Consider the following 235992-nt stretch of genomic DNA (forward strand, 5'->3'; position numbering starts at 1 on the left):
CTCTCTTTCTACGTGGTGCTGGTGCTGCTCCCCTTTCTCGAGATGAGGAACGCCGAACAAGTCCAGGAGCGCGTGACGCGCCTTCCGATGCGACTCGGAGAGACTTACGCAGACATAGGTGGAGAGGAATATCTAGTCGCCGCGATTGGAAACTCTCATAAAAGAACGAACACGAGGAGAAGGTTTCGCGCGGTGAAAAGAAGGTACGAGAAAGACAGAGACAGGGAGAGGGAGAGAGGGAAAGAGAGAGAGAGAGAGAGAGATGATGGCAGAGAGAAATTTCTCGACCAAATAAACGCGTTTCGCGGCGCGGGAGATCGCGACCACGCCCTGTCTTCTTCCCTACCCGCTGGCCTTCCTTCGGCCTTTGCTCGTACGGCGAGTGAGAAAGAGAGAGAAAATGATGGTAGGCTTATACCAAGAGTACGTGAGAAAGAGAAGGAGAGACATAGAAGCAACGCACACACGCTCTCACCGAGTTCGTACTCCGGTTATACGCAAGCGTGAACCTTGTACGCTCTTCGAACGTTCGAAAGATCCTTGAGGTAAGAAGTAGGGCCAAAACTTACCTCCTCTGTACCGCGAGTTAATAATCTTTATTCAAATATCTAATTTTTTCATGATTTATTTCTATATTTTGGGACTTTTTTAAAAATGTATTCGAGGAATTGACGCCTAAAGATTCTATTACTAAAGCCCCCCTCTCCACCCCCCTCAAGAGGTTTCTTCTTCTTTTCCTTCGCGTGTTTTATTACAATGAAAATATCTTCTTTTATTGGCCGTGACTCAGATAGAGAGAAAGAGAGAGAGAGAGGGAGAGGAAAGTTTGCGTTTACGAGCACGGACGAGCAAGATGATCTCGTATCGTGAACGCGTATCGCGATTGAGTGCTAAGATTAGGCGCCATTATAGAGCGTCATTAAGCGTGCCGCACTATTGAGTGCTCCAAGTAACCGCTGTTACTCGGTATATGCTAGCAACATATCCATATATCTGCCTATAATAATGAAATTTCTTCTTTTTTCTTGTTCTTTTTTTTTTATTATCTATTACCCTTTTTTCTTTCTTTTCGAGAGTAAGTAGTTTCAAGACTGGTGGTTCAGTTTTCGTATCCGAGAATTTCATTGAACAGTTGTTTGGCCGAGGCAGATCGAACCTCGCCCGTAATAGGCAGGGAAATGTCTGCGGGATGTGGCAGGATATGGCAACTGGAGCTACTCAATTCGCTGAACTGGTCTGGCGTGTGCTACCGCGGAATCGGTCGCAGCTGACGTCGAATGCTTAACGTCCACGTTTTTCCATCGGTAGATGTTCCTAAGGATCGAGTCAACAACCCTCCTTGTCCCTTACACTATATCGTGCAAGATGTTGTTTCTTCATTCTATCCTTAGATATATATCGCGAGCCATCGTCGTCTACAGGTACGAGAAATTAACCGATAACGATAAATAACTCAACGTAAGATAATCTTCTTATATTTAAATCAGTAGATATGAATTATTCTAATCCAAAAATGTGATACGTAGATAAGGTTTACAGATAACGAACAAATTGATCGCGATTTCGTACGAAGTTAATAAAAGATGGGAACAAACTATAAATGTAGATAATGAATATGATAAGGTATATATATATACAAAATGAACTAATTGATTTTGATGAGTTATAGCTGAGATATCATTGAATCTATGGTAACAAACTTCATTTAAATATTAAAAATACTTTGATAAGAACTGTCAATGAAATTCCAAGATACGTAGGGAATAATCGTTGGCAAGGAGATCAACGTTTGACATTCCTGAGAGGCGACGCTTAAGCGAAAGGCAAGCAAGCAAGCAAGCAAGCAAGCGAGCAAGCAAGCAAGCGAGCAAGCAAGCAAACAGGCAAGCATTGGAGTCCGCGAAACGAAAGGGACACACCCATGCGTAACGTGCACTTAGAGAAGAAAATGTATCGAGATCGGTCCCCCTGGTGGGACATCCCCTGGATAATTCTCCCCCTCCAAAGTGTAATTAATCCGCGACAGGGTACATTCCGGACTCCTTTATATAGATACGCATCCTGCAATGGTGCTTCCTGTAAAAGGTACGTTTATCGAGTATTTAGCCGTTCGCCACGGACTCGTCTACGTGCCGGTAATGAGAAAGTGCATTGCCCATCTCGCACGGCTACGTGCTTCTCCTAAAGCATCGATATCCGCCGTTTTTTCATTACTAACGCATCTCTTCTAAACGTTGTTAGAAACGATCAACTACGATGATGAAAAACTATACGCGAGATTTTTCTTTCTCAAACTATGGCGCAACTTTTCGACGGATGTACTAGTATTTCATCGGTGTTGTTCGCAAACATTTTTCTTAATACTTGAGTTCTAAAACAATCGAGTGACTGAAAAGGTAAACGGGGAGTAACTAGTAACATTTTTTGCAAGTGCATAACTACGAACTAGACATTGTAATTACATGCAGTAATGCGCTTATCTGAAAATTTCTTGTTTTAAACGTTACTTTTTATCCCCTTTTACTTTTCGATTACTAACATAGACTTTGAATTAGAATGAATGATCGTATACAAGAATATGAATCGTAGTTTGGTCAAAATAAACTGTAGAATTTCTTGACTAACATAACTCAGTCGATAGAATAAAGTAGTTTCAAAGCTTGTATCGCATGAAACAGTAGCGTAAGCAAATAAGCAAGCAAATGCGATACGCTTCCTATGCATTCTGTTATCCTTCCACCGTCGCATGCGTGCAACCTTTTTCGCGATCTCGATAATCCCAAGAATAGTTGTGACGATAGTGGTGGTGGTGGTGGTGGTGGTTATTCTCCGGCTCGCGTGCGTCTCGTACGCGTGCCTCTGCGTCTCGTCGAATTTTCCCTCTCTCTCTCTCTCTCTCTTTCTCTCCCTATCTGCGTGCTCGTGGGATAAATGCACACGACGACGCGACGATGACGACGACGACGACGACGACAACGACGGCAACGACGACGACGACCAAGGCGAAAGAATGTCAAATGATGATTGGTCATTGCGGTGGCCAATGGGTCCCCGACTTCGCACCGGCGCCGCCTCCTGGTGCAAATCGAACGCGCAGAATTCACGATTTCGATCTCTGACGCCGTTGCGATCGATAACGCGAGCTTTTAATATATTTCTCTTTTTCTCCCTCTCTCTCTCTCTCGTTGATCAACACCAAAAAAAAAATCAAAAACATCAAGACGATCAAATTCTCGTATAATCAGATTTATTCGGCCTTCTAATTATCTAAAAATAAATACAAGATTTTTTTGGGAAAAAAAAACGGACATTTAAGTAGGAATATCAAATAAAATATCTTATTTATAGGAACGGGTTGGTTGCTTTGTTCCGAAGAATGTTAATAGGAAGACGATTCTTGTTAAAACAGGAATTCAGAGACTGATAGAATGGTTTACCGTTAACGCGATATCGAGTTTGTCGAGTCTCCTGAAACCGTTGTTACGCACTGAAGTGCAACTTTTATGAGAACATTGATTAAAACTCAGAACAAATTTTCAACGTAGGAAAAACATCTTGTTTCTTTTTTGAAATTAATGTCACAAGTAGACGCGATTAGATATCGTTGACTGTTTAAACAAAATACTTAAATATCTATAATATATATCTATAATATATATCTATTAATATATTAGAAAAGAGGGTGCAAATTATAGGTGGAAAAGAATTATTTGTGTTTTCTAGAAAGAAACGAAAGGAAGAATTAGTCCCGTAGAGGTATAGGTGTAGGTATAGGTTTAGTGCGATCGAAGAAGGGGAGGAAGAAGGAAAAAGAAACGAGTATAGGTAGCAACGAAAAGGGTATATACGTAGGGTACCCTCCGCGTTGCTTCTAATACACCGAATGCCGACGCATCGTCGGCGAGATTCTCCTCCGATCCTGTTTGAGAAGAGACGAGAGCGCGTATACGTGACCGTCATTCAAGATCACTCGATAAATAATTACCAATAGCTTCCTCTCTCTCTCTCTCTTTCTCTTCCTCTTCTCTTTCGAATAGAAAGACGAGCAGGAGGAGTAAAAGAAGAAGAAGAAGAAGAAGAAGGAGGAGGATGAGGAAGAGGAGGAGGAGGAGGAGAGGACAACGAAGAGATGGACGTTCGATGACCCTACGCGTATCCAAGGAAAGCACCATTATACGATCGACACGATGGTTACGTTATAGCGGCCCGGTATGGACGCATTTATCGCTTTCCGCGACGTATTTCCTACGGGCTGGCATATAAATTTAAACGATAGGATCTCCCGCGACAAATGAAATTACACGTGGCCCGAGATAGCGTTATTGCTAAGCTAGCGTTACCTCGCCAAACTTCCATCTATTCGCGATCTTGTCTTTGTATCGAGTCTAGGTATACCTACATGTATATCTATACCTTTATTGAGTTGCTCGGAAAGTATCTACCGATATTTGGAATTTTTTTCTTTTGTTATATATATCCCATACGTATTTATAAAATGGCGCAAACTTTACGAACAACTCAATGCACACACAGGAAATGAGATATTACGTAAGGTCGAAATATAAGCGTTGTTATCAGAGAAGGGAGGGGGATAAAGAGTTTAAAGATTGGAATTTAGTTTACGCTTTAGCTAAGCGATCGATAGAAAGTATTCCGAATTTCTCTGATCTAAGTCATTTATTAATCGTTACCTTAAAGGCGACGGTGCAGTAAATTCAACGGTCTTATCGACGTTAACACGTTATTTTATTGGTCGAACCAAACTCGGTAATAAGCCACACTCACCCTATACTCGCTCTTGTGCATTAGCTATACCCACATATGTGTGTGTATTTACTTACGTATATACTTCATATCAGACTTCACGCTCGAATTCGAACGTTCCAAGTCCCGTCCGTCCGTTAAGCACTACCGCCTTTTCCCCGTGAGTTATACACTCGCCGTTGCAAAATGCATTATACGTATTCCTAGCCACGTAAGTGAGTAAGTAAGTAAGTAAGCGAGTAAGTGAGTAAGTAAGTAAGTAAGTAAGTAAGTAAGTAAGTAAGTATTTACTTACATGTGTGTGTGTATACGTACGTACGTTTATACGTAGGACACGTAAGATAGTAGTCGTGATTTCATTCGCTCGCTATTTCGTTACCTTTCTTATCTAAACTCGATCGAAGACAAATTGTTATCGAATTGTTCCGAATCCGTTAATTTAATCTTTTTTCTTTTTTCCAATACCTCTAAAGTCCATTCCCGTATACGAGATATACCTCTCTGTATAACTATATTAATGAAATACTTAACCTCCGGCATATTACGTAGACGCGTGATCGCAATTTTCATATATATACTCGAAAGCCCATTCCAATTTTCATCAAATCGTTAAAAGGAGCAGCACGGTCGTTTGAAAATTGCTGATAAATAATTACCGATAGTTTGAGCCAATCCCAAGTTGAACGTTTTTGCACCGTGTTATTCGCGGCGCCGCGAACGAAGGCCATTACGTCCATTGGCCAAGATAGCAACGTTATACGAAGCAGTATACATCAGGATCGTAGCCGACGCCTAAACGCATAAATTTCTGTTCAAGACGTCTCGACTATTCGCGCGAGTAGCGCAAACGAGGCGAAATCGCTGCCCATCTAACTGCACCATATTATCTCTCTCTCTCTCTCTCTCTCTCTCTCTCTCTCTTTCTCTCTTTCTCCTTATCTATCTATCTCTCCTTTTTCTCCTTCCGTTTTCTCATTCCATCGCATTCGTCTTTTCTGTGATCCGACCGACCGGTTCGCAGGTCAACACAGAGAGGAGAATCCTCACGAGGCCGGTCTTTTACTATTATCCCTTGCGAGAGTTAATTTATGAATGGATTACGAATAGATTATGAATGGGATGTTTCTCTAATGGGGAAATACTAACATGAGCTCTACGGATTCCTAAAGGAAAACTGAATTCCGTGATAACAAACACCCTCTCCTCCTATTTTCGCTTTACTTTTTTTACTTTTTCTTCTTTTTTTTTTTTTTCTCGACGGACTCTATTATTTAAACGCGGTGAAAGAGTAACGATTATAGATCCGAACGAATGAATCTTTTTAAAGGAATAATTCGGGGAAACAAATATTTCCAGGATAGAATGAGAAGCTATCGAATCTAAGATGTATAGGTTGTGTACTTGAGTACTTACGTAGGTAGATAAGGTATACGTAATTAACAAATTGATCGCTCGGTGTGCAATGAGTTCTCGCCAATTTGCATAACCGACGCCAAGAATATTAATTTTTACGATCGAAATCTCGACACCGGGATTGAGAGTAGAACGAGATCAAAGGAGAAAAAATCAAGGAGCGAGAGAGAGAGAGAGAGAGAGAGTTTATCAACGTTCCAGTTGGTTGCGTTTCTTCTTATTACATAAAATCGACAAAGAAGATAAAATCGCGAATCGAGAATCGCGAGATCGAAGGAACTTGATCGGCCCTTATCGGCGTTTCTTCTTATCGCGGAAGTTGCCTCGGACATTGACGTACGTCGGTGTAGTAGTCCGAGATGATGATGATGATGATTTTTTTTTCCTTTCCTTTCTTTTCTTCCTGTCTTATATTATTTTTTCTTCTTACAAAGTGCCACCACCTTCGGTGGTGTGCTGAGAGAGAGAGAAAGAGAGAAAAAAAAAAGAAATGATATCGCCGATAGAACGTCGATGGGCGGTCGAGTCACATGGTTAGCGGATGAGAAGAAGGGGGTGGGAGGTAAGAGGCCGGAATGATAAACGACGGTCGTTCGATCGAATAGGTCGACACGGACGAGCGATCAGGGACTATCCAACGAGTTGCTCTCCTTCCATGTTAGTGTCTCCTTTTCATACATATACACCCGTTATATAAACGTATTCGTGTTTCTGTCGCGTGTGTAACAGTCATATACATGTGCAACGCTACATATCGATACGCGTGCATTTCCGTGCATGCATTTATATAGCTATTTTTCTTTCAGTAAAAGCCATTCACATACACTTACTTTACTTACCTTACTTTTAATGTACCTTCGTCTATCCGTCTTCTTCGTTTGAAAGCTCTCTCTAGCTCTCTCTCTCTCTCTCTCTCTCTCATTCTCTTTTTGACATCAGCATCGGTACCCGAGTTTACTCGAGCACGCTCGTTATAACGCGCTCCGGAAAGACACGAATGGGTGACTGCATTCGCGTGCGTGCGTCGTGCATGCATGCGTGCATACGTGCGTGCAAAGTTTCGGGGATTGGCACGATATATCGGGAATATAACAGCTTTTTCCTTTGGTGCTAACAATTACTAGCATTTATCTTGTACGGCTCAATAGGTTGCTACTACTACTACTACTACTACTACTACTACTACTACTATTTTATCCGTGTAAGATGCTCCTTGGGAGGTGCGATGAGGTAGGATGGTAGGAAAAAGATTGAAAGAAAAAAAAGAAGAAAATATATCAAACGAATAATAAAAGAAGAAAGAAATAAATAATGCAAAAGGATTGCATTCCTCGCATTTTATTAACCGCAAATGTCGGCGCGTTTGCGTTTATTGCGACCGAATGAAAAGAGTTCGCAGTTTCCTCCTCCTCCTCCTCCTCCTTAGTCCTTCCTTTTCTGCAACGAAGAAGGATATACATCTTGTCCCTATCGAGTCTTCGTGCAAGCATCCGAACGATCGCGTGTACATCCCGAACGATATATTCTCTTTAAAAATGACTCGATTTAGTGGATACCAAATTGCACTTTGGTACGATGCGTTGTTATTCTTTTAAGATTTCTGATTAAAGCCGATGTAACGGGGATTGAACGTGACTCGTCGAACGATCGAAGAATTTCAACGAGTAGAAACGTTGGAACAGTTGGAAGAGAAAAGAAAAAGATAGATTGGAATTAAGCAACGTTAAAAGTAAAAGAGACGGTTAACGATCAATTGTAACCGTCGTTTTACAAAGTCTCGAACTTTGGCCAACGGTCCACGCGTTTATTTATTCTTTCCTCTTCTTCTTCTTCTTCTTTTTCTTCATTCTTTTCTTTCCCTTTCTCCAAAAGTCTTTTCTGTAGATTCCCCTTTAGGATTTTTCCTCGCGAAACGTCGTTACGCGTTCGGTACCGGTTCGAATAGTAGAAGTTGTCGTTTCTTGTTCCTCCTTCCAAAAATGAAAGAAGACAGAGACTGCGCTTACACACTGTCCTGACCACTGTCCGGTTGATCCGCTTTTTTTTTTTATTTTTGTTTTGTTTTGTTTGTTCTTCCTTATTCTCTTCTCCATGGCACCCTTCCTTCCTTCCTTCGCTCGTTCGTTCATTCGTTCGTTCGTTCGTTCGTTCGAAAAAATGCGACGAGGAGCTTCGTGTCTTCCTCTTCTTAACTCCTCCTCGGTCTTCTTTGCAACGTACGTTTCCATGTCGTTACGATTCTCTAACGTTGGGAACGGACACTTGAAAGTTTTAACGAAAGACTCCCGCGATCAGGTTTTGGTTCCCACCGTAAGGATGAAGGAACGACATCTGATCGGTACTGATGGTCATCCCCAAAGGAAACGTCCTAACTGGACAGAAGAGGACATTACCAATGAGTTTCAGCCGGTGTCTCACACTTACATTACTTTAGGCGCAGGTTGCACGTGGGTCTTCGGAGATAGAAGCCGAGTTTAGGGAGTCGAGTGACCTATGATGATTCCAAGGGCTCCCCTCCTAGTCCGGCCCCTATCATCGCTTATTGTCGCAAAACCGGATTTCTTCGTAGGATGGCCAGTTAATTTATGCGAATGGACAACGCGCGACTAGTGGACGATCGAGTGAGAAAGAAAAGGGGTTGCGTTAGCGGACCTTTCCACGAGGGAGGACAACCCGTGCAAAAGAGTGGAGGATGGTACCGCTTGAAAAAGGGGGAGCTCGATCCCGATGACCCACGGAATCCGGAAACTGGCTAAACCGGATCTATTGGTCAGTTTCGCGCGACTCTCTCTTTCTATCTTATTCATCGTTCTTACGGGCCAAGTCCAGCTCCTCTTCTTCTTTCTCCCTTTTTTCCTCATACTGCCCTTATCTTTCATCCTTTATTCTTAAACGATGACGACCTAGCTCTCTGGCCCATGGGTCGTCCAGTTTGCTACTACTCTCTTTCTTCATTTTTCTCCTCACCTGTCCACCAACTTCTACCTGTGTACATGAATCTCACCTATGCGTGTATTTATGTACGTACATGTACAACAATCTATTCCTTACCAAATTTATCCAGGGTGAGAACTGGACTTTGATGTTACTCTCATCGAAACTTTCCACTACGAGTAGTTGTTTGAACTTTGACCAATCACATCTTCCTCTTCTTCTTCTTCTTCTTCTTCTTCTTCTTCCAACGTTTATTTTACGTTCAAGTTTTGTACGAACGGATCATAAGCTTTGATACTTTCTACGAAGTATAAACCAGCAACGGTCTTTTTATAATCGTTCGTTGTCTGATCTTTTCGATTCGTCAGGGCTTTTATTATTTACGTATCAAAACTTTAACTTAATATTCGTTAATAATATCGCGTAACGGTTCGGAATAATTTGTTAGAGTATAAGAGATCGGTTTATACGACCGTTTAACCGAAGTCAAAACGAAGTAAAGAATTAGGTTACGGATGAAAATACGCTGTGATCGGATCTCGTGTGAGCAACTTCGGTTGTTAACGCCGACAACGGTGTATCTTCTTAACGATTTATTTCTTTTTTTTTCTTGAAATAACTCGTACGATAGTTTCATGTATTTTCGTCTGAAACGAAAGATTTGATCGTAGATTTGATTCTACTACGAACTCTTGTGCAATCCTTGTAGAAGTTTATTATCGATGACGAACACTTTCATGGTCGTATTACGAATCTTGCTCAAGGCCGTTGACATAAAATGCGTGCTTTGATGAAGAAAAAGAGATAAAAGAAATTAAAAAGAAAAAAAAAAGGAAAAAAAATGTTTTTTTTTTGGCGAAAGGCACCTTTGTAAATATTTCGAACGTATCTTATCCGACTTCACTGCGAGACTTCATGAAATTTCGTTGGAGGAAATTTTAATCGTTTTAACGAACGCCACGCAAGATCCAGACGGCTAAGGGAAAAAGAATATATCGTTCGTGAATGCTTGTTTCTTTCCAGAAAGCGATACACCCGATAGCGTACCTACATACGTCGCCGATAAAAATAGCACCCACCGTGCAATAAAATTATAATTTTATCGACGGAGTGTCCTTTCCACGGCTATCTCGCCAGCGCGGATACGTTTTAATTTATAGCGTCAGACCCTCCATAGACCTTTTTTCTACGCGAACAAAAACAGAAAGAGAGAATCGACCAAATAAAGAAAAAGAAAAAAAAAAATAAATTATAAGAAAAAAAACATCCAAAAGTATATATGAAGAAGAAACAAGATGGTGTCCTTTGCGCGACACATTCTTGACCTTTCGGCCAAAGGATCGATGCTTCTTCTTTCCTTTTTGTTTTATCATTTTTATTATTATTACTTCAAAAACATTAACATTTATATGTTCATCTTATTCGCGCCAGTGATAATTAGCCAATTCGATTTACAATATATTCGTAAAATCCGATCTCGTATACACATTAATGTCAAATTTTACGCGTAAACTTATGACAAAAAAAAACATTTATATAACTTTCAAAATGAGTAATATTTTTGTAGGAAATTTTGGGATAATAATAATAATATTTTTTCAAATGCAATTATCAATGATAATTATTTATTAGGTGTACCTAATAATTCGGTATCTTGAGATATTAAATTTGTTTTTTTTAATTACTTTATAAATGAATTGGGATACATTGAATATTTCTAAAATGAAACAATGTGAAAATGTGAATTACATATTTTCGCGATGATGGAATGAAAAACAAAAAATGTGAAAAAATTGGAAAGAAAGCAAAGGAGACGAGCATGATGGCGCGCTCGTTCCATTTAGCTCTCGGGATTTCGCTTGGTCCTTTTGCGGATTTAATTTATGGACCGATTTGAACGTCTAAAAATACCGTCCTGCGCATCGTTCCTACGTCCCGCCTTGAGATTTCAGACGGTTCCTTGCCTTTCCAAGATACATTCTATCTTTCTCTCTCTCTCTTCCATTCGAAAGGGGAGAAAAAACAAAATGGTCAATAGGATAAGAGGAGGAACGTGCAGGAACGGAAACAGCAGGATCCTCGAATTCAAATTCATTTCCGATCGTAATAATCTTCCAAAAATTCGTCTTATATTTATACGAATGAGTAAGCATCGAATTGATCGAAAAGTTCCACGAGGCAATATTTTCATCCAATACTTTTGTTTTCCGATATGAACAGCATCCTCGTTTTATGATATTTTTAATGTTACAAAAGCGAATAAAGAAACTTTGAGAGAATCGTTATAAATTTTTTATTCAATTACACACACACACACATGACGTTTTTTATAATTTTATTTTATATTTGTCATATGTGTTTAAAATAATCAAAGGATTGCGAAAAATTATGTTTATTTTTTTATTTTTACGAGTTCCTTGCAATAAGAAAAGTTACTGTATATTTCATTTAAATGATATTTGAATATAATTTTCTCTTCAATAAAAAACTTGACACGCTTTTTCTTTTACGACAAAAAAAACTACCGCTCTTACTTATTAATTAACACATTTTGCTTACGGGTCACGAGAACTGTCGTTTGTAATAAACCTCAGCGAGATATCTCGTTTTGATGCATTTTTTATATGCGCGTATCAACGACTCGACGAATTAAAAATCATTTCATTAAATAATATTCAATTTTTGGATAATAAAAAAAGAAATCAATAACTATATATAGTAATATTCGGGAGAATTTATAAATGTGAATAAAAAAGAAAGTGTTTCCGCGCATTGCACTATGGCTCATACCACGCTTACAAAATTTACAATCTTCAGAAGTACTTTGGGCAATCAAAACACTCTATGCAATTTGTTAAAAAATACAAATCGATAAATTTATTTTTTTTAATATATATAGATATAGTATATTAACCAATTAGATAATTTTTTGTATATTTTGGTAAATATTTGACAGCAATCTTCAAATGATTTCACATACAATTGAACACATGTGAAATTTGTATATTTGAATATTTTCTATTATTATTTACGTCGATACGTAAAGATCAAAAGTAACGTCAATCGAGTCGGAAGATATCGGAGAGATATCGTAAATCGATACCGGTGATACTGCGTTCGGTTATCATCCTGGTGCATTCGAATCTTGCCGTGGACTTTTCATCGTCTCTTCGTCGAGATACGTACGTGCCCCGCTTGTATCAGAATTATAAGCGTTGGTAGGAGTTAAGTATGATTTATCGCTACCGGTTTCTTCCTTCGTTTCTCGACAAATGGCCGCTTTAAAATTTTCCTCGGATTCTTTTGTCAGATCTACTACCTCCTTCTTCCACATACACGCACTTCGATTTTGCACGAATCAAACGTCGCGACTAAATTATTTATCTGCAATTCCGATAAAGAAAAAAAGAAAAAACACATTCGTAAGGGGGAGAGACAGAGAGAGAGAGAGAGAAGATATTGGAGATATTCATTAAATTTTTTTCTTGACATTTTAAAAACGAAAATTCGAAACGGTTAAATGCGAGCTCGAGTATAACGCTTTATTAAATCGGTCATTGAACACGATTTCAACATCTACGATGTTCTATCTTTTTCCATCTTTTTCATTCCGTCCGTCTGTAGAGGATATTAATATACATTAAATGAATATGTAGAACATTATTTTTCCTCTAGAGCTAATAAACGTCGCTTGTATTCCTCGGTAATACTTCTTGTCGGATCAGCGATAAATAATTTCCCTTCCAACTATACCACCGGCGCCAGTTAAGTATCTCTCCCTATCGCATTGTAACTCTTACAACGATTTCTACTTCTTCCCATTTACTTTTATTCCTTATCAACTATCCGACTATTGATTACACGATATTATATATCTTGCTTGATTTCTTTTTCTTATGCAAATATCTAAACGAAGGTTAAACTTGATTTTCCAGAATAACATTTTATCCCGTTTTGTATATTTTTTCTCTCTCTCTCTCTCTCTTTCTGTGTTACTCTTTTAACGAAATAAGAAAATAATAGAAATAAACGAGGTGGGGGGAAACATATAAAAAAAAGAAACGAGTTGATTCGTAATAGGCCGGTCTTAAGGAAGGACTCGCAAAATTTGCAATGCTCGGAGCGTTAAGGGGGAACTTGTTCCTTCGAAGTCTCGATCCCCTTTGCAAAAAGCATCGGATGCGATCTAGCGGAGTTCTCTAACCGATCGAGAGATCGTAAGATCGTAAGATCGATCGATTCTTTTCCTCCGGGACGAAGCACCTGCGACATTCTTCGATACGGAGGACATGCGAAAGGCAAGAAAAGAAGGAAAGACGAGACGGAACTGCCTAGTTGCCTCTCGTCGTTCAAAAAAAACCTATTACCCTCTCTCTCTCTTCTTCTCTTTCTCTCTCTCTCTTTCTGTGTTTCTCCTTTCTTTCTGAAAAAGAGTAAAATAAATAGGGAAAGAATGCACCCTTCTAGTGCAACTAGTAGTGGTAGTAATAGTATCGAGGAAAAATCTGAAGAGTATCCTAAGCACGGTTAAATTCGATTCGACTCGATTCGATAATTCATCCTTACTCGACGTTTAAAACCCGAACCATAGCGGATTATTATTAAACCGCCGGAAAATATATTAGCCGTCTAGCAATAGAACGTTGGGATACGGAAAAGGCGATAATCGGTATCGCAGCCACCGTCGATGATCAACACGAATACAAACTAATACGACGTATACGTGTAGGTACACACGCGTATATGTAAAGTCGTTCATCGAAGGAATAGGTGGAGCTTGCACCACGAATGGTTATGCGTTATGATTTACGTTCGCTCGCATTGGCCGCCGATGCTTCCACACAGTCGACTTTCTTTCTCTCTCTTTCTCATTCTCTTTCTCTTTCTCCTTCTCCTTCTCCCTTTTTCTTTTTCTAAACTGCAACGAGCGCACGTGTGTCTTTCATTTCTGTCTCAAACGTGTATGTGCACGCGTGACGGTTTACCAACGTTCTCGATATTGCGGTAAATTGTCACATGGATTCATGGATTCAGCTACCAGAAGAGAGATCACTCGGTATTACCGATCTTTCATTGCTTGATAATACTCTTGGCTATCATAAAAAGAAAAAAAAAACAACACTCTGTTTTATACGATGTAATAATATTTTATATTATTGTCATTAAATAAAGATCGTTTTTTTAATAGAACGAGTAAACGACGTTTTGCGTTTTGAATCACGTCAATTCCGATTTGATCAAGATCGAGAAAACATTATTTTACGTTTATCTTCTAATAACTTAGTATTATTGATGCTCATTGGAACCACACGTCGGTTTTTGATTTTTAATTAAACTAGAGAAAACAATGAACGAATTTAAATTCTTCTGATTTCTTATATCAAGAAGAAACGAAAGAAAAAATCTTTTTACCCGAGAATGCTCGAGTAAATTCTCATAGCTTAGTAAACTCGTCGAGGAAAATATGATAATCTAGGAGTAAGAAGTAGGAGCGGCAATCTCTCCGCACGCGGATAGAAGACATTCGAAAGGGATATAAGAAGGGATAAGATCGAGAAAAAATCGAAAGAGGAAGAAGCTTTTCTGGTTATCTTGACGCATGCCACGGGGTGCAGAAACGCTCGAGCTCCGCACTGTCTCGTTTACATGCAAATAAATGTATGTGTATGCGTGTGTGTGTGTGTTGCTAGCACAAGCTTGTATATATATATACGTGTGTACATTTACCTTTACTTTTACCAAGACAGCTACTACGAATATGTCTGCCTCCGTTAAATTCTCCTTGCTATCTTACTCGACCCCTGATGCCTGCATCCGCAACCGATAGCGTTGCATCGAGATACGCGAGTAGAGATGCGCGAGGCTCGTTCGAATTTTGCAATGCAGATCCGACACGCGCGATAGGACAAATCGACGATTTAAACGAACTTGGATGCACTAAGCTTTAGTTGCCATAGGCCAAATTAAAGCTAGCATAGCATAGCTTATCATTTCGAACTAAATATTTCAGAGATTTCTTTTTTTTGTCATTTCTTTTTTTTAATCAATTATTTCTAACACATTGTTATAATATATAAAGTTGAATTCGATCAAATATTTTCTCTAATATCTAAATTATAATCTAATTATTCTTATTTTCACTACTTAGATATTATTTTTAAATATTGTAATAATACAATGAAATATTTTAGAATATCGTAGAAAGGATTATCATTTCCAACGGTTGTGTTTCTTTTTAAAAGAAAAATTGTTGTCAACGACGTTACTACATTCTAGTCGTGATCGTACAAATGTAAAATACAATGGAATATTTCATAGTATCGTATTACAGACGTTGAACGAAAATGATGGTCTCTTTTAGAGTGATACACGATATACCTACGGTCGAGGTTTCTCCGAGAGATGAATTCGTAGAATCGATATTTAGATTAGCCAGAGCAAGGGAAAAGATGATACGCACGTCGTCGAGCTATAGATGTAATATATTTTTATTATAGGTTATTTGCGTTACTCTCACGTTATCGGCCGTGAGCTGTTGAAACATTAAGATCAGTTGCGTGGTCGTGGTTGGATCGAATCGTCCGCCAACTTTATTTTCCCCTTTTTCTTTTTTTTTTCTTTCTCTTCACATTCATCCTTTTTCTCGTTTTAACTTTTATTTTTTTCCCTTCGTTTCTCTTATGTTAGCCTCCATCCTCCCCGGATAAAGTGATTCCCGAGATAACGAGCAAACGACGACCGCGAATGGATTCCGCTTCGGAATATAGATGTGCATTGCGATTCATAGACGCAAATATTCTCAATCGCGACTGTAAAAGCCACGCGTATATGCAGACACGCGAGCGCACGCACTATTTCTATCGACCCTTTTTTTTCTTTTTTATTTCTCTTTCTCTCTTTATCCCCCCCTCTTCTTTTCATGAGAAAGGGCCCGATCCCCTTAACATTGATATTCAGATTTCGTTTCTTCTTTTATTATTATACTTGCGCGAGTATAAAAAATACATCGAAATAGAAAGAGAGAAAGAGAGAGAGAGAGAGAGAGAGAGAAACCGGTATAATTTAATCAATTATTTTTATTACATCTTCTCGCGAAAATGATCTTCTTCTTCTTTCCCAACAACGTTGTTGCTATTTTCGAATAGGGAAAGAGAATAACGTTTATAATTTAACGTTTTAACTCAATGCTAAATCGTTTTTGTTAAACTCCTATGTACTATCTACGTTTATATGTATCATATATATATATATAGAGAGAGGTATGTATAACACGTAGATGTAAACTCGTAAGCATGGCTACAAGAGAGCTTCGCTACGGATCACTTCGTCACGAGTTTATACCTTGTAACGTAAACGTTGTAAGAAAGACTTTCGAATAACTTCATTCCATTTACGTCGAGAAGCCGACGTATAATTTTCCGATCCCCTGTGTTCGTGTCTCAAGGATAACGGCGCGGCGGCGGGTCCGCTCGTCCTTATGTTGTAACTTTTTCTTAATCAAAAAATTAGTCGCTGGTCTTCTACGAAGATGCAAACACGCCTAACCTACGTAGTCCTAAAGGATCGTAGATTATCGGGTGCTTTATCAGCGACCGGTTCGTCGCGGGAGTCCCGGTACGAGTGTATACAAAGTACTTAGTATACACACCAACTCTTCGCCAAGATTCTCCTTCTATTTGCGAAATGGTCGAAGGAGTTCATAAAACACCCGCCTTACCGTGAAATCAAGCAAACCTACTCGCGTAAATCACAACTCGCATACCTTCCATTACAATTTTTTCTTTCTTATCGTTAAACAATGGCCATTCAATTTTAAACTTACCCGTCAACCTCTCGAAAATCACACTGTGGTTTTCTATTTAAAAAGATATCATATTTTATTACTTTTCCAATATTATTTTATCATCGTCCAAAAAAGTTGTTTTATTTATTTCGTTCGATAAAATATCATTAGGCGTGCATAAACTATCGACACGTTAAATGGTAAATTCGATCGGGATTAAATTATCGAGGAAAAGTGACGTTATATGATCAATAAAAACAGACATCGAATAATTCTTTATTTTCATTTATTTTTTCTTTTTTTTTTTTTTATTATTTGCGTCCAGATAGAAATCAATTTGTCATTTATTTAAATTCGATAAAACGCCAACGTTAAGCGAACTGTATCAGCTTTAAGCTTAAGATAAAACCTCTTTACGTAATAGACTGAATTTTGGTTCCGGTTGGATTCATCGAGGAAAAGTCGGGCTGAATAATTTCGAGTAGATATTTTTTAACAAAATTATATTTTTTTCGTATTAATCGATATCGAACCAGCACACGCGAACGCTCTTGTTTACACGCCGGTTGCGTTCAACGATCCATAAATTGTCGTTCGATGAACGGGCGAGTACTCGTACAGGGAGTAGGTGGGACGTACGGGGGTTAGAGGGAACGTACGCCATCCGAGCGATTACTATTGGCGGAATAATTATGATCGGTAGCCTGTTTCGCAGAAAGCCGTCCCGTACGAAACGTCTCGCATGCCTGATCGTAATTAATAATGTAAAAGCCGACCACAAAGCTATCACGTAGCTACCCGAGGCTATACGGAATTGCGGCTCGTTGATAAGCCAATAGGAAATATCTCTAAACGTGTATAGAATATACGTATTTACTATACGTATTTACATACACCTAACTATGATACCAGATTCGTCCGTTTTACATTTTTATTAGCTTTCATTTGCTTCTTCGTTAAAGTTACTACTTACTTCTATCGTTCGAATTTTTATTCGTTATTAAACCGTGTGAAGTATTAAAAAGAATACAAAAACAAAACAAAAAAGAGAAATAGCAAAATGATGAAAATTACACGAGATCCTAGTCAAATATTTATATTCCTTTTTTCAATGTAATTTCATTTAAATGTATCGTCAATTTTATTTTGTATAATATATAAATATACTTTTATTTTCCTCCCCCCCCTTTCAAACGCTTCTTCATCTTTTCCACGAGATTTAAGTTGAAATATTTACAATAGATTTAAAAATGTAATTCCATAACGAAAGATATCGTCTGTTCCGTGTAACCTCCCCCCCACCCCTATTTTTCTTTTCACCTCACTGTTACCACTTTTTTCATAATTAGAAAAATACTCGATGCCTTCTTTGTTCAACAACGAGACGTCAAATGAGTTCGAATGATTCTTCATCTTTTCTCTACGAGATTCTAGTATAAAACATCGAAATATAATTCCGCCAGTATAAGATATACCCCAACACTCGATTTATATTTCTTCTCGCATTACGCCTCTCCGCCACTTTTTTTTTCCTTTTATTTTATTTTAATCGGTTAAAGTTCTTTCCTTATGTCTCCGTGCCTTAACTTGACGGCGCCACTTTAAAATGTTTCTTCATCGTTTTTGCGTTACGCGAAGTGTACTCTTTCTCTCCCCCCTCTCTCTCTCTCTCTTATCCTTTTTCTGCATCTCCTTGGTTTTTTTGTTTTTTCCTTTTCTTTGAACTAGGAGGACGTGTACGACGAGGAGAGGGCAAGTACGACTACTACTACGACAACGACTACGACAACGACTACGACAGCGACGAAGAAGAGGAAGAAGTAGAAATAGAAGAATAAGAAGAATAAGAAGAGGAAGAAGAAAAAGAGGAAAAAAGGAGAAGATGGAGAAGGATCATCGAACGACTCTCGGGCGCCGGAGAGTCGATCGTTGCGATTATCTTCTTTCTGGTCCTCCGCGTTACGCGTCCACCTCTCTCCTCCTACCCCTTACTCCTAGGATACGCCAGGATACGCCAGGATACGCCAGGATAATATTTCCTGTAACCGTATAACAGATTTACGAGCGCGCGGAGAGTACCCGCGTTGGAAAACTACGGCTGATGCACTCGTATATAAGTACGTGTACTTGTACTTTATATATACACATACACGTACACACACACACACATATATATATATATATATGCTTGCCGAGCTTTAAAGAAACCTATTGACTACTCTCGCAAAAGAGAGATTAAACCTGATGACGCGCAAACTCTCACGTTAAATTATGTCCTACAATTAAGATATAAATCAAGAAATAGCTTATTTTTTTTCTGTTTTTTTATATTTTCGAAAATTAGAAAATATGATCTAACGTTATATTATTCATCTTATCGTTATATCTGTCCCTATACGTATCGTGACATTTCTATCTTCTTTTCATCTTTTTTTTTTCTTTTACTTTCTTTTTTTTAATCTTGATCTCGGTCAGAGTAGTGGTAAATTTTTGGGAAACCATGAATTTATTTTATCGTACATCATCCGCGTTCATCAAGCACGGTCGCATTTTTCCCTCGAGTAGCAAGTTTTATCCGACGAAGAAGAATTCGCGATGAACTTGATTCGCGAATGAATTTATAACGTTTACGTATGGCAAAGAGAATTTTCAAAAAAATTTAATCAAACAAATAGTCGCGACGAAAATATTGTCCGAGATTTTTAAGTAACAAAACTAACAAAAAAAAAATCATATAAGAGTACTCGTATTATTCATAGGAGTGCACGAAGATGCAACCGGTGGAATTAATGGTTACCTCGTTCGTTCGTTTTATTTTTAAATTACGAGCGTAACATCGTACTTTAACCGCGACGATTTTCATATCTATCTGAAGCACGGCAGAAAAGTGGAAGGGAAGTGGAAGTGGAAGTTGAAGGGAAGGGAAGGGAGAAGGGCAGTGCACGGCATGCATATGGAAAATGCTGGTAGATCGTGTCAATAAATATTGCCGATAATAACCGCGAATTCTGTAGATGCGTATCAGATCAACCAGTAGAATCTGGTTTTAAAGGGAAGGGCTATTACCTAAGAGTAATCGCGAGCAACCGGCCAATTTCGATCGAAAAGGGAGCAGGAAGAGAAGTATACACTACTACTACTAATACTACTACTACTACTACTACTACTAATACTACTACTATTACTACTACTACGTTTAAGGATAATCCACGAAATTCGGTGGGCACGAAAAATAATGGTGCTTCCTCGAATAATTACTTCATATTATTAATCGTTGCGTTATTACGAAAGGTATAATATAAGAAAATGTACCTTCCTAAAAAAAAAAAAAAAAAAGAAATAAAAAGGAGAAGGTTAAGGATAGAATAAAAATTGTTTAAAAAAGAAACGCATAATATGAGAGAGGAGTTTACTTTCGCTAAAAAAGAGAATACAAAAATAAAAAAGGTTAGGGATAGAAGAAAAAAAGAAAGCGCGTGTAACCGACACGCGACCGAAGTGAAATTTCTCAAGTATTTTATATCGGCAATTTTGTCGAATTATTACATCATTATATATATATATATTTGTTTTATTATATTTTTATTACATACCCCAGTATTTTTAGCGTCGTAAAAAAAAGTTCCACTTCAAAAGAGATATTATTATAAAAAAGAACATCCAAAAAGATACGGAACGTATCACCAAAAAAGAAAAAAAAAGATACCAAACTCACATTTATCTCTCTTTCGTATATACCATTAAGCGACAAAAAAAACGTCATAAATGAATACACACGATGAATCGTATATGCTAGGATTATACCTCGGTAGAAAAGACAGTTCAGAAGAAACGGTGATAGGTGGTGGTAAGGGTTTCTTGGCTTTTTACGCTCCGCCAAGTAATACTCTGACGGGGGTGTTCCACGACCTGACAGGTGCATCTCGTCTTAACGTTTCCTACCCGTGTCCTCTTTGGTTTCTCTTTCGCATACATTCACACGTAGATCGCATGCGTGCATATGCACGCATGCGTCGAGAGAAAAAGAAAGAAAGAGAAAGAGAGAGAGAGAGAGAGAAAGATAAATACATATACAGGTGGGATAGTGTGTGGTAAAGTTGGTCCGTTGCTCCTCAGGTATGTAGGAGATCGTTCGGAAAGAATCATCCAAGAAAAGGGGGCGGGGAGGATGGAAAGAGAAGAGAAGAGAAGAAGAGAGGAGAGGAGAGGAGAGGAGAGTTAAGGAAGAAAAGAAGAAACCTCTCGCATAGTCGCGAGCAACCAACTCCTTACCTGAGGTCAGTGGAGTGAGCGTGGAAAAAAAAAGATTAACCGAGAGGAGAGACTATAATAGCCTTCTAAGGTGGTATGCGGAGGTGTATGTATCGCAGCATACGCCGGTAATGTATCGTAAGCCGAGAGGCAAGAAGGGGAAGGGCGGGGACAGGGACGAAGAATAAAGAGAGAAAGGTGAGGGAAAATCAACGTTAAACTTCTTCTCCGCTATCAAATCCTATCTCGTAATAGCTCTCTCTTTCGCGTAAGAGCTTGAATCCTCCTCCTCCTCCTCCTTCTCCTTCACCTCGTAGTTGGATGTTCTTCCTTGGCTGCTTACACGGGGAAGGACGAGCTTTAAAAGATATATTCACGAATCGATCCGAATCTTTCGAATGGAAGACGATTATTATTCTCCTCGTTATCGACTATTTACTCGTCGTTTATAACGACAAGTCCCATCGTTGAATCACCTATCATAATATATAAGCGAAACCTGTACCATATGAATAATTAATATCTCGCATGGGACACGCGTTTAATTGTATCTTTCTTTTTTTGTTTTTTTTTCTTTTCTTTTTCTTTAGGGATTGTTTCTTTTCTTTTTTTTTTTTTTTTTCTATTCTTATAATCTTTTCATTTGAATTTTTTCCTTTCCTTTCCTTTCTTCCTCCCCGTACCAATCTCTTAATCTTTGTTAAAGACCATTAACTGTCGGTATATTGTATAATTACCATGTAATCAATATGTTCAAGATGAAAAAAGGTGAATTTCTTTACGACTATGCGCTTAACAGGAGGGCGGGGGTGGAAGAGGGGTTGTAAGAAGTAACACGTGCAATCAGCGTTAATTGCGTAACGTCAAATAGCTTATAAATTATCGCCTTTGGTGCATCTTGCATTAGATGGAACAATATATATGTGTGTGTGTGTATTTATATATATCTATCGACTACGTTACGATTCTCTTCTACTCTCGATTCTAATCGAGAATAGTCGTTATGTTGTTTACTAATCGAACGATTAGTTATAAGATGAGTAATCAATATATTTGTTTGTTTTTTATTTATTTTCCTTATTTTTTTCTTTTGTTTTTTCATTTTAATTTATCATTACTACGTATCTCGAAGCGATAAAAAAGGTTCCAGCTCTAGCGTTTTAACTGCATTATTATTACTACCACCACCACCACCACTACCTACTGTTAACACTACTACTACGAGTGCGTGAAAGATAACTTTGCATATCTCTTTAGCGATGTAGTTTGTAGTAGAAGGAAATGTTTCTACCACTTTTAATTGGCTAAGATATTCGACGTTAAATCTAACGTAGCTAACGAGCCGAACAGAGAGAGTTCGGTGGAATCGCAATGCCGACCTTTTTTTAATACAAGATTCTTAAACGCGATGGTACCTGGACCAACGTCGACGTTCAACGGACGACATATTAGTTTTAAATATACGAGCTCGTACCAAGTATTTCTCTCTCTTTCTCTCTGTCTCTCTCTCTCTGTTGCAGCAAGCTTCTCGATACACGCATGTAAAAGTTTCGTTAGTGCGAACGGGCCGCGTTGATTGGACCTATCATCAATGGCGTTCATGTTCCCCTTCGTAATCGTCGTCTCGCGAACATTTCGATGTTAGAGAAGCTTGGCTAAAGAGAAATGAAAATTTCCTTCAGTCGTCGGTTTCCTCTTACGACGTCCCCGACATTTTATTTAACATTCTACGTTATCTTACTGGATGCCAATTTCGTCGTCTGCGATCTCTTTAACGTTCACAGCGAATGGTTCCAGGGAGTAACCGGTCGGCATTACGAATAACTACTATACTTTCGAAATAACATACTAAACTTTATTACTATATTATTCTTAGGAAAATGAATTATTTTTAATGAGTGCTTTGAATGATGTTTATACGTCAGGATATTCGTAATTAGTTCGTATGTTTCTTCATTTTTCATTTCAATACACAATTTGTCTTCGAATTAATTGTTCGGAAGAAAAAAAGAGAAAAATTAAGATAACATCGAATATTTTGAGGAAATAATAAAACAAAGGCGTGTGTTGAAGTTATACAAATTTATCATTGATTTAATTACACGATATTCGAATAATTTTGCTTTGATTTTCCCCTATCCAGATTTCGTTCTGGTTACCGGGGAAAAAAAAAAAGAAACAAATAGAAAAAGGAAAAAAAATTTAAAGGCGTCGTAATTCATAGTTCTGTTCGTTTAGTGAGAACCCTTTCTCTTTCTCTCTCTTTGTCTTACGGAGAGAAAGAGAAAGAGAGAGACCCATTAAAGCTCGCGTTCGAGTCAATGGGGAAACGCTCTCCTTACTTCTCCTGGCCGAGGTAAGACGTACCGGACGCATGTCTGAACGGCCTAACTGTTTTCCGTTCTTGTGAAAAGTTAACGGCCCGTTGGCGCGTTTTGCAACTAGCCAGACGGGCAACCATCCAAGCTAACAGGGCGGAGTGAGAGGGGCTGGGAGGGCGGTGGGGTTATGGCAAAGAAGCGTCGCTGCAATTTCGCCGACTTATGGAAGTTCAAGACGACGCCGACGACAACGACAATATATAAGACCGAACCGTAATGGGGCGTTACGCGTAAAGAAAACCCATCGCGTACAAAGAATTCGTACGATTTTGTCCCGTACCGTTATAAACATAACCGTGACATTTTCAACTTTTTCTCTATTACGAATTATTTCTTTTCTTTTTTTTAAATGTTCGTTTATCATTTAATATTAATCAGAGATGAAAGCTCATTTCGAAAAATTTCAAATGTTTGTTGCATAAGAAAATCAGACGCATACATATACATATATATACGTTCGAAGCACTCGACTAACTGTCGTTACGTAAAATCGTCTCTGTGACATTATATAAACTATTTCGAAACTTTTCGTTAGCGACCAATTCGATCTTGTATCATTCGAATGAACGAACGAACAAACGAACGAACGAGTGGACTACTCGATTCGATCGAAGAAAGATACGAGCTACTACTTCCCCGAGCGGTGTTAATTACTTACGGAATTTGAATATCTTGCGTAAACTCGAGACGACACGGCGAAGACTTTATCGATCCGCGATTGATTTTCGTGTGCCACTTTAATTATTTTACATGTAAGAGCATTTGGGTCGATGGGTGGGGCACTTGTTTCTCTTTTCTTATTAAGACGCGACGAGAAGTTTACCAACCGAATGGAAGATTTATTTTCGAAGGACACTCGTACAGAGAGTAACCGCGTGGGAACGTTCAAGATAAAAAATGTCCCATTGATATTTCGAGAAAGTTGCTTATACGAGTAACTAATTGGAATTGATTAAAACAATGATATAAGGTGGTAGTTTATTCGCAAACAAATCGAACTATCCCTGAAATTTCTCTTTTCCTGTTCTATTAGCGTTTGCCCATTGCAGCATATCCGTTCGAGTCGCGATCCTCGACTCGTATAAAAACCCGCGTACGGTGGTTGCTTGCCGTGTCGTCGAGTCGCGCGAGCATTTAGCTAGCGATAACCTCTCGCAAATATATATATGGTTGCTTTCAGTTGCCTTTAAACAGGCAACAACGATGGCGGGAGCAACGCCAGCAGCACAAGCGACGCGTACATGCGTAACACTTTCGATACCGTTATCACGAGCGCCATTGCGGCCGCTTCCTGCCGCCAATCTCAAGTCAGCTCCTTTATACGGCTAGCGATATAAGCATACTGTGTTTCTTTACAATCTTCTCCTACTCCATTTTCGTCAAATAATTGGGAAATAATCGTACAAAACTACGCCTTGTATATTTTCAAAAGTACGCCATTGTTTTTATTTGATCATTATATCAAAGAAGATTAGAACATAGACTAACGTGTTAGACCTTGAATACTCTGTCGAGTGAAATCTCAAGGATATTTATTCGGCCTTGTTAGTAGGAACATAACTAAGTTTAATTAGTCTCATCGTTGATTATCGTCCGTCATTCTTACGAGCGTATAATAGTTTAACGCTTCTTCTTCTTCTTCTTCTTCTTAGACTCGTACGGTCGGTTACTTTCCTTTGGAGATGGGGCTCATCGCTGACTGCTGCTGCTGCTGCTGCTGTATGGTTCGTTTATTTTTCAGCGGTTCGCGCGCTTGTCCGTACGTTAGCCACGACCGTGTGCAAGCGCACGTGCACCACTGTCTCGTGAATGTTAAGTTCGACGGGTATCCGAGAGCGGCCGTATTTGTAAATAGACGCAACATAGACGTCTTCTTGAATGAAACTCTTAAACCGGTTGTGTACCATTATACTGTCGGCGCGAGCGTGCCGCTTTACCCGGGCACCGGTGACTTCAACGAGTGTACAAGGAACGCGCACGGATATATCGGGTCCGTCCGTTCGACTACGAACCACCGATTCTTCGTCGTCGTCCTCGCCTTCTTCCACTTGGAATATTCGAAGCCAACCCAAGTTGCGACCCCACCGTCCCCGCAATCTTTTCTCCCCCTACGATCGTCATCCGATACTCCCCCCCCCCTTTTTTTATCGTCGATCGCCGAAAAGCACTTTGTCCTACTCGAGAGTGAGACCTCTTAGAAAAATATCTATTTTTTTGGTCCGGTTCAACGATCTTTACGCGATGGAAATAAGGAATTTGATTTTTCAACGCTTCTCTTCTTCTTCTTCTTCTTCTTCTCGCTACTTTTTTTTCTTTCTTTCTCAAAAAAGAGCGACGAAGAAGACGTGTCTAAGGGAACATGTGAAAACGCCAGAACGATAATGAGCAAGAAAGATTTTCACGTACTCGTGTACTAATACACAGAGAGAAGGTAACGTGTATATACAGATATATCGTATGAGACGGATGACAAATGAACGCTCCTAAGATGAGGAACGCAAGCTTTGTCGATTATAACTTGTCGGTGGGTATTCAGACGGATGCCTGCAATTACGAGCGACACGACCTACGACAGAGTTCTCCTCCTCCTCCTCCTCCTCCTTCTCCAACTTTTACTCCCCCTCTTAGGAATCCTCCGCGATGTATTCTCCGCCATCGAAGAAAAGATCCGACGAATGTAACTTTGACCTCTCTCGTTGCTCCTCCGATCGCCACATCCGAACTCTCTCTCTCTTTTTTACAATTCAGTCAATCGAATCAATCGTGATAATAATAATAATAATAATAATAATAATAATAATATTCGCGAGATAACTTCCACGATAGATCGATGCGAGAAATTCCAACCGACCAATTGTATTTTCGAGTATAACGCGTCCTTGAAAGTATCAAAGTGGTCTTCGGAATATCTCTCAAGTTTCTAAAAGAATTTTAGAGTCGCTGCCGAAAAGGATGGAGGAAAATAAAAAAAAAGAAGACAAAGAGAGAGTGAGAGAGTGAGAGAGAGAGAGAGAGAAGAGGTAAAAGGAAAAAAAAATATAACGACTCACGGTCCCACCTCTTAGAAAACGTCATTCTTCTCTTTCCCTTTCTCTTCCTCCCATTTCTTGATCCGCCCACGCACTTACGTGCAGCCACCCACGCGGTACATACGCGGTGCGACAATCGACGCGTTTCTCATGAAAAATACGCGAAAGACGTTTCTCTCCTCAGTTCATCGTCCAGTTGTTGATCGTCTGGGAAAACAGGAATCATCTTCGTCGTTGATCGGAATAGTTATCGAAGCTTGGTATCCGTTCCACGCATTTGGACCGATCTTATTAAATTGTCTTTTATTATTTCGTTGAAAAAAACATCTCTTTTCTGGAGCGTCGTGCATTAACCAAGTCCGACTTCGAATGCGATCTTTGAATGCTTCCCTGAACAGGGGCGCATCTCGCGAAGAAGCAAGACGCCCGAGGCTATCTTCTCTCTCGCTGGGTGCCCATTTTTCACGAGTCCCCCTCTCTCTCTCTCTCTCTCTCTCACTCCTTCTCTTTTTCCTTCTTTCTCAGCCCCTCCTCTCTATCTTCTTTTCTTTTTCCTCTTTTAATTCCATCTCCTCCTTTTTCTCCTTTTAATTTCTCTCTTCGTGCACAAGCAGCCTTCCTTCCTTTGGCATCTCTCTCTCTCTCTTTTTCTTTTTCTCCCTCTCTCTTTCTCTCTGTCTTTCTTTGTTTCTCTTCTTCTCACGAAAGATTCACGCACTCCTTCTACCTTTCTCTCTCCACCCTCCCGCCCTTCGAGCTCTTCTCTCTCGAGTGCTTCGATCCAAGCCCATCTCCTCCCCCTCCCCCTCCCCTCCTCCTCCTCCGCCTTTTCTCTCTCTCATCCTGTCTCTCTTTCTCTTGGGTTCACTCTTTTTCTTTTCTTTGGTCGTAGCGGCGTCTACAACGGCAGCAACAGCAGCAGCAGCAGCAGCAGAAGCAGCAACGACAACAGCCTCCTTCGGCCTCCTCCTCTCCCACCCCCCGCGGCCACCGCGTCCACGCAGGCCTCTATTTTCAGGTGAGCGTCCAGTGTGTGAGAAAGGGGGAAAGAATCGTTCGTGTGGATACGGGTCCATCGATGAGTCCATACCCCCGTTTGCGTTTCTTCTTCTTCTTCTTCTTCATTTTCATTTTATTCTTTTTTCGGTCAACGAAAAAGAGAGAGAGAGAGAGAGAAATTGTGGACCCAAAAGACGTTGGGAAAAGAGTAGAAACGTTCTTCGAGTATGGGTATTTGTTTCTACGTTCCCCCCGTCAAATCTTTCCCCAAAATTTCAGTCCGCATCCGCAGGTGTCCTTGTTCCTAGTCGTCCGTCCGTGTTAAGTAGAAAGAACCAATAACGTGACGCCACGAGGAGTCTTTTGGGGCCATTTGAAAATTTTTCCCCTACTCCAATTCGTTGGGATTATTTTCATTCTTACGGTCATCCTCCGTTTAAAAACAAAAATCAAAGGAAGGATCGGAAAAATACGGAATGGAATATTTTCATTGTGTGAAAGAGAAGTCCCGCACCATTCCCCTCCCCCCTCTATTTCCTCTCGTTTTCGCATAATCTTTCTGCCACGATGGTAGTCGAGAGAAACGAAAGAGATAAACGAGAGATAGAAAGAAAGTAAGAGAGAAAGAAAACTATACGTATATACACACGGTTAAACGACAGGATAGCGTTCTTCGGTATGGGCGTGCGCGCGTGCGCGCGCGAACACACACCTTCATAGCCGTCTCTTCGTTCGCCTTGTGGTTCCTCCGACCAGGTATCCTTCTCAAGGTGGCGATGCGATGTATAAGTAGAAATAGAAGGTAGAAAGAAAGAGAGAGAGAGAGAGAGAGAGAACAAGCGCAAGGAGGGGTGGGTGGGCAGTCGGGGGGAGGGTCGGGGGGGTCAGGAACGTAGAAGACACGATAATGCCGGGTGGCCAGAACCTCGGCCGCTCGACTACCTCGTCGATGACTCGATGCTCTGTTTGTACCTGCGCAGGTCGACGCAGTGATGCTCTCCCTCTCTTTTCCTCCCGTTCTTCCAACGTTTCTCTCGTCGTTTCTCCAATACGCGTAGCCAACTACCTGCGCGTCTGACTCTCTCCCTCTCTCTTTGTCCTACCTTTTCTCAACCAAGAGGAATCTCGCTCTCTCGATCGGACTGGCTGGTCCAGCTCTTTCTCTCTCTGTCTCTGTCTCTCTCTTTCTCTCTATCTCACGTACTTCGAAGAGGTAGAAGGTGGAGGAGGAAAAGGTAGAAGGGATGGCAAAGAAAAAGGAGTCTTAAGAGAGAAGAGGAGATCGACGAAGAGCCCTTGGGCCTTATTCATCTCTTTCCAACGTTTCCCCGTCCGTTTCACTTCACAGGTCCCACAAACGGGGACCAACGTAGAGAAGTGGGAGGATTGAGCGCAATGTCGGTGTAGAGATATTGGTAGACCGAGAGAGAGAGAGAGAGAGAGAGAGGGGGAGATAAAGAAAGATGGAGGCGTTGTAGGGTGAACAGGTAAAGAGGTATACGCGTGAGGAGGAAAGATGGAAGAAAGAGTGGGGGAGCGAGAGAGAGGGAACGCATTGGAGATCGGATTGGATTCGAAAGGAGCGAGCGAAAGGGAAGACCGCGTCGATGGAAAGGTGGGAGAGAGAAAGCGAGAGCGAGAACGCGTATGTGTAAGAACGGAGCTAAGAACGGGATGCTGGAAGGTGGCGGTGGCGGCGGCAGCCATGTTGCCGTATCCCGAGAGAAGCGAGAACGATCCGAGAGAGCACCAGGAGATTGCTTCGTTTGTTGCTTGCAGCGACGGTCCAAACTCGTTAAAGTTCTCATTCGCTTTTATATAACGATATTCGAGCGTACCTCTATGTGATTTGTGCGATTAGAAATAAATTCATATTGCGCGTCGATCCGTTTATTCCGTCGTCGCCGTCTCCGTCTCCGTCTCCGTCACCGTCTCCGTTACCGTCTCCGTTACCGTCTCCGTTCCAACTCCAATCGCAGTTGTCGTAGTTGGTACACGATTCCGTTACTTATTATCGTATTTCGGTTTCATCATCCGTCGTGCATTTACGCGGTTCCGACGACGACGACGGCGACGACGACAACGACGACGGCGGCGACGCCAACGCCGACGCGTTACCCGCGTGTGTCCTGTGCTTCCGGTACCTCCTCGTGTTTCTCCTTCACAATTGCGTGCTTCTTAAACTCGAGAAGATCACGAACCGAACGGGATAGAAAATTTCGAATATTGTTTTCCTTTGTGAGCGCGAGTGAAAGAGGATTTTTCTGAATAGATTTTCCAACAGAAAGGAAACTATTTAAACTATGGAAATAGGTTCTGGCATGGCCCTGTGGGTTTAGTGAATATCGTGAATTTTTCTTATTTCTATAAAAAATATTACTACAATAGCTTCTACGGCAAGAAGTATAATAAAAAAGGGTGTAAATAAAATCTAAAAGATTTTAATATATTTCCTTTGGAGACTTTTTTCATCTGTGTTACAAAAAGAAAACTTAAACCCCGACGGAATGCCCGATCTCCAAAAGAAGAAGGAGGGCTTTCGTTAGCAAGCACGATCTTTTCATCGTATTAATTAATTTACGAAAGACAAAACAACGCCAATGGACACTATCATCCGCTGAGATGTGATCCGAATACCACAGAAACTCTCGGTAGTTTGTAGTTGATCCCCCCGTCCTCCCCACCCCCCATTTATCGCCCAACCCCCTACCTTTCCCGCCCTCTCAGTCCCGGCCCCTCACCCCACCACCCACACGACTTATCACCTACTACCTCGCACTCGTTCTCTTTCTCTAGGTTTTCCTCTACCTTCCTCCTCCTCCCCCTCCATATTTGTTTATCCCCTTTGGTCCTTCCATTCCCCAATAATCTCGTCGAATTATCTTTCTACACTGTAAAACGATAATCCTTCGTAATCGTAATATCACCGATGCCGCAACGTTTAACGCTCGGTCTGATTTTGGTCCTCTTCAAATGCAACTTGAACGAGTGAGTATATTCGATAAAACGTTTCCTTTATCTTCTCTTTATTCTTTGCTTCACACTTAAACATCATTCTTCTCTTTCTTTATTTCATTTTCCATTCTTTTATTCCGGAAGCTTCATTTGGTATTTTATCGAATAAGCTTTTGGCCTCTGGTGCGCAAACGCAGACGATCTTTTAAGGGATCTCTTTGAGTCGGTTAAAAGTTACCTATCTGATGATGCGCAGGTAAGGCATAGTTCACCTGCCGCCAGTAGACAGGTAGATATTTCGAGAAGGTTGTGCCCGAGGAGAATCATAACGTTAAAATCCTTTTCATGTCAGATTAATCTGGCATAGGTTGCGTTAGGCGTGAAGAAATTCAATACCCGATGGATGGACTATCTTATCCTACCGGGCAAGTAAGTGTCACGAAAACAAGATTTCGCGGCGAGCAAATCAGCGTCCCTCCCGAGACACGTTTTATTTTCTTACTCGAAGAGGAGAGGAAGAAATACGCAAATAAAGAATTTGACTCGGCCCGAGAACGATTCGGTGTGGATACAAGAAATAAGAAGAGGAAGAAGAAAAAAAACCAAACTCGTATCATTTTCTCTTTCCATTCGATTTCGGCGAGGAACGACGACGAACCCTCGGAGTTGGAACGGGGAAAAAAAAGGAGAAGTTGTTTGGGAAGCTTCTCGAAGGATCCACGGTGTCTCTCCGTTTCCTCTCTTCTTTCTCTCGTCTTTTCCATCTTCCTACGCGAACAAGAAGTGCTAATCGGTTAACCCGTCGTCCGTTCATTCGGACAACGAACCGCAATCGAACGAGTCATTCGTACTGCCTAAACTTCTCACTAATTCTCACTTTCGAAGCACTGAACAAGACACCTATACGCATATACGATGTACATTTGTATGCGTAAATATACGTGTATGCACATATACGTGTATGTGTATTCAGTTAAGTAGATATAACTGTCACGAAGGAAAATCTAACTTATGCGCAGAGAGTGGTTTCATCGAATTCACGACTTTATCGACATACTCGCGAAATTCTCTCGACAATTCTCGTGCAATGCTACGTACGTTCGCGCGTCATGAATCGGTATATACTGTCAACTGTACTTTTTTACCCAGAGGAAGAAGAAGTATCATCCTCTCCTCTTTGTACTATCTCGTCCGCGTCCTCTGTCTCCGGAGGTAGCGTCCACTGACGCGAGGCGAGGGCGTACAGGTACTTGAAATACAAACGGACCAACGGAGGTGGGTCCAATCTGATCCAGAGTTCTCTTTGAGAATCAGGTTAGACCGGCCGAACCTGCTCCTCTGGCTTCTCGTCTCTGGTCCGTGGTTGTATACCGGCCCCATGTAGCTACTCCTTCTCCCCGGTTACCCCAATCTCCTTCTTCCGCGTAGTAGGTAGACTTCTACCTACCTACCTACCTGCCTACCTTACCTACCTACCTACCTACCTACCTACCTACCTACCTACCTACCTACCTACCTACCTACCTACTTTCCGCTACCCTCTCTCTCTCTCTCTCTCTCTCTCTCTCTCTCTTTTTCTTTCTCTCTCGCGTTCGCGTGAGTGCATCTCGTCGTCTTTCGTAAGGAATTCGTGTAAAGTAGACGCACTGACGAAGAAGGAAGAGATGAAAGAACGAATGAGAGAGATAGAATGCATCCTCGTTACATCTATTATTACACCTGTATTCTATTCGTCGGAGCAGCGGCCGCAAGCTGAATTCCAGTTTTGCGCGCTCGCCCTCCTCCAACCTCGAGCAAGCAACGGGAGCACGTGGAAGTGTAGTAGATGGAGGTGGACGAGCCGGAGAAGAGCGAACTGACTGGTTTTACCAACTTCCACCTGGTCGGGAGACGTCGAAGACGTAGAATTCGTGGTGTCTGACTGGTTTGGTCAGCATCCAAGGATTCTTGTCTGGCATTCACGTGATAGGTGAATAATGTCGAACCCGCTCCTCTGGATTCTTACTTCCTATCAGCTGTTACCACTCGAACGCGTACCATCCTTTTACTTTCTTCCACCCTTTTCTCTCCTCTCCGTTCTTCTTTTGCATCATCCGTGTTTGGTTACGGTGATAGACCGTTTACCTCGCAATGTGTTTATCATTTGAAAATATTCATTTTCAAGTTTAGATCTAACAAATGTAAATACAAGCTACACACACCGTTGTCTATTCGGTTAATCAGATTTCGGCGGTCTTCGAGGAAGGACCTACGTGTAATCTAAGTTTATATATATTGATTATCTTTTTTTTCAGATTCTTCATCTTCTTCTTTTTCTTTCTACCACTAACGACGTGCCATATACACATAGGAACCTGTGATACGCTATCTCATGCCAAGAAGTACTCCTACCCGTAGACGTACGTAGATATCTAGTCGAAGATTAGCCGGAATCGCGACTAGAGGAAGACGGACGAGGAGAAAGTAAAAAGAAAAAGGAAAACGAAGAAAATAGAAGATCGTGACGCTTTCGATAGCGAACGAGCTGAAGAAGATCGGATCGGAGCAACACATAGGACGTCACGATACGACGAGGAAGAAGAATCAGAGGAGAGTGCGGGAGAATGTCCACGTGCACCGACGAAGGTGACACCGCACCCCTGCACATGCAGGAGGCTCTGTCTCCGGTTAGTTTTCCTTTATCCTTTCGCAACATTTTTATCCACATTTTATTTTACGCTCATTCGACAATTCCAATTGGCAACATTTCACGACTCTTGTTTCGTTACGGTTTAAACGAAACTAAATACATATATAACTTTGAAAGAAATTTTGTGGAACATAGTCAATTAATCTATCACATTATAAACGTATACTTTTTCGAATGCAATTATCTGACATTTTAATCCCAATGAGACAGTTATCTATTACTATAAGATAAATATATGAAAATCTCAATTAAATTTTTTCGCGTAAAAATACACGCATTAATCATATACATGTAATCCGATGCAAATGTATAACTTTAAATTTAAAGTTAAGAAAGTTGTATTCTTTTTAAGGATAGATAAATTGTATTCGAAAATTTCCATTGTAGATTCGTGATACGGTGAATAATCATCGATTCGATTTCTCATATAATTACCGTAACATTATAAACATGTTTTATTTATTGAATATTAAAATATGTCAAAGAACGGTGATCTCGTTAAAAGACAGTTTAGGGTATATCATCGTTCAATTCTTTAGGATTCCCGTTGGATTCGTTGCAGGTAATCATTCTTCAGAGTCGTTTGTTCCTTGGTTAGTTCTTTTTTTCCATTCTTCCTTCGTTTGTTCGTCCGTCCGTCCGTCCGTCCGTCCGGGCGTCCGTCCAAGAAGGGTCATCCCTTGACCTCCCCTCCATTTTCTCTTTCCGAGCTCGTACCACCCGTAGAGCAAAATAACGAGTATAGCCGACCGCAAGATTATTGCCAGTTGTGTTGTTCCGCTCGGAACAGAACTTCTGTAACGACCCTGAGATGCCAGAGAATGGTAGGAGTAATGTACGAGTCTGCTACGACGACCAAAAGATTCTTCCCTCAACGAGTATCCGTCTGTTTTCTTCATTTGAATGTTTAATCGGAACCCTTTAACCCCCCCCAACCCCACCCCCGCTACTCGAATCTTCCATATCTTTAGGATATATCGTGTTTCCGTTTGCAACGTTTATAAATATTACACGCGACGCGTAATACCGTTTATTTTTACGAACGTTTTACGATTGTGCAAAGATAAAAGAAAACTAAACAATACAAAAGAAAAAATATCAATTTACGGAGGTCGCGTACAACGAACAACGACGACGGCGCTTTCGCTCATTTTCATACTCGTCTTATATTTTTATAGCCTAAGATGGAAACAAAAAATGAGAGAAGAAAAATCAACGATAGAAGAACGAATATATTATATAAATTCGTCTCTCTCGTTGAGTGATTTATCGAGGATCGTTGAACGATCATCGACCGTTTCAAACGTTTAAGTTCGAATCGTGTTAAGGACGAATAGTTTTCTTTTTGTTGCGCGAGAAATTGTAAGGATGACGCGTGCACCACGTTGTTGTTGTTGCTGTTGCTGTTGCTGTTATAATGTTCGTAGGAAAAATCGTGCTAGATGATGATCGCGGTCTCGCTTACGTGATCGGCTTTGCAAATGCTTTTTATACAAAAATAAAAATATTAAAGTAGAAATAAAAATAAGAGGGAAAAAGAAATATATAAAAAAGGCTTAGAAGCGTTCATTAACGAGCCTTCGAACGCGCATGAGATCCTCTCGCGATTAGAGGATCTCGCGCGATTATTTCTAAACGTGCGTGGCGTACGAACCGTATTACGAATCAGTGGCTTTCAAACGTCTATTAGACTAACATCTATCTCGAGTTGATTCAATCTTTAACAATAAGTTTAAAGGATAACACGAAGTTTTTAAACTTTACTCGCAAAATCATTAGCATTATTTTTCTCGAATTTGACGATACGAATATATAACCGAAAAGTATTGCAATATTCACATTTTGTACGATATATACACAGCAGAAAATACGATGCTCGTAGAAATATACAAAAAAAAATGTTCGCAAACTGTTAATACACGTCGTGGAAATTCATAATAACGATCAAAAAGAAAAATGAGAGAAAAAAGAAAGAAAGAAAGAAAAAAGAACGATCGTTAATTAAATAGATAAATATTACTTTTGAAAATATCCCGTCAACAATATTTCCCTTCTACTTGTGTCATTAATTTCCATTGATTTTTCTTCTCGAGTATAGTAGAAAGGATCGTTTAAAGAGGATGAACGTGATCGATGCTATGAAAACCACTGTCATTAATGCATCTCGTTTTACATTATTAACTTCTATTACTGGTGGAATCTTAGGCCATATACCGAAGAAGGATCGTTAGAGTAGAAAATCACATCGTCGTATTGTGCGCATCATCTCGTGTCTCGAACATTTACCAGTTAGACTTTTTTCGAATAAAATAAGAAAGAAAGTAAGTAAGTAAGTAAGTAAGTAAGGAGGGATAGGGGTGAAGGTAAGAAGGATAAGAAGAGTAAGGGTAAAGGGAAAAGGGTGAGGGAGAGAACGTAATGACTATTTGGCGTTGGGAACGGAACGGATTAACAAGAAAGAAATAGCGGAGAGTCGTCTCGAGACAGAGAGTGGAGAACATCCGGTGAACATCCGGGGAACATCCCTTCCGTGGAAGCTCCACAAGGAGTGAAAGAAACGTTTCTTAACGATTCCACGTATCTCTTCTCTTCTTGGAGAGGATGGACACTCGTTGTTTCATGCACCAGCTGTGCGTAAATACGCTTACACGTACCACGTTGTTGTACATCTACGTATGTTCTCGATCGGTAAGGATCGCACGTACGAAAGAAATAAGATGATAGAAAGAGAAGGAAAAATATGCCCGAAGCGAGGAACGAGGAGAGGTATCTTTCATGATATTGCCGAGTTCTCTATCTCTTTTTCGAGAGTTCTCTCACGAAGCACGAAGCTTGGCAGGCCAATTAACTATTATTGTGAAAAACTTGTTGCGTCTTAACAAAAACTTTTCTCTCCCTCTCTCTTTCTCTAATTTATTTTATTTATAACTATGATTGACTCTTTTTCTCGAATAGAAAAAGATCCTATAACTTCCTTCTTTCCTTCCTTCCTTTTTTTCTTTTTTTTTCTTACGCGTTATTAATAATCATTTTGCAATGATTTATTTTATCGATCACTTGTCTCTCTCTCACTCTTTTTCGACCCTTCGTACAATACGACGAAAATTCGAAGGGTTTAAAAATGTTAAACGAGATCAGAGTCCTGTGGCGAGAATCCCATTCGATGTAGGTGAACGAAACGGAAGCGCAGCAGGTACCACGAAACGAAGAAGTAACGAGAGGTTGCTCTTCTGAGCAAACGCATAAAACATGTCATAAAAACTCGTACGTGAATACGATCGGCAGAACGGTTCTTACGACGGTGTAAAATCTCTCTCTCTCTCTCTCTCTCTCTCTTTGTAGGTCCAAGGGAAAAAGAAGGAAAGAGAAGAATAAAAAGGAATCGTGATAAATTTCAAAGTCAAGGTGCTACGCGATTATGGGATTTAGAAAACGAAATTCTAATTAAAAGCGAACGGAGAGATCTTTTATGTTCGTTCAAATTTTAATCTGCCGTTCGAAACTCAACGTCTACTTTCGTAAAAAGTAAAAGTGAGAGCAAGGGAGAGAAAGAAAGAGAGAGAGAGAGACAAGACATCTGCTTCGAAATAGATGATTCATAATAACGTTAATTACTTTAATAGATGTGGTGGGAGTTGCGTTAATACGTAAGATATTTAATACTACGTTATTCGTATTACTCTTCCTCGACTGAAAGAAATTAACAAAGTTGATAGACGAGAGAGAGAGAGAAATTGTTGGACATTTTTTGAAATTTTTATTTTATTCTTTTTTATTGCAAAAAGAAGATAAAATCTAAGTACTAAGACGACCGGTGAACGGCCAACACAACTCTTTCTTTGACGGGTTATCATGTCCGCGTAATCGTTTGATCTTTCGTGCGTATTAGAGGAACCGAGTACAACTATTAATTATTATTAGTGAAAGATGAGTTACGAGTCGAAAGGTAATGAGTCGAGTTTCGGACTTATCGTGTTCAACATTATTAATATAATTTCTATCAGCTCGTTGGTAGGGGTATACATACACGAGTACGCGTCATTAGCATTCGCGAAATGTTAAAAGGATAGTTAGACGAGAGTGAAACACCTACGCGCGTACGTTATCCTTCGTGGTAGCTTCGAACGTATAAATTGTATTTACGTCGCGTTTCGTAATGCAACGATTAATAAATTTTCATTTTCCTATAATTAGCTTAGGTTTTTATCCGCGTATCGAATTACTCTCGAATGTATTTACTTAGTCGTGTATTATAGATATATATTATAAAGATATTTATAATTATGTGTAAGAAAATATCTAATCTTTGAGAAGATACGTCTAACGCGTATGTACGCATGTGTGTGCAGGTGCAGGAGGGACCCGTGTCGCCGGCATCCTCTTCCTTAAGCAATCAAAATCAAAACGAGAACGATCAGCAAGTTTTACTTGCGACGATGCAACCGGTGAACGTATTAGACTTGCACGAACCACCGGCAGTGCATCCACTACATCCGAAGTATCATCATCACCATCATCATCGTCATCATCATCATCATCATCATCATCAGCAACAGCAACAGCAGCAACAACAGCAGCAGCAACACATAAGCGGAGATCCGGAGGACGTGCAGCAACGTGGAACGAGCGGAACGGACGATCCGGACGGTAGAGTGACACCAGGAACGGAAACGTCTGGTGGAAACCCAACGTTGGCCGTCGGGGAACATAAAATGATCGATTTGATCTACAACGATGGGCAGAAGACGGTAATGTACACCCACGACAAAGAGATCATATACGAGAACGAAGCTGATCGAGTTCAAGTAGTCGAGTATCCACCACCCCCACCCTCGCCACCTTCACCCTCGCCACCCTCGGTCGTCAGTAGAACCGGACTTTTACCACCGGGTTGCGTTGCACCAAGAACGAGCGGTGCAACCGCAGCCGCGCTTCACCTCCATCACTATCCACAATTGCAACTCCAACACGAGGACGATTTACCGAGTGTTCGGCACACGGTCACTGCCACCGCGCCAAATTGTGGAACCGCTACCACCACGACGACGGTTCTGGTCCTTTCGGAGCTGGTTGCCGCCGATCCAGCAGCCGGTGCTGCCGCCGCGCAGCAACTCACGCTCACGGCAGCTGCCGCTGCAGCTTCTCTAAGGGGAGGGTGAGTTTTGACATTACTTTCTATATCGACATCTCCATTCGATCTTTTAACAATAATATGACAGTTTTATTTAGATATGAATGGAACGCTATTATGAACATGAACGTTTTGAAGAAGTCAAGATTGTACTTATGATCGTTTATCGAAGACAGACTTTTTGAAATTGAACAACTTCTCTGCAGCAAGTTATTTGCATTGCATGTTATATATATGTTGTAGTTAGTTTCCTGTAGTATGAAAGTTAAATCAATAGAACAAGGATAAATCGCACAAAGGGGAAGAGGGGTGTAGTTAGAAAGAAGTAGGAAAAAGAGTAAGTTAGTTGACGGTAGCAAAGTTCGACGGCATGCATGTTGCCATACGATATAATAAAAGATCTCAGGGACAGCCCGAAAGATAGGCGTAGAACGTTACGTTGCATCGAACGGAGTGCTGCCGGGCACTGTTATCGGCCGCGTGTATCGGTTTGTCGACCAATTAAAAATGATCGTGCACACCTACTCGCGTGCGCTCGTGGTCCATCGAGTGATCCAACGAGTGCTGGTGCCGCGTCGGCAGTCTGCGCGGATAAGTCACGTTGCTACGCAGAATTTATTATTACTAAGCTCGTCTATACTGCACTCTCGTGCGTGCGTCCATGCATGCATGCATGCATACTCTGGTAGGTACATGTGTAAGACCGCTAATGCTCGCACGTACACACCATACATTCGTACCTACATATGAGAGACTGACTTTTTCGCGTATTGCCTTTCTTCATGGTTGTACACACCTATCTATAGGAGAATCGAGGAGAATATAACCGAGCCAATAACCATTAACCACGCACGCACTCCTGCTCGTTTCTTCTCTCTTTCTCTTTCTCTCTTTCTCTTTGTTTGTCTGAAACCTCGCTCGTTCGCGCCACCTTGCTCTTTTGCAATAAATAAAAATGAGTAGCAATTAATCGGCGGCGAGATATGCGCGCGAACGTTCGAGGAGACCTTGGGGGCCTCGAAAACAACCAAGCTCTCGAGAGCTTATTCTTTTCATATCTTTTTCACTCTCTCTCTCTCTCTCCCTCTCCTTCTTTCTATCTTCCTCTCTCTTACGATTCTTGTCCAGATCCTATATATGAATCAGATGTTTGCGTAGACGTATGCCGTTGTTCCGCACCCATCGAAACTTTTACCAAGTGGGATTCCTCTTTTATTTTTATCATTTCTGGCATGATCTTTGGGCGGAATAAACCTACTCGAGGTTCATTCGAGCGGATCGGTCCATCTTAAATCGAAAGGGATATCTTACGCGCAAACGTCGACTCGAGGAACTTGATTCGTTGCTTAAGCATGTGGAATAAGTAGCTTAACTATGAATTCACTTTTTTCTTCTTTCGAGTTGAAATAAAGGTAAGGAGAAGGAATCAACGAGAAGAGAACACCGATCGAGGTCAATTTTAATAATCCCATACGTCCATCGAGGAACTTTTCACAGGAGTATACTAACTTAAACGTAATAGTTTCTCTATCATTTCCGTTCATCCAGAAAATATACTATTTTTGATCGTATATCATCTGGAATATATATGTACACCCCTCCCTAACCCATTTGCCTGATATCCCCGTTCACCGATCGATTCTCTAACCAATTCAATCGATTTGTCTCGCCACAAATCACTTTCCCCATCGACATTACATTGTCAGATCGCGTTCGCGCGTCTCTCTAACAACAGGCTCGAGACCTTATTTTTCGAAACTCACGTAGAGTGCCGGTAAACGTAATGGTAATCGTAATGGTAATCGTTTAATGACGTAGCTTCGAATAGCTCGAAGGGTCGCCAGCACGTAATCTATGTTAATGCCACGAGGAAGGTGGGTGAGCTCTTTCTCTCACTTTCCTTCTCTTTCTTTTTACGTGGGCATAATGATAATGTTTTTCTCCACAACGCGTTCTTTGTATCACGGAACTATCGTTGCTAACTACGTTACAACTTTTTTTTTTTCAAACGGATTATATAAATAATTATTTTCAATTATATCGGAATATCTCTCTGATTATCATTGTCTAATGAATCTTCGTTACTCATTTTTTTATTATCTTCTGTACGTAAATAAATAATCCGTTGAAAGTTCTTTGCTCGGATTTTTTTTTTTTTCGTAATTTAATTGAAAATAATTTAATTTTAGTAACACGTATACGTTTTATATCTTATTGTTAGATATTTTAAATGTTTGAAGTTAAATTTATATATGTAGAAGAGAGATTTTTGGCATTACAAGAGGCACCATTTCGTATGCCCGCCAAATTGCAATAATGATGGTGCACCGAAGTAAAAACCGTTTCGTTCGTGGAAAGCAGAATGTAAGCCAGGGTTACCATCTCTTTCTTTCGCTCGATTCCTTTCTTTCTTTGGCTCGGTTGATTCCTTAACGTTGTCGTATCCGTATACTCGCTTCTTGTTCGGCTCGAAGATGCCTTTGATCCTTTGGCGTTTTCACTGGTTCGTGCTGCCTACCCGCTATCGTTTTAACTTATGTAGTATGTGTATACACGCATGTATTTTCGAAGTAAGTATTATACCTTGGCTCGAGTTCTTCCTTGTTTCCTTTTACTCTTTGACAGCAACTCGTGCATCGAATGAAAGTACACGCATATATATATAAAGAAATAAAAAGATAATCGATCTTATAAATTTTTCTTTTCCAACAACCCCCTCTCCTACCCCAAACCCTACTTTTCTTGTACCGATTTATCTTTTTATTTATTTCTTTATTTACTTATTTATTTATTTATTTATTTATTTATTTATTTATTTATTTCTACGAGAGAAAAGAAAGTCTCGTGTTATTTCTATCTTATAAAAGGATATCGTGCGAGGACAAGGAAGATTAATTCGTACTACTCGACGACTAATACGCTAATCGTATCGATTTACTGACTATCGATCGGACACGTTATACGAGCAAATTATTACGTAGGCTGGTACTCTCGCCACGAGACCTCGGAAATGGTATTAACGAGAGGGATTAAACTATCGATAGCGTTCGTTCTCTCTCTCTTTCTTTCTTTCTTTCTTTCTTTCTCTCTCTCTTTTTCGAATGGCACGTTTTACACGTTGACGTAGACGTCGACGGCGACGGCAACGGCAACTGCAACTGCAACTGCAACTGCAACGGCAACGACGGTGGTGGTGGTGGTGCGGAGCGTCGATCGAAAGGTCAACCGCATAAGGATATTAGAAAAGTGTCATTTTTCTTTAATTGACACTTTATTACTCGCCTGCGGATTATTATTTTGCGGGAGGCTGCAATCTGAAACATAGAAATCCTTCTCGAGTCGCCATTTCGTAATTTGCATCGAACTTTTTTATTTTTCTTTTCTATTTTTTTTCCCATATCTGTTAATACTTTTTTTCTTTTCTTTTTCATTATCATTATTACGTTTTCCGTTTTTTTCCTTCTACCTTTTTCTCTCTCTCTCTCTCTCTCTCTCTCTTTCCTTCTATTTCTTCGATGCACGATTGACGAATAAGAGAGAGAGAAAAGTATATAATGAATAATAAATAGAATCGCGCAAAACGCCGATAGAAAATATGGCAAACGCGACGAGGACGTTAACCAAAGATAAAGATGGCAATAAAACTAACGTTTTACGTTCCAAGTTATATATCGTAATCGGTCAGAAATGGAAATTGCGATCGTGGATAAAAGTTATGAAAAAAGAGAAAAGGAACTTTTTTTTCTTTTTTTGTTGTTGTATACTTCGCGTAAGTTTAATTATCGTTACTTATTTACCAAGCAAACGCGTTGCCGCGTAAAATCATCGTTAACGTAGCCCGTTATAAGAGAAATAGAAAATCATTAGTAAATAATATCTACGACTAATAGATAGTACGCGGACGAGAGAGAAATATATTTTTCGTAAATCCGTTACGACACAACGAAGGTGTTATCGGTACGAATTCATCATACGATAGTCAACCGGTATAATTATCATATATTGATAATAATTATTCGAGCAACGTTTAACGGTGAAAGCGCGTGCGATCATAAATATAACTCCAATCGAGACTTTTCTGAAATGACAAGGAGAGAGAAAAAAAAAAGTAAAAAAGAAAAATACCACACGCATACAGGTACGCGGAAAGAAAAATGTAATCTCTCAAACGTTATCCGTCCAACTCGCTTTGCGAAATGAAATAAAATATTGGTACTTTATATATATCGTCTATCTCTATCTATTTATCTATATAATATCTATCTATCTATATATCTCTTTTCTATTCTCCACTCTTCAGGAACTAACGAATGAAAGTGTAGACCTCGTATGGCGCATGCGCATGCGTACGCGTACGCGTAAACGAATGCGTAGGTGAGGAAGTAAGATATAAGGTGGACGAGAGAGGAGGATATTACACACGTGTGCGTGTTGTACCTACCACATGCAAGATGAGCGTGCACGTAGTAGATTACGATACAACTACACAACGCAACGACAGTGACGACGACGACGACGACGACGACGACGACAACGACGACGACGAAGACGTACAGAAGGAACGGAAGAAGGAAAGAATGATGAGGTAGGTGGTAGGAGAAGGTAGGAAAGAGAAGAAGAGAGGAGGTGGGCGCAAAAGTTCTCCGAGGAGTAGGAGATGAGGATGTAGAGAGCAAGATGGCCGCCACGGTCCAGTCTTCTACGGGGAAAATCGTCGGACCTCCGCGTCGTCCGTCTCTCCTTTTAATTCCCACCGCTCTCCCCTCTCCTCCCAACGCTACCTCCTACCCTTCCTCGAGTCTTCCTTCCTTCTCTCTCTCTCTCTCTCGCTTACTCACCACCTTCTCGCCATCTTCGTCTCATCTTCTTCTTCTTCTTCTTCTTCTTCTTCTTAACTTCATAAGCGTGTACGTCGTCGTGTGTTTATGTTTGTGCTTATGCGTGCGTGTATTTCCCTTTCTTTCTTTTTCTTTCTTCCTTTCTTTCTTTCTTTCTTTCTTTCCTCTCCTGTGCTCATATTCTCTTCATCTCCTTACGTCCTCCTTTTTTACGTTTTCTTGTTCTCTTTCTCTTTCTTCCTTTCTTGCTCGTTGGTTCGTATACTCGGTCGTACGATCTTTAGCTCGCTCGCTTTCTCGTTATCCCTTCGATCCTTCCTCCATTTCTTCCACCTCTACTACTCTTGTCGATCGCCATGATACCACGTGATCGGCGAACGTTAGGCACTTTATGGAGCGTCTACCCAGAAAACCGGCGCAAAATCGACGATCCGTACGTTTATCGAATTACGATACGCGGTGTCTCCTCCTCCTCCTCCTCCTCCTCTTCTTCTTCTTCTTCTTATTCTTCTTTCTTTCTTTCTTTTTCTTATCTTTTTCTGACACTAGTAACATATCCTTCCCCTACTATTATACGATCTTTCTCTCCTATCTTTTTTATTTTCTTTTATTCATCGTCTTACGTTTTTCTTCGATTCGTTTAGTTATAGGTACCATGAGAAAATTAACTTGGAAATGAATTTTCTATATATTTCGAAATATTTAATCTAAGTGGATTTCTGTTGGTATCTTTAAATGAGATAAAGGAATGAAATTATATTCATATATATATATATATATATATATATATATTATAAAAATGCAAATGGAAAAATATTTCAAAGCGGACCGTTAGATTTGCACCGGATGTCGATAAAGGATGATAAGAAGAAGTGGTAATTACCACGAACGATTCGCGAGCCAGCTAAACTGTTAATTAAATGAAGAAATCGATATAAGACATGCTACTATGAACGTAAATAGGTATCACGAAGCACCACCACCACCACCACCACCACTTCTAATATCGTCAAATTTCTCGATCTTATGAAAGTCACCTGAATTCTTAATAGAGTTCTAAAAACAATCTTGTTATCGTGCCGTTGCCCGTATGCACGCATGCATGAATGTATCCATGTGTATAATTGAACGCCTCCGTGTTACTTTACATTGAGAAAACGAAACACGTCGCGAACGGCGTGAACAACCAACGTGATACCATCGTGATTTCGATCGGATTAAAGTGCTTATCGATCGCCGATCTATTCGATCGAAGCGTCATTGAGAATGAAAGAGATCGAGATAAAGAGTTAGAGTGAGTAAGAGAGAAAGAGAGAAGGAGAGAAAATAAAAATCAGAAATCGATTTTAATTTGAAAAAGTCAAATACTCCGGTATGCGTTAATGGATCAATTCAATTTCCTTTAGGAAATTGACAAATAAAATAACGTATCTAATAGGATGTATTTTGAAAAAATCGATACCCTGCTATTTTAAAATAGATCAATTCAATTTGTAAACTAAAAAATAAAGAATAAAAATACAGTAAATAGGAAGTATTTGAAAAACCCGTTTACATGGTATTTCCAAATAAACCAATTCAATATACAAAGGAAACGAAGGTAAGATATAACAAAAAATATAATAACGTAATAAATGCATGTATTAAAAAAGAAAAGAAAAAAAAGAAGAACAAAAACAGGTACCCTGGTATGCGCAAAAATAATAGCGGGTATTCAATTTCCAAAGAAAATGGAAAAATGAAATAACGAATGTAAGTAAAAAATATAAAATGAGCTGGTAAATGGGACATAAGAAAGAGAAATTGTTGTGTAGGAAAAGGGGAAGAAGTGGGGACAAGCATGCGCGTCGATAAGTCGTAGATCCTGTTATTAATTCGTACAATTTTGTTCGTCGATTCACACAGCGGAAGGAATAATTACGGTTGGCTTGACTCGCGCGCCGATTTATCTAGGAACGCGATCGGACCCGCGTACGGACCCGCGTACAACCATAAGACGCAGTGGTACCGGCAGCCGCGTGATCTATTTTCTTCTTTTATTTATCTCTTTCTCTATTTCTCTCTGTCTTTTCTCTCCAACTTTGGTTTTTTGTTTTTCATTTTTTTTCTTTTTTCTTTTCCTTCTTATTTGCACGATAAGCCTGGAAACGTACGAGCTCGCGCTTTGAAACTCCGCCTGTCTTGGTCAGATACGCGCGCTCATAATAACACCCTTTAGTGCGCGCGCGCGCGCGCGCGTATACGCGTATGCGCGTACACATGTACAGAAGTACAAGCGTACAGAAGATAAGATCATGCAAGGAGTGGACGAAATCCAATAAGCGATTTCGCGCCAACAAAACCGACCCGGAACGAATTTCCTCAACCCGCCCCGTTCGTTAGTTTGACCGACAACGACGATGACAACGATAAATTTGCGTTCATTTTCTCTCCTAGGAAAATTTTACGAGCAAAATATACTTGAGAAAACAAAAAAAATAGAATATATATTATTAGGTGTACAAATAAATAACCATCCTATGCTATGCTGATGACGCTGTATTAGTGGCCGAAAATGAGGATGATCTACAACGTCTACTACACCGATTTAACTGCATAGCCAAATCATTCAACATGAAAATATCGGCCCAGAAAACTAAATGCATGACAACATCAAAGACACCGTTAAGATGCAAACTGGAAATTGAAGGGAAGGTTATTCAGCAGGAAATGAGATTTAAGTACCTAGGAATAGAAATCTCAGGATATGGTGATGTTGAAGCAGAGGTAAGAGAACAGACAATGAAGGCATCCAGAATAGCGGGTTGTTTGAATGACACAATATGGCGAAACAAAAACATGGACATAGAGACCAAAGCAAGAATTTACAAGGCAATGGTAAGACCTATTATGTCACATACCGCAGAAACTCGACCAGACACGGCGAAAACGAAACAGTTACTAGAGACAACCGAAATGAGAGTTCTTCGCAGAATAGCTGGAAAAACACTACTGGATCGAGAGAGAAGTGAAGATATAAGAAGAACATGCAAAGTGGAAAACATTAACGAATGGATACTAAAAAGAAAAAAAGAATGGAACGAACATATCAACAGAATGGACAACGGAAGAATTGTCAGAATTGCACGGGATAAGTCACCGGTAGGCCGCAGAAGCACGGGGCGCCCACGAAAACGATGGTGCGACAATTTAACAGTGCAATAGGCAGAAAAACGTCGTTACGAAACAGGCAATTTGCCTAAACTGAAGAAGAAGAAGAAGAAGAAGGTGTACAAATAAGTTTCCGCCGTTTTAATGTAGATAGCGCGGCTCGGTGTTTCCGTTAACTTTCGCAGATGATATCCTGCTTAAAAATTAGTTTGGACGTTTAAGAACAACATAACCTATTAATATTATTGATTTCATATTGGTAAAATATAATTTTTTTTAGTTGAAAATGTCCAAATTTGAGCCAAATAAGCGTCATTTGCGGGAAATATTAGTTTACTTCTTTAATATAAAGAAATCTGCTGCTGAGTCGCATCGATTGCTCGTAGAAGCATATGGTGAGACTGCTTTGAGTAAGAGAACGTGTCGTGAGTGGTTTCAAAAGTTTAAATACGGTGATTTCGACGTAGAAGACAAAGATCGTAGTGGAAGGCCAAAAATTTACTAGGATCCAGAATTGGAGGAAATATTGGAGGAAGATTCATCTCAAACACAAAAAGAACTTGCTGTAACATTAGAAGTCACTCAGCAAGCAGTCTCACATCGTTTAAAATCATTAGGAATGATTAATAAACAAGGAAATTGGGTTCCGTACGAATAAAAGCCGAGAGATATTGAACGCCGATTATGCTTAAGTGAAATACTGCTTGCTAGACATGAAAAAAGGGTTTTTTACATCGTATCATCACTAGTGACGAGAAATGGATACATTATGATAATCCAAAAAGAAGAAAATCATGGGGATTACCAAGCCATGCGTCAACATCAACAGCAAAACCGAATATTCATGGAAAAAAACTCATGCTGTGTATTTGGTGGGATCAGCTGGGTGTAGTGTATTATGAGTTGCTTAATCCGAGCGAAACAATCACCGGAGCCCTCTATCGAACACAATTAATGAGATTGAGCCGAGCTCTAAAGGAAAAACGCCCTCAATACTATTCTAGACACAAAAAATTATTCTTCTGCATGACAATGCTCGTCCACATGTAGCGGCTCCTGTGAAAAAGTATTTGGAAACACTTGATTGGGAATTGTTACCCCACCCGCCGTATTCACCAGACATTGCACCGTCCGATTATCACCTATTTCGGTCCACGGCAAATGCTCATTCGGAGCAGCGGTTCAAATCATATGAAGATACCAAAAAGTGGGTTGATTCGTGGATGGCCTCAAAAGACAAGGAGTTCTTCCGACGTTGGATCCGTATGTTGTCTGAGAGATGGGAAAAAGTCATTGCAAGTGATGGACAGTATTTTAAATAACCTTAAAATTACCATTCTTCTAGAATAAATACTTAATTTTTAATAAAAAACGGCGGAAACTTATTTGTGCACCTAATATACTTATGTAAACTGATCATATTTGCTCCTGCCCCTCTCCCTGTCTTTCAGGAAAAATTAGGAAGAAAGAAAGAGAGAGAGAGAAAACACTTTCTCATTGGATGATTCAGGGACGAATGAAGCAAAGAGAATGGAGTCAAGCAATCGAAAAGTAAAGTAAGTTATAAGTAGTAAATAAATAGACAGACAGAAGTAGTAGATGGTAAGAGTGAGTTAATGATCAGCGAAAAGGGTCGTGCTAGTACAGCTTGCCGGTGCTGTTACTACTGGAACGAAACGGATGGTAGGAAGAACGGAGCAGAGAGAAAGAGAAAGACGGAGAGTCGTGTGCAGGAACAAGTGCAGGCCTGGTCTCGGCGGCTGCAGGCAGCCAGGCAGACAGGTTGTCCAGATTCCACGGAAGGTCGTTTGCTTTGCTTACCGCGGGTCGCGAGAGAGAAGCAGACTCGAACGCGCCACTTTGGACCTCGACCGTACTTATTGTTACTCGAGAAAGAGAGAAAGAGAGAAGAGAGAGAGAGAGAGAAAGAGAGAGAGAGAGAAAGAGAGAGAGAGAAACAAAACAGTCCAACAACAGTCTAACCGAGCAAGACGCTATTTCTTATATCCTTTTTTTTCTTTCTCCTTTTTATCACGGTTCTTTATACTGTGTATTTTTATGAATCTTTAGTAGTTAACGCGTGATTTATTTGCTTAGAAAAAGACTCATAGAAAAAGAAAAAAAGAATGACGGATAGGTGTATGTATGCGTTTACTCTATGTTTCTATGTGTATATATATGTATTATATAGGTAGATTTACCGGATAGAATCGAGCGTCGTCTTAGAAGCGGAGAAAACTCTGAACAGCAACGTGGGTTTTCTCGGTTGTTAGAGAGAGCTCCTTTATTATACGCGAGATTCGCGTCTCTATATAGGTAAGAAGCATTATGCGAGCACGCTTTCTTGAACGAGTTTATGTGTCTTGATATGCGTGAGTGTAAGACGCCCTGTATCCGTTTATTATTTCTTTCTCTATTTCTATTCATACTCGAGGAGTTGTTGGGTGTGTTACTTACCTCGCCTCCTGCCGATCACCCACAGGAATTCTCTAGCTCCGACTAGGAGGAATCTCTTCTTCTTTCTCAGCTTCCTTGATCAGTCACGAGGCGACGGACGAGCTTCACCTTCGACTTATTATCATACATTTCTACGAAACAATTTAAACGTTTCTCAAACCGGTAAGAATATTATTCCTTCGAATATAATCCTTCCTTCACCTTTTCCTTCTTCTCTTATTCTTATTCTTCTCCTTCCTCGTCGTCGTCGTCGTCGTCGTATTCGTTTTCATCTTCATCGTCCCTTTTCTTCCGATTTCTTTCGTACACTTTCTCGAAACTCGATCGGGCTTCTCTCGAGCCGAGAATGAGAGACGATCACGAAGCGTATAAAAGACACCTGTAGCGAAAGCGAGAACCATGGAGATCACGCGAGCGTGATCCTCGCTTAAGTTTTTTTTCTCTTTTTTTTTTTTTAAAAAGAGTACCCCATTTACTTTGTATTCATACTCGCTACTCGGGATACGGATTCTCTAACGCAAAAGACGAGATTAACAAAGATGAGATGAGAACAAGAAAAAGGAAAATCAAATGAAATAAGAAGAAGATAAAAAAGAAATGTAGAACGATGGGGCGCGCAGCTGGTTGACCAAATCTTTCCTCTCTCTCTCTCTCTTTCTCTTTTATTTTTTTATATTTTTCTCGGTGAACGACAAGCTCTCGATGCGAGGACAATCGGTCGGAATTAGAGAGCTTTGTGGTGTCTTTTATACATTGTATCCGGATGCTTACTCTCTTTCTCTCTTTTTCTCTGTAAGTATACCGAGTACTTACGTATGTATATAAGAGAAAAAAAAAAAGAGAAAGAGAGAGAGAGAGAGAGAGAGAGAGTTTACATGCTCGTCGACTACCGGCTCACACCCTCGGACGACGTGTGCAAGCAGCTGTTTTTCTTACGTCACCGTAAGAGGAATGCCTTTTGATTTACAACACTATCTCTCTCACTCTTTCTCTCTCTCTCTCTCTCTTTCTTTCTCTCTCTCTCTCTCATTCTTTCCGAAAGACGCATATATAAACGCACTCACTCAACAGGTCGCGACAATCACGATCTCGTACTTACTCTCGGCACGAGATGAAAGAGGGGCGTGGAGAAAATTCTTGTCTTCCTTTACTTGTCCTCGCATAAATTCTTCTCCTTCCTTATCCCGCTTCTCTATTTATTTCAATATTTTTATAATCTATTCACATCGACGCGGTGAAAATTATTCGCGCCTTTCTTTCTCTGACCGTATTGTAAAAGATCCTATATAGTACGTTGTTGTCGTTTTTTTTCCCTATCAAAATGAAATAAATAAAAAGAAATAAATATCCTACTAGATGTAGGATCTTGTAACCGGCGAATCCGAATATGTTAACGGATTTTCGATCATTAACGCGTTATCATCGGATTAATCGCGAGAAACACATCGCGAAGAACAAGCTTCGTTGTTAATTCATTGAAAATAATATATATAAAAGATTACTGCCCGATGGAAGAAACCCACGATGAGCATGGGGTTTGGGGGAAACGCGTATATGTTGTTACTGACATAAGCTAATTGATTTAATGAGCAATTAGCTTACTTTATCTCCCCCCATGTCGTGTTGTCTGGAAATCGATCGACTACTTTTAAATCAAATAAATATAGCGTTAAGTTAGGACTGAACGATGTTCCGACGATTTTTTTCTCAAACTATCTTTTGAATATCTTGCGATATAATCTTTATTATTATTGACGATCCCCTTCACTCGCGATTCTCTCTCTCTCTTTTCAGGTGAGATCGTCTCGATGATTTCAGGATATTACACGTAACGTTGTCGTGACACGCGCGCGAACGTTCTGGACTTTCTTCTTTCCTCTGCCCCCCCCCCCTCCTCTCTCTCTCTCTCTTTCTCTCTCTCTCGCTCCATCGTTAACGATTTATGCAACGAGAAGAGAAGTTGCTCCCTCGAGCCGTCTATCGGTTATTATTACAATTTCTCTTAGTCTGACCGTACGAAGATATAATCTGAAACCATTAGAAGTAAGTTCTTCGGACACGTAAAAGATGTGATATAACTAATCGTCCGAAAGATTTTATAATAACTATCGCGTTTATTAATCTGAGAAAATTCACTTTGGCAAGCGAAATAACTAAAATAAAGAAGAAGAAAAAAGATAAGAAAAAAAAAACGAAAGAAAAGTAAGATATATGGGATATACACAAGGAAGCAAGGGAAAACTCATCATTGATTTATCGTGGATCCTTTTATCGATCATCGATTTATCGACTCAATTACCTTCTCGAAATATTTACGAAGGATTCCTGCCGTACGATAAGAATTCCAATTATCTTTCTGGGCCATCCAAAGTGTCTTGATCGAAAACTCTCTTTTACCAATATACATACATACATACTTACATACATACATACATACATAAATACTTACATACATACATATAAATATATTTCATTCTATGATCGAGGTCGATCGTCCTGACGATCTGCAACGTCCTCCCCAGGTACACGTTCGATCCGCCTCCGGGTATCTTGTATACTTTTATGCACACTATGTACATATAAATATATACACATAGATGCATATGCATACCACCCATAGTAGGCAGGGTGTATGCTTGTCGCAAGAGAAAAGGAAGCATAACCGAAGAGAGCTAAATCCATCTATCCTGACGGAGCGCCATGCGTGTGTGTGTGTGTGTGTGTGTGTGTATGTGAATGTGTTGGATGGTAGTGCAGAGGGAGAGTACAAAAGTAGGGATGGGGGAAAAAAGGGGTAAAGGGAGAAGAGGTGTATATACCACGTACTCGTCGTTGTTGAAGCAAGAAGCAAAATAGTCGTCGCTCACCCCCCCTACTTCACTTCACCCCACCCCTCCACTTCACCCCACCTGACGTTCGTGCGTGTTCGTCTACCGAGGAAGAGAAAGAGGGAGATAGTAGAACGGAGACAGGGCGTGGTTCAGCCTTGCTCTTACTTATAATTATATTTATTCGCGCAACGCATGTACCTATAGCCATTGATATACGATCGCAGCGAGGTCTCGGTTTACACGCCACGCACTGGCAGCGCTTCGGAAGTGGTTCAGAAGCGGTTCAGAAGCGGTTCAGAAGCGGTTCAGAAGCGGGCTCCTGCATCTATCTACGTATCTTCTCAAACTTAACTCTCTCTCTCTCTTTCTCTCTTGTCGTATATTTTCTTCGATTTTACCTTTATAAACTGTAATCTTTAATCGTTTCAATTCATTTCGAAAGATCCAATTTTTCTCTTTCCCTTTTATCGTGATCTTTAGTAATGATTTTGTATAAATAAAGAATGTGAAAGAAAGTAGGAGAGAATTTTAAAGGGTTTGCTTGAATAGGGCAAAGGGAAAGAAGGAAAGGGCTAGGAGGTAGCTCTGAGTACATTGACCACAGGGTATTGCCATCAACGTTCCAGGTGGTACTCATACACAAATTATGGTAATGACCGATCGATTTTCTTCCTAGCAGCTTCATCCTTCTTCCCTCTCTCTCTCTTTTTCATTTTTATTTCTTTCGTCCTTTCCTTTTGTCTTCTTTGTAGTCCTCTTCTTCTTCTTCTTCTTCTTCTTCTTCATTCCTTTTGTTTAGCTTTCTTCTTCTACCCTTTGCGCCTTTTACTTTTATTTCACCCTCCTCTTTTTTTGTCCAGGTTCAATTGGTCATACCTCCGACCTTTACCGTCTCGCGAAACCTTTGATATTTTGATCCATCGAGAAAAACGATACGCGAATAGTCCACCGGTCACGGGTTTGCCTCTTCCCCTCCCCTCCCCCCACCCCGTTGCCATTAACTTTTTATTTATCATTGACGTTTGCAAAATATGTTTATTTTCTTTCTTGTTTATTTTTTATTAATCCACTCTCATACGAACTTCCTCCCCCCTAATCCTCGTACCGATAGAACTAAGAAAAATATTGGTTAAAAATTATTCTCCGAGATGGTACTTACAATAAGGCAAGACCATGCCGGAAGTGGTAATTTGTTATCGATCAATTTCACGCACGGAATTTTTCATTTCGTAATTAGCGAGAACACTTTTTACGAAAGGACACTTACTTATATACCTGCCTGACAACGTCGAACATCGTTCCTCGGACGATTACGTGAACGTTATCGTTCATCGAGCGAAGGTGCCTCACAATACTTTTTGCTCTCCTTGCTTTTTTCACTCTCTCTCTCTCTCTCTTTCTCACTCTCACACAGTTTTATAGCATCGTATCTCATCCTTTCTACCCCGAAGGATCGTACCATCTAGGAAAGACGGATGTCGCACTCGTTCAGGAGTTCGCCTTTCGTTCCATCGTCCTTCTCGTCTATGTCGATGACTTCCGCATGATCCAAAGCCGACCGGTTACCTTTGATATTTTAATCCGTCGCTTAACTCTAATACGTGACGCGAAATTTGAAAGCCTTGTAAACGCATACTCTCTCTCTCTCTCTCTTTCCCTCTCTCTTTTTTATTTCTTTCTTTCTTTCTTTAGCAATTCTCTTCGGTTACAGGTAACCATTCATTTTACTCCCTGCTATAGAGTTCAACTATTCGATTTGCTTCTTCTGTCAATACGTAGGTTTACATCTGGTTATGATTAAAAAAATGAATAAAAAGATAAATTTATCGACGTGAACGTGTGCACGTTAACGTTTAATCGTCTTCATGGAGAGAAAGTATACATGGTCGGCATTTCTCATCGATTACTTCCTTCGAATATTTTTACTCAAGTATACGTACATATTATCGAGGAAATTATAAACTTCATTACAATGTTAATTAAATATAATTTTCATTAAACGTCACAACGACGTTCGTCCTTATCGTTCGTGAAATCCAATGATACTACTTCGACCCCTTTTTTTGTTCCCCCCTTTTCTTTTTTTTTTGAATACGGAGCTCGCGAAACGGGGCATTTAGTATGAGATATTCGGCTCGTTAAGATGGAAACTGGGTAGAAAAATAAATGACTGAATTCGAAAGATACTCCGGATCGAATCCAACTCTCCTTCTGTCTCTTTCTTCAACATTTCACGTGCATACAGAGGAATGCAAACACGAGTATTCGGAATGGAATACATATACATAGAAATACTGACACATAGGATTCCTTAATGAGAGGTAGGGGTTTGATGCCGGAGCCGATTGCAAGCCTGTCGCCAATGTGTATTCTCGGACAAATGTCACCAAAGTTTCCTTTTACTTTTACTTTATTTTTTTATTTTCTTTTTAGCAAGCACAGAACCACAGAAGTCTCGTGGTAAATCTTGAAAAATAATCCACGCGTTTTAACGATAACGCCTCACGGATCGAGTTTGCTTTATACACTACCAACTAAAAGTATGGAATCGTTTACCGATTTCCGTCAAAATCGAATACATTTATAAATTTGCAAAGTAAATTATCCATCGTTATTAAATCAAATATTAACGAGTCAACGGTAGGAATCAATTTTCCTACCGAAACGTGGACAAATATTTCATTTAGAAATACTTGGAAAAATTAAAAACGCCAGTATGGCAAAAAGATGACGGACATTAATTAAAAGTAAATACGGTCTTTTTTCGTTTTTTTTTTTTGTAGAAAAATATTTATTCCTCGACAACGTTTGTAGTTGTTAAATGACAAAACAAAAAGACAAACGTTACTTGTAACCCTTTTTCCATTTCACTCGCTCAAATATATATATTCGACCGAATTTACGTAACTTTTGATCGATAATGTATACAACGCATGAAAGAGTGCGTCGGAGTGCGTTTTCTAAAAGCCCCTGGAAACTTCGGTCGTTGTATTATATCTCTTTAAGTATTTTTCTTTCTCATTCCAATGAGAGAGCGTTGGTGCACTTTCATGCGGTTGCACGTGCGAGTATTACTCGGACCATTGTTTTTACCATCGAACGTGCACCACGGTTGTTAATGCACTACCACCACCAATACACTTGCAATCTTTACGGAATTCGAAAAGTACCTACACCTAAAACTTTCTTTCTCTTCTATAATCCGATGAAATATTCTTCTTGCACGTTCGAAACTTTTAATCGACGTTCGTACACGTAGTATAAACGAAGTTTCAATTTCTTATATTAAAAATGCGTTACGTACAAATCTTTGATATAATAGTATTATTAAAGATACCTGAACGACGTTAAATAACTTTTTTTTAATCCCTGTCCGAACGTTCATTCACGCACGATCTATCTTTCTCGTAGCGTGCAACGATTAGATTGGCATTGCATCGATCGGGTCCGATAAATACACGCGACCGGGAAAACTTGCGAAATCTATCGTGAATAGCACTTTCTGATTATTTTCTTTTATTTCTTTCTTTTTATTCATTTCGTCGATACGCGTTCTACGATCGATACTACACACAGTTATTTTCTTTGTTATTTAAAATATAGCTCGAACAAAAACAAATAAAACATTGCTGACGAAATTAATAATAATTTTACTTAATCGATACGAGATCGTGTGGATTGTCGAACGAGTTTTCTCGAGCAACGATAGAAAAGGTGTTACACGCCTCTTTTTTTTTTTAATTCTCGAATTGAAAGAAAATAATATTAAAGAGAGAGAGAGAGAGAGAGTGGGAGAGGAAAAGAGAGAGGATTAAAAGAGCACAAGCAGATATTTAAAGGGCAAGGACGCACGAACGAATTAATCGCGATCTCCGATCATACTCGATTATGTGCACCATGCACAACTTTTCCTTTTTAAAGTTATTGCGATAATCGCTTAAATTGAAGCAAACGTGATTTCTTCATTGACTATTAAATCGTACAGTAGGATTATCCTTTTAAATTGTCCCATGTGTAACGTTTTAAGTTGAAATCGTTGACTCTCTAAGAAGATTTAATGTAATAACCAAAGTATACCGTGACGTTTCAGTTTTAATTTCATTTGAAAGTAAAACTTTGTCAGAAAATCTTCTTCTTCTTTTTCTTCTTGTTTTTGTGCTCGTTAACGACTTATTAATAATTTCATTGGTAAATTTGTTTTCAATGCTTGCCGTTCCGAGCAACTTGACTCATTATTATAAAAGTTGTATTCGTAAGAACGTAAGTTGAAATATTCGCGTTAATACCAGTCTAACATAAAGTATAACAGATACATACACTTACGTATAAATATGTGAGACTTGCTTTTAATTTCTATCTTCTCTCTCTCTCTCTCTTCCCTTCTTTCTTTGCGATCATCGTTGTAAAATTTTAACTGTTGCGATAATTCAGATCGACCGTAACTGTATCGTATGAAAATAACTGTGTTTTATTATCATTTAAAACGCTCGAACTAAGGCCTTTTAACGAGCCACGTATATTTACGATCAATTGAATTTTATGCCCATTGACTTATATCCAAAGTCTCTCTCTCACTCTCACTCTCTCCTCCTCCCCAACTTTTTCTTTGTTTATGTTAAAAGCACGAAACGCAGTGATTCGAATTGAAAATTTTCGTGGATTAATAAAATCGGACGTGGTGTCACTCAAGTGTTCTCGAAGCGATACTTTGTAAGATCCTTGAACGCACATTCAACAGATAAAATCTAAATAATTCAAGATCCTAGATTTAATGTCACGGTCAATCGTGAAATAATCCTAGAATCGTTTGGAGAGCAAAGAAACAAGGAACGATAACGATTATCATATCCATTTGTTTTCGAAAAAAAATTTCTTCGTCGTCTCTTTTTACAGTCCCCCTAAACCCGATTAAAAGTTTATCTGCATGAAAATATTTCTCTACGCTTATTCGAGCGTATATAACGTGTGTAATATAAACATACGTTATTCGCAATTGTCGAGATTCCGAGAGATATCCGGAATGAAATCATTACGAAATGGACGTATTACTTCTATAATCTTTATCCTGTTTCAGTAAGATACCCAAGTTCACGGGGAGGATTTTAACGACTACCTTTCGAAGGATAAAATCTATCACGTTCGGTCGTACTAGTGAATCAGTGACTCGTTCTTCTGAACCTTTTTTTTTCTTCTTTTTTTTCTTTTTTTTTCTTACAGAAATGTTGCGTTTTAACAAGATCTCCTGGAGGCGTACCGACGAACAAATTACGAGCTATCTTTTCCGAGCGTAAAAGCAATGGTCATCAACAATCAAAGTCAGAGGTTTGTTTTTTTTTTTTCTTTTTTTATACGAATCCAAGTATAAGCAGAAAGTCGTGAAGATTAAAACAAGACGGTAAATTTTCGTCGTTGGCTTAAGAACGCTGTGTGTGCAGGTGTAACGTCTACGTTGTCATTGGTTTATACTACTTTTAATACAAAGCATCGAAAGGTCTGACACAAGATTGGATTAAAAATTCAATTAAATGAAATTTTATAGACATGTATTATGAGCGTAGGGTGTTATAAGGGTAATTAGCTCGTTCGGGTATGTCGCATAAGATGAAAAAAAGATATGAAAACATTTTCCTGGACTCGATATCGGTAGGAATACTAGTGGGTGTCTGGTGTCGTTATAAAAATGCATCGATCACGGTTGTCGAGACGCTTATCGAGCCGTTAGTCTCGACACGTCGTTCTCGCGTGAAAAGTTGCCGCACCAGTCGACACACAGAAAATAGTCTCGTTCGTTTCTCTTGGTGTCTTGGTCGTCGACGAACGAAACGAAACGAAACGAAACGAACGTTGGGTTGCCGGTAGTGAGAGTTTCGAACTGCCGTGTCGCCAACATTTTGCTCTTTTCCCGCGAATCCGTGTTGTTTCTTATCCCTTCGAAAAGCACCCTTCGGAAAGTAGTAGTCCTTTTAAACATGGAACGCTTCTTGACTTTTAATGTACTACTTATATTTTATAATACACACCTGCTAATACCACCACCACCACCACCATTACCACCATCATCACCGCCAACACGATCATTAACGAGTTTAAAATAGAATTTATTTTCGAACACCTGACGGAAGCCTTGATTTTTCCAATGACTGACTTCGAAAGTCCTCCTGTTTGAATTAATTTGACTGTCCATTGCCCCCGATGTTATCGATTCGAAAATCTACAAATGATTAATGTACCGTATAATAATCAATGAACTTGCAACCGAGATCAATATAGTTTTATCGATTCGTTAGAAAATTTATTTACGCGAAATTGACGATTTCTTGAAACTGACACTAGATTGCTTTATTTTTTTACCACTCACTAAAATTTAATTTAAATGTACGATCTAATTTGAATATTTCCTTATCGAAATGTCATTTAAATTCTAAAAAGTAGATAGATAAAGAGAGAGAGAGAAAGAGCTGAACCGAAACAAATCTTAAAACTTTAAATTTATTTTTAGAAATGAACGAGTAATTATATTACACTTGCATACCATTAAATCGAAATTATTTGTTTCTTTCTAAAAATTTGCGACGAACGTTTTACGATATTAAATTAAATAACAGGACGTTTGCTTTTACAATTAACTTTCTTTTTTTCTACGTCATTTCTTTGCCATGGCGAATTAAGCATAGGCCAAAAAATATTGGGGGTGAAAGAGGATAAAATGAAAAAGAAACTTACTGGACAATGGTAGAAAGAGAAAATGAAATAGGAAGACGGATATAATAATAAAGTCGGTCGAAGGATAAAAATGAATAATAAAACTGCTTTTGCGTTCCCTGTCGCTGCACACGCGAGGAACATAAAAGTGCATAAGCAATTACGCGTGATTAACTGCGCAATTAAATTAAAGTTCAGCCGTATACGGTCGCGCCTTTAATTTGTTGCACGCACGATCCATACGGATTCTCTCTTTCTCTCTCTCTCTCTCTCTCTCTCTCTCTCTCTCTCTCTCGTACACACTCCTTCCGTGGAAACCATTCGAACGTGACAAAGAAGATAAAAATTAGCGAATGTACAGAATCGCGTGGGTGCGTCTCGAATATCTCGGCTCGCATGGGTTCGTAATAAGACCCAATAGAAAACTCGAACGATAATTTATATATATATACATGCATACAAAGTGCATATGTGTATGCACGAGTAGAAAAGTGAAAAAGAAAAAAAAAAGAGATAGAAGAGAAAAAAGACATCAATGAAGATCGTTCAAAGTTGTTGATTTCTTTCTATGAGAAAAAAAAAAGAAAAAACAAGAAAAAGATAGAAGATGTTTTCGAGAGAAAAGAAAAAGAAAGGAGATAAAGAAAAGAGGGATGAAAGGAGTAATAAAAGAGCTGGCTTTTCAACTTTAATGTCACAACGCGATACGGTGCTGTTTCGTGGGAGGGGTTGGAGGGGCGAGGTGGAAGAAGGCTCGTTGGACCGTATAAATGTACGGCCCTATCCAAGGTAGATCTCTCTTTTCTCAGATAGAAAACGACACCGCGATGCCCTTTTATTTACAACGACAATGACAAACGTAACTACGATTCACGGTTATATACTTACTTATTTACGTAGCTTACGTTTAGAAAATTACGTCGTTTGGATGATGCGCGAGATAAGAATTTGAAAAAAGTATTCGATGAGAACACGCGTTGTCCAGTTTATTTCGTCTTATTTTTGTATCTTTTCGATTTTGGTCGGTCGCCTTATGAAATATTTGGCGTAATCCTCGAGTCGAGTACCGGTGTTCCGCTTTTATATTTTTTTTTGGTCTTTTCTCTCTCTCTCTCTCTCTCTCTTTTTCTCTTTTCATCTTGTTCTTTTTTTTCTTTTTTTTTTTCTTTTAACATACGTGATCTACTATTTATGCGACGACATTCCGCGCGTTGGTTGCCGGTGAAATTACCGACTCTCTTCACTTACCAAACATAGAACAAGGTGTATTATACGCATACCTATCACGTTTAAACTATCCTTTAAAGGTAACTTTGTTTTTGGCTATTTATCGAGAATTGATATCGTATAGATAACGGAACGAAAGAGATTTATTTTATACGATGCAATTTCTCGTCGACAAACGTCGTTTGGACAGTGATTAAACGAAACCATAAACTGTGCATAACGGTTTTCCAAATAGTTCGAGTCAAACAGGATGATAGTAATCTTTCTTAAAATAAATTCACGTCGCGCGTAAACGTTGTCCCGCGACATTCTTGGAAAATGTTTAATAATAGTGCGTAAAAATGGCAGCTACTGTGTCCGAGAAATCGATCGTAGTACATTTATTCACGCCAATAGCAAACGGCAGCAATAATATTTTTTATTTTCGACGAACGTCGACTTGTGTTCCCACTCTGTGGAGTCTTACTTTTTTTTTTCTTCTTCTTCTTCCATCGAATCCTGCCGGGACAAAAGTGGAAGATGACGCGCGTCAATTAATAAATTCGATTCGTTAACAAAACTGGTTCGGATCTGAAACGATTTTATCGAATCAACAATATAAGCGTCTGTGTTTCTTTTTCTTCCTTATTTTTCATTTACGTTTCTTTTCTTTTCTTTAATTTTTTTTCCATTCGTCGTTAGATACGATTGAGAGAAAAAGAAAGGCGGAGATCGCCGCTGGAAGTCTCGATCGGCCTCGTTATAGTCGTCGAGATCGACGCTTGAAATCATTTATGGCCTTTGGCATCACGCGTAAGTCCAAGATGGAAAAATACTTGGACCGAAGCAGCAACAGTCCGATGGCCAATGGGACGATCCGGTCGAGAAACTATTCTCTCTCTCGAACGAGTTATCTGCAAGCAAAGTTTGCTTGGTTCGAGTTCGTTAAAATAGTCAATAGAGAGAACGCCCTGTAGTCTGCAAGTGAAACTCGACGCATAGTCAGCCAGCCAGCCAGCCAGCCAGCAAGCAAGCCAACTAATCAACAACAAGACTCGCACGCGACCGGGATTCGGATCGATCGAACGATCGATCGATCGATCGATCAGAAAAACAACGAAAGGAGGAGACCGATCGAGAAACATCGAAGAGATCGCCGTTTTCCACGCCCCAAGCCTCTTGTCAGCGACCAGGGAATTCATTACCAAGGAATATCGCTAAGGGGAAAGAGAAAACGTCCCCCCTGCCTTCGGGATATTCATGGAAATCTTTGGAAATCTCTAGAAATTGTCTAACGCGATTAAAATCTTTGATATAACATTCAACCTTATTCCAATGATTATATTTTCTATGATCATTTATGAACGCGGTTATAACTTTTTCATTGAATTCAATACATGTATTATATTATATACCCTATATATTATACCAGTATAACATGGTATAAAGAACGAGGCACGTAGTAGTAGCAAGTAGGTACTACTTATTCGTGTACTTAGGTACTTTGGTAAGTATCTACATAAGATCGGAAAATGGGAGTAGCTCGTCGGACGAGTCGACCCAGTCCAGTTTCAAATGGTTAGAAAGATTAAGTCCGGTACCGTTGAAAGTATAAATTTGGAATCCTCGACCTCTGTTGGAAGCGGCCCCATTAAAATAACTAACGGTGATATCGCGGTGAAACTTGAAACAAGTCTCCACCGATAAATATCTATATATATATATATATATATATATATATATATATATATATACGTATACACACGTATATACTACGTGTATACTATTAAAATAAAAGAGGAGAGAGAGAGGGAGAGAATAAATAAAAGAAAACAAAGAGAGAAAGAGAGAAAAAGAGCGACAACAAAAAAAAGAAAGAAAAGAAAGAAAAGAGTGGGAGGAAATATATTTTCCATGCCTGGAGGTCCGTCGCAAAACGATCGAGTTATTCGAGTAACCGCCCTGAGGGACTCGATTGTCCGCTATCGTATAACTTTTTTTTGCGATCCTCCCATCGATATCGGCCAAAGATATATATCGTTACCAAGAAGACGTCGTCAACGATTTCTAAAGAGTTTGCCCGACAAACTTTCACGGCTAAAGATTCGCTCCGGATTTTCCAAGTTCGTGAAAGCGAGAGAACAAGAGCGGCTCGAGGCAACCTTACTTGTTTCTTTCCTACCGCTGACAAGTTTTTTTTCAATATTCCTGCGCGAGTCGGGGTAATTAAACAAAAGAAAAAAAACGCACAGATGCGGAATGTAAAAACCAACGAGAAATCGCGCATCCCCGATTATGAGTAAATAAATAACAGTACAGTTTACGTGTACCCATCGTCCCATCCATCCATCTAACCAACCAAGCCAGTTTGATGAATCAGTCTGTGGGTAATCTTACGAGATCGCTATTCTAGATCTAAACGTCTCACAGGTGTTTCGCGAGAAACACGAATCTCTCGTTTGACGCAAAACTCGCTTTCCTCGTTCCGGTTCCACACTTGCACTCGAAGGATCAGGAAACGATAGTTGTTAAATTAAATTCCACTGATAAACGTGTTCCCTAAACTAGGATCCTATTCGAGAATCTTGTTACGTATAAACGTTACGTTACGAAAATCCAAACGAATTCGTTCCAAAAGAGAGACAACTGGTCAAATCGAAAGTAACAATGCGTAACGTTGCATTCGATAGATCGAAGAGAAAGATAAAAAGGGAATAAAATCAATTTGAAGAGAGTAAAGAACAGGAGGGAGAATACCCATACGCGGTGAGTGTTGTGTTGTGTTGTATAGGTTACTCCTAGAGGAGAGGTACAGAAGGGGTGAGGGTGATGGAAAAGAGTCGGAGGTGGGGGACAGGGGTCGGGGGCCGGGGGGAGGGGGAGGGGGAGAGCGCTATCTCGCGCGTATGGCGGCGAGCGAGAGGACGATATTTTTAAGTGGTGGGGATAGAGGCGGGTCTCTCTCGTGGCGCACACCACACACGACACACGCACACGCATACGCGCGTACGTATATTTTCTCTCTTTCACGCACTCACCTTTACCTCTGCATAAGTATGGCACATAGGTGATCGTAGCACGCTTGTCGCCTTCCGACACACACGCATATTAGTAGTGCGTCCCTTACGCACTCATGCACGCGCACACGCACACGCACACGCACACCTGTGTATATTCGTGCGAGGCTCGCGCGCGTCCGCCTCCGGGGCACACGGCTAAAGCTCACACTTACCTGACAAGATGTAAGTTCAGAAACTGGAAGGTTGCCACTTCTGCACAGTCCAATACAAGACACCGAACCGGAAAGTTCGTCTGAAAATTAGTCGATCACCATAATACGCGCCATAACGTGCGCGTTTTTTCTTTTTTTCATTTCTTCCCTTTTATCATCATTTCTATTATCGATTTGTTTTGTTTCTCTCCGTTGTTATGGGGGTTCTTCTTTCTTTTTCTATTTTTCTTTGCTTCTCGAAAAACGAGATAAGGAAATAAGAGGGAGAGTAAGCTCGCAAACGAAAAGTCCTTCGTCAAAGTTCCGACTGATAGGAAAGACGAAGAGGAATCGTTGGCGAGGAACGAAGTAAGAGAGAGAGAGAGAAAAAAAAGAGAAAGAAGAAGAAGAAGACGAAGAAAAAGAAGGGGTACACAAGAGAGGAGAGATAGTAGTGCAAGGCCTCTGGGAGAGGGCGAAACTGGAGTTGGTGGAGGAAGGTGACTTAGAGGAGGGAGAGGAGGAGGAGGAAGAGGATGGGAAGGACGAAGAAGGCGTCGGCGCGATAACGAAATGAACGAGTATACACGAGAACGTGTCGAGTAAACGCCGAGCGTGACAGAACAGTCGTGTCCGCTGTGTGAAAGATCGAGGAAGTTCCGTAAAATCGTTAGAGTAATACGCGTTTTAAAATCTATCCATGTAGTAAACAGGGACCAGTGGTTGTTGTTTTATCATCTACGTGATCGATCAAATCGTATCGAAAAGCTAGTGTTATTTATTATTAAAACGAGTTGTTACCTTCTCTACGTTTATCGATGAAACGAGAAACATTGAAGTGAGAATAAAATATATGATTAAGAAGGGGAAGGGGAGGGAGAGGATCCTTGACGTGTCTTAAAATCTATCGAGTAAACGATTGAGAAAGATTGGTAACGTAATGTCGTCGAGTATTACGTAGTTGGTTAAAAGGGATCATCCCGTACGATGATCTTTTGCCGCGAAGTTGTCCCGTTGTCAACGGAAACAGCGACGGCAACGATTGCTACCACGACAAGGAAGATGACAACGAAGATGATGGCAACGACGATGAAGATGAAGCTAACGTCAAGAACAACGACAACGACAACGACAACGAACACGACGAAGAAGACGAGAACGGAGACGAAGGCGACCATCGTCATTATCATCATCATCATCATCATTATCATAATCATCGAGGGACATCGTATGCGTATCGGATGATTATCATATTAATGAACGTGCTACTCGACTCACCGAGCCAGTTCACCGGATTGTAGAGGACGCGCAGGACTCTTCGAGAAATCCAAAATCTCACCATTATTAAGGATATTCAAATTCTGCGTTCGTTAGATCGACATTTAAAGGATTTTTCGATTGAAATAGAGAGGTGGGAGAGGGGGAAAAAGAAGGAACACGATAAATAGTGCATTGGACCCTTACATTATTACTAATCGGCAGTGAGTGACGAGACACCTTTAGCATCGGTACGTTGTGTGTGTTTACTTTACTCTTAATACTGGATTTCGTGACTCGAGATTTGCAAGAAGATATCGAAGAACTGAGAAAGAGATCGATCGAAAGATTGAGGGAGATCTTCCCGCGTGTGGATCAAGTTCATCAAGTGAGTTTTATATCAAATATAATATATATTTTATAAATCATCGAATACGACGAATGCGAGAGATCGGTTAAATCCTACGATTGAAATTCGAAGAATTTTTGCGTAGGATTTGCCCGGTGAAAAAAAGAAAAAAAAAGAAAACGTAGGAGAAGAGTGTATACTCGTGACGCTTGCTCGAGAGAGAAAGAGAGAAAGAGAGAGAGAGAGAGAGAGAGAAAGATGATAGACGGTGAGAATGCATTTTGGGATCCGACCTTGATGTGCTCTTCGCGATCATCTTTTTTTCACTCCCTACATTCGGACGTCGCGATGTTACAGAGCTCTGGTACGCGTCACGGCACGTTAGGACCTCGAAAATAATACTTTGCCTGAGATCCTCCTATCTTGTATTATTTCTTTTTTATTTTCTTTTTATTATTGTTATTTTTTCCCATCCTTTTTACTTAAGCAGATTATATTTCGAAAGATACGTTTCTTCAAGACATAAATTGTTAAATAATGTCTCTTCGATTCTCAACCATTTTTCTTTTCTTTTTCTTTTTCTTATTTTTGATTTCGTTCTTTTTTCCCCACGTGAACATTCGGTCATTTATTCGAGTATCCCGATCGTTGAAATCGTAAAAAGATCGGCCGTTGTAATTTATCGTGAAAGGAAGAAAAAGATAAAAAAATATGTAGACAGACCGAGAGATAGAATATGTATACTCGTATGTGTATACATTTTTTAACGTGCTAAAACGGATACGATCGAGAATAGAAGAGGAAAAAAAAAGGAACTGTCGAAGAGACATGTTTTTCTTACATAGATTATTCTTGTTATTTTATTGTCCTTTTCTTTTTTCTTTTCTCTCTCTCTCTCTCTCTCTCTCTCTCTCTCTCTCTCTCTCTCTCTCTCTTGTTTTATTCTTATCTATCATATATCCACGGGACGAGGCAACAATATTTTATAGAAAAAATCCTCGAGGATAATTCTCAACGAGAAAAATCCGTATGATATGTAAATGGAAATACGCGAATGCGTCGCGATTCGTAGTTAAAAAGAAAAGACGGAAGGACGTGTTGGATTATTGAAAATAATCAGGATGATATCGTTCCGTTCGTATGAACAACGTCCAGATTTTTCTGTCTCTCTCTCTCTCTTTCTGTTTTATCCACTCACTCATTCACTCACTCACTCACTCGCTCACTCGCTCATTCAGTCGGACGTTGCAAACTTCTTTATTAATTTCGTCATATTTTATTTTAGTCTCGCGCTACCTCGTCGTATAATATGCGACGCTTATCGATCCTACACACATACAATGTGATGCATACAAATACCGTGATTAAAGTTTCTTATCTGATCTCTTCCTTCGAGAGGATCTTAGGCTTTAGCATGGATTTTATTTTCGAATCGTTCGAGGATACTCAGCGATTATTCCCTGGCGTGAAACATCTTCGCATGTATTACGAATTCGTCAATGCAAACTGGCGTTAAAAGGATATATATCTGTCCCATGGGCCAAGTAAAGGAGAAAGGAAAGAAAAGAAAAGGAAAGAAAAGAAAAGAAAAGAAATATTTGAAACGCAACGCGCGTAACTCGGACTATGCGAAAAGCTCTAACGCAAAAAGGGGCTAGAATTTCCCATGGGTTCCACCTAATTATGTCCATGGGACACTCGTTCTATTATGGTAGCCGCATTGAGTATTTTCTACTTACCCCTTTTATGCTAAGTGAGAGCAAGTAAAAGAGGGAGAAGGAGATAGCCGGTGGATGACCCTCAGGATGACCCACAGGATGGATGACCGCTCATGGACGTGTCTGGTTAAGCCCTGCTGGACAATCTTCGCGACCAACAACCCTACCAAGATCCCTTTCTTCTTTTCCTATCTCTGTCTTTCCTTTTCTTTCCCTACAGGGTGTCTCGTAATTACCCTCATTCGTATTTTACATGTCCAAAGTGCAAATTCTTCTTTAACACGTTAACATTTAATTTAGAATTATTTTTATAAAAGAGTCGCAAAAATGACTGATTATCTATGGAAATAAGAGAGAATGAACTTTATGAAAAAATTATACATGTCTATCCTTCAAAAATGAAAATAGAAAAATAAGGTTACTTAAAAATAGTGACTATACTTAAGTCAAGCAATTTGAAATAATTTGGATATTTCTAATGTTCGCAAAAGAAAAAAAAACGATAAAATTAGTCGAATAAATAGCGAGATAAAAGGTCGCAATATTTTCCGATAAGATTCTGCAAGGATTCTAAATAATATCTATATATTCGTAATATTAAGAAAAGAAAACAAAAATAGTCGAACATAATCGTATTATTTTGAAATAATCGAATCGATTTAAAGTAAGAAGTAAACGAAGGATATAACTCGAGTAAAAAAGCTTATCCCATAAAACGATATTCATGGTAGAGAGTTAGATTGGTACTAATGGGACACCCTGTGGGCAGTTAGTAAGTAGAAGGTTCGCAAGGTCCCCAACTAAACTCTCGGCGTTGAAAAGTCCGTTGGGTAGGCTTTTAGCGACTATGATAAAAATAATTCTCGATTCTATTGCGGAGACACGAACTCAGGTACCTACCTACCGGCTACACCAACAGTCGTTTTTCGATATAAACATCGTATCGTTCGTAAAGGAAGAATAATTCGTTGTATTCTCAATCTCTTAGCCGACGATTCCAAAATCTTTCTTCGATCGTACTACCTTAACCGAGTAGTCGGCGAGAAAACGTTTCGCGAACGCTTTTAATGGAGCCATAAAGCCATATTAAGGACTACCCGTTCCTTCCGTCGACTTTGAATACCTCTCTCTCTCTCTCTCTCTCTCTCTCTTGTTTTTTCTTTCTTTATCTTCCTTCGAAAAAAGAAAGACAAGAAAAAGAGAAAAACTATAGTCATACTTACTTATGTATTTAGGTAAAATGCACGTTAATTTATACGAGGCGAAACGAGATAAGAAGGAATGTATAAAAATTGATAATACTGCCATTAGAATTGCCTTGACGTGTGTTATTAGTGACTACACCGTCAAATATCTATAAGTATAGAAAAATTCGCGATAGATAAAGATAGATAGTTAGGAGAGAAAGCTACTGATAAGTTATTTAACGTGTCAAATAAATTTAAACAGATCGATCGATTTGAATATGATATCGTTAAATTGAATTCGTCAGCGTAATGGTTATTTACGCGTCGTTAATTCGATCGTGGGATACGATTGGGCGAGAATTTCTAACGACAGAGAAATAAAAGGATAATAACTCTGTTAGAGGAAAAGAAGGTAATTAATGAAGAAAGGTAGAGGAGGTATTAACGTGGGGCTGAGAAATTACCCTTAACAATGATCGATCGAGTTAACCACCACGTGAGTGCTTCTCGATCGCGATATGCAAATTAAAAGTAGCATTTTTCCTTTTCTCTATTCTTTTTTAAATGACGCGCTAAAAGCTGGCAGGGGGGCCTCCTTCCCAAAGGACAATTTGATTTTTGCTAATAACACGACCGTTAGCCTACGGCGAAGAATCCTGCCGAGGAGAACGGACTTTCTTCTTCCTCCTCTTCTATTTCGACGGGGTTTAGGGTTTTCTCAGTCGGTGCATGTCGACAATAATAGCCTGCCTACCCATTTTAGTCCAATACCAAATGGGTCGGGGGTTTAAGATTTTCTGCGGAGGATTAGGGGGCCAGTCCCGTCGTGCTTTATTACAATATTTTCTAGGCCACCGGCAATTAACTTATTCGTCTACGTATATTATAACACGTTGCCATTTACACGTTGCTTTTTGTCTTTTTATTATTTATATTGAATGAAAATTAATTACAATTTTTCTAACGTCGTATAATAGTGGCATCTAATAATAAAAAACAAAAAAACGAAATAAGACAGAAAATCCAATGTATAAAGAAATATTTTCGCGTCCAACGTTCCCCCGGTTAAATATAAATTTCCTTGATATGAATATTCATGAACGCGGTCGGTAAATATTCGATCGCGAGAGAAACCGAAACGTTTCACCGTTTGAATAGACGTAATCGCGACACATGTACACACAGAGATTCCTTCCTTCTTACATTACTCTTTCTTTTTTAGGAGATACTAGGCGTCCCGAGTATCGCGAAAACGTTATTGCTTTCGGAGTGACGATTTGTCTTACGTAATTTTACTACCTAATATGCGCATTACATCGGCCTTATCTGATTTCGTTCGTTAACATTTTCAAGACGTCGTCGTAACGCTTTTTTTCTTACTTATCGGCGCATCTAAAATGCATTTACGAAAAAAGAAATACCGATAAATAAATAAATGTAAAGGAAAAGGGAATAGAATGAGCGCGAAAAAGAGAGGCACCATTTAAAATCCGTTAAACTTCGAAGAAAATAACTACCGTGTATGTTTTTACGCGCGACAGAAAGTCATTTTTTTTAAACGAGAAATGATTTGTGGTAAAATACTGTTGCGAGACTAGACTTCTCATTCGTCTTTCGAGAAAACTCAACGACCTTGCCGACTTCTTCCTCTTTTCCATCTATCGAATATATTCGTGTAATAGGTGATTATTTATTTCGTGTCTGTAACATCTCTACGATATAATATTAGTACTTCTTTTTAACATGTTTAATATCCAACGTGTAGAATCTAGTAATAAATTTCCCAAATTTGATTGATTCGAAATGAAACTAAAGGAATGCCATTAAGATTTGTACATTGAAACGATAGTTACAATCGAATATGTTACGTTAAGTTATCCGAATAAGTTCCGCGTTTCGGATTTAAATACTCGGATTATGCGAAAGAAGCAGGTCGGTCAAGGAAGGAAGGGTCCGAGAGGAGAGGTGTTTGAATATTTCCGAGCAGGTAAAATATACGCTCGATTAAAATAACGATTTCGTAAATTACTTCTTCAACTTTTCTCACGACTCTCGATATTCGAAATGTACGATCGTCGTCGTTGATCTTTCGAAGAAGCTTCGTCTATCTGAATTTTCTTTCGTTTCTTTCGAGCAAGAAAAAAAAGAAGAAAAACTACAAAAAATAAAATTAAAAAAAAGTTTACCCTCGAGCAAAGGAGAGCCGTTACACGTGAACGATGCACAAATGCCTATAAGCGAGAAATGACATATATTGAGAATTTTAGTCGGGACACGATAAACAGGTAGACTTAACGAGGAATGATTTGTCGATCGGCTAGTCTTGAAAAGCCTGGAGGCCATATACGTGCATTACAGAAAGACGATGTATGGCTTACCCCGGACGCACCCTTTTCCTGCCTATCGAGTCTTCCAAATCCTCGAGAAAAACCACCTGTGTCACTTCTTACCTTCGGTTCACATATTTCATACTCAAAACCTCGCACGCAAACTCTTTTTATGATATCCATGAGGGGGTTTTTTTTTCTCTTTTTTTTCCCTTCTTTCCAAAAGTTGAGACGAAAAAATATCAGTGTTTCTTTCAACTCGCAGAAGATTATTAAATTTATTTATTTATATCTAGAATTTTCTAAAATATAAACTAACGATAACAGAGAAATTATTGCAAAATGTAATTTCTTGTATTTAATCCATAATAAAAAAGAAATGCCCATGGAATACAACTGATATTCAACATGCACGTATTGTTGACAATATATTTTTCATTTTAATTATCAATGACGCGATTAATTCCGGAAAAAAAGATTACTTCACGTTAACTAATATATACACGCACATATACGTATAAGATGTCTAAAGATGATGTATCACTGAAAGAATCTAACTAATGGAAACGACGCTGTGAAATAGTAAAGATTAGTTAACGGGGCAAGATATACTCGTACATATTCGGGATATTCCATATGGTTGGCCGACTTCGAACTGGTTTGCCGGAGGCGCACCATGGTTGAGCCGAATTACGAAAAGGACACAACGAAAACGACGAGCTGAACGTGGTGGAGATCATGCTTCAGAAAAGCGGACCAAACATCCCCCTCTCTTTCACTTACGTTTCTACGGACGAGCGGTCGCTTTGTTCCCCAAAAAAGAACCAAAAAGAAAGAAACAGAGAGAGAGAGAGAGAGAGAGAAAGCGTGCAAAACCAATCTCATTATACGAAATGGTTTCGTCGAAAGTGTTTAAAGAGCATCGAAAAAGAAACGATAAGTAACAAATTTTTCCCCTCAATCATCGAATTTCGTCGATGGTTAACCAAATTAACACGTTATCCTTCTTCCCAATTTACAATTACGATCAAAAATGTTCGCGTTTTCGTATTAGACATTATTGAAATATTAAGTCCCTGAAATTTTGTAATAGAAATGATATCCAGATAGGAAATATTTTCATTTGAAATACGACACCAATTACGTAAGAGTGTCCTCGAAAAGTAAAATGACTAATTTATAAATCTCAGATTTTGATTGAAAGCCATTTTGATTCATGGCAAGTTGAAACGTTTTGTTCACTGTTCGCCGATCATCATTTTTCTACAGGATACATCGATTAAGATGTTATCGGGATCTTAAATTACAGAGTCATAATTGAAAAGGCTTTTTAGGTAGGTTAAACGAGCTAGAAGCACGATCGCATTGCACGCGTACGTGATTAAGAGTCATTAAAGTGCTTAATGCGATCGCGGCATGATGTTCGGGCGTTACGTCGTACACGTTCACGGTGCTAATACCTCCCTATTCACAAAAGCATAAGCGTCTAATCATTTCGAAAACGATCCTTATAAAATATCACAACGGCATATCGTATCGATCTATCCTATCTCTCGTATCTTTCGAAAGTAACAACTTGGAAAGTATTAATAAATAACGTGTTCGACACGGTAATTAAATAGACGTTTTTATTTTAACTAAACACGTACCGTTTAAAATTACATTATTTTTGTTTTTAAAATCCGTCCACATATAACATTGATATCTCGTCGATAGTTTTTCAATCGTAGAAAATATTTTCTACGGGGAAAACATTACTCACTCCTTATCGTCGACAAATTCATCGATGGTCTCGTAATTATCAGATTATTTTTTTACGTTTTACGAACGTATCGTTTAAAATTAAATCGAGGGAGAAAAAAGAGAAATGCGCGTTTAAGAATGTCGATATCTTGTCGTAAAAAAGGAAAAAAAACAATCGGCATATCGCGAATGGGGGGAGGGGAGGAAAATGATTGAAGAAAGATTGATACGTTGGATAATTCATCAACGATCTCGTAATTTGTGCGGTTCGTTTCTGAGCATTGAACTTTCTTCCCACCTCTCTGTGTCCCTCCCTCCTCTGGAAGATTACCGGTGTGTTGTTCGCACGATGATCATCGTATCTCGTTACGTAATGTCAAGCACGGTCTATGCGCTCTCGGACGATTGATTTTTTCCGGATGGTCTTTGCAACCATAGGACGGACACGTTCATTGGCATCACCAAAGAGTGGGAAGTTAATAAAAGCATTGGAAAATATAAGGAAAAAACAAATCAATATAATATATTGACCGGCTAAATTCCTGTTTGTCGAGCTGAGTAATAATTATCGATTTGACGCATAATTAATTAGCCACCGTGAAAAACTATTTGCGTAATCGATTAACGATTTCTTCCTTTTCTTTTTTTTTCTCTCGCCGATTCGATTTAAAATGATAAAGGCACGGTACATAAAGATCCTTTCAAATAATAACGAAGAAAGAAAGAAATATTACCTTTTTGTCGATAAGTCATAAATTTCTTTTATATTCATACATGTACGATATCAAATCTCTTTCCCTCTCTTTCTCTCTTTCTTTCATACATTCGCAAGTACGAATAAGTACGTTTGACTGGTCACACTGACGAGGTACTTCCAACTCTCCTGTATACCCACTACTTCGCTATCTCGTACGTATACGTAAGCTGAATTCCTATAATGGGTATGCAAGTGGCAAAGCAGGTTCCATTCATTCATGTTCGGAGCGAATGCACTAGTGGCCTACCATTTACAATTTCCCATTTACCATTTACCGTCGTCCTCTCCTAGCACGTGCTACCTGTTGCTTCTGTGTTTGTTTCTACGGTCTCGTGCTGGAATCAGATGATAGAGAAAGATGACAAATCGTTAGAAAACGCATCCCTTCGACATTTTCATAAGTTCAATTTAATCAATTTAAAAAAAAAGAAGAAAAATATATAAAATATATTTGAGAAGATAATGGAAGAGAGTAGAAATAAAAAAAAAAAGAAAGAAAGAAATAGGAGATACAAGAAGCTTAAAGAGGTAGAAAGAAGAAAAAAAAAAGGGCAACGTATATGCATCCCCGATTGGTAGTATTCGGCGTAATAACCGTAATTGAGAATAATGATACGTAGCGTGATAGTGTGAGGTAATGCGTTGCATAGAAAGAATTCTTTCTATTTCAAAACCGCGATCCGCTCTGTAATTTCATATATGGTGTATATAAGTAACACATGCGTGTGTCCTGACCGTTCTTGGACACCCTTTTTCTTTCTTACCTTTTTTTGTCCCCCCTATTTTTATTTCTTTCTTTTTCTTTTTTTTCTCTCCCTTTCTCTCTCTCTCTCTCTTTCTCTCTTTCTCTCTTTTTCTATCTCCTTCAAGGATAAGCGACTTTTACAAAAGACATTCTCGTAAATCGTGGATAATGAGACGATACGATAGTCGCGTTTTCAAGAACGGTAGGTTATTATTGTAAAGTAAGTGTAGAGGAGAAGTCGTAAGGTTATTTTGAAATAAACGATGAAAAGGGATCGATATATGTTTTTTCTTTCTTTCTTTCTTATTTGCTTTAGTATGATACATCCTCGGTTCGAATCCCAGGGTAGAAATTTGTCGAGCCTAAAAATCTACGAGGCCATACATCAGTTGAGTATCGTTATTAGTAATCTCCGCTTTAGAGACTAAAGGTTCGTGCACGGTATCAGTTGAGTGAGAGAGAGAGAGAGAGAGCAACATAATACAAGATCTTTCGTATCGATATTCCATTTCCAGCTTAAACGCATTTGTCATTCGGGGACAGAACGATGCTGGAGATAAATCTCTTAACGGTAGAACTTTTCAACTTGGAAGCCAGGACTTACTCGCGTGCACTCTGGACATTGTGTAATGACTTATGCGGAAATTTTAAATACTCTGTCCAGGTTAGACGTTAACGTCAAAATGAAAAATTCCAAGTGGATTCGCTCGAACGATTTCTCGTGCCAGGTTTAACGACGACAACAACGACGACGACGACGACGACTACGAAATCAAATGGTTCCGTGAAATATAAAACTTAAATTAAAAAAATGATGTTCATTATATCAAAAAGATTTTACCGATGTGTCTTAGCGATATAAAAGAAAATGAAAATACAACGAACAGATGTTACAATCGGACGAATTCGATCGCGTTTAATTTGACACCGTCCACCCCTGGGGTCGCTTCATATGAATTTCAAATGTCGTTGTCCGATCCTCATCAAGAATGTTCTAAACCAAAACCGACGAGTTAATTTAATCTAATACAAGGAAAGGAACAAGTTAATCTTACAATGTTATTCCGACGAGTGACTCGTTTCGGGTTACGTTGATTTTTCGAGACAACGACATGAAAATTGAAGAAAGTAAGAAAGTGTGTGGGTGTTACGAAGCGTGTACAAATCTACAATACTATATACACATAGAAATACTCAACTAGTATTCTTAAATGAGCAATGTCACGCATCGAATCACTCGAAGGCACGCGCAACCATGCTCCAAGCATTTTTCCATCAGTTTATACTCGATTAAACGTCTCGCGGTGAATTATTTAATAGAGAAAATATCCGGCGTATCGATGACGCAAGCGATAGTTCAACAAACGCTAAAATGAAAATCTCTCTAACGATTGCTATTAAATGTTAAATATCAAATAGGAAGAAAAAAAAGTATACACAAAGTATACACATTTCTCGATATAACTCTATAACTTTTCTTCGAACGTTTAAACGATTTCCTTGCACCGTAATCATCACGCATTGCAAATTAATGAAAATTAAACTCACCGAAACCCACAATCATTTTCAATATTCTATCTCCAATATCCATGAGTCAAACGATCGGTAATTTAATATTTAAAAAAGTATACCTCTCAAATTCCAAGCGTACCGATTCGTTAATTAGGTCTCCACGTGGGCTCTGATTAATTCTTTAAACACGCGTGTACTGCTTACGCCTTTTTCTTTAATATTCAATCTGTCTGTCTCTCTCTCTCTTTCTTTCTTTCTTTCTTTCTTGGCTGAGTTTGCATCCACGCGCGAGACATCACAATGAGAGACAATAGGTGCTTCTTGTTGATTGTACCAAGGCTCTCGAGAAACGCATAGAGGTGCAGGGAGGTGTGAAAGAGGATAATAATATAGAGTTACTTCAAAAGAGAGAGAAAGAGAGAGAGAGATGTTCGTCTCTCTTTTTCTCGCTGGTTTCATATCGATACAGTTTCCTTTCTCTGTTTCTCTCGGTCTATCCTTTTTATCCCTTTCGCTCATACGAGTCGTTTGCTTCGATCCTACCCTCTCTCATTTCTTCCACGTACGTCGTCCCTTTTTCCCTGCCTCTTCCTCGGTCCAGCACCTTCCTATATATATAATATACACGATAATGCAATGAAAAGAGAAAGAGAATGAATGATTTTTTGGTAGCTTAACAGCGGGACATCCCGAGCGCGTTTCTTAACGAAATCCCATCCCATTATTTTCCCGGTTGCGGCACACTTTCGCGCTTGCACCACGTGAAAAGTCATTTCTCGCTATACTGAATGAAAAATAGGGTCACGATGCTCGGTGTTAGCCGAGCCATTGTGCAAAACGGAAAGATGATACGCGTTGTGTGCGTATATTCTATCTTCCTTTTTTATTTCCTTTTTTTTTCTCGTTCTCTCGTCGCACTTTGCGGAATAAAAAATAAATAAATAAAAGTAAAGAAAAATAAAAAGAAGAGAGAGAAAGAGAAAGAAAGAAAAAGAGGAAAATAGGAAGGAACATTATCATCCTCTGGCAGAATCTCCGAGGCGATATCCGATTAATATTCAACACGCCAAAGATATCTCTTCTCTCTCGTGCAAAGATGCGCGAGGAGCTCTTAATATTTCTTGTAAGTCATCGACTCGGATATTACGCGGTTCTTTCGCGCTTATAAACGACCGTTTAACTTCCACCACCGTGGATATTCTTCCTGAATTCCTTGACGCAGTCGACACGACTCGACTTCGTCGTCTCTCCTTCACCTCCTTGAATTTTTACTGGCTTCCCCCATCGGCTCTCCTTCTCTCTCTCTCTCTCTCTTCTCTTTATCTTTCTCTTTGAACAAGCGAAAAAGGTTTCCACATCGTTGATGATTTATAGCCTCGAAAACTATACGTATCGATTTTATTCTTCCTTTTTTTGTTTTTTTTTTTTTATATTAAATCGTATAAGAGAAATATATGAGCAAAAGAAGAAGAAGAAGAAAAAGAAAAAAGAAAAACGTATAACCATGTAGGTATACCTAATCGCATACGAGTTTAAAACTATACTTACAATAGATATACATACTTATATTTTTTTTTAAAAAGGCGTCGTTAAAAATATAACAACGGTCCGTTACTTTCCGTGATAATTCAGATTAGCCGAGCAGCGAAATAAGAAACGGATGGAAACTTCCTCGGACTATCTATCAACTCTTTTAGGACATTAACGTGTAAACGTACGTTTCAAAGGGGAAATCGTTCGAGCTATTTGTATTATCGCTTTTCTTTCCTTCTTGGTTCTTCTTTTTTTTTCTTTTTCTTCCCCCCCCACCCCTCTTTCTACCTCCTTCCCTGCTCCAATCACCACTTCTTCCCCTGCCCCTGCCCCCCACTGCCGACGACGAAACTCAAAGCGATACATAAAACGAATGCTAATTGTTCTCGTCCTGTCGGTGTAATTTTAAAGCTATGTAGGAAGTCCGGGGCACTGCGCTTATCCTATCAGCCGTTACGCTGGGATAGCCACACGTTTCGTATCCCTTTTTCCTCTCCCGTTTCTCCCCTTACCCTCTTACTAATCCTAGAACTTTCAACCTTTTTCCTTTTACAATCAACAACACTCGAAAACGCGTTCGTTCAGTCGTCGTCGTCGTCGTCGTCGTAGAGATAGAACGTACTCGTTGGATATGACTTGAAAAAAAAAAAAGAAAAGAAAAAGAGGAAAACAAAAATGGACTCCGAAGAGAGATAGAAGAGAGTACTGCGTTCCCTCCTCCTCCACCTCCTCCTCCTCCTCCTCCCCCAGCCCTCCTACGAAAGAAAGATAACGAGCACCTTACTATACTTCGTTTCAAACTACGGTTTGCCTAATCCGGTAGTCTCGCGTACGCTATTAGAAGAAAAAAAATTCGAGAGAACCATAACGGGGAGGCACGCGTTCGCGTTCCTTCCGAAGGATTCAGAGTAGACTTCGATGGAATTGATTTTTCCAACGACATTTTATCCCCAACGAGATAACGATACGCCCCGAGTTTCTTGCGTATAGTTTTCTTACCTTTGCAAAACGGTCTAACGCACGTGCGCGTTACTCAACGATACGTTTTAAATTAGTTTGCATATTTTTTTGTTTCTTTTTTTTTTTTTAATTATCTACTCCACCCCAGTCCCACTCCCCCGTCTGCGTATCTATAAAAGTTCGAATTTGAATGAACGCTAATGCGATTTGGAAGTACAAAACAAAAGTGTAGAAATATGATTCGTTATTTAAATTTTTGATTTAATTGCGCATCGATATCGGTATTCTTACTTAACTCTTTTTTCGTTTATATTCTTTTCGTAAAAATAATAAAATTTATATCGATCACTATTATCATCGCGGGGTTTATGATCGTCGCAACGACCGTGAGAGAATGACCTGTCGGATACGGCGTTTTATCTGTGAAAAATAAAAAAGCAAACATACACGGCGCATCGGCATGCGGCATATACTTGTGCTCGGATATTAAAAAGAAGATGATAAAAAAAGAAATCGGGGAGAAAGGATGAAAGGGTTGACGGGGATCATCCATCCATCAAAGTCACTCCAGGGGTACCCTTCGTTCGTTCCGATTCTCTCTCTCTCTCTCTCTCTCTATGTGTATTTCTTTCTTTCTCTTAACTCTACTGTTTGATGACGGACAACGTGCGCGCTGAAACGCGTATTACGCTTCCGAAAGAGAAAGATAAAAAAGAAAAAGAAAAAAAGACAAGGGCGACGAAAGAGCACATTGTCACGATATCGAACACTAATACTCTGATTCCACGTAAGGAAAAAGGGCATCTTCATGTGAAGAAAGAAAGAGAGAGAGAGAGGGGATTTATAAAAATGATAATTATGAGAGCAAAGTAATATCAGCGAAAGCTGCCGTAAAAGAGTATTATGGGTTAGCTGAGGATCGAACTCGCGTGTCTCGCAACCATATCGGGAGGTGCACGCATCCCCAGCCCACGTATTAAATCGCCGACTCGAAGTGGAAAGGAAAACGATCGGGGAAGAAGAAGGGATCGAGGGAGACATTTAGTCGTTTCTTTTTTTTCTTACCCTTTTTTTCTATTTTTTTTTTAATTCATTCTTATCCTTCTCTTAAGTTGCTCGTACTTAGTCTCGCGATGGCTTGCCGCCGGAAGTTACCGGTTACTCGGGATAGAGACCAGAGGAATAACGATCCTGAAGTCTTCGAACAGCGTCGTGTTCGTCCCAAAAGAACGAGTCCTGTTCGAGGAAGATAAAATGAGAATTTAAACAAGAGCGAGAGAGAGAAGGCGGTACCACCATTTCTTTCAATAAAATTACGCGATAACGAAGACGCCTATCTTACTGACCGTAAGCATTTTCCAACCGTGCACGCGGAAATTAACGTAATTAAAGCTCTCTCTCTCTCTCTCTCTGTCTGTCTGTCCGTCTATTTGTTTCTTTTCTTTGTTAGATCCGATGATTGAAATTAATCGAGTCGACGTATGGTGTACTCCTTCACTCGAACGCAACTTTAAACGACGACGTCCAGAAACTTCCTAGCTCTTTCTCTTTCCTTACACTTAATATTTTATTTTCTCGTTCGAGATCTCTCTTGTCGATTTTCCGCCTCCTCCATCGATTAACCTACGAATGACTTAATCCACGAACATAAATTCCGTTATCGATCTCAATACTCATACTCGGGGGATCGACTAATTATACGAAACTATTAGTTCCTTGATTACGAGACTTTCATAAATAGTTTTCTTATCTCTTTTGTTTTTTTTTTTTAATACTCATCTTTCTCTCTCTCTCACAGGTTTTACAGTTTAATTACAACTCTTCCTCGCGTAGAATTATTAATATCGTTCTATGTTATTATGTTACTTATTTAGTTATAGCATACGTTCGATCGTTCCCTTCCTACGAATTAACTTATACCCTTACGTTATTTTTTTAATCAAAAAAGACTATTTCTCCTGACTCAATTAATCTCCAGATTTTCATATACATATATGTAGGGAATATTTTTGTAACTCTACAGATTAAATTACTCTGCGATTTCTTTGTTAACTCTAACTCTTAACTCTTAAGCTCTTTATTTTGACTCTTTTTTACTCTTTACTCTGATATTGATACTCTACTCTTTAAACTCTTTAAACTCTTACACTCTTTATACTCGTTATATTCGTTAATACACTCATCGATACTCCACTCTTTATACTCGCTAAACTCTTACACTCGTCTATACTCTAATCTTTAAACTCTTACACTCGTTAATACACTCGTCTATACACTCGTACCCCTCTGCCCATTTTCTCACCTTATATACTTTCTTCTTCTCGTCTTCCCGGCATCCACGCTAAATACACACATACACACATACTCTCTCATTCCCTTCATACTACAATAAAAAACGATATTTCTTATGTCTTTCTTGAAAAACAACTTCGCTTGATCGTTCTCGAAATGCTTATATAATTAGCAACTGTCGTTCTCGAATATTCGAATCTTGATGTTTCTGTTCACACTTTTTCTAACTCTATATGAACGACAAACGACTTTTAATTTCGTTTGAAAAACGTATAAATTTAATCACGATCGTTCTTGAATATTCGAATCTTCAAGCTTCTTATTCACATTTTTTTCTAATCCTACATATATATTATACGTTAAGTCATATATATATATATAGATAGAACCTACCTACCGGTTGGCCAGGAATATAAGTTTAGTCTGTTAAATTAGTATGCGTGTCGCGATGAGAGTCACTCTGGCAAACGACGGATACGTGTGAGCAAGCTTAGACAACGACATCAGATCGAGATAGTTATCAAAATAAAGCAGAGCATACGTTATACCTGGCATTTTCCACTCCATATATCACCCACGAATGGGTCTCCGCATATTCTTCACCATCTTGGAGAACCTGCACAACTTACATATATGTGATATCTTCCTATCGATGTTTCCTTCCTTCCTTCCTTTCTTTCCTAGCAAATAAGGAAATGAAATTTGAAAAAAAATATCGAACGGTAGAAACTGCAACGATAAGTTCTTATAACATATGTTTAACATCTTTGTGAAGCATACAGGTACGAGATCGTAAAACAACGGTTGAGAAGTGCACGGAGGCGACTTTATTGAAATGCGAAAGATGGAGCAAACAGGGTGAGTTCTTCGGTCGCGTGGACAATACACCCACGGAATATTAAACGACTGTTTCTTTCTCTTCTTACTCTTTGTGCGTTCTACCTACCTGCAACATTTACGTATTGAGGTAGGTGCATACGCCACTGCGAATGTAACTATCGCGCATACGTTTACATTTCTCTAAATGCATATATCTATGGGTGGATTCTAAAGTAAAACCTCCCACCTTCCTTTTCCTCTATCTATGTTAATTCAAACGTAAGTTATGTTTTACCGTGTTATTACATGCCGTGGAATCATTGAACAGGACTCGTCTATCGAATGACTTCTTTCGACTATTATTTCAATCATTCTTTCTCATCTTTCAATGATCGTTAGCATCGGTTAAAGTTCATCGGTTAAATCCCATCCAACTCGACATCTGCCATAAACTACCTTCTCGACCTTTTGAAGGCTCACCGACGCAAGTCGGTGAGCCGTAAACGACGGGAATTATGATGGATAGACTCTCTCAATCTTAAGTTAGACGTGAGCTAGCATAAGTTCGTAGGATTTGTGAGAAAGATCGACTGGTAAGTAAGTTTCAAAAAGTATCGTGTAAAAATATAATTGCCGTTGTTAAAATCTATAAATATGTGTGAGAAAAAGTAAGGTGAAGTAAAAAAGGAAAAAAAAATCGATCAAACTCATCCTCGAAGTCCTTCCTTATTCTGCATAGTCTGAAAGCAAGTAGTTGCGAGAGAAGGTAAATCAAATAAGAGTTCGAAAACCGGATACGCAGGTGATGTCTCTCGCGGAGGGTTCTTTCGAATTTGCATATGTATCCGGCAGGCTATACGGATCACCCTTAAAATTTTCTTTTTCAACGGTATAAAACGAAAGAGAGTTCAAAGATTCGTTCGCAAGTCTGTCTTCTCGTGCTCCCGTTGAGAGAGAGAGAGAAAAAAAAGAAAGAAAGAGATAAAAATAAGAAAACAACCCTGATATTACGCATAAAGTTAAAATTACATATACGTACGTATATAAAATGTCTTAAGGGTTGTTTTATATTTATCCGTATATTTTCTCTATACATAAAGCAACCCTATATATATATATATATATATATAGGGTTTTTTCCCCGTTAGCAGGCGACACGAGTGTATTCCGAGCACGTAGGCGCTACTACGTGCTCGCATTATTCCGAAATTCGTTCGTCGAAGCGCGAGTTCTTCGAGTGCTCTTCTCAAACGCTCGCGTTTTTCTTTGACCATCGTAAGCGACGGTAGATCGGTGCCGTTTGCAGGAGAGACTACTAGCAGCATCGGTAGCGGTAGCAGCAGCAGCAGCAGCAACAGCAACAACAGCAACAGCAGCAGCAGCACGCCGCTGTGTTTTCTTTCGTCCTTCGAAGACTCAAAGGTAGAACGCGCCGCGCATCGTCGAAAATCTTCGTGGAACGCGCCGAGAAAAACTTGCACGTCCTGCTTCTTCATTCGATTCTTCTCCTCCTCTTCCTCCTCCTCCTCCCCCCGCCCTTTTTCTTTACTCTTTCGAGATAGTTCGAGACGAGGCCGGGACAACGCAAAAGCTTATTCGGCGCTTCGATGACACTGACATCGATCTCTCGATAACATGTAACTTCGAATTCGCATGATCACGAAGCTACGTTCATTTTTGCCCGACTCGTGAAATTCCTTCCACGGATAATAAGCTTACCGTCTCGATCCACGTAGTCGTTTATAAAAACCAACCAACGTAGAATCCAACAATAACGGGGGAAAAACGATTCAACGGGGAAAAAAAGAAAGTGCATCCGACCGATAGGAAAAGCAGCATAGGGTTGGCGCTGATCTAAATGATTGTTAACGCGTTTTCATCGCGAATTCAATTCTCGCGCCCTCGTGATCACGAATAAAAATGATTCGTCTAAACGAGATAACCGGATTCAGATATCATTCACAGAAAAATCACTTACGTATGAATTATTCGCGCGAATTCTACGAGAGCCCGTGTAAGAGGGGTGATAGGACTCGATAGAATTTAAGAGAGGGATGTAGTGCCTGTGCAAACAGTCACCAAGGAAAATATTTGCACAGGATAACTCGGTCCCTCATTATCAGGGTGGCTGCCTCTTTCTCTCTCCCTCTCTCCCTCTCTCTCTCTTTCTTTCACTTTACTCTTTCGCTCTTTCGGAAGCTGACGGTTATCCAGGTGCGGCCGAAGAAGAAATAAGAGAACGTGGCGTACACACGAGAGAAGGAAAAGGAGAGTAAGGGTAAGGGTAAGAGAAAGCGAGAGAAGAAGAGATTGATTTTACATGCATAAATTAGAGAGGACGAACCTTTATTCCATCGCACAGGGTTGGAATTGGGATTGGAATTGGGATCTACGTACGTACATGCAAACGTATATACATACATACATATAGAAAGGAGAAGAGAAGAGAAGAGAAGAGAAGAGAGTATAAATTGATGACTGTAGGCAAAAGGCAGGGGTTTATAATAATTAATCTTCGTACGTGTATATATCTTGCCCTCTCTTTCTTTCTCTTCTTCATCCTCTTCTTCTTCTTCTTCTTCTTGTTCTTCTTCTTCGTTTACTCTCTTCCTCTTAAGGATTGCAAAGAGGCATCTGCCTATACCAGTGGCAGAGTAAGAATCGTTCACCGAGATTGTATTTGTACTGCCAACAGATAATTCTCTCCCTCTCTCTCTCTCGTTCCTTCTTTTTTCTATCCGTTTTTTTTCTTCCTTCGCTTTTTTAAATATCCTCATGAATCGCATCATCACAGATAGTTCCCCCCCCCACCCCATTTATAGCCGGAAGATATTACACCGATGGAAAGTAAGAAACGGTGACAAATATCCGAACGTCTGTTCGATGCGGTTGCAATGAAAATCATGGCTGGCTCGGGTATTTGCCAGTTGAAGATAAGAAATAAGATGGACTCTAGGAGGGGAATTGGGAGGAGGAATGGGGTAGAAGAAGGAGGCGATTAGATATCGTGATGTATAGGTCGACGATAAATTATAGTCGAGGAATATAGGCGCGAGAGAAGGACTCCGATGACTTCCATCGTTGGTGGTCATTGCTAAATTGAGGAATCATCGTTGCGCGCAAGAGATCGTCGTTAATTGATAAATTCGATGAGTCTGGGAATAATTTATCGCGTTACCTGCACGGCCGGTTTGCTACTACCATCCGAACGGTTCCTTCAGATTTTTCTCTTCCATCTTCTTCTTCTTATTCTTCTTCTTATTCATCTCTTTCTCGTTCGTTCGGTCGAACGGCAACGTTAACAGTCTGCGACCTTCGGAGAAAGACGTCTTTCTAAATGATCAGCTTAGCCTTTGGATGGAACCCTAGTAGCGCTTCGGTCCGACGCGAATTCTAATTCCTCGAAAACGTTGAGACGCGTTAGTCGTAAAGTATATTTTTCAAGTTGGAATGGTATTTTCAAAGGTAAAACTAAAAGATCGAGAAATTTATATCGTATAATTGTTGTTTCCGACAGACGGCGAAGTCGGAGCGAGGAAGAGACGAACGGGAGCGTTACCGTCGGCGACGAGTCTCAACAACAACAGCAGCAACAACAACAACAACAACAACAGCAAGGCTACGTATCCCAACGCGAAAGTCAAGAGGAGGAGGAAGAATTAGCAGCGGAGGAGGCTGCCGCGGCTCAGGCTGCGGCTCAGGCTGCGGCTCAGGCTGCGGCACAAGCTGCGGCTCAGTCCCTTCAGAGTGGAAACGAGGAGGCTGATCCGGAAGTTCACAAGAGAGTAACTGCGGTGCAGGTGCAGGTGCAGGGTATGGAGGGCGATTGGCGCGCCTATTGCGAGCATCCGCTCTCCGTTGCGACCGCGGCAATGCTAAATCTCCAACAACAGCATCAGGTCTCGACTGTTGCAAGCCATGGCGACGATCCAGCAGCTTCTTACGTTTACGAGTACTACAAGCTACCGGAAAAAGCCACAACCGATGTCAAACTACCCCCGACGCACGAGCTTTGGTCCACGTAAGTGTTTTGCCGCTTAATTTAATTTATTTGATTTGATGCTACTCCTCCTAACACGTAGGTGTGAACGCACGTGTCGTCGGCTCGCATACCACGGTACCCTCTACCATCGGTAGAACTCGATTAGCGTAGATCTTGCGATAGTCGGCGAGTAAGTGACGTTAAAAACACACCCAGCGCAATTCAACTCGTGTTGACGTTAATTACCGGAGCCGTGAGCCGTGTGGAAGGGAGCACGATTAATAACGGTGACCGTGCAAACGAGGAAACACTCCCGGCAAGATTTATCTATACGAGAGTTATTTAGAAACACCGAGAACGCGTATACCTAACCAAGTATTCAATTATATGATTTGTTTTTGGTACGAATGTTGAGACTTCGTCTGAATCTATGAAAGATAACGGGAGACCTATAACTATTTCCTTTCGCTAACAAGCATCTCATAAAAGTCTCGCACCCCGTCGTCACCCCGATAATAGAAATTCGATGGAGGACGCGGCAACCCGAAGGATTTCTAAATAATTTACCGTCAAGGTGATATAAATCTTTCGAGAACGATAGGAGTGCCTATTTATATCACGCAGAAAGAGAGAGAGAAGCTTTCCGGTACATTTGCTCGGTTTGCAAACTGCATCAAACGAGATGGTACAGGTTTCGTGAGACTGTAGCATGCATCATCGTCCCTCTTTCTTACCGATATTCTTCTAGGGGTGGTCTCTTGCCCTTATATTTTGGATCCGCGCGAGACGAAAGTAGGTAGAATTCGGCTCTGGCAATAGCAACAACAGCACCACGGAATTCTAAGTCTTCGGGGGGTTAATAGCATAACCCCCGTTATATACCCCTTTTTTTGAAGGAGCCACTATGTATCCTACTTTTGATTTATATCAGCCGCTTAGCATATTTTGTAATTTACTGTTGAGAATCTTCTCTCTGCAACGTACGAATCCTGATGTCTACTTTCTTTCTTTCTTTCTTTCTTTCTTTCTTTCTTGCTCGGTGCTTTGGTATGGTAGTAGAGTAAAAGTAGAATAGTTCTACCGAACGACCTCGCCGTGGGGAGAAGAGATTCCACCCTAATCTTCCCTCGCATCTACTTCTCCCTTACACCGAGAGGTGTAGAGAGTGAGAGAGAGAGAGAGAGAGAGAATAAGAGAAAAATAAAGAGAAAAAAAGTGCGATAACATCTCGACAATTTGTACAACGGTAGATCGTTAAACCTCGTCTCGGTTGCATCGATAAAAGCTAAAGAGGAAACTAGAGAGAGGAAAAGTTGAGAAAAAGGGTACGACTTTAATCCAATTTCATTGCACCCTGGTGTCAGGGATCTTGCGAGAAGGAAGAAAAAAAAATAATAATAATAATAATGAATACGGTATACCATGTTATCTTACTCGAGACGAAATTTCTCCTAAATAAAAATACAAGATAAAAAGAAATACTTTGTGTTGGTAAAGCGAGAGAAAGTAAATAAAGATTCAGTTAATCGATGTTTAGACGCGCGTCGACAGTCGTTAGGAAAGTTACTATCCCTCGTGATCGTAGTAAAGGTTTAAATCTTTTTCCTTTTTTTTCCTTAATCATCCGACGTCGTTCGGTTATAGCAAGTCCAAGAAGGACCGCCAATAAATACGCTTATTCTACCGACGAGTTTTCTTACAGGATTGTAAACTACCGTGTTACGATGGTGGTTTACCTGCACGAACGACGGAGAAGGATTCGCTTGAATTTTTGTTCTCGGTTATGCAACACTTTATAGAATTACTTGGAAAAGAGGATTAACGCGAAGAATTAAAAAAGAAACTTTGACGAATGTTATCCTTTAATCGAAGAACCAACAACCGTCAATTTGATTTATGAAATAAGGAAAAAAACAAAAGAGATGCGTGTAAAACATATATACCGTGTGTGTGTGTGTATGTGACTAATTGATGAGATAGAATAAAATTGTTCTAATTAGAGATCGAAACTATTTTTGCAAGCATTTGAACGACTCGGAATGTTTCTCTAACTCTCTCTCTCTCGAGAGAGAGAGAGAGATATTTTAGACTTTTTGTGGAACAGAAGGGGGAGAACCACGAGCATCATAAACATAGGACGAAAGAGGGGAGATAAGTTGAAGTAGACGACTCTTACACAGCCGAGTCACTTAAGGCTCGCCACGGGGTTGTACGATGATGGTGCAAAGCCACGAATCGGCGTACAATTTCACAGCAAGCCGCCGGCCGTAAAGCCGAGCTCCCAGTACTCTCATGATCGCTTGCTTTAATCTAAACGCCCGTGCACATAAGTGACAACCACGATATCCGCCTTCCAAATACAGAGAACGCAGAATTTAACGTCGAGCAAACTCGAGAATAAGCCGGATATTCTTTTTCCTATTTCTTTTCTTCCTTTAATCTATTTATTTATCTATCTATCTATCTATCTATCTATCTATCTATTTCCTTCTGTACTCAACAGCCCGGAGTTCGTTACAGATATCGTCGTGTCGCGAATAATTTTACGAAAAAAACGACTGACGCAAGAAAATAATAATAACAAACACATTATTTCGAATAATAGACACAGTCAATTATCGGATAGAATTATTAAACGCAACGTGTGAAATATACATAAATGCATAATGCGTTTTAACGCGCCTACCCATTCTCGCGACAAACTAAGAAAACAAGAGTTCGTAGATAACGCAATTTATCACGAAGTATATCCGCGTTATATAATTGAACAAGGTTAAAAACATATCAACATTTTATTTGTAAAATCCTAGAATAAAATAATCTGAATATGATAATTGTAAAGGAATAGAATCCGATAACGAATACTATTAACGAATAGAAATTGCATTGAGAACTCGTTGAAACAACATTGAGTAATTATTTCTTGATTAGGAAGGTACCTCCTGACAATCCTTTCTATTCGTCTCTCGGACAGAGTGTGCCATTACATCTGACTGCATATTACGTATTGAGAAACGGAATTTGAGACATTCGAGGGGTAGAGGAGGAGACGGTGATGGAGATGGTGATGGTTATGGTGATAGTGGTGGTGGTGGTGGTGGTGAAGTTACAACGATACGTTTCTTCCGCTGTTCTCGATGTAACACGGCTCGTAAAAAGGAAAGAGAAAGAAAAACTTTTGTGCGGATAAAAATCGTTCGATCCTTACCTTTGACGTACGCATGTCACGTGATACTTACTACACACGGTAAAAGTGTATACGCGCAAACACACAAATGCAAATATACACGCAACTTAACTGGAAGATATCATAAAGCCGAATAATTTGAACATTTAGCGTGTGTCACGCTCGCAGTTTATGAGTTAAATCACGCGATATTTTTTCTTGAAGTAACTTTATCGACGCTCATTAAAACGACTCCTGGGGGAGGACGGGGGAATCTTATCGGGGCTTAATCGGACAAATTGTAACAACTTTCCTGGCACGTAAGGTAACGTACCTTGCGAGAGTGCGAGTGCGTTTAACCTTACGCGAGGAGGAATTTAAACGGGAGGATTTAAAGCGGTGGCAATGGTAGCACAATGGCACTTTTTACGGCCTACTTTCGGAGCGCGAAGAACCGTCGACGAAAAGACCGAGGGCTAAAAGGAGTGCTAAGCATAATGGAACCTGCCTCCGAGTAGAGTCGAGTCTTAAAGGGGGGTCGAGTATCAACTCGGCTCTCGATGACATCGCGGCCTTTTTATTACAACCTTCATTGCCCGCTTATTCTCTTCTACGTAGATCTACAAGAGGCCCGAGAATATGCTCGAGATAAATAAATTATTTTTTATCTTGTACTCTGACCATTAAACCTTTCCTCTCTCTCTCTCTATCTATCTATCTATCTTTTCCTGTAATTTTTCATTCGTCCAATCTAATCGTACCGTATGTAACATCTCGACGAAATGACTTAATTGTACCTCGTCTACCATTTTCGCATACCTGAACTTTGGTAAAGTAATATTTCTAAATATAATTTGTATTACCATATACCATTATTCTTAGACGATACGGAACGAATATTATATTTAAAGTGCAACGTACTGAATATTACCTAGAAAGGAATGATAAACCGAAAAGAATATAAAAATATAGTAGTAGAAGTTAGGGGTTACGGAGGAGGAGGGCGGGGGGCGGGGGGTGTGGAGGTGGGGGGGTTGATCGTTGAATCCATGAAGAGGACCAGTCGTCGTTATTACGCGTTTCGTTTCGTTCCTCAGTTATCTTTACGCGGAGATCTAGTTAGGGACAGAGCGCGCGTGCAGAAGACGTGGCGTGCCTACTCTCCTGGCCTTTGACCCACCTGACGAGTCGGCGAAGCGAAGCGGAGCGGAGGAGAGCCCAGTGTCACGTCGTAAAACGAAACGGGCCTGAATAACCAGAACCAGAACCAGAACCAGAACCAGAACCATCCTTGCCGTTCGCCTTCTGACCACTACAGATAGCGAGCACGACGACGATCAGTACCATGCTCCGTTTTCGCTCTTCGACCTCTGCTTTCAACTCTTTCTCCTTCCCCTCTTGTCTTCTTCTTCTTCTTCTTATTCTTCTTTCTTCTCATTCTTCTCATTCTTCTACTGTGCGTAGTATATGCTCGACACGTAGCACCCGCGCGAGCCAGTCCTCGTTTATTTAAATTTACGATTGTAAAACTTCGTAATGCTTTCACTGAACGAACGTATAACCACCACCATTCAGCTAAATATTTTTCTCTTTTCGTTTTCTTTTTTCTTTTTCCCTTAACTCGACTCGTAGGATTTTGTAATTCTTCCTTTTTCCATTTGTTTTCTACTTGATTGAACTTATTCCGTCGACGTTAACGACTAAACGTTCTCAACCCTGATAAACGTAAAACGTGAAAGAATAACGAACTCTTAGACCTGTACGTTTGACCCGCGCATTTGCATAAGTCACGAACGTAGATAAAAATCATAGTTGACATTTTTAAAAGAGGGGAATAAGTTTTGAAAAAAAAAAGTAAACAAAATGAAAAAATAAAAAGGCCTGGAAAGAAGTCATAACGTAAACGGGACTATAGTGTATATCTTTTTTGGAAATATAAACGGCGGTCAAGAATCCAAACGAAGGATTCTTCCAAGAACGGAATAATATTCCTAGAACAAAAGCGGTATTACGAGAAGAAGCGGAGGAGGAGGAGGAGAATGAGGATGAGGACAAATCGTGAGAAGTGGCAGAAAGTGGTCGGTCACGTTTCGTGCATTTCAATTCGTTCGTGCCGCCGTCAACGAAAAGACGAGAGGCACGTGCTATATGCACAGGTGCTCCTCGCTTACTTTGCGCGCGCGCAAGCATCGCTGCGTGCTCGTAAAGTCACCAAAAAAAGAAAAAAAGAAAAAAAAGTAGAAAAAAAGAATAGAAATGATTCGTAGACATTCGTAAATGAACGGAGACAACAGACAGAATACGATAATGAAGAGCAAGTATGAACGAGTAGGTAAAGAAACAATGATAATCGAGGGAGTGACCGAAACAAGAAGCTGTTAGGATGAACTATATTATTGGGACCAGTCTTTCGAGTTTCACAGTACCTCATCATAACATACGCACACCACATAACACTTCTAACCCTCGTGTAAATATACCGAAATGCACATGTTCGAGCAACATAAGATAGAACTTGATTTCCGGTTTGAGAAATGCCGATTCCGGTTGCGAACGGATCCTACGAAGGTACGACAGAGAGAAAAAGAAAGAAAAAGAGAGAGAGAGAGAGAGAGAGAGAGAGAGAGAGAGAGAGAGAAGAGCCTGTTAGTACCGCAAGCAACGTACCGCAAGCGCCGCAGGTTGCGATCGTGCGTGGAACCAGAGGATGGAGGGAAAAGGGTACACGTATATCCGTGCGTGTCATGACCCTGCCGGCGACCTCACGACCTCGAAGCTTCGCCTATGTGCACGTGTGTTTCTACCTCTCAGCAAGCGGCACAACCTGCCTGCCTATCTTGTCCACTCGTCGACGCTATTCCTCACTATTAACGTACTCTCCAAGTATTTCCCTTGCGATGGACTTACCTCCTGACTCGCGAACTTCTACGAGACACGTATACCTCTCTTCTTCTTTTATTATTCTTAAATTATTCTTTCATATGTAATCAAGATATTTGACAAATACTGCTTCTTATTTCATTTGAATTTTCAGCAGTTTGTATGCTTACCTTCAACCATTGTTACGAACAAGTAAACTCCCCCTAGTACACTACAGGCTAAAAGAAAAGAAACGGAAATACCAGGCCGATTGTCTTACGGTTTTCACTGAGAAGGTGAATTACACGAACGCGTGTAAAACGTACTTATAATATATACGGCGTACGTACGTTAACCTAGTCACATTTTTTATTTGCCATAGACGTACCGAATAACCTCGAGGTACGTACGACCGATGACCTCTCGCGAGTTATACCTAAGATTTTTCCGTTCGTACCTTGCGGAGTCTCTCTCTCTCTCTCTCTCTCTCTCTCTCTCTCTATTTTCTTTTCCCTTCTCTTTTTCTTACCTTTTACTCTTCTGTACTCGCCGTTTCAATTTCTTCAACGTAGCTTTATCCCAACGCAACTACAGCCTCGCGAACGACCATTGCGTTTCACGAATCCCACTTTCTTTTCCCTTTTGGTATCCTCTCCCTATTCGTTTATTCATTCGTTTACAGCTAAGAATATTTTGATATATTTTCCTACGATAAATCCTTCGGATGCTCGTGAACTTCTAACTTTAATAAAAGAAAATTCATTTCTTCGAACGTGTACTTAAGGATTAGCATCGCATTACTCGTACAGCGAAAAGAGTTGCGAGCAGGAACGTAGGATCCATTTCACATAAGCCGAATTCATGAGCTCTCGTTCAATCGTTATTCTACTTCTACTACTACTACTACTACTACTACCACTACTACTATTACTAGTACCTCCGGGCTATGACGGATTTCCTTCATCTCTCCCCTCTTATTGTTAGTTATTCCAAGATATTCTACGTGGAGGAAGAAAAATTCCTCGGGAACACCCGAGGTAGTGTAGTAAGTTCTTTATTCTAAGGTACAAGTGCGTCAGAGATATGGCGTCGACGAGACTCTCTCTCTCTCTTTCTCTCTCTCTCTCTCTTTCTCTCTCTCTCTTTCTCTCTCTCTCTGGTCGTTGGATTTCTCCTTGGTGCTCTCCTCACCTGCGTATGTAGTCCTACCCTTTTCGACGCACAGCCTGCTCGAGATCTCTCGAGGAGGCCAGACGAGTCGGCGAGTGGAACATTCGCAAAGAGATAGAAAGAGAGAGGACAGGGACAGGGATCAGGTATCAAGTGGAAAAAAAGACCCATTGTGCGGAAGCATCTGACCGTAGGGTTGGTTGGTGCCACGGTGTGCTGGTGGTGCCATTGCCGATGGCTATGGCGATGCTGATGGTGATGGTGATGGCGGTGATGGTGGTGTTCGACGAACAGGAGCAAAGAGCGTTTCTTATACCATGGGTTCAAAAGAGAAAGAGAGAGAGATGCTCAGGGAACCTGGCGAAGGTTGCCGCGACACGTTTGCAAGGCCGAAAGAGAGAGAGAGAGAGATAGCGAGTGGAGGGGAGTAGAATGATCTTCCCTGTGAGATGGGACGGAAGAATGAGAAAAAAGAAAGATCTCGCATGCACCGACAGCGTTGGCAGTTTATAAGGGTTCCCTCGTACTCCGTGGATACGTATTATCATGCTAAATATAACATGTTAACTACTTCGCATAATGCCGCGCGAGATTCTTTCTCTCTCTCTCTCTCTCTCTCTTTTTTTCGGTCTCTTCAACGCTAGATTACAGGGAGTCTCGCATTTCTACCGCTTTTCCTTGTTGAAAATTTTATTGCCATTGCTCTTGGCAGATGCGTTGGCAAGGATGCGTTGCAACGTACGGAAAGTACTAAATATAAAAAGATACGTGTTCTCTCTCGTCGAATAAGCTTCGCGGTTTTGTTTAAAAGTTAGAAGAAAAAAAGGATCAACGATAAGGTAGGAATTTGATAAGGGAATGTATAATATAGAGATCGTAGCGCAAATAAAAAAAGAAAAAATAAAGCACATCGAATTGGTGACGATGAACTTGATTCTATCTCACGCGATCGTCCAGTTCTGCTTGCCGTCCTTGTTGTCTGCCGGCCTGTCGCCGTGTCTCCATTCTCGAAGGAGACACATATCGGATGATTGACCTGAAACGACATATCGTCTAATTATATCGTCGAACGAAGGATACCCCATAGTAAGCTCGGAGAGAATTTCTTTGTAACGCTTTAATTGGTTCCGTCGAACGTCGGACAGCGTACGGTTCCCTTGTCATTATGAAATTTTTATCTTATCTAACGTAGACCCAAAAAATAACGATCGATTCGTATCTGCGGTGAAATAATCGATCGATAACGAATGTTACCACGGTGTGTCGATCGATCGAATATTTTTCAGAACAAAACTAGGATCATCCTCGATAGATGTTAGAAATTAATTGGGAAAGAAATAATAAAAAGAGAAAAAGAAAAAGATATTTGAAATGAAACCGGTTCGATACCTTGACTGAAATAGATCCGTGCATAGAGGCAAAGTTATCGTCGATAGGCAAAGAGAAAGAAAATCTTGGCCTCGATATACGCGACTACTCGTATGGGATGGAATTCGATAGGTGCCCTTAGAAAGAGTAGTAGTAGTCGAAGGGTGAGGAAGAGAGAGGGATCCGACGGGATCGATGGCAATTCGCGTCGAACGATGCAAAGAGCGTAACGTCGATTGGACGCGACGAAGTTAAAGGTCGATTCCCCTGTTGACTGTTAAAGGGGTGTGATGGGCCAGAAGCTGCTGGTGCAGGAGGCGCCTGGCTCCGGTTCCAGTTCGACAAATCGCATGGAAGGCGGCGAAGGCGCCGGAGGAGGGGAACTCCATCATTTCCTCCACCAGTACAACCAGCAGTCTCACAGTCCTAGCCAGAGTCTACAGGGTGGGCTTCCTCTTCCACTGAGCCCGCAGTCCCTCCGACACGACGGTTCCTCCAGCACCGGCATTACCGGGGTCAAGAGGGAACCCGAGGATCTCAGTTCCTCTCGCGGAGCTCAACAATCCAGCAAACGTCACAAACAGACGCAACCGGACAGTCCCACGCCGCCGGGAATGTACCATCATCATCAACATCAGCTACAGGTACGCGTACAAAATTCTTTCTCGTTGCTATACAAAGTTATCGTTCGATTAAACACAAAATTGCTTTTTTATTTTTGCAGGTGCAACAATACGGTAGTCCGTACGACCCGTATACCTCGTGCAGTCCAAGATTGCAGTCGACTGCATACACTTCGACGTCCGGAACGAGTGGAGCGAATAACGCGAATGCCAGTGGCATTCATCAGGAAACAACAGCGGTTTACGTAACGGGGGACACTCTTCCACCGCTAGCATCATCAAACTCCTCCTCGTTATCGACGAGCACAGCCTCCTACACGAGATACGAGGTAGTACCCAGTTCTTACGCGACGACGCACGCGATACGTTCCGCGTCGAGCAGCAGCAAAGTTCTCACCGTCGATTTACCGAGTCCTGATTCTGGGATCGGTGCCGACGCTGTTACGCCTAGGCAAGATCATCACGCACCTACGACCCTCCATCAGGTGACTTATTTGATTATTTATTTATCGCTCGTATAAATACAATAGTTTCATCGAAGATGATTCCCTTCATTTTTCCTTCTCGATGTGTTGAAAATAAAAAAGAGACGACAAACGATTCGCGTAAAAAAAAAAAAAAAGAAATAACTTGATAGTATCGTCGATCGTATGATTAATTAATACGCGAATAACCGAGGCTTCGACGGTCAACGCGTAATTGAATTTGCACGACTCGCGTCTGGTAGAAAACGTACATGCGCATTACGTGCACGATAGTTGATAATCATTTTAATCGTTCCGTCATATCGATGTAGGAGAATTCTTGACCGATCTAAAGATAATTCGTCATTCCTACATGGGTATCAGTCATAAGTAATAGTTCACTTCCGGAAGTGTTTAATCGCGCGTTATTTCTACCCGGCCAAGAACTACGCTCCAAGAGAGTAAGTCATTAGCATTACAGTCGACATTACGAATTAGAAAGCACGCGTTCGTTCTGCTTCGCTAACACGGGAGGTACTGAAAACGAAGTTTAAAATGCTCCCGCCATAGGGAGTCGACCACGAGTGACTGCACCTATCCTCGAAACCTATTCAAAAGCTAACAGACCTAAGTATCGCCTTACTATAATGTTTCTGTCCTACATACAACTAACCCACATTTGCGTAATACACTTTTTACTTAAGGAATATTAAATAATAAACGACGTCATCGTCCCTATCAATTATATTATATTTTTCATTTTTAATATTTTTTTGTTACCACGAAAAATCCTTAACTCGACACCTCATTATATTATTCATAATTTATTTCGATAGAATAAAACGCGTAGTTAACGTGCTATCTAAACAATCGTTTAGTAAACGGTAATTGAAAAAGATTGATGAATGGTTTTACCGCTAAATTGAAGATATTAAAACGACGCTTATCTTCTTAGAAGTAAGAATAAATTTGTTATGGGATAAAGACGTAACGCGAAATGGACGCGTTTGGTGAACCAATCTATTAGTCGTTCTCAGTTGTAAACTCGTACGATTTCGTGCGGTCGTCGGTCGATTTTACGAGACCGCACACCGCGCCGTTTTCTTCCTTTTCATCGTTTTCTCTCGCGGTAAAACGAAGCGCAACGATTTATCTCGTAGAAAAGTAAGTACCTAAGTACTTGCCTGTTTATTACGTAGACAAGTACTTTTTCGAGTACTCCGAACTCGTTCTTATTTTTTTTTAATCGATCTTGTTTATTCGATCATCGATTTCTACTACATTTCTTTTATTCACATTTCCTATATCTTTTATTTTGTTTTTTCTTAATCATTAATATCATCCGTTATGTTTCGTACAGTCGTCCTTCGATTACACGGAACTGTGCCCCGGAGGAACGGCAACTGGTTCAGCGGTTGTTCTCGAGAACGGTGCCGTGATACATCACCAACCTCTTCAACTGCAGTTGCAACAGAGCCACGCGCAAGCACAGGTGCAACGTGGTGGTCTCGTCGCGGCAGGTACCACCAATCCTACCACCAATCCGAATCCACCTAGGTCAAGGCCTTGGCACGATTTTGGAAGACAGAACGATGCCGACAAGATACAGATACCAAAGATGTAAGTCTTTCGCATTATTCTTTGTCCTTCCGCAAAGAACTAGGATAGAAAAACAATTCAATTTTGACAGAATTACCATCTTAGTCAATCGATTTGACGCAAATGACAAACATGTATAGAAAACATTCGTTATATTAAAAAGAGAAGTGCCAATAAGTAACTTTCCTAACTCGTTGAAAATACGAGGAAGAAGGAACGTTGCGATCGTTGCTGCCTAAAAAAGGATAAAAGGAAAATAAAAAAAAGAAATTAAAAAAAGAAGGATATAAGGTAAGTCGAAAGGAAGAGAGGTAGTTTGTACCGATCTATGCGTAACACACACACACGCACACAGGAGAGAGAAGTTATAATAAGGTATCTACGGCAAGTAGGCGGCGTGGCAAGCAACAGGAGCAAAGAGCGTGTACGCGTACAGGACGTTCACCCGTCCTGTATCCCGCACTCGGATACAGTAGATACTTGCATAGGTATCAAAGAAGGAGACTCCGAGTCGACTTACTCCATTTATCGTCTCGCTGATAGAGATAACAGAGTCCTGCCTACCGATCTGCCTATCGAGCCAACAAACTCGAACGAGACGAGGAGAAACCCGCACGGTTTTAACAGTTTCATACCCTTTCCTTTATTTTTTTTTTTATTTTTTTTTTATTTTTTAACACCGACGAACTTAACGCGAAAGGACGAAAACGTTTACCCTTCTTTTTTCCCCTCCTCTTCGATTGTCCTCTTCGTTTTTTTTTGTTTTATTTTCGAGGATTAAATTGAGAGAACTCGATTAAAAAGATAACGAGAAAAGGGGGAGGGGGGAAGGAGAAAAAAAAAAGAAAAGAGCCTGTTAACAGGAGAACCACATCGATTTGCATATTTATTGCTTTATTAAGTGTATTTACGTTTACCGAGATAGTCGAGAAAAATCCGTGAGAAGAGAGAGGAGGGACGAGGAGGGGGGAAAGGCGGCTTATGTCGGCGAATAAAGATAAACGGAGAACGAGAGGGAATGTCTTTGCCAATTAGTTACCGACCTCGCGCCGATTTTTTTTTTTAACCACCACTACTACCTTTTTTTTAGTCAGAAGATATTTTCAAGTATAGCAAAATTCGCAGGAGAATGATTCCTTTTCCCCCAAAGGGTACCTTCCTGATATATATATATGTATATGCAATTCAAACATTATATTCATACATTTGTTTTTTATCTTACAGCTTCTCGGCGTACGGTTTCAAATATCATTTGGAGTCTCCCATCAGCACTTCTCAAAGACGCGAGGATGACAGAATAACGTACATCAATAAGGGTCAATTCTATGGTATTTCGCTCGACTATGTACCGGATCCGGACAAACCGCTTCTTAAATCGGGACAAACGGTTAAGGTAAGAATCGTGTGTTCGTCGTAATCTTTGATCTTACGTTGAAAAATGATTTTTTGATTTAGTGAATAATCAGGCGAATAATCACGCACGCACGCACGCAGGCACGCACGCAGGCCAACAGATACGAATGAAATAATACATGTGTAATAAAGTATCATAGGTACTCAGGATAATCAAATCCGATTATCATTGACTCCTACAGCGCAATAGAAAACGCGGCTACGCTTTCTCTCTCTCTCTCTCTCTCTCTCTCTCTCTCTCTCTCTCTCTCTCTATCTACACACCCTCTCCCCCAAAGGTTTTTTCAAAAGAGAATGAGAAGAGCAAAAAGAAGATCGAAGAAGTCGAGCTAGCTCGTTTGTTCTCGCGACTCTAATTGGCAGCCCGGTGCAACCGTTAGCAATTTCCATTCTGATAAAGGTGGCTATTTTTTTCTTTCCTACCCGCCAACGAGTTACGACTTCCTCGTTAATTGCTAATCGAGCTAGCGTCCAAGGCGTGTGGCGACTAGAACGGTATAATACACCTACCTACACACTGTATTCTCCCCACCTTATACTATATTCTACTTTACTCTATACTCCCCCTATGGCTAATAAGAAATCAAGATGTAAGTGCAAGCGTGTAACTCGACTTCTTATTCCCGAGCTATACGTTTCTCGTTTTGTTTTCTCCACTCTCCCTTTTTACCTCTCTCACTCTTTTCCTCTCCTGATCTAGATTTTCTCAGCACACATGTAATTGTTCGTTCGTTCACCCGAAACACGAAAAATCCGATAGCAATGGATTTGCGTTACTCACTCGCCCGTGTTTTCTGTCTGTTGGTGTTTATCGTTTAACTCTCGTATTCGTTTTTTAGTTTTCCTGTTTATATTTTTTTTTCCTTTTTTCTTTTTCCAATGCATTAGAAACGATGCATTAGATCGATCGATTGGAGAGACACTTTCGTTATTATTTATCATGTACGTATAATAATAGTAATCATCATTTTTGTTTTCTATTTTCTTTTGCGTAGAGCGTGGTTATGCTAATGTTCCGGGAAGAAAAGAGTCCCGAAGACGAAATAAAAGCATGGCAATTCTGGCATGGAAGGCAACACTCCGTAAAGCAACGTATTCTCGATGCTGGTAAGTTTCTTCAAAAATTATATCAATTTAAATATAAATTTATTATAATTCGTTTGAAATAAAAGCGTGTTATTTGCGCAAGCTATCAGGAATAGGAAGTATCGATAAGGGGTAAGATCGTGCAAACAGTATTCGTACTAAAAGAAAAACTAGAAGAATAACGCGACAAATGTTCTACAATTTTATAATGCAAACGAAATAATTTATCATTGCAATAATTACATTGGTCATCGTTTAATATATGTTTCACATTATTTCAGACACGAAGAACAGCGTGGGTTTAGTGGGTTGTATAGAAGAAGTCGCGCACAACGCGATTGCTGTTTACTGGAATCCCTTGGAATCTTCAGCGAAGGTATTTCAAAATGAATGCGATCGAACTTTGTTTGATTATTCGATAATGAATATATTTATTTGATTAATTATCTTGCAGATAAATGTAGCCGTGCAGTGTCTGAGTACAGACTTTTCCAGTCAGAAAGGTGTAAAGGGTTTGCCGTTGCATATTCAAGTAGACACGTACGAGGAACCACCACCACACGCTCACACTTACACACCACCTTCGCATCGTGGTTATTGTCAAATCAAAGTTTTTTGCGATAAGGTAATTAAATTATCGTTGGCCCATGATTAAACGTAAATACCACCGTTCGTGACGTAGGAGTCGTCAAAATAAAAATGAAATTTTGTTTGGATGTACTTTTATAGGGTGCGGAAAGGAAGACTCGAGACGAGGAAAGAAGAGCAGCTAAAAGAAAAATAACGGCCACGGGTAGGAAAAAATTAGACGAACTTTATCACTCGGTCACGGAACGTAGCGAATTTTATTCCATGGTAGATCTCCATAAACCACCCGTACTATTTTCACCACCGGCCGAGCATACAATAGACAAGGTATTCCATCAAATCCAACAAATGGGAATTTCTATAATTCTATGAATAATTATACGATAGAGAATCAAATTCAAAGAACATCTGCACCCCCATTCTTCGATCGCGAGTATTGCAAAATTATTAATCAAAGTTTTCATTAAAAAGAACAAATCTTGAAAAAGCGATAAGAAAACAAAACACGCCACGATCCTCTGCTCTCGACCCTTCGCCACGACCCTCCACCAAAAAATATATATATATGTATATATATAAGAGAGAGAGAGAGAGAGAAGAGAGAGAGAGAGAGAGAGATTCGTAGGGAATAATATGTCGCGATAGATAAAAATGTATTTCTTCTTTTGACGACAGTTCTCGACGATGGAATTGTCTAGTTTCTACGGAGGCGGTGGCGGCGGTGGAGGTGGTGACACCGACACCTCGTCGCTCAGTAACGGCGAGGGCGGAGGATTGAAGGCTGGGGGTAGCAGCCCATATCCGTGTGGCAGACCAAGCCTGCCAGCCTTGAAGTTCCACAACCACTTTCCGCCCGACAATCTCAGTAATCTACACGACAAGAAGGACTCCTTATTGATGCAGGTGCAGGAACTGCAAGGTTCGGTGCTCCAGGGTGTACAACAGGCTGGATTAGCTGGTACCGTAGTTTCAAGTGTCGGTAATCGCCTGCACCTGCAACAACAACCATCTCATTTGCGTCCAGCCGATGCCGAGGAACGCGTAATGCTCTACGTTCGTCAGGAATCCGAAGACATTTACACCCCCCTTCATGTAACACCGCCGACCGTTCAAGGACTGCTAAATGCTGTAAGAACCGAGAGATCTTTTCTACACCAATAAACACACGTCACATTTATCTCGACAAAATCCTCCGATATATTATATACAATTTATTATTTATATCCAAATCCACATCTGCTAGCGAGCAATTCTTTATTATTTTTAGATCACGTTTCCCGATGAAATCGAGGATGAACGAACCCTCATATTACACAGAGTATTTCTCTACCTTGACAATTATCACTAACTTATCTATTACGTAAATGCATAAAACGCAAATATAAATGCACATTATACAAACATTACACACGGGGTATTCAGGAAAGATTATTCACCGAATATTATCCATGCATGTTGTTGAACCATCAAGACAAAATAATCAATTCGTTTGCACTGTATCAGTTGCTAATTAATATTAATATTGCGCATGCCTGACTGTTTCCAAAAATCCTATATTAATAATCGCGTGTATTAGACACGCGAAGAAGAAAACAGTAACAACGGTATATGTATATGCTAGATGTGATGCTATCGAACGAAGAAAAATGTTCGACAATGAGACTCTCGTCGAGAAGAACCGTCGTAATGGTGCACGACGAATCTCTCTGTCAGTTGCACTATAACGAATGGGCAATTTTTTTTTATGAAAATTAATCTAAGAAAAAAGTGGAAAACAATTGATATTATTCCGGCCCGGTCGCGGCAATTTTTTCTCTCTCTCTCTCGCTCTCTCTCTCTCTCTCTCTCTCTCTCTCTCGCTCTCTCTCTCTCTCTCTTTCTTCGTTTATACGTTATTACTTCAAACGAGTTTTATCGGTCATATCGGCATCGAGTCTTCCTTGCAATTAGTTGACCGATCATTATACTTTTTCTATTCTTTTTTTTCTGTTCATCTCTTCCTAGGTATTCTGTTTTTTTTAATCTATTTTTTCCCTTGATCACGCGTGCATTGATCTCTCTATCTCTTTGCCTCTTTTTTCTCTATCTTTTTTCTTTCTTTCTTTTTCTTTCTCTTTTTCTTTCTGTTTCATTCTTTCGAAGAAAAGAAAGTGTAACAAAACGAGCACGAAAGAACGAAGATCCGTACCACTGTCAAAATTCTAATATTCTACTTTTTTCTATTTTGCAGATTGAGTCAAAGTACAAAATTGCATCCTCGAGTATTAATAACCTCTATCGCAAAAACACAAAGGGGTAAGTTTAGTAGAGTGTCATCTTTACTTGCATGCACGCGTTACGTAGTGCATGCCATAACGGTGACATTACCTGACTCTCCGGTTTGGTAGTCTTTCTCCTGCTATTACACGCGTTCTCTTCCGAAAAGAAAGATAAAACGAACGATCTACGATATTTGATAAACCTGTTTCCTTAGGATTTTCAAATGCGCTCTCGCAAACTTTGGCATCAAATTTTATAGATATACTACTACTACTACTGCTACTACTACTACTACTAACGCTGCACTCTCTTTCATCTTCCTCTTGTTTCCATTTTCTTCTTATTTTCTTAATTTTTCTTTCTTTTTCTTTTTGATTTGTTTGTTTGTTTTTGATTTAAATCACTGACGCCTACATACACGTTGCTACTGTTACCATATTATTTCGCTTGTCACGCAACAGCTTCGCTATCAACGGCCACGCAATCAACTGCATTATTTTTTTTTGCTTGGCTACATTATCGTACTAACATTTGGCATGTGTTTTAGCCTAGATAGAAAAAAAAACTCACGTGTCACGCCTGTATTCCTATTCTTCCTGAAAATCCCCGTTGTCCCTTCGTTACTATAGTCGTGCGACACAAACGTTTTTTTTTTTATATGTATGATATATCTCCTATTATTAGCGAACCGCGATACTCAGTATATACTTTTTCTGCGGAGAAAAGAAGAAAAAAAAAATTCTTCCAAGAATTGATTGAATCATTCTAGAACGTATTTTTGTTTGATTTGAATGTTTCAGCATTACGGCGAAAATTGATGACGACATGATCAGATTCTACGTGGACGAAGATTTATTCCTTTTGGAAGTGAGTCATTCGAGATTGACCGGAGACCCAGAAAGAAATTCAACAAATCCTGGCTCGCCAAGTGATCCAAACGATCCCGGTGATGCACCCTCGAGTGGTTACGACGTGACACTCATCGAAGTACCCTCGACGCCACCTCCTCTCCCTCATTCACCCCTCTCCAATTCGACCCATGCGCATGCACACGCGCACGTTCATGAAAGTGGAAACACGTGAGGATGGGAACTAAGATGTTGGGACCTCTTAGAACCTTTCGACGTGTAAATAGTAAAACGCGTTAAGCCAATTGCAAAAAGATAATTCAAGTTCTCCGAAGAGTTATCCGAAGAATTATCCGAATAATTATCCAAACAGAGTTATTCGATAATTAGGAGAATGTTAAATCGATCTCTACTTGCGCAAAATATCGAACAAGTTTGAACGTTCGTTTCCTCTAGTTTTGTCGAAATCGAGAATAACAGCTCGATTGTCATATTTTAACCCTTTACGTCAATCGATCGATCAATAATACTTCAAAATCTATCAAAAACGGCTAAATGACATAAAAAAGGGCATAATGAAGCTTCCTGAGAGATGGAAAAAGGTAATAAATTAGAACGATTCATATATAAAACAGTAAATCAATCTTAAACAACAAATATCGTCTATTAATTTCGCATCTAAAAAAAAAAAAAAGAAACTTATGGGACACTCTAATACAGTGCATAAAAAGAAGTTCAACTATCGGTAGCCACAATGGAATTAATGTGGCTGCCTATAGTAGTAGTTCAGAGATATAATGAAATTGTCAATTGATTGTTCAACTTGTTTTTTATAAAGGAAATTTCGTTTTATTATTTTTCCATCTGTCATCTGTACGCCATTTGCTATATGTTACCGACAAAAACGGTAAAGGGTTAATCTTACATATTTTTAGTGTTCTCAATAACTTTACGAACGAGTAAACGAGTTTTATTAAAGACATTTTAATAGAGATAAATTTGTTTCAAATGAGAAACGTGTAGAATTAGTAGAAATATTAGGCCGCTGCATCTCTTCAAGAATTTCTATTTATTTGGAATAGGAGAGGTGCTTACTTGTTTACTCGTTAGAATAAGAAGAAGAAGAAGAAGAAGAAAAGAAAAAGAAGAAGACAGGTATATGTATATGCTGCGATTTATGCGTATCATAAAGAGAAATGGACGAAGTAGAAACGGTTAGATTGTAAGACAATCGTCAGTTTTAGATAATAGAAACATATCATTGTTCACAACGATTGTTAAATGTAAATCAAACAAATTTGATTTAAGTGGAATTGCATCGTATGTTAAGTGTACGCGTATCTGACGTATATTTCTCTATGAAATTCTATTTCCTTCCTTTAATCTTTTCTTTCATTTTTTTTCCTCCTTTAATTCTATCGTATATTCGCGGTTTAGAGCTTAAATTTTGTTTATTTTATACGTCGCAAAATGAGATTTTATAAGAATGGAAGGTGAAGATAAAACAACGAGTCTTCGACCAAATTAATCTTCAATTTGTAAAGAATTTATACCAAACTATTAAGGATATATTATCGGAAAGTTTACTAATTATAAAATAGTCAAAACTTGTGAAATGACGATAATAGAAAACAAACTGAAATAAAAATGCCAATGGGCAGGATACGTTGTGAACGATGGTCTACCAAAATTTGACATTGACGTCCAAAAGAGAGCATAATTAAAATTCACTGGCATCAAAAAGCTCTGATTAGATGTAATTGGAAGAAATTAAAAAAAAGCATATGTCCAGAAATGGACGAGTAAAGGCTAGAAAAGAACAGGAAAAAAAAAGAAAAAAGAATAACGTCATTTTCCAACTTTCAAAATTTCCAACGACTTTTTTAAACAAGAAAGAACTTTTTTGAATAAGAAAAAACTTTCCGATATGTCTAATAATGTTTTTTCCCATCGATACAAAAATTTCAATTAAAAAATCATTAATAAATGACCTTAGATCCTTAAATGATCGTGGATCGCTTAAAATTTGTATTCTATCCATTAATCATACTAAGTAAGAATGTTGACGTTATATTTTATTAATCAAAGTTTTCACCCCACCCCCTCCTCCCCAAAATAATTTTAATCATTGTTGAAGATATTTTATAAACAACAAAGTTTTTAATCTTTCCAATGCTTTATTATACGTTCAAATGACGAACAATCGAAATTCTTCCAAGTCTGAAAACTGTAACAACGTATTATTAATTATGTCACTTTTCGCGCTTACCATTTGCCATTTTGTTTTGCGTATTAATAATCAAATTCAAACGAAGTAACGTATCTAATGAGAATTAATTCGAATTAGATCAATAGACATCGAATGAAATATGGGGAAAAAGAAAAGTAAGAAAGAAATTGTGTTTGCCATCAAACGAAGAAGAGAATATTAAAATGTTATTACCATAAGATCGTCCGTTTGCTTTTTAATGTGTATGCGCGTGTGTGTGTCTATTATGCACATCGCATACGCTCTCTTGTTATTAGTTATAAGTTCGTTATAGATTAGATTAAAAAAAAATATCAACATCACGAGACATTTATATTGTTTTTGCGTTTAATCATACGTATTGTCGATACCGATATCAAAGCAACGATCAAAATACGCTTGTAAAATGCATAATATTATTGAGTACTATATTTTGTTACATTTATCGCTAATAGTATATAGGCTAATATTATTATTATTATTATTATTATTATTATTATTATTATTATTATTATTATTATTGATTCTAATAATTTTAGAGATATACACACAACAATACGTATATTATTATTTTTATACGAGAATGTATAATCATATGGAATGCAAAAATGATCGTCAAACTATTCAAAAGTGAGAAACAATGAATTATAGAAAATGCGCACGTGTGCGAATATATGAGAGTGTGTGTGAGTAGTGTGTGAGTAGTATGCTTGCGTATGAGTAGTATATGATTGAGAAACGATAGATGTGAACCGAAAATGATATAAAAAGAGAACGATTGCGTTAGTATGCGAATATGTCGATGAAGAAGAAGTAGGAAAAAAAATTTTTTTCTTTTAATTATAATTGTTAGCGTTGCTCCATGACATTTTTATAAATAATAATTACATCAAAGCCCTTCTTTAACCCTCCCCGCCCCCCCCCCAAATACAGCCCTCACCACCTTTACCCCCAAGCTCCCTTTCTGCCTGTTGGTCGTTCATTTACGAAAAGAAAAAACCGTTCTAACGCGTCTTTCTTTCGCATACGAACGGCCGTATCGATGAGCCATTTTATTATTATTATTATTATTATTATTATTATTATTATAACTGATAATATTATTATATCATCTCTTTGTAATACTTATAACTATTAATATTATTTCCCTATGTTACGAAGGATAAAGACGTGTTAAAGCTACGATGGGACTACGAATTTGAGAAAATTATATTCAATGGGTTTCGGGGGGCGGGGGGTGTTATAGGGAATTTTTATATTTACATATTTTTATATACAAATTTTCTTAATTATTTGTCCAAAATTCGAAAAATAAATTAACCTAATATTCCGCGTAGTAATTTATTTTAGGAAAAAAAGAAAAGAAATAAATATAAATGGAAAATTAATATTCGTTGTCTCCTCGTAGCTATTTTCTTTTTCTTTTTTATTGATCCGAGCCGAGATCGTAATTAAACGAAGTAAATATGACGATATAAAAGAAGAAAGAAAGAACGAGATAATAATGATGATTCTCAAGGGATGATTTCTGATTAAATTTTGTTATAAGCGTACTTTTATCGCAAAGAATGTTATTTCTTTATCTGTCGCTTAACCAATCGACGGAATATCTAATTTTGAGAATGTACTGTAGAAATGTCGTCGGAAAGAGAGAAAGAGAGAAAGAGAGAGAGAGAGAGAGAGAGAGAGAGAGAGGGAGAGAGAGAGAGAGAGAGAGAAAGTATTGATAACAGAACGATAAAATATAAAGTGGTATCTTTTCTTTCTTCCGTCGCATTGTCTTGCCATCGTGAGATTGTGCCAGAGGTGATATTATATTATTTCGATGTTTATTGCAACAATAAATATTATATTAGTACGTTTTATAAATCTTTTCGAATTTTATTATTCCTCTGTCAATGTTAATATCGATGATATATTCGAGAATTCAAAAGTATAACAACCCAATCATTTCCTCTCCTACAATTTAATAGTCAAATAATTATTTTAAGTTATAGCTCGTTCACAAAACATTAATCCAATTTAATATTTTCAACGTGATTAGACCGAAATTTGTATGATAAAACAAAATAGGTACGGGTTGCCGAATAAGAAGGGTTGTGATTGAAAAAATAAAAAGTGTCAATATATTGATTTGAAATTTCTTTCTCGATATTTATAATCGACGTGTTTAATACTCGAAATGGCAATAACTTAAAATCAAGAGTTATAAAATGAAACGATCGTGTGTGTTGTGTATCCGACTATCACGCCAAAGGATCAGATAAACAGGACTCCACCTAGTCCATCTATTCGTTCCTTTTGTTGTCTTCGTGGAAACCAGTCAGTAAGGAATTCAAAAAAGGAAAATCCAGAGCGCGAAAACCTATAAGGGAAGATAAACAGGAGGTTGGTTGTCTGGTAAATGAAGAAAAGGTATAAGAAGAAGAAGAAACATATAAAGGAAAAGAAAAAAAAAAAGAAAAGAAAAGAAAAGAAAAAAGTAGAGGTCGAAAAGGAATAAAAAAAAATGATGGAGAATACGTCAAGCGAAGAGAAGAAAAAATCGTGTCGACGACTTTGCAGTCAGGGTTCGACGATCGCTTCACGGATGAAGCGACGTGACAAGTCGTTCTGACAGCTATTTTGGCGACAGATCGATCGATCGATCGATCTATCGTTCTAACGGATCCAAAATGGATCGGGATGATCGATAAGAGACGATCGAGCAAGAAGGACCAATCGGGTGATACCCAACTTAATGATACGCACTCGACTTTGATCTATCTTCGTATTTAAAGTGATATTAAAAAGCTTTACATTTATTCATTTATCTTAAATCAACGACGAATATATTCGATTTTTTAATTAGCAGATATGCATAATCTTGTAGTATAACAAAACGAAAAAGTTAAAAGGGTAGATAAATCAAGAGAAGAAGAAGATGATGATGATGATGAAGAAGAAGAAGAAGAAGTAGAAGAAGAAGAAGATGGAAGGAAAGTTCTCTCTTTTTCTCTTTATATCATACACCCGATCGTTCTCTGATCTCGTGGGCTCGGTCTTATTCACGACAATCTGTGCGAGAATCCGCGACCTTGTATGGGGACACTAACCCTAATGTAAATGATTATTTTCTCTAAGCTCTAAGGCTTATCTCTATTCCATTTTGACAACGACAGTTATATACTAACGATTCTCATTCTAAACTTTCCAAATGTTTTTTAACGTTATTTTTATAACATTTTCAATATATTACAAATAAAGGATACCTTGTATTCGTGAAACGTTTAAGCTAAAATGGTTTTTTTTTCTTGATTTTTGTATCTTTATTTATCACCTGAGAGAGGAATGCCCTTTTCTAAGGACCAGGTCCACCGTTGCAAGTGCAACGTACCCCATTCGGATATCTTTAAGCTTCCCAACCGGTTTTCACGTTTCGGGAAAGAATAGCACGAGATTCTGAAGTGGCGCCAGCACGAATTCTTCTACCTAATTTTGTGCACGCACAAGAGAAGCAATTTACATTCGACGACGGAAAATACCTTACATATATATGTGTACATACATGCCAAGCAACTTCGATACATAGTTATAATGTAGAAAACATTTGCCCGAGAACATTGATCTTCGTCAGAGTCCATGCGATCCACACACCATTATGTTACTACACAACTTGATGAATATTTAAACGACACTTTTTCTTTCAACGAAAATTCTATTGACACCTTTTTTTATCATTTTCGATCATTTAAAGTATCCATTAGAAACTCCTCGTAGAATATCATTAATCTATCTAAAAATATATATTGTACCACGACAAATATTTAATATATTCTAAAAGGATGAACACCGATTTGCAATTTACATCTTTTTACTTTCAACGTAATCTCATTTTTCTCGTTAAAGATAAACAAAAGAAAACTTGATTTCTCGAAAGATATAGAAAATAGTTCGAATTGATCATCATTCGAAACACAAACACACCAATGGTGATCCATTATCTTCCGAGGACGTTTAAAAGGATAAAAAAAAAAAAAAAGGTTAGCGAATATGTTTAACCTTAGCGAACCCTTCGCTCGCTTATTCAAAAGGATCCATGTATTTAAAGAAACGCTAAAAGAACAAGAGAAGATCGCGAAATCTTGGATGTGGAACCTGCTGAGACTAGAGAGCAAGTGTGAGCGTAAGTCGATGGAAGGGCGAACCCGTTATAAGCCCCGGGTCCGCGTCTACCCGGCAGGTTGGTAGCTTAACGCCGATCCTGAACCTTCTCTCTTCTACACGACCAAGCGGTTCAGACACGAACGCGAATCCACGCGGCGACGACGACGACGACGACTTTCTTTGTTAACGTGTGTACGTTTCATAATAGATACGCAACAAGATTTCTAGAATGCGACGTAAACGAGGAATAACTGAATTGCTAACAACGTTACTCGTGTTTCTGGGATTCCTAGAAATCACGAGGGTCTCGACCGAAACTACGTCTGACGTTCAATCGGTTCCTAAATCGTCTGTTTCTGATCGTCAGTACAACGAGTTGCATCGAGAAGAGGATGACGCGATCGTTGTCGAAGGTGAGAGCAATCTTATTAACTGTCCTTTTCTTTTTTTTTCTTTTCTTTTTTTTGATCTACGATGTCATTCTCGACGTAACTTGGAAAATAAAACAAGCCACGTTTGAAAGAAAGTCCATCGTTTTTAGTTTAATATAAGACGCGTGTCGAATTTTTGATCTTACGTTGTATCTATGTAAAATAATAACGATTAATGAAATTATCGATCTCGTTGATTGTTGTTTCTCTCGCGCAAGGACAATAATCTTGATCGATGATCGATCGTTATTACGATCGTTCCATAGACGGTAAACGGAAGTCCTCCAAGCGCGCATCAACCTCGTCGTACGTGTACCGCAGTACGACTACCAGGGTCACCGAACTCCACCTTCTCAGATTCTTCGATGGAATTTTATTGCCAACGTACTTGTATAATCGTCCCCAGAAATCTTAGATCGGACGAGGAACACATTGTTCGTCTCGGGGTAAACACACTCGTAAGATGATGTCATCAGATTTCCGATCACATTGTCTACGGTCTACACGATATAACAATACTACATGGATTAACATAACTCACTACTCGATGTTACAGGCTGGCACCAAAGTCGATCGTTAAGAATCAATGGAGAATAATCTAAAAGAACAAGCAAATTTTTGTTGTTGGTAGTTTGTTATCTTTTTAGAATGAAACTCCAGTTTCAGACTCGTAAATACTTTATAAATTGCTCGCAACTAACGTGAACTCGAATATAATCGTTCCGTTCCTACTATACTGTGTATCATTAGAAAATCATTGGTAAAAATACGTGACGAACGGTCTCTGCCTATTACAAAAGGTACGCGATGTGTCATTCTCACCGGACATCGTTAATGCGCCTCGAATACGTGCCGAAGCGTCAAGTGTATATATTCTCGCATACCGCAATTCAGCCTTAGTAAATAAGACAACGTGCAGATACGGTTGAAAATCGAAAAGGATAAATAATACTAAGCGCGTATATTATGCTTGCAAAAATGAAAAATTGAACGTTGGAGAAATCTCTTGGATGATCTCGAGTCATCTATCATTCGAGCTTTGATTAATTATCTTCTTTGGTTTTACGTTGCAGCTGATCCTTCATCTCTGTCAAGAGATGGTCGAAGCATCCTTTGGAGTGGATCCGCGGAACGTGGTAGCTGTCTTACGTCTAAAGGTGAAATTGGACGGTGCACTACATTCAAGGAATGTTATCCCTATTTCAAAATACCTGATCTTGGTGCTCTCGATGGTTGGGTTCTTGGAGTTTACGATACCTGCAGTTTCATTCTTGAGGACGGCCGTACGAGTTTCGGAATTTGTTGCTCCAACTTGAATTCTAACGCTGTTCCCGGCGGGGATAACTGCGACGGTAAAAACGAGGAAACTCCACAGGTGAATCCTTCTTCGTAATCTTTAACGTTTCTTTTCAACCCGAGCTCGTAAAACTTGCTCCAAATCTTATTTCGTTTCTACATCAATTACACGACTGCGAATTCGCGTTCGATGGTGAAGACAATTAAGGCCTGCAGTAGAAAGTTTAAAAATCCTATCATCTACTACCCAACGATAACAATAAGATTTCACAAACGACTTTTTACGATCCGCTTTATTACCTCGTCCTTGAGCATTCCTTCAGGTCCATAACGCGAGCAATTTAGCGAGAATGTTTTCGCCTTCTTAAACAATCGAAGCTAAACATTTTAGATAGAAGATGTTAAAACCAAGGAAAACGGAACGGGAGTGATAGCAAGACCAAAACCGATACTAACAGCCAGTTGGCCACCACCATTACCAACTCATTCACCGGATAACACAATCCCACCTTTGCCCACCCATGCTCCGCCTCCCGAATTGATTTCATCGTCCACTTTGAATCCCTCTACAACGAGTTCAAAGAAACCTGGTGTGCCGACGACGTGGCCAACGAAAAAACCTACTTGGTGGCCAGGTGCTCCGACGATCTCGACAACGAACAAACCAAGCTCGACGACTTTCTCGGCGATAGACTTATCTCAATGCGGAGCAAAGAATGGTAATCAAGATCAAGAACGCATTCTCGGTGGTAAGGATGCTGATCCTGGTGAATGGCCATGGATCGCTGCCCTCTTTAATGCTGGACGTCAATTCTGCGGCGGATCTTTGATCGATAATAAACACATTCTCACAGCTTCTCATTGTGTCGTTAAGTACGTTAAGTTACTTTTGTTCTTCCTTAATATAGAACGTATAGATAAATCATTTATTTTCAATTTATTCTCAGCATGAACTCTTGGGATGTAGCGAGATTAACGGTTCATCTTGGAGATTACAATATCAAGACGAACAGCGAGATACGTCACGTTGAAAGACGCGTTAAACGAGTAGTAAGACACAGAAACTTTAACTCGCGTACTCTTTACAACGACGTAGCCATTCTTACGATGAGCGAGCCGGTCGAATTTACGGAACAGATTCGACCCATTTGCTTGCCAAGTGGCTCGAAGCTTTATACTGGAATGACCGCAACTGTCATCGGTTGGGGCTCCTTGAGAGAAAGTAAGATATTTAAAAAACGCTATATACATGTTAAAAATAAGAAACAACTTCCCTTTTAACTGATATCTGTATTGTTGTTTAACAAGGTGGTCCACAACCAGCAGTACTTCAAGAAGTTTCAATTCCAGTTTGGTCGAATAAAGATTGCAGATTTAAATACGGTTCGGCAGCACCCGGTGGTATTGTCGACAGTTTCTTGTGCGCCGGAAAGGCCGCTAGGGATTCCTGTTCGGTTTGTCAAATATTTCTACTTTTACAATAAAAAGATTTTTACGATAAATGTTCAATGACCACTTCAATAACAATGGTTACAACTTACACATTTTACAGGGTGACAGTGGTGGTCCTTTAATGGTCAATGACGGTCGTTGGACTCAAATAGGTATCGTTAGTTGGGGAATCGGTTGTGGAAAAGGACAGTATCCTGGCGTTTATACAAGAGTAACGCATTTTCTACCTTGGATCTACAAGAATCTTAAATAAGTCACTGATTTTCTATTCCTCTCCCTCTCTCTCTCTCTATTCACATTTCATTTCAATAGTGTAAAATCGTTACAAAAAAATACTAAGCGCATTTTCCACATTTAAACCCAAATAATTTTCAATGAAAAAAAAAATCTTAAGAGAAAACAGAAGATATGACGTATATTCCATCTCATTTCGTAAATTCACATCGCAACATTTATCTCGTACATATTTTACGTATTCTCTTACGGACATTTCTAAATACTTGTGTAGACCGTACTCGTCAATTGTACGTAGTAACAAAATATTTTCATAATGATCTACATACACCAGTATATAAACATAAAAATTAAAATAAAACTATACACATATCGTAACAATTATCGTCTACTATATATATATATATTTAATTATATTGTAATTTTACTAATTTTATCGTTTTTAATTCGTTATGAACTCTTCGGGATAACAATAAATGTTACGTGTCGCAGCTACTGACATTTAGATGCTGAAGTATATTCCTTGCTAAAAATCAAATATTGCAATATTATACTTGGGAGTAAAGAAAGTATAAAGAATTAAAAGCTTACCTTGAAAATAACACGTATCATAATTGTCATCCGGTTGTGGTATAAAAGGAGGAACAGCCTTTAATGGTTCGCTCCAAGGAAAATTTTCAAAAAATTTCATATCCCTTACTTCTTTCGCGGTCGGCCGTACGGATTGATCTAGCGTAAGAAGTGCACCTATTGCTTCCGTAGCTGCAGAAGACAAAGCTTCCTCACCTTCCGGCCAAGGTATGTCTCTCGCAAGAATATTAGCAAAGACTGCCTGTGGTGTCTCGTCGTTAAACGGTGGTACTCCTGTACAAACTCGAAAAGACAAACACCGAGAGCCCACCAATCGACTGCAGGACCGTGTCCTTGACGTAAAAGCAATTCCGGTGCTAAATAATCAGGTGTACCTAATATACGTTCGTCCGACCGACCATTACCGGCACCTAAACCCCTTCTAACTGACTTGGGTGTACGATAAGTTGTGCAATTGCTACTCGAAGGTGCGGGTGTCTTGATCGGAGAGATAATATTTTCGCTCTCCATAGGATTGGCATTAGAATCTGGAGTAAATTCCGTCGACATTGCTGGTGGAAGATGAAATCTTGTTGATTTCACCGGAGGAATAGTAGATGAACTATCCTGAGACGTTTTTCCTGTCTGGTCTGTGCTCTCCGAATCGGCATTAAATGAAGAAACCGGTGTACTGAAAGCAACTCCACCACCTGAACTACCACCGCTACGATTATCCACATTTTTATCTTCATTTTCATTAATTATCTCGCTCGAGGCTAAGTCCATGTCAATTGATTTAGGACTCTCACAGGAATACGATGTACCGTGGTTTGGTCTTTTTGGTGTTTTATCTACATCCAATTCCATGAGACAAATTTCACGCGTTAAACCACATGTTAAATCTGCCGTAGCCCTTTTTCTTTTCGTTCCTCGTCCAAACGAATTAACACAGGTACTTACGGGACTCGTATGGATAAGTAAATGTTGTGAATGTTCTCCTTCTAACGTAGATTCATCCTCTTCTTCTACGTTACGATTGATAGGATTGATTGTATTACTCGAGGATGCTTCGCATGTGTGATAACTACTTGAACTCTCTTCACTCATATTCTCAGTCCTCATATCCGTTTGATCTTCGTTTCCAATCCTTAAATCTTCTGCGGATTGAAACGGAGTAATACCAGATACGCGAGAATAATCGCAGGAAGTAGCGTCGATCGATGAAATTTCCGAATTAGGAGACGATTGTATTTTAGCACAATTTCTGTGTAAAGCTGACATCATCTGAATAGCATTAGCACTTTCATTACTGCTTATTGAATCATTGATTGACTGTTGCCCAGAACCGAAGGACAAATGAGATGTTAAAGAAAGTAATTGTCCTGGAGTTCGAGTGCAAAGACTAGGTGTACAATTGACTAAATCAGATATTTCAAGATCCCTATGCAAGGATGATATCTTACTTAGACCAAAATCTGTCAATTTAACGTGTCCCTCTCGGGAAAGTAACATATTATCTGGTTTTAAATCCCTGTGGACTATACCGTGAGAATGAAGATATTCGAGAGCTAAACATACTTCAGCCGTATAAAAAGCTGCCATACTTTCCTCCATGTAACCATAAACGCCGAGCAAACTCTTAAGATCACCTCCAACCATATATTCCATGACTAAGTATACATTGCTTACAGTTTGTAGAGAATAAAAAAGATGCACGCAGTAAGGGCTGTGCGTCAATGCTAACGCATTTCTTTCTATTATAACTTGAGATGCCATATTCTTATTTATCATTTCATTCTTTTTCATTACTTTAATAGCATACAATTGCTCTGGATTAGACTTTTTATGCCCTAGAAAAACTTTGCCAAATGCTCCTCTGCTTATTGGTTTGACAATTTTAAAATCTTGTATTTTGGGTACCTACAAATAAAAAGTTAATATATAAATATTTATCACACAAACAAATAAGTTTCAAATTATCTATGATATAAAGTTTACATTAAATGAAAATATTATATATTTTTAAAAAACGTAATAATGCATTTTATAAATATTACCAATATGCACAAAGATACGTCATAATGTCTAACAATGCGTTCGATTACTCACCTTTGCGGCGGGATTAACTATTTTTGATATTGTATTAAAAATTGAATTATCAACGTGTCGAAACTTTAAGGATTGTTGTGGAGTACAATTGCCATAATTGGAACTGCGTTCAATTCCTTCGTCCTCGGCATCGTTCATACTGGAGCTCGTATCAATTGACTCGCTAAATTGACCATTTATGTCAGATTTTGAATCGAGCAATTCGACCGCCGAATCTTCCATTTAAAAAGATAACCTAAAAAGATAACTCGTATGAGCATCGACTAACCGACGCCACTTTAAAATAACTTTTCCACTTATTATGTGATATATTTACAGTAATAAAAAGAATAAAGTATTATACGTCATTTCTAATGTATTTAAAACTATTATTATCTTATTAACTTGATCAATTCTACTAAAAAATCCATTAAATCCGTCTAAACGTCCGTTGACATTTCGAACAATCAAACCGCGCGCAGAGAACACTAGTTAAACTCTTTCATGACTACCAACGTAAACGTTCTACATCGATTTCCGTCATTTAATACTTTTAAAAGCAACAATGTATTTTAAACAAATGATAATTTTTTCTATTTTTTTTTCGCTTTACAAAAATCATAATTAATATTCTAATTGGTAATAAATTCAAATAAATTCAAATTGTCAAAGTTCTAAATTTAGGTGGCGTTGAAAAATTTGTATAGGGACATTGTTAATAACACTTTACTTTATCAGCTTGTGTTTCCGGTGCCCGCGTTTAAATTTTTTTTTTTACATCCTACCTCAACACGATCGTTTTACAAAATCCACTATCCCTTTTAGTATTCGATAATAGCTTATTACAGTTTAATTCTTCCTGACACGATTATATATTTGTATAATACGTCACCGCGTTATTTAATAATACCTTCTCTACATCTATATTTAGTGTTAATCCTTTTTAATACGTTTAATAACAATAACCTAAAAATGTGTGCAAAAGTGGCAAAGAAAGCACCCAAGAAAAAAGGAAATTTATATAAAATGCCTGATCCTATACCCACCGGAACTATATTGTCAGATATCAAAGGAAAAAATTGGATTCTTGATAAGTCAATAGGTGTAGGTGGTTTTGGAGAAGTCTATTCTGGTATGTAAGGTATTCCTTACAATCTTTTTCTTTTCCTTTTTGTATTACTTTAATTAAATATTTTTTTACTGCAGGCGCAGCTTATGAGGATAAAGTTCCTAAAAATTTCCCTAACGTAATAAAAATAGTAAGTATTATTATATTTTTTCAAAGTAACATGTCATTCTGTCAAAATAATATAAAAAATTACAATTACAAATTTTCCCTATCAGGAACCTCACGAAAATGGGCCTCTATTTGTTGAAATGCATTTTTATATGAGACAAGCAAAGAAAGAAGACAGTGGGTCCTATATTTTAATAAATTTCTTTTCACAAAAAATGACTATATGTACTTAGCGATGTCTTCATTGAAATATTATATCACTTATTTTAGTTCAAGCTTGGAAGACAAAAAAAAAGTTATCAGTACTTGGCATGCCCAATTATGTTGCCTCTGGAAGCCATGAACATAAAAATGTTAAATATCGATTTTTGGTAATGGACCGATATGGAACTGACTTGTGGAAGTTATTTAAACAAAATAACAAACGATTTCCAGAACATACAGTATATAAATTAGCTATACAAATAGTGAGTTGATTTATCTTTTATTAAGATATGTACCCTAGTAATATAAAGTAGACATTCGTGAAGAAATTGACTGGAAGGTTCTGAATAGCTCAAAAATTAGAGTAATCACCCGGAAGACCCGGGTCCAGTCAGTCCAACGGCCCAATTTTGTCACGAATCCTATAATAATTTCTTTGAACAATTTATAACATTTCATGACATTCAACAATATTCTATGGGATTAATTTTAGATAAACGTATTAGAATACATTCATAGCAAAGCATATGTTCATGCTGACATCAAAGGATCTAATTTGTTATTGAGTACAAAGCATCCAGATCAAGTTTATTTAGTAGATTTTGGTTTAGCAACACGATATACAACTAAAACGGAATATAAACCAGATCCAAAAAGAGCACACGATGGAACTATCGAGTATACTAGCAGAGATGCTCACATAGGTTGTAAGTATAAAACAAAAAAGAAATTTATTAAAAAATAATTTACTTTGTATTTATATATTAAATATCTTCATATGGTGTTTTTTTATACAGTGCCTACAATGAGAGGTGATTTTGAAATCTTAGGATATAATATAATACAATGGTTATCCGGCTCTCTTCCGTGGGATAAACATTCAGTGCCATCCAGTCCAAGTATCGTACAAAAAGAAAAAGAAAAAGCCTTTGAAAACCTTCCAAAATTTTTGGATCAATGTTTTGATGGTTCAACACCTGAACCTGTACTTAAGTATATGAAGTTAGTAGAAGCAATGAAATTCAATGAAACACCAAATTATAAAAAATTTATTGAAATTTTAACTAATGGTTTGAAGAAATTAAATCACACACCGGATGGAAAGTTAGAATTTACTAACGCATCCAGTCCAACTAAGAAAGCTGCCATTTCTAAATCTACTCCGAAGAAAGTAAATAAGATAGTTGGAATAAAACGGTCAAGTCCGCGTGCGAAAACAGCAAGTCCTATGAGAAATAATGCTCTTGATGACAGTAATGTAGGCGTTATAATTGATAAAAAACGTGCTAGATTAGGAGATTTGAAAAAGGCACTGAACGATATTAAATCTTCTGACGAACCTGATGAAGAATATGATATTAAGATTGTTAAAAAATCAAAGATAAAAAAGAAGACACCTATAAAAGAAAAAGCTAAAAAAGTGACTAAAACTAAAACAAAAACCAATCAGTTTAATGATTCCGACTCTGATACTGCGGAAGTAAGAAAATTTAATTTCTTTTATTATATAAGACATATGCTTTAATATCTTATACTATGTCCATCTTTCCAGATTATATCAAAGGGAACTAAATCAAGACCAGTAAAATCTCCAAAGGCAAATTCTAAACTCAAAACTATAATTCATTCTGATACATCAGATGAAGATATGTTTCAAGATTAATTAATGATACTACGATCATTAGGTGTTATAAAAAATATTGTTATAATACCCATCTTTTCTATATTTAGTGTAAATACATAGATATTTTATACACCCTTTGAAATCAACATAATACACAATTTAAATACTGCAAAAATCATATTGTTTGCAAAATAAATATATTTTAATTATTTTCATACGTAATGTGAATAATGGAAGAAAAAAATACTTTTTTAATGTTGATTGCTAAAAAAGATGTAAAAAAAAGAAAATATCATTTAAACATATTTACAATTACTGTTAGTCAGTCAAAATTTCTGGAAATAGAACAAATTAAATTGTTAGGCGTTATTTAAAAGTGATAAATAAATATCAAATTTTGTTACTTTTGTTAATTTTTTATGAAAAATTTTTGATTTAAATATTCAAATATTAAATTTCTATAGCGTGTATGTTTGTACGTGTACAAGATTTATATTAATTTAATAAATCCTCTTTTTCAACTATTCCTTTTTTGTATTTTTTTTGTACACTTTTTATAAAACATTGTTGATCAATCAGTAATAAACAGACTTAAATATACTTATAATTACTTGTGTAATATACAATCATAAGTGAACATAAAATTATACCGTTATTCAAGGAATACTATTTATTTTTTAATTTTTTGAATTTGAGGTGCACTTATTTTCACTTTTCCAGGTATGTTTCGAACTACTGATTCATCTTTAACAGCTTTTAACATATCTTTTTCACGCAAAGTTATCTCTTTATCTTTTAAAAATACAGCTATAGCAGTCTTACCAGCTTTTCCCCTCGTACTTGTACCTGGTGTTAATTTTACTTTAAATCTGAAATAAGAAAATATGTTGCAAGAAATCTATAAAAAGAAAATATAATGAAAGAAATATACTTACTTATAATTTAATAAGGTATTGTAAGGTGCTACAACAGGAACAGCAAATAGTAATTCATCTTCGAAAACTGGTTTTCCTGTTAATTGGTCTAACATATCCATCTCGGGTGCCGGTCCTACATCTTCTTCGTCAATATTATCAGTATTAATATTTTTTACCATAGGCGGCCTTGCATTTCCTTTTTTTTTTCCTTGTTGTTTAGGGCCGGACGGATCTTTATGTTTGTTACGACGTTTATCTTCTTTTGCTGCTCCTGCTGACTATAGAATATATAACAGCTTTATATATGCAATAATGAAATTACATTATTACTTACTTGTAAAACTTCCATAGCCAAGTGCCTGTCTTCCTCGTCTTGATCTTTATATTTTTCTTTCATCTTTTTAAGTCTACTTTTTTGACCTCTCTTCAATTGACCTTGCTCAAGCTTTTTATTTTCTTTATCAGATGTTAAAGGCAACTGTTGAGCCAATTTTGTAGTTCCTTCTTTATTAGAATTTATTAACATAGATTTACCAACAAAACTAATATTTTCCTCATTCTTTTTATCTATAGGACCATTTTCATCGTGAAGCTCCACTCTGTTAAAGTATGAAATATAATTACATACTCTTTAAATTATAAGATTAATGTATCGTAATACCTTAATGTTGAATAATCAATTTTGATTTGTACATCTGGAAAATCTGTGTCTTCATCACTAATACTATCATGTTTACCTTCATCTTCTTTTGGCATCATGTCGGATTCCATAAAAGATTCTTCTTTGATAGAATCTAATTGTGTTGGATTTTCCAAATCTTCGTCTAAATGATATACATCAACATTACACGATATCAAATAAAATTGTTTGATATATGTACATTTATATCTATATTTTACCTTCATCACTGTTTTCTTCTAATTCTATTTCTTTATCTATTTCAACTATAGTTTCATTCCTTTCAATCTCATCATCTATAACTCTTACTCTACGTTCATCCTTATGCCGTTCAATAGAACTATCTTCCAAACGAAATAGAAAACCAAGACCCATTATCAATTGACATGGTGGTAAATAATTCTTTTTACCACGTATCATAAAGGATCCAGTACTAAGGTATTCACCAGTTGGTGCAGTTTTTGATACTTGATCGTTATTTACCCACCATGCTCCTGCAACTACTTTAGCTTCCCAAGCAATACTGTATTAAACATATATAAATGCACACTTTATAATTAATATTAAAAGTACCATAAATAATATTTCTAAACATTATTGTAAAAAATATAAATTTTGTTCACCTATAAGCTACAGCCATTGTACCTGCTTCTGCCAAAGTTTTAGGAGGTATAGGTCCACCTCCAGGATTTTTGACAACAATAGAACTAGCACCTGTTAAATCTGCGTGAACATAAATATCTCCAGCCTTAAGATATCTTTTTACAATCAATTCGTTTTGTTGTTGATCTCTTCCGCCGATTACTGTAATCCATCCAAAATTTTAACATATTATTCTGTAATTTTTTTCGTACAGTCATTCGTAACCTACCAAGATAATTTTCAGAAGAAATGAACCAGTAAAATTTTTCAAACCAATATGTTTTCCTTGCTTTATTAATACTATGTATTGTTTGTACTTCTTTCAATGTTTGTTTAGTTTTCTTTTCTGCCGATTTTAAAGCTTTGTCTTGGGACTCTATAGTTTTCTGTTGCTTTTTAGCTGCCGACCTTTTCTGATTATAATAATTTCTTGCATTACCAAAAGCACTATATGCCAAGTCAATATCTATAATAGTGGGCTTTAATTCTGTCTCTTCATCACTTTCTTCATAAGGATCTCTTAATAATAATGCAATGTGATTTTTTTCTAATTTGAGCTGTTTGATAGCAGAAGCAACTGAATCACCTCTTTCTTGTGCCTCTTTTAATAAAATCTCAATATCTGGCCACGATACTTGATTTGCAAGCGCATTTTGAATAGCAAAAATTGCATTGTCTACTAAAGTTTGATTTCTAGAAATTAATTCCGCCTTCCATTTATCCAATTCCTGAGTTTTTTCTAATGTAATTAATCTTTGATTGTGATCTTTCTTAACGTTTTCTAATTTTTTCAATGCTTCTTTTTCTTTTTGTAAAGCCTTTAAGTCAAGCTTTTGTCCTTCCATTGTGGAAAAAAATTCATCAGCTGCGACATCGAAAGAATCAAATTCTTTGTAAGGACAATTTTTATATTGCTCGAATAGAAAGGGATGAAACTCTACGTTGGTAAATATATATTCTTCTTTATTGTCCGGAGATGGCTTAATTTCTTTTTTCTGTATAATGTAACCTTTGGAAACGTTTTTTTTCGCGTCATTCAGCATATTATCTGCATTCTGCAGAGCTACAGCCAACTTGGGCATGTCTCTTTCGATATCAAAATCTTTACCAATTTTACATCCAGATGCGAAACCAGCTTGCAATAGAACATGTTCGATTACAGCAGCACCAAATTCCACAAGAGGGTTCAGAATTTTCTTTAGATTTTCACCTGGCTTAGCAGATTCTATTTTCTTCTTAATATCTTCCAATGGTGCCATGGTTGTGGTATAAGCACGATCAGATGGATATTTTTCTTTAACTGCAAATCTACAATGCAACATTATCGAATGATATTGAAAAAATATAAAATAATATTTTTAATTATTTTTATCAATTTTCTCTTACATATTTACCTAACTTTATCGCCTTCTGTATGAGGTCTTAAAATATTTATAATTGTCATTTCATAATCCGTTAAAACGATATTACCTCTATCGTATACTTCTAATATTATATGATATGCAGCCTCTCCACTGCCAAATTGTAAATCAACTATACGATCGGTACCGATTTGCTTCAAACTTTCAAGTCTCTTATTTTTTAAATGTTTCCTCATCTGTATTTCAAAGACGGTATGAATAACTATGCTTTTTCTGTGGTAACATAAAAAAGATGTGTTGTAACCAATGGTACAAGGAAACAGGGGATGATTCCACATGAAATACTAAGTCAAAAATATAAAATAAAATCTGTTTATATGAGAATCTTTCTTGAGAAAAATAAATTTGAAAATTTGTCAAGTACGCATACTCCTTGTTCGCTTGTACCACCAGTTACAGGATATCCTGTATATCATTTCTAATGTACCTTCATTGAAAAACTCGACGGTGCTATATTCTTGGGCCATTCAAAAGCTGTAGTATGCATTCTATTACCAGATTCAATTAACAGGATACATTTCTCTTCGCTTCTTTGAAAACGTATCAAATATATACGATGATCAACATTGTATATTTGATTGACACGCATACCAATTAATCTATAAAAATTGTTAAGAATAATAATTCTAACAAGGAACGAAAATGATTTGACAAAAGAATCGAATTGCATCATATAATGAAACTTATGTCATATCCTAACCTAAATGTAAAGAAACAAATTAAATATATATAACAAATTTATAATTTACCTTTGTAATTCCGTTATGGAACAAACAAGATCGTACGTATTAAAACGTGTCTTCATCTTGCTTGTTTATTTAATTCCAATTATAATAAATCAATCAAATTAACACATTTAATATTAGACATTTCTTATCAATATAATAAAAAGTAAGGATGCTAAAACCAAAGAATACAGAAGTAGATAGAAGCTCAAAAGTCCCCATTTTTATCTAACCAGATTTATCTTAGTTATTACCGAGACCACCAGTGGGCGATAGTAGGTACTTAACTGTGGCGGCTTGCTGTCGATAAGCAGATTTCTACCTTATCCTATGCGACGACTAGCGCTGCCATCCTCGCCGCTGATTCTTTGGCCAAGCTACTTTAGCGCTAGCACTCTATCACGGCTAACGACGTTTCTATGGGAACGTTAATGTTTCCATAGTAACAAAGACTTTCTTCTTCCGTTATTATAAATAAAGAAATGAATTAAGAAGTTACACGTGCTCAATAAACAACGCATTTTTGTTATCCGTTCTTGTTTTGTAATAGTTTATGAATAAATAAATGTTACATAAAAAATAGTAGTGGCGATCAGTGTTTGAACCAATAGAATTCAAGTTCCTGGTTCCTTCCGCTACATAACTGTGGCCATCACGCCAAAGCTTGGCGCCTCCGGCACTCTTACCGTCACGCCTCTAGTGACGAAACTAAAGAACTAAGAAAACACCACGTTGATGAACAACCGCTACTATTCGCGCTCTTTCGTTCCAACCACCGAGCTAGACACACGCGTACTCAAGAGCAGTAAACAAAGACGTGAAACTAGTCACTACTTCTTTTTTACTCTTTAAGATTTTTGTTAAGTTAATTATATATTTTGTACAGAACCTTTTTGATACGTTTTATAATAAAATATTCATATAATATTTTTCCCTAGTGGATTAGTTCTTTCCGAATATAATTGAACACGCTACAATTGGTGACCCCGACGTGATCAAAAAGGATTATTGAACCACGTGCTAACTTACGTGATCCAAAATCTTCAAGGCCGCGTGCAACCACGCGCATTTTAGTATAAAAAGAGGACACTATCAAAAAAAAAAAAAAAAAAAACCTACAAAACCATGTCGTTCGACTTGACTCGCTCACCACCAGTTACAAGAGCAACAGGACGGAACGAAGACACGGCCACTATGGAAGAAAACACGAGACGAATGCCACAAGAGGCATCCACTTTCCATCAGGCGTCCATTGGATCGGAACCAGCCAGCCATCTCACAACCGCAACTGCTGATAATTTAGTAAACGAAGTCACAGTAAGATTACCAACATTCATGGGCAATATGCCGGACATTTGGTTTCAGCAAATTGAGTCTATTTTTAAGAACAGACGCATCACACTTCGGACGCCAGGAAGTTCGAACTTGTCTTCGAGGCATTGACTCCTGATATCATGGAGAAAATATCTGACTTTCTTCGAAGACCACCGGAAGTAGATAAGTACAGTGCTATAAAAAGATTTATATTACAAAGACTAACAGACTCAAAACAGAAACAAATTATAAGGTTTCTAAATGAACTACAATTGGGCGATAAACAACCATCACAATTCCTACGGGAGATGCGCAATCTGGTTGGTAACTTGGTCCACGAAGATTTTCCTCGAACCAGGTTTCTTCAGAACATGCCCATGAATATCCGCACTCATCTGGTCGGCTGCATTGAAACCACGTTGGATAAATTGGCCGAGATGGCGGACGCCATATTGGAAAGTTGTGGGGAAGCATATACAATGGCGGTTTCGCACCGGAACACTTCTTCAGAGGCACAAAGGCAACAGGTGACCGAACAACGGTTGGGCGTCCTTGATGAACAAGTTAAAGAGATACTGGTGAAACTTAATGCCTTGGGCGAGGACCGCAGACGCGGTCATACAGGTGATGTTTTCCACGGGGGATACGGTGGTGAAAGGCGCAGTCGCGACCGTACGGTGCGCCATGGACAACGTTCTCTCGGCCGAACACACTCTGGAGACAAAGGAATCTGCTATTATCATCGCAGGTTCGGCATAGATGCACACAACACTGTTTACTGCCATGTAGCTTCTCACAAATGAAAGACAAGCAGGGAAACTAGAAGTGCTGTCCGCGGCACAGGCGGACCAGGGCAGCACCATATCTCCACAAAAGACAGAAACCCGTCTCCACGTCTACGACAGACGCACCCACGTAAAATATCTGGTCGACACAGGTTCCATGGTCACCATTTTTCCTCGGAGGCTTTGCAAAGAAAAACTGACAGCACAACATCTAAGCTTATACGCTGCAAATGGATCGAATATTAAAACATATGGTACCAAATTTATTACTCTTGATCTACGTCTTAAACGTCCTTTCAACTGGACTTTCATCATCGCTGAGGTAACCACAGCCATACTTGGTGCGGACTTTTTAGCACATTATGGCCTATTAATAGATATGCGACACGGAAAGTTAATAGACAGAAACACCATGCTCTCAATCCCAGGCACAGCCACTGAGACGACAATACATAGCATATCAACTGTGAGCCACAACATGCCATTTGCAGGTTTGCTATCACAGTACATAGACATCACAAAATCTAATTTCTTTTTGCCAGACGCAAAGAGTGTGTTCAGTCACACCACCGTCACTGTAGGACCACCTGTTACTGAACGTCCACGTAAACTCTTTGGGGAAAAAGCAACTGCAGCTAGATCTGAGATACGCCGACTTCTGGACAACGGAGTAATACGGCCATCCAGCAGCCCATGGGCAAGTCCAATACATCTGACTAAAAAGAAAGACAATACATACAGACTATGTGGTGATTATCGCAAACTAAACAATATTACAGTACCAGACAAATACTCACCACCTCTAATTCAAAATCTATTCTTAAATATCCACGGCAAAAAAGTCTTTTCAACCATCGACTTAACAAGAGCTTACCACCAGATACCAGTCAATGAGAACAGCATACAAAAAACAACCATTACAACACCTTGGGGATTATACGAGTACGTTGGAATGCCATTTGGATTAAAAAACGCTACTCAAACCTTTCAAAGATACATTGACTACATATTCAGGGAATTGGACTTTGTATTCATTTATGTTGATGACATTCTGGTCATGTCTGAAAACCATCAACAACACACTAACCATTTACAACAAGTCTTCCAGAAACTATCTGATCACAAACTGTCAATTAACGTCAACAAATGCATTTTTGGACAGGAACAAGTACCTTTTCTTGGCTATCACATCAGCGGTGAAGGATATCATCCAAATCCAGACAGAGTCAAAGCCATTGATCAATTTCCACTTCCTGCAACAGTCTTGGAACTTCGGAAATTTATTGGCATATTTAACTACTATCGTCCTTGCATTAAGAACGCAGCACAGTTGCAACTTCCTCTTACAGCCTATCTTAAAAATTCCAAGAGAAAAGACAAAACATCTATCTCCTGGACTGAAATCTCAAAACAATCCTTCTATGAGTGCAAAAAAACACTTTCCTCTGTAGCTCTTAGCAATTACCCAATTCCAACCGCAAAACTACGACTCACGACAGACGCTTCAACCACAGCAATCGGCTCAATGCTTGAACAGCTAGAACATGACAACGAATGGAGACTGATTAGTTTTTTCTCACGGAAACTGACAGATACTGAAAAAAGATACAGCACTTACGACAGAGAACTTCTTGCCATTTTTGCTAGTAGCAAACCTGCAAATGGCATGTTGTGGCTCACAGTTGATATGCTATGTATTGTCGTCTCAGTGGCTGTGCCTGGGATTGAGAGCATGGTGTTTCTGTCTATTAACTTTCCGTGTCGCATATCTATTAATAGGCCATAATGTGCTAAAAAGTCCGCACCAAGTATGGCTGTGGTTACCTCAGCGATGATGAAAGTCCAGTTGAAAGGACGTTTAAGACGTAGATCAAGAGTAATAAATTTGGTACCATATGTTTTAATATTCGATCCATTTGCAGCGTATAAGCTTAGATGTTGTGCTGTCAGTTTTTCTTTGCAAAGCCTCCGAGGAAAAATGGTGACCATGGAACCTGTGTCGACCAGATATTTTACGTGGGTGCGTCTGTCGTAGACGTGGAGACGGGTTTCTGTCTTTTGTGGAGATATGGTGCTGCCCTGGTCCGCCTGTGCCGCGGACAGCACTTCTAGTTTCCCTGCTTGTCTTTCATTTGTGAGAAGCTACATGGCAGTAAACAGTGTTGTGTGCATCTATGCCGAACCTGCGATGATAATAGCAGATTCCTTTGTCTCCAGAGTGTGTTCGGCCGAGAGAACGTTGTCCATGGCGCACCGTACGGTCGCGACTGCGCCTTTCACCACCGTATCCCCCGTGGAAAACATCACCTGTATGACCGCGTCTGCGGTCCTCGCCCAAGGCATTAAGTTTCACCAGTATCTCTTTAACTTGTTCATCAAGGACGCCCAACCGTTGTTCGGTCACCTGTTGCCTTTGTGCCTCTGAAGAAGTGTTCCGGTGCGAAACCGCCATTGTATATGCTTCCCCACAACTTTCCAATATGGCGTCCGCCATCTCGGCCAATTTATCCAACGTGGTTTCAATGCAGCCGACCAGATGAGTGCGGATATTCATGGGCATGTTCTGAAGAAACCTGGTTCGAGGAAAATCTTCGTGGACCAAGTTACCAACCAGATTGCGCATCTCCCGTAGGAATTGTGATGGTTGTTTATCGCCCAATTGTAGTTCATTTAGAAACCTTATAATTTGTTTCTGTTTTGAGTCTGTTAGTCTTTGTAATATAAATCTTTTTATAGCACTGTACTTATCTACTTCCGGTGGTCTTCGAAGAAAGTCAGATATTTTCTCCATGATATCAGGAGTCAATGCCTCGAAGACAAGTTCGAACTTCCTGGCGTCCGAAGTGTGATGCGTCTGTTCTTAAAAATAGACTCAATTTGCTGAAACCAAATGTCCGGCATATTGCCCATGAATGTTGGTAATCTTACTGTGACTTCGTTTACTAAATTATCAGCAGTTGCGGTTGTGAGATGGCTGGCTGGTTCCGATCCAATGGACGCCTGATGGAAAGTGGATGCCTCTTGTGGCATTCGTCTCGTGTTTTCTTCCATAGTGGCCGTGTCTTCGTTCCGTCCTGTTGCTCTTGTAACTGGTGGTGAGCGAGTCAAGTCGAACGACATGGTTTTGTAGGTTTTTTTTTTTTTTTTTTGATAGTGTCCTCTTTTTATACTAAAAATGCGCGTGGTTGCACGCGGCCTTGAAGATTTTGGATCACGTAAGTTAGCACGTGGTTCAATAATCCTTTTTGATCACGTCGGGGTCACCAATTGTAGCGTGTTCAATTATATTCGGAAAGAACTAATCCACTAGGGAAAAATATTATATGAATATTTTATTATAAAACGTATCAAAAAGGTTCTGTACAAAATATATAATTAACTTAACAAAAATCTTAAAGAGTAAAAAAGAAGTAGTGACTAGTTTCACGTCTTTGTTTACTGCTCCTGAGTACGCGTGTGTCTAGCTCGGTGGTTGGAACGAAAGAGCGCGAATAGTAGCGGTTGTTCATCAACGTGGTGTTTTCTTAGTTCTTTAGTTTCGTCACTAGAGGCGTGACGGTAAGAGTGCCGGAGGCGCCAAGCTTTAGCGTGACGGCCACATAACGAGATGACGGTACAATACTATCAAAGAATACAGTATTCTTTAATAGCATATATAGTATAGTTCTATAAATTGTAATAAAATTTTTAATAATTATATTAAATTTGTAATATATAAACACATGTATGTGCCTTCAAAAATGCATTTGAACATATATTTTAAAATGTAATTATTTAAAGCGTTCAAATAAAAGAAAATCGCAAAGGTTTGTTATTAAATCAAAAGATTTAAAATACCAGTGTATGTGTGAGAAGCCTGCATTCATAAAATACAGTTTTTTCGAAAAAATTTGTTTCGTTTGTCTGTACGACGAATATCTTCATTTTTATGTAATTATTGCAACGCTCCTGCGCAGTGATGACTTCGAGGGTAAAATTCTGCTGTAACATAAAGAGAGTGCATTAGTGCATTATAATAATTGTTAATTAATCGATGCAAGTGTCTATTGTTGTTTAAAAGATCGGAGTATATGTTCTGTGATCCCTCCTCCTCGAAATCCACCGTTGATCTGAGCCATTGTCCTCTGTGAAAACACTTTTATTAAATGTTGTTTATAAGACCTTCCGAACGTTGCGCATGTGTATAAAAGAAATAATCCATTTATTTAATAAAATTTAAGATTGAAACGTTATGATTTTAGTATTTTTATCATTTTTGTGTAATTATTTTAATGCTTCTGCGCAGTGACGACTTCGAAGTTAAAATTGTGCTGTAATATAAGAAAAGTGCGTTAGTGCATTAAAATAATTGTTAATTAATCGATACAAGTGTCTATTGTTGTCTATAAGCTCGGAGTATATGTCCTGTGTACCGTCCTCTTCGAAATCCACCGTTGGACTGAGTCATTGTCCTCTGTAAAGTTTCTTTTGTTAAATGTTGTTTACATGACCTTCCTTATAAGGAAATTCTATCTACAACGAATATTATTTCTGTTTAGCGTTTGTAGCCTTCGGAAAGTCATATAAACAATATTGAATAAAAGTACTTTCACAGTAGACAACGTGTCAGTCTAACGGCGGATTTCGAAGAGGAAGGAGTTACGGTAGTATACATATACATTTTCTTCGATTAATTAATAATTATTTTAATACTCTAATGCAATCTACTTCTATTTAAGATTGTTTTAACGCTCCTGCGCAGTGATTAAAATAAAAATTATTTAATATTCAAAATATACGTTAATAGGTATGTCATGTTGATACAAATGTATATGTGTTCGCGCAATCCTAAATATATGTAGAGTTTATTAAAGTATTAAAATAATAACTAATTAATCGAAGGAAATGTATATTGTTGTATAATATACATAGGTAATAATAAATAATAAGATAAAAATAGGTAATAATAAACCTAATAAATAGAATTAAAGATTATAACGTTCTGATTTTTTTATTTTTATCATTTTTATATAATTGTTTCAAAAGAAATAAATGTTTCAACGTTCCTGCGCATTGATGACTTCGTAAAATTTTTGTTTAAAAGAAGTCCTTCGACCCTCGATAGAAGTCCCTCGATATATCGATATATGCTATTAAAGAATACTGTATTCTTTGATAGTATTGTACCGTCATCTCATTAAATACCTACTATCGCCCACTGCTGGTCTCGGTAGTAACTAAGATGAATCTGGTTAGATAAAAAAGGGGACTTTTGAGCTTCTATGTACTTCTGTATTCTTTGCTGTAAGACTAGAATAGTACACTGCATAACACACACACACACATACACATGAGAGATACTTGAGTAATATAAGAGAATACAAATTTCAACACATCCACGTGTGATAAAAGTCGCTTGTGTGTGTTGTTATCTGCGTCCCGTATTTTTAAGTATCATTTTTCCGCTAGATGGCATTAACTATTCTACCGCAATGCATATACAAATACCTTTGAACCGCTTGGAGTTCCCTTCAGTCCTCTTTGTGAGCACGTACAAGAATCATGTTTCGCGATGACGTCATTTACGTATCTTTGTTACTCTCCTGTGTAGCTTTCGGAGTTGTCTATCGAAAGTTTAAAAATCCTCACGAGAGACAATGGATCAGTACAAGTTTTGGCTTGATTTTAATTATACTTGTTTCTGGAACTCATGTGATGCACCCCCTCATCTGCCTGTTAATTAATGCGGTCATCGTGACCAGGCTTTCTTGGAAGTACGACACAATCGATCTATTTCGTAGTCATAAGAATAGCAATATAAGACATTTTCGTCTATTAAATATTAAATAAATACATATTAAAAAAAGAAAAGAAATTTTAGTATTAACATACGAGGTTGAAATATTCTGGTTTTTCTTCTCTCAATCCAAAATTTATATAATACAAAGTATTTCAGCAAGTTAAGTATAAAATCATGCATATTTCGTATTCTTTTTTTTATTTTGTAATGCAATTACAGAGTCCAAAGTTCCAAATGTAAATTCATGTAATGTAATCGTGCATACTGCACCTACTTTTTTTTTTTTTTTTTATAAATAATATAATTCCCAAGTTCGAAATTCCAAATTATTTTTTTTTCTTTTTTTTCTTTTTTTTGCAGAAAATTAATTGGAATAATTATGCTCTGTTATGATAAATGTTCTCAACTAAAACTTAATAATATGTGAACAAATATCTAGTATTTATTTAAATAGCATAATATTGTAATTTGGTTCCTACTACATACATAAAAAAAAAATTATATTCTATAGTACATCTACATGCTGCGATATGTAAGTGCATATAATATTAAATTCATAGGTGTATTCTTCTTCAGAGTTTATCCCATAATATCTTACTACATTTTTGTCTTTTATTTACAGAATATGCCATTTAGCAAGTTTATTCTTTTCATTTTTTTATTTACTTATTATCTTCCGATTGGGACACCTGGTTGGTATGCCGGTACCACCTGCACATACAAATTTAGTTCAAATGATTCTTACATTGAAGTTGTCTGGATTGGCATTTGAAATAAACTCTGCTGCTGCTATGAAGCTACCAGATGATCCTCAAGGAGTTAATTCTATGGCTTTAAAAAAAATTAGTTTTATGGATGTTTTCCATTATGGTCTAAGTTACATGGGAGTTTTGACTGGTAATTTAATACAATATATTTGATTAAAAAGTTGAGAAATATACATGTAACAATAATAACAAGAACAATATTGACAAGGAATGAACGTTAACATGCATTTATATTATTGTGTTTCACAGGTCCTTACTATCGGTATAGGACATATTGGGATTCGTTACATAGACCTTTCTCCAATTACATCGATCCATGGCCTCTAACATTATATAAATTAAAACAAGCTGCAGCATTGTCTATACTTTTTCTCATCATGAATTATACATTTCCTACAGAGGTAGAAAGAGCTTTGGTTTTAAGCATACAAAACAATATAGATAAGGAATAACAAGAATAAATACAATGAATTTTGTTTCTATTTTAGTATACCGTATCAGAAGAATATGCAAATCGATCATTATTATACAGATGGCTCTACACATACCCAGTTTTTGCAACATTTCGACTAAGATTATTTTCTGGAATAATTTTGTCTGAATGTGCATGTCAAATGGCTGGAGTAGGTGGTTATCCCACTAGATGTGAAACTGCACCTGGATTGGGCCCACGTAATTACCAAGAATTTGAAGAAATGTAAGGACATTTTTCTACTTGGGAAGCATGGAGTTTTTTAATATTATTTTACATAAACTTCAAACTATATACATCATTCCATTTTACATAGATGTACAAATAAGGAAAAAATAACACAAGAACCATTTGATTTTGAAACCATACATAATATGAACATATGGCAAGTAGAGACTTGTCATTTAGTGAGGTCTTGTATGAAATATTGGAATTCTTGCATACAATATTGGATGGGAGTTTACATATACAAAAGATTTCCATTTAAACCGTTAAGAATTATGATGACATTAACTCTGTCTGCATTGTGGCATGGATATGCTGTTGGTTACTATGTTTGCATATGTTCAGTTCCGTTTTATTTACAATTAGAAGATCTGTTAATAAAGTTCCACAATCAACATGAGAAGGATAGCATTGTTAGTGTGAACATTTATCAAAATTATAATTAATATACATAAATATATTTTTATAAACGCTCTTTCATTTTTTATAGGGCTGGAAAATCTGGACATTTACTCTATGGGCTATGAGAGTTTCCTGTATGGCTTATTTGGGTGTACCATTTTTGTTACTCGACTTCCGACAAATATTACAATTTTATGCAAATCTATACTATCTTGGTCATATTAGCTCTCTTATACTATATATAGTAGCCAGATTATTGAAACCCTATATTATAAAGAAGAACGCAGAAAAGAACAAATAGGTAGAAGAAAAACAAGAATACATATACGTATATATATATATATATATATATATATATATATATTTTTCTATCAACTAATAATTAACTACCATAAATAAAAGATTAAAAACACTCACAATACGATATTAAACACATGTAAAAATATCATCAGGTTATCAGCTATAAAAGAATACACTGCACTCTTATTAAAGGAAAACGGATTTATAAAAATTAAAAAAAAAAAAGAGAAAAGAACATACGAACTTCTGTGATAGATGTCTGCTACAATAGGTTGAAATTCGCCTAAGGAATATCACGAAAATTTCTGGTCCAGTATGGCCGAACTAACACTGTCTTCCTGCACAGCAAGAAGGAACATGACATTATATACATACGTAAGTATGTATTACAAAATAATTGCCTTTTCCGTAGACTTTAATGATTTGCGATTGATAATTAAGGGATTAATTGTAAATTCGTAATAATTCGTAATAATTCATAATAATAATAATAATAATAATAATAATAATAATAATATATAATAATATTAATAATATTATAGTAGTGTAAATACATAATACTAGAATAAGTTCAAGGATAAAAATGGAGAATAAGAGCAAAGAAAAAAACAAAATATACACATATAATAAGTGAAAGAAAATTTTATTAATAGCCCTTACATCGATAAATATATAACTTGAATGATTAGTTAAACGTAACGATGGGTAAGAGCAAATATTATATATGCTGTATATATATATATGCACACCACACACATACACACACATATATACATATAGTAAATAATTTTCATGGCTTACCTCTATAATATGTTAAAACCAAAATCCTGTTGAGATATATATATCGAAGAACCTAGAAGAAAAACACAAAAAAGAAAGAGCGGAGAAAAAATGTGATATTCTTCGAGCACAATTCCACCTAGTTTAATTTTACTATGTGGCGGCAAGTGTCGAAAACGATAGCCAATAATTGGTCAAATAATTATTGACAACTAAGATAGATGTGGTAACTTATCAGCTGACGCGTAATCTCGTTCGCGAGGTGTCTGGTGATATGCTCACGTGCTACCTGCTACCCGGATCGATGCCTCTGCGACCAGCAACCGCGTGCTGCTGCTCTGATTGCGTTCTGCTTTTTATTCTCTGCGTTTGACCGTACCATCCGCAAATTCTGCAGTGCGACCCCCCAAAGAGACTGCTCGCTCGCACACTCTCTCGCATCGATCTCTCGCGAACCTGCTTTCACCAGACCACCAACCGCTCGCTACTGCAAACTGCTTACAGCCCTGCTTACTCGGCTTACAGCTTACTCTCAGCTACCCCATCATCGGCTACACTCGCCATGCCACTCCTTTCCACCGCCTGTGGCACCATAAAATTATAACTTAGTTATACCGAGATAATATGATATATCCATGACAGGATTTTAACGTTTCATTAAGAATAACTGTTGAACAGTTAATAAACATATTATTTTTAACTTAATATTAAAAACTTGATATAAAAGTAATTCTTTGTTTTTTATTTGTTTTTAAATAACCGCTTTGTGGACGGTACTGTTATAGAGCTACATTTTTCCTAATCCTTAAAGCAATACTTAATTGAACAAAGTTTATTATAAAAATAACACTTTTCAACAATGAAGCTTTATTTCTATGGGAACATGAAATTAATGTATTATTGTGTTGTGCCATACATTAAAATATTATTTATCGCATCCACAAAGAGTTAAGTAGTAACACAATATTACAGGATATTACTAAAATCACGTTCGATAAGACGTATTGAACATTTTCCGAACTAATCGTGTTCTGATTACAATATAAATTTTCAATACACTATTGTATCTTTATAATAATTACAATATTTATAAACTGTTAACTCCTACAATAGTACTTTCATTTTGTTTACACAATTATTTTTCACAGATAGAACATTTATATACAGAATGTAAAAAATTTCAACAATTATATTAAATCATAAAATACACGTACGTAATAATTTTGTAATAATCCTTTAAATATACAGCAAATGTCATTAATTTTTGTTAAGAAAAAAGCTCATTTAACTATTATAATCAGTTAAGTTAAACTGCAAACTTCAAAATTTGTATAACACACACTAGAAGTTACTATAAAGTTATTAACATTTAAATTTGTCTGAAAAGTGTTATCGTCTATGTCTTTTTATGCTTTATTTTTATCTGGCAAAACTTTACATTAGTAAACCTATATTATTACAGAAACGCATATCTTACTTCTAAAATAATATATTGTAAAAAAAAATTTTTCATTCAATATGAGATTTTTCATTGTTTGAGAATATTTTGAAAGTTAAAAAATCAAAAAGACGTTTTGCGATGTAATATTAATTACGTATAAAATTTAGTCAACTGTGTGTATCTTACATTACCTGCTAATTACCATTATACATTAACACCATTACACTATTTCCAGGAATATTATTTTTGTCCTTTTTGCCCACTGTGGGCAATCTCATAATTATAATAAAAAATAATATCCCAATGTAACTTAGAAGTATTTTTTTCGTTTTATTGTAACTATTAATTGCATTTGATTGAAAATAATAATTAAAAAAATAAAGGACATATAATAATTATGCCAATAGAGTTATTGAGAAAAAAAAATAGAATAAAAAATATTTTAATAGTTGATATATCATCTTTCGTATTAATTAATCAATGTAACAAACATTAATACTCTGTTTCAAAAATGGATAAATTTTGCATTAAATGTAATCTTTTCTTCAAGTTTTTAAAATATCAATATGTCGTCAATATGTAGTCAAATAACTAACATTGTTAAAACATTATATGTAAATACACTAGTTGACAATGAACCTGTCTATCCATTATGTACAAACTAAATCGAATGAATCAACTAAGGTAAGATATCGTTCGTTCTGCTCGTACATCGAGGAAGCACAGATTTATTGTCGTTCAGTGTATTTAATAATCGTTAGAATTATTTTCAAAAGACCTGTACAATATATTAATATTGACTATTCTGTCGGTAATAATATGTATTCCTTTCCCCTATTCTTTTTTTTTATGCATTTATATATCAATAATAAACGTACGCGTACACGAACGCATGACGACTACGAACGACCGAGAGATTACTTTTTTGCAATTTAAAAGAAATACTATACGAAATTACTAATTTTTCAATGTTCTCCTATCAAACCTGATTACGTGAAATACAAATGTAAACTATTATTAGTGTGACTCTACTATCATTAATAAACACAGATTACTATTCATAGACGTTTAGTGATGGGTGATATTTCCTATAGAATGTAGTACAAGTGCCATCAAATACAATATAATTTTGATAATTATGATATACAGTAAATTGCAATTAATTAGTCTGTATACAATAGAAAATTACAAGTTTTCTTTCCTTTCAAACATACAAAAGTATTACATTAAACAATAATGCTTAATGTAAGAAAAATCAAATGAAATATTTAATCAAGAATTTGGTAAATTTATAGACTAATAATGTAAAAAGTAATACAATAAACTTGAATTTACGTTTTGGTTTCTTTTTAAAAAAAAAAAAAAACCATAGAACAATACGTATTCAGAATTAATATATAAATATAAATGACACTCTGAATGAAAGTATGTTACAGAAGTGCTGTAGGTATAGAGTAATAGAATACCTTTTCAAATCTCTTCTCAAGACAGATAATATGGTGGGTCGAAGGATGTAAATCATTTTCCTTGTACTCGTATCCTTTTATTCCAGTATCTACAAAATTCCATAATATTATTAACACAAAATGTTAGAACATATTAAATTTGCTCCGGCCTACATTTCTATCCACTTAACATCAAACAGTAAAGTGTGTGAACAATTTAGTTAATTCTATACCCATCTAAAGCGAACACAGAATACTACAATTATCCACAAATATAGACTTGTGTTATTCGTTGCATCAAAACATGCATACATAATTGATATTAATATATTCATTATCTATATAACGAACAATATAAAAATGTTGATTATATCAATAGAGCTTACCTTATCTTGATTTTGAACGACTGTCTTTTTGTCGCTCTTGAGACTTGCTGCGAGAACGAGATTTCCCACGAGAACTTTTACTATCAGAGCGAGAACGACTGCGGCTACGGCTGTAGGAACGTCTACGATCTCTATCACGACTGCGAGACCTACTACGTGATCGTGTACGAGATCGTCTGCGATCTCTGCTACGGCTGCGTGACCTGAATATAAAACATCAAATTGATTAAAAAATTCTTACATGACTTAACATTTAACTTAAAAAAGATAACATTACCTTCCACGTCTGCGACTTCCACGACTTCGATGAGGTGAGGTTGGTCGACCATAACGTGCCATTTGAACTCTAAGTTCCCTACCGTCTAACAACCTTCCATCCATAGCATCTAATGCATCTTCTGCGTCACGTTTGTCATAGAATCTGTAAAAAGTTATAAATCAAATTAATTCCTTTGATGCTTGTGTATAATATAAAAAGCATGATATTTTTTGGTCACCTGTTTTAATCTTTCATAGTACAAAATATATTATTAACAGAAATATCTTTATCATCATACTAAATTAATAATAATCTAAACTAATTTTTATAAATTTAGTAACAAAAATTGTAACTAAAAAAATATATATTAATGTCTATCATGCAAACATATTTTTGGTTCAAATGAACAAGAATATACGTCCGCTTTTTCTCCCCATATTTGAAACATCACTTACCAAAGCGGAAACTGGTACTACAGTTGCAACCCGAAAAAAAATATCTTATAGATAACGGATAGAAATGAAGAAAAAAATAATTCTATTTATTATTATAATGAATTATAATTTATGAGTTACGACTTTTTAAGATGACGTCACAAAAATGCCATTGAACAGAAGCCTGTTGGTAAGATGTAACACATACCTACACAGGTACTGTTATAGCATATAGGATAATATTACAAATTTATGTTATTTTGTTCTTAAATGAGAGAATAAATAAATACGTACCTCACAAAGGCAAAACCACGACTTTCACGAGTAAAACGATCTCGTGGTATGTAGATATCACCAACCTCCCCGCATCTTTCAAACACACGCCTGAGATCTTCTGGCGTCGTTCTATAAGTAAGATTGTCTACTTTTAAGGACACCATGCCGTCGATACGCGGCGGTGGCCTACCGTAACTCATATTCGCTATAATTATTTTTTCTAATTTGTCACTATTTCAACCAACCAGTTGTATTATATTTAGAAATATTAACGTTAACGTGGTATAACTCACGAGCGAACTATACACTCTAATAGAAAATGGCGTGAGGAAGCAACGACGGCGGAAGAGTATAAAAGTGATTCGGCGCGAAGCATCATGGGAATGTGGAGGGGAATATGGACGATACTACGTTATTCAGATGAACATTTTAAAACCATTATTCAATCTATTTATACTAAATAAATTTTTATTAATAAATATTTAAAATATTCTTTAAAATATATAATTATTCTTAAAAATATATTTATATAGATTATATACATATCCATCTATACATAAATAATTTTGATATGTGTATATATATATATGTAAATGTATATAGAAATGATGAGGTACGAAACTTATGTGACTCACTAATACGTATTTATATAGATAAAGAAAAGATTTGTGAGAAGTGGGAGGAAGTCTTAAAGGAAAAGAAACGGTAGTTTCCTTTTCCCCCACTTTTAACGTTTTCGAAATCCACAGATTAGGATCTTTGTAAGACAATCATATGATTCAAATTTACGATGGATACACTTATATTCATAGTCAACCGTCCATGATAAAAAAGACATTTAAATATACACACTGTCCAATAAATTAGCTACACGTGCTCATCCACGCTCACATATATATTCATACAACTTACGTAGAATTGCTTTAAAGCACGTTTTACTTGTTCACATACACGTATATACATATGTAGAATAATATGAATATACAGAATCATGGTGTGCGACACCGGTAAATTATTTAACAGGATGTGAAATTTTACTGATATATATCTTATCCTATTAACACACTCGAAAAATTTACAATTCTTATCGATAAAAAAAAAAGAATTGCGAATCAACAGATACAATTAAAAATTTCATATCTGTCAAATTTGATGATATATGTAATTAAAAAGATTGAGTATATAAATTTAATAAAAATTATTAAATTGTAACAATGGAGGATAAGTCGTTAAAAGATGCTTCAATTATGTACGATAAACAATTTAATGAAAATATGAAACTAGCAAAGTATTTTTTAAAGCAATTACGTGACAAGCAAGGTTAATATTTGTAATATAGATTGTTTATTTATTCATTAAAAAGTTATTCTATTTTAGAAATTCAATTAGCTACGAAATGGCTTGTTCGTATTAACGATATCAAGTCATCATCCTTGGAAGTAAAAAGAGATCGTAATGCTTTCTTATGTTATTTTCTGAAAATTTTGAGAGAAGCAATTTTAAAAAATCATAGGGAATGCGAATCCACCAGAATGTTCAATTCGGAAAATACATTAGGATTATTTCATTCTGTATGCTCTACAATACAATGTGTTATACATTAATAAGAAAGTAATCAAATAATCTATCAAATACATTTAATTGTAGAATCAAAATTCTAAAATATCTATGAATGGATTATCACAAAATGGTACACAATCGTCAAATATTAAATATCATTCGAGATGGTCACAAAATCATCGTACATATGTTGCTGTTAAACCTTTACCCGGAAGAGGGGCATTAATATACATGGCTGTATCTAAAAAACCAGGATTAGAAAATTGGGATTTATAAATAACATTAATAAATGTACGCAATAATTGACAATGATATATTTCTTTTTGAATTTCAATTTGAGAAACACAACTATCAAGATTATATAAGTAAAATAGATCTTTAAAAAATTCCTGCCTTTCTATGTTTTAAGATTTGGAGATATATATATATATATATATATATATATTTTATTAGATATATATATATATATATATGTGATGTATATATTATAAATATATACATATATATTTGTATATATATATGTATGTATAAAGTTTTACAAAGAGAGACACTGTCAACGCATTATTGTTTTTTCTTTTTGTTTTTTTTCTTTTTTATTTAAGTTTCAATGAAGCTGTACTTATGGTATCACAACAATGCCCTTGTACAAGATACCCCCTCGATAATGTAAAAATCTTTTCAATTTTCTATATATTATATAATCATCGTCGTATATCATTTTTGTGGATCGTACCGATCATAGAAAGGGTAGCAAATGTATATTTAAATATTCATTTCCATTGTTTCATTACACATTTCTACATGCGTTTTCTTATGGACTGCTTTTATACATTCATACAAAAATCGATCGAATGACAATGTAATAGGTAGCTTTGCTTTACGTTAATGTAAATTATAGTAATTAGGCGATTTCTATTTCGACTGGAAATAATAGTTATGATTATTTTTTTTCTTTTTTTTCTTTCTTAAATCATTATGTGATAATGATATTAACTTGTAATATGTATAATAATGATTCATGATCAAATTTTTATATTTCGATTAAAAAGATCCTTAAAAAATAATGTATAACAAATTACACTACAGCAGCCCAATAATTAGCTTTAAAAAATTCAACAGAGACATTTTTACAATAATTTTATACAGAGTTTAAAAAATAAAAGTATATCAGAATAAAGTAAAATAGAAAGGAGAGTAAAAACAAATGAAAAGAAAAAACGAATAAGAAATAGCAAATAGGAAATGGAAAAGAAATAAATGGAGCTATCAATCATAAAAAGGGCAGATTTGATAAAAAGATTTGAAGTGTATAGCTCAGGCAATTGTACAGTCGATGCTTCATCTTATGCTGCAAGAGGGCACAGTTTAAGTAGGATGCATTGTACCATACAAACTGTCGCTTACATTATTACTATTCAACAATTCAAAATACTTATAATAATACACACAACCTTGAATAATCTCAACAGCTGTTGGCCTAAGCCTGAATCAACTTATCGCGTAAATTGTGGATAAAAAATTAAATTTTTGCTATTATTATTTTGCATAAATCGCCATGCACAGTGATATGTCATCATGTGCTTTGTTGAAATAAGTTAGTACTTTATTGATCAAAGCTTTATAACGCTATGGTATTTTTTAATGTTTTGTATATAAAATATGCCAGGGCACTCATAGTCATCAGTCACTAAAAAATTGGAATAAAGTGAATACACGCTGCTTGAATGTATTACACTTTTCCTTTTCTATTATACTTTCATACATACTATTTTTTCTTTTTGTTGTTGGCATTTATATACCCATCGCATAATTTTCATGATTTTTTAATTTGCCTTATTATTCATTATAATATTATGTTCTATATAAAAATAATACTCAGTCGATTAGTTCAAATTAATACTCATGTACAATGGGAAAGGGGTTTTAGCGTTTCGAATGTTTCTAATGAGAATAATTATACTTATGAATTAAATTAAACATGTGTGTAGACATGACTTAAAATTTCTACTGCAGACAAAAAACAAAAATATGCAGATGGACGGAACAGTGCTATGTGATTAGCAAACAGTATATTTTTGTATTAATATTTTAATCGTTACGCGAAAACCCCTCTTCAATAAGTATACAATTGTTTTTAGAAGCTCTCGTATACACATCTTCATTATAGATATCCCTTAACCGAGACCATTCAGGCACTCTAGCAATTAATTATATCAATATTTCTCAATGTAAACCAAATTAAAAGTTAAAAATAAACGTGCATTCATACTCTTGACACGTTTCTAAAAAACATTTTTCCTCTGATCATACTGTTTCAAGTATTAATAGTCAACAATGTAACATTTTTTGGAGAAAATACGCATGTACATATATCATTCGTGTAAATATGTCATCGCTATAAATGGATATATATAGAAGGTCTAGGTGAGAAGGCACCTAAAGCATTGACCATCTGCATAACTGTACATAATAGATTACTTGATTTGCAAAAAAAGAAAGAAAAAAGGGGGAATGATCATTTGCGCAGTGCCTGATCGTACATATTAACTGTTAAAAAAGAAGCTTGTATCTAATAAAATGTAAGTACAATGTCAAAACAATAAATTAAGAAAATCATTGCCAAATATCTTATGCAAATATTGATGCAAAACACAATGAATGAAATAAATTAGTTTAAATAATATTTAGGAAATTTATAAAAATAGGTGTACAAAAACAAGGGGAAAGGAGATTAACTAAATAATCTAATAATTAAGTAAGACAATTCTTGTCATGAAGGTCATTTTAAGTAATGTTGATTAAAATCTTAAAAACTAAAATCAAAACTTGCGGAATACTGATATATAAAAATATTTATGTGAAGCCTCAGCATTATCATCTTTAAAACCAACCATTCGAATCTATGGTGGTCCACTAAGTCTTAATTAAAAGACAACTATTAATAAGATCTAATAAATTTATCGATTATATAATAGCAATACTTCATTCTTCATTCAGGCTAATTATAAAAAATATTTTCTAATTTCGAGTTTAACAGAGAGCTCCGAAGAATTCTAATTTTTATCCTACACGGTCATAATAGTACAAAAAATATGATTATTACTTTTTGAACGAGTTACTTGAGCCAAACGTAACTGAAAAATGCTTAACAGTTTACCTGTTCGAGTTACTCTATCGTATAATCCATAAATAAATTGTTTCTTGTAAAATATAATACAATTAAAATGTTATAGTACACCATTCAACCCTATTACTTAGTAACATTTTGAAAAATGCTACTTAGAATCTTAGCCAATATATATTCCAATTCCTGATCTTTATCAACTATACTTTTCACATAAATATGAAAACCAGAAGTTGACACATATCTTTCAAACATTTGCTTTATATATATATATATATATATATGTTATAAGTTATCAGTATTTTTTTCATCATATTTTTGTTTAGAATTGGTATTGTATAATCAATTTTTAAAAATTCAATTTTCTATTGAATTTTTGTTAGGCAAATGTTTCAGACAATTTACATCTTATTTTGTTACTTATAAAATGACATAATAATCCTTTTATAAATATATGATATATATTAGGTAAGGATGTCTGTTCACAATGTGTATATATGTTACTGCGAAAGACCACAATTTGATAATATTAAGATTCACATGGTGAATACCAACACATACCAAATACGTCGATGAAAGACTGAATATTTAGATACATTCTTATACATTCGGACCATTATCAGTATATGCCGTCAAGAATTGGTACAATCTAATGGAGTTTATTGATGTTTATTATTAGTAATCTTTTCTTTTAATAATAAAGTATGATTCAAAAATGTAACACAAATATTTTTATTCAATACTTATTAACAGTGCATGATGAATGTCGACATTTGCTAATGTAAATCAAAAATAAGGATATTTAGCAAATATTTTAGACATATATCAAGCCACCATATTAATCCTTGATATTCTACAATTTCAGTCTTTCATGGTAACATATACACAAAAGATCCATTTAAAAGATATGTGACTTCTTTAATAGTTTTCAAGAAAAGCATATTAAATATGATAAAAAAGAAGAAAAGAAAACATATCATTCAAAAAGAGATTCTGTGATCAAAGATTCCGATCACTTGGAAAAGATTCTTATTAGTATTTGTATCTATTTCTCCGATACTAGCACTATTTGTGCTTTATTATTTACTATGCAACAGTACTACATAAATTGTTTTCTTTGACATGTTCTTTCAAAGTTATTCTAAAAATTGACACAAATTATATTAAGATGTAAATTTCTTGTACCTGTTTATATTGTTAAGGGCATGTTTTATATATCTTTTGTATGTATTTAATCTTTATTTATATGCAGTACTGTCGTTTATTATTGTATCGGTCTCTTATATATTTGTATCTATGTGTTATATAGAATATATTTGTAATACGCTTACGCGTTTTTAAGGCTCCTTTGATAATAACTAAACCTAATTGCTCCACATACTATTACAGCTATATTTCTTGCTCCGTCATAAGTTTAAGAATTATTGCAGATTGAAAAAAGCTCGCAAAAAGAAATATAAAAGTGTATATGTGTGACTTTATGTAGTACGAGAAATAACATGTTAATTTTTGTTATATTCTCTTACCTATATTCTATGTTACACGGACTAAATCTATTTTTGGCAAAGTTGTTTAGGTATACGATGTCAAGTATAACAATATATAAGTAGATGCATTGGCCATAATATTATGCTCTATTAAAGACAGCTTAATATCTGTCGCTAATATCTTATCTGTACAATCTTGTAAAAAGTAGATCGGCAATAACTCTTAAAAAATAGAAAGAGCAAATTATTAAAATATTCCATACTACGAACATCTCTACTGTATTACAAGAAATTGCTTATGTTCTTCTATTAATTAAAAATAATGAAAACATTTAAAAAGAAATTTAAAAAATGAAAAAAATAAAATAAAAAAAATAAAATAAAACTATAAAAACGCTATAAAAATTGATAAATCTTTATAAAAAGCCATATTAATAGTGGAGCAATAAAATTTAATCTTAATTTTCGATATATATATATAGACGAATGCTATTCATATATTAATTCGCGAAGATTTTGAACATTTTCGATCAATGTCGAGAAAAAGAGAGCATGTTAACAGGTTATTGTTATTTTAAGACAACAATCTATATCGCATCCATAGGATGTTCTTATTGCTTTTAGAATCTTATCTTATATGGTCGTGTACTATTTTCTTTGTTAAGTACAAATTGATTCAACTGTGTACTGTTGTGGCAGTTGAGAAGCGTTTTGACATAGGAAGTAAAAATGAGGAAGTAAACTATTAATAGCATTTACGTCTGCAGTATCGTGTTTGCATAAATTTACATAGAAGTTTTATATTTTATATATAATTTTTGTTCAATTACAAAAGATATAAGAGTATAGAAAATATAAATTTCTATGTAAATTAATAACACGTAATATTTAACACGATACTGACATGTAATTTGATAAATTTAAATATCCGAATGAATGTCAAAATATTTCAAATAGCTTCTTTCATGTACTATCAGATTATTTTCAATCGTTTTTAAATACGTACTTATACATTACTAAAGCATATTAAAAAATACAATTTTATACACTACAAAAATTTAACGAGGCATTTCATAAAAAGCTTATTGTATATAAAACAACGAGAGTATTATTGGTTATTATGTCATTTGCGACCAAAAGCCCGTAGAACAAAACGTTAAGTTTTTTTATTTCATTAATTAGTTTCTTCATAATATATTCATTTGAAACTACTTGCACAGTAATCTAGCACTGTTTATTACTATTTTACTGGCAATCGAGCTCTATCCTTGCTTTTAAAACAGACAACGATTAGCTTCATGTACGCAAAAGTACATACACATCGAAAGAACAATTTATGCACATATGTACAATGATCACTCATCGCTCTCTAGTCGAAAGCATAGAAAATTTTGTATAAAAATATTCTTATTCACATGCACAAATGTGTATATGCATATATATATATATATATGTACATTTTGAGTAATCATGTAATTAATACTGTGTGCTTAATATCATAATACCTTTCACATGTTCTGTACCACGGGCCTAATGATAGCTGAAAAAAATACTTCAACTGTATATCATCTCAAATTTTCGAGATATAAAGTGTGAAGAGATGAGATTGAAGATATAATTATTAAATACGTTAACTATTAATGAATTGTAATATTTGATTGAATTTTACACTTTTGTACATCAAATTCAATCACATTTTACACTTCTATACTATTTGATCAATCATACTGTTTAGAAATTCTTTTTGTATGTATACCTAGGTACGATGTCTTGAACAAAGTTTCTCATTGCGTATCTTCAGCTAACGATGTCGCAACCAAATTTAATGGTACATCATCTGAAACATTTTCTTCATCTTCTTCCTGTGTTTCTTCAGTCTTTGCCGAAAGACATTGTTGTTGTTCTTGAGCTTCAGTTTTCACAGACTATAAGAATGAAAACAAAATAATGATTAATTTTCATAACATAAGAAAAATAAATAAGTTCATAATTAAACTTACATGTAGTACATAACCCTGCATCATTGAAAAATTAAGTGTAGTAGAAAATGGTCCATGGGTACCAGGTATACGTGGTAATCCTCCCATTAGAAGATGAGGCTGAATTGTTTGACGCAAAGCTGCCAGCATAACTTTTTCAGAATCAGATTGTTCAGATTGTGGTGGTACTGCTGTATCTCCTTTTTCTACAATATTATCATTTACATTAAAAATTCAATTAATTAAAGTAAATAATTATAAAAAAGATTAACTCATGCAATATATCTATTCAAATATTATCAAGTCTATGAAATTTAAATTAATAAAGAAAATAATAGTAAATTCTGATTTATTACTTCTATGTCGCGTTTGTTTTTCGCCTTTAGGTCGGCGTCTGCGTGTATGTATTGTGTCTCTTCGCATAGTAACTGGACGATTAATTCCATGAAGTTTATAATAAAGTCCGCACGCATTACAAACTATTTCACCCTTCATATTTCTCCGCCAAATCGTTGTAGTCATAGTACCACAATTAGTACAAACCATATCACTTTTTTTAGTAATATTACCACTTTGTTGATCGAATTGTGGTTTTTGATCTTCAACCTGAGACAATTATAAGAAAACAAACCAATAAATATCTAATTACTTTAATTTATATAAATAATTAAATGATAACAAAATACTAGTTTCATCCTACTTTTATTTTCATTTTATATGACCATCCAGTAAAATCTTGTGCTTGCTCTTCGCTAGACTCATGTTGATAATTAGCAGTGTCTGGGCTTGTTGGAGCCTTGCTTGGATAACTTTGTTTTCTTCGACCTTTAGTTTCTTTTCGTCCAGTACTAGCTGGACTGGATGGATTACTGTCTATAGAAGTAATCTAGAAAAAAATCAGACATATTTTTAAAGAATATTTTAAAATAGAATACTTTCATTTTTTCCTATGTCAAAAATTATTAAATTGTATGTATTACGCAGAATAAATAAGAGAAAATATTCAATATTAATTTAGAAGTTATACTTCTTTTGGAGCGTTAGGGAAAATATGATGGGAGTGATTTTTTAAGAATGTTGACATAAGTCACCAAATAGCATATATTAAAAAAGAGTAGATAAGAATAAATATTCTTAAAAAGAAATATTCTTACTAAAAATTCAGATAAATTCAATGAATAGGATTACTATCCAAGGGTTCGAACATTTCAATTCATTTTTGAAATCTATAAAGAATGTTCCTTTTATCTATTATCTTGTAGCATGTTCTTACTGGGTTTTTTACCTGCTAGCAGGTAAGCCATGAATGGATCCTAGGAAAGGTTTCTAAGGTTTCTTTCTATATTAGAAATTCTATAATAAAGGCCTTTATATCTACTAGTTTCTAAATCTATACATTATTAAGCAAACTACGAGATTTTCTCTACTATACGATTTCCATGTAAAATAACTAAAAAAAAAATGCCATAAAAGAGTTATTCTGAATATTTCTAGATATTTTTTAAATAAAAATAATAATATTAAATTTTTATTTTTTTTTTACTTTACTATTATTAACTTTTTTTTTATTTTACTAATATTAACTTTATATTTTTTTTAATAATAAATTTTTTTTAAATAATAATTGTAATTTTTTTAAATATTTTTTATATACGAAAATTTTTATTATAAAAAATATATTTTCAATAAAAACTATGGAAATAAATATTATTCAAAATTATAATATGCCATTATACGTACCTTATTTTCTATGCATGGTATAGTACCAATACAATTCGCCCCAGGTACAGAAGAATCGGGTAAAGAATGTTCGGTATTTGATCCTGGAGCGTCCTTATAAAATCTTATTTGTGTAGGCGATTTATTAGAATCGACAGTAGTAATACCAATCTGTCTATTTTTGATTAAATTTCGAAGTAGATTAGTTGCTTCTCCGGTATAACCATTGTTTACATTATTTTCTTTTGTTTGTGTTACTTCCAAAGTTCTAGTACTGTGTTATAAGAAAAAAAACCAGAGAATCATAAATATAATAGATAGAAACTTTTGTTCATATATATTCAGTAATCAAATACCAAAGTTAATAAATTTTCATTGATCACTTACTTTGCAAGAGCTTGCCACAATTTTGTAGTTTCTTGATCGATATGCGTAGTATCCGAACAATTGCTTTCTGATGTATCCCTCCTATTAACTGGACTATGACGAGGTTTATCTGGTTTAGAATCTTCACAGTTATCGTCCAATTTAATTCGTTTTATGGTCATATCATAGCCAGTTTCTTCACCTTCTGTATCTTGTTCATCTTGATCCTCTATTTCGAGTCTATCTGGATCTGAACTGTTCGAACACGTATCATCTTCTGGTTCACATTTATTATTATCATTTTCTAGCACTTCATTTGTACGCAATTCTAATCTGTGTGTTTGTATTTGAGGTATTGTGTTTTGATTAATGCTGGCTGGAGAATTTGGGTCTTCATTAAATAACACTTTATTTAATTCAATAAAAGATTGTACGGGATTTACATCTGATATTTTGGCAGTGGAGAAAGAATTTACCTGAAAAAATTACACTTTTAATTATAATGATAAATAAATAAATAAATAAATAAATAAATAAATAAAATAGTCTTGACAAAAATAACTATCAATATAAAATATTAAAAGGTAGATAGTAACAAAAAAATTTGCAAATTTTATTAAATTGTGAATGATTTATAAAACAAATATAATAAATAACTATACCTGAACATCACTAATTGATGCTCGATGGGCGATATTCAGGTACTGTTTGAATACACCATCAGATTTTTGTGCACACTCACGAAAACTGTGTAGTGATTCTAACCTGAATGCACATCGGACACATATCTTAGATGGTAGAGAATCATCTTTTTTTACCTACAAGAGTTATATAATCAAAATTACAGTTTGTTTTTAATTATATCAAAATTGATATTTATACAGATAATAATTTATTAATATTATTAAAGTCATCAGACTAGATTTATTTATACTAATAAACATTAAATATATCTCATTGTGTATATGTATGTTAATTAACATTACAAATAAATGTAATTACAGTTTAAACAATATGCATAGAATTTTAAAAAGAAACAATAAACATACACGCATACACACAGATACAAAATATTGTTCAAGAGTGAAGAAAAAAAATAATATTAAGAATATAAAATAAGAAAAATTTTACGGACAAAAAAATATGAAAAAAAACGAATAAAGAATTAATAACATAAAAATGTAAATGTATGCATGTGTAAGAATGAAAAAAAAGCTTAAAAAAAGAAAAAATCTTCAAGATGTTGGTTTGGCAAGAGTTTATATATATCTATATTCTAAACAGTCATTACCTTTACAATATGTATTATTCATGATATTATTTTAAAGAGTCATAATCTCCGTGTTAAAGGATAAAGCCTATAAAAGTCTAACGTCACAACATTTTGTGGAATCCGCGTGTGAAACCTGATAACAGGTCGTCCATATAAGGAGCTCCCCACTTGCAAACTGCATAAGAGTGGAACGAAGCTTATCAGTGCCATTTTAAATGCTCCCATGAATCGTTACCTTATCTCGCGGTCACATCTCTTGCCAAACTTTCTCTCGTGGCACACACGCGCGCATAGTGTGTGGACGAGGATAGAGAGAGTAAGTGAGTAGCAACGGATAAAAGAAAAAGAGAGAGAGAAAGAGGCAGCCAGAGAGCGAGCAAGAGATAAAAGAGAGAGAGTAACAGAGCATTCACATATACATATATATATATATATATATATATATATATATATATATATATCACGCAAACATAAAACATATATAAAAGAAGGAGAAAAGAAAAGAGAGGAAGAAGGGTGATGGCGGCTTATAAGGACAAAGGGGGAGAGGAGATAGAGAAAGAAAGGGGAAGGAAAAGAGGAGAATAGAAAAAGAGAGAAAGAGAAGCGGATAACATTATACAAGTGCGAGGTCCACAGATGGTCGTGTTTAATTTATCACGATATCAACAGAAGAATCGGATAGAAACATTTGCCATAACTTACCTCAACACCGAGGCATACTGATATCTTGTCGGCGAAATTGTGCTGTAAGCCTTGCCCCTCAAATATGGATGTTTTGACATCGTTCATGGATAAACAAAGGCGACACAGGTCGTATAACTTGGGCGATATATTAACCATAATTGTAAGCTCCGACTACTCTGCACGTCACATAAAACACGAATCATCAAGGGTTGCACTCTTTCCTCGACTGACGAAGTATCTTTCTCCACTGCCACTACGCGTTTACCACGATCGGGAAGGACACAGAATCACTTATCACAGCCAGTACCGCTCCTGGTCATTGTCAGCGGCACAATATACACAGGATATAACTATGAGTGCACATAGATAGTCTACTACCAGATGCCAGAGGATATCCTTTAAGATGCACAAACCGTATCTGCACTAAATTCATAGAAATTAAAGAATACCAAATTCAAAGAACGAAAAACACCATATCTGATACTAGTTGAATATCGAACGATTGTTCGTTCTTAGATTATAATTATTTCTAGGAATATATTTATATCTCTTTACTAAGGATTATATCAATTTTACTTTAGTTATTAACTAGTTTTGACTTATTTATTCAATAAAAATAATTACTTCCTGTTGTAATAAAAACCGGTAGTCCTGTAATAATAGTGTCCAATCACACGGAAGTATAATCGATAAGTTCAATACAGCGCCAAATGTGATATAGATCGAACTAAAAATCAATATGGCTATGTAATCGATAAATTTAAATATTTCTAGTACCGATACGATAAACATCTAATGAAATAAGAAAATAAACAATTATAGACGATTTTGTATAATTTTTAATATATAAAATATTATATTATGGTATTCATAAATCATTTTTCTTTTTAAACTTAAAATTTTCATTAAAAGATATGACTCTATAGTTAGTTAATTTTGTTAATATAATTATTTATATATATTTATATCTCAGAACAATATTGTTTAAAAAAGAATAAATATTATAATGTATATTTTTGTCATACTTTTATTCTGAAAACAATATTTGTTAACATCTAGTGTGAAACTGACCTTCAAAGTATACTCAGAATAGGCTAGATTATGTGAAATTGTGATGCTATGTAATATGATTCAGAATTTGTAGATAATAATCACAACTAGGTGTAGACAAATTTTATGAACTAACAGTTATTTTAAGCATACATTTAGTGAATATAGTCTGTTGCCTCACATGTGACGCCATTTTACGCACTTTATAGCCATCTATATACAGTTATTCGATTCAACCGACTTCGATCTACCATCTTTAATACTATTTGGTGTGCAGCGTGACCGGTTCTATTACTCTTTCAAAAGTTTATGTTCATATTTATGAATTTTGTGCCTTTATATTTTACTACAACTTAAGCTTTATCATGAGTACAGATAGCATCGAAAAGTTGTATAAAAACTTTGGCATTTTAGCTGATGCCAAAGATAAGTTAGCTGAAGTAAGTATTTATTTGGTTATGAAAAGTACTAATGTTTGTATAAGAATAAACTCATAAGCTTTTAAGGAGCATGGTACCGACCGAATTTTATAAAATTTAATTATTTCTTATATTTTTCAATACTTTGATCTTTTATAACGTTTAGTTCCTCTAGATTCTATTCCTTAAGCACAGAAGATTCATTCTGTATGTTACTCTCTTTTTTTGACAACTAATGTTTATCTTCGAAGTCTCTTATCGTTGTAACGTATTCCAATATGTATTTATTTGAGAAATTGTAGTACTTGTTAAAAATTTTGCTGTGTAACATTATTATGTGTTTTAATTTAATAATTTATAAAATGTTAGCATGTAATTAACATTTATTACTTTAGCTTCTTATTGCTTAAAAAGATTTTCCTTTATTATTCTACATACTAGTCGCATTCAAAGAAGAATCAATCAAATATCTGCCATTTGTTCTTTTTAGCATGAAAAAGAATACTTAGAAATTTTAACTGCTGTAAAAGGATCGTCTAAGGAAAAACGCTTGGCATCTCAATTTATTGCAAGGTTTTTCAAAAATTTTCCTAAGTTAGCCGATCAGGCGATAGATGCCCATTTAGACTTGTGTGAGGATGAAGATATGGCGGTAAGTAATTTGTAATTATTTAATAAATATAAATATTTAATACAGACTTAAATATAATTATAAATATGATTGTAATACAGATAAGGAAGCAAGCTATTAAAGATTTGCCTACCTTGTGCAAGGATAACAAAGAGTACACTGCAAAAATTGCTGACATTTTAGCACAATTGTTACAAGCTCAAGATCCATCTGAATTAGCAGTTGTACATAATAGTGTTATGTCTCTCTTGAAAAGTGATCCAAAAGGTATGAATTTGAAAAAATAGAAATTAGAAAATAATAATATTTTATTTATATAATTTATTATATACTAATAATTTATCTTTCATGAAGGTACAATAAGTGGATTCTTTAGTCAAATTCTCAACGGAGATGACGGTACAAGGGAAAGATGTATTAAATTTTTAGCGACGAAGTTGAGAGCAATAGGTCATGATATTATTACTAAAGAACCAGAAGATTTGTTAATTTCAGAATGCAAAAAAGTTCTACAAGTAGGTTTCTTTATATTTTGTATAATTTTATGATATATTTTTACTTTATATTATTGCTTTAATGATCTTTTTAGGATGTAACAGCTGATGAATTTCATAGTATCATGGATGTTCTTAGCTGGACTAGATTAGGTTCTACTATTTCTGGTCAACAAGAATTAATTGATATTACGGTAGAACAAGCTGAACTTTCTGTGCCATTTAAACACACAAATGTTGAGCAATGGAGCCGATTGATACAATGTATCAAACATGCTCTTCCATTCTTTAGTGTAAGATTTCATATTATATATAAATATTGAAGTATTTAAAAGTGGAATTGTAATTTTATATGAGTGATATTAGATTTAATAAGTATTTGATTTGTTCTTATGTTTTTATTGTTGTAGTCTCAAATTGATTCATCAAGATTTGTTTCATATATCTGTATTCAAGTTTTACCCCATTTATCATTAATCAATACACCCGATGGAAGGGATAGTCAGTTGGAATTGTTAAAACTTCTTGCGGAATTAACTGTATTTTGCGGAACAATCGAAAATCCCGAAGAAAAAGTACAACAATTATATAACACGCTAATTGTATGTAAAATCGTTTTTTAATGCATTGATTCTTATAAAAATTATGAATTTTACTTTTTAATTTTAATTTTGTTTCTTTTCTTTTTCTCGTTAGACATATATGCCTCTTCCACCAGCCACAGAGATAACGGATGTCCCAAAGTTACAATTTAGTCATGTGGAATGTTTAATGTATGCTTTTCACAAATTATGTAAGCAAACACCTGAATTTTTGGTAAAAGATCCAGAACAACTTAAAGAATTCAGACTTAGACTGCAATATTTTGCTCGAGGGATTCAAGGATATATTAAAAAATTACGCGAGGCAATTAGTGGCAAGTCTGAAGAGGAATTAAATACAGAAGAAAATCAATTGAAAGTAGTAGCATTGAAGACAACAAACAACATCAATACTTTAATTAAAGATCTATTTCATTCACCACCCAGTTTTAAGAGTGTGATACACCTTTCATGGAAAACAACAATGAACGATAAGAAGGTAATTATATTACTAACAAAAAAATTAATAAAAATGTATAGTTCGTGTTTAAAATTATATATTCATATGTTGAAATTTTTCTTTATATCAGAGCGAAAAAAATTCTTCAAGTCAGAAGAGACATACTCCTATAACATTTGGAAATGATAGCAGTTCCAGTAAACGGAATAAAGAAGACAAAAGCAATAAAAGAGAAATATATACACCTCCAAGTGGAAAATACAGTTCAAATATATCCTCCAATTATGGTACATACTTTGATGATTTTTATAATAAACCCATAAATATCTATGGATAACTATAGTTACTGGTAGTATCGAAAAGTGATTTTATTTATATTAACTAATTGCTTTTTTTTTTTTTTTTAGGAAGTCGTGGTAGATTTAGAGGTAATAGGTCTGGTGGACGAGGAGGCTACAGGTCAAGAGGACGTAGTACCTGGAGAAAAAGTTTTTACTAAATATCAGATAGTACGAACTTAAAATAAGGGAGACATTTAAAATCTTAGAGAGTGATACATGCAGACCTTAAAAATATATGTGTACAGAAAAGTATGTAGAAGTGTAATATCAACATCATTATGGTGTCAACAAATGTGACGGAACAAGTAAGACATTTTTCGTTCCTCAAATGTGTGAAGAGTGGTTATGTGAATGTCTCAATTTCATAAAAATCTTATGGAAACAAGCAAAGAGAACACAAATGATTTGTTTTCAAAATGCAGAACAAAATATGAATAATATTGGAATAATTATTAACAAAAATAGAAACATAACTTTATTCGATATCAAATATGATAACCATAATAATTATTCATTCATGATTACTCTGCTAACATCAAACAAAATAGAAGTAAATACTTCGATTTGATAACATCTGTATGTAAATGGTATATAACGGAAGCTAATTTAAATCTGCACAGTGTATGTACACATAATGTGGCTACAAGATAAAATTAGAGAAACTACTACATGTTCTATATAACAAAAATGAAAAAAACATGAATATGAAGAGTTTAACTAAGAAGAAAGATATTTGTTTCTAATAGAGAGAACAAAAAAAATGTCAAAGATACACTTTTCTATTGAAAATTGAAATAATGTAATTATTGTGCATGTGCTTAATGGCTAAAAAGCACAAGAAGAAAATAAGAAGTTCTATAAAATTGTAATATTCTCATCGAATCAAGAAAATCATAGTGTTCGTGCAGTGTCAGGAGATATATTAGAAGGAAGGGGATATTACTCTTTCTGAAAAATATGTCATATCAAATTATTAGCAATCGTAACATCTCTCTGTCTTATCCTAAGTAACTTTTGTATCTTGTGTCCTACCCTGTGAATTTATTTGTTGGCAGGAATTAAGATGCAGCTCATGTTGAGGAAAACAGCTGTTAATGAAAAACAAAAAAAAATAAATAACAAAAAGAAACAAAAGACGTGATCAAAAAAACAAAAAACGCTGTGATTATTATTCTGATTTATATTAAGCTTCTCAAAACAAATTAATAAAGTCTTATAATTATAGTTTTTCTACCATTTCTTGAAAATTTCTTATTATTATCTGAACACTTTTGTTTGCTTTATATGTTAGAAGTATACAGTTCCGGAAGTTTCTTTGATCATGATCTTATTAAACTGATTTCAAATATTTTTTATTTTACAGAAGCTGGTACAAGAGTGGAAGCTAAAGGAAAGAACTTTATACAAAAATAACTATTTTACTTTACAGATTTCTTATGGGGCACGGTAAAGTTTCCAGAGACCTTTAATATTATCGATATGTTTTTCATTACAGGTGTTCTAAGGTTTTGTATGTATTGTATTGTACTTTGATTATAGCTGCTCATAAGGTGAGTTTTAGGTACTCCTTCTTCCTTGTCCTTAATTGAATTCATTAATTCATTTTTTGTAATTCTGCAATATAATCTTATTGATATAATAAATGATGTTATACTCTATACATGTATGTTGTTCTTTATATCCTTATATATATATGTATAGATATAAGATTCAAAAGAGTATAAAAAAAAAAAATGTAAAGAGAATAATAAACATTTATAAAAGGAAATATTTAATAACTATGTATAAAGTAGCATTTTATATGAATAATATAATACAATTATTTTAAAAAATAACACTACATTTATATCCTAGAATAAATTATTGGACGCTATCATATCATCTATCGTCTTACACATAATACGATCACTTTGACTACATGTATCCATATTTTGTTGCTCAGAACCTAAGGTATCGATAGATTCCATCGCATCAATATTAATTGCAAGCTTGGAATCTAATTCTGAAGTATCCGGAAGCATTTGTAAGGCATGCTGTAGTATCTGCTGAACCTTAAATAAAATTGCTTTAATTAATTAAAGTTCATAATATTATTACCATTTCTTTTCATTTATATAATTATCCCTTACTTTCTCGAGATGCTTTTGAAATCTTAATGATGTTTCTAAGCGCTGTCTACGCTGTAATTCCATCATAACTCTTAAAGTTTCTCTTGCTTGATGTGGTCTGAACTCATTTAAAAGATGATGTATATGTATGAATAGTAAACTTAAATCTTCTACCTAAAAAGTATATCAAATTATTTGAAGTACATCAAAAATAATAAAAAGATAAATATCAATGTAAATATAGAATCATAAATTTTATAAATGCCGTACTTTTTCTGCACGCCTTGGACTGTCAGGACTTTGCACCAATAAATCTATTAAATCTAAAAAGTTAACCAGCAAAGAATGGTTAAGTTTTTTCAATTCACGTCGTCGATCAAAGTGTTGAGGATATAATCTTTTGATTCCTTGAGCTTCCAAGGGTCTGATGATACTATCATCGGCATTAAATACATTGCCGAACATAGAATAACTATCATGAGCTGGAGGTGGAGGTTTAGGTGCCCTTCCACGATGAATATTTTCATCCGTATATAAATTGATGTATTGTAAAGGTGGTAAGGGTAATGAACTAACTTGCATTGCCTCTGGTGCCGTCATTTTACTTAGAATTATATCAATGCAAGTTCTTTCCAAGAAATATTATTTTTACAACGTAGTGTACTTATCTACAATAATGTAACAATGAGGTTAGAATAACATATAACTTTCATTTAATCTTATATACTTTGTATTTGAAACATACCTGTTTGTTTTATTTAAAAAAAATGATTATTAAGATTACATATACATATATGTAATTTAATTAAACAATCACTATATTTTTTAATAAATTATTTTCCTTAGAACCACAAAACACGGCGAGATCATCGCCACTTAAATGTATCGGCAGTTTTGAGTTTACAAAAAAGATCAACAGATATCCCTGTCGTTGAAATTATTATTTTATATCAATGTATGAACATTGAAAATGTTATACCAAAATTAAATAATATTAATATTAAATAAATATTCGATAATGTATATTTATTAATGTTTCGATTTATTTAAGTTAATCAAAAGTAGTAATTTAAATTGAATATTGACTATAGTAGTATGCCATTTCCTCCTATCTCACGAAGGTTCCTCGATGTTCGGGTGGTCTCGGATTGACAGATTATAACAGTGTGCATGCGTTCGTCCACGTGAACTCTTTATTGCGTCTGGAGTACATTTGTGTGTGTTCATACCGGTCATGTTTTGACAGCTGCCAAAATAGGGTTAAATAGATGCAATAAAAAACATCATTAGTAGATAAGTATGTACTACTATTTGTTAACGTCTCAATTATTATTTATAAAAATAGTTCTATTATCATGATTTGAATAGTTAAACCTAATGTCAGTTATAATAGCGTTGCAATGATGCAAAATTGGCCACTAGCATTTTTCTTTGTGTATAATACGAAAACCATGTACATTTATCGTATTACAAATCTGCAATATTTCGTATATAAGTAAATAATAATAAGTTTAATAATACAAAAATATCGAAATCTTATCGAATTATAATTTTTATATTTCTGAAGAAACATGGTTAGTTTATAAAAAAAAATGTATTGCTTTGAATTCGGCTAAATGTCATTTTAATTCAAGCAATGTATTTATATGTGTATAGATACATAGATATTATATATATGCATATATATGTATGTATACATATATATTTAGTGTATTTAAAATTCCTATCATGTATGGTTCGACTGCTAAGAAGTATAAATGATATATAAAGATATCGAGCAAGTTACTCAAAAAATATAACTTTGAAATATTAGTTTATTCGTTTAGAGTATAGATATAGAACACGGTAACATATATAGTCGGAAAAACTAAGTAATCATAGTCTTATATTTTTAGGATTAGGAGAGCCGCCGTAAACATCTGTATTTTTCAACACATAACTTGTCAGACAAGATCTAATTGCAGAAGAGTCGAACTACAAAAATCTTGCCATGATTTCATTTTTATTTTATTAAAGATTATTGCTATCTTAACGATGCAGACTGTAAGGTCCTCTTATAAGCTACATTTCACTAAGTGTATGAAAATAGTTCTTTTCTCTTTACATACTTCCTTGTTAATGAAGAAATTAATATAATAATAGAGTATTAATACCATTAATTGAAGTTAACATTTTTTCTTTATAAGGTCTGTCGAGAATGGCAGGGAAAGATGCAAAGGTCGAGTCAAAATCAGCAGACGTGGTAAGGCAAGGATTTATGGTTAAACGTTCTCAAAACAAGAAACGTTTCACTCCTGTTAACTACAAGCAACGTTGGTTTGTACTAACACGTCGTCATCTTGTTTATTATGATAGCGATAGTGAGGTAAGTACAAAATAATTTGTTGCGAAGAATTAAAGTTACTTGAATCTGCTTGCATAGTAATCACATAAATTTATAAATTATTTAATTTTTATTGTGTGGATAATGAAAATGAAACATTCCAATAGTTAGTCAAGAAATTATTATAACATTTTGATTAACCATTAGTTATCGAATGTATTATTATCAATTAAAGAATTTGAGGAGATATTTATTTATAATACTTACACAGCTTTATGCTCATTTCTGCCAATGTATTATTTAATGAATAAGGAATATTAAATAACTAAACTATTTCTTGTTACAGCGGCGCAAAGAACGAGGCCGTATTGCGATTGAAACAGTCCATGTGGTAGAAACAGCAAATCTTGGTAATAATTCTGGATGTGGGAGTGGGAATACAAAAATAGATACAGCTGGTAATGACTCAGGTAGTAGCGGAGGTAACATACCACCTGGACTACCATTCCAGATAGGATATCGAGAAGCTGGACAAGAGTATATTCTTTATCTTCTCGCTGCACGGGAGCAAGATAGATCTGAATGGATACGTGCTATCCGTGCTGGTAAATATCTACTATGTATGTATCATGTTAGATACATACATTGTATTATATCATACTATGAGTTTAAGGAACTACAAAACTATTAAGGAAAATATAATTAAATCAAATGTTCATTTGATCTGCTTCAGTTTGCTGTGAAAATCCAAGTTTAAGCAATCGTTATCACGTGGGCTTGTGGAGTGGTAAACGCTGGTCTTGTTGCCGTTTGTTAACGCGATCTGCGGAAGGTTGCGATACATGCAGTTCTTGGTCTTTGAATGTGACAAACACTCCAGCGTGTCCGCTACGAACAATAACTTCTACTACAGGAAACGTCACTGCTTCGATTCTCATTCCACCAGCAGATTCTACTACTCAAACGACAAACGCTGAAACGAACAACAATCCGATCATTCAATCTCAAGCGTGTTCTACGTTTGGTATGTAAATATTTTCTTTTATTTATATTTTACTTATGTCTAGTCAAATTGGCTGTTTTAAACGAGACAGTTATCACTTATCTATTTAGTTCAAGAAGAAACACCATTTCTCTGTTCTTTTTCTAAGTTAAACAGACAATACATAATACATACAATTTATTTCAATGTAGCATGGAGTTTTTTTTTATATATTTTTTTTTAATTCATTCCTTTAAGTAGAGTGCAAGTAATCAAATTTATTCTCTACATGTATTAAATCTCTTAATTAGAGATAAAAGGTGCAAGTCTCGTTTATAAAATGTAATTGTATTATCTTAGAAAGTTCATGAAATTTATAAGATCTTTAAGTATTCAAGTCAATATCTTTTTGTTTTTTACATTTAGATTATTTTCTTTTTATCAAAGATTTTTTTTAATATTCAGTCAACTTGTCACGGAATAAATATGTACAAACATAAGTGCAGCTATATACAAAAAAAAAAACAAAAAAAAGCATACATTCAATAAAATTAAAATAATCGAATAATCAGGAAAAAAGATATTGAGTATATACATTTGAAATGATAAATGAGCTCATCGAAGAAGCGATCATCCATCGCTTATTCTAATAATTCTTGTCGCGATTCGCAAAAGGTTCGGCAAAGGTGGTGGCTCCTATAAAGGTGAAAGTATGGCAGAAAAGGTGGGGACCGTCGACCATTCGTGTTACATGTACATGTACTTTCGAATCATTCGCGAGTATTAGCTGAGAGTACGCGATCGGAGCGTGTGTTCTTTCGTATTTATCGGGGAGTGAATATAATCGATTATAGAAAATATTTATTATATTTATTTATAATATATTCAAAATGTTTTCTCTCTCTCTCATTCATGTTCGAATATTAGTTTGGTGAAGTTCAGTACGTATTAAGTAACGGTGATCGTAATAACGGGTATGATGGTGATAAGTGTTCTAAAACATGTCGCGAATGCTGCCACCAACGCTGTTCACTCGGCTGCCGTTAATGCCATTGGACATAGTCTCAACAATGCGGGTATGTCCGAATTTCTATAAGCAAAGATTAGCCATTTTAAGATTTTACGCTGATTTTATTCTTTAATAATCGATCATCGCTCGGATGCTCAATAAGGTCAACGCTTAATAAAATCGATTGGCGATTAGTGCCAGAACAGTGTGCGAGAGAAATCCCATTGAGAAATATATGTATTATTTACACCACAAGATGTATGTGTGTGCCGTGTGTTCTGTATGCTCGTCCGTATGCGCGTGCACATGCATAACACACACACATACATACACACGACATACACACACCAAAGCAGTCTGGTCAAACTTTCGCTTTTACGCTTTCTATTTGATCTCAAATCTAGAAATCTAAAATAGAAAAGTATATATCATCTTTGTGATCGAAAATCTAGATGTGCATGTTCGCAACAATTTTTTCACATATTTATCTAATTTTCTTTAGATACTTTCTACACGTATTTACAGTTAGATCGATATAAAAAAATCTATTCCCCATTCCCGTTTCACGATGAAACCTGTATTAACAATTTTCAAAAAGATTTTGTTATTATATTTTGGATATACTCGTGACTCGTTTGCGCACCCGTTGCACCCACACTGCACACAGTGCTGGAATATTATCTATAGTAAGGTTTTTGTTTCTTTTTTTTTGTAATGTCTTTTCAAACGGTTATTGTAAATTGTAATGTGACTAAAAATTGTGCGATGGTCAGTTGAATATTTAAAGAAATTTTTGTTTATTCCTATATTATTTATAAATATAAAATATTATATTTGGGAAGTAGTAATGATAGTCGAATTTGTAAGAGGTTTCCTAGGAGGGCGTAGCAATAGGAAGGACGGGTGCATCGAACGCGATCGGTAGCTGGCGCCGCCCTCATAATTAGTGCAAAAGACTGGAACGTTGAGAATTTTTAAGACGATCATAAACGCTCGATTATGGTCGGTTACGTTATCAAACGAACCACGTGCTATTTCAATTTTATTTCCCTTATTTCTTTGCATTGTAAAAACATATCGCGTTATTTTATTTATTACTTTTGCGACTAAACTACATCTAACATTACACATTTCATGATATCTATATACATATATACATATATATATATATATATATAAAATAATCCTTAATATCTTATACAATTGGAGGAAAAAAGAAATATTATGAGGATTTTTCTTCTCTGTCTTTTTTGATATTTTTATTAATTTTTTTTTTTTTTATGAGATACCGTTATATTTCCATTTCCTTTTTGTCACATCATTCATTCAAAGTGTTTGCCATTGATTGGAATTCTTCCAGTTCAATGAATTACATACGTTAGATTTATCAGGTAAATTGAATAATCTTTAATATTTAATTAAGCAATTTTCTTCTTTTATAATCTGCTTTTTTATTTTTACATTAGCTCTAAGACAATACTGTTGCTCTTTTAGCGTGTTAATGTTTTTAAATATAATCATTGGATGCCTTTTAGTGTGTACAGTAGTAATATTAGAATATTTAGTATAATTTTCTGTTTTGAGATTATGTGTATGATATTCTTTCAAAAATAGATATATTTATATATTTGTATAGATTTTTATCATATCCTTTTTTTATGATCATTGAATTTGCTAATCATTTTTTTTTCTTTTTCTTTTTTTTTTAATCTAAAAACAGCCTTAATAGCATAAACTAGATATTTTGCGTGCATTGATATCAAAGCACGGTAGATGATGACAATAAACAAATAATATTTGATACATATTCAAGGATATATATTCATTACACACACTCCAAACTACTATTATTAAATATATTTTCCGCGTATATATTATTATGTTAGTATCAATAATTGAGTACAGATAATTGCATGTATTTTGATATTCTCATGCATGCTGCAAACTTAGATCAAGAAAATTGCAAAAAACATGAAATTCGGATATGAACAAAGGAACACATATACACTCCAAACAACAAATGATGAATATTAAGATGCCAACTTCAACAGAAACGTTCCATTCGGCAGGATAAATAGCGCATAATGATCAAAGAATTGGTACACTGGTATGTATAATTCTATAAATGTAATTATTTCATCATTTTTGGATTATTTTGTGTTAGCAAGAATAATTCAAAGTCTACCAAGATTTTTATCAAATGAACTTTTTTCAAACAGACAAATTATGTAAAATTTGAAGATATTAAGTTATTTATAACTAATATATTGAATAGGTTTTCTGACAAGGTATCCTATACTTTGTTGTTGTAGGGCTTCAATAATTCTGATTATGGTATTTGCATATTTGATCAGTGGTCATGTATCGAATATGTTTTTACTTCACTGATGATTATCATCTAAATATGGATAATTTCATTTGATTATGTTATTTTAAAATAACACTTTCCTTCCACCAATAAAGATTATTTTTCTTTCTAAGCACACGTATATTAATTATAAATTATTATTCTTGTTACAGGTACTCCTTCGACTCCAATAATGCCGGGTGGAACTCCTGGTACTCCATCTTCTAAAAATAAAGTACGTCGTTAATTATTTTTATTCTCTTTGTATATTATTTGGAAGACAAATACTAAAATAACAAATATATTTTTTAGGATAAAGTAGTTACAAGAGCAAAGGTTGTGGTGGCTTTGTATCCTTTTCGTGCAATAGAAGCTGGTGATCTTTCTCTTGAAAAGGTAATAATAGTATATAATAATAGTAAATAATTACAAGAGTATTGTATTTTAAACAATGTCCATATCTTACATTAGTTCATTTATTTCCTTAGGGTGCAGAATATGAGGTATTAGATGATTCTCAAGAACACTGGTGGAAGGTGAAAGATGAGCATGGGTAATTCTTTAAACATATATCAATGACAAAATATATAATACGATAAATATAACTTATTAAAATTTTAATTTCAGATCAATTGGTTATATCCCTAGTAACTATGTAAAAGAAAAAGAACTCCTAGGATTGCAAAAATATGAGTAAGTATTTTTAATCATTGTTGTTGATTTTTAAATAATCACGATTAAGTCTTATATTTAATTTTGCAATGCAGATGGTATGTAGGTGATATGTCAAGACAACGAGCAGAGTCTTTACTGAAACAGGAAGAAAAGGAAGGATGTTTCGTCGTTCGTAATTCTTCAACGAAAGGTCTTTATACACTTTCACTTTATACAAAAATGTAAGCATTTATCTTAAGTCAAATTCATTTAATTACTTAATGCAAATAGATTATTTCTCAATAATATATTCAATTGTACTTTTTACAGCCCACTTCCACATGTTAAACACTATCATATAAAGCAAAGTACTCGAGGGGAATTCTATCTCTCGGAAAAGCATTGTTGCAGTTCGATTCCTGATCTTGTGAATTATCATCGACATAATAGTGGAGGACTTGCGAGTCGGTTAAAAACAAGTCCTTGTGATAGACCAGTTCCACCTACTGCCGGCCTTAGTCATGGTTAATAAAATATATTAATTTTATTTCAATATTTGTATTAAATTGATAACTTATGTATTTTTGTTTATAATTACAGATAAATGGGAAATAGACCCAGCAGAACTACACTTATTAGATGAACTAGGCTCTGGTCAATTTGGAGTGGTACGAAGAGGAAAATGGCGTGGTTCTATCGACGTTGCTGTGAAAATGATGAAAGAAGGAACTATGTCTGAAGATGATTTTATAGAAGAAGCAAAAGTCATGACGTTAGTATTATTGTATATGCCATTTGAACTCTGAATATTTATATGCATTCTTATATTTTGATTGACTTTTTTTTATTAGGAAGCTACAGCATCAAAATCTCGTTCAACTATATGGTGTTTGCAGTAAAGACAGACCAATATATATTGTCACAGAATATATGCGGCATGGATCTCTTCTCAACTACCTCCGTCGTCATGAAGCTACTTTAGGTGCAAACGTTGGTCTTTTGCTGGATATGTGCATACAGGTGAAATTATTATATAGCAGGGTTTCATGTTACATTATATATCATGTTAATAATATTCTTTGTTTTTTTTCTAGCATATTCAGAGATAACCATATGCAAAATGGAAAAATCTGATCGAATAAAAACTTTCCAAAATACTGGTTTCAGGTCTGTAAAGGAATGGCATATTTGGAGAGACATAACTATATCCACAGAGACCTAGCAGCACGCAATTGCTTAGTTGGATCTGAAAACGTAGTGAAAGTGGCTGATTTCGGTTTGGCAAGGTAATTTTCATATTACTTTCTTTTTTATTTTAACGTGATATAAATGCCTGTACAATCATACATTTAATCTATATGATCAATTCTTCCTTTAGATATGTTTTAGATGATGAGTATACCAGTAGCGGGGGTACTAAATTTCCAATTAAATGGGCACCGCCGGAAGTATTGAACTATACTCGATTCAGTTCAAAATCGGATGTCTGGGCTTATGGAGTACTGATGTGGGAAATTTTTACCTGTGGAAAAATGCCTTATGGTCGTCTCAAGAATACCGAGGTTGTCGACAGAGTTCAACGTGGAATTATATTAGAACGACCAAAAGCTTGCTTCAAAGAAGTTTATGAGGTTGATATTATATTTTTTTCTTTTGATTAATGCAAAAATAGAAGAGAGGTGGCAACAAATATTAATGAAATAAATTGTGTATTTTAGGTAATGCGGAAATGTTGGGCACACTGTCCAGAAGTTCGACCTTCTTTTCGTGTTCTTAAGGAACAGCTCATTAGCGTTTCTCAAGGCCTTCTCAATGATTGACTCAACCTTCTCCGGTGTATGCGCCTTTCTTCGCCCTCTGGACGATCAATACAATACATAAAGTCTCCATCGTCATTGGAGCAGTCAACTTCTGTTCTAGCATCCTCTAATTCATCATGCAATTCTGCGACATTACCTTCATCACATAAAACTCGTGCACCGGCCTCTTTGCCTTCTTCGGTCAACTTCCTTCATCTATCATCAACCATATCTAGACCGGAAGAGGAAGAATCATCTTCACAAAGCACGACTCATCACTTGGCTAGTCAACCATCCGCAAGTTCATCTAACGTTTGTGACATTTGTAGTTCTTATGGACATCCGTGGATAGAACTTTGCAAGGCAATACGGGCTACTAAAGAGGAATAAACCTTTTATCGTTTATTTGTAATATAATGACTACATCGTTTTTGCTTCATAAAATGCTTATATACAGGCTGCGCTGACCCCTGTTTTTAGTCTTCACAACGACATTAGAGTAAATTTGGAAGTAATTTGAGGAATAAACACAATAAATAATTAAAACAAGGAGTGCGTATAAAGATGGGTTCAGAAAAAAGCTTCTTCACTAAAATATTGCTATTAAGACAAAAATTAGTTGTACGTTTGAAACATCTTATATTACAATAAATGTTTAAGATATAAGCGAGCTCTGGCATATATAACCATTGATAATAATTTTTCTATTCTTTATTTTATTATTGTTTTAGTATTGAACAATTAAGAAAGTGATATATTTTAGACTACGTAGTAATTTACTGATAAATATAATTCACTTTATCTAATAGAATAATGGCCTCAATGTTAAAGATATTCATTGTCATTCTTAAATCGATCTACTTTTACAATTTTTTTCCGCTCGTTTATGTCGCTATCCTATTACTATTAGTTTTTCTTTTTTAAATCGTTTCTAAAAATTTACGATGTTCACAATGTTCGCTGATATCTTTTTTCGCTACACCATAATTTCTACGTCCAATAATAACGTCCATTTAATTGTTTTTTAACGATTTTTTACTTTTTACATTAAAATTATGCCGAATCATTTAAAATAATATACATAAGCATGAGTCGTCTCCGAGGATAAAAATATTTTCTTAAGTCATAACACATTTATTTGAAAAGAAAATGTTTTTATTATATCATACCTTCTTATACAGTTCGGGAGAGACTGAATGTGATATATTTTAAACGAATGAACTACCATGGTAGTATACACTGATGGACTGAGGCAGAATGACATATTGAAGCCAACTGGAAGCCAGTGGAAAATGCTGAAACAAAATAACATTTTTAGGGGATCCTGCCAATCTTCTTATAGCATGCGTACACTTAATTTATGTAGTATTAGCAATGTATTAAATAATAATAGAAAATAAGAAAAGACGAAGAAGAGAAATTTCTCTTTGAAAATATCTCTTAGATAATCTTATGTTAGAAAAAACAGATATTGATAATTGATATTACATACTTCATAATATAAAAATATATATATAAATAAAATATGTAGATTTTGAAAGTGATCAAAGCGATATCTATTATTTTTTCGAAAATAAAAATCGAGCATTTATAATAAAATTAATATATTAGTCTGAAATAATAAATATAATCTTAATTTTTAGAATTTCACATCACTTTCAAAATGATAAATTTGTATGCGGCATATAATATTTCCAATATCCAATATAAGTTTGATTAACGCAATTATATAAATTGAATTATTATTCACGATAAAATACATTTGGTTATTGTGTTAATGCATTAATTTTTTTGATAGAGATATTGTGTGTTGTACGGCCATAACACATACTATTATTTTTTAATACTTATTATTAGTATAAATATATGTTAAATTGCAAAAAAAAAAGATACATATTTGAATAACAATAAAATGTTATGTATTAGACAGACAAATCGATACAGAGAGCCAAATAATAATGATAACAGGATGGATAACATTCTTTTGTACACGTTTTTGTCTTTAACGCATAAAAAATAAAATAAATAGCTTTCTGTATGAATCTGTTAACTATATATAAATTTGAATGTATATACAACCTTTGCTTGAAGTTGAACAGGCTCAATTCCTGAATCGATGCGATGACTTCTTACCATCACGAGTGTTCCATTGATGCGATTTTGATTGTGACCTTCTACGTTCCCTAGATCTAGAGTGACTTCTCCTTCTACTTCTAGAAACATAAGATCGCGATCTATGACGATCTCGCGAACGGGATCGTGATCTATCTCTAGTTCTTGATGATGACTTTCTTTTCACCCTCAGACGCGATCTGCTACGCCTTATCGAACGAGATCGACTTCTTCTTTCTCTGGAATGCGAATGAGACTTCTTTTTTCCACTAGAACGCGATCGGGACCATTTTCTTGATCCAGACAATGACCTTGATCTTCGGCAGCTTCTAGATCTTGATCTCAATCGTTTTCGATTTCGTGATTTGGATCTACGCTTTCTACTGGACCTATAATTGCTCGACCTTGAACGTCGTCCCTTACGCGATTTCACTGATCTCGATCTCGAGGAACGTTTTCGCGTACGTTCTGAAGAACGGGATCTCGATTTCTTGCTCCTTGATTTACTTCTACTTTTGGTCTTTCGTTTCTTTTGTTCGCTTCGATCACTTTTCTTACTTATCTTTTTATTCTTTTTTGTTGAAGCATGACTTGTATCAGAGCTTGTTGAGTCAGAATTACTAGATTCAGAATTGACTGATCCTGACGGTGTATCAGCTTTTACCACATCCGCAGAGACATTTACTTCTCCTTGACTTTGTCCTTCACTTGATAAACTTTCAGATGCTGCTCTTTGAATATTTACCGTTTCTTTCTCATCAACTAAAGTGTGATGTTATGGAGTTATACTTGATAATGCAATTATATCTTTTAAGTTTATTATTTTCAATACATACCTGTATCTCTGCAGCTAGTATTACCAATATGATTTTCCTGTTGTGCATTGTATTGATCTTCGCTTTCCTCTTCTGCCGCAAGACGTGCTTCTATCTCCTTCTCTGTCTTTTTGAATGCCTGCTGCCGACGTCTCAATGTTTCCTGTAAAGCAATTCAAATAATAGATAAAGTACAATTTGTTATTAGCCTACAAAGACCATTAGAATTGAAAATTTATATATACCATAAGTTCTTCGTCGCTATCATTGTTTTGGAGTTGTTCTTGTTCATTCTGCTCTTCCTCGGATTCACTATTACTGTCACCATAGATGCCCAGACCTATGACACACAAATATTTAGTTAAATCCATTTTAAAATTCTCACATTGATCCTTAAATGTGAAAAAAACATACGCTGAACCAATAAATTTGCTGCTGCTATTTCATTATTAAATGTCCTGAGAGACATCTTCATTTTGTTATCTGTCAGTAAATATTGAAATTGTGCAAAATTGCACGAACAGCAACTATTTAAAGACACTGTTTCTACAACCATCCTTAGGGTAACACAGCACGTGGAAGATTATAAATATATATATAACTTACCAAGTTTTCGAGTGATCTGAGCAAGAGGGGCCGTGTTGTTGAAGGATGCGACTGAGTGCTCTCCTGCAGGGGCTTACAATACACACGCATTTAGTAATCAATCGCTAAGAATGACTTTGCGGATACCATTCCCCCCCATCCCAAAAAACACATATTGTAAATTACGTTGCTCAGCGTTTTGTAAGTAGAGAGACAACTCTATTCCTCACATAGCTGCTAAAAAAAGCTTTTATTCTTATCTCATTAAACTATCAAAACTGAGATTTTTCATAAATTTAAATTAATAAGATATTATTTTACAATATCTTAAGCTTACACGTATCAACTAATATGGATGTAATACATCTGTAGATAAGCGTGCACGCGCACATTCTTTTTATGCACTTTAATAATAATAAAAATGATTAAAATCTCTACACAAACTACAGCATGTTATTTTATTTAACAAAATATAATATAAGAAAGATATTTGTATCTTTGAGAATAAAACTATTTAAATATTTACACGAGATTCTTTACATTGCACAGATTTAATCCTAAATCATAAATGAATGTATAACATGCTGTAGTTTATTAAACTGAATTGATGAATCATTACTAGTAGTAGAAGAATAAAACAGAAAAAATGACTTTTTTATAAAATTAAGTGTCACAATGATAGAATTTGTGAATGAAATTCGTCAATTTCGAAGCTATATGTCAAAAGTTTAGTACGACCCCACCTGTCCAATTTTCGTGTGAAAATAATCACTGCTTATCGCGCAAATATACAAGTACATTTTCATACATATTTTATGTACCTTCCATTATCTAATGGCACGAACATATAACTAAAAAAACTCGTATCTTTGATACATAATAATATATATATCGTCAGATAGAGTTTTATATTTATTATTTTTGTAATACGAGAATTCTACACTTCATCGATCACATATTAAACCAACATATGTTTGCGTCAATTCGTTGGAACACGATAAAATAAAATATATTTTATAACATATCGTTTCTCAACAAAACACCGTTATTACCTTCCGAATGAAATGGACAAAATTGTACGTATGGTATTCAGCTATTAACGTATCATTTTTAAACTAACAGTATAATGTAATGATTGTAATAAACTAATATAGAAGTAAAGGCTTTGTATACTCCTGGAAGAGAAAAGCAGACGTCCTGCAACTGTCAAATAATTAAGCCTATGGATTAAAAAATCTTTGTTTAATCTTGTAAATATTGCATTATACAATGGGGTCGATAGTGCTCTCCATGACATGGCACAAAATTTATGTAAATTAGATATTATATATTGGCGAGGAAAAATATGAAGTTTCGTTATGTTAGTGTTATCATTTGTATCTGGAGTACCTTTGGCACGTGCGCGATTCCAAACCTCTCTGCATACTACAGCTATTTCTTCGTTTGTCACTTCCAAAAGAATTTCTGTTAGAGATCTTCGAACTTTCAACATCTATGGCACAAAATTAGCTGTAAATTCGTATATGACTCAAATAGTAAGTTTATGTAAAAATATATATTATGCTTAATTATTTACCACTTCCTGCAATATTTCCTCTTGTGATCGTTTAACAGTAACAGACACACTACTAGAAACCGGTGATGGACTATTATCAACGGCTATGTTTGGCTCAGGTGAATCAGCATCTCGAAAACGCGATTTTCTCGGTCGAAGAATAACATCCGGGGTCCGTTCGTAATTTTTTTTGCTTATATTCTGTTCCGTCGAATTTGTCTCAAATTCTTGATCTGCTTCTTTTTCCGAATCTGAATCCTATTTCGAGTATAATCATGTTTTCAGTTTATAATTTAACGAATTGTATTATTTAATCGTATACTTACAAATTTACTTTTCGCAGGATTGAGTACTAAACGAGCCTCATCTTCGGCTTTTTTACGCGCTTCTATTTCTTGTTTTCGTAAAATTTCTTGTCTCTCACGTTCCACTGCCTTTTGCTTTTCCCTTTCCATTTTTTCTAATCCTTCCCTAATCCATGCTGGCAATTGACGACGTTTTGCTGCATCTATGAAAGTTTGATATTTATTATCTCTTAAAGATACTTTTACATGCTCTTTTATTTTTACCAATAGTGGTAGTTGTATCTTCCTCTGGTGTTTTTTCTCTATTGTTTCTACATCTTACTGCATCAATAGGTCTCATATGTGGTATTCTGTTCGTATGTCGTATGCCTTTCATATAAAGTAATGGTTGAGAAGGCACTGCAGTTGAAGATTCGCCAGACCAGAAATTACTGACCTAAACATGTAAACAAGTTTACAAAGTTTGATACAACAAATTTATATTAATATTGTTCTCAAGATATTAACTTGTTGATTATAAGGTTGTGATGGAGGTGCAGAATTGTAAGAATACAGCGATGGTGTTACTGGAGGTGGTACATTAAATTCTGTAGTCGATATCGTTGGACCAGGTGGAATGATTGGTAATGCAGGTACCGCTGTTGGTTTTCCATCAGGACCTATACTAACTCCAGGAGGTGGAACACCAGTCCACTCCCAAGTTCCAGTACTAGAATTAGAAGTATTCCAATGTCCCCATTGACTCCACTGAGTCCAAGCATCTAATAATAATTAATTATTTGTATTTGTAGGAAGGAAGTGAGTGTAGTACATTTCATATATACGTGTACTTTTATGTTTTAAATATTTTATATCTATAAAATGAGATATGCGCACATCAGTATACTAACAGAATGTGTATCATTATATTACCAGAACCACTAATTGTGGGAGCCGGTGGTGCTGGTGGGATATCATCTTCTTTGGTATCCATATCCATAGGTGCTTCACCGCTACTATCATTTCCTGGACACAAGGAATCGATGGATGGTGGTGGTGGAGCAGGTGGAACAATCGTTTCTTTCATTTTTATCCATTGTTGAGCTAATGCAGCCCAATCAACTACAGTAACATAATTTATTATTTAACCATTGTTAGCGATTACAAAAGTGAGTAAAACTTATAAATAAACTTAACGGCACTGTTCTTGATCTTTTGTAATGTTGCGGTTTACACATATGTAGAGATAAAACAAATAATTTATATAGATATACATATATAACATCAAAAAGTAATAGATTTCATTCATTAGCCTACCTTGATCATTACTCATATTTTGATATGCAGAAGGATTCAATGCCCATTGCGTTGGATAATCTTTTCCTTCAAACATGTCGCCGCTCATTTTAAACCGTAATATTTAAAAATTGTTCTTATTTTTATTAAGTCGTTTTACACTAATCGTTGCAAAAAAATTCAACACTTTATATTGCTACGTATGTATATGTACATACGGAAGTGCGCGAGTGTGCGCGCGCGCGCGCACTATTTCTAAGTTGGCATTTTCGTTACATCACAATTATGTGTAAAAATTGATTTTAATTTTTAAAGTCTCTTACTTTATCGACCAAATGTACTAATTATTCAGAACACTAAAACTTTGTAACACAAAGTACATTCCATGCGCAGAAATTATTGTTGATTATTCGAAACAATTATTGGATTAGACGGAGTGCTAACAAAAGATCGGTTATTATTGATAACAATTCAGAAAAGTTTGTAACTCTTTTAAGGTTTTATCAAACTACTGATGCCTTTTTTTCTAAATTATCACAAGTATTTAAACGACTAATATATATTCTTCTAAAATACGGCCATAAGGCGTCTCAAACACTGCTACCAACTCTCGCAGTTTTTATATACCTGTTCCAATTCGTCTACAATTATTCTAGTAAAAATAATTCTTACGATACACAATTAATAATAAATAATTTTAATCAATAAAATCATACAATTAGATAATAGTTGAAGTTATTGGCTAAATTTTAAATCAACGACAAATCAAATGTTAACTTTGAATAAATACATTGTAATACGCCATCTGGAATTTGGATGATTTATTGGATAATTTCAATTACGTGGAGACGAATCGACCAATCGGAGTAATTTTACAAAACAACATCAATTTGAAATCTAGTTTTTGAATGATTACATTTTTATTAATAATTGTTTTTCATTTAAAAAATGTTTATTGTGCATTTTATTCCATAATTTTTACTTCAATGAATTTGTGTAAGTTCATGCGTTTGTTTCAAGAGGTTATACAAATTATTCTGCTATTTTTTTATATTTTTCTAATCGATTAAAAATTTAACTTTATTTATTGGTACATTTTTTATAGGTACAAGAAGACCGACGCAAATATGATACGGTGTATAGATGATATATTTCTTATTTTTTAATTGTAATATTCAAACGAAATTGTATAAACATTCGTAAAATTTAATTATGGTCTTATCATTAACGATGTTCTGTAAATACTATAGCTTACGAAATAAAAGATAACAACGACTCGTTAGTCACATTAGTAAACAATATAACTATGACAAGAATTGATGTTGGAAGACGAATAAATTGATGCTATTTTGGTCTCGTTACATTCACGTATTGTAAAGAAGTAAGTATAAAAGAAAAAAACAAAAGAACAAAAAAAGAAACATTATTTTAAAAAATATTTTATCAAGTTATATGTTAAATAAAAAGACGTAGAATTAAAATTCGTGATATCTCGTATACATATATAACGTATACAGATTTGTCACTTTTTCTAGGAACTATGTCAACAATATTGACTCTTCTCTTAATATCCTTTCCATAGAAAGTAAAAACGAAGAAAAGGTATACCTTCATATAATACTAATACTAATACTAATACTTCATTTTCTTTGATTATACATAAAATATAATTACATCGTTGGATGCACAGCATCATCAAATTTTATACATATATATATATGATTCTACGTACTAAAAATAATTTTGTCTTTTTTATATATATATATATATGATATTCTTATTTGTATTTTATCTATTGACCTGCAATTTTATCTTTTCCTTTTTTTTTTGTTAACACATCTAAAAAAATATATGTGTGTATATCATATATCTCGCCGAAAAAATATTCATCTACGAATTCTGGGATCAACGTTTCATAATTTTTCATTAGATCATAAGCTACTTCAATAAAAATATTTGGAGCACCTATCGTGACGCACATCTCATTGTCGCTATGATAATTGAATATATTCTCTTCATTGCAAGTAAATACTTTCCGTTATTTTCTAATCAACGATAATTAATTTTATGATAAAACATTTATGTAACAATTATATAAACGACGTCGTTGTCGTCGTCGTCGTCATTGAAGTTTTCCCAAAAATAAGTTCTCTCGATATCCAGTTTACGGTTTACATTTGTACTTTCGTTCCGTGTTTTAGAATTTGGCGTTCTGCCTTCTAAGATCATTTGGTATTATCGTTGTGAAAAAGGCTCCGATTGCTAAGGCGATGCATAAAATTATATTTGCCCATAAATCACCCAAAAGTTTGATCAGATAGCGGTAAAGGATCGTGAAGAGTATGCCAAATACCTAAAAAAAATTATTCCTTTTGTTATTTACATGGTAAAATTGATACGAGGTCAACTTAATTGACGGATCGATAAATTAACATAAAAATTTATTGAAGGATCGAATAAAATAAATAGGTCATAAAACAATAAAATTATTTGACACCTGTGTCACCGCGTTGAGCAATCCCGCAGATGTTCCTTCTGGTTCTGGATATGTTAATTCAGCAGCGAGTTCAAAACCAACCGGTAAATAACCAGTCATGAAAAATCTGAGAAAAGTATAATATTGGTACTTTATTCAATAATTTCTTTGCTTGGTAGAAGAAGAAGAAGAAGAAGAGGAAGAAGAAGAAGAAGAAGAAGAAGAAGAAGAAGAAGAAGAAGACTATCGTTAAATAATATTAACTATACCCAAGTATAGCGGATGTGATATAAACAACGTATATTCGATCGATGTCTAAAGTAAAGGTGAAAATGATCATTCCCAAGAAGGAGCAGATATAAATTCCAAGCGTCGTTTCTCTGCGGATATTAAAATTGTCGTGTTTTTATTAATTTTTTTCTTATTAATTGCAACAAACATTCCGTAACATAGATACTCACTTATACTTATGCGTTTTATCTAACACGATACCACAGACAACGGAGCCTAACATTCCAGCACATACGATGGTCAAACCAACTCTACCAGCATCTTCCTCGTGTCCCTGTGTGCATGGGACAAATAAAGATGAATTATTAGAAAAGATTCCGATCAAATTACAGTTGCTTATATTCGTTTTATATTCTAGCCGAAACTTACCGGGAAATATTCTAAAATGATTTGATTCAGAAGCGTACTGATAGCGTAGAATATTCCAACGTTTATCCCATAGCTCAATAAAAGCAACAGGTATCCTACGTTCGTGAGGAGTCTTTTAACAGATTGAATAAAGTCTTCCGTAGATTCGTTATCTCTTTGTACGGCCTGCGCGGGACTGGGAGGAAGGGGTGGTTGAGCTTTAAAGACTGTACGAGAAAATACGAATTGGTAAATATTTTGATCCTTTCAAACTATAACAATCGAATTCAATTGGAAAAAACTCTTACAGAGAAGTATTAATACCAATATGAGTGACGTGAGAGCAGCAACGATGTAAAACATAATCTGAAAACCGCGTTCTACTAGTTCAGTATCATCACTGTTTGGTACTAATATAGGTGGAAATAGAAAACCAATGGCTATACCCAACTGCAAACATAATAATAAATAGGATACGTTAGGTGTAATAGTAGGAAAGTCATGATTTTCTTAAGTTGTTTTTATGTAATATACATTAGATCCTTCTTAAAAAGGGTTAAAAGTCGATAGTACGAGATTTAAATGATCAGATGATTATGTGGGAAAGCTAACCGAACTATGCACCCACGATTCATTGTACCGAGGGGTTCGGACCCTAGCTTTGAATTATAAACGCACAGATATTATATATGACATCGTTTTTCGCACATAGATTATCCACGTATGTATATATATGTATAAATACTTACGCACTTACCCTGAGTGTGATCGAATTTGCTCAAGGTATATGTATATTTATGCGAAAGTGTTTTATTACTACTTTGATCCACAGATTGCGTGAGGGAAAGGGAGATATTTGTATCAATTAATTACGATAGAATCCGTTTGATCGTTCAACGAGACGCTTGAAACTTCAAAGTAGGCGTAGGTATATATATATACGCATATATATATATACGTATACCTGTATAAGTATTCCTCTACTTGACCTCATTGAACAGTTTTTTTCCTACTTACTTAAAAGAGAATAAGTTCATTTCTTTACTTGGTACTCGTCTTATTATATCAGTATTATTAAAGTAGATTTTAATGAATTTTATTCTCGGTCATCTGTTTGAAATTTTTATATTTAAAAGAAAAGTTCGAATATTCTTCTTTCTACTTTAGATGATTAACGCGACTCGGTGTCCGACTTCTCGTTACCTTTAATCGGTTTCCGGTCTCTGAATGAGCATCATGATAGGCTGAAAAGAATAATGATCGTATCCCTTCCTTGAAATAACAATGATAGATCTTTCGAGGACCAGACTGTCCTCGTGTTATCTTCGTTTAATATGTCACATGTGACATCGTATAAATTATTCGTTATCATCTCGAATAAATTAATATTTCCGTTTACCGATGTTAAGAACGAAACGATAGGCTTTGACTTTTACAAAAGACAACGCGAATACTTGATATTCGGTATCGACGAAATCTGACAGATTCAGATAATATATTTCGTTAAATTCACTCGATGTTACTTGCTCGAGTAGCTCGATAAAATTATTTTCATTTATTTCTATACGTTTTTATTTTCCTATTTGACGTTTAAGGGATAGTTTGGAATGTTTTTTAAGTTCCGATGTTTCGTAGATTTCGATTGGAATGTGTTCTATCGTGTTTCGTTAAATCAATCCAAAGAGTGGAAACATTTACAGTTGATATTACATTTTTCCAATACTTTGTGCTATCACATATGTACATACACACATTGATCATCTATCGTTATAAAAAGGAGTAACCATTATCACGTTTGACGTAGACTCTTTTCTTGATAGAAAAAATAAACGATGCGATAAAACGACGAGTTATTTGTATTCAATTGAATATTTACTTTAAAAATCTCCCTTGGTCTAATGACTTGAAAAGAAGAAAAATGAGAAAAGTAAAAATGCATGAAATACCTGATTTCCAAAAACGCCGATGCTACAGGCACTACTAACTTGATCAGGACCGAACCAAACGGCTGCTAATCGTGCAGGAACAGAAAGAACAAAAGTTTGGCTAACGGCAACAATCGTGTGACCAATGAAAGTAATCCAAAATAAATTTGGCGAAACGCTAAAAACTTTGACCCATGAACCGATCGCCGTTCCAATTGCACCCATTATAACTGCCACTCGTAATCCCTGTGAAATAAGAGATTTTAATGTGCGAAAACTTGTAATAATTTAAAATTATTATTTAAAGGGAAGGAGATCGATTCGTTTAGCGTTAACGTACTTATCACGCTGAGCGTTCATCGTATTATGAAACGAGGTCAATTAAATTCTCTGAGTGTTGCAGCATCTCATGCTTGAAAAATGTTACCGTCCGAATCGAATATAGACTACACAATTTAATGAATAAAATAAAACACACTCACAATAATTTATTTATACGGTATTGACTGAAAAGCGCATACTTATTTATCTTTTGATAAGGCAGATTTAAAAAGCAACCTGCTTTAGTATCGAGCATCGGATTTTATAAAACCACTATCATGAATTTCGCTTATATGTAGTGCTCTTGGAATAAACCGAAGCTAGTAATCAAAGTACTGTTGACGAGATGTTTATTCTTTTTCAATATTTTTCCTTATACAACAGCGATCGATCGAAACTTTGCGTTACTTACAAATTTGTCGAGAAGATAACTGGCTGGAAATATGAACGGTATGTACGTTATCATATATATCATACTCGTCAAATCCACTAGAACACTCGTAACTTTGTAATATCGTTCGACAATGTTTGCTATGATACTGTATTGAATCCATTGCATCGCGTTGCTGGCACTGTACAGTACGAAAATCATCAATATTAGCCATCTTCTCGAGTAGATTTTCGTTTCTGTAACCTGGAATAATGAAAGAACAAAAAAAAACAAACACACATGAGAATTTTTAATGCAAATAACGTCGATCGTGTGATATTCGTTTTTGTTGGCAAGTAACCTGAACGTTTTCGTCATTTTGTCGAGTTCAACAGTGTTCAACGTAAAAAGTGCCAAAAATTTTCGTGATTACGAATGGATGATGCGAATGAACATCTTTTGGTGAGAAAAAATTGCTCGCTGAAATAAATAAGTTCATCTATCTGAATCAATGAAACATTATTTACATTAGATGAGCAAAATAAATTCTGGCATGAGACAAATTGTAAATATCGTTGGATATTGTTGTGCATATAAGATAGGGAGATAAGAAAAAGAAAAATAAAAAAAAAAAAGAAAATGAAAAGAAATATTAAGAAGAATTTGTTGGAAAGAAATAATCATTTTCGGATCGTATACCATGGATCAACAACGATCATCGATCGTTAATTTATCCGCATGCAATTGCATCTTCACCTGTGTTGGCTGTACACCACCCTCGACGGCTTTGACGTAATCCGGCGACATTTTTACCATTACGATCAAATCCTCGTATTCGATTTGTCGTATGAATCAAGACAAAATTCTTAATAATCGTAAATCAATCGATTCCTTTTTCTCCCCGGTCTTCCTTAACATCCACTCGTTGTTCCTAAAATGTCAAAGTTCTGGTTGGGTGAAAAAAATAAAAAAAATATCTTGCCAAGGAAGAAGACAAACTATGACTATTCCAAATTTCTTGCCAACTCGTTAGCGTGTTACACCTAATTAATAACAAATGACTTCTCGAGTCATTGTTATCGTTGTTGTTGTTGTTGTTCACAAAACGATCGATAATTTTTCCTGACTCGACGTTGGACGAAAAGAAAAGATTTTATTTTTAGAAGAAAGAAAAAGAACAAGGAAAAAAAAAGCACTGCCAATTATAAAACTACCTCTAGGAAATTTTAATTATCATAAATAATACGCGAGAAAAAACAGTTGGAACGTTTAATTGCCTTTGAAACGGATATTATTCATAAAATTTGCATTCGAGAATACGCGTGGGTACGTGGGAGATCGAGAAAAAAAATCGATTGGTTAATCTTCGTTAATAAGCCGGGAAATAATGTCAAAGCTATTACATTTCTCACTTATTTCTCGATATTAAAAACCGCACCCCTATTTCCCAATGAAATGTTTACTCATCAAGAGGTATATTCGGACTTTTCTACTTTGGCCAATCGCATCGGAAATCGATTAGATTCGCGACGAAACAATATACATATATATATATGTACGTGCTTATAAATGTAATCTGTCATATGTGTATTGTCCGAATCCGCAAATTTAAGATTCGTCGTAGAATAAGAAAAACTTTCCGAAGGTCTTTAAGGTCAAGGATTAAAACGAAAATAAAAACTCGGTGAGAAAAGGACGGTGCAACGTCGATGACAATTAATAGTGCATAACGATTGTTCATTAATTATTATGCTTACCCCGTGGTTCGATGTTAACGATAAGTAAATAATCAGCACCGATTTTGTTTTATTTTTCACGTTCTCACTTATGATCGATCATAGATTTCATTGATCTTTCGTTTCTTCGATCACGTCAAAGAATAAAAATCTCTCTTCTTATCCTTTTTTATTTATAATTAAATGAAATCACAGAATGTAATTGATTTATCATTACTCTGTTCGATATAAAATCAGATTACGAACAGGAATAGGTAGATCATCCTATCCGTGTAAGTTAACAGCGTCCCACCACGTGGTTAACGGAATCACGTTCGCAGAAACACAAAGCGTATTTTCTTCTCTCACTCGCGTGTCCACCACCGTGGAGAAGTTGAGAGAAAATTATTGGAAGGGGAGCGAATGCGCGAAGGAGATCGACCAATGGCTTTTAACTTCAAATAACTTTGTTCTATTTCGAAATTTTTCATGCGAACGAGGAATCGAACGAGATCGCAAAAGGAAAAACAAAGCTCAAAAGAAGATATATATATATATATATTTCTCTTTTGATGTTTTTCTTTCAAATTTTGCTTATCTTTTATCTTTTATCTTCGTCTAATGTGTGAATGAAAGAAAGAAAGAGAGAAAAAATAAGGAATAAATATAAATAATATTAAAATTCCCCGATATATCGAGTTTGACGATAGCTGCCAGCTTTCCCTTTTAACCCGATGATATCGATCAGCCCCGTTGTTCGCGAAAATCGTGGTAAGAGGAGTAGGACGCGAAGGGAGGATTACTTTGCTTGCTTTCTTTCTTCTTCTTCTTTACCACACCGGAGATTCCCCAAAGCAAACAGTTATTTATCTAAATATTGTATTTCCCTGTTATTTCAAAATCTTAGAGGCTGAAATGTTTCCGCATGTTTTTGTTCTCTCGTTAAAAAATGTCTTGACATGGGGATTACAAAGGGATAAATTATATTAGAAAAAAAATATCTACGAGTAGAAAAACAGAATAAAAAGAAAAAGAAAGGGAAAGAAAAAGAAAGAAGGAAAGAAAGAAAGAAAGAGAGCACAGCCAAAAATAGGAGCGCGTCCACCGAAGGTTGGACATAAACTAAAGCCAATCGCAGCAAGTAGGAGTCGTTTAAGCTCGCGTGTTCATACACCAACTCCTCTTCCTCGCGAATCCGAACACGTAGTGTGTGTCCCCCTCGTCGTGCTGTAGGACTACGCTGCAACTTTCATCCATGTCCATGTGGTTACACACATAATTCACCTGTACGTATACACTAATACATTGGAATATCTACACTCTACACGCTTGGTTTTACAGCGCACGCGCTTACAAATCTGCGCAGAGCTGACGAAAAATCCCGCGCGGCACCGATCGACAAGGGTGGAGGGGTGTCGCTGTGTAACTTTGGGTTCAAACCAACATCAAAGAGGAAGAAAATAAATACGGAGAGAGACGGGGGTGAAGATGGAGGATGATTATTAAAGTATGCGGCGAAATACGACCAACATCTTCTTTATTTCTTTCTTTCTTTCTTTCTTTTTTTCTTTTTCTTCTTTTCTCTCAACAGAGGACGAACGTACCTTTCCTTCCAGGTATTACTAGGTAACCCACTTGATTACCTTCCATATATTATCTGTTGCACTCGACATTGCGATAAGATGGAGATAGGTGGAAAAATGTTAAGCTTCGAATCGTCTAATCATTCACGTTGCGATGATTGTCTGACACTAATTATTTATTTGATTGAATAATTATTTGGACAAATTTTGCGTCTATATCTATCTATAATATGTGTATAATTCGTTGCGATGATTGTCTGACACTAATTATTTATTTGATTGAATAATTATTTGGACAAATTTTGCGTCTATATCTATCTATAATATGTGTATAATTAAGTATATGTTTATTTACTTAAACTATTTTTACGACAGAGATAATCTTTCAATTTGTAATCCTAAAAAAGTGTCTCCGTTTTATTAATAATTTGTGTAATTTCATTGGCTAACAATATGTCTGAAATAATAGAAAATCTTTATATGACAGTAGATCATCCCATAAATCGCTTAGTACACAATATCACGTTCGGATCAGTCAATGAAATGATGTCCATATAATACGTAAGAGATAAGTATGATCTTTCAACGCAATGTAATTCACTTCTCGGTTTATTTATCCTATTTTGTTAGATCAAATTTTGTGTATCACGCATGCATTAGTATATCTTTGCGTTTATTTAAAAAAAAAAAAAAGAAAAAAGAGAGAAATTCGTCTCCGTATCGCGTATTAAATTGTTATCTTTAACACTTTATGCGATTATTCGAAATGAACTTGTTTTGATATTTTTGCCTCTTCGTTTTTATTTTTCTTAGATAATTATTCGATCGATGTGTAATCATTTTTTACGTTAAATAATTGGAATCGATCGAGTATTCTAGATATCGAACAATGAATAACATTTGATCGAATAAAAAGGACATAAATTATTAACTCGTCTGATTAATATTATTAGGTGTGGTTTTTAATTTATGAATCATTAATATAAATTTTGTTGTTCTTATACCAACGTGCTTATGCAAAATAATTCTTGTCAAGTAAATAAAAAGGAATAATAAAGTAATATACATTTCGATATACCTGATGACGTAGTAGTTGAACGTCGTGCGTATGAGAAATGAGTTCTCTTCTTTGCTCGATACAATCTTCAATTTTATCCATCACTTTCCTATTTATGTACTGTATAATAAGTATATATGTATGTATGTATGTATATTTATTTATTTATGTACGTGCGATAATTTCGTTAGTATCGTTGGATCCTTTGATAATAGACGCCAAACGCTTCTTAATCACTGTTTGTCAATTTAACCTCGGATGTAAGGTCTCATTTCGAGGCAACCGAATCGTTAATGTTATAAGACATTTAGCACGTGTTTCAAACTCGAAAGGAGAATTTGTATTGCGCGGATGGTAGATTAGCAAGTTATCTCCGAAATTCGAAGCAGACGGCTTTCAGAAAAACGACTTTGCTATACGAGACGAAGATAATTGTCTGACATCACTATTCATAGTTGTGAGTCACATGGAAAAAGATAATTAGATAATTAATGATTGTATTTGTAGATTTTTTGAAAAGCTTTTAAAATTATTCGTTTTATTTTTCAATTAAATCTATTTTACTTAATAAAAAACGATCGTAAATGTAGAAATTTCAAACGGCCATTTTTATTTCTTTCTTTTTTCCAATCAAACTCACAAGCACACTAACTAAGTCCGATGCACAAGTTGTTTGCAGAAATGTAAACTGTTTGAACGTTTGAAAAATTATATCAGCTAAAGTGAACGATATTTTAAATCATAAAAATTTGTTATCGAGAATTTTACTACTTTTTTTGTTAATGCAAAAATGTGCAAATTTTGTTCAAGGCCATCATCTTGTATGATAATGGACACTAAAATATTTCTTTGATACGTGAAAGTACAAAGTACGTGCGATATCACAAATACGAAGAGAATCAAAAATTTCCGATAAATCTCTTTTAATCGATGAATACTCGTATTAGCGAGTAAAACGTTGTTAAATCGAAGGACAAATAAGCACAATTGACGCGAGAAATACTTTTCGAATAAACTAATATTTATCGAGCAAATACCGAACAACCGTTCGAAGAAACGCACCTTACGATAATGGCAATAAAAATGTTGATGCGAGCAAGATGTATCTAACTTAAAATATGTAAAGATAACTCTTTAAATTCATTTGAAAAGGTAATACATAATTTCCTCGTTACATTCTTTGATTCATCTTCTATTCAACAGATAGATTTTATCTGTCATGCTCGATGTCGATCGTAAATTCAATGTCGATAATTATCTTCTATTATTTTCCTAACAATTTTATTCTTTTGTACTAAATTATTACATTTTATATCAGCGAATGAAATTATTTTTTTTAATTAAAAAAAAAATCAGATAATAAATTTATTAGTTTTTTTTTGTATTGGAATACCATTAAATAATTGCTTTCTCGTTATCGATAGATGTATCTTCGCATGATAAAGTAGAGAACATAATTATCGACGATCATTAATGACACAAACCCCTTACTGACGGCAATTGGATATACTCGAAAGTATTAAATGTATACATGACTTTATAAACAAAATATGATGCGATTAAAACAATCATATATTATTACGATAAATCTCTTAACATCGTATGATCCTGTATTTTTTTTTATATTTATTGAATTTTTCGAAGCGGTTCTATTTACTTAAAAAACTTATGATGCAATCTATCGTGTTTCTGTTACTATTATGTAAGAAATTTGAACATAGTAGTAGAAGATGTAGGCGTTCAAAGTTCGATATATTTTTCTTTTCTTTCGATAAGATTTATTGGTCGAAAAAAAATGTAAGCATGCACGATGATTCGCATCGTGTATGTAGTAAAGATGCACGGTGCATCAATATGCACGTATATACGTTAAGTATGTATATTGAGACAAAATCACAAGACGTTCTATATACATCGAGTAGGTACATCGTTGCACGAGAGGAGAACTTCAGTTTCGCTCCAGTCGAATCTTATCACGCGTTCTGTTCGCATCACGTGAGTTTAAAGCACGATACATCACCTACGCGAAAACGGAAAATTTGCATATTTTTACAAATATTTTCTATGAATTCGTATTCACGCGATATAGTGGCAAAGATTATTTCAAATCGATAAGAAAGAGAGAGAAAGAGATTTTCATTTTGTATTTGTTATTATTACAAACAGTAGACCTAAGCGTGATCGTAAATGTTGAAAAAAGAAAAGAAAAATGATCGTTGCAATTAATTTTTGTTTTCATTCATTTGATGAATAATTTTTGAACGATTTATTTTAGATCGTTTTCGATAGTATATAGTAAACAAATATTTTACATCGCAGAAAGGTTGACGTAAAAAGATGAAACGTTTTATGACGTAAGATCAAAAAAGAAGATAAATGACAATATCGTTTAGAACGTTTAGATCGTGTTAAGAGATCGTCGCAAAAGCGTTCGGGGAAGATAAAGAAGAAGAAGAAGAAGAGGAAGAGAAAGAGAAGGTCTTGGCGCGTAAAATTTAAACTTGCAATTAGTGAAATCAATCGAAATCGGTTTGCGATGCTTTTTTCATTCAAAAGTGGAGCAATATAAAGATAACCGTTTATACGGTACTTTCTACAGCGTACTTGTTATCTTTTACCAGATGTGATACTTTCGAAAGAAAGAATGAAAAATGAAACGATATTTTATTAGCTTTGAGTCGAATGGTCCCTTGTTTTTTTTAGCGTCATATTAAAAAAGACGTTTATTGGAGACTATTAAAATCGTTAAGATTAAAAGGAATTGTATCTAACGATTTCGTCAAGAATGTAGGTTAGTAAACGTTCGAATAGAAATTGTATATTTAAATTACAAAAACAATAAAAAAAAGAAAAAAAAAACAAATTTGTAGCTAACGATCATCGATATTTCCGAGAGAGACATCGGTGAATTTTGACTTTGAACGGCGTATCCGTATTTATTTATCGTTATTATCGGTTACATCTGATAACTCGATTTAATCGTGAACCTTTTTCTTATTTTCTCTCTCTCTCTCTCTCTTTTTCTCTTTTTTCTCTCTCTCGCTCTCTATTGGATCGAGAAAAAGCAAAGAACCGACAGTCCGTGAAGATACGCGTAACCGTGTGGCACACACAGCACTCGATATTTTCCTACTTTAAGTAATAGTTACAAAATATCACCACTCTATTGCGATAGAGATCATTAGAATTATAAATATATTTACTTATCGATAAATTTCAATTGATTCGTAAAAAGGAGAGTAAATAAACGCGCGAATGGTGGTGTCATATCTCGTAACGCAGAAAATCGCATCTAATCAAACGTGCGTCAATTAAACAAAGAAAATACATTTTGACGAGCATAATGATCGTGTCACCGAGCGTAAGTTTAGTAGCAGCCGGAGTGGCTTCTGGCCTTTGCTTTATCCTCTTCAGTACGTTGCGAAAAGGGTAAGTTAAGAAAAAATAAAAAAAACGATTCTATAAAGAAATATCTTCCTATTTACTTATTCATAAGTTGCATTAGTATAGAGTTGCGCAAAGTTACAACGAAAGGAGTCATCTTTACCACCAACGTAATTACACAATATAAAATGTTAATAAGATTGGCATAGAGTGCATGATCAAAGTAGGTCGATTATTCGAGACATGTTGATCGTGACCCCGTTTAAAACCAATTTCTATCGATTTCATGTGTTTTCCCGTAAAGAAAGATACACAACAGTTAAGACTTTCCACTGTTCGAAATCGATGATCAATTTTATTTCAAACCAGTAATTCGAAGATATTCATTTCTCAATTACCATTTCACGTGGATCTCTTTCTATCGATTAAATGCTAACCGTCGATCAATTTCTTAATAAAAAAAAAACAACAATTTTGCATACAATAAAATATACATTTGTTTCCTAAGCGAAAAAAAAAACAAAAAAGAAGAAAAAAAGTAGAATAAAGTAGTTAGAAGAAGGCTAAATGATTATCTAACAAATAAGTTAATTGCAAGAAGGATGAGTCAAGTTAATAATAAAATAGTAAGATAAGGTGATTTATTATTATCTAAGGAGGAAACAATGGTGAAGTATGTAATCGTAGGAAGAATGTGTCGTAGCTTTTTGGGTGCGCATCGTTTCACGTGCCGTGGAAGAGAAGTTTTACACGTCATTACCAGTCCACGGTCAAAGTAGTCCGGGCAAAGGCCCCGCGAGAAGAATCTTCGGCCGTTATGACCCGCGAGCCAGGGCCTGAATCTCTCTCTATATAATAATATATATATATACATATCAATGTATATGTGTATACATATTATGTAGGTATACCTGTACACCTACATATAGAACGCAACTTTGGTATGCAGGACTTGTTTTTATTTACTCTCTCCCGTTCTGACCAGTCCGGCAAGTGTCGATCCACATTCTCTCTCTCTTTCTCTCTCTTTCTCTCTCTTCTCTTTCTCCTGCGCCAGAGTAAATTACGTTTTGCCGATTTCCTTCGTGGTCCGAAGCGAGCCACCAAGGAAATAAAAAAGAAAAAAAAACAAACGGCGACCTCAAAAATTTTTCGCCAGACGCGCCAAGGGCATCCTCTTTCTGCAATCTCCTCCTTATTTCTCTCTCTCTCTTTTACTCCAACTCCAATTTTTCCTTTCTCATTCATTTTTTCTTCTTCTTCTATGTTGTGTATAAGTAAGTTTTATAGGTATGATATATAATTGTTTTCGTGTAATATCGTAATCACATTTTTTCTAATTTTCTTATTTATACTTGTTTCTTTTTACGCCCGTTCGTTTTTATATCCTCAATTTGTTACTTATGTAATATTTTCAACACAATTATTTCAAATAATCTTGGTTTATATGAATATATAATATATAATATATAATAATATATAAATGAATATATAAACAAAATGATCTCACCTGTTTCGTATCTATTCCTAATTCCATCGTTGATTGTCACTGCTAACCGATGTTAAAGATTATACGATACAAATTTACGTCGTTGAGTTTACATGCATATAAATTTAAAACGTCAATACCTTACTAATTATCTCGTCAACAGTTTTTATTATTATTATTATTATTATTATTATTATTATTATTATTATTATTATTATTAGTTATTAGTTATTACAAATTTTAGAACTATTTACAATCTTTTTTATTGCCTTGTTTCTTGGTAATATATTTCTGATAGGACGAACATCTACTATTTTATACACAACCTTGCGCTAGTAGACGAATATAACGACTGACTTTTTTACTTTAATAGTAGTAGGAAGATACTCATTTGTCTTGAAAATCGCAAAATCAGTCGGACAAGGTCAGTTTGGTAAGCTGGTGCAATTACTATTTTAGATATCATGCAAACTAACAAGCTTTAACGCGTTTACAAGATAAAAAAAAAACCTAACGCATTCCGCATTATTTCATTTTGCAGGAATTTTTTAATTAAGATTTCATCCATGCATGACAGGAACTTGTCAAATTATATATTTATTTTTTCCATTACTTATCTCTTTATTGACTGTTATCGTTTTCTTTTTTTTTTCGTTCTTTCTTTTTAACTGTCAGTAAAAACATGTATTATAAAATAGAAAAAATAAAACGTAGCAATTTGTGCGCGCGTGTGTTGACGAAGAAAAAAATAATAGAAAGAAAAGTAAATTTAAAATTCATTAACGGCGATAGGAGGGTAATTTAGTAATAAGCAAAATTTATAAACTGGGTTGTGCATATAGAGTGAGATAATAATCGAGTGCGAGGAAGAGAGCTATAAAGAACGCGGAAACCATTGAGACTAACTAAGTATATACATACGTAAATAATTCCTATTTTCATTCTTTTTATTTCTTCTCGATCGCACGGCCTTACGGTTCTTTGGCTATTCATGCGTGTCACTCGTGCAACTCCGTGTAGTTACAACCATGAATACTACTCGTATGAACGCGTGCGATGTTCTTGATACTTGTTACCTTGGATAGGTATAAGTACGTACACCTGTTATTCCTTTTATTAACAGACTGGACCATTCACATTTTTCAATTTATTTTTCTACAAGTATCGAGTAGTAGATTTTGAATTTGTTCACTCCTCCGCGGCCGGCAGGAAACGTGTCCAGCGTTAGTCATGCGTGCGTTGCGGCGACCGTGATTGGTTCAATAACTTTGATAACAGTGCACAAGTGTATAAGAAAAAAAGGAAAGAGATGGGGAAAGGTTCACGTGGGCAGGTGAAGGGGAAGACATTAGGATGCACAAGGTGGGCCGTGCTATAAAGACACCAAAGTCGTTAATGGTAAAACATCGTTTCACAATGGACGGTGTATCAAACCATATTAAACAATGGCGTCGCTGACCCACCGTGTAGGGAGACCGGAAACGAGGAGGAACCGAACGGGGATTCGAACACAACGGCTCAACGGCTCTTCTTTCATTGTTGAAATGTTAGTTTGTCCTGACGAGTAGTCAGTCAACCACCGCATTTCATAGTGCAACGTGCCGTGAGAGTTATACTTACTTTTTTTATTTTTCTTTTTTTTTTTTTATAATTATTATTCTTCTTCTATTCCATTCCTTCTATCCAATGAAAGATAACAGTAGTTATGTAGTATGAAGTTGTCGTCGAGTTTCAAAGGACACGTTGCTTTTTTTACTTTTGTATATTTTTGTAAGACCAATTGACGAATTAGTATCGTTAGGAAGATGACAGTAAGATCGATAGTTTTGTCAACATTTTTTTTATTTTGATAATAGAATTGAAAATAATTAAGACGCATTTTGAATACGAGATTCTTCATGAGACCGGGAGAGGCAAAGAGATTGGTCAAAATTTTTCTCTTAAGTACCATTCTCTGCAGAAAAAAGCAAGACAAACGGTAAGATTTTCTCAATTTATATTTCATCCTTTTTTCTTTTTCACCTAACGATTAATTTGTCGTCTAATACTTCGCGATATATATCTTTCGGGGAAAGAAAAAAACATAACGGAGCTACGATAAATTTAATTTAATCATGGATTCGTTACGTGACTTTAAATGAAAGAACCTGGCAAGGGAAGTATTCTTACGTAATTGGAAAGTTATACGCGATGCTGATATAACTTGTTGCGTCGTTCTTTTCATTTTAAATGATGTGTTTATTTGGTGTGATATATTTTCGTTGAATTCATCGAAATTTCGTTCGACCGAATGAGATCCGAAAAAACAATCGGAAAATCTCGACACTCGAGTTAGCATCCCCCCATTACGATCTGGAGATGAAATCAATTATTTTTCAATTATTTATATTATAAAATAAAAATTGTAAAACTATATATACAAACCGCGATAACACCTATATTTATATAATTGTTTTGAAAGATACCGGTGATGTAACAACTTTGACGAATCGAAAAAGAAAAGAAAAGAAAAGGGAGAAAGATAATGAGGAATAAGAAGTAGAAAGGAAAGAAAAGAATAAGAATTTTGGAGAGTACTCGAGAGGAATCGGGCAAAAGATTGGATTGGTCCAACCGAAATTCAGTGAAAGTAAACGTTAATCCCTGAAACGTGTTGTGTTATGTCGAGGATTGGTAGTGTATCGAGTTGCTCGAATGTATTCCGTTATAGCTCCTACTACCATCGAAAGAATTCCGTGCATAAGCGAACGGAGTATAGCAGCAGCAGGAGCAGCAACAGCAACAGCAACACCACCAGCAGACAGAGAAAGAGAGACCACTGCGAGTTTCCCCGAGCAAAGCCACTGTCACTTTCAAACCGACGCTTCGCCACAAAGGACGGATATTCGTGTCGATCCGAGTCGAGTTGAGTCAAGTCGAACGGTTATTTAACAAGGATGCACGCGCCAATCGTTTACGAGATTTTACATTTTAAGAAGAACAACAACAACGGGAAGGAACTATTATTCATTCATTTCCCGTTACAAGCATAAACCGATCAATAGTTTTCAGTTAATCATCAATGGCACCTAAGAATAATTATTATTATTATTATTATTCTTATTTGCGAAGAGATTTGTATCGGTCCTCCTTTTTTTATTTATAATTATTTCATTCTTTCTTTCTTTTTGTTTGTTTGTTTTTTTCTTTTTATATTCTGGATAATCGAATGTCGTGTGCGCGTGTGTGTTTAGCGGTTTACCTAAAGAAGAAAGGATTCCAACGAAGATGAAGGATTCATTGCTATATTACTTTAAGTTGAATATTATTGCAGAAGATCGGAAATAACACATCAAACTCGAACGAAAACTCTTGGTCGAAGTTTCTCGAGCGAAAGTCTTATAAGCTTGGTGGTGTTCTCGCATGTTTATATATCTATATATGCCATACTATGTTATTCCGTTACGGTGGACGGTTTGCACGCGTTACCACTGTAAAATTTCAACGAGGCACATCAACGTCTCTTTGAAAAACCATTCTAGAAAGTTTACGCGAAAAGTAAGAGATAATATTAAATTTTTAATCCGAAGAAGAATTTTGGAAGAAGGATTTTTCATTCGAAAAGGGGAGTGCCATTCGTTCGTCCATAATTGCAAAAGAAAAAGAAGAAGAAGAGAGAAGAGAGAAGAGAAAGAAGAATCATTACGCCAAAAAGTGAAAGGACCATTAAAGGAGTGGAAAGAAAAACGTTTCGATATTAAACTCAACAATAGTTTTACGTCTTATCATTGTGAAATTTAAAAAGTGAACGCAAAGAGGAAAACTTGAAACTTTTGAAAAACGATAATAGATAGAGAAAACAAGAAAAAATATTATTCGAACAAGGTATATATATATTTGACGTGTTATAGGAATAGATTATTTTTGTAACGAACGTACACGGTGCGTGGTTGCGTAAGCGATCATTTTACGTAACTCGCAGTTGAGATTTTTTGTAGTCATTTATTCGGTAAGGATTATCGAAAACATATTTTTGATGAAAGATATTCAAATTGAATAATTCATTTCGACGAGGTATCTTCCACGTTGTAGAAAAATTATAGAAATTCTAATCAAATGAGAATGCTTATTACCGACTCGATCAACCACTGGCACGTGACGAGCGTGAAAGCAATCATTATAAAAAGATTTCGATTATAATAGTACCTCTTCTCATCGCACAAGGACGATCTCGAGGAAATACAAGAAAATAAGAATTTGAAAGGAAGGAAGACGATTAAAGATAATTAATTATGTTGGTCTGCGTCTCAACTATAATCTCAACTGTCTTCCTCGAAGGTGACAAGATTATTCCGGGCCAAGAGAAATATAATATGGCTACCTTTATGGTACTTTTTCTTTTGATAACCATTGAAGTTGTCGTGGTGAAGGTTATAACGTCGGACATGGAAAGGGACGAAGACAGTTTCTCCGGGCTTACTGCGGAAGTTACGTTTTTTGATGACAATTTTGATCCCAACGATACTTCCTATCGCGTATGATTCTTCCTTCCACCTGTCCTTTTGCTTCGCCTTTCTCTTTTTCCTTGGATTAAAAACAAAAAAAAAAGCAACTCTACAGTTTTCACAAAAATTATCGAGGGAACCTTGTGAAAATGTTCTCTATTGGAGGATTACGTTATCGTCGTTACGAGGCATCATTAAAAAAATACTATATCATTAAAGACGCTTCAATCGTAAGATATAAGTGCTAATACTGCACATTTTTATTTTATTTTTTTTATGTTTTCATAAACGTGCGATTCAAAATTGAACCATTAAGCGATGTGATCAAAGAAATTGTCCATTTTTAAAAGATGTATTATAATTCCAAATAATTTCATTTAATTGTAATTTAATGTAATATCATTGTTGCGCTGAGTAAATTAATTATTATTGTCTAAATATGTATATGTTATCATAAATTTGATTAATTTTATTAATTGTATTGTATCATATTCAATATTTTCGTATTGAATTAATACAGAATATCTCGTTCTTTATTAATTGAATTTTTTTCTCGAAGATATACGAAAGACATCGCACATGTTAAATTGACACCAATCAATAAATTTGTATACAATAGTCAGGAAATATTTAAACGTAAAGGAAAAAGGAAATGATAAAAATAACGAGGCGTCTTTTAGAATTGTACTCGCGATACGGTGTAAAGTTTTAATTTCGATGCCATACGTATCGCAGTAGTTGATGTTACGTGACCGTTCATCGTAAGCGTATTATGTGGATTGCATCTTATATTCGAAAGGTCAATAACTATATTTTTCCATTCGTTTAGCAAGTAGGTAGGTAACTTTGCGATGTAGTTAGTCGTTCGATTTAAACAATACACTCGAATAAACAATGCAATTGTAACAATAAATAGAGCTTGAAAAGTTTGAAAACTAATATTGATCTCTGATTGTTATATTTTTTAAATAAAAATCAAATAAAACAAATAAATAAAAAATTACAAAAAGAATAAGATTATTTTTTCGTTGTTGAAAATGTACAAATTATTATATTAACCCGTTCTCGTAAGCATTCCTCTCGAGAAAGTGAGTAAATATATATTAGCATAAGTTTCCGAACGCGTATCAATGACCGATGAACGATGCTTTCAGGAAAGAAGCAGACACTCGAAGAAAAACGAAAGAGATCGTCGTTACGGACGACGGTCGTTGCGCTTGCTGTTTGAAACCATTCTTGATCGGACGCGGCGTGAGTTGCAACGATTGTGGCCTCAGATCCTGCAGAAAAGTTTGTTCCCGTTGGGATTGCGAAGACAACGCCTGGCATTGTCTCTTCTGCCATCAGCAAAGGTTCCCCCTACTTGATAGTCTATCCTTTATTTCTTCAAAACGTACGAGCACGCGAATAATACTTACTACAACAAAAATATATAAATTCGTGCGTGTCGCCATTCACTATGGAAATTATTCGAGAATGTGGACTTTACGAAGAATACGGTACTTTACTGACATGAATATCGGTATACGAGCTACCAGAAAAGGATGGTGGCGTTGGCTTGAGCAAGAACAAGTAATCCCAAGATAAAAGGTGAAAGACAGTAGCCAATTAGGATCCTCTCGGTCGCAAGAAAATTCGTTAACTTTCGCAGCGGGTCATCATCGTCGTCATCAGCGTGTACACCAACTAAGAATCGTTCCCCAAAGATCTTACTGCTAACGAGATCATTTCTTTTGCAAATCTTTTTATACCTTATCCGTTGTAGAAATCCTCTAGGTACGAATGACGACGAATCTTTCTCAATGAACGTTTTTTAGGTCGTGGGCGAGAAAGAAGGAAAAGTGGTTCGAAACGTTTGGGGGTACGTTCAAGGAAGAGGAATTACATCGTTACTTCGATACGGCTAAATCTCGCGTCTATGTCGCAGGTTTGTATTTTTATTTAAATATTATTTCTCTTTATGATCAAAAATAATCATTTGAAAGACATTAAACGCGTCGTGCGTGCTTCATCATCATTATCATCATCATCATCATCATCTCGTAAAAAAATAAATTTATTTAAGAATAAGAGCTCTCGCGTGCAGAGAAAATACTTGAATGTATTTAATGAAAAAAGTTTAATGATTCTTTCCCTGTTAAAGGTAGACTAATTGTAAGTAGTAAGTATTACGTGTAAAACGAGCGTGAAATATTTAGTCGACGCGTAATCATGCGGTGTACGAGCAAACGAGCAAACGTTATATCGGTCAATAGCTTTTCCACTTTCGATCGAACGATCAACGATTCTTTCAACCATGCATAAGAAAAAATTTATTAATTGGATCGAATTACAGGTGTTGGAACATAGCGCGAGTTTCTTACATTAGCGAATAAATCCTTTCGATACGGCTGCGTTGTTAAGGGATAGATGACAAACTTTTTCTCTTAGGGCTGTTCGAAAAGTGTGCGAGTTTAAAATACCTCATATAGAAAATAATTATTTATCGTGATGATTAAGAAATTTCGGGTTAAGCACGAAGTCATAAATCATTCTTAACTGTTGTCCTTGTTCGAGAATTAAAAAAGAAAAAAGAAAAAAAAAGAAAAAAAAAGGAATTATCTAACGGAAGAGGAAACAATGAAGATAGATAGGTCAAAAAATATCTCACGGTAAATTCTCGGCAACGTGCATTGTTTCGATGCACTCCGAACGCGATCTTAGATCGGTGAATCGTATCAAAATGTTTGATCGGGAACACACCGAGAGACTGGAAGATATCTTGTAAGTATTTACCTACGTAATGCACAACGTTACCAGGATTTGAAATAAGCTTTTCTCTAATTCGTCAAAAAAAAAAGAAAAAAAGAAAAAAGAAAAAGGAGAATTAAAAAAAGAAAAAGAAGAAAATGGAAGAGGAAAATAAAAGCTAACAGGATGAGAGATCGTTTGCGGCGATGTGACCCAAAGACGTGGCATCCTTTCTCTCAAAAGTAACGCGGCCGATGATTATCATCATAGAATTGTATAGGAAGAAACAATCTAAAAATGATTAAACGAACCTGTGGATCCGGATTTGGTAGCGATCCAAATTCCCGACTCTACCGATATCGTTCAGGATTCCTTATTTTCAAACGTTGTTTGTTCCAAGGATTATCTTTCCTCTTCCAAGTTTCCTCGAGTTCTCTTTCTTCCCCCTACCAAAACAGAAGTTCTCCTAGGAATAAAAGAAAATCAAATTGACTCTTATTATCTCTTTAAAGTATACAATTTTATCGGATAAAAATTGCCATGCGTTCTACGCACAAATGTTGCCTTTATCATAATTTAACTAATTAAAGTATTTACGATTTACAATTTATTAACATTTTTCGTAAAATATCTTACCACGTAAGTATTTAAAAAAAATAGATAACTTTATAACTAAACTACGTTTCAAAAGCTCGATATTATCAGTAAATAAGCAATTTAGGTGTTTGGAATGTGAATTTTTTCCTTCGAAATAATACTTATGACAAAATTGAAGAAAATTATCTTTCGTATTTTAATTCGATGAATAGTTGATAGAAAAATAGAAAAAGATTAGACGCGTAATTGGTGAAGAACGCGTAAGAATAAACATATGTGAGTATACTTAGCTGTGATACGTACGCATACTAACGTAAGACGTTTCTGCGTGTAGTTCTATACAGAAAGGCACGTTCCTCTTCCTCCCGTTGTCCTCCCCAGCACAAGGTGGTGAACCTCAGTTCTGCTCCAGTACTCTTGGAAGCAACGTCGCGCATTTCCTCCTCTCTTCTCGCGACCTTTCTCCGAGTGATTCGTTCCTCCGTTATATTCGCATACTTTCAGATAAAACTTACACTCCACCTCTCCAGCCTTCTCGTTATCTTTTTAGTTGTTATCATCATCTATAAAAATAAGAAATGTTAAACGAATAGATTATACAAATTTGTAACCCAATTCTGGACAAAATTAATACAACCTTCTTTCTTTCAACATTTTTTCATTGATCGTGAGTGAATAATCATTCGCCGTACAAAGGAACACGATGCGATAAATAATTTTAAAAACATAGGACGAATAGAGAAAAAAGAAAAAAAGGAAGAGACTGTTGTAAATCACGAAACTGTTTAAAGCAATTATCGGCGAACCGGAAAATCTGCTCTCGCTTGATGTAAATCATTCAAACGTACGAGTTAATCATAGAATCGCGAGGATTAATTAAAATGAGTGGGATTGCGTTAACGAGAGATAATGTTATTGTCGAATAAATATACGAAAGGGATTACACAGATTTGTGAGAGAAAGCGAGGAATGTGCGTAAAATTTCAAGAAGAAGAAGAAACGAAAGGATACGTTTGCTGGTTGAAAGAAGAAATATTGAAATGCGCGCGCAAACATGTTCACCGACGATTGCGAATTTAAATGAAAATAAAAGGAAACAAATATGCGTACCTTTCCGCGAAAAAGGACAAACTTTCAACGAAGAAATACCTTCTCGTTAAGTTAGTACTATCGATTATTTCATTATTTTACATTTGTTGTTATTAAAAGGAAAAAAAAAAGAATAATGAATTGAATTGAATAGGAAAAAGATAGTAAAAACAACAACTATCCCGCATGGTTATTTTCAAGACAGGGCGATAACAGCAACGCACTACTGCTAGGCAAAGCGGCGGTGTTCGCTAACAGTTTTGTGGTCGCAAATGCAACGGAAAAAGAAACGTGTGGTTAATCTTTAATGCTTGTCGATACTTTCGTTTAGAAAGCTGTACCAGCAGATGGTTCTTTAGACAAGTTTACTTGTAATACATTACCTGTCCCCATCATTCGTTCATCATTTCAAATTTCCTATCAACTTCGAAACTAAATTATTATATAATCTATAATCGAACGAGATACGTTTAATATCATTATTTTTGTCGTTTACACGCTACTGGTTTAATCGAATATGAAGCGTTGCATCTATAAAAGCCGGTTTTATTATTTTTTTCTTTTTTTTTTGAAATCTTTCATCTCACAGAGCTACGAATTTCTCTCCGCGCGCGCATCCACATTTGTGTTCGCGTGTGTGTAATTATGATTTGAAAAGATATTAATAATATTGAAATTGTTGTAATATTATTTTTGGATTTTTCCAAGTTCATACACGCGAAGTGATAATTGTTATCTGCAGGAGTTGAAAATGCAGCTACTGGTTCGGGTTTGGACCTGGCCGCGGGTGGTCAAGAAGACGCGAACACGATGGAAACCGTTAGAGCCTTTATAGAAAAAATCATCGAAGATCTGATCGGCAACGTGGACGACGCATCTATCGCACGTCTCTACGATCATCCAGAATGTAAGTAACGAAACATATTTTTTTCATTGATATACTTGTAATTTTCTTATAATTTTGTTTCATTTTCAAATGAATACTAAACGAGCTTGATTACCGTTTCGTGCTGCCACCTGTAAGCAAAGTTTCAAGATAGAAATATGTAAGACGTACCTGCTTTTTTACCTTTCCAATCAAAGCTTGAAAGATCAACGTTTCATTCATAGCGATTGCTTAAATATCAACAAAATTATATCGCGTAAAATATATTTTTGTATTTGTAAAGACCGCGTTTCAATTGTTCAGTAGCTACGTCTTCGTTTTTATTGAAATGATTATCATCGTCCCTCCTTTTTGCATTATCTTCCGCTAATTTTTATATAAATATTGAATTATATTAATAATCAGTAACATACGAGCGCATATATAACATTAAAAAGTAAATTTTCCTAAATTTCCAAAATTCTGTATGCGACCGATTATAATTCAGTCAAAATAATGTATCGATACGATTGATTATCGATTAGAATAATTTTTCTAATTAAAATACGAAAACATTACAATATCATAGATCAATTCTACCGCCAGATGGTATTGTATTAGCAAAGATATTTGTCATGCTCGAACAGGTAATACTAAATAATAATTACGGTAAAGTGATGCATAAATTATAATAGTATTACGAGAACAATTAAAGAAGAATATCGACATCTACATACGTATTTCAAGTAATAATATCATTAACTCGAATAAGAAATCACGTTTTAATTGGTACAACACTTACCTGCTATATTCCAATTTAATTTTAACAAGTCAATAATTCTAACTATCATCATCCTAACATTTATATTAACTGCATCGCTAACGCATATTAACAGATGACAGGCTTTTGGCAACGTACAGCGTAAAATTGGCCGATGCTCTGGCACGATTGGCAGTCTCCGTGCATCTCAATATTTCGAGTAAGTAATAAATAATGCATAAATATGTAACATTTATTATAGAAAATTGTATTCTCATTTAATTAATCGTTTAATGCTAATCGTATATAATTCTGATTTTGACATCATTCGCACGATGTCGGTATTGAACGAACAGAACAACTGCAATGGCGGACATTTTTTTTTCTTCTTCATAACCGACGAGCTGCAATTCAATTATGTTCGAACATCCTACTATCTTACTAAGCTAGAAGTATATATATATATATATACATGTATAAAATTACATAAATGGTATAAAGAGAGAGATTGAGGTAGAAAAAAATCGTAATTCCTGTTCAACTTCTCTTAAAACGACGATTAGATTATTGAAAATTATTAAAAATTACTGGTAATTAATTAAATGTTTAATTAATAATTAATAATGATAAATAATTAATTAAAAATCGTTGAAATATTAAAATTAATAATATTCTTACCAAGCACGCGTTGAAATCTACGTGTTTACGTCAATAAGGATGAACTGTAACTGTCTCGTGTATTTACAATCCGAAGAGCAAAAGTAATCATACGTATAGAAATAGAAATAAATATAAATAGTATAATCTTGAAAAGGACAGTTATTGTTTCCGAGATTGTTTTCTTTTTTATTCACGCAACGATTCTTCGATTGATCATTAATTTTTCAAATGAATTTATTACTTTATCGTATATATAATTAATTATATATATTTTTTAATCGCGACAATTAAAATAAACGATTAATAAGTTGGTGCAAAAAATAATTAAGAATTTTATTTACAGTAATGATTAATATGTTATAATATTACCGTTTCGTATCGGGTAACTGAAAAAATTCGAGTAATTTACATCAATAGAAAAAAATAATACGAAAACTTGTGGAAATAAGAAAATCCGTGTCAATTGAAATATAATAAAAATGGACAATTATTTTTTGTACCAATCTAATTTATGTGATGTATAAAGAGGCTAATATATGCTAATATGTATTTATCCGAATAACGCTTTTTTCTTTGGTAATGCTTTGTATGGTTTCGTACTACTTTTATATACCCTTATATATCCGATTATCTGTCTAAGCAACTGTTCTCATTTCATTTCTCTTTTTCGAGATAATAAATCGATATGATTATTCCATAAAACGTAAACGTCCCATTTTTCGTCAATTTCTTCTCGTACGAATTATGAACGAAACTTAATCGTTGCAGAGTTTATAAAACGGGTCTGTACAAATATTATATCGTTTTCTTTATGCGAGGTAGACGATACGTATTCGCAATATATATAAGTAAGCATGTAAGACGTGATACGTTCTTATCGGAATATCAAGACCATGTTTGAGGCATTTTATTATTAGAAATGTTCGAAGTGAGAAAGAGAAAGAATGACGCATTTATATACGATACGTAAGCTTACATTAAAACGTCATTTCCCTTTTACTACGTAATCGCTCATACCAATAATCACTGATTAAAAAACACTTGCAATCATTTGATCTATACACGATAATAAACAAAATAGGATTCGATATTTCTAACGTAATTTCTTTGTGTACGTTCAATATGTTGCCAATAGATTCGTTTACAATATCGAACGTTTATAAATAATACAAATTTTTTTTTACATCGAAACGATTGATTTTAGAACCCGTATTAATCAAATATTGTTTACTTGTTGTAATTGCAAAATAATGAAATATATCGGTAATATAATATTTTATTATAAATAATGATCAAAAAGCGTATAAAATTACTGACCTAATAAATAAGCAATGCCATTAGATATTTTATCGTAAATACTAATCATTAAAAATGTATACAAAAAATATCGATCCGATAAAGGAATAGGATTGATTAGAAAGGTATTAGAAAGGCCATAGATTTATATGAATGTGTAAAGGCAAATGTATGTCGTCTCCTTTTCATTAAACATTTTTCGTTGAAACGAGTGTTCCAACTATAAAAAGAACCAAAATGGAAAAAGAGAAATAAAAAGTTGGGCGCGAATTTAGAAAACGCAGCAGCTACTCCTTAAAAAAAAAAAACTTTCTTCTCTTCTCCCCACTAATGTAAAAGGAAGCCGTACGGAAGAAGGCGTCGCATGTGGGGTATGCGTCGTTCGCATATCACGTCGCTGCTTTGCCAAAGTATTTCGCACAATCAGTCGCTCGGTAGTAAGCGTTTACGTTCGTCTCTCGCGAGTTTAAACATAAATAATCCTTTATCTTATTTTTTTCCTCGAGACACCTCCATCGAGATCTTCGATTTTCTCCTCCGAATTTCTTTTTCGAAGAGAGGATTCGTTTCGTTGACATTGCTTACAACCTCGGTGTGGAATTTTGTAAGGTGATGTTTCTGTGATTTAAACAAAACAACAGTTTCCGTTTCTTCGATTTTATTCGAATGAAGTTAATGTCTTTTAACCTGCCAATGAGGAATCGGAATGAACAGTATATATATTTCTATACTTAATTTGACTGACATAAGAACATTCTATTTCCATTGAAAGAAGAAACGAAAGTTATACGGGCATCTTGAGAGAGAGAAAATATTTAACTTGACTCGATTGTTTAAATTCTCGGAAAGAGTTTCTACGGGAGAATTTTCTATCTCTTTTTGGAGATAAACTTTTTATTTGTTTTATAAAAGAAATCCTTGCGAACATTAATTAATGATTATTGTAATCGTGTTCGATAGATGAGCGTATCATTGATCGACGATAATTTCTACAACGATTATTAATGACAAACATCGTTGAAAATCTTAATGTCAAGATTGAGACCTTGCAACGAGATAATAGAGACTCATTAAATATTTTTTATATTGTTTTTCTAGATAAAACGCTCGGAGATCCGACAATCTATTAAAAGTAATTAATTTTTTTCTTATTGCACTGACGCTCGCGAAAAAAATAATGAAAAAGTATATAAAGTTCGAGGAAGTATCATTCGCGAATGATTATTTTTAAAGTAAGAATCATTATTTAAATGAGAGTTTAAAGATCGTTCCTAGACACGTGTTACGATAGTGTGTAATATAAAAAATTCAATATATAAATATTCACCAACGTCATGTGCACAGTGGTTCGATAAAATTTTCCTTCCTCGTCCGTTTAATTCAATCTGTTGAAATATTTATCGAGGAAATTTAATTGAATTATTTAAATACCACGTACCCCCCCCCACCTATTTTTTTTTTTTTTTTCATCTAAATGTTAGTTTTTTTCAAACTTATCAAACTTTCGTACGTATTCGATAAGTTTCTGACAACGTTAGGTGCTTATTTGTGGCGATAAAAAAAAAAAGTAATAAAGTTTCGAACGAGCAGGTAACGACAAGCAAGTGTTTTTTTTCCTTTTAAAATACATCAACCTAAGAACCTTTCATTAATTTCGATTCTGAGAATTGAGATAGTCATAAAACCGAGTTAACTTATTTCTAATGCGGTTGAAAATATTCTGAAAGTATGGTCGCGTACATAAACGTAAGACATTGTTCGAATACGAATCATTTATAACGTTAAAATGTGTTTAGATTGAAGGTGTCTTTGATAATCACGATGAGATAGTACGTTAAATCATCTCGAAATATTATCAGAAAAAATTGGTGAAGCGTGTTAATACGATTAAATAAACGGAATATGAGCACGGACTTGGTTCAAACATGATTTTCTATACCTCGTGGCAGTGTTATTTTTTTTATAAATAATTTCATTCGAATCAAATTTGTCTTTACTTAACGTAGTATATAATTTTATTTGAACAGGACATGTTAGTTGCGATCGAATTTACGTGATCGATAAAGAGACTCGACAAATGTCTTCGGGTGAAAAACAAATGTAAGGAAACAAGTATGAGAGAGTGAAATAAACAAAAAAAAAAGAACAGTGAAAAAACCCCTAATGCCGTGTTTACCGATCTGCAATGTGACGTGAAAGGTACGTCAAATGTTGTCGGAAATAATCGGAGAGATGTGGACCCTTTTTGGCGGGCTAATCATCCTTTACTTCATCTACGTTCTGATCACCCTCAAAAGAAATGGTAAATAAATAAATAAATAAATAAATAAATAAATGAATAAATAAATCGTTCTATGTCGTTTCAAAGATGTTACGAACGAACGTTTCCTTTCCGTGCGTAATGCTTGCTTATTTTTATCGCAAGCGATTATACATATGTAATATGTATATACATATATACATAAATCGTTACATACGAATAGTTCACATATCCTTGGCACCGTTCACCTTCTTGACATATTACTATTTGTACCAACGATTTTGTAAACATTTTATTTCTTTGATTTTACTTTGTCCTCGTAACTGATAATTTATACATGTAAATGCCCAGTAATCGTCACTTCATATAAGTTTTTATGTTCTTTTTTCTTTCTTTTTTTTTTCTAAAATAATCGATCACGTTCGAGTACTTATCGTTTAGAAAATTTATAACTAAAGTTGTGATACTCGAACGTTTAATCTGAAATCGATTCTTGAATTACTCTTGGATTATAAATATAGGAAGTTGTTTTATTTTAAATATAGGTTTACTATGTATCTACGTTAGTTTAGATGATTATAGTAAGTTTTTGTTATCGTTATCGATAAACGATTCGTCGTAATCGACACTGAGCACTTAACAAAACGCTCGTAATGTTAGCAACGTACTGTTAGCTCGTAATGTTAGCATTACTATCCAAGCTTATCTCACGATTCGATCCATGAACAATGTTATCATTGAAGAAACTTTGGCCGTGGCATCTTTCGTAATTAACTATCGTTATTCTTGTTATCCGAGTAAAACGTAACCTGTAAGTAAAAGGGACGTCCAAGAAAAAATGCTTTATTATCTTTGATTTTGTTTCATCCATCTGGAATGTTCCTCCCTACCACCCCTACCCCTACCCCTACCCCTATCCCTACTTTTACCTTCTCGGTTAAAACTAGTTCAGAGTAACATTTTCGCATTCCGATGGTTAATTTATCGCGTGAAATCGTTAACACGGGATGGGTGGAGAAAGAGAAAGAGAAAGAGAGATGAGAAAAAAGAAAGAACGACATTATTCTCTTTTATACAACGGTTCGCAATTTCCGTTGACCTGCTTCTCTTCAAGTTCAAATGTGAATTCGTCGAATAATGCCTGTTTTTTTATCTTCCTCTTTTATTTATACAAGTTTAAGCTTTCGAAGAAGAATTTTGGATTCGAAGTAGAATGAACGTAGACCAACGAATACGAAGTATCGTAGAAATCCTTCTCGTTAAATCGTTACGTATATACATACATATATGTATATATAGTATAATTCAATAATGACTATGATACTGTTACATCATCGGGTTACGTTTCGTATAACATTAAGCTGGGGAGGTATTTAAAGTAAATTAAAATAAATTTCGGAATGAATTCTAAGTGAGTTTTCTCTTTTTTGTTTTTTTTTTCTTTTTTTTTTTCACTTGGGCTCACTCCTTTAATTTATTTTCATTGCAAGAAAGGTGCAATTATCTTTCTTGCGACCCATCCTTCTTTGAAACGTCAAGTATCAAAACGAGGAACGTCTAGGTTTCATTTAATACGATATTTCATCATGAAATATTACGTTTGTTCAATCTTCTTTTCTTTTTTTTTCTTTGAAATTAAAAACGTTCATTATTATACTTGATTACTTTGATACACACGATTCTCTCTCTCTCTCTCTCCTTCTCACCGTAAAAGAATTAATTAAACAAACAGAATAATAAAGAGGAATTGCATATTTGTATGCAAATTCGATTGGATCACGTTGATTCACATCAACGATGTCCTTTTATTACAATCGATCGAAGATTCGTATCTTTTTGAAGATGATAAAATAGAAAAGAATTATGCTAGGCCTACGGTACTTTCCACGTTTATGTTTGTTTCCTTGCGAACAGAGAAAAACGAAGACAATTGACGTAGTAGTTGGACGATGATATTACACGAAGAAACGCGTACCGTTTAATTAGAATTCCCCACGAACGATTGCTTCTGACAAGGAAAGTAAAAGCTAAGAAGTACCTGAAGGATGTATAAAATAAGAATTTTTTCTTTTTTTTTTTTTTATAAATCGACTATCAAAGTATAAATAATCACGAAAGAAGAGGCCGGATGTTCGTAATCGCAATAAGATTAGGTGGATGCTTCGTTAAAAGCTAAATCATTCGCATTGGTTTATAACAGCATCGATAATGAATATAATATTTACGACGGCTATCAAGTAGCAATAGAGAGAAGGGAAATAACTGTTGATGACCTTCACCTTCTGGCCGAGAGATCAGGGTTAGAAAGTACGTCGCCGTCCGTCAGGTGATCGAACGTATTCGAGAAATGAACATTTAGAGAGACGACACCGTTTTCTACATTTTCCTTCATATTCCATATATATATATATATATATATATATATATATATATTTGATTAAATATTTAATTCACATCAGTAATGAACTTGAGCTTAGTTAGAATCTAACTAGCGTGAAAGATATGAAATTTTCTTCTGATTACTTTCGTACAATAAGAATATTCTTCTAATCGTATTCTGATCTCGACGTTCACGTGCGACCTTGTAAAAGGCCGTCCGTCTATCGTTACTCGTGGTTTCCCGTGGAAAGAGTTCAGGAGGTCGATCGATCGTGAATTTCACTAAGAAACTCAATGTTCAGATAGAAAGAGAAGACAAATGATGCTGTGGAATCAACGGCAAGGTCGCTGGCTGGCTGGCTGGCTGGCTGGCATGCACGTTGGCGCACACGTTGACGCAGGTGAAATCATTCTTCTTCTTCTTCTTATTTTTCTTTTTCTTTGACTTATGTTAGACTTTTAAACTTGCTACTACAAAACAAGACTTCTCTATTCGTACCATTATCGGCATGACTTGGCCGATTTAAAAGAAAGTGCCAGCTAAAAGAAGTGCATATGCATGTATGTATTCACATCAATCGCTTTTCCCTACAACTTTACTTTAATCGCTCAATTTCTTATCTTCCATACTAACTCTCTTTGGAAACTAACTTCGCAGTATCTGCTACGCACTGACACTTTCGACGAAAAATGTCAAACGGTCAGGCTTGTTTTTTTTCATTCAAATATATATATATATATATATATATATATGTATATGTATACGTATAGTTCAATACAAGACAAGTAGATTATGACACAACAGTTAATATACATAATCACGTAACCATATACACGTACCATATCTCGAAACTCGATGAGATTTTTTTGCCTTTCGTCCGTTTCATTTTCATACTTATGTTGAAAAATATTCCATAAAAAATAGGGAAAAAATATCCTTTTTTCGATTGCAAATAATTACCATCGTTTAAGGAAAATCAAACAAACCGATATAACAGAATGTATTTATTAAGGAGAAAACATTTTTTGTTTGTTGTTCCAGACAAACCATCGACAGATTCGCCAACAATGGCACATTCGGCACTTCGCGAACTCGTTGGACGAGCCGTGGAAGAGGCCAAAAAATTACCTGGTCTTTCTGACTCGAGCGCCGATAATTCAAGGACGCACGATGAATGTAATATTTCAGAGCACAGTTACGAAAATCTTCTCGCCACAGCGATATTGAACAAAGTGAGCAAAACTTACAATTAGTTTCTTTTCTTTTTTTTTCCTTTATTAAATTGAATGCTTTCAATTTAAACGATATCTATAAATTCATTCTAGGTCATCGAAAAATTTCAAAAAGAACAAATCGATGGAAATAGCAACGTCCTGCACGAAAAGCCTTCGGCCAAAGCGGAAAGTACGTTTCCTGTGATTGACATAAAGAATGAAAATTATACTTAACTATCTTAGCTAGATCTAAGAAATGATTATCTTACATTTCTTTTTTATACGCTACATTAAACTAGTATTAAATGTATGATATAAATGCGAAAATGAATGTATTTATTATTTTAGGTGAAACTGAGTTAGGTCTCGATGAAGGTGTCGAAGAAGGTAGCAGTAGTTTGGAGCCCTTATCTCAGGACGAATGCAGCAGCGATTGCAGTATAAAAGTGCGTGCAAGGCATTCACGAAATCGTCAAGAGCCATTATCCCTTACGGTATGTAATTGGATTACGAGTAATTGCTTATTAATTGAACGTCTTGGAAAATATATGATGATGTACACGAGTGTAGTTAATAGACCTATGAACTTTTACCATCATTTTTCCATGCTTTATAGATATGTAAAAAATTATCCGTTAGAATATTCAACGATTTAGTTATGTAAAACGAACAATCGTTATTCCATTCGTTTCCTATATTTATGTATAATACGTTCATGCATATACACTTAAGTCAATGATAACTAACTGGTCAAGACTCTTTACCGAGCTATTTATAAGAATAATTTAGTGGCTATTAGAATAGTTAGATAGTTAAAATAGTCATTATTTAAATTTATAGCAATATTTTCAAACGTATTTTTAACATTGAAGAAAGTAATTATCACCACGCAACGCATTTAAATATTAATGAATCGATAGGTTTTTTTCAAATGACGCATCTATTTAATATGTAATGAGCAGTATAAGTTAATATTAAAAAGGAAACATTCATCAAAATTGTCTACTTGTCTATTAATGAAGTTCACGTATCTTTACGTGTAAAACGAATCAATCATTCGTATGCATGCGTATACGTGTTCTATTAACTTTGTAATTAAAGCATACATTTAACCTTAGTGACTCGATTGAATTAAACATTTTCAACTGCATGAACTCTTTCGAATATATTGATCTCTATTTTTTAGATAGAGGAGCGAATAGAAGAGGTTACAACTACGTACACGTCCGATGAGGATCCTCCGGAATGTGTGAAAAATGGTCTACACATCACAAATGTTCGTCGTGTGCCATTTCCGGAGCTTGGCATGGACATCATCGATCGTAAGTAATTTAATTGCACGCGACAGTGAACGATTATTAAATCAGTCGTTAAATTCAATTGTATTTGGTTGTTCTATGTGATTTGGTATTATACTGAATGAAATAATTTAATTTTTTAAGAGATTTTTATTTAAATACGATTGAAATACGAACGAACTTACGAAATGATCTGATTACTTTTTACATATACTTTTTTGTTATTATTATTATTCAGCTTCTCAGGAATCATCCGACGAAAGTCAAAACGAAGAGGATGAATCAACGGCTCATGTTGATCTCGTAGCACCGTTCCAATCCTGGGAAGAAAATTGGTTATTTCAAAAGAAAAGAGTACCGATTCAATCGGATCCTGTTGCCATGCTGGTACCAAGCTCCAGCGCCGATTTTAAAGCATTGATCGGTGATAAGGATGCTGAGGATACGTCTGATCTTTCTGAATGTTCATCGGCTCAATCCGATGAAGAAATCGAAAAGGAACTCTTAGAAGCTATCAATAACGTTGTACCAAGATCACCGAGAATATCGGAATGCGAATTTGTTGAAAGTTTCAATGAAAATGAAACAAATGTTCGTAAGGATATTCAAGATTTTCATTCGATGAACAAAAATTATGAATTTATCGAAACATCATTGGATTATCAAAAAAAAACTATTCAATTGTCTAACGGCGATGTTAAATGCACTGAAAATATAAATATAGGAAAGAACGAAATTATTCAGAAAGATAAAAAACATCTTATGTATTCTTTGAACAACAACAATAATAATATCGAAAAGAAAGACATGAATTATAATATAGAAATAAATGATGAAAAGTTTGATACAAGATCGGAATACGAACACGTAGTAGATTCGAAGACTGAAATACAAAGAACGGATATCCGATTACTTCAGTCTCAAAAGGACACCTCACCGGATGTGCCAAAGATACCGACTCAGTCAACGAAATCGTCAATGTTAGAAAATAATCTTCAAGTTATTCCTAACGACGTGGTAGGCTTGAACAAGAAGGTCAATTTGAAATCTTTGGGCGACATTCAGAATAAAATCATTGATCAGGATATCAATGGTGAAGAAGATAAAACAACGTTGTATTCGTTAAACGTTTATTCTAAAGAAGAAGTGCATTGTAAGTATCTACATTATGGTGATCCAATGTTGTTATATAATATAAGTAAAATTATTCAATCATTTTTGAAAATTCAGATTATACCAATTAAATAATTTTTCTTTTATTATTCTCGTACGATTTATTTTAGTTGAAGATGAAGCTCAGCAAGAAAGTGAATATACTGAACATTATGATACAGCAACACAGAGACATTTGGATAGTCTAACGAAAGATGACTTCTACGTGTTACAAAATGACGAAGTATTAGAAACTACGGTAAACGATATCGAATTAACGTCAAATTTGTCGTCCAAAGAAGAAACATAGTAAGTTCGATATCTCATTACTTTTACTTTTCCTTAAGAATTGTCATTTTTTACATTTTATCAAATGAACTATTGAACTTCTTGTCATTGCAATTAAGATGACATATAAGAATTAAATTGAATAATATGTTAATTATATTTTCAAATATTTCGCGATAGTCTTATGTTATCTCGTAAATATCGATAACAAACTTTCGTTTATTTTTCATAGTAACTGTTTAAATGTTATATAGATTTTTGAGAGACTTTATATAGAACAAAGAATTTTCTTTTTCTAATGACGTGATAATAAATAACGCATATCAATATTTCTCTGTGCAGTAACGGCCGAGAAGCTGTGGCAAACGTCAAAGTTGATTCAGTTTCTTATTCGTCTTTAGAAGAAACAGCCGAGAAAGATATACAATTGTCTACACCACCACGTCCAGGTAATCAAAATCAAATGACATATTTGATTATACCATTTAGTGCAGTACATATATTATTACATATATTATATGTATTTATGTAATCTAATAGGTACAATCGCTGAAAGAGAACATAAGAAATGGGAAAATGCACCACCTATTGAAAATAATCCTTACAGTGAGAAGAGCATTAAAAAAAGACTTTTAGAAAGACAATATAGCAGAAGATCCGCAGATATGCCAGGGTATATATAAATTATATCGAAATGAATTAATACAATTATTTAAATAATCCTTAATTCGTTTTCGTTATTTATTATTTTGTTGACTTTAGAATGAATACAGAGTTACCGTTAAGCAATGGAACTGATCTTGTTTTAGAACCTAATCAACCAGATATTAAACGGTAATATTCAAATTTTGATTCCTGTCATATTTGAATAACAATTTGATTTTTAATTAATCTTTCAATTAATAGATTTGGCAGAGATTACTACATCAATAACGGAAAATCAGCAACCGGTGAGAAGATACGAAAATCACCAACAACGTCCGCAACGAGCAGGCCTGATAGTGCATTGTCTCAACGTTCAAATTCAACCACAGGGACTGACCAAGAACAACAGGTGAGTTTCGAACTTGGAAAGTTCGAAGAGGCTTCCTTACACGGTAGCCTATCTAGACGGAGTTATCGCGATCGACACGCAAGTCCTAATTTTGCTATCAATCCTCTGCTGCGTTTGGAATCTCACAAAAATTTCGACGAATCAAATTCAATTACCGAGGAATCAAACAAAAATATATTCGTGATCGATGATCAAACATGTATCAAGGATGAAGTTGAAACGATTAACGATTTATGGATAAACGAGATATCAAACAATTTTCAAAATGATACGATCGTTATCGACAATGTGAAAATGAATCCATTATATCAACGTCATGAGAACGAATGTTTACCAATCGGTTTTAATTCGAATGATCGTGATTCCGGTATGGATTCGATCGAATCGTACGATCTGAGATCTAACAAAACGAATAATGTTTATTCGGATAAATTATCTTGTACAAAAGACGAAATAATTGCCAGGGAAAATCAAATAATTTCAACTAATAATAAGAGATACCTTAATATGTTTAATTATAAATATCATACTTTTGGTGGAATAAGAAATTCAATTATCTATCAACGAGATTGTTCAATTAATTACGAAGACGACGTAGTCGAAGATAATTTCTTCTTTGGGTCACCCGATTTTGTCAATATGAAATTTCAAACTTTCGGTGGGATTAAAAGGAATAAAAAAATCGACGGTAGAAAAATACAAAATTACAGTAAAATTAAATTAAGACCGAAGATACAAATAATTAAAGGATCTAAAGCTAATCATTCCGCGAATAAAAATATAATTAATGAAAATAAATTGGAAGAAGTAAAAAAGGACGAAATTATCGACGAGGACGATTGGTTGGACGAGGATGAACACATGGAAACTAGATCGCTCGAATATAAATTCAAATCGAATGATAGAGATTCCTCGCGATTTTTAAATGGTAATTCCAATATTAAAAATAGGCATAAGAGAGTTCTTAAAAGACAAAACAGAGTAGAGAGCAAAGAAGATAATAAATACGAAAACAGGGATAATTTGATTAACGATAATTTGCGTAATTGGAAATCATTATCGTCGAATAATCTTACTTCTTATCACTCTTTAGATTTATCGAAGAAAAACAAAATAAGAAATATTAATTATACTAAAGGTAAATTATTAAGACAACATTCACGTTCTTCGGAGGAAGGAAATTTGAAATTAGAACCGCCTGTTGTGCCACAAGTTATCGAACGAGATTTTAAGACGTTGAAAGAGCTTAAAAATTCGAATTCTCGTAAAAAGAAATGTAAAGATAATTCCACTAATAAAATATTAGGTATAAGAAGCCTAAGTAATATTACGATTTGGTAACAATTTAACATTTTTTTATTAATATATGAAAAAGTCTCATTATATTTAATAAGTATTTTTATATCAAAGTTTCATCAAAGTTAATCGACAGTACTTGAAACAAAACAGCCACACTTAAAGAGTCAATTTATATTTAAATATCTCGTATTCAAGGAATCGTTAACGAATAGTCTATTCCAAAGAAATTTATGCCAAAATGTTGTCAGTTTTTTTTCTAACTTAAAATTAACAATTAAGATATGCCATTACCGTTGTTTTTAGTTTAAAATTTGTTATTGTTGGAAAATTTTCTTTTGTTTAACTTTATTTATGTCATTTATCTCAGGAATATATGGTGTAGTGTTTACATAATCGTACATCTTATGATCTCACTTATAATTTAGTTATGAATACTTAATAATTAATTGGGAGTAAAACGAAGGGACTAACTATATCCGACTTTAAATATGTATTATTGTGTGTAGACCTTAAAATAATTTAAATATATTATTTATATTTAATGTCTATTTTTGTTCTGTTTAAAATTGCATGCTCTTAGGTGTCGGTTATTAATACATCGTTATTTTCAGCAAATCGAATATACTCAATTGATTCTTCTGTTTATGCGCGTACGTGTATATCGTAGATGTAAAAAATTATAATAGTAATAATAATAATTTATTAATTATATTGTATATAACAGTGTATATATATAGTTCTGCACCAATTTGTTTGTAAGAGTCACTGATAAACTGTGAAACTTGCTGTATTTATATTAATTTGATATTATACAAAGCAACACTCTATTCGCACTGCATATGCATGAAAGCTGTGATAAAATAAATTGGTAAGTAAACTTTAAGAAAAATTCAAACTTGTTTCATATGCGTTGTTCTTCGTTTAACTAACAACTAACTCTAATTTATATTCTTGGATTTTATTTCATTTTATCTCAAAGGAACGAAACTTTTGAGTAACTTAATCATGCTGATTTCTATCGTAAGGGTAACACAAAATGAATATAAATATATTTGTCTCGATTATTAATTTAATTGATTACTTCTTGCACGATTTATTTAAACTAAAAAAAAAAAAAATCAACTTCGCTTTCTTAACACTGCACACGATATCTGGGTATAGGCTTTTGATTTGCTTTATTCTAAGAATACGAGATATGATCTAATTAAAAATAATTGTATCTACACTAGTACCATATGCATGACTTCACGATGAAAACTAACTTGTATATACTATATATATAAAAAATACTTAATGAAAAATTTGTTATATGTTTGGTTTGAAAAAAAAATATCAATTTTGTAACATTGCATAATGATTCATTTTCGTTTGTTTCAGAATGAAGAAAGCTTCGACAAGGATATGGCATACGATTCACCCAAATCGAGAACGGAAAAATGGCGAAGGAACAATTCTAATTCTTCCACGGAAGAAAGCACGAAAGATGAATACACGGAAAAGAAGAAAAACGATGTTTCTCCGATGAAACGTCAAAAATCATGGAACGATCAAAAAGTAGAAGATCTTTTAGAAAACGAACGTAAAAATAGTAAAAACGAGATAAACGCGAGACTGAACAATCAGGATAACAATTGTGGGATCTTCGAAACGCAAAAATCTTATATTCAGAGCGATAATCAGAAAATGATACGACGAATCGATTTAAAGGCTTACGGTTTTGAAAACGATTTTGATTCGAATAAAAAAGAAAATGTAAAGTCAACGAGACCGCAAAGGGTTGTGAACAAACTCGATCTTAAATCATTCGGTTACGATGGTGGGTTGCGTCGTACGCAATCGCATAATCAGATCAATGGTGTTGACATCAAGCCAAGGATTGTTAGGATGGCAAAGAAATCAAATCTCGGTCATTTCAGGGATCATCGTAATTTTGACGATCAAGATCATTTTGAAAGACAATGTTCTGATGATCCAAATCTCACGCAAAGTACTGGAACTCTTAATGAACTTTGCGAACAAGCTGATCACAACTTTTTCAATACGGTGATGACTTCTGCTAAATCGGTTCCTAATATTGCGAATAGCGAATATTATGAAGATACAAATGGGGATTCTAAAGACGTCGATAGCGAGGAAGAAAACGTTATGAATGATTCAAAAGATAAAAAATTAGAAGTTGACGTTGGGAATGATAGTGGCTCGTCGAATGTTAATTCGGAAATAGACGTGGAGGAAAAGGATCTATCTACGGAGAAATTATCGAATGGAAATTACGAAGTGGATTCTTCCGAAGAAAAAATAAACATGAAAAATATTGAGGAAAACAAACTTCCTATGCCATCGGTTAGAAGATTGGCCGAAGCTTTTAACAAGCCAACGATAATCGCTCCAACTCCTGCACCACGAGTAAGATAACTTATTTTGTATACATATATTTATACATATTTATAAATCGGCTGAAATTTTCCGGGCAACAAATTAGTTCCTTTTTTATTGCGAATATTTTTATCTTCTTAAATAAGATATTTTTGTTTGTAGACTGCAAAATCAATACAGCGCATAACGAGAGATGTGTAACACCAGAATTGCAAATAATCGAGACACCCAGGCAGATGCACAGTTTAACAGCCAGGTCTCTTTCGAAACAATTTCGGGAAGGCTTACGACAAATTCCTTACAAAGTAACTTCACCACCGGCTAGTCATGTCACCATGGAACAATCTAATGACCGGGAAAATCAATCGGAAATAGTACAAGCTAAAAGGGATCATTCGTTGAAAGATATTAACGTAATAGCCCCGGGTAAGTTGAAATCTAATATCAAATTTTGGGAACAAATGCAAAGGCGAAGTTAAAAGTTTATTATGACGATGGAATTTGAAATTGGATAAAAAAGCACACTACTGCGTCGCCATGGCGATGATTTTTAATTCTTAACTATAAAATAAAAAAAAAAAAATATATATATATACGTAATGTAATTTTTAATAATATATACAATACTATTTTATACACTTCTATTAGAATTGCGTTTTCCGCAGACCAGTCATAATTTTATATAAGTAAAAAGCATGATGAAGGCGTCGTATTGAGACGATAGAAAGAATTATACGTTCATATTAATAAAAAAAAAGAAGTTACCATCCTTACCACGTGCAAGAATGAGTTAACGGAATATACTAAAAAAAAAAGGATTAATTGTAAAGTTATTTCGAGTTAGTCTCTGATAATTACTTATGTGATTAAATTTGTGCCAAATGACATGAATAATAATATGTCATTAGCCAAAGAAGATAATATTGTAATTAATTTCTTTTATGATTCATATATATATACACTCTGTTCCATATTTCCAGGATAAACTCTCTTTAATAAAGAGCATCTTCTTGTACATATTGTTGAATTTTTAATGTTAAATATTAAATAATCGTCTCATTGATGAATATAAAGTTCGATTTTATTATACACGAGATAAAAATATATTTGTAAAATATTTATTATTAACTAAGTAAACGTGCGTATGTGATTTCACAGACATTTGTTATTAAATATATATATGTATATCATTAGTCTTGCGAAAATTTAAGTAAATTCACTAAATGTATTATTTGTATCAAATTTCATTAAGTACACGCGCATTGCTTTAATTTAATTTATACAATATAATTCATAATACTAAAATATATACATATATATTTTTTTTTGATTTAAATAAGATAATTAATGATTAAATATAATATAACAAAATTCATAAAAATAAACATAATGTATATCACTAAGAAGAAAGAAATTAATAATAGAAACTTCTAGTTTTATGAAATGGTATATCCTCTAATTCTTCGGCGTGTTCACGACGATAGTCCCACAAAAAATGATCGATTAAGATACAATTAATATCACTTTCCTTCAAACGTAAATCACTATAAGAATCGATTAAATGTCTAACTTCGTTATTAACACGCTCAATAACTTCTATTGAACATCCACGGATTTCTATTTCTTCAACACTTCCCGATTCCAATTCTAAGCCTGCATAAACTCAGTATTTAAAGAACAACGCAAAAATGTGTATTATAATTTATGAATGGACAGTGTTTATAAAAAACATATACCTGTTATATATTAAACTAATAATAAGTACGATATATAAACTCACCTGACTGAAGTTTACTTAACAAGGGATTACTATATCTGAGAGCACCAAAATGAACGAGAACTTGAGGAATTCGATAATCGGCAAACATGGTAAGAAAATCAATATCATAAAAATCACCATATTTTTTCCCCTTAAAGCAAGCCCAAATATCACCGATTAAAATCTGAGCCCTTTTATAAAAACTAACTAAAATAAATAACGGTAAATATATATTATTTTTTTATAATCCATTATAATATTATATATAGATCATCTTCTAGAATTTACGCGATATACAAAACTTACTTTTATATGTTTGGAACTGTGCTTCATCTTGAAAAGAATGAAAATCAGTAACAATGAGTTTTAATAATTTTTTTGCCGAGCCTGAACAGGATTTTATACATTCGACGAATGTACCTATATTATGAAAACAAATGTTATTATTAATGATATAACGAGAATATTTGAAAACTGTACCTTTATATTTGTTTAATAGTACTTCTCCAGCTTGATGTAGAACTTCTACTCTTTCATTTATAAGAGGAATATTAGTATTGTTATCATCACTTCGAAAGATTACTTCAAGTTCATTTTTAGTTATTTCTGAATAGTACTTAGGATCTATTATAGGTGTACCCTCCTGTTATACGTATTATGCATATAGAAGATATCACAAATAATTTAGAAGATAATAATGATAATTAATAATACAGCCAATATAAAGTGATAAGATAAGGAATCATTTTTATAAAAATACGTAATTAATAGATAAATATTAGTCGACAAATACCTAACAATAATAATTTACTAATGAAAATGTAAAAAAAAACAAAAGTGAACAAATATAAATATATGACAGCTATATTCATCCCAGTAGTAAATGTTAAAATGACATTTGATGATTAGAACATTATCCAAATTCATTAACATAAAATTTATATATTGTCATTTTTAATTAAACACATAATGGCACGGACTTGGAATACTATTGATATAATAAATCTTAAAAAACCAACGTAAGTAGATTATGATAGAATAAAATTAAAAGTATAAATAAATATTAAAAAGCTTAAAAAATTTATATTATTTAATTAGAGCTTTAGATAAAGTAATTGAAAGTATTCCCAAACCAAAGGGAGCTATTCCTAATTTTGGACTACCAAAATGGAAAGTAATGCCTTTGGAATCAAAGATTCCAATGGTACCTGGACCAGAAGGTGCCTATAACTTTACACGACGTAAAATAGGGAAAAAATTGTGGACCAGTTCATCGGATGCAGAGTTTAATTTAAATGATCCATATTGTTATGAAATCAAATTCACATACGATGCATTGCACGATGAACATTTGGTACCATTCTTTTCAAAAACGAATAATATTCAGCATTTATTGAAAGCTGGATTAATTACACGTAATTTGGAAGGAAAATGTTCTTTAAAGGATTATAACATGTATAGAAAATATTTAAGAAATTTACACACTGATAGTATTAAACGTGAACTAAGAAAAAGAACGTGTGTTGCTCATGAAAAACGAGAATTAGAATATGCTGAAGAACAAGCACAAAATGAAGTGAATAAGTAAGATTTCCTAAATAAAGGAAGGCTACTCTTTTCTTGTTTTAATTTCATACATATTTGTAATGATTTTAGATTAAAGAGAAGAGAAAGACTAATAGAGGCACGTAAGAAAATATGGATAGCACATAAATTGGAAGAGGAAGCAAAAATTAGAGCGCAAAGAGAAAAAGCGAAAAAATTGATTAAAAGAATGAAATTATTACAAATAACAAAACGTGAAAATCAAATGATGCGTGTTGCAAGAGCAAAGGCTCGTTCAGAAAATATAAAACAAAAACAGAAGTTAGTGACTGAAATTCAGGAACAAAAAAAAATTCATACGTTGGTAGATTGGCGTAAGAAAGAACATATGCGTAAGAAAGCTAGAGAAGCGAGATTGAAACACGATCAAGAACAAAAGACTATGGCCATTGAAGAGAAGTAAGTAATGATAAAAAATTATTGAATGATTACTTCATATTTGTACGGTATATATCAATTATATTTTAGATGGAAACTAAGACATGAATTGCAAAGAAAAGAAATTGAAAAAGAACAGTTTCTATTCGATTATATGAATACTCAACGTGCAAAATTTATAAAGAAGTATAATGAAAAGATAGGAAAGGAGAGAGGACGAATGGATAGTATGGAATTTCAATCTAAACATTATTTCTATTTTATATAGTAGCTCGAATATGACTAATGATAAATATAAATGTCTAATATTCTGGTATTTGTAGAACTTTTACAAAAAATGAAAATGTTTGTACAATGTTATATGGCTCGGCGTTTACCAAAAGGAAGAGAAAGAATTTGTTGTACGCTGTACAATGACAAACAGGTGAAATTTGAATTATTTGCTTGCATAATACATCTATCTATATAAATTGTATGTTTACCAGAAGTCAGTAGATGAAACTAGGAAATTGTCACACACATTTGAAACTCGCTTGACTCTTTCAAAAGATAAACAAGCACAGGTAAGTTTGAATTAATTTGATACCAAAGTTTATAATAATGTAGATGTATCGTAAGAAACATATAAGCAAATGTATTAATGCTTAACTCTTAGTTCGTTTTAATCATTAAGCTATATATTAGATAAATAAATATCTTTCTAAAAATATTTACACATATATACATATAACAGAAAAGGAAAGAACTTATTGAACGTAAGGAAATATCAAAGATATCAAAATACTCGAAAAAAAGGAAGACAAAAAGACAAGAAAAGAAAAAATCTGAAAGACAGAAATTAACAGATAAATTAAGCAAAGAGGAAGTAAAACCAGAATTAAAAGAAAAACCTGTTATATCAACAATCGCTGTAACAAAATCAGAAGAAAAAGAATCACCAGAAATATTACGGAAGGACAAATGCAAATGCCAAATAATCAAAATTTAATGGTTAAATGTTGATGAAAATAAAAAATAAAATAATTAGGAATAAAATTAATTCAATGTAAATACTTGATATCTCTAAGAAAGAGCGCATGAACTTACATTTATAGCTCTTTGAATAGCGGCACACATTGCAAAATACCCAGTTTGTCCGTTGACTTTCCATTTAGTGGCATTGTCTTCAGTCCAAAATGAAAAATTTAATAAATCCAGCACGAATATCCAGTCAATGGCTCTAGGATCAGAGCATTCAGGATGAAATTCACATTGTGAAAAATTATTAATATCTATTTTTTTTTCTTTAAGCTCTTCCAAAACCTGAAACAATGAATTCTGTTAAAGTTCAGTTTTTATTTAAAAATAAAAATGGAAGAAAAGGGTTAATATGCACTTATATATATAAATGACAATGTAATAAAACAAACAGATACATAATGTACATAACTTGTTGCTGTTTACTTACTTTGTAGGCAAGTGCTTTTACACCTTCGTCTTCTATAAAAACATCTTTTGCATATGCAGAAATAACTTTAGCTGATTCTCTCGGCATTATAACCATGTTTGAACGATTATTACAATAATTACTTGCGTATAAAATAAAAATGTATTATGAAGTAGAAAACATCTAACCGGAAATCAGAATAAATATAAATAATGTAAACCTCACGCGCGTGCTTATCATTGGAAATTTAGCATTATGTCACGTGATCAATGTTCAATGGCTGTTTAGCAACGATTGCAGGTATAAACAAATATGGCGGCTATTGTCAAAGTTTGTCACGTTCAATGATTTATTCGCTTACGATGTGTGTGAAGGAATTGATATTACTTTTAAAAAATACATCAAGAGTATTTTAAGTAAAGGTAAGTAATTTGTATTTATTTTAATTCTTTTTTAAAGAATTTGTCTTTTCTATATTGGTACACTAGATAAGATAACCACGATCTGGTCACGTTGACGCACATGGATGTATGGATTGTTTACAGTTGCATAATTGTATCGCGTATATATTTTTATTGTAAGAAAATGATATTTTATAGGCAATATTTATATATTAAATTCTATCTACTTTTTTGTCAGTTTAAACCGAAAAATGAAACATTTTCGATGGAAGAAATATTTAGTTAAAAGACTGTTAGGTTAATGTGTCATCCATGGTAAACACACACACACACACACACACACACATAAAAAGATGTAAATATAATCCATTTATTGCATCGAAATTAACATTGATATAAAATGCAACATTAAATGAAAGAATAATGTTTGTAAGTACAGAGCCAAAGTATAAAGTGTCATGTCACTTTATTCAATCAATCATAACATTTAATAATACATAATTTAAACGATAAATGTATTCTGTGTTTAAATTTTTACATAAGGACATGCGTTTCTTATTTTTACGATACACTCGATTGTAGGTAATACCTAATTTTGTTTATTATAGGCAACTATTTTCTGTAAAGTTTGAGAAGATTCGAAACTTCAACACTTCATTTGTAATTTACATACGTAATACAAATTAACACGTGGGAATAGCATGTAGATCTTATTTACATGTATTTTTCTTTTTTATTCTTTTTTATTGCAATAGCAATAATAGTAAATTATTTCTCTTTCCTCATTTCATTATTGTACCGCAGTACTTTATGAATACTTCGATGAAAGTCGCTGCAGTTAGATATATTAGTATAATTCTTCTTTTTAAACATTTATGAGTAAAATAGTTCCAAAAGAGATATCTCAATTAAATTAAGTTTTCCGAATTACGATGTAACTTACAAAATTTGAAAACCATTACACACATGTTTCGAATCCTTGTGTGTGACAAGTCAAATTGTGATGTGCTTCGTCGCATTCATTCATTCAAATAACATATGTACATAATACCCCCTCAACATAAAATGAACAGATTAAGGCTCCAGCAGGCTATAGGCTACATTCTACAATGTACAATGCATTATGTACTTTGTTAGTTTCCATTTTCGCGTACATGTCTGGCTGTGTAATGTGTGGCAAGCGATAGCACCAAAATATTTCTTGATGGTTCTAATTAATTTGAATGATTTCATATAGAGTAAAACTACACAATACACTTAACACGAAAATTAAGTTGCAATAATTAACACTTAATTTATTCAGTATTATTTAACTTTGCAACGTATCTGCGCTGTAATAGATATACTTATTATAAAACAATATATCTTAACAAAAGCATATAAATTTATATTTTATGAAATATAAAGCTTGAATAAAAATCGTAGACACTTTAATGCCTACTGATTGTGGTTAATTAATTAATTTAATTATCGTTTCCATCGTTTATATCTACCGATTGGCGTGAACACTTAGTTAGTGACATTTTAAATAGAATTATGAATTTAAAATAATCCAAATATACTTTTTTGTTAGACGTTGACATCACCTATGGCCCCAGTACGCCGTATTTCGTTGACAGCGTTAAAATCATTATAGTGTTTTCTTTTTTCTTTTTTTTTTGACTTTATTATTATAACTTATTATTGTGCTATTTTGTTGTTACGAGGCTTAGGTTTTAAATGCGATTTTTTTTTCTTGTGCAAACTATTCAGTTCAAAATAATAATTATTAACAATTCAAATCTTTTTTTTTTTGTAGATTCTCTTCAATAAGGATGACTGCAAATATCTGCAAGTTCTTGCGATAAATTTTATTTTCTTCTACCATGCAATATTGTAATTTGCACAGTCCCTATAGTTTTACCTTTTTTATAATAATATTCACTGAGCAACACAAAATCAAGGGTCCCCTTTACCTCATTAATACGAGTATTGATTATAAACTGTTTTCCGAAGTCTAATATTACTCATAATAATTCTCATCATCACAGACTAATATGGTCATTTAACAGATTCTCATATATTTTATTCTATTATCTTTTATTTATCTGATCAGAATGAAAACGTACGATAGTTGAAATATATTTAAATATTTCGTCTTAGTTATCTGGATGTATATTAAAGAAAATAAAAGTTTAATAAAGAATTTTTACATACAATATATATGTAAAATTTTCCTAAAATTTAAAATACATAGTAATGTCATAAAAAACAGAATCCCATTGCTTCTTATAGCAATCACAAGAATAACAGAGATCTAGAGGAACCTTGAGCAGCATGCATGAGTTTCAGTCAAATATATCTAACAGAATATTGTTTCATACTATTGTATTTGCCCCCGCGCACATCACACCTCCAGACTTCACCCATGCAGCAAAATGCGCTTTTCAATTATTTCTCTTAATATTATATAAAAAAATCTATTTCTATTGACTTTTAAGCTCTTTGCCAATACTGTACGATACAATTTTGTTCCAGTCAATTTTCGTTCGCATAACAGGTAATTGCCTTCGCAAGGCCTTGAAGGTTGTGTCAGACATCGTTTGATAATTTTCCGAAATTGCAGTTTGATAGTCATTTTCTGAATCTTCAACTAGTCGGATCAACTCCTTGGCAGTTTGTTTTTCATTCGAGATAGATAAGCTTTCTCTTACTTCTTTGCTACTGACCAATTGTACATTTCCATCTTCATAATAATGAACTTGTACTTTAAGGCTACCTCTTAATTCTGCACTTCCAGAACTTGGACTGAAACTTACAGTCCATACAGAACGCCAACGACCATTCCAAAAATTTTTAGGTTGAAATTGATGATCTTCTATACACGCAGTCAGCGTTATATTACCTGTCAAAACATAATTATTATTCTATACTCTTTATTTTGACAATATTTTATTTGGTTATGAAAATGTTAAAAATAAATATATTCATACCTCCTTGGCTTCTTCCGAAAACCGCAGACGCACCATGTCTATAGTGATTTTGGGTATAAGTCGTTATCTCATCTTGTAAAACCGACCTCCAAGGTTCTGCTACGGAATCTGGTTCATAGGATTCATAATCCTGTGCTTCTTTTCTTAGGTGATCATACTTGAAACTTTGCTTACTACGCGAATCATAAAACCTTTGGCCCCCCAAGTCGTTATGTTCTGTTATTAGTGCTGGATACTCGCTTCCCTCTATCTGGATAAATAAATGTACGCAATACATATTTTAAAAGCAATATTAATTGCTCTGACGTAATTTAAGATTAAATTTTATTTTAATGAAAGATATAGAGATTAATAAATAATAAATAGAAGCGCTTAAAGCAATCACAAGGGAAATACGATGAATAACACAAGTCGTAAACTTTCATATAAGAATATTTCTACAAGCGATAACAAAGTAGAAAGATACTTTTATATAAATCAAATGAAATCTCGCTAAACGTTGTGACCTTTTTTAAGGCAACATAAAATCAAGATACAAATGTAATAATAAATAAAAATTAATATTCAAAGAAAAAGCAGCTTCTCAAGATGGCTCTAAGAAGCATGTAAGCCTTACATCGTTTCCTAACCTAAATCAAAGAAAATTCTCAAGCAAAGTAATACATCAATGATTGACAAAATAAAAAATTAAGAAAAGAAAACGATCATCTCATAAACATGTAACAAACTATATTTCTCCGTACATCTGTCATAAAATATTCAATGAAATAATGACAATCTATATTAAAAGGTCACATTCCTTTGGTAGTAAGATCGCTGATGCCTCTCACGTCAAGACGATTAATATTAGTTTATCAAAGAAAAATAATATGAAAATAGCTGGTAAGATTATCTTCGAATAATCATGTAATAAAATATATTATGATAAAGTAAACGTCATTGATAAAAATTTGGGGCTCGCGATGCCCCAAACAGGGAACGTCGTTTTCCACTTTGAAATTCGATCTTGTATCGAGGCGACAAGGATCTTCTTCGAGTCCTTTTGCGAAAGGTATATTTCCTTCTAGGTTTACGGTAGTCATATCGCGTAAACGATAAGCAGGGGGTCAAAGAAGTAGGAAGAAAAAGGAAAAAAACATAACAGAAAAAAGGTATTCCATAGGATCGAGGGAAATAGAACGATTGTGTGTGTTGTACGAGGATGTACCTTAACAGGCGTGAGCTGATCCTTGTTGTATTGAGCGAATGCCCCGGACGCGCCTTCTTTCAACAGGTTGTCGTTGTTCAACAAGACCCTGACATCGTTGAAAACCTCGTTGAACTCGCCCGGTGGTGAGTGAAGTATAAAATCCGAAACTATTCGTACTTTTTCTTGATCGGGGATCAGATCTCCGTCCGCCGCCATCTTACCTTTCCACTGGCACGCACACTCCGCCGATGTCAAAAGCAAGGTTCGTGCAGTGCAGGTTGAGCTGACGTGTTCCCCTAGCGCTCTCTCATATACCCGGTGACCAACACCGTCTATCTCTCTTTCGAGTCTGATTCGAAATCGTGACGCATCTGGATGAGGAAGCACGATTACCTTCTTTTTCCTCTTTTTTCTTTCTCTCCTTTCCTACTTCCACTCTCCCCTCTCTCTCTCATTCCGTCGTCTACATACACATATTATCTTTCATTTTTGTAATCGCACCAAGTTCAGTTCTTCCTTTTTATTACGAAAAATATTACTTTCTAATGAAAATTTTATTCGACTATTGGCATTGTCGTTTTTTTCAATATTTCAAATAAAATATCATTCCCCCTTTGATTTATTCATAATATACATTAATAGTCGATAGGGCGATCAATTAAATTGGAAATATATCGATTATTCGATTAATATTGTAGGTGACAAATATTGTTTCGATTATCGACAAAAGCATTCTAACGTGTAATTTGTGTTTGAATGAATTTATTTTTTGTTTTTGGTTAATTCGTGTAAAGATATTTGAACGATATTAGCAACGTGATTAAATCATTAAATGTTCATATTATTTAAATTCTTATGGTATGATAAATTAGTAAACATTCGTCTACGAATACTTTCTTATCTTTATATAGGGTGTCTGAGTTTTACCACATTTTCATTAAAAGGTATAATGCGCGAACAATTATTAAATACATAAGTACAAAGTAAATTTATATCATATAAGTTTCGTTAATGTTATACATGATTGTTACATTGTTAATAATTAATAATAAAATAATAAAAATAATAGAAACAAACAAGAAAAGAAAATAAGTAAATGTAAAGAAAACGAATGAAATAAAAGGAATTCTTTTTCTCCATAGATTTTTGCAAGGCTTGGAAAACGGCGCGAAATTTGAAAGAAGAAAATAGAAGATACCAATGTTGGTTCGACAATCCTGGTGCTCACGAGAAACCTTGAACGTGTATAATCATCGTAAAGTCAGACAAAGTCTTCGTAAGTTCACTCAGGCATGGTCTTCAATTCTTTTTCCCTTTTTTTTTTCATATTTCTCTTTTTCTCATTGTCTATTTTTTTATTTTTTTATCATCCTCCTGATAATATACTACATCTCCTCATAATACTCTATTGTTCTTTCGTTTACTTATAAAACGTATTCATTTATACGGCATGCATATGTAATAGCATTTTAATTTTTTAAATCACGCGCCAGTTTTAAATGGTGTTCGGCTCGAGAATTCAGTTCAAAAGTCATATTCCGTATGGCGATCGTTGTATCAATTTTTTTCTTATAATTTGATTGTGTTATTTAATATTTCTTTTTATTTAATTGACATACATGTAAATATCTTTCTTAGAAAGTATGATAAAATCCTGAAAGAATGGCGGACGATCCAAATCGAGACCTTTTGCCTGTAAAAGAGGGATCTTGCATCGATACATGCCGTAGTGTTATAGGTACGTTATTTATATATATATGAACTCAAAATGAAATGGAACAACTCAAATAATAATAATTTTGAATAATAATTATTTCCTTGGAAGAATATATTTTCAAATAAATTTATTTGCAAATCTTAGATCCCAAGGAGCGTCATTTGGTATGCAAGCTCGATCGATATCAGTTGGAGGACAAGTATTTACGGCTACTCGAGGAGGCAAATAATTTGAAAAAATTGTCAAATTGTCAGGAAGACAAGATCAAACGACTGGCTACGAAATTAATGAGAGTAGCTGCTAACCCAAGGGCGTGCGTTTCTTTTGGTTGCGATGCTAAAACCAAAGCAACGGCTCTCGAGATCGAGAACTCCAAGGTGAGCAAATATCATTTTTTAAAAAAAATTATATGAAAATAATAATATAAAATCAAATAAAAATGTCATAAATATTAAATAAACGATATAAATACATTTATTCTACAATTAATTTTATGATCAGTTTAAACAAGAAAATTTGTTTTTTAATGGATCAATTTTTAGTTAAAAAATAAATTATCCGTATTGAGAAGTCAACTGTTGAGTCATACAATGAGCGGTGTATCACCAACGAGAAGTCGTCGGCCTCACACAAGACCATCCTCGGGACTCATGTGCGTAGAAAGTGTAAATAGATTGAATTCTTTTATTATGATTCACTTTGGTATAGATTACAATAGATCACTTACATAAAATTGTTTTTTTAGAACGTGTCGAAGCGAAAACAGCCGTATAAGGGCACCATCCTGCCAGTGTATCGTTCAAACAAGAAACGAAGATAATGATGTACAAAATTATCTCGTTAAAATCGAGGTAATGAGATAAAGAATTATCTGTGTGATTTAATGTGATTCATACAAAATCAACCATGAAATATTTCCATACAGTATTGTTTGCTAATTGAAAATTTTAATCATTTTTTTATTGTTTTTTGTTAATAGGAATTAGAAACACAGAAAAAAGAAATGTCCTGCCGTATAACGCAGTTAGAGAAGGAACTTGAGACTTATGTGGTAAATAATCAGAGGAAGAAAGTAGTTGAGAACATCGAATATATAAAGGTCTGGCGGCAAATGAAACAGTTGAGCGACAAATTGATAGCTGCTCAGAATACGAACGAGTCGTTGAACTTACAAATCAACGACCTCAAAAAAATCCTCGAAGAGACAACAAAGTAAATATTTTATAATTTTATTTATTTTTTAAATTATCAACGATATTTAATAGCTTAGATAATATTTAATAGAAATCATTTATGCGAGCAAAATTAATAGCACTGATCTTATAAGCGATTAGTATAGTAGAAATATTTTTATATTTACCTATAATTAATTTTTCTTGTTAGAAATAATCAGGAAATAACGGTATCCCTAATGGCAGAAAAAAAACGGATGGCCGAGATCGATACGCAAATAATAAAAGCAAAAGATTCACAATTGACGTTACGCGAAAAAGATGAACAGATAAGAGATCTAGTGAATGAGATGAAAATTTTGCAGCAACACAATAACGAATTAATAACATTGAGCTCCAAATATGGTCAAGTTGAATTAGAGAATGTTGAATTGAAAAAAAAATTTTCCCAGCAATTTACCGATCAGCAAACTTTGAAAGTAGCGTTTAATACTGAACAAGCTAATATCGCTGCCCTACAAACGGCTAACGAACAATTGTTAAATAAACTTCAGTATTTACAGAAAAATATGGACACCTTAACGATCCAATTAGCGGTAAGACAAATTAGTGATTATTCAATTTTATTTAATAAGATAATTTTGATATTTGATTTTTTTCTTTTTATATTTGACAGACCATTCAAAATGATAATAAAAAGAACGAATCAAGTAGCAAAGCAGAATCGCCTGATGGTTGTATTAATGTTAAGACTACGCATACAAAAGAATTATCTTCTTCTCCCAAAAATATGATATCGTTAACAGAAAAATGTAAAAAATGTTGCGAAGCGTTCGAGAAGATTTTACAGCTCGAAAAAGGTGTGAATACGATACGGCAAGGTTTGACATATTTGGATAAGTGCGTACAAACGGATTTCGTACGTAGTACGACTTCTATTAAGACGAAAGAAGCAAGTACTTCAGTGATGGCTTTTACGGATGAGCGATCCACGACGAAGGAACAAGTAGTTGAAGAACATCAGGAGATTGATCAAATAATACAAGAAGAGAAGAACCCTTTGTCACGCGAAAAGATGTTAAAATTATTGGATCAAGCGCAGATCAGTACGCCATTGAAGACAGGAAGAATTGGTCAACTGGATGTTTCATCTGTGGTCGATTGCGAAGTCATGCAAGATTTTAGCCAAAGACACAGGCAAGTGGTCACCCTCGAAAAGCTGCTCTTTGGTGATTCTAACTGCTGACAAAGAATTGACAAGCTGTCGACGAGTACCGTTATAAATGGTCCCGCTGGAAATGTACGTTGCTTGGGTAGTCAAGGATAGATACGTTAGTAAATAGCCATCTTTGACTGACGCTAGATTCTTAAATCGCTATTAAATCACATTTAGGCTTTTTACGAACTATTCCAATAGATAGAAAGCTTCTTGATTATATAATTTATATTAACGAAATATGTCAGGGCCCATCAAGTCGCTGTGCCTTATTCTACCAACCGAGGTAAAACAATAATCCTCCAGTCGATTAGTGCCTTCATTGTCTTTTACATATTTACAAATAACAATTTCGACGCTTCCATTTAGATAGATGATTAGGAAGAATATAGAGAAATTGTCAGAAACTTAGAAAAAAAATGTTTGTCTAATTTTATATTTATGTATTTTAAATTATTGAATTTTGTACGATAGATATTTGTCGCTTTTTAATATAACTGCAGCTTTATTTCGTGATACTTTCATTATGAATAAAATATATCTCGATCATGATCCTTTTTATATCCTATGCCTTAAACATACATTATGAATAAAATTATGACGTCAATCAGCAATAATTAAAACGATTAGTAAGTTACATTCGTTGTTGTAAATTATCATGAAATTATATTACAGAGACGCGGATGTGACGGCAGATCACGTGCAAAAAAGAGATTTAACAAATTTACTCGCAATGCTTGACGACGTACTTTGCGAAGAACGCGCTTTGTCAAAAAATTGTTCGATCCATGCTCAAGAACGTAATATTTTGTTTCGAAATCCGCAATTATGCGACGAGAAACAATTTACAAAAGATGTACAAACGGATATTAACAATAACAATTCAATTAATTGGCCCGTTGATGTAGGCATGCAATTTACACATTTGACTGTCAAGGATTCGCGATGCGAAGATAACAATGATTTATCTTCGCGGAGTATGAAAAACTGTAGCATCAAAAAATCTTGTAATCAAGATAAATCGCAACATCGTAGTTGTTCGAAAGTAAAAAATTATGAAACACGAAATCAAGTGACGAGATTCACAGAAACCGGAGAATGTACTTGTACCGATTCGAAAAGATGTCACGCGGAATCGGATTGTGGTTATTTTTGTTGTGGAAATGATTCGAAAGAATCTTACAAAAAATGTAGCGGCAATGTGAAAAATTCAAATGTAAAATGTTCATCTACGTCGCTGATTAAAATAAGTGACAATAAATATCCGAGAAAAGCGGTCGACAGAGCTTATGCGGAATGGTAAATTATTTTTTTTTGTTCGTTCGATAAGATATTAATTAACTAACAACGTTTTAGTTATGTCGACGATACTAAGAATTGTTTCGAATCCTGGAAGATGAATAGATCAGCGCAGGAAAGTGAAGTTTTTGCTAACGATCATCAAGACGTACAAACTTATGTCGAACATTTGGAAAAATGTAAAGAATTTCTGGACGAATGTAATTTGAAAGATACAAGGAGAAATCGTGTAAGATAAAGATACAAAGATGTGTCGATAAGATGATCGAAACGATTTATGTATCATTAATCTCAAATTTAAAAGGTTAATAACGTCTTGAGTCATTTACGATGTATGGAAGCAATGAAGTTATCTCGTTCATGGAACATGCCCTGTCAAATGGAGAATCAAATAAAGTCGACAATAAAAAGTGGAGAACAATTACGTTGCGATGATAAGTGTCCAAACGAATGTATCGAGGTATCACCTTATTCGACGAAGTCGATACCTTTTTTGATTACAAATGGTCAAGGTCTTGTGGAAATTCATGTTATCTCTCTGCAGTTAGCTACATCCGTTAGTAACAAAATAGACAAATTTTATAAACGCTTTGATCATAATTTTTCACGTTTAATATAAATATCATTATAGGCTGCAGCAATTCTTTTTCAAGAGGAAAATCTTTGCAACGTGTCCTTATTCATTAGTTGGAACATTTGGGGTCAAGAGACAGTACGCACACCAACATTGAAATGCTCGAAGTTAAATTTCAATTCCTCCTTCGTTTATCATATACCAAATCTATTCGTATTTTTTAATTGCGTATTGTCGGAGTATGTAATATTTCAGGCGAATGTCGTTGAACAAAATACAACGGCTTATTCCGTTGCTAGAGCTAAATTGTGTATCAAAGATATACTTGATTATCCACAAAATAAGTTACATTACATCGCGCCTATGAACAGCGTTATAGCTTGTACATTTGGTACAAATTTTGGACAATTATCGTTATGGGTGAGATTGAGCTGTGACGTTGAACAGGTTGATGCATTCAAAAAACAATGCGGTTTGTTTCCGCGAATAGAACAAATAGGAAAGACGTCTTTTCAAGAGTATCCTTCTACGATGCAAGAAGATAGTAATCATTATCAACAAATTAATAATCAATCTACACGTAGGTTCCACATATTTTTGTCCTAGTTATATTTCAATTAATTTAATGCAACTGATATATGCACGCGCAGACAAAATATCAGATGTTATCATTAGAAAAGAAAACAAGAAAAAAATAAAAAATTTGACAAATCCAGTCATTGGCAAGAACAATGATAAATTGGTTAACGACACATATAACGATTGTTCATCCGACAGCGAGATAATGTTAGTGAAAATGTTTTTTACTGAATCAATGTTTAACCGATGCTTTCGAAAAAATAAAATAAGATTTTTTGCTATACAGTTATAAATCAATAACTACGTTAAAGAAAAAAGAAGAAGAAAAAGAAGTAGAAAAAAGGGAGAAAGCAAAAGAGGAGAGTCGAGACAATACAGTGAGCATAGATGAGTTCAATTCTCTTATTTTCAGCGTAAGATTTTTATCTGAAAAAATATATGTGCTTCTGAAGAATAATCGTAGAATATTTTTCATAAGAAATTTTTGAACGCGTTCAGACGAAGCACGATGACGTAGAATCGAATAGTTCGGTTCGTGACGTTTTAGAAGTGTTTGAAGAAGAGAATTGGAAAGAGTACGGGCGGAAGAGTTCCTTAGCTTATTCCCAAACCTCTAGTAATTAGAAATGGCTCGTTTTTTTATTTTTATTATATGCAGAGCTTCTAGTTTGAAAACTTTGCATTAGATTTAACTACTTACAGAGTCACGAAATGCTGCCGATGATGTGCATAGCAAGAATCATCCTTTGACAAAATATGTACGAAGTTACTTCGTTGATTATCCTTAACAGAGTAAACACTATAAATTATGTAGACATATACGCAACTCTAAACATATTCATTTTTATTCTACATAATGAATTTTCATTAAAATATCATTATTAAGAACAGATGTAATGTATATCTTTTTTTTTCTCTTCAAGAAAATATAAAATTACTTGATCGAATATAATCAAATTGCAGCCATTGGAAAAGGATACAATCGTAATCCAGATAGCAAGTGTAAATCTATTTGAAAATAGTTCAGTGATGCGCGACGATGAGGTGCATTTGCTTTACGTGGAATATTCTTTTCTTGGATACCGTGGTGCTGACATGGAAACGGAATCATTACCAAAACCAAAAATACCTAGAAAACCATTGATTTATAATTTCAAAAAAAGTAATATTATAGATCGACGAGTAAATATCAACGTATATATTAAAAAAAAAGAGAAAAACAGAATAATATTTGACATGTGTGTTACAGTATTCCCAATAGACGAGAAATATCACGCCATCGAAAGAAACACATTGCGAGCTATGTTAGACGAGTCTATTAATCCAAATATCAAATTTATTTTAGTGAGCGAACCACTTCCTGAAGAAACAGATACTAAAGATTGTATGGAAATCGGGTAAAATAATATAAATAATAGAAAAATTACAAATCTACTTTGAATAATTATAAAATTATGTTTAATTAGGTACGCATATTTTAATATAAGGGAATATGCTCTGGGTGACAATAATCAAATTATAATGTTGCCAATCTCAAATCCAGCACAAACTGAAAGAATAGGTGTATTAACGGTAAATTTATTAATATTTTAAATATTTATAATAAAAATTTCGAGCACAGCGTTAGAAACAGTTTCTGATAAGATTTATAAAGTTCTGCGTGTGCGAGAAGAGTGCGCGGTGGTTTTTATCTGCGGTCATCCCCACCACGCTTCGATTCGCAGTACGATGCGCTGTGGTCTCACTGCGCTTATCCCACCACGCACCGAGTCGCAATACGATGCGCGGTGATGCGCTATTATCCCCACCACGCTCCGACTAGCGGTAAGCGAAGTACGATACGCGGGGACGCTATACGCAGTCTGTCTCGAGTCAGGGAGGGGAGCGCATCGCTTGTAGGATATATTCGCTTCGTGTCAACATTTTTTTTTCAAGTCGAACTTTTTAGATAACGATAACGATAACATTGTATACAATAACACTAAAAGGAGAGGAATAATAGAAGTAGGAACACAGCGAGACTGAAATAGATCATTATTTAATTAGGTTATTCATTATTAGATCATAAATAATTATTTAATTAGGTCATTATATTCGAAATTAATTTAACGATACAATAACGACTGCTAATAATTTTACAGTTATTTCGAACATATTTAAATCTTGTATTAAATATTTATTTACAGATGCACGTGCTGGGTCTCGATGCCATACGTCAATGTATGGGCGACGATATGTGAAAGCAGACAAGTTTCGAGATTATTTAGAGAATGATTTTCTTTTTATTCCTAATAAATGATTTATTACAAATCTTTACAACATAGTATACACAACGTAATAATATATATGAATAATAATATTTTTATGAATTGTTTTTTACGCTCTCGGTTTTTGGAGAAACGCTTTCTAAAGTTGTATTGGTATTGTTTCCTATTAAACTTTGTAGAATGGCCTTCTTCTTTTCCTGTATCGCTGTAAGAAGTTTAGTTCTTCGGAATATATCATTAAATACTCCAATAGCCATTTGAAAATTTCGACAATCTCTTGGCTCATATGCGACCGACCAAACACCCTGGATCGTATCGATTCCTTGGCATACTTTGCAAGAACCTACAGTTAATTAATCTTTAATAAAATTAATATTAAGAAATTATTTTTATTAGTAGGAGATTTCAATACGATTACTTGCCAACAAAAATAGCCAAAGTTTTGGTACGATTGTCATAAGCGAGCAAAGAAAAAGGTCCACCACGTCTGAATGGCGCATGTCCTGTTACGTTCCATGTCGTGTTTAAAAGTCCTACATGTATAGGTTGAGGTATAAGATTTGCCAAAGTTACTATTATACTTTGATTGAAAACTTTCATATCTAATCTCACTCCAGCCTTGCTTGTCACCCATGATCCTGTAAGTTTGCAGGGTAATCCTAAAAAGAACGTTTCCAATTTTCGAACATATATATATATATATATATTGTTAATTTAATGTGAAATTATTTTGAATATAATAATATACCTTCGTTATTTTTATCTTTCGAATTACCCATTTTAATTTCTTCCAATTCGTCGACAATTCTATTGAGTATTTGATCAGCAACTTCTTTAGTTTCGTTAACAGTAGCAGCAATATTAATGTGTCGCATATTCGCAACATCCTCTTCAACGGGATTTCGATTTCTAATACCGTTTCTTAGCTCTAGAAATTTATTTTCTTTTACAGCGGGTGACTGGTCATAAATGTGCGTTCTATCCATCGCGTTGTTCACTCTCTTTTGAAGTCCACGTCTATCCATTTGTTGGTTCAACGTCCTCACATCATTAGATTCATCTTGCTTATTCCATTTTTCCTCGGAATTAAGATAAACAGGATTTAAGAATTTTTCTACAGGCTGAATATGTTTCTTTAACGATGTGTCAACGACTTTTCGTAACGGGTGATACAAATTGTCGTTCACATCCGTTAATGTATCTGCATTATTTAGATTTTGATTTTTATAAGGATCCTCGAGATATAAACGATTTTCTAAATTCTTGTTTTTATGTACCGGTACGTAATGTAATTGTTGTTGTTCCGATGGTAATACGAAAGTTTTTTCGTATGGTTCCGAATAGATGTTTATTGGATTTTTTAACTCAAACATATTTTCTTCATTATTATTAATTTGAGGTGTAGAAATCTCATCGGAATGTAATTGAAATTGATTATTCATTAGATATTCTTGATTATTATCGATTAAGGGATAAAGATATTTGTCATTGTTCTTTTGCAACAATGAACCGTAATTATTTAAATAATTTTGTTCTTGTCCTAAATTAAATCCATAATTATTATATACATTTTGATCACTTGTATCTAACGGTAAATTGTATTGATCTCCACTTGATTGTAAAATTAATGAATTCGCGTCGAAGTTAATATCATTTAATTTAGGATATTTTTCAGTTTTATATTCTTGAATATTTTCATCGGATGCGTATAAATCGTCGTTCAAATTTCGATTAGGTCTAATATTTTGAAACATTCTTTTCGAGGATAATTGTTCTGATTGGAAGTTTGGCGAAGATATTTTAAAACTTTGACGAATAGATCGAGCACGAGGATTTGTTTCTATTTCCTCTTCAACTTCATTATTAATATCATTGTAATATTCGGAATACTCGGCTCCTTGATCTCCATAATTTGTCTTCGTTGGATCCTTCGTTGTCGTTCTCATCAATCGTTCTATCATACTTTGTTTTTCATTATCTCCTTCAATTTTATCTTTTATTTTAATAGGAATTGTAGTTTTTTCAGTATTCAAAGTTGTTGATTGAGTCAAATCGATGTAATCTTCTACATCCACAATGACTGTTACGTTATCATTTTTGTATTTAATATTGTTAGGTACTTCCTTGAGTAACGCTTTCTTAACTTTATTTTTCGAATTAATATTAGATTTTAGCCCTTTTTTTATTGACTTCTCTTTCACAAGATTCTTTTTTCTTTTAGTGTCGTAATCTACCTGAATGAATAGACTCGTCAATTTTTTAAAGTTGTATATTATAAAATATTGTTTGTTATGAAATAACGATAATAAAATTTACCTAATAATATGAAACACAAATAATGGAATCTTACCTACCTTGGCAGATGCATTTTTAGACCATCGTGGTTTTCGATGTTTCAGTCGTTTACGTCTATGTCTATATTTCTTTCGTTTTCTTTTCTTTCCTCCTTTATGCTTCGATTTTAGAATAGGTTTACGTGTCCTATTTTCTTCTATGGAAAGTTGCAAATACGTATCAGTAGTGCTACGAGAGGATTCGATATTCACGAGTTTATTTATGGTTTCTTGCATCTTTAGAGACTTGACAGCATCCTTAGCAAATTTCTCTGCCAGTTTGTTCGCTTCAGTCGATTTAGAATTGAAATCCGCGTCATCGGAATCCGTAACTTTGTCCGTATAATCTTCATCGCGTTGTTTTTCATTTCGCGTATGTCTGATCTTATTAGCTCTTTCCATTTTCAAATCCGAATTTTGTCTTCTCGAATTTCGAACGATCAGATTGGCTTCCATTGATCGAACGTTTCTGCTATTTTTAAGATCGTCCCGGATGCAAGTCACGTTAACCAGTAGTGCAATCATCGTCACAAATCTGTTATTTTTTTTTTTTTACATTAACCTAATATCATTAGAAACTTAAGCAAGCATATGTAAATGAATCAACAGGTTCTGATTACCTGAACAAACTTGGCTGCATTCCTCCAAGAGGTTGTGACAAATCGTATCATCGGTTTCGTGGTCCATTGATTCTAAACTGAAAAACGACGTCGTTTTGTCGTCTACATGACAGAATGTCAGTACTATCAATATTACATGTACGATGTAGGGTTAACGTTATGCTTTTATTTTATTACAAAAAAATATTTCTAATATAAATATAATATATCTAATAAATCACAAGAAAGATCTTAATATATTTTCAATTGTTTCACTTAGAACAAATGGAACGAAATGGGAGGAGTTTTAAATGTGTCCGATTATTATTATCATAATAAATATTATTATATCATATAATTTTATAATTATATATATTATTAATTATATATATTATTATTAATCATATATATTATTAATCATATAATCATTATATTATCATATAATATAAGTATTATTATTCGGACGATCATATAATTTATTTTATATTACAATGAAATATTTATTATCATAAATGATGATGTGTCTCTGATACGAGACAAATGAGAATTTGTTAGTTCGTCAAACGAAGTCCACTTCGAGGGAAACCGTGCGAGTGTCGGGAATCACAGGGGTGAAATAAAAGAAAAAAGAAGAAGGGGAGGAAAACGAAAAAGAAGAAGCAGAAGAAGAAGAAGAAGAAGAAGCGAGGATAGGACGCTTAATTTCGTCGCACAAATCGTACATGTGTACTTATATATACAGCTCTCTCGTAGAGTCTACCGACCGATCCACTATGTACGATCAAAGGCGACTTGGGCCAATGCCAAGTACACGCGTCGGCCTCAATTAGTCGAATATTACGTATAAATGTCATACACCGAGCTATCGTACTTACAATTAGCCCTATAGACAACGTATGAATCTATAGACAACGTGAAAGAGATGCGTTAAGACACCCTCGCTAATATGACTTGATCTGTTTTGTGTCAACCCTTGATATATGCCAGTTATTATCAAAGTTTATTCAAAATTCTTTAAGTTACAAATTTCGTTATTTTATTCATTATGATAATAATAATTAGGACATATGTATTAACTTGTTCTAAGTTCGACGTTTTTCATCGATCATTTTAATCAACTCTCGTCATTCCATTTATCTCATGAATTACTTTAATGCAATTAGTATAATCTAAACCGTTTATGTATTTCGAATAATGAAACTCTACTCGAACCGTGCAATCTTGAAACATATGGCAGACGACGATAAACGCAGCGTCATTTAAGTTCGGTCCATTTGACGGATGCATATATGTATCTTGAAATTTGTTGATCCCTAAGATGTTAAATCAATTTCTACAGTTTAATTATATACTACGTGGATGTATAAATACATAGGATGAAATTATTTTTGTACGAGAGTCAATTTGATTTGGTATTATATCAACACACAATCATATACTTTAAGTAATCTTAAATTGTACACGAATAAAATTTAGAAATGGATATACATATATACAGAAGGAAGAAGATATATCGAAGAGAGGAAATGTTCTTCTCATAAATTATATATATATATACATCTATTCTGCGTATGAGTGTATGTAATGTATTAAAATTGAATCTGCACACAAATAGATTCTCGAAGAAGACGAACCGTCGAAGTAGCATCGGTGCTTGGCGAAACTCAGTAACAGGCTTGAAAAAGGAGAAGACATGATTGGTTAGTACCGGGTTGAAATGATTATGTCTTCAGAGAATAAGACATAGCAAAAGACAACGTATGTATCGGTGATGCAGAGTCGAAGTGAAATCCCTGGAGACAGGGGAGCATTGATTATTATTAGAACTAGCTAAGGTACAACCGAACCATCTTAACTGGTCGGTCAAATAACCATAATAATCCTTTCCCTCCACTATCCATCCATCCATACATCTATCCATCCACATCCCACCATCGTCAAAGATTCATTCATTTCATTTAATAATCATTTCTAGACAGATATCATTATAATAAACAGGTTGACACCCCCCTGGTACGTTGGATTAAGTAAGACACGTTCTTGTTAGCCGGTTACGAAAATGGTTATTTCGTGCGTACGCATTAATCAAATGGCTAACTACCAAAGTGTTTGAAATAACACATTCGATATATGTAAATATATTAGAAGTTGAAAATAAGAGAAGGGTGAGAATGAAATTTGACTGAGTTTGAGGATAAAAAAGGGTTGAAGAGTAGAACGACGACAAAAGCTGTAATGGTGAAGAGGACAACCATGACGACGACGAATACAACGACGAATACGACGACGACGACGACGAAGCTAAGAAGAAGAAGAAGACGAAGAGGTAGTAGAGAAGCGTGGAGAGCGTCACGACGCCTTGCTGTTCTGGCATTGGTAGCAGTCTCGAGATAGCCGCCGGCTGGCTTCCTTACCACCTCGGTGAATTTATTCGGGGATTCCGAGCGCAAAGCGCCGAACGATAAATCCGATCGATCGTCCGTAGAGAGTGATCTTTCTTTATTTCTCTCTTTTTCTCTTTTTTCCTTTCCTTCTTTCTTTCTTTCTTTCTTTCTTTATTTTCCTTTTCCTTATTTTTTTTTCTCAACATCCACCAACATTTTTCATCATAAACGAAACGCTAAAATACACATTTCTAAATCCTTCGAACGTGGGGAACAAAAGTAATCGAATTGATCGAATAGAATTTGGATAAATAGATAAGTGCATCGAAGTGAGTGCATCAAAAAAGGAAATAAATAAGAGATTATTATAGTATAGGTGAGTAGTGTATCGAGAGATTTCTTATTTTATTGTTTTCATTTCTGGTTATATATTTTTAATTGTAAAACACATTTTTCTTTGCTTTCGCCTATCCTTTTCTTTCTCTCTCTGATTTTTTTTCTTTTTTTTATTTTCTTATTTGTTCTCATCGTGCAAGCCCCTCTCCTGCGGCTATTTTCGCGCGTCTGTTGTGCAAGTGTCGAACGCATTAAGGCGGCATTCGAAAATCGTGCCTACCTCCGATGTTAGTGAACGGCACGTCGAAAGATCGCAGATCCTCCTTCGATCGTCTCGCCTTTTCTCGCCATGTCCCTTTCGATGAGTCTAAAGCTTAAAAAAGTTTCGGTTTCGTATAACGCCACTCTCTCTTTCTCTCTTTCTCTCTTTCTCTCTTTGATGAATGCTGACTATTCTTTTATTTATTTTATTTTTAAATTAGAAACACATCCTTTTTGTTTCCAACGCCAGTTAGAAATCGTGAACACAGTATGATCAATATTTAGAAACGTGTTTGTTAAATCAAGAAACTCGTAATCATTTTTCATGTTATTTGTATTTTGTACAACGCGTCCAAGATTATGTCAACAGATTATTTAAAAATATCTTTTTCGTAAT

The 235992-nt window shown here is 35.3% G+C and overlaps 20 protein-coding genes and 4 long non-coding RNA genes across 42 annotated transcripts; 12 read left to right on the plus strand and 12 right to left on the minus strand.

The window, feature by feature from the left end:
• Positions 1–30289: 30289 nt before the first annotated feature.
• LOC122516442 (protein grainyhead) lies at positions 30290–102469 on the plus strand. Its single transcript, XM_043634242.1, has 15 exons — positions 30290–30542; positions 32804–33175; positions 37548–38353; positions 83441–83944; positions 92752–93112; positions 93193–93576; positions 94916–95175; positions 96379–96547; positions 97563–97674; positions 97935–98029; positions 98108–98278; positions 98383–98568; positions 98917–99369; positions 100472–100536; positions 101301–102469. Exons 2-15 carry the CDS (start codon positions 33113–33115, stop codon positions 101581–101583), a joined length of 3912 nt encoding a protein of 1303 aa, XP_043490177.1. The 5' UTR covers positions 30290–30542; positions 32804–33112; the 3' UTR covers positions 101584–102469.
• A 5502-nt stretch (positions 102470–107971) lies between these two features.
• LOC122517168 (proclotting enzyme-like) lies at positions 107972–111241 on the plus strand. The gene is made up of 6 exons (XM_043635581.1): positions 107972–108155; positions 109247–109548; positions 109861–110342; positions 110417–110691; positions 110778–110923; positions 111022–111241. The coding sequence occupies exons 1-6, from the start codon at positions 107972–107974 to the stop codon at positions 111172–111174; spliced, it is 1542 nt and encodes a 513-aa protein (XP_043491516.1). The 3' UTR covers positions 111175–111241.
• A 69-nt stretch (positions 111242–111310) lies between these two features.
• On the minus strand, positions 111311–114280 carry LOC122516979 (serine/threonine-protein kinase greatwall). Its single transcript, XM_043635237.1, is given in 5 exon segments — positions 111311–111681; positions 111747–112028; positions 112031–113645; positions 113835–114069; positions 114151–114280. Coding segments are annotated over 4 exon segments (2166 nt in total). The 5' UTR covers positions 114057–114069; positions 114151–114280; the 3' UTR covers positions 111311–111634.
• Positions 114281–114572: 292 nt separating this feature from the next.
• Positions 114573–117402, plus strand: LOC122516981 (serine/threonine-protein kinase VRK1-like). The gene is made up of 7 exons (XM_043635239.1): positions 114573–114945; positions 115020–115072; positions 115158–115227; positions 115321–115517; positions 115748–115961; positions 116052–116734; positions 116807–117402. Exons 1-7 carry the CDS (start codon positions 114786–114788, stop codon positions 116915–116917), a joined length of 1488 nt encoding a protein of 495 aa, XP_043491174.1. The 5' UTR covers positions 114573–114785; the 3' UTR covers positions 116918–117402.
• Positions 116958–121657, minus strand: LOC122516980 (nuclear export mediator factor NEMF homolog). Its single transcript, XM_043635238.1, has 10 exons — positions 121287–121657; positions 120965–121136; positions 120511–120713; positions 119346–120424; positions 119098–119278; positions 118696–118997; positions 118457–118619; positions 118130–118394; positions 117814–118073; positions 116958–117747 (listed from the first exon to the last, which is right to left on the minus strand). Exons 1-10 carry the CDS (start codon positions 121340–121342, stop codon positions 117549–117551), a joined length of 2880 nt encoding a protein of 959 aa, XP_043491173.1. The 5' UTR covers positions 121343–121657; the 3' UTR covers positions 116958–117548.
• Positions 121658–128401: 6744 nt separating this feature from the next.
• LOC122516984 lies at positions 128402–128975 on the minus strand. Its single transcript, XR_006303702.1, has 2 exons — positions 128849–128975; positions 128402–128588 (listed from the first exon to the last, which is right to left on the minus strand). It is a non-coding gene; the product is annotated as an uncharacterized LOC122516984 (long non-coding RNA).
• LOC122516982 (lysophospholipid acyltransferase 7) lies at positions 128890–131517 on the plus strand. Its single transcript, XM_043635240.1, has 7 exons — positions 128890–129114; positions 129763–130037; positions 130157–130308; positions 130396–130604; positions 130696–131017; positions 131095–131307; positions 131459–131517. Exons 1-6 carry the CDS (start codon positions 128903–128905, stop codon positions 131305–131307), a joined length of 1383 nt encoding a protein of 460 aa, XP_043491175.1. The 5' UTR covers positions 128890–128902; the 3' UTR covers positions 131459–131517.
• LOC122516983 (serine/arginine-rich splicing factor 2) lies at positions 129322–136689 on the minus strand. Of its 4 annotated transcripts, XR_006303700.1 has the most exons (7): positions 136346–136689; positions 135636–135779; positions 135359–135561; positions 134994–135082; positions 132108–132668; positions 131551–131644; positions 129322–129851 (listed from the first exon to the last, which is right to left on the minus strand). XR_006303700.1 is itself a non-coding variant. In XM_043635241.1 (4 exons), the coding sequence occupies exons 1-3, from the start codon at positions 136525–136527 to the stop codon at positions 135360–135362; spliced, it is 528 nt and encodes a 175-aa protein (XP_043491176.1). In that variant the 5' UTR covers positions 136528–136689; the 3' UTR covers positions 134591–135082; position 135359. The 4 variants fall into 4 exon arrangements, 1 of the variants encoding a protein (XP_043491176.1); XR_006303701.1 differs by lacking the exon at positions 131551–131644; XR_006303699.1 differs by having other exon boundaries at positions 131551–132668.
• Positions 136690–137145: 456 nt separating this feature from the next.
• Positions 137146–138199, plus strand: LOC122516420. Its single transcript, XM_043634207.1, has 3 exons — positions 137146–137647; positions 137705–137898; positions 137975–138199. Exons 1-3 carry the CDS (start codon positions 137542–137544, stop codon positions 138161–138163), a joined length of 489 nt encoding a protein of 162 aa, XP_043490142.1. The 5' UTR covers positions 137146–137541; the 3' UTR covers positions 138164–138199.
• A 5468-nt stretch (positions 138200–143667) lies between these two features.
• Positions 143668–148766, minus strand: LOC122516421 (transcription factor stalky-like). Of its 2 annotated transcripts, XM_043634209.1 has the most exons (9): positions 148541–148766; positions 147225–147380; positions 146584–147038; positions 146218–146470; positions 145178–145363; positions 144834–145083; positions 144499–144683; positions 144255–144423; positions 143668–144038 (listed from the first exon to the last, which is right to left on the minus strand). In XM_043634209.1, exons 1-8 carry the CDS (start codon positions 148676–148678, stop codon positions 144283–144285), a joined length of 1764 nt encoding a protein of 587 aa, XP_043490144.1. In that variant the 5' UTR covers positions 148679–148766; the 3' UTR covers positions 143668–144038; positions 144255–144282. The 2 variants fall into 2 exon arrangements, with proteins under 2 accessions (XP_043490144.1, XP_043490143.1); XM_043634208.1 differs by having other exon boundaries at positions 143668–144423.
• A 953-nt stretch (positions 148767–149719) lies between these two features.
• Positions 149720–153722, plus strand: LOC122516429 (apoptosis inhibitor 5). The gene is made up of 9 exons (XM_043634219.1): positions 149720–150012; positions 150482–150643; positions 150724–150889; positions 150977–151137; positions 151212–151409; positions 151527–151718; positions 151813–152196; positions 152288–152444; positions 152565–153722. The coding sequence occupies exons 1-9, from the start codon at positions 149938–149940 to the stop codon at positions 152654–152656; spliced, it is 1587 nt and encodes a 528-aa protein (XP_043490154.1). The 5' UTR covers positions 149720–149937; the 3' UTR covers positions 152657–153722.
• Positions 153723–154290: 568 nt separating this feature from the next.
• Positions 154291–155555, minus strand: LOC122516430 (mediator of RNA polymerase II transcription subunit 7). Its single transcript, XM_043634220.1, has 4 exons — positions 155352–155555; positions 154877–155274; positions 154628–154780; positions 154291–154549 (listed from the first exon to the last, which is right to left on the minus strand). Exons 2-4 carry the CDS (start codon positions 155204–155206, stop codon positions 154349–154351), a joined length of 684 nt encoding a protein of 227 aa, XP_043490155.1. The 5' UTR covers positions 155207–155274; positions 155352–155555; the 3' UTR covers positions 154291–154348.
• Positions 155556–155728: 173 nt separating this feature from the next.
• Positions 155729–164388, plus strand: LOC122516625 (tyrosine-protein kinase Btk29A). Of its 7 annotated transcripts, XM_043634583.1 has the most exons (16): positions 155729–155903; positions 156502–156683; positions 156793–156971; positions 157276–157534; positions 157663–157953; positions 161441–161502; positions 161580–161663; positions 161756–161820; positions 161895–161960; positions 162035–162163; positions 162252–162445; positions 162522–162693; positions 162773–162941; positions 163089–163207; positions 163300–163552; positions 163640–164388. In XM_043634583.1, the coding sequence occupies exons 2-16, from the start codon at positions 156641–156643 to the stop codon at positions 163739–163741; spliced, it is 2187 nt and encodes a 728-aa protein (XP_043490518.1). In that variant the 5' UTR covers positions 155729–155903; positions 156502–156640; the 3' UTR covers positions 163742–164388. The 7 variants fall into 7 exon arrangements, with proteins under 7 accessions (XP_043490518.1, XP_043490519.1, XP_043490520.1 ...); XM_043634584.1 differs by lacking the exon at positions 156502–156683 and having other exon boundaries at positions 155730–155903; XM_043634588.1 differs by lacking the exons at positions 155729–155903; positions 156502–156683; positions 156793–156971; positions 157276–157534; positions 157663–157953 and adding exons at positions 158899–158987; positions 160871–161027.
• Positions 161035–161677, minus strand: LOC122516627. The gene is made up of 2 exons (XR_006303628.1): positions 161594–161677; positions 161035–161491 (listed from the first exon to the last, which is right to left on the minus strand). It is a non-coding gene; the product is annotated as an uncharacterized LOC122516627 (long non-coding RNA).
• Positions 164389–164857: 469 nt separating the features above from the next.
• On the minus strand, positions 164858–170989 carry LOC122516624 (arginine/serine-rich protein PNISR). The gene is made up of 12 exons (XM_043634582.1): positions 170389–170989; positions 170005–170193; positions 169600–169853; positions 169357–169528; positions 169114–169295; positions 168809–169045; positions 168622–168724; positions 167254–167325; positions 166893–166987; positions 166669–166810; positions 165800–166594; positions 164858–165015 (listed from the first exon to the last, which is right to left on the minus strand). Exons 1-11 carry the CDS (start codon positions 170474–170476, stop codon positions 165822–165824), a joined length of 2307 nt encoding a protein of 768 aa, XP_043490517.1. The 5' UTR covers positions 170477–170989; the 3' UTR covers positions 164858–165015; positions 165800–165821.
• Positions 170990–172201: 1212 nt separating this feature from the next.
• Positions 172202–179032, minus strand: LOC122516626 (feline leukemia virus subgroup C receptor-related protein 1). Of its 3 annotated transcripts, none has more exons than XM_043634593.1 (11): positions 178986–179032; positions 177856–178098; positions 176855–177029; positions 176141–176362; positions 175429–175653; positions 173791–173932; positions 173504–173709; positions 173305–173408; positions 173113–173223; positions 172865–172970; positions 172202–172720 (listed from the first exon to the last, which is right to left on the minus strand). In XM_043634593.1, exons 3-11 carry the CDS (start codon positions 176912–176914, stop codon positions 172565–172567), a joined length of 1332 nt encoding a protein of 443 aa, XP_043490528.1. In that variant the 5' UTR covers positions 176915–177029; positions 177856–178098; positions 178986–179032; the 3' UTR covers positions 172202–172564. The 3 variants fall into 3 exon arrangements, with proteins under 3 accessions (XP_043490528.1, XP_043490527.1, XP_043490525.1); XM_043634592.1 differs by lacking the exon at positions 178986–179032 and adding an exon at positions 178617–178978; XM_043634590.1 differs by lacking the exon at positions 178986–179032 and having other exon boundaries at positions 177856–178407.
• LOC122516628 lies at positions 179010–179263 on the plus strand. The gene is made up of 2 exons (XR_006303629.1): positions 179010–179099; positions 179155–179263. It is a non-coding gene; the product is annotated as an uncharacterized LOC122516628 (long non-coding RNA).
• A 3120-nt stretch (positions 179264–182383) lies between these two features.
• On the plus strand, positions 182384–211477 carry LOC122516629 (homeobox protein 2). 7 transcript variants are annotated; one of them, XM_043634594.1, is made up of 19 exons: positions 182399–182448; positions 182729–183591; positions 183689–183882; positions 190965–191162; positions 191628–191737; positions 194969–195133; positions 195988–196071; positions 203489–203679; positions 203773–203851; positions 204010–204155; positions 204848–204983; positions 205198–206112; positions 206243–206420; positions 206742–206848; positions 206940–207072; positions 207162–207233; positions 207306–207453; positions 210130–211158; positions 211291–211477. In XM_043634594.1, exons 3-19 carry the CDS (start codon positions 183797–183799, stop codon positions 211327–211329), a joined length of 3816 nt encoding a protein of 1271 aa, XP_043490529.1. In that variant the 5' UTR covers positions 182399–182448; positions 182729–183591; positions 183689–183796; the 3' UTR covers positions 211330–211477. The 7 variants fall into 7 exon arrangements, with proteins under 7 accessions (XP_043490531.1, XP_043490529.1, XP_043490530.1 ...); XM_043634595.1 differs by having other exon boundaries at positions 182729–182931; XM_043634596.1 differs by lacking the exon at positions 182729–183591 and having other exon boundaries at positions 182384–182448.
• Positions 191147–193905, minus strand: LOC122516634. The gene is made up of 3 exons (XR_006303630.1): positions 193441–193905; positions 192852–193006; positions 191147–191227 (listed from the first exon to the last, which is right to left on the minus strand). It is a non-coding gene; the product is annotated as an uncharacterized LOC122516634 (long non-coding RNA).
• A 1026-nt stretch (positions 211478–212503) lies between the features above and the next one.
• On the minus strand, positions 212504–216525 carry LOC122516630 (queuosine salvage protein). The gene is made up of 6 exons (XM_043634602.1): positions 216318–216525; positions 215957–216172; positions 213368–213530; positions 213194–213307; positions 212909–213094; positions 212504–212781 (listed from the first exon to the last, which is right to left on the minus strand). The coding sequence occupies exons 1-6, from the start codon at positions 216411–216413 to the stop codon at positions 212543–212545; spliced, it is 1014 nt and encodes a 337-aa protein (XP_043490537.1). The 5' UTR covers positions 216414–216525; the 3' UTR covers positions 212504–212542.
• LOC122516631 (fibrous sheath-interacting protein 2) lies at positions 213528–215291 on the plus strand. The gene is made up of 3 exons (XM_043634603.1): positions 213528–214471; positions 214544–214891; positions 214961–215291. Exons 1-3 carry the CDS (start codon positions 214065–214067, stop codon positions 215136–215138), a joined length of 933 nt encoding a protein of 310 aa, XP_043490538.1. The 5' UTR covers positions 213528–214064; the 3' UTR covers positions 215139–215291.
• On the plus strand, positions 215169–215946 carry LOC122516633 (translation initiation factor IF-2-like). The gene is made up of 3 exons (XM_043634605.1): positions 215169–215294; positions 215356–215433; positions 215604–215946. The coding sequence occupies exons 1-3, from the start codon at positions 215169–215171 to the stop codon at positions 215856–215858; spliced, it is 459 nt and encodes a 152-aa protein (XP_043490540.1). The 3' UTR covers positions 215859–215946.
• Positions 216526–216592: 67 nt separating the features above from the next.
• LOC122517169 lies at positions 216593–229946 on the plus strand. Its single transcript, XM_043635583.1, has 21 exons — positions 216593–216718; positions 222001–222134; positions 222497–222596; positions 222720–222952; positions 223118–223227; positions 223321–223426; positions 223555–223787; positions 223959–224343; positions 224424–224976; positions 225165–225249; positions 225639–226262; positions 226320–226491; positions 226567–226818; positions 226894–227416; positions 227487–227622; positions 227702–227870; positions 227914–228036; positions 228379–228577; positions 228665–228812; positions 228882–228987; positions 229602–229946. Exons 3-21 carry the CDS (start codon positions 222521–222523, stop codon positions 229653–229655), a joined length of 4287 nt encoding a protein of 1428 aa, XP_043491518.1. The 5' UTR covers positions 216593–216718; positions 222001–222134; positions 222497–222520; the 3' UTR covers positions 229656–229946.
• LOC122516632 (F-actin-capping protein subunit alpha) lies at positions 217054–221220 on the minus strand. Its single transcript, XM_043634604.1, has 3 exons — positions 220877–221220; positions 219670–219919; positions 217054–219581 (listed from the first exon to the last, which is right to left on the minus strand). Exons 1-3 carry the CDS (start codon positions 221072–221074, stop codon positions 219163–219165), a joined length of 867 nt encoding a protein of 288 aa, XP_043490539.1. The 5' UTR covers positions 221075–221220; the 3' UTR covers positions 217054–219162.
• Positions 229947–235992: the final 6046 nt, after the last annotated feature.

This window comes from Polistes fuscatus, unplaced genomic scaffold (assembly GCF_010416935.1).
Source record: "Polistes fuscatus isolate 324 unplaced genomic scaffold, CU_Pfus_HIC Scaffold2, whole genome shotgun sequence".
Classification (NCBI taxonomy): Eukaryota; Metazoa; Arthropoda; class Insecta; order Hymenoptera; family Vespidae; genus Polistes; species Polistes fuscatus.

Coding starts and splice junctions, on each gene's coding strand:
- LOC122516442 (XM_043634242.1), top strand. CDS start 33,113: ATGTCCACGTGCACCGACGAAGGTGACACCGCACCCCTGCACATGCAG. Junction 38,354..83,440: donor GCAGCTTCTCTAAGGGGAGG/GTGAGTTTTGAC, acceptor TGTTTCCGACAG/ACGGCGAAGTCGGAGCGAGG. Junction 98,030..98,107: donor CCTTGGAATCTTCAGCGAAG/GTATTTCAAAAT, acceptor ATTATCTTGCAG/ATAAATGTAGCCGTGCAGTG.
- LOC122517168 (XM_043635581.1), top strand. CDS start 107,972: ATGCGACGTAAACGAGGAATAACTGAATTGCTAACAACGTTACTCGTG. Junction 108,156..109,246: donor TGACGCGATCGTTGTCGAAG/GTGAGAGCAATC, acceptor TTTACGTTGCAG/CTGATCCTTCATCTCTGTCA. Junction 109,549..109,860: donor AAAACGAGGAAACTCCACAG/GTGAATCCTTCT, acceptor TAAACATTTTAG/ATAGAAGATGTTAAAACCAA.
- LOC122516981 (XM_043635239.1), top strand. CDS start 114,786: ATGTGTGCAAAAGTGGCAAAGAAAGCACCCAAGAAAAAAGGAAATTTA. Junction 114,946..115,019: donor TTTTGGAGAAGTCTATTCTG/GTATGTAAGGTA, acceptor TTTTTACTGCAG/GCGCAGCTTATGAGGATAAA. Junction 115,073..115,157: donor TCCCTAACGTAATAAAAATA/GTAAGTATTATT, acceptor TTTCCCTATCAG/GAACCTCACGAAAATGGGCC.
- LOC122516980 (XM_043635238.1), bottom strand. CDS start 121,342: ATGAAGACACGTTTTAATACGTACGATCTTGTTTGTTCCATAACGGAA. Junction 119,279..119,345: donor TTCTTCTGAAAATTATCTTG/GTAGGTTACGAA, acceptor GATGGATTACAG/TAATCGGCGGAAGAGATCAA. Junction 118,395..118,456: donor ATTGATTATTCAACATTAAG/GTATTACGATAC, acceptor ATACTTTAACAG/AGTGGAGCTTCACGATGAAA.
- LOC122516982 (XM_043635240.1), top strand. CDS start 128,903: ATGTTTCGCGATGACGTCATTTACGTATCTTTGTTACTCTCCTGTGTA. Junction 130,309..130,395: donor ATTATACATTTCCTACAGAG/GTAGAAAGAGCT, acceptor TTTCTATTTTAG/TATACCGTATCAGAAGAATA. Junction 130,605..130,695: donor TACCAAGAATTTGAAGAAAT/GTAAGGACATTT, acceptor CATTTTACATAG/ATGTACAAATAAGGAAAAAA.
- LOC122516983 (XM_043635241.1), bottom strand. CDS start 136,527: ATGAGTTACGGTAGGCCACCGCCGCGTATCGACGGCATGGTGTCCTTA. Junction 135,780..136,345: donor CGTGGTTTTGCCTTTGTGAG/GTACGTATTTAT, acceptor AACTTTTTACAG/ATTCTATGACAAACGTGACG. Junction 135,562..135,635: donor GGAAGTCGCAGACGTGGAAG/GTAATGTTATCT, acceptor TTTTATATTCAG/GTCACGCAGCCGTAGCAGAG.
- LOC122516420 (XM_043634207.1), top strand. CDS start 137,542: ATGGAGGATAAGTCGTTAAAAGATGCTTCAATTATGTACGATAAACAA. Junction 137,648..137,704: donor GCAATTACGTGACAAGCAAG/GTTAATATTTGT, acceptor ATTCTATTTTAG/AAATTCAATTAGCTACGAAA. Junction 137,899..137,974: donor CATTAGGATTATTTCATTCT/GTATGCTCTACA, acceptor ATTTAATTGTAG/AATCAAAATTCTAAAATATC.
- LOC122516421 (XM_043634209.1), bottom strand. CDS start 148,678: ATGGTTAATATATCGCCCAAGTTATACGACCTGTGTCGCCTTTGTTTA. Junction 147,381..148,540: donor CAGTATGCCTCGGTGTTGAG/GTAAGTTATGGC, acceptor TAACTCTTGTAG/GTAAAAAAAGATGATTCTCT. Junction 144,684..144,833: donor AAAACAAACGCGACATAGAA/GTAATAAATCAG, acceptor ATAATATTGTAG/AAAAAGGAGATACAGCAGTA.
- LOC122516429 (XM_043634219.1), top strand. CDS start 149,938: ATGAGTACAGATAGCATCGAAAAGTTGTATAAAAACTTTGGCATTTTA. Junction 150,890..150,976: donor CTTGAAAAGTGATCCAAAAG/GTATGAATTTGA, acceptor TCTTTCATGAAG/GTACAATAAGTGGATTCTTT. Junction 151,719..151,812: donor AATTATATAACACGCTAATT/GTATGTAAAATC, acceptor TTTTCTCGTTAG/ACATATATGCCTCTTCCACC.
- LOC122516430 (XM_043634220.1), bottom strand. CDS start 155,206: ATGACGGCACCAGAGGCAATGCAAGTTAGTTCATTACCCTTACCACCT. Junction 154,781..154,876: donor GTCCAAGGCGTGCAGAAAAA/GTACGGCATTTA, acceptor TATACTTTTTAG/GTAGAAGATTTAAGTTTACT. Junction 154,550..154,627: donor TTCAAAAGCATCTCGAGAAA/GTAAGGGATAAT, acceptor ATTTTATTTAAG/GTTCAGCAGATACTACAGCA.
- LOC122516625 (XM_043634583.1), top strand. CDS start 156,641: ATGCAGACTGTAAGGTCCTCTTATAAGCTACATTTCACTAAGT. Junction 156,972..157,275: donor ATTATGATAGCGATAGTGAG/GTAAGTACAAAA, acceptor TTCTTGTTACAG/CGGCGCAAAGAACGAGGCCG. Junction 162,694..162,772: donor GAAGAAGCAAAAGTCATGAC/GTTAGTATTATT, acceptor TTTTTTTATTAG/GAAGCTACAGCATCAAAATC.
- LOC122516624 (XM_043634582.1), bottom strand. CDS start 170,476: ATGAGCGGCGACATGTTTGAAGGAAAAGATTATCCAACGCAATGGGCA. Junction 169,854..170,004: donor TCCCACAATTAGTGGTTCTG/GTAATATAATGA, acceptor AATTATTATTAG/ATGCTTGGACTCAGTGGAGT. Junction 166,811..166,892: donor ATAGCGACGAAGAACTTATG/GTATATATAAAT, acceptor ATTGCTTTACAG/GAAACATTGAGACGTCGGCA.
- LOC122516626 (XM_043634593.1), bottom strand. CDS start 176,914: ATGGTAAAAATGTCGCCGGATTACGTCAAAGCCGTCGAGGGTGGTGTA. Junction 173,710..173,790: donor ATTGGTATTAATACTTCTCT/GTAAGAGTTTTT, acceptor TTTCTCGTACAG/TCTTTAAAGCTCAACCACCC. Junction 172,721..172,864: donor TGCTCAACGCGGTGACACAG/GTGTCAAATAAT, acceptor AATTTTTTTTAG/GTATTTGGCATACTCTTCAC.
- LOC122516629 (XM_043634596.1), top strand. CDS start 183,797: ATGATCGTGTCACCGAGCGTAAGTTTAGTAGCAGCCGGAGTGGCTTCT. Junction 191,163..191,627: donor CTCTTCTGCCATCAGCAAAG/GTTCCCCCTACT, acceptor AACGTTTTTTAG/GTCGTGGGCGAGAAAGAAGG. Junction 204,984..205,197: donor TGGCATGGACATCATCGATC/GTAAGTAATTTA, acceptor ATTATTATTCAG/CTTCTCAGGAATCATCCGAC.
- LOC122516631 (XM_043634603.1), top strand. CDS start 214,065: ATGCCTTTGGAATCAAAGATTCCAATGGTACCTGGACCAGAAGGTGCC. Junction 214,472..214,543: donor GCACAAAATGAAGTGAATAA/GTAAGATTTCCT, acceptor TAATGATTTTAG/ATTAAAGAGAAGAGAAAGAC. Junction 214,892..214,960: donor ACTATGGCCATTGAAGAGAA/GTAAGTAATGAT, acceptor ATTATATTTTAG/ATGGAAACTAAGACATGAAT.
- LOC122516633 (XM_043634605.1), top strand. CDS start 215,169: ATGTCTAATATTCTGGTATTTGTAGAACTTTTACAAAAAATGAAAATG. Junction 215,295..215,355: donor CGCTGTACAATGACAAACAG/GTGAAATTTGAA, acceptor TATGTTTACCAG/AAGTCAGTAGATGAAACTAG. Junction 215,434..215,603: donor CAAAAGATAAACAAGCACAG/GTAAGTTTGAAT, acceptor TACATATAACAG/AAAAGGAAAGAACTTATTGA.
- LOC122516630 (XM_043634602.1), bottom strand. CDS start 216,413: ATGGTTATAATGCCGAGAGAATCAGCTAAAGTTATTTCTGCATATGCA. Junction 213,531..215,956: donor CTATTCAAAGAGCTATAAAT/GTAAGTTCATGC, acceptor TACGTATAACAG/GAGGGTACACCTATAATAGA. Junction 212,782..212,908: donor GTTAAGTAAACTTCAGTCAG/GTGAGTTTATAT, acceptor GAGTTTATGCAG/GCTTAGAATTGGAATCGGGA.
- LOC122516632 (XM_043634604.1), bottom strand. CDS start 221,074: ATGGCGGCGGACGGAGATCTGATCCCCGATCAAGAAAAAGTACGAATA. Junction 219,920..220,876: donor ATCAGCTCACGCCTGTTAAG/GTACATCCTCGT, acceptor TTATTTATCCAG/ATAGAGGGAAGCGAGTATCC. Junction 219,582..219,669: donor TTTCGGAAGAAGCCAAGGAG/GTATGAATATAT, acceptor ATGTTTTGACAG/GTAATATAACGCTGACTGCG.
- LOC122517169 (XM_043635583.1), top strand. CDS start 222,521: ATGGCGGACGATCCAAATCGAGACCTTTTGCCTGTAAAAGAGGGATCT. Junction 223,788..223,958: donor ATCCTCGAAGAGACAACAAA/GTAAATATTTTA, acceptor TTTTCTTGTTAG/AAATAATCAGGAAATAACGG. Junction 228,037..228,378: donor ATTCCCAAACCTCTAGTAAT/TAGAAATGGCTC, acceptor ATCAAATTGCAG/CCATTGGAAAAGGATACAAT.